This window comes from Catharus ustulatus, chromosome 2 (assembly GCF_009819885.2).
Source record: "Catharus ustulatus isolate bCatUst1 chromosome 2, bCatUst1.pri.v2, whole genome shotgun sequence".
Classification (NCBI taxonomy): domain Eukaryota; kingdom Metazoa; phylum Chordata; class Aves; order Passeriformes; family Turdidae; genus Catharus; species Catharus ustulatus.
Window position 1 is genome coordinate 43788684 of NC_046222.1, and position 288358 is coordinate 44077041.

Consider the following 288358-nt stretch of genomic DNA (forward strand, 5'->3'; position numbering starts at 1 on the left):
ATATATTTATTCAGTTGCCATCAGTTCTTCTATGGTTTTTCCACATGACACCGGTTAAAATTCCATGCTTAAATCCTGTTTTTATGAAAAAAAATAATAACAGCCAGCTAAAACCCATCATGAATACAAAGTCTTGTGTGCACTTAATGCATTAGAAAGTATGATTCCATTTTTTACCCTACAATATCTGTTTTTAAAGAAACAATGCAAAAATGATGTTGTTGTATTAAAGCACTGCTTAGAAGTAAATCCTTCAGAGGTAAAATATCTCTTCCTGAAAGTGCAGATGAGTTAAACTTACCTCTGTACCCAAGATAAATTACTGCAATGATTTAAAACTGCTCAGAAACCACTTTGCCCACGGAGCTACTAAACCATCAATAACAGAAAAGTCAGCATGGAGTGAATTTTTTTCCAAATTTGGAAAAAGGATGAAAAAATACCAAGGGTGTATTATCACAGTGACACAGGGAGAAAATGGAGTAAATTAAAAGTAACAAGGGTCATAGAATTTGTGAAGAGGAGCTACTCTGTAATGCTGGTGTTCTTACAGTATGTGCATTTTGCCTACCTGAATGTACAGTAATTTCACGAATACAAGCCGCACCAATTTGACCAAAAGTTTGGTGGAAACCCAGAAGTGCGGCTAATATTCGAAGGCGGCTAATACATGAACAATATTCTAAAAGCTGCCAACACGGAAGTGAGAGCCCGCGGCAGCCCCAAGCCAAGCTGGAGCCCGGCCGGCCCCGGCTGAGGTGGGAAAGCCTGGCAGAGGCGGGGCCAGCAGTGTGGGGGGCGGGCGGCAGAGCCTGGGCCAGCAGGGTGGGGCAGGGGGGGCGGCAGAGCTCGGGCCAGCAGGGCGGGGGAGCCCGGGAGAACTGGGGCTAGCAATGCAGGGGAGCATGGCAGAAGCAGGAAGGCCGGCGGGTGGGGCTGCCTGGCAGCGGGGGAAGCCCAGCAGAATCGGGGCCAGCAGCGTGGGGGAGCCCGGCGGTGCGGGGGCCTGCAGTGCCGGCCAGGGCGAGCAAACGCGGCGGCGGTGCAGACGGGAGAGGGCGGCCGGCGAGCCTGGCGGCGGCCGCCCCGCCAGCAGAGCCTGGCAGCGGCGGCGGTGGCTGGCCCGCCGGCAGGGCGAGCAAACGCGGCAGCGGGGCGGTGCTGACGGGAGAGGGGGGGCCAGTGAGCCCAGCGGCGGCTGCAGCACCACCCGGCCGACCCCGTCGGCAACCATGAGTGGGCCGAACCTGCCTGGCCCCGCCCCGAGCCAGTAAAGCCCGCTATGCCGTGATCCTGTTACTAATTGGCCAATTTGTGAAAGCTGTGCACGGATTCTCGCTACGAACGAAAGTGCGGCTAATATTCGGGGTGCGGCTTATCTATTGACAAAGACAGCAACATTGTCGAGGCACCGGGGGTGCGGCTTATACTCCGTGCGGCTTGTATTCGTGAAACTACTATAATCTTGTAATTCTAGTTTGACAGGACATGCTTTTCTAAGAACACAAAATGAAAGTAAAAGCTTGAGGAAAAATGTGGTGCTCAATCTGGAGTAAGCAAAACCTTTAATCAGGACTCCAGGGTACCATGTGGTCCTTTGGTCAGACTTTTGGCTATTTGGGGTGTTTTCTTATCTCACTTTCCTAGGCATCAGTGAGTTTTTTCATTTGGTTTCGTTTTTCACATGTATTTATATAGATATAGGAACACGGACACATATATATGTGTATCTCTATATATTTGAATTCAGACATATTTTTGTATTGTTTCTCCTGTTGGCTTAAAACATTGTTGGACAATATCCCACAGTGAATTTTGCCAAAGTGGAAGGGATCATTCCCATTTTCTTGTGTGCTTGCCTACCATTTTTATTTAGCATGCTAGGTTAGAAGTGACAAAGCAACCGCAGGTGAGAGTTTAATAAACACAGGGACTGACTTCCTTGGCAAAAACATTGACAGTGTATAAAACTTTACTCAAGCTTTATACATATACAAACTAAAATCCTAGCTCTAAAACACCCCTCAATTTTGAGAAAATTTAGATCTCAAATTAAATGGTCAGATCTAGTTTTAGATTTTCTAGGGCAGAAAGAGACATTTCAGGCTGGAAAAGATGATATTGGAAAGATTGTGGCTTCAGATTTGCACAGCAGCTGAACCAGAAGCTTTCAGAATTTCCATTTAGGATTTTCCTATGTGCATTCCCCCTAAATGCTACTTCAGGTGCCTGACAGGGTTTTTTTGAGTTTCTACCTATCAGATATACCTGAAAAACTTACACAGTCCCTGTTCAGCCAAAAGAATTTCTGAAAAAGTTGCTGGTAGGAGTAGAGTCTTATCTTTTATATAGGTCCAGTCATTGAAAAGAAAAATGTAATTTGTGGTAAGTTTGTGGCAGGAGGAAATACACTGTTTATCAAGTTTGGAATGCTTTTCATACTAAGTAATAATATAATTTGGGTAACATTTTCAATTATTTATGGGGGTATTCTATAAAGAGACATTTTTAAAAAAAGCAAAAAAATTTGCAAGACTGATTGTCTGGAAAAATACTTCCAAAATGTAGAGTTCATTATGCTGTGGTAAAATGTCCCATGAGTAGCAGTGGCCGATTCTTTGGTAAAATAAAAGTAGTCTCAGCAACATATTGCAAAATACACTTTAGGGAGCAATTTTACAGTGGCCAGAAAAATGGAGTAGGTGAACAAATAGGTTTTTTTCATCTTTGTGTTCTAAGTGTGTGGTTGGTTGAAGAAATTTGTGTATTTAACCTCCATCTCACGAGTCAGAGAATGCTGTTGCAAAATCTATGTAGTCATTAAAATGTATACAAAGGTATAATGGAATCTAAATTTAAATGGAAAAAGGAACCCTCAAAAGACCTAGGTAAAATATATTTTTGTGTGCAATGTTAAAAGTCCAGGACATCATATTACTTATATGGTAATTTCAGGAATCTTCTGGCATTTTGTGGCCCAGTCATTTCCAACAGCCATTTATAAATCTTTTTTAACTAGTAGCAATTCTCACTGCAACTGTCCTAAACCAGCACCTTTTTAATGCTCTGGTGTTCTAATTGGCACTTTTAGTGCTATGGACTGAACAGAAGCAAATGGTTTAAATGTCACTCAGGTTTACATCTTCGTCAGAGCACCTCAGGTAACAAATTAACTGGTGTCTGAGCAAATTAGGTGATTCATTATTGTGAGCATGACTGCCTTGATTGTGATAAGGATAAGAATGACCATCTTGTTTTTGTCTGGGATAAAATTGCACTAATTTCACGACTACAAGGCACACTCTTTTGACTAAAATTTTGGTCCTAACCTGGAAGTGTGCCTTATACCCTAGAGCACCTTATATATGGACAAAGTTCGGAAATTTGCCAACCCAGAAGTGCAATCCCGCAACAGCCCAGAGTTGAGCCGAGCCCGCCCGCAGCGCCGAGCCGGGGTGAGCCCGGTGGTGATGGGGTAGCTCCATGGCAGCAGCGGGGCAGCGCGGTCAATCCCCGGCAGCGGGGTGGTGGGGTGGCAGGGCAGCAGGGCCGGGGCCACCCAGCCCGAGCAGGGCCAAGCCAGTAAACCCTGCGATCGTGCAATTATGTTACTAATTCGTGATTTTGTTGCACGCGGATCCTGGTTGCAAAAAACAAGTGTGTCTTATAGGCTGGTGCGCCTTATATATGGACAAAGTGCGGAAATTTGCCGACACCCAGAAGTGCGCCTTATAAACCGGTGCACCTTATACTAGTGAAATTATTGTAATTTTATTCATAGCAGCAAACCCCATCCCACCAGGAAGGAGGGTGTGCATAAGGATTTGGGAGGGGACACAGCTAGGACAGCTGACTACAACTGTCCCAAGGGATATTCCATAGCATAGGTTGTCATGCTCAGCATATAAAGTTGGAGGAAGAAGAAGGAAGCAGTGGGGACGTTCACAGTGATGGAGTTTTTCTTACAAATTCTCCATTATGTGTGATGAAGCCCTGGTTTCCTGGAGATGGCTGAACACCCCTCTGCTCATGGAAAGTGTGAATTAATTACTTGGCTTACTTTGCTTCTCTTGCTTATTAAACTGTCTTCATTTCAACCCACAACTTTTCCTATTTTTTTCTTGTCATTCTCTGCCCCACTGGGTGGGAGGGTGTGAAGGAACATCTGTGTAGGGCTGAGTTGCCAGCTGGGGTAAAACCAGAACACATACATGCGGGTGTGAGTGGTTTTGAGTTTGCTAACAGGTTGACTGCCCCTTTTGCATGCACCCTATTTCATCAAAGCTTCTCCATTGGGCCCTGTTCATAGTCTGTGCCTTAAGTTAGCTGAGCAGAGGACCCCTGTGTTCACATTGCATGGCGATAGCTGAGCTGCAGAGGTTATCACCAGGGTACACCACCAAGGCTTACTTACACCTGACACTCTGGTCCAAACAAATTTGGAAAGGGTATGTTCAAGCCCTTTGAGGTTCCCCTGGCAGCACTGATTGCTTCACTGCTTTCTGTAAAGGAGCACACGGCTCTGTTGGGCAAGCATCTCAAGCAGACACCTGATTCTGGAGTCTGCATTTTGCACTGAGTCTGTTACCATGTCTCAGTTTCAGGTGGAGGTAAAGATGTGCCTTCCTGGCCGCAGGCCTTGCAGACAGAGCTGGGCTAGGCTTAATCCTTCTGGTGGTGCTCCTGTGGGCACCAAAACTCAGCAGCTCAGGCAATTTCTGCTGCTGTCAGCCGGTCTGAGCAGTGTGAGAGGCAGGCTCATTACCTTTCAGGTGTAGGGTCCTGCAGGACCGCTCTCAGCGATGCATGAGGAAAACCAGGAAGCACAACATGCATATTCATAGAGGTTTGAGACTCTGGAGGGTTCCTGGGGTTGAGAGTGGCCAAACACCATTTTTGTGCTGATGTCAGCTATAGCTATCCAGTAACCCAGGGAAATTGTTACAAAAATGAGACCCAGGAAAAGTTGATTTACATTGATTTTTCTGATAGGTCAGTCAGAGGTGTCACACAGTTAAAACAATGATCCCTAACTTTCCTCCTGTATTTAGCATAGGGTAAACAGCTCTGCTTGCCCCTGCTACACCTTGGTCTGGCATGCCAAAATGACACACGTCCTGTTCAAGAGCAAAACTCCTTACAGAGATTCTTACAGCAAGTTCCATGCCATGAAAAGCAGTCTAGAAAGTTGCCTAATTGTAACACAAATAGTTGTTGTAAACAATATAGTTTCCCTCTGGGGAGTGAAGCCTTGATGAAGGAAGGCAGTTGGATTGAAAATAGTGGAAATGAAGCAGATCTGACCTGCAAGACCACCAGCCCTATAAAAGCTACAGTGGAAATTCACTAAACCCACTTCTGTTGGCCTTTGGCTTCTGTGCTTCAGTTGGAAAAAATAATGGCTTTTAGATTATTATTCAGACTTAGGAACATATCAGGTTTGAGTACTTTGTGATCTATATTTGGGATAAAACTATGTCTTTACCATAGATGTGGGAAAAAAGGCTGTTTCCTAACACTCAGGGCCCTTTTTGTTATATGAAACATGCAAGGAGATTAAAACTTAGATATTCCTTAAATTTTTCAGGTTTAATTCTCAGTTTCAGGGAACTTCTGGTGCTCATTTTGTGCTTACCTTTCTGTCACACATCAGCAGGGAAACTCTGTCCTTCCTTATTTTACCTAAACCAGAAATTTAGCAACACTTCAATTCTCATTTCAGTCTTATGACTAGTTTTCAGTTTCCAGTTTTTCCCAATTGTACATTTGACCTCTGGCTTGAGGAATCAGTAACGGGATACATCTCCTTTATGCTGCAGTTCATCATGTTAACCATTTTTGTGTATTTGTCCTGTGTACTTGTTTTCAAAAAGACTGTGGTGGGTGTATTTATTTTTACAAGTAAACAGTGATAAATATTCCCATATGGAGAACAATAAAAAAGTTACTTCGGTTGAACCTTAAGTTTGACTCACAAGGAAACAGACTTTTTCCAAACTTTGAACTTCTAAAGTGAAAAATTAGAAGACAATTTAGGATAGTACCAAAGAAGATTTTCAATGGCTGCTGTGTCTACCAGACATCTAATTATCTACAACTTCTCTCTGGGAAAATCTGAGACTCCTGACTGGTCCTTAGTACCTCTAAAGATCTCTTCTTGCCTGGTCCTGTGCTGTACATACTGTGTGGAAATAATTCTGATTATTCCTGAGGTGCTTTACTTAGCTCAGCCTGGATGCAGCTGCTAAGGTTGGATCTGAGGAGCAGGAACCTGGCTTGCTAACACATTTCTGTGAAGCCTTAAAGGCAGGGATGAATCCCACGTGGAAACCCATATAATACAGAACATTGCTGTTTGAATTGCAAAACAAGGTTATTACTTTGAGGAAGCAATGGAAATTGGCACTACAGTGTGTCAGAGTAAGGTTAAGTGATCTAAAGACTGCAGGCCTATTTAATTAAGTACATAGATGATCATTCACAAAGAATAACAGTCTTAAATGATAGGTTTATAAGCCTTGCAATCTTGTTCTTGTGCTGTCCTATTTTCATTATGCAGAACTGGAGATTTTCACTTAGGAATCAGTTCTCTGCAGGACAGTGGTTACAAGCTTCTGGAAATTTAGGGAAAAACATGGCCAGATGCTCAGAATAGGTTTGATGTTTCAAGTTAAGAGACAGATAGAGTACCACCAGTCCCAAGTATGCCAAGCTCATGGGTGATTTTGAAATTTTAAGTTCCAGTATGTAGCAAATATTCTCAAGACTTTACTTTGAATTCTGTATTTGTTTTATTCATATTTTCAGGCTTAAAGGATGAAGTTTGTTTTATCTGTTTTTAACCAAAAACTGAGCTTCTGCTATAATTGTGTAGCTCAGCTGAAATTAAAACACTAAACTGCAGAGCCTCTGAGATATGATCATGAGGGCTAGCAAGACAGTGAGCTGCTAATAAATTCCAGGAAGGAGACACAACAATAAATTAAAGCTGATAGGAGTCCTTTTTAATGGAGGTGCCTGAGATCTGATGCTAAATTCTGAAGCCTTCTACTGATTTATTTTAATTCGTGTACAGCTTACAAATACTTTTCCCCTGCATCCCATAATGATGCCACTGCTTCCATGGTTGTGGTTATCCAGAGATCTGAGAAGGTGACTGGAAGCTCCACTGGAGCTTCTTCCACTGTTCCTCCTTCTGTGGGGATAAATATTAAATCACAAAACTGGACAGCAATGACATTGTAAAAAATCAGACCTCAGACACACATCTGCTGATCATAAGATGGCAGAAAATTTCCCCTGGGACCTTTTTTTACAAAAAAAGAATTTAAAATATGTGTTGATAATCCCTAGTAGGCGTTTGGGGCTTGTTTCAGTTTGGCTTTTTAATTTCTTTAATCCAAAGAAGGGAAATTTCTGTAATTTTTAGTTGGCCTTCTCTACTGTTTACCAGTCTTAGCCTAGTATTAAAGAAACATTCTAATTCTAAACTGCTTTGGTAAAGGTTAATCTTCCTGGTTCTGCTCCAAGCAGCATTGGAGAGGTACTTTTGGTCTCTCTGTATGCCATGGTACCAGACCTGTAATATTGTTGGTTTAGTCATATCAGATCTTAAAGTTCCCATCTAGGTCTGTGAAACTCTTCCTTTTGCCTTCCTGCCTATGCCACACCTGCACTTCATCTCATGGTCCTTAAACTGTGGTTTGGGAAAGGGGACACAAACCTCCCTACTGCAAATTGCGCAGGAAAGTTTGCTTTCTGAGGCCCATGTGTCACTCCTGTTATTGAATGTAGGGGTGATATTTCAAAATGCATGACATGCTTCCTGGATAATTCTTGACTGGATCACTTATATAGACAGTTGCTGCCTAACATAAGAAATTACAAAAATTGGTCTTTGTCTTTTCTGAAATTTACAAAGGAAGTCTGAAAAAAGTGCATTTATATCTCATCTCAGTTACAACACAAAGATTGCCACTCAAAATTCTTTTAAGTAAAAAGGTTTTTGCTACAATACAGAGCTGTTCAAAATGTTAGTCTACAAAACACTGGCTAACTCAAACATTTTACTGTAAACTATTCAAATTGACTGTCCTACAGGTTTGTCCTCTCTGGCAATCCTCACTTGATAACTGTATGGACTAAGCAGTCTGTCCAGTAACACTTCAAGAAAAATTTCCCATTTTTTCTTCTAGGTCATTGCATGTTGGATGGGGGCAAGGTGGTGGTGGGGAAAGAAAAAGGTACTGAATGAAAACTATGCAATTTCAAAGTGTAAGAAATAGAGTTCTCTAGGGACAATAAGGGCAGTAGGGGCAGCTTCTGTTTGATCTATGTTGACTTTCCTCTCTCTGTTGTACAGCATACCTGATCCTGAGAAAAACTGAACTTTCATCTTCTCCTGTTCCTGACAGAATTAGTGGAAGGCATCCTGTTGTATTGTGAGTGATTGTGAGCTTCAACTGTATTGCTTCGAATTAACTTAACAGGCAGTGAAGACACTGCTGATCCCTGGTGTCCCAGAAGGATTACATTGCTGTGCCCTCTTCATCTACTTTCTATCTTGGACTAAGCCTCCAGTTTCATCTCTCAGTAAATAGCTAAACTCCCAACTGCTTTGAAATGAGAGAAAATAAACATTGATCTACCTGAATCATTACATATTTTTACAGAATGATTGTTCTAAAATGGATGGAAAGGCACTTTGCTTTTACCCTGATATGCCTGACTTTGGAGAGTCTTATTGCTCAGATCAGCAGTCAAGCCTGAGTATCTCCCAAAGCAGGATGCTTGCAGGTAATCAAGAAATTAATTAGAATGCTATGAGTGAAACATTATAACTTTAACTTCTTTTCGGAGATGGGAAACAAACCATAGAATTTTAGAGTTCTTTTTTAAGTATGTAAATGGAGAAAATAGAAAATAGAAGTGTGTGGAAAAGGAAGACAAAACCTCATTAATATTTAGTATTTTATCAGTTCTTCCTGTCTTTCTAAGGTCCTGTTTGTCTTTCTGTATTTTGGGTACTTAGTATTCTAAGTACTTGACTTATATCTTGGGGAAGAAGGAGGTTCCATTTTTGTCAGCTGATCCAGCTCCATGGCCACTGTGCTGTTTCTGAGCTGAATCCTAAGCAAGAAGAAGCACCAAAACTCGAGACACTGCTAAAATCGGCAGTAATCTCAGTTTTTGGGATCAAATCTCACCAGAACTGATGAAGGGAAGGGGGAAGGGAAAACAACATCTGCTCTAGCTTATACTTAATCATGGTTTAAATATCTGCTCTTCTACACAGCTCTCTTAGAATTTTTCCTATGGCATGGGTTATTCAGAAGTAGACAGCACACAACAAAATTTTAATTCCTCATTTATCCAGTCAACCACTATGTTCTCCAATCTCTATTTTTAAAAAACCTCCAACACTCTCACTAATTAGGAGTGCCTTCTACCTCCAGCTGTTAATGGGCACAAACATGGCCAATTTGAAATACGTCTAATCAGAGCACTGCCTGATTCTGTCCTCACACAACAGCTATTACCCTAAGGGACAAATTATGTTTTCAGATGCACACACTCATCGCATTCAGCAACAGCTATAGGAAGCTCATGCATTAGAGGGAAAATACATATTGCAATTAGCTGCACAGGTTGCATATTTATTCCTTTTTTCTTAACCTTTATTTATTTTGCATTTATTTAATTAACGTGGGTTAGTTTTGTATCTTATTTTTTACTCTAGGAGGGCTATTTTCTTGAAGATACTTTCCTTTATATTTGTGCCTAAGCCTACAAAGAGCCTTGAAGAAACTCACTCTCTTTAAATACCTTTTACAGAACATACTCACAGGAAGTCAAGCTACTCTGCAGTTGCAAATTAATCTCAAAATAGCTGTGTTTATTGACAGTTAAAGTTCAATAATCTCTCCAGTACAATCCCAGACTGCAGGCTCTCTGCCACAAAATTGTGCACCATTTCTTGTGGAGGTGCAGATTAGGCTTCACACACTGCCTAGGCAGAGAATAGAGATGGTTTGTGGATTATCTGCAGCCCGTGACTCCTGCATGCATTGCACTTAAATGGCACTTTGCAGAAGCAGAAGGATGTATTTGGAAGGTAGGAGGAAGAAATAAAAGCACCTCAGCTGTGGGAGGAGGTTGGGAAGGATTGGAGCATTTATGGTCCAAGCAAAGGTGCTAGAGGCACAAGTTTTAGGGGGTGAAGAGGGAAAGGCAGGGTTGGGTCAGGTGTTGTTTTGATCTGTACTCACACAGAAATTCCCATGTCACCTCTTGTCTCAGTGTCTTCTGCTACTCTTTTGCTTGTTTGCTGAAATTCATAATGCCTTTTCAGAGGAAGGGAAAAAGAAAATCAGTGCTTGGAATTTTAGTTTCTAGCAAGTCTGAAGCTGATTTCAAAATACCTTGCATTAGTGTGGCAAAAGTTGCTGAATATAAAGGAGAAATCACCAATCAGTCAATTTAGAGCTTTGTTCAAAACCAGTGAAAACCAGAAATCTGACTGTAAACCACTTACCCCAAAGAAGGCAACAAGTAACTAACACTTCACAGGCATTTAATTGCCATGTTCACTATTGTCAAGCTTTTGCCCTACTGTTTTCCTAATACTAATTTACTTTTTGCATTGCCAAATGCAGCTTCCAAGTCAGTGTGTTATGCTCTCTCTTAAGTGCTGGGTTCACACATAATTTGAGGGTCACAGCCAGGTTGTATTTTGGCTTTGAAGGTGTTGGTAGATCAGATGAGGTAGCAGCTTTGTACAAATAACTGCTTCCAGAGGAGCAATTAGACCAACATGCAATTGAACCCAGCAGGCAATCTCCACAAGATAATGGACAAGCTCTTTGACTTTTACCCGAGTGTAAAATGTGTCTTGCAGGGTTGGAACAGAGGAACAAAATGTTTGTTAAATTCAGTGGGAGGAAAGGGGAGACATGCATACTTACTAGGTAATCCTGCTCTGCCTTACACAAATATTCTAGGATTTTGAAATATTCCCTTCCATAATGATCTTCTGCAAACTAACAGCATTACCGAGAATTTCATAGAAATCTTGCTGGTACTGTGAAAGATGTTGAAAATATTGGACTTCTGGTGATCTACATGCTAGACAAAAGGTCTGCCTTTTCTGGCAAGCATATAAAATTGATTCTGCACCTTCATCCATCTGAATGTTTCCAAGTCTTTTAATGGGTAAAATGCAGTCCATCCCAAATTGGATTGATGTCTGGGCAGAACTACTGCTACCTGGATGGCTCACGGAGAGATTGCACACAATCTTGAGTAACTATTCACAGCCTCTAGATGAAGATGAGAGCAGCTGCTCTCTGCTTTGTGTCTGCAGGAAGGAAATGGATTTGAACTGGTAAATGAGGGAGGACTGTGGTCTGAGCTGGTCTGGCATCTCATCTCAACGATTGTAAGAACTTTGTTAAGATGGCTTGTGGTGGATCATAACCTTTATTATCAGCGTTGTTTGCCAGGAAAAGTTACCTGCAATCCTGACAGGGAAGGAAGAACAAGCAGGCAAGCAGGAACAGCATTAAAATGCAAAGTGTATTTAGCATAAGCTGTCAAATAGTGAAATACTGCTCTGTTGTTGCTCCTGACCGCAATTCCACTTGCCAGGAATTTGTATTCTAGCTTGCAAATTAATCTATTAGTTATATTTCTGCCAAAACAAGAACACAGTTAATGCAGTTACTATATACTATAGTTTTCTTTACTCTTTAGGAATTACAGAATTTTTGGAAATTTCAGCCAATTAATATTTGATCTTTTTCCCCTCCGTGAATTCAATATGTGACCGTAATTCTTCATGAACCAATATATAAGTATGTTAATAGTTGCAGATAGAAGAAGTTTTGCTTAGGTTTTTTGTTTAAGAAAAAATTTTGTACCAGGAAAGAGTTACTTTTTATTTTTTTTTTTTTTGAACAGAACTATTTATGGAACATCAAGAACAATTTGGCTAATAATCAATTTTCATTTGCTTGCAAGTAAAGCAGTCCAGAGGAAACTGCCCGAACTTTTGTCCTAATCCAAAGTTTAAATAAAAAATCTAGGTGATATTTTATTCAGTTTTGCAGTTTCTGCTGGCTATGGATGTGCAGTGAGGTTTGCATTTTGTGGCTCATTATAGAACCCATTAAAACCATGGAAACTGTGAAAAACCTCTTGTCCCAAGCAAGGGAATTCAGCATTCACAGTGGACAGCAGCTCACACTGAGGCTCCTGTGAATTCTTACATTTATTGTGACCCAGACTAGCCATGGTGAAGAATGCTTTCTTCCCTTTGTTGATGGTCCTAGGCTTTTCTGCGATGTGGAAAAATCCACTGTAAAGTTTGCACCATAGTGCATACTTAAAGTCTTCTAAATCATCTCTTTAGCTCAAGGATCAGGTTTTTCTGCCTTCCATCCGTTCTCAGTTCCCTCTCAACTGGTATCTGAAGATTTCTCATGCTGCTGGGTTAAGCATCTTAATATTCTTAAGAATTCTTAAGATTTGTCTTGCTGCTACAAGGCTTTTAAAGTGTCTTGCACTTTCCTTGTGATATATAACTGAGCAGAAATAGGAATTTAATTTCATAATTTATAATTATTACAATCTGGGGTTGAAACTAGAAGTACTTAAAGCTTATGAGACTGATTGCTTTTCTAAGATTTCAAGTTAACTTCCATGAATGAAAAAAGCTGAAAAATTGTAGGGAATTATCTATATCAGGCATAAACTCTATCTTGCCCAATTTCTGTATAAAAGTTAAATGCCTGGTCTGAACTCATTATGGGCCTCCCATGACATCTAAGGGAGACAATGACACCTTCCTGCTAGAACAGAGACCTTTGCTTAAATGAGATATCTTTCATACTATAAGATAAAATGCTATATAAAGGTTCTTATTTCTCTCTACTGATATAAGTTAGATGGTGACTCCAATTAGACATTTAACTCTTAGCCCACATAAATTAACTATGATGAATTCACTCATGAATATTTGCACATTCTATGTTTTGTTTATAAACTGAAGTAGTGAACAAGGTGATTTGATATTGATTCTTGATTATTCAGATACGATTTCTTTATCTAAGGCTATAATTCCTCATTTTTGGCACGTGAGTATAAAGCTTTGAAGCAAAACGATGGAAAGGGAGAAATTGTCTAGATGCCTCTTGTTTTCTTGCTTTGGTCATTCTTATTAAAATTTTGAATGAAAAAAATCCATGAAAACATGCCTTTTTAATGGGCTTAATAGCAAAATACTAAAAAAATTAAAATCTATCAAAATAGGATTTAAATTCTGTAACTGTAATTAAACTAAATAAATTTGAGTATTGCATTCTTCCAGGCTAAGATAAACTGTAGACTAATCAATGAATTGATGAATTAACCATAATATGTAATTAAGTCAATAATTATTCACCAGTGGTGAACAACAGTTAATATTCACTTAATGAAAATCTTTTACATAGAGGTGATTCTTAAAAATGATCAATTATAGAAATAAAAATGATGCAACCTGCTTCCCTTACTGTCGTCTGTGTGGGAAGAAAGAGCCTCAATGCTGCTGTTCAATGTGGGATTTACACAGTTTACTCTTGTTCCTGGTCTCAATATAGAATAAGGCTCACCTTTAATTTAGGGTTGTCTGACAGATTTCTTTTTTCCATGATTACTGTATAAAGTTAGAATGATATGTGACATTGTGAAATGGTGTTTGCTGAAAATAAGGGGATCTTCTGGTGCTTTTGCTGAATATGCAAGGGCAGACTCATCTGCATCCTGCACATACTTTGGAGAATATCAGAACAATATTTATAGCCAAGGTAATACTCTTATTAAACACTCTTGCTGGAAGAATGTTACAGACTTTTAGGTGGAGAAGTCTCTTTCCAGATCTGAAGTAGAAATAAGGAATTTAAAAAACAATGCTCAGAGAAATGCATTAGATGAGAGAAAATGAGAGCAGTTGGTACTTGTGGAGATGGAAGGAGCAGAGAATGGGAGAGAGTAGAAAGGCGTTTATTGCCTGCAGTAAAGAGAGTATTCCCTGCACCCCTCATTCTTGTGTATTTTTATTATCTCAGAATGTCTTCAAAAAATCACTTTAGCAGAAAATTAACAAAGATTCTTGACTATTTGGATCAGATAAAGGATTGTCTTTAATGGCAAACAGACTTTACTGGGACAGTAATCCACAAAATTCAAAGTACAGTAATTTCACGATTACAAGCCGCACCTGATTATAAGCTGCATGTCCGGGAGCTGGCAACATTTAGGTCTTTGTCCATGTATAAGCCGCATCGGAATATAACCGCATTTTCGTTCGCAGGGAGGACCCACGTGCAACAAAGTAACGAATTAGTAACGGAATCGCGGGATCGCTCGCCCTGGCCCGGCGGTGCCGGCCGGAGGGAGGCATGGAGCCTGCCTTCACCCATGGCGGCAGTGGGAGAGGGAGGCATGGAGCCCGCTTGTACCCGTGGAGGCAGCGGGAGAGAGGCACGGAGCCCCACACCTTTCCCCTGGGCTGCAGGGATGGCAGCACAGAACCTCTGCCTCCCTGCCAGGCCACAGGGCCAGCAGGAGGGAGCCCTCCGTCTCCCCCATCAACGCTGCTGGCACGGAGCCCGCCTCCACCCACCGCACAACAGAGTAACCAATTTGTAACAATTGTGCAATCCCGTGTTTTACTGGCAGATGCTCGGCTCAACACCTCGGCTTGCACTTTTGAGTTGGGAAATTTCAGAACTTTGTTCATATATTGGCCGCTCCTGAGTGTAAGCTGCATTTCCGGGTTGGGAGCAAAATTTTAGTCAAAATGGTGCGGCTTATAATCGTGAAATTACTGTTTCAAAAGAAAATTTGAAACTCATATACACTAGTTCTTACTCAAACCCTATCCTCTGCCCCCAAATCTAACAATATGTAGCATACCCTTAAGAAACCTATTTAAGGCAATTAAAAAGTTATAATTCATTTAAATAGGAGCAAGACAGAAAATTAGTCAATAAAATAGAATGTACTTGACATGTATCCAAGTGATACATTCCTTCTCAGCCATTTGAACACTATGGAAAGGACACTAACAACTGGGAAAAAAATCATTGAAAATAGTGTCTAATTATTTATCACATATTTAAAGACAGAAAATCTGTCAATAACATGTAAAAATTATGAATAATAATTCTTGTACAGTCTTTGTCCTGGATATTTAATTTGTAGCATTATTTGATATTTTAAAATGAAAGTTTATTAATCTTCTAACGCAAATGAAATAATTATTCAGGTTCACATTCAACAGAATTTATTCCCTGAATAATCCTTCCAGAATCAGGTATGGAGTGAATTTCACTGATTACTATTTGTAAAGAATAATTTTAATTTGCATTTACACAGTGCTTGGTATCAAAGGATCTCAAAGCATATGACTGTTAATTAAATTTCATGACTGGTCCCTGTGGAAGATATGCCTGGCCTTATCATTTAAACTTTTATTGTATTAATAAAATCTTGGCATTCCTTCTCACCATTGTCTTCACATGGAAAATGTTGTGCTCAATTTGATGTGAAGTTTGTTTTTGTCAGTTCTACCTAAGTGATTACACTTAATGAAGACTGATAAACTTTTTTAGGTGTGATGGCCCATGGAATGGAGTATTCATTTTAGGAGATATAGAGAGTATTTTAGGACTAATTTTAAACTTCTTGAAAATTGAACAACCAATTTTGCAACTAATTTGATGAGACAAAGCAAATGTAACATATCAAATCTTCACCTTTTAGGAAATCATAGGAAGAAAGTGTACAAGGAGTACAGCTCAGCACCACAGCAAATTACCCATGGAGATCGTGCAATTTCTGTCTTCAGAAATTTTCAGGAGCAGAATGGACATATCCATGATAGCTGGTCTCCTGTTGGAAATTTACCCCCTCCAAGTAAGACAGTGGTCTAGGTGGCCTCATGATTTCTCTTACAACTGAGATGATTATGCTTCTGTGAAAACTTGCTATGTGGATATCTGGTGTGGATACTCTGGCAGAAGCCAGCAATGCACTCTCAGTGGTTTTGCTCACTATGACTGCATTATGTCAACCCAGCAACACAACTTTCAACAACCAGGTTGATTTGGGGGGATTATTATTGCTCAGATTTATTTGGATTTATCTTGTATTCAGTTTCTTAATAGTTTTATCTGTTTCTTCTTGGCTCCACATTCTTATTTATCTTCAACAAGAGAGGCTAAGTCAGGAAATGCTGATTCATGAGAGACTCATTGGCATAGGTGTAAATAGAAACCAGAAAACTTGACTTTCTGTCCTCGTGATGGTGTCTGCACTGCGCGTCAACTTTTCCAAGATGACATGTTCTGGAGTGCAAAAGCAGAATGGAGCAGGGCACAGTTATAGGAATTAAAGCTCTGCTTCTTGGCAGAAGCCTGTGTGAAACCCCAAGCTTTCTATGCAATGTCTAGTAGTCAGTGCTAGTCACAGCAACTACTCAAAAGTGATAGGGTAGTTATTTCTTCTAAGCATTTAAGAGGGAACAAAATCTTATAAAATGCTCCCACTTTGGCTGCAGCTGTACAGTAAATATCAATAAATATCAAAGTCTTTTGTCTAAAGTTTTGCAATTCACTGTCCACAGAAGGCTCCAGTAAGCTTGCAAGACTTTTCAGGGTCTGATGGTGATCAATCATTTGTCTGCCATCCATTGTCTACCATCCTGCTTGAAAATACAGAGAGGTATAGTTTTTCTGGAGGTGATGCAGCTTCTCAGTCACTGACAGTTTAAAACAATATGAAGACAAATGGAAAGTGTATGTACATACATATGTATATGCAAACAGAGCAAAAATATTTTTATTATGATCAAAACCATGGGACAGCGTAAATTTGGTTCTATTGCTTTCTTGCATTGATTGTTTTACTAAAATTTACTGCCTGGGTAACCACAGGTTTGTATTAATCTCAACTAACTACAGGTAACTAATTTCAAGCTCTTTTTCTTCTACAAGTAATGAGAAGAAAGTGGGCGCTATAAAACAGTGTGTCATGCAGGAAACATCTAAGATAGATGCATGGATACAGGAGATGAATCCTAACCATCAGAATCCTAACCAGAACCTTCCTGCTTCAGCTCAGTTACCATTAATGTCATCACTTTTTAAAGAAATTCTTCCAGAAAGTGAATATTCTAACTTCCAAAAAATTTGAATTTTAAAAAAGTGGTGTAATGATTTCTACTTTCTTCTGTATGGTAACTTACAGGATTTTAGTGGATTCTGCCTCTTATCATAATATCTATGAAAGGTGTTTCCTGCCCATGGCAGAGGGCTGGAACTAGATGATCATTAAGGTACTTTACATCCCAAACCATTCTGTGAATGTGTGATCCTCTTTCTCCAGGGATCTACCATGAATTTTTTTTTTCTTTTGATGGCTCCTGCCTTTTTTTTTTAATCCTCATTTGCACATACCAAATAAGAAGCACAAGTTTGTATGTGCAGATAGTGCTAAATTCACTACAACTGTGTGCATTTGAAGATAAAACCAATGAGTTATGCTTGGCTACATATATTGACCACCATAATCATATTCCTGTGTTCATGCATCTAATTTGAACTTCCTACTTAAATTAATGAGTTCCTTTACTTATTTTTCTGAATGAAAATTCTAAAGAAGTGAAATGAAAACCACTGAAAAAGAAATAATGGCCATTCTCTTCTGTAGAGGCAGCATTAAATTTGATAAAGTTCATTGTTATGAATTAGGATTCAGTGAATTATCATGACAAGAGAAATGTATTTCCAGGACCTGTTATTAACCATTACTCATGAGCTGAAAGAACAGAGATAGTTTCAGCTGGTTTCAGCCAGTCAAGACAAATGCTTCCTATGTGCAATAATACTATTTCACAATAATTTTTCTTTATATATAATAATATATATAATAGCTTTATCGTTATTTTTAAATTTATTTTCTTCACTAATTTCTCTCTATTCATGCTTTCTGGGGCTTTGCTTACTGGAAAAGATTCAGTAACTGTGAATGAAATACAGGTATGGGAAATATGATGCATGGGAAAATATGTTTAGGAAGATAAGCATGAACAGAAACACACTAAAAGATGACCTTGGCAAAGCTAAAGCAAAATTTGAGCAAAGCTGAATTCTTACCATTCTGTTCAAAATGTCCTGATCCATCCAAGATAAGCAATTGCACACTTAGGGGAAAAGGCTCCTTTTATGTTTAGAACTTCACCCATATCTCAGAATTAGCTTCCTTGTTTTGGAGAAAGTACTTCACATTTGTCACGAGCAGCATTAATGCCAGAGATGTGCAGCCACAGAAATCCCAGAGGAGAGCCCAAACCAACCACTATATAATATGGACCTGGCACTTCTGTCTATATTCTGCTTACAGGAGAGTCTGAATATCAACTCCCTCCTTGGAGCTTCTTTCCCTTATCCTGATCATCAGGAAAACAGTCAGGCACTGTAGGAGATCACTTTGGCTGGACAGAGATTCCTGATGTAGGTCAAATTCATAACGGAAACCCAGATGGAAGCTTGGTCTGGAAATAGAAATGAGGGCAGGTTACCAAGAAAGAGTCGTTTGCAGTGATTCTTCAAGTGATGAATACAAGGCTATACTGGGATTCTTTCACAAAAAAGGTTGAGAGAAAATACTTTTTAGATATGGTTTTGCTCTCTCTTCTGAGTATGTCCAGGCTTGGGACCCAGCTACTTGTTGAGGAACTCAGACCACAAGATGTATTAAAAGAAGGAGCTGGCTTTTTTTCAGCTGGAGAAGAGATTAGAAAGGGAATCTGACTCTTTTCTTCATCTATTTGAAGAGAATTATAGAAAAGATGGAACCAGACTCTCTCAGTGGAGCATAATGAACAGACAAGAACCAGTACCTGCAAGTCATAATAAAGGAAATGCCCACGAGGCATAAAGGAATAACTTTACACTATCACTGAATGTGTAGTCTCCATCTCTGGAAATGGTGCAAACTGGTCTGGAAAATCACTGAACAGCCTAATCAGACTTCATGCCTTGAACAGGAATTTGGATCATGTAGTCTCCACAGATCCCTCCCAACTTAATATTTATTCTCATTCTATGCCATTCAGCTTTGGATCAAGATATTAATTTCTATCCATTTTTCACTCCTAAAGGAGTCCAATTACCGTCTTCCAGTTAGTGTTTGAGTCTAAAAAAACCAATTAATCAGCCTCAAAAGGAGCAAGAACCCAAGGTTGGGAGAGAATAAAAGGAATACTGCAGTGCAAGAAACCTCAGACTTCTCCAATGGATGTAAACCTTATGTGTGAAGTTTGAACTGTGGATAATATAATTAGATGATTTTCTATCAACTCAATGGATTTAAAAAGGTGAATCAGAGAGGACATGGCCGGGTACAGATGCATTCTCAAAGAAGCCTCATGGCTCTAAGTTTTTGCTGGAGGAAAAGTCAATAGTGACACAAGGACCTGGGACCAAAGAGGCAAAAACATTTTCACTGTATAAAGTATGGATACTACAGCTGGGAAAAGAACAGGCCGGCAAGGTCTGTGCATGTATGAAGATTTTTAAACATCAGTGGGAATGGAGAAATTGTGAAAAGAGCTAGCAGTATCTGTAACTGGCCAGGGAAAGAGTCACATTGAGAATAGGCAGCCTGAAAAGTGAAATGTGATACATTTGGATTGCAAAGGAAGGAGATTGGAACAAGAATTGGAAAGAAATTTAAATAAGAGTGTCAATCTTCATGGCAAAGACTCTGTTACTCACTCAATGAGAAACGAAGAACAGATCTGGTGAATATACCAATCCTTCACCATCAACAAAAGTGCATGAAACATACTTGGAAGCATTTTTGCATTGCTCTCTTAAATCTTTTGTACAGGTTGTGTTTAAATTACAGTAAATTCACGAATACAAGCCGCACTGAGTATAAGCCGCATCTCTGGGTGTTGGCAAATATTTCGGTTTTTGTCCATAGATAAGCCGCACCCGAATATAAGCCGCTCTGTCGTTCGCAGCGAGGACCCGCGTGCAATTAGTAACAGAACCGTGGGAGGGCGGGGTTTACTGGCTGAGCTAAGGCTGTGCAGGCTCGGCCCGCTAGGGGCTGCTGACGGGGCCAGGTGGCCCAGCCCGGTGCTGCCGCTCGGGGCTGGTCGCCGCTGCCCCTGGGCTCGGTCACCCCGGGTCGGCTCTGCCCCGCGGTGGCAGGCAGGGACGGAGCTTCCCCCGCTCCTACGGCAGCGGCGGCGGACGGGGCCGGAGCTTTCCCGCGCCCGTGGCGCCGGCGGCGGGCACGGACAAAGCACCCCGCCTCCTCCCCGAGCCGCGGCAATGGCGGCGCGCACTTCCCGCCCCCCCCCGAGCCGCGGCAATGGTGGCGCGGGGCTCCCGCCGGCTCCCCGAGACGCGGCAATGGCGGCGCGCACTTCCCCCCCCCTCCCCGGGCCGCGGCAATGGCTGCGCAGGGCTCCCATCGGCTCCCGGAGCCGCGGCAATGGCGGTGCCCCCCCCTCGTCGGCTCCTGGAGCCGCGGCAATGGCGGCGCCCCCCCACCTCCTCCCCTGGGCTGCAGCAGAGGAGGAAAGAGAGCTCTCCCGCCTCTCTCCCCGCCCCCCGTGCTGCCTGCAGGGAGCCAAGGCAACACGGTAACACTGTAACAATTGCGAAATGCCGGCTTTTACTGGCCGGTGCTTGGCTCGGCACTCTGACTGGCACGTCTGGGGTTGTAAATGTCAGAAAATTATTCACATGTTAGCCGCACCCGACTATTAGCCGCACTTCCGGGTTTCCACCAAAATTTTTGTCAAATTGCTGCGGCTTGTATTCGTGAAATTACTGTAATTATACATGTATTCAGCTCTGGAGCCCCACAAGAGAAATACATGGGCTGCTTGGACTGAGTCCAGAGGAGGACCACAAGGATGATCAGAAGGATGGAGCACTTCCTGTATGAGGAAAGACTGAGACAGTTGACGTTGTTCAGCCTAGAAAAGAGAAAGTTCCAGGGAGATTTGGTAGCACCTTCCTTTATGTACAAGGAGCTACAAGAAACCTGGAGAGGGACTTTTAACAAGGGCATGCACTGATGTGACAAGGGCTAATGCAAGGGCTAATGCCTTTTAACTGAAAGAGTGTATATTTAGTTTAACTATTAGGAAGAAATTCTTTACTCTGAGGTGGTGACACACTGGCAGAATTTGCCCAGAGAAGCTGTGTAAGCACCATTCCTTCTTGCAATTTTCAAATTCTGATTCTCAAGTCATACCCAGCTGCAAAGCAGGTGGCAGGACAGAGCAGCCTGTGGGAATACTAATGGTGATGCTTTGTTTATTAGAAGTTGAAGTGCTTTTTCCATCTTGAGAGGATTTGTATTTCATATTTGAAGTGTATGGAAGTTTATGTCCTCCCATAATTTCTACACTTTACTAGTGCCATTCAGAGATTTTTTCTTTTGAATTCACCCTACCTTTTATTAAATAAAGTCTTGTTAAAGTTTGGATATTTGAAAATTTTTGTGGCTGTCCCCCAGGCTAAGTGGATGCCATAGAAACACTACTGTGTTCTAGAACTTCTGCATCTGTCACTTTTCTATGTGGTTTTGGGGTTTTTTTTGGGTTTGTTTTTTTTTTAGAAAAAAAACTGTCAAGAAGGGAGACTTTCTGTGCAGTCACTTTTTAATCTTGGACCTTGCACTCCCCAGTTCACAATGCATGGATATAAAAGGGTAAATTCTTCACAGACATAAAACTGTCACGAAATGTTCCTTGTTTTGGAATGTGGAAAGTAGCCACAGGCAACCTTTGTTTTATCAGTGTTTCCTCCTTTTTAAAGTTGAATTTCAAAAAAAGACCTGAAACTGTGAAATCACTTCTTTAGTTTGTTTTCTACCTTCCTCTGTCTGAATAAACATGTCAATCAGTCTCAGATCCTCTATCTTTCACAGGCCTGGGAAAAGAACAAATAAAAGAGGTTTCTCTCTTCTCTCATCAACTTCCTCTGTTTTCTTGAGTCCTAGTCCACAGGGTCTGTTTGGAAAGAAATTAAGAGTCTTGACATCAGCTTTTTAAAGATCTGAACCTTTTTAAACCAAATGTTCCCCAGGCTTCACACAGGAAGCATTTTACCTTGGCAGAAAACTAACTGAGATCAGTGCTTGGCATCATAGTGATAGAATCATAGGATGCTGTGGATTGGAAGGAACCTCACAGATTATCCACCTTTTCTGTCATGAGCAAGGGTGCCTTCCACTAGACCAGGTTGCTCAGAGCATCATCCAGCCTGGCCCTGAACAATTCCAGGATGGGGCAGCCATGCCTTCTCTGGACTATCCGTGTGAGTTTCTCATCTCTCTCATGTTAATGTCTCCCATAGTGTAAAAATAATAGTTTATTTTATTAAGTGATACTTAAATTAACTTCAGCTGTGTTAATTTTGTTTTCTCACAAGCCCAGAAGAGAGCTAAAATAAAAGAGAAAATGAGAAATAAATCAGATAGGTAGACATTTGTGGTCTGGCTTGCTTGGTGATTAATTTCTCTATGCATTTTCCAGGTTCAAATGGAGTATTCTGGTCAATGTCATCCTTTCCTGCAGCAGCACATTTTTTCATGAATTATGTATTTGCATTAAGTACCTATGAGTCATGAATGGTGTGCTTAGTAGTCAGGTGCTTCTTTTACCTATAAATTGGATAATATGTAAATGAAACAAAGACTGTAAAATTTCATCATCAATCTATTTGGCTGTAGTTTATGGCTCCTCTACTATTCATGTGTATTTTCTCTTTGCTGTTTTTTCGCTCATCTTCTTGCATGCAGGTTTTATTGTATCAGGTTCCTTTTCTAAGTCCTTATGCAGCACTATTAAGCTTTCAGTTCAGAACTGCTTGCACAAGCAAAACTTGAGATTTTGTTCCCTTCACATAGAGATTTCCTTCAGTAAGACACACTCACAGTACTTAATTTTTCCTGCCAGAAGTTAGAGGGGGAATAGAAGAGTTTAATTTCTTTTAAGAGAAGTGACTCTAAGGCAATATGATTAAAAATTGCTTACAGAACACCATAATAGATTATTTTTACACCAAAAGATATATGTGTCCATTAACAAATATTAGCTGACTTGTTCCCTTTCCAGATCCATGTGTTGACTTTGTACTTCTATTAATTTTGTTTCCACTGTAAATGTAAAATACAGTTTGTGTTATGGAAGCTCTAATTAATACTTGATGTTGACGCCACAGACCTTTTTTTCTTTTCTTTGATCTTTTTGAGCTTTCACTGTAATTTCAGGTTAGTATGTGCCTTGTTTGCTTCTGTCTGTAACACTCACTTCATGTCAAATTATATATATATATATATATTAGAAATGGAAAGAAACAGCTTACAATCTGAAAAAAGAAAATTTGAAGGTAACATGAGATAAGAGCAGGTTAGGCAAAGAGGATATTTTATTAATTTGGATGCCTATAACCTGAGGAAATCCACATTTCCAAGTCCACACTTGCATGTTCACTATATTCAATGCTGCCAGTGGGTTGGAAATACCAGGTGTTCCAGGGTTGTGTCTAATAAATCTTTAACAGAGGGATACAAGACAAATGGCATAAAGGATGGGGTCTTGTTCTAGCATCTGAAGTGTGGAAATCCATGTGTCCCACAATGTTTTGATAATCCAGTTTTCTCCACAGTGTCTAATTCTAGGCTGTAGAAACCCCTTATAGCAATAGATTTCATAAATACATGGTTTATGACAAACAAAACCAATCTTTTTTACTAGATTTGTATTTCCTACTCCACAGCACAAGCTTCATTATTGTATAAGACAAGGATGAAGAAGAAGCTGAAGCTTCTTTGGTGCTCTGTGTTTAGTATTCCATGCAGAAATAAACAGTTTTGGTAAAAAACAGATGCAGGAATTTCTAACTTTAAAGTGAAAGTGACTTCCCCCATTACTAAAGTACATTAAAAAAATTAAGTTGAAAAGAAAAATATGTAAACATAACATGTAAAAGCAACTTATCCTGTTGATAGACCTGAATCAAACTATTAAACTAAATTTCCCTTTGGTTCAGTGGGCACGGGTGGCACCTGGCAACTGCAGGTCATCCTGCCAGAGGAGGTGTGTACCCTGAAGCTTTTGTGTTGCAGATGGACAAAAGCACTTTCCTCTCCTTCCCAGCAAAACAGCACAGCATTGCCTCCCATTGCTCAAAGAACAAACAAATGTTCTTTTGCACATTCTATTCTTCTTTGCACTGGAATTAAAAATCGATTGAAGTTGCTTGACTGTGAGCAACTTCAAGACAAGAGCATCTTGCTGGCTATAAAACAGCATGTGGAGCACTGTTGGAAATCCCTCCACCCCACTGTGAGCCTTTCTGAGAAGCTCCTTTACTGGTTTCCTACATTAAGGCTGCCAATTATTTTTCCAGTACAGGCTAGTTTTAGTGTTACCTTCTATAAAGGGAATCCACAAGACTTCTTTCAATGAACCATTGAGCAGGTTTTATGCACCTTTTCTTTTCTGTCACTGTCAATAGGAGCTGACTCCAGTAATGGCCTAACTTGCTGTCGCTCAGACGTTACTGGCTGTGTCCAGTCACTCTGTGTGGGTACTGAGGTGTCATTCAGTTCCAAGGGAACCTGAGGCTCATCTATCACTTGGATATTGCTCTGCTATTATAATTGCACAGATGACTCATTGTGGACTGTAACAAAGTCTTCCAAGACAGTTAATAGGAACAATAAAAGCTAAAAGATATTGGCTACTGCTCATTCCATGGAAAAAATTCACTTTGTTGTTATGTGGGGCAGGACCTGGGTTCTGGCTGGCCCCTGTTCCTGATATGACAGTCTAGGTATTCAACCATGGATAAACCAGTGGGTTTGGGCTGGATCTCAAGAAATGGGTCCCAACAAGACTTTGCCCATGATAAACTTACACTTGCTAAATCTTTTTCCTTGAAGCTACTTCCTAAGCTTTCGAATCACTATACATTTGCATATTGTCATCCATCCTAAATCCCACCTGCTACCAGTTATGTTTAGAAAACTGAGGGGGCAATTAAATCATTTAATACAGGAATTGTTTGTTGGGTACTGGGAGTCGTATGAAGAGTCATCTCTCTGGTAGCCCTAATAATAAAAAAAAAAAAAAACAAGGGAAATTTAAGTATGCTCCTTTACGAAGAAATTACTTTTGTTTAGTATGTGGCTTCTGCTGACTGTCTGGATATTGCAGATTCCTTTTCTGAGGTTTTTTGTTCACAATAACAGTGACCTTTGGGTTTCCAGTTAGTGCCAGGCATATAAGGTATTTGTGCTATGATATCCAACTTAAAGGTAAGTAAAACCATGCTGAGGCTTGCTCTGAGGTCTACTTCTCTTCCCAAATCAATTGAGCCAATACAACCAAAAGAAAATACAGTGCATAGAACTGTGGCAGAATCTGTATTATCTCTGAGATCGTAAACAATTAAATTTATGAGCCAGGCTATTTAAGGGTATATCCCTGAGGCAGTCTATCACTTTTTCTTGATGTGATGACTTTTACTTCAGGCTGATGGTCAGGAAACCTGAAGAGATGATACTGCAATGGGTTTTTGTCTCTTTCTTCCATGGATCTTTCAGGATGGCTGAACAAAGTCTTATCACAAGGAAAATGAAACTTTTCAACAGTTCTTGTTATTAGAAATTGTGAGGATAAAATTAAACCTGAGACTGAAAAAAAACCCCAAGCTCTTGACTGTCTGGAGCTGCAACAACTTAATTTTTCTCCATATTGCATGTTGAAGAGTACTCAAAGAGTTAATATACCTTTTTGAAAGCAACTATTACAGGCAATAGTTTTAACACTTTTTCCTTTTTCAGTCTGTTAAAACATTCTTCTGAAACTCATTCTTTCAGCTTGTTATATCTCCCTACACTGCAATTTGTTCAGCATATTTTTTTCCTGCTAATTTTGTATTTTCGCTCTTTACTGATATATGAAAGAAACCTATCAGCAGAAACAATTATTGTAGCATTTCCCTGCAACTTCAGAAGGTAATTGTTATTCTTTTGATTTGTTTGGGTGCTATGGAAACTCTTAATTGACTTTTAATTAATAGCCAAGCTAGGTAGAGCTGAATATTGTTTAACCGGCATATATACCTTTAGGATTTACAAACGACCACTAACCCACTTCAAACTGTGCTTGAGCATGCTAAAGATTATGCAGAGTTATTCTGCGAGAGGAAAGCTAAGAAGGGCAAAAGGTGGAGTCATATGCTTCCTGGGAACTTATCAAACAGAAACAAAGTCTATTTAAAAAAATCCAAGGTTATTCCTTTGCCCAGGCTAATCTGTTGTGCTCTGACAGATCAAAAGTTGAAGGTACAAACACAGTTTTGGAATAGAGAACTGCCGTGAGACATGAATTTGCAAAAGTGGAGCTGGAAAAGAGGGGGAAGGTGAGGAGGCTGGGCTTAGCTTTCAATGTTTGTTTTTAGACTACCTTCCTTGCCTTCAGTTTCATCTTTAAAACGGTATATGTAGCTGTGGAATTTTTGCATTAAGAACATTTCTTCAAAGCTTTGAATAATTTAATTTCCTCTCCCTCTGATCTTTCTGTTGCCTACTTACAAAAAAATCCATAACAAATTATCACAGGACTAACCAGGAAAAGGTAAGGATGCCAATGCTAAATTTTGACATTTGCAGTATCTCCTATATTTCATCCTTATATTTGGTGATGTCAAGTAATTTCAAACACTTTCGCATAGACCACCTAAAAAATTGTACCCACAGAGCAATTATGGAAATACTTCAGCATTCAGAAGCTGTTAACCTCAGTTCAGGGTGCTGGATCCAGACTTCCAGAAAAATTTATCTGCATAAACCTGTTCCCTCCTGTCTTTTTATTTCAGAAGCCATCAGACATGGGTAAACAGGTAAAGCAAGGGCTGTCATGTTTCGGCCACATGACAAGCATTCAATCTGTTACATGATGGGTTTGAGTAGAGCCGTGAAAGTGTTGTGCACCAAGATCACAAAGTTATACAACCCCATGTTACCTGTTTCAGAACTGCAAAATGAAGTACTTCTGACTAGTGCTTGTCATAGGCAAATGCCCTGTTAGTACAGTTACTCAGCCAGAGCAAACTGAATTTGCAAGAGAAATTTATTAAGCTCTACTACCATTTAAAGAATCTCAGTGGATGACTAGAAACTCTTTGTCCTTGGGAACCTCTCCCTCTAAACTGTGTATGGCCAAATGGTGGCTCGGCAGCATGATGTAGGACAGAGAACTGCAGTTCACACACTTCTCGTTTCCTCTTTCCTTCCTATCACCTCTAACTCTAGTCCAGTATCTCAAATGCGTTTTGGTTCATAGAACTCTTAGGAACTTAAAAGAGTCTGGGTAGTATTTGTGGAGTCCGATGTAGTATACAAAAAACTAGGGAGTTTTATCATGCCTTGAAAAGTTGTTCTGATGACTAGAATTTTCTTTTACCGCCTTTATGGAGAGGCAAATCAGACGTAGTAGCTTTTATAGAATGATCAGAGTTTCTTTGATAGCAGCATTTCAGATGTGCTTGTTATTATCAGAAAATCAGAATAGCCAGTTGATATCTTGTCTTTTCCATACTATTTTAAGTGCTTTTATTACGTAGGTCAATTTAATCTGCTAGTGAATGAATATTAATTCAGCTCAATGTCATCTTTTGGGGTGTGAATTTTGATTTCATAACATGCCAATTTCCCTGGAACTACTCTCAATTTAAACTGGTGAAAAAGGAAACCACAATGAGTCAAAAGTTTATGAATCAAAGAGATTTTCCTTGATTTTGATAGGACATGCTTATATATTCATAGGCAGAATTGGTTGTGCAGCAATCATCTGGCATTTTGCAGCTCTCACACTACGTGAATACAGAAAACGAGAAAGAAGTTTCGGAAACTCAAATAGGACTCATTACTAAGTGATGCATGAACACCCTTGTATGCACAGCCTGCAGCACCTAGGAGATATGAAAAATTAAGAATGGCATAAAATTAACACAGAGCTTGCTGTTCCTGTATCTCTTCGGATGTAATTTAATGATTAATTCTCCTGAGAATAGTCTGTGTCAACTGATCAATGCAAATGAAAGCTGTTGAGTGGCTAATACCTGCAGTGATGGTTTGAAAAGTGGATGGAGCTAAAAAGTCTTAAGCACCAGAAGTAAAACTTGTATTATATTAAGAGACACTCTTTTTGCTTCACTCAAAGGAAGTCTAGTGTGCCTGTGGAAAACAGAAAACACACTCCCTGCAAATAGGTATCTTGTGTAACCCAGGTAAGTCTACAGGGTGTGATGGGACCATGTTGAGTATGCCCAAACTGTCTTATTCATTATCTCCTGTGAAAATATAGTTTTCTCTACTTGTCCCAATATATTTTCTTCTATCTTGATTCTGAGAGCCTGGAATTCTCAATTTGGACTTATAGGAGGATATAAATATCTTAGTATCTGAATATCTTCCACTAATATGTTGAGGGACACATAGAAAGTAACTCAACTTTCAAAAACACTATCAAAAACAGTGAGCAAGTAACTCACTGTCTAAAAATATGTGCATTATTTTTTTGTGTGTGTTTGTACTGCACAGTGCTGTTTAAAGAATTTCTTCTTCAGTAAACAATGTCATCATGATGCATATTGACTTGAAATCCTAAAAAATTAAGCATGGTGATAGCCCTCGTTTAATAAAAAACCTAAACAACCAAAGCCCAACAAAATAAGTGGAGGTTCAAATGTGGCATTAGGAAGCATTTCTTTACTGAGAGGGTTGACAAACACTGGAACAGGCTTTCTGGAGAGGTGATAGATCCCCAAGCCATTAAGAAGCATATGAACAATGGCCATAATAATGTCTTTTTATTTTTGATCAGCTCTGACTAGTTAGGCAGTTGGATCTGATAACTGTTGTAGATCTTTAGCAACTGGAACTATTCTATTACATTCTATTCTGTGAATGTCGTGCAAGGTCAGATTCTGATCTTTTGTCTCCGAATGCTGATTTTAAGTTGATCTGAGAGCTTTTGGTGAATATCCATTAGAAAATTTTCTTGACTGATATTGCATTATTGGTCCTGTTGCTCTTGTCCTTCATTAGTTTGTTTCTGTCAGTTGATGCTGCTCTGCATCTCCAGCTGTTTATGTCTTATGTCTTATTCCATTATTGCCTATTTTTCTTCTGTGGTCTTTATAGTTTTTAATTTCACTGATCCACATTTAACAATTTTCCATTTATTTCCCTACATTCATTTAATGGACCATTACTTGCATAAATTTTCAAATGACCCCATGGATTAAAATCTCTTTTGGATGAAGATTGGAAGTAAACCATACTCATTCAGAAAGTCTTATCAGATATTACCAACTTATAACACCCCTCTTTTTCTGAAACAGTCTTCCTTCCTTTTAGACCTTTAATTAAAAAGTTGCATTCCTTATTTTTTTATGCTTAGGAGAGTAAGGGGGAATTTTAAATGAACTGTAAAGATGAAATAGAATTAAAAGCAGAAAAGGTACAAGACCTTTTGACTGAGAGTAAATACAAGGGCAAAAATTAGAGGACAATATGGTGGGGTATAGCGTGGTGTGGTGTGTTATATAACTATCTCATGAAAATCTGTAATGATGAGAAATGGCATCCTGTTGATGTTTGCTTTATCATAAATAGTGAGATTTGTCCTAAATTGGGCAATCCACTGAGAAAGCCAAAAGGATTGCCTGATGCATGTTTCCTTCTTGCTACAAGAGCACTGTGCAACTGTCATAAACATTTAGATGTCATTTATGATGGAACTATCAGAGCAAATCAAAATGTACTACCTTGAACTCAGTGTAAACTGAAAGCTTGTTTGAATTTTATATTTGGCTATACATATAAATTGAATAAAACTCACTGGCCTCATGGGATGGATAGCACCACAGCAGCACTATATGGTCCTTTGTGAACTCGGACCATCTGTTGTTTTTTTCAAAAGATGAAGACTAGAAAGGGGTTTTAAACATATCTAAGTTTTTTTCAAAGCTACCTTAGCAATATAATCCATGTTGGAATAATGTCTGGCACATGTGACTATAGCTGCTGGATGGGTCACTGAAGCACTTAACACATATCTGCATCCGAAAAATCAACCCAATACTGCCTAACAGCTGCAAAGCAAATGGTGAGACTAGTTTTGGCAAAAATACATGACAGGAAATCATAAAGAACTGCTCTGATGCTCACAGCTGCTGCACCTGCTTCTGAAATTCTTTCCAAGAATTATTGTATTAGGAAGAACAGCAAACTTTATATTACCTTTTCTTTTTGCTCCTAATTCCCAGTTTAAATTATATAAAAGTTGTTTCAGTTTAAGAGCTATTTAAAAAAGAAGCATCGATTGTGCTAGGTATTGTAGACTTAATCAGCAGCAAGACGGCTGTTGTGAGAATTTATTTTTAAGCCAAAATCTTGTTACTTTGTATGAAAAGCCCATATTTTTATGTCAAGGCTGATGAATCATTTGCATAGCCTGTAATAGCTGTACATGCAGTGCAGGTGGAGGCAGTTTCTGGAAAAGCTCTGGTTGGAGGGAACCGGTCAAGACCACAGATCAAAGATAGAGAAAACATATGTCAATTTTTAAATTTACATGCTTGATGTTTTGGTGTTGATGTGACTGACAAACAGCGCATGATTTGAGGAGTCTGTTGCCATTTTAAACAAGCTGAGACAAATGGCGTTCAGCACCTGTGATAACCTGGAACGACACCCAGAGATTTGATCCAGGCAGCAGTCTCCCAGCTCCATGGCTTCATTAATTCTCTGATCTGGTTGATGTGGATGAATACTGTGGGTTTTAACTTTATGTGCTCCAAGTCACAACAAAGACTTTAAGGAAGAAGAGAATCTGACAGTAGCTGGCTTGGTCTTGCCTTAGATGTCCTAGTAGTTTTCTTGTGGGAAAAAAAAAAAAAAAGACTTCTGAAATTGCAGTGTCACACTAGAAAAAGTGCAGAAAAACAAGCACCATTTTTATCCTTGGAAGTGTATCCGAGGCACTAGCAAAAGATCTGAGCATTTGTAACAGATTTGACGATATTTGACACACTGAGCCAATGAGCCAACCTGGATTTCCCAGCATCATCCTAAGACTGTCCCATAAAACAAACTTCTGTTCAGTTTTGAGACAGTGAGTTCTGTGCTGGTATATTTAGAACAGACTTTTCCAGTAAAATGATAGGTCTAAAGCAATTTAAATGAAAATTAATTTCCTTATGAGAAGACTCAGAAATTATTGTGGATTGTTTTTAGTACTAAAACCCAGTTTGAGAGTGTCTGAAATCCTTTCTGTATTCCTTTGTTTTTCACTAAAACTGTTTTGAGTTCACATTGGCCCTTATACAACACTGTCAAGGTTTTTTGAAGCTTCTGCTCAGCAGATATTTTTTGGTAATTTCAGCAAGTGATATTAACCACTCTATGTAATGCTTGTAAACCACACTCAGCGATGAATTCTTTTTGCTTCCCTTATTTATATCACTACCAGTAAGTAAAAACTGCATAGGTGAGGAATTTTTTCAAGGAGGGCCTAATTAAAGTATAGTTTGTGGTTTTGGGAACCAATTGTTCAAGTTTCATACACATTACTGGAAAGCACATACCCAAACATTCCCCCCAGTGTAAATTTTGGCAAGGTCCTACCACTTTATTATACCAGAAAAGTTTCATTTGTACATACAGATTTACATCATGCTTACTTAAATCATATTGCTAAATATCCTATGATCCTGTAGTCATAAGAAGATAAAGGCCAATTTTTGGGAACTTTTCAATATCCATGGAATTTTCTCATATTGTCATTGGCTGTCACTTTGCTGGCTAAGTTTCCCTCAGCTTCAAAATTAACAAAACAAGTTCTCATATTGCACAGAGAATTTGGGGCCACTGAAAAATAATGTTTGTATGAATATAGCGAAAAGGTTCATGCCAAAAACTTCTTTCAGACTTCCTGCTTTGGCTGCTCTTGCAGTGTTGGATGTGTTACATTTATGATCTTTTAACACCAAAAAACATATTAAATGCTTTCCAAAATGCCTCTGTTGATGGTCATTCTGACTCCAAGACAAAAAAAAAAAAGCTTCAGATATTTACACCTGATGATTTGAAATGATTCTGCATTGTTGTAAAAGAACTCAGTTGGCAGAATCAAGTGAATGCATATAAATATATTGGTTTGATATAAAAATTTTCTTAGTTTTACTATTACAAATATATAAACTCAAGAGCCAAATGTTGCTTGAAAAAGATGAAAGAAATATTTGTTTCTTCAAAAAAGGATTCTCTCTGAATATGTAGGCTTAAGGGATGCTTTTTAAACACCTGGGTATTTGAGATCATTAAGAGAAACTCGTACGAAATATTTAGCCTGCCTTGCATTTCCCTGACTATTTTGTGCAGGAGTTCCAGTGTTACCTCATTTTTGCCCTCTGTATTTTGTGATCAAGGGTGATGCTATTGAGGAAGAGATAGATTGTTAAGTCAACTGCATCTGTGATGATCACAAAAGTTTTCCAACAAAATTTGCAGTAATACCCAAAATATGCACTAATGATTGTCCTTTTATTTTGGAATGCTCCAGCATATTCTTGTGTATATTTATAACATTGCTATACACTGAGGCTTCTTCCTTCTTTTATCTGAATATTCAATGTTATCTATTAAAAGGCATAAGATCAAAGGAGATCCCTCTTGAAAGGCTTCAATTCATTGTAAGAGAGCTGCCTGGCCTGTTCTATGTCATTCATCAGAAGCACAGGAGGGATTAATCTTAAATTGCAGTAGACATCTCTACTAATCACTACAGCTGAGTTTGTGTCTCTAGTGTGTTCATAATGACAGGAGGGAAATGGTAATCTGTGGTGTGCATCATCTGGTCCATTCTGACATCTACTCAGGATAAAATCCATCAGAGAAACACCAGGCACCCTAATTTCTCCACTGATTATGAGAAGAATCTAAGGCCACTACATATCTGAATTCAAGATATTGGCATTCACTCAGCTGACTCATTAGTCCCTTGGTGCATGTTGTCAGTAGATAATTTGTTCTGCTGCTTAAGGTAGAGCAAAGCAGTACTCAGGATGAACATGTTCTGCAGACAGGCAAATGTCCCACACGCCATAAAAATCTGGTGTCTTTCAGAGCCATAGTTGGATTGGGTTTGATTGACAAGGAAGGCTGAGACAAGGATTTTGGTTGGAGAATTGTAAAAGTGAGAGATGCAAATGCCATTTCTAGATACATGTACGAGAAAATTATCAGCTACCACGCTTTTTGCTTGGCTTTGGATATTCTTCAGTAACCCAAAATAAGAATAACCGTAATTTTCAGAGTGCTGTGAATGTCCATTACCTGGTCTGACATATCTAATTAGCATTTAGGTGAAAGTAGCCTGACATCTTGAAATATGCCAAGCACCTAAAGCTTCTTCATATTTCAATGGTTCTTGTTAGCCAGAGTCTCTAATAGCCATGCAAAGAAGAGATTTAAGAACTAACTTTAGGCACTGAAGACAGCCTGGGCCACAGGAATCTGTAGCATTTCTAAACTAGTGTAGCTATCTGGGATGAGAGATATTAAGTGACCATAATCAGAAATGATGCAGAAATCCAAGGCTTTTAGAAGAACTTGGTCAGTTATCTGGTCTTTTGACAATGGAAACTCTTATTCACATATTTCAGTATAAATGTCTCTAAAATCAGAACTAAGAATCTGTAAGAACTGTAACCATGAAACTATACAGGCTACTACATCTGTAGTAGCCTATGGAAACATACCTTAAAAAAAAAATAAAAACTTTCCTGGACTAATACAAAACATTAAAAATTCAGACCTATTGTCTTCCACAGAATCTAGAACCAAATCTTGCACTAGAATGTCTAGAATATAGGTTTAATTAAGAGTTTACAAGTGTCTCAATGCATCCCTCCTAAGCATTGCTATAATAAAAATTGAATTATAGATATGCACTTTATGAGGAGTTTGTATGAGCTTATAAAAGAATTTTTTCATCCCATTTTACCAGTGTCCTATTCACAAGTACAACATGCTTTAACCTGGCCTTGGAGAGGTGTCTATTTGTGGTTCATTAATAAAGGCTGCTTTCCAAAGAATTATCTGTTATATAATTACAATGAACTCTGAAAAATGATCTCACAGTGTCTGTGGCGGTGATGTTCAATGCTTCCTGAGGCATGAGAACAGATGAAAACATCTGTGCAGTCCTAGCTTCTTGCCTAATCAGGCAGCTCTTGTATATTTGCTTTTTCTTAAACCATGCAAACACATTTTGCAATTTCATTCTCTCATTTATAGTCTATTGGTGGTAAGGATGAGATGTAAATTATTGTAGTTAACCCTTTTTCTTTCTGCAGACAGATAATATTTCTCCTTTTATGTGTCTGTGAGTGGCATGTTGGGTATTTTCTGGAGGACCTTGGGATGTAACTGTGCCTGATATATCATTGAGGGGAATAATATGCAGCAGGACCAGCAACTGAGAGGAAAAATTCCTTTTATTTGACATTTGCATCACATCTGAGGTAAGAAGGAGGCATGACAGCCCTTAGGTAGGGCAGGAGCCTGCTCACTAGATTCAGTGCATCCTACTGATCTTCACTGGCATAAAGCACCACGCCATCTGTGAGTCTAACCTAGGTGCTGGATTCCTTCATCACTTGTGAAATATTAATGCCAATATATAATCATCCAGCCTACTGTGAAAGGGTAGTTCTGCTTATAATGGGCTCTGAGCTTCCAGAACACAAGGTGTCCCAGCAAACACAAAATATGTGAGCACTCTGAAATTGATTCATGTATCTTGCTGGATAAGGGAAAGGACTCTGCATAGTGCATAGTGCACAGTGCACTGCATAGTGCTTCCAAATACTCCTTTTTATGTGTGTTTTGCAGGAGTATCTATTGTTTTAAAATTCCTTGTACAGGTGTAAAAAAGCCTGAGGTGACCAGGTCTAGCAGAAATGTTGTTTCTGCTAGTAGGTGACAGGATTATACAGAAAAGAGAAAACCCACCTTCTTCTTCCTAGATTTTCTCCAGTCTCACAGTGTCGTTCTTAGTAATGGAAAATCAACTCAAATACCATCCAACTGTGTTTTCTTTTTCTGCTCTGTAAAACAAACCCATAATAATATGGTCTTCTCAGATCATCTCATAGCATTTGCTGCACTTCTCTGTAGTAAACATTGTTAAATACTGTTGCAGGCTATGTTCTGAGTCATTACTGCATGAGTAGGAAAGAAGGAATTTTTATTTAACCTTCGTATATAAATTTATGAATACGGTTTAATAGATGGTTCATAGATATTGCAATAAATAACGATTTATTACAGAGCTTATCAGGTCATTATTTTGCCAATTTCATGCATTTTTGTACTTGATGCACTTATAACCATTTGATACACGTGCAGCTTAGACCTGTTCCATGCTCTCAACATCTATTAATTATTATAAATTATTTTAAATTTTAGTATTTTGATGATGTGGGGGTTTTAGCATATGAAAAACAGCCATTTCAGGTTTCTTAAAATAAAAGAATTATTTAGTTATTGAGAATTATTTAGTCATTGGTTGTATGTTCAATATGTTCGACATCTAATTTAATTTTAGCTTCTCTTGGTTTTTGACAACATGATCTTTCCCTGACAGCTTTCCTTTGACAGTGCCAATACTTGCAGTTGCTTGCTCATGTGTGAATACTATTTGATAAATCTGTATATCCATATGCTGTCATTATTCTGCAGTAAAATAAACCACCATCTTTTTCAGACATGGGTAGAATCAGATCAGAGCTTTTCTTTTCACATGAAGATAAAGTAAAATGCTGAAGGACAGTATTGCTGTGTTTTGGGAGCTTTGTGAACTGAGCTTATGAGGAAGCAATTAAAGGCAGGAAAAAACAGTCCCACTGAACCCTTCTCATGCAAATTACAGGACTCAGAAAAGCTTTTCCTATGTAGGAGCCAAAAGCACTGCTTTTGAATGCTCTGCTGAGCAGTGAAGAGTAAAAAAATTTGATTTGTGAGCAATGCACAAAATGGACTAGTGTGAACAGGGACTAGCTCCAGGAGCTTAGAAACTGTGATTTACCAATATTGTGTAATAAGTGTTTTGGGGAGCTAGATTTCAAAGTCCTTCCAGGTGTATTCATAGAATCTGAACAATAAAGAAGAGTTCTACTATAATTGTAAAATGTTAAATATTTCCCACTTACATTTCCTTAAGGTATTAAAGGCCAGCTCTGCACCCTTCCTGACTGAGACAGAAGGCACAGGTTTAAAAAGTAGTTTAATTCCTTGTACACTGGAAGTAGATAGGAAGGGATGGTGCTTCATATTAAGGACCAGAGATAGTTCTTCAATATGACATTTAGGGACTCACATGTGATTTGCTGTGAGTCAAAGTCAGCCAACTGCCTCTGAAAGTGCCTTTTGCCCATCCTGTTCCAGGCTCAGGCAGGCTCCCTCCACCAGCACTGTTGCTGAGATGTCTCATGTCTGGTACATGGGTTTGCAGGGCCCTCCACAGCCACACAGGGAGGCTAGTGCAGCACCAGCCAGCACGTCAGCTAGGATTTTGCTCAGAAGACAGAGAGATGGAGCAGGGGGAGATAGAAATGGTTTTTAACAATTTTCAGTGTAATTAAACCATGTGTAGGAGTCCATTTTGTCTTCAACAGCTTCCACAGGGTTGAGAATTCTTGCTGCTTTCAGCATAAAGGAAGCACCAGTGTAATAGAATATTACAAAGTATATAGTAGATGCCTCTCTTCCCTTTCTCCACCACAGGTGACTGTGGATTAAACAGTGGGGAAAAGATGTTCATGCACACAGGAGTTAAATTGACCTGTTAGTAGGGTTCCGTATATGCTGCTCATTCTTGCCAGTACCTTCCTCCATGCTACTCCTGGATATGACACAAAGGCTATTTTCCAGGGGTCTGCCTGGATACAACCACATGATCTTGGAAGCTCTGAGCTCTAGAACACAAGCTAGTTCAGCCCTGTGGGTCTCAGGGCCAAAGAAAGACCCTGGGCACATTTAATTTACTCATACATGTGTACGTTCTGTGCTTAACTGGTACATTAGTGAGTCAGGTCCTTCTGCAGCCTCCCAAGATGGGAAGGATGGAGCAGTCTGTCACCCTGGAACTCCCAGCTCCAGGTGGCTTTGGCAATGGGGTGCTAGGGTGCTATGCATGGCTTCATAAGTGGGATCCTCACCTGCTTCTTTATTCTCTCATTAGGGACTGCTGTTCTTGACAGTCCCACTGTCATGACATGATTGTGTAAGAGAAATGAAAGCAGAGAACAAAGCTCCTGACCATCACCATGTTAGCACAAATCAATGAAAAGCTGATGAGCAAAATGTTTTGTGAAAGATGATATTGAGTGCATTAATCTTGTTAAAGGGGAAATTAGATTCAAATTGTTGGAAAGCAGTGCAAAACCATGCATACAAGAAGTAATTCCTGGAAAAAGCTGTGGGAAGCCAAGGGGCAAAATGCCATAGTATGATACACAGAAAGGAACACAGCTGTGGCATTGATGGGGCACTGCATGATAGCACAGGGTTGCACCAGACAGGGAGGATAGAGGTGGAGAATGCTGCAGCTACTGCTGTCCCCTCCAGCAGAGGCACAATGTGGGTGGAAGAGGCTTCAGTTCATTGTTTCATCAGGGCCTTTGTGCATGGACAGACCCCTAGGCATTTCCAGTTTCAAGATTTGTAAAACCCAAAAATATGAAGTAAATTGATGTCTAGAGGTGAACAGTGTTCAGTGTGAGGATCTCAGTACCAGGGAAACTCATCACCATTCAGAAACAGAAAGATGGTATTTTGATGCTCCGATGTTTTCTTGAACAGACAAATAGCAAAATTTAAAGTCTGAACAAAAACCAAAATCTAAAACCCATTGACTCAGTAAAGAATCACAAATAAGCACCCATTTATAATCCTCATCCAACAAGTAACCTTTCAGTTTGTTTTAAACTTTTCCTTCTCCTTATACACGATATTGGCAAAAAAACTTGATAAGATAATATGAGGCCAAATATATTTAATACAGGATGCCCTATGCATGCTATAAATAATGTTATTTATGAACTCTCTCTTCAAGACTATTTACAACCATAGTTTTGCATTGCAATTTCTGCATTTGGCCTCCCTATAGGATCTCTGATCTTGGGCCGATCTGAGAACCTTGTATTCCCATGGAAAGACCCTTTAAGTAAGTGAAGATCAAGCCCATTGCTATTTCACTTAAAGGGTGAAATTCTATCTCTTACAGGAGTCCTAGGTACTTAGCTTACATTAGATTCTAAATTTGCAGATATCTAGACTCAAGTGGTGTGACTGTCAACACAGGTTAAAAACCAGAGGTCTTTATCCTAATAAAGGTTACATAAAGCTACAAAATTTCTTGCTATTTTGCTTTTACCAGGAAGAAAAGCAGACAGCAGTCATCCTCTTCTGTCCTGCAACAAGGGTGGGAGAAAGTGTGTGGTAAAAGGGTTTATTTGCACAGTCCATGCAGAAAGGACTGACTTGTAGCCTTCCACCACTGCCAGAGGTGGGCACAAGAAAGTCAATAAAGTCTAACGTGTTCCATTGCTGCTGTAATTGCTGCACTGCAGTAACCTCAAAGAACACTTGCCATACATCAGCACCTCACTGTACCAGGCTGCTACCAACACAGGACAAAGGATGATCCTTCCAACAGGTTTACCATTCAAAAGCATAACAAAATATTCTTTCTGCTAACACTCCCTGACCCAAACTGGTCTGAGCCGCAATAAAAGAGTGCACCTGAGACAAAACAATCTCTTCAGCAATACAAATACTACCTGAATCTCTACTTTTTAATTTATCTTTGCCCACTGCTCTTCCAGCTCATGTGTCTGGAAGTGAGCTGCAAGGCCATTTCTGCATGCTGCTGCTGGAGGACCCATTCATTCCAAGTCATTTGTACTTCCTACCATTCTATTTGCTTGGTTTTTCGAGTGTATCCTCCTAATGATTCCCCATTCCTCCGAGACGAGTTTCACTCTCAATTGAAACAACTTCACCAGCATCTGGATGTTTCTGACATCTGGAAACTGGCAAAAAAGTAGAGCTTTAAAAAATGTCATGTAGTTGCCTCTCACAGTATAAGTAATTGCCAGCTCTGAAGGCCTTTTTTCAAGATAATCTCTGATGGGAGAATTTATACTGCATATAATTAACTGGATTTGTTTTATGGAGCTAAGGATAGGCACCCAAAAAAAAAAGTGCATTAGCAGTGATTCTGCTTCCACAGAAATGGGCCCATCTAGCGCACAAAATTTATTTCACCTAGGAAAAACGCGAGGGTCTAGAAGGACATGGAATGACAGTGATGAAAAATATGGAGAAAAACATTCTGAGTTCAGTTAAGGGGTAATGTAATAGTGAAAAAATAGCGAAAAAACAGAATAATTTGTGCACACAAAATATATTGCTTCAAATTAATAGCATAGCACAGGCATAGATGACAATGAGCACAGCCATGCATTTGTCTTTGTCATAACTGTGCATTGAATACAAAATTAACTCAAAACCCAATTCAGGGACATAGAAACCTTGTGTCCAAGTCATCAGTGCAGGAATGCTGGTGTAGAGCCAGAGTGATACAGTTAGAACCAGGGTCAGTGGTTAAATCAGCTGTCCTGACATGCTGCAGTTTTCTTAAAGAAAATAATTTATTACTCTTGTGTGGGTCTCTGCGTAAAGACAGAGAAATGCAGTGGAGTTGGAAGTGAAGAAGCTTTGATGAAGCAAAACTGTAGCCTGATCCTGTAGAATAAATTATAAAAAATAATTATAAATTGTCCCAAATATTGAAATAAAATGAAAGAAACAGTATCTATTTCCCCTATTTGTCTTTCCTGTTCAGTTCTAAAAAAAATTCATGTTTATTTTACATATGAACAACAAAAATGTCATGATCTTAAAAATGTAGGAAAGGCAGACCATAGAAACCTCCTCTTCACCTCCATTTGTGTAAACAGAATCTGAACCTCTGACAGCAGCAAGATAGAAATTATCTGGGAGAAATGATAAAACTCAAAGTAGACTGATTTTCTTGGGGTGGAACCATCTTTCATCTGTGAAGAGCTGCATGACACAGTATGGTCAACCGCTTTTGTCTGCGGATTAATCTCGCTAGAAGTCAGGAGAGAGAGGTCAGCATTCAAAATGCTAATAGTGAAGGAAATTAATTTCCTCACTCATCCTCCAGAAATTAATTGGAAAGCCTTCAAATACCTGACCAGAGTGGTGGGGTGCTGCTTAGCTCTGGACAGTAAGCAAGCTTCAGCGTGGGTAGCTGTGGGGGAAAGACCCAAACATGGTACAGGAACCAAGTGCCCTTCTGCTGCTTGGAAATATTTGAAGTTTTCAGAGTTGGTATTGAAAAAGCAAAATGAGCTGGGAAATGTAAGGAGCTTTCTCAGCCCAGATGTGGCAACACAGAAAGAATTGTGCAGACTTGAACAAACTTTGTTGACTAGTAATCTAGGGGGGGTGGAATCAGTTCCCTTAATTCCTGGTGACCAAAGCATCTTGTTCCTAGTAATCTGTTTCGTTTGGAGTGACTATAGGGATGGAGGACTGTTCAAAAATTGCTAAAAATTGCTTTCTGGATGCACTTTTTTCAGTGACTAAAGGAGCTCAGGCAGTCTGCTTGGACCAGACACCATACTCAAGGTGCATGGAATCAGGTAAATCCTATCTTTAGTGACCCAAAATATACCAGAAGCTTGCCAGTCAAAGAGGGTGACAGAGACATGGGCTACACCAGGCTTGCAGCTATCATCAGAAGCTCCAGTATTTCTGTGTAAGAGTGGGTTTGGGACAGAACTAGCTCTCCATGTCAGCCTGCAGTGAGACATTTCTACCAACTCAGAAATAAGCTTGCACAGCTAAATGAAAGCCCAGACTCCTACTACATGTTTGGTGCCCAAAATTAGTGAGCTGGTGTTGTTTTGAGTGAGGATGGTAAAGCCATTGTGCTAAGAGTTTACCAGGGCTGGTAGAAATTTTGAACTTCTCGAAAAGAAAAAGATATTTGAAAAATTAATTCCAAACATAAAATTGGTTTTCACACGAACAACTTTTCCACAAGCCCCCACAGTATGTCCTCTTCACATGCCCTGCGCATCACAGAGCATTCTATTCATTTGATTCTCCATTCTAAATTGTGAGCTTCTGATACCAAAATTGTAATGCACTTCAATCTCTGTGGGCAAAAGATCCAGGGATAGTTATCCTCACTGTAATTCCTTAATTCCCCAAACAGTTTGCTGAAATGACTATTGATTAATTTGGATGGTTTTGAATTATTATTCTTGTGTGCACATGTGAAGAGACAGGTACCAGATGCTGACTACAATGTCTGTGTGATCAAAATTAGTAACCATTTTGCATTATTTGTTTCGTCATCATCTTGAATGTATAAATCAGAAGCTGACTGGTGAACACTGGCTGCTGTGATCTTGGCAGCACGAAGAATGAACCCGGCAAAGATTTCCTTAGGAGCCCAACACCTCATTAAATAAGGGACTGGAAAGAAGTATAATAAAACAGCTATGAGGTTGAAAATAAAGAGTTTCACAAGTTTGCCCATGCTCCCAAGGGAATAGCTCTAGATCAAAACATAAAAGGGATGCTTTGACTTACAAGCATATGGCATACTTGCTCAACTCACAGCCATTAAATCTGCAAAAAATAAGTAAATATTCTGACAGCTTTATTAGGCATTCTGCTTTCTCTAGAATGGCATATCCTGGACTGGATTCAGTTCAGAAAGAGGTTCTCAGGCTTTACCAAAGCACAGTATGCAGCAATTATATCACCCAATTGATGGAGTTGCCATCCCTTCCCTTGGGAGGCTTTTCACAATCCATTAAAACCTCACTACAAGGAAAATCACACTAAACTCTCAGGTTGAGATACATTCTTTTTTTTTCCTTTAATTTTTTTAAAAATATATCTTCGTCCCCCTTCAAATTAATGCAAAATATTGTTACAATCATCACTGCTGAGGTATAAACCCTTCAACTTCTGACAGTTGTCTTTTTCTTAATTTTTGAGCCTTTTGTGTTAAGTTGTAATAATTTCTAGCGTATTTCCTTTGACAGAATCAATCATGACCTTGACTGCTGCAGTGACCAGATTACTGCCAGCCAGGAAAACTCCTTACCTTCAGTGCAGCCTGTGGATTCCTCTGGGCAATGAAAGGAGACATACAGGCATTTAAGCAGGGAATTTTCAGAAAATACAGAGAAAGAAATCTGATGTGTCTAATAGAAGTGGAGCCCTCATGAATCTCTGCTCTATAAAAGCAGTGGATATCCACCTGCTCTTGGCATTCCCAGTCAGTGTATCCAGGCCAACCCTTTCCATGAAAGACCTCAAAGTCTATTGCCAATGTGTTCTATAGATGAGGTCTGTGTCCTCTCTTCTTTCCTCTAATTACTGCAGAGTGTAGTTAGATAACTCATAGATCAGTCTATCACGCTCCTGTGTTTTCTTCCAGGGAGAAGGAATAGTGACATCCCTGAGCTCTTGGATTTAACCTGCTGCAAGAAACGTACTTGTCTGTGTTTTGTGAGAACAACGACCTTGTTCATTCAGATGGGGCTGGTAGCAGAGGCTGTGATGGAGTTCTCAGCAGTCCAGCAGGGACATGTTGTTGGTGAGCTAGAACAAGCATGCAGACATGAACATAAACACCTAATGGGTGTTGCTGTCTGTTTGGGCTCTAAACAGAGAGCAAACTGAGCTAACAGAGAGTTAACTGCAAAGTTAGGCTATAATTGGGCAGAGGGCTTGAGAACTGAAATGGTATTTAGACAGCCAGTCCATTGTGTCTCTGGCGAGACCTGAAACCTGTACCTGCCGTGGCATGGGTATTTGTTTTCCTGGACTGAGAAAATATTCCATGAGCAGAAAGGAAAATGCAGCTTTTGTAGGGAAAAGGGGGATTAAAAATGATGCAAGAACTGCCAAATAATTTTGTAATTTTTCCCCCCAAAAGGACTGAAACACAATGGCTGAGTAGGTCCTACAAAAAAACTTTGATAGTGGTGAGAAGGTTGTGTGACTCTACACATTACAGATTTATTCTTGAAGCTGAGGTTGCAGCAAAACAACACTGTCTGTGGTGACACCTGGTCTCTGTGAAATCACTGGGAAAACTCCAATGACCTCAGCGGATGATCTGCTTTGAATGTGGGAACCAGTGAGCAGGATCCAATCTGCAGTTCATCCCGCCCGCTTCTGAACCTCTGATAGCTGGGTGCTCAGCTACAAGTACTTAGGAAGAATATGGTAAGTGTAAAATACTCAAATCCAGTATCTTGTAACCAAGATATTGTCATTGCTTTTTGTCCTTAACTATGATTTTAGATTATTTAGATGTGTTTTTCTCATTGCATGGGATGTTTTGTGTGTGTTTTGGACATGAAAAGCCACATCCTCAGACTTGAAGACAAAACAACATTTCAATTTCTTTTTCACAGAGATTCAGGTGATAATTTTTGCTCTCTTCAGAGCAAAATGTATTTTTTCATGGTCCAGACTGCAGTTCGGTCCTATGCCTTCTGAACCAAAATGCTTCTCCCTTCCCCAAACCCTAAGGACCCAACAGGATACCCAGTGCACTATGAAGTTTGCTTCTTCCAATTTAGCGTTTAACATGAGTTGGACAGGGAAGTACAGAGTATGCAGAGCCCCAAGACAGTCTGGCGCAGCTGCTGAGACACATCAAATGCATTAGTGGGAATAATGTGTCAGCCTGGCCAAATTCTGCACAGGTTGGGAAGTAACTCAGCGGCAGTCCTCATCACCACTGCCCTCCCAGGGGAATTCCGTGCATGCTTGTGAAACTTTTCCTAGGGGATGTCTCTGGCTGGGAGGGTGTGAGAATAGAGCAATGGACACAGCTGTTTTCCTCATTCCGTGTGCCGAATGTTTTCCCTTCTTGTTTACAATGCTATAAATTAATTTTTAGTTGAACCTTTGTTCTGGGTGCAGCTTAGCCTTGAGCTGGGTTTGCTTGTTTGTTTCCGTTCCTGCTTCATTTCCTCTGCCTGCCTCCCAGCATGACTAACACTGTCTGTGCTGCTTCCCTTGTCTCCACAGCTTCCCCCCCAGTGCTCTGTCCTGGACATGGGCAGCTGCCCTGCTGATCCTCGGTGTGTTGCCAAAGGGCAGCATCGACCTGCGCAGCATTGGGCAGCACGGGCAAGTCTGCTAGCAGCGATGGAGAGGTGATTCTCTGACTTCAGAGAATCACAGGATTCTTCAGGCTGGGAAAGACCTCTGAGATCATTGAGTCTGGCCATTAACCCAGCACTGCCAAATCCCCACTTAAGCATGTCCCTAAGTGCTACATCCACTCTTTTAAATGCCTCCAGGAATAGTGACTCCACCATTTCCCGGAGCAACAGACCTTTGTTTCTTGTTAAGAAAATGAAAACTTTGGTAAGCTTTCCTTTTTTTCCTCTTACACTACATGAGCAAAGCAAGATGGATGTGTGACAAAGAGAAAGAAATCCTGTGTTCCCCGATGTTGTGGTTTAACCCCAGCCAGCAGCTAATCCCCACACAGCCGCTTGCTCACTGCCTCCAGAGGGATGAGGGAGAGAATCAGAAGGGTAGGCATGAGAAAACTCCTGCGCTGAGATTAAAGACAGTTGAATAGGTAAAGCAAAAGCTGTGCATGCAAACAATGCAAAACAAGGAATTAATTAATCCCTTCCTTTGGTCAGGCAGGTGTTCAGCCATCCCCAGGAAAGCAGGGCTCCATCATACATAACAGTTTTTGGGAAAACAAACTCCCTTCCTCTGAATGTGTCCCCCTTGATTCTTTTCCCCCAGCTGGAGACGCTGACCATGGTGCCATAAGGTCTGGAATGTCCCTTGGATCAGCTGGGGCCAGCTGTCCCAACTAAGCCCCACTCAGCTCCTTGTGAATCCTCAGCCTCCTCTCTGGTGCTGTGGGGTGGGGTGAGGAACAGAAAAGCCTTGTGTCTGTGTAAACCCTGCTCAGCAGTGACTAAAACATCCCTGTGTTATCAACAGTTTCCAGCACAAACCCCAAACACAGCCCCATAGTAGGTACTAGGAAGAGCACTAACTCTGCCCCAGCTAAAACCAATACTTGGCGTAATTTTTGATGGATTAATGTGTCTGGGAGATGTAAAGTGGCACCTGCCTTCATTTGATCATTCATATTCATTTGAACTGATATGCATTTTTCTTCTTTCACCTTGTCTTATATTTTGCTGGTCTGGGACAAGCTTTTTGCTCTTCTATAATCAATATGATACATCTTCATAGATAACAACTCACTTTATCATTTCAAGCCTGTTAAGCCTCCCTGCAGACCTCCACCACAGTCCTTCAGAGTCTGCAGTGCCTTTGCTGCCTCTGCAGCTGCTGGCAGCCTCTGAGTTCAACTTCTGGTTTATGGGTTTTAATGCTTCCAGGAAGTACAGACACCCTCTTAGCGCAGGAATGGCTTCATGCAATCGTGGGTGACCATGCACTACAAGCATGGGTCTGGTGAGATGACTGGCTTGAGCAAAAAAGGTTGAAATATTTCCTTTATTTGCTACTTCTTTCGTGTCTTTTGAAAGTTGAAGTGAAAATGAGCTTGAACCAAATCCCACTGCGGCAGGTGAAAAATTTCCTGCCTATTTCAGGGGATACTGGAAACTGGCCCTGAAACCTACAGCTCCTCAGGGTACCCACATTGACCAGCTTTGCACCTCAAGTTATCCTACTGACTTCAGGCAAGGATTTAGAAGCTTTACTTAATCCATTGGGAGCTCACAGAGACCATGCTTCAAAGGTTGTGTGGCAACAGAGCAATGACAGCTCAAAATGCAGGAAAGTAAAGGGAAAAGCAGGAGTTCTGTTCCTTAACAGGAATGATTTGACAGAATCAAAATGAGTCAGTGTGAGTTTGCAAGTGGATTTAATGAAAGTTTTGCCAAATCTAGCACATGTTTTGCAATGGACCTCACAAAAAGAGAATGTTTTATCTCTGTTTTTTTATTTCTCTGATATACATTGAGATGTTGATGTCAGTATCTTTCACTTCGGATTGTTACCTGTATCCTCTCAGGTGTGAAAAAGTGCTGTGGAATTCTTGTGTCCAGAGCCTGCAACACCTACTGGGACTCAAAGGACCTAGATCATTCTACAGATTCATCATGGAGACATCATAGATGGTCTGTGTTAGCTACTGCACTTCATTTCCTCATTTATAAAATATGGATTGCAGTGCCTCTCTGTTTTAGAGAACGCTGTCAGGATAATGATTATGAGACACCTGATAGTGTTTGAAAGCACACATGCAGATAGATGAAACCTTCTGAGAGACACAGATTGACAGAAATAAATGGGGATAATCTGAATCCAGAGAACTGTTTTCTGTTGAATTACACTGTAGTAAATCTGTTATTACACATGCCACCCCAACAGAAAAATATATAGATTGTGTATGTCTTTTATAGGAATTCTTCTGACTGTGTAGGGGGTCCCAACAAACAAGGGAAAGTGTTTCAGGACATTCTCTGTGCACAATCTTAGTCATTGCTTATTGGCAGGAAGTAAGCCAGCTAAGTATTTCCCCAGCTTGTCTGCTTTCTGGGAAGCTGAAGCCAGGCCCTGTTGCTGAGCAGTGCCAGCTGAAGGTTTGTATTTCTTGAACTGGGGAGCCCAGAGCTGGACACAGCACTCCAGATGTGCCTCACCAGGGCTGGGCAGAGGGGCAGGATCACCTCCCTGACCTGCAGGCACTGCTCTTCCTAGTGCCCCCCAGGATCCCATTGGTGTTCTTGGCCACAAGGACACACAGCTGGCTCAGGGACAGCTTGCTGTCCACCAGGTCCTTCTCTGCAGAGCTGCTTACTAGCAATTTGGCCTCCAGCCTGTGCTGGTGCCTGGGGTTATTCCTCCCCAGGTGCAGGACTGTGCATTTGCCTTTGGGTACCAGTCCTTCCCCACAGTTTGCATCATCAGCAAACTTCATCAGCTGGGGTGCACTCTGTCCCCACATCCAGGTCACTGATGATTAAGTTGAACAGCTTGTTCAGCTTAGGCAAAGTTGTGCAACCTGCTGACCATATATAATGCATTTCTGATTGCACATACTGTATAAGTCTGTTAAAATGCTCTAGCATGGAGGCATAGGAGCTTAAATAAATATTAGAATGCTGTGTAAAAACAATTTGTATTTTAAGCAATAAGTTCCCCATGCTGTAGGGCTCTTTTATGTATCATTCAACAAAAGGAATAAGGAACATTTATACTTATTGATTTAAAATGAAGTCCAAGTTAAAACTGAAAAATAAAGTTTAAAATAATATTAAAATTTAAGTAGGTTGAAAAGCAATGGTTGTTGCCCTTCCTGGCATAAGCCAAGTATCTTACTTGTATATAGTCCAGATACCAGTTATAAATTGTATAGTGCAATGCAAGTTCCTGGTGCTGGAATATTGCTTTGCACAAGTGTTTTATTCGACGTGTCAAACAATATGTTAATAACTTACCTAAATGCCAGTGAATACAGTAATTTTATGATAATGTTATTTAACATATTCCCTAATTAAATTGAGAAAACTAAGGCAGGAGAAGAAAACTGAAAAAATAAGGCAGAGAAAGTGAGATTTGAATGTAAATGTAACTCCGTCAAGGATTTGAGGCTGGTAAGAAAATATGCATCCCATAATCCATATTCTCTTTCAGAAAGATAAGCATAAAATATGGTTTATCTAAATAAGGTTTCCACCTGTCATCAGACAGCTCATTATATAGACAACATGGAGTGAGAGAAAACCTCTGGCTTGCTCTAAGGAACTTGTTCAGGAAAATTAGTTATTGAGGTCCCAAAGAGAACTGAACAAAGCTAAATAACTTGGAATTAAGACAAAAGGATAAGAAAATTTATAAAAATAATATGATGTGCACCCCAAGACAATCAGGATAACCATCCAACCTCTCCTGAAAAAGGAGGGAGACACATCTGCTCCCAGTCCTTCTCCATGCAAAGACCCCAGGATGCTGACACCCCCAAAGAGTGACTGTCAGCATTAGTACCCAGAACAGCACTGACAGGGTGAGCATAGCACCGAAGAAAAGGAAGACATACCAATAAGGCTTTTCTATATAAAATATTTCAAAGATATTAGAGTTTTTCTGTCTTAATTTGGGTTAGTGTACAGTGTGGAGATATGGATGTGATGGGTAGACTGTGAGATGGATAAGAAATTGGCTGGATGGTCACATCCAGAGAGTGGTCATCAATGACTCAGAGTCCCAATGAACATCAGTGACAAGTGGTGTGCCCCCAGGGGTCCATACTGGAACCAGAGTTATTTAACATCTTCATTACCGACACAGAGGAAGGGATTGAGTGCACCATTAGCAGGTTTTGAGAAGACACCAAGCTGAGCAGTGCTGTTGACACACCTGAAGGACAGGATGCCATCCAGATGTACCTGAGCAAGCTTGAGAAGTGGGACCATGGCAATCTCATAAAGTTTTATTAGATGAAGTGCAGGGTGCTGTACCTGGGTCAGGGCATCCCAGTACCAATACAGGCTGGAGATGAGCAGATGCAGAGCAGCCTGCTGAGAAGGACTTGGGGGTGAGTGAGAGCCTGGACAGGAGCTGTCAATGTGCACTCCCAGCCCAGAAAGCCAAAGGTGTCCTGGGCTGCATCCAATGGTGGGCAGCAGGGCCAGGGAGAGGATTCTGCCCCTCTGCTCTGTGAGACCCCACCTGCAGTGCTGCATCCAGCTCTGGGGGACAGCACAGGGAGCACAGGGACCTGCTGGAGAGAGTCCAGAGGAGGGACAGCAGGATGATCAGAGGGACAGAGAACCTCTCCAGTGAGGAAAGGCTGAGAGAATTGGGATTGCTCAGCCTGGAAAAGAGAAGGCTCTGGGGTGACCTAACTGCAGCCTTCCAGTACCTGAAGGGAGCCTACAGGAAAGATGGAGAGGGACTATTTACAAGGGCATGTAGTGACAGGACAAGGGTGAATGGCTTCAAACTGACAGAGTAAGTTTAGATTACATACAAGAAAAAGACTTTTCATAATTATTCTTTACATTATAAATAACATATCTGAGTTTCTGAAAATAGCCTAGCTGTTCAGCAAAGCAACTAAAGTTCCTCACACCATGGGGAGCCTATCTTTTTCTATATGACTAATTCACACACTGTAATAATTCTTCTCTGCAAAGCTATGATGTGTTTTATTTCTCATTTGTAGTATTATATACTACGATACAAACTTTGGAGTACAGCATGTCAGTTTAAGTAAAACTTTCTTCACTGAATCATTTGCCATAAAGCTTTTTTCAGTGACTAAATTATGATTCTGCTAGCAGCTTCCTGTTCTATTTTATTTTCATGAAAAAATAACTTCCTATTAAAAGGAGTTTAAATTAAAAATAAATATGATTTACCTAGGAGTTCAGCTGCATCAGAATGGATTAATTTTTGACAACTTGCTCCTGAACTGTTGGTTTGGCTGTTTAGAGGGCTCAGGCACAGGTGAAGTTTTCAGGTACTTCATATTTGCTATAGGTAGAAACATGATAGCACAGGAAATACATGTAATTTGTTGTGGCATTTTCACAAAGAATCCAGCTTAAGCCTGAGACCACATTTTAGGAAGTGAGTACTTAAGTGACTTTCTTCAGATGAATATTTTCAAAACTAGACTTTTTTTTTTTTTTTAAATCGACATTCTGGTGACTGAAAATAGGACTGAATTTTTAAAAGGACTTAAACACTGCAAAGATTTAAAGTGAAGCATTTGACGCACTGTAATTGTGTAGCCTTTGGCAAATCATGTAATAGTTTTTGTGCTGGGGACCCCCAGTTTTGTCCCAAGCGGCTGCTCTTTGGGCATCAACAGAGGGTGGCTAACCCCCTGAAGGCTTATTCCCTACCATGAAGGACCCTAAGGCACAGAGACACGTAGGCTCCTGGCGTTCCCATCACAGACATGAGGCCCAATTCCTCCCTCTGGGATGTTCTAGGGAGCCTCAGTCCCTGGGCTGGAGCACCTCGTCACCACAAGCCAAAGGAAGAGTTGCCATCACCCCACTGACAAAGGGGTCACTGCCAGGGATGTGAGGATCACCACTGGAGGGCAGGGAAAGGATGTTTTAGGATTGCATGGAATTTATGGGATGCTCTGTGAAGGATGGGGGAAAGGGGGACCAAGGAGTTTTAGAGAGAGGGAAAACAGTAGGATAAGGGGATGCAATGCACAAGTATGGGCTGGTCAGTGAACCTGCCTAGCTGTGCCCTATGTGTGACCAGTGTAGTCCACCCTGGACTCTGACTAAACCCCACTCCTAGACAATTTTCCAGGCAAACAGCTCTGTTCTCTGTGCAAGAGTTCTCAGTACAGCTCCTGGACTGAGACTAGGGGCTGGAGGCCCCTGCCTCCTGAGCGGAAAGGAGACTCTAGTGTCTGGAGAGACCAAGGTGGCTGCTGGGGGGACCAGAGGGCCCAGATCAGAGAGACTGTGGTATCTGGATGTCAGCTGAGAGCCACCTCACTGTGTGTGTGTGTTTGCATATCAGAGAGCCGCCCGTAGCACAGCTGCAGGGTGGCAGCCCCAGAGGCTCGTATGTCCAAGTGCCAGCAGCTGGGGAAACTGGGAACCCTGGCAAATCCTGAAACAGCTGAGTGTCTCAGCCCAGTTGCTGAAGGAATTCATGTTGCAGGATCACATTTCCCAGCAGGGGACATTCTGCCTGACCTGGCAGACAGAGGACAGAATGAGGCCATTGGTGCATTCTGTGTCTTTTTGAGCATTGTATTCTCTAGCTCTGTTGCTGTGTGTGGCCAGCTAGGTATATATGTACATGTGATGTATATATGTGCTGTATACGCACATATGCCTTCTGGAGACACCAGGGCACCCCCACTGATGGCTGGATCTGGGGCTGTGGGATGTGGCAGCCTCGCCTCTGTCAGACTGCAGGATTTAGCAATCTCCAAACATCACATGTAGCTGTAAGGCAGTCAAGGTTCAAATTAAAGAAGTTCTCCTTAAACAACTTTTCACTTGGAAAAAAATCTGGTGTTCAAAGGATTCCAAGCAATTTATGATTCTGTGATTGTGTGGTCTCTGATCCCAGCTGTGAGGCCAGGTAGGTCAGGTGAACAAGGAAATTATCTGGTGTCCAAGAATGCAAACACTTGGAAACTCAGGTAGACACTGAATCATGGGGAAATGATGGCTATTGGACTCTAGTCTTACTCTGCAAATTGAAAAACTAAGTTGTGTTAATTTCCTTATCTGTGTTGAGATTTTGTTTCATGAGTCATTGCAAATAATTGTCTTGAGAAAAACAGTAATTGCTGGGAAACAAAACTGAAATCCTAGATAGTGACTCTTGGGTCAAAGCAGCTGTGACATTCAGGAAAGTGTTTTTTTCTGTCCTGTACCCAAGCTGTGCAGATGTGACAACTTCCTCCACACCAGACAATGGGAATGATTCCTGGGACCAAAAACACCAGACTTAGTCAATGACCAATTTTCAGTTTCTTTTTTCCTTGACATAAGAGGGTCATTTTCTATCTCATATTTCTACCACATCTTTCAGCCTGAATGGCAACAACATTACTGACATACGAGATGGATTGCTGTGATGGATTGCTTGAGCAGCAGAGCCAGTGTGGGGAGAATACCAACTACACAGAGAGAGAAAACAGAGCAGGAGCCAGCAGATGGCTGGGATGTGCATCTATAAGAAATGTTTGTCAAACACCAAACAGAAGCTCTAGAAGGTCATTTTAGAGGCACATTTTATGCATTGTTTGGTGCTTGTTTAAAGATTCGCCACATCAGCCAGGTTGCAGAAAAACATGTGAGTCTTGGCCCATGGATTCTGGTTTAATTCAGTAACTGGTGTCTAATGGGCAGTGGACAGTCAGTGATGTAGTAACAGGTATTAAAATTAAAGGACAAGTGATTTCCCTCTTCTCAGGGTCTCACAATGCAATGGGGTCTATCGCTCTATTTTTGCAATCCTCATGTTTTTTGTAGGACTCAAGGATAAATTTTGTCTTCCCTAACAAGAAAATCCTGACTCTACACCATCTCTTCAACATTCCATATTCTGAATTATTTCTTTATATCTCTCATGGGCACTGTTTTTCAAACTTATAACAATATGCTTAGACATGCCATTTGATTATTCTGTTGTGGTTTGCTTATTTAATTACAGAGCCCAGAGAAATACAAACCATGAAACATTTGTTCATTATTCTAAACTATGAACAGAAGGAAGGTGAAGGGGCTGGTTGATTGAAGACAAGGGTCAAGTAAGAATATATTCAGTTTATTGGTAAGTAGGATCTTGTTCATGGGAAAAGCACTTGAACTTTCCATGCAGTTCATTCCATAAGCTGCTTGGACAAGCCAAAGAATAGAAAAGGTGTGGGAGCTGTGAGTCTTTTGTGCACCTAGTGACCTTACCATATAGTGGTGCAATGTTCAGAGAGTTATAAGTATTGGCAAGGGAATGCACAGAGCCAAGGACCCTCACACAGACACACATTTTATAAGAGGGACCCTAACATTTAAAACTTAAAGCAATTTATTACCGTCCTGCAAGGTTTTTGACGCAATGTCTTCAAGAAAAAAATATTTTCTGCAGTGCACAGCCATGCTTGCCCATCCTTGTCCTAGCTTCCTGGAATTTGTACGTCCCATGAGATCCCATCACCAAAACTATCTCTGCTCTGGCAGTGTGGTGGTGTCAGCTAGTCAAGACTAAAAACAATATACTGGTTACAGCACCTAAAGCCCTTGGGTATTAGCATTCACACAGAGCTGTGTTACAGGATAGGGGTTTGGGTCCAAAACGTCATTCACAGGAAAAAAAACCCCAAAACCATGAATATATCAGTCTGAGAGTATTTGGTTTTTCAGGGGTTTTCTTCAAAGGGGAACATGAGCAGAATTTCAGCAGTGTTTTTCCTCATGATGACTCCTCATGACTGACAGATTTTTGAGTTTAGAAGGTTAAAACAGGTTAATAAAAGTGGCACAGGGTTGATCTCCCCAATCCCCATCCTGCAGAAGAGCAATTGGACTAACTGTGCTGAGTATTGCTGACTGCTGCAACTTGTGTGGGTCCATGCTCATGGCTGCATTTTTTTTTGCATGCATGTGCAGTTCACCAAGGGCACAATGGTATGATAATTCTGCTGCTTTTTCAGTCTGGGGAGTTTCCAGTATTCTAGCTGAGAAGGGTTGCTCTTTCTGGATACCACCAGCCCTTCCAGCCCCTGCTGTGCTGCCTCAGCCCCAGTTTGGCCACCCACAGACAGCAGCAGGGCTAGTGGGTGCTGCTGGCACCAACAAGGACTTTGCAGTTGAGCTTGCACTGCCACAGCCGAGCTCACAGCTGGTTAAGAGCAGGGTGATCTGTGCAAATGCAGATTGTGATATTCTTGGGTTTGGATCACCTTTTATAGAGAGGCAGGGACTGCTTCTCACCAGTGGCTGATGGGATGAAGCTTATTGTTCACAAAATCTTATCTCATGGTATTGACATTGCCACGATGGGCACTCTCAGATTCATTATTAGATGATGGTAAATGACCCTTAGAGACAGAGAGACTATACAGTGACAGTGATTTAGTGCCTGGGTGTCCAGATGCACAGAGCTTGCTGAAATCAATACCTGTTATCTGACCAGCTCTAAAGATCTGGGCCAATGGACCCTAAAGCTTCATCAGCTCAGCAAACGCAGCTTTGCTCTGAAAAACAAGGACAGAGGCTCCTGCTGAGTGTCTAATAATGCCTCATTATGCCTGCTGATTTTACCTAAGAGGTGCTCAGACCATCTGCAGACGGACAGCAGCACAAATCTTTCAGGATCTTTCTGCCTAGTAAACTCAGTGTTGGTGTTCAGTCCATTGGATGCTGCTGTTTCACATCGATGCTGCTGGCGCTCCTTCTTGTTACACAGCAGTGATCAACTGTCAGGCTTATCAGCAAGCTCTTGTCAAAGGTGTGACTTGCATGTGCACTCAGAAATCTCTTTTTTCAGTCCTGCTCTAGAGTTATCTATCAGCATAAATTTTAATCACTGTTATCTCAAGAGGAAATGCTATGCTGCAATTAATGGCTCAAATAATTGTGCTCAGTGTGCGATTTGGCTGACAGTCACAGCTCCTGTTAACTATATGATCGCTGTTGTGGTGTGTACTAGAAAATCACGTTGTTACCTCTCCAAGGTAATCAGCATTAACTCTGTGGATTCGAGGCTGAGCAGGGCAGAGTCACACAGACCAGAGTTACTCTCTGTAACATACTGCATTGCAGCAAGACAGCTAATAACAGTGCAGCAAAGCACATTAGCTGTCAAGCAATGCACTACGCTGTGGAGGACAGACTGACACCATGTCGTATTTTGTAATCATGCATACACTGGGGGATCTATTTAGGAGCTGAGGCGTATTTCTAACAGGGATGTTAATATAATGAGCACTCAAATGCATTCCTTTCACTTCTTTGCAAAATATTATCACTCTGCTGTTTGTAGATGTTGGTGGGATAATTCTCTATCTGTCAGAGTGCACTGTTTGTCTGATGGCACATCTCACTGGGGACAGAGAGTGACGTAATGAGCCTGTTGCAGGAGTTATACACTGGTTTAGAGCAAAATCCAACAACAAGAGTTACAGAGCCACAATATTTTAGGATGATTCCACCTTTTCTGTGAGGATTTTTTCAGTCATGCAAACCAGAGATGGGTTTCCAGTAAATATGAGCTGTTCCTCTAGAACAAATGGAAATTTCACTGGACAGTTGTAATTGCTGTAATGGTTGCTGCTGTTTTGTCTCATAATTGAGGATGCTTGCAGCAGGAAAAGCATGAGAGCTAGACTTACTGCCACGAGTAAAAAACTACAGACCACATTACATTCTCCCATGTTTTTGCAGGTGATTTGGAAACCCCCTGTTAACTCAGCTATCCTGGACTGGCCAGTGCACAGTAAGGGTGGTGATGGGAAGAAATATAGACCAAGTCTGATGGGTGCTCAAGAACCTGTGCAGACCTAAGCACAGTAATCACACTTTTCAGCAGCTTTCAGGCTGTGAGGTGACTTGCACCTGTGCCTTTTGCTTTGCACCATTTCCTTACACAAAAATGTGTGCCAATCCCAAGAACTGGAGGGTTTTTTTTCTCCCTAGGGCATGTAATTGCAGCCTATTAGTAGTTACAAGTGAAAAAGGAGTGTTAATAAATTGCTCTCAGACAAAAAATCCCTTAACACGTCCTTTAAAATCTGTCCTGAGAAACTGCCCTTCCATTTTCTACACATCCAAGTCATCTAGAAATGCACTGGCAGGTAAGATTAAGTAAAGGCTAATCATTACTTTACTGTATAGTTGTACACTAACACATATTTAGACATACTTGGGAGAAAAATCTACTAGTTTTCTCTGCATACCTAGAGGAAAATGCTCAAAATACCTTCAGAAATATTGACAGAAGATGCCATTTAATAAGTGCATAGTGAATCAGGTAAAAGACTTTTCCAGATTTGATTTTATTATGATAAATAAATAAAACAGCTTTCTGAATCTTCACTGAAATACTGAAACTGCTTTTAAAGAGCTCACATAAACTACACAGTGATCCAAAGTAAGAATCAGAGAATTTTACCATGAACACTGCAGCCAAGATTTAGCAAATTCACAAGGATATATTTTTAAAAAAAACATCCTCATTTATTGTACACAAAAATAGCTATGCAGAAAACTGAAGAAATGAAAGCATCTTGCTTCATTATATATGCCAATAAATGGTTACATTATATATATTCAAATTAGGTATACCAGATTTTAGTGCAAACATAAAGACAACAGAGAAGAGACAATAGCTGCCTGTCTGGCTTCTAAATTTCTGATGAATGAGAAGTGTGTTATTGTGGAGAGGAATTTAACTGGTCTACAGTCTATATGGTCTTTTAAACTTTGTCAGGAAACAAATGAAGAATCATGCATAGAAATGTTGATGTCTTTAAAAGTGCTTTATATGAATGGAATATTTTAATAATAAAACAAAACAAATAGCAACAGTTGTTTAATGATCTTGAATTGATTTAGCTCAAACTCTCTCTAAATGCTCCTCTTTTCAAAGATAAATAAAGCAAACTCCAGGTTTATAGACAGCTTTTAGAGAAAAAGAATGAGGAGTGCATGATGATTGTTTGCCCAAATTCATAGCCTCAAATACAGTGCCTTTTTTCAATAAATTAGGACTATTTTTAAATTTTGAAAATACAGATTTGTCTTTCAATCTTTGCATTCATAACTTCTATGAACATAATGATGTTTTTATTAAGGTGGTTCCTGAAGTTGATTAGTCTTTATCAAACACATTTAAGGTTATGGGCAATTTTTGAGTGGTTCTCTGCACTATTTCTTCAACTGTGTGACAGTTTTAAGCCATCATGATGCTTGTGTTGCTACTGAAGAAGACAGAAGGTGAAATTAGTTCTGTACAAGGAACCCATGCAAATTATTTATGCCTGCCATGAATAAATTGATCATGATTTCCTCAGCAGTGTATCTCAAAGTATGATTAAGGGGACTTGTTTATTATGCTACTGCTGCTATTGTGCATCTTTGCAATGGGCTTCTGTAGCATCCATGAATATTTTGTCTCTAATTACTTAATTCTGTTAACAAGGCAACCTGTTAATCAAAATGTATTCTGCTCCATGTTCAGGGAGTTAATCTTTCAGAATTCCTCTTGCTGACCAGTTAAAAAAATCTCCTGTAAAGTATATGTGAGAGGCAATACTAAGTTAACTAAAAAATATGGAGACAAACAAAGTACCCTTTATTTAAGAGTATTGATTTCCTGAAGTGTTGAGTTGTAGAGCTCTGTGCTCCTTATTTTAGCCTCAGAGTGAGCTTTTAAAAATTATTCTTTTATCAATTCTAAGGATGTTGATTTGGAAAAGAAACTATAGCTCAGCTAGGAAACACCACTTTCCCATCAGTAGCTTTGATTATTTTATCACCAAGTAACTAACAAAATGAAAAGTACTGAGTAGTCTCTTTCTTTAAAGTCATTTTGGCAAAAGAATGGCATCAAAGAAGCATTTTCTGCAGAGGATAAAAGGCTTGTGGGCTAGCTAGCTACTAGCAGAACTTCTTGTGCTGTTTTGGGGTCAGTTTTGGCACAGATTTAACAAGCTAATGTTGATCTCTACTGGAACAAGAAAAGCCATGATGGTCTGAAAATAGTCTGGCTCCATTTCCTCTGTAATATCCCATCAGATAACTGTAGACAGCATCACCTGTTTTCCAGCCTCTTTTCCAGGGTGAATAGTGCCAGCTCACTCAATTTCTCCCAGTATGACAGACACTCTAAAACATAAACCATGCTTTATTTCCATCACTGTCAAGAGTAGCACTAAGCAAAGCTTAGTTAGAACTACCACACTACATGGATCACATCTAAGAATTGGTTGAAGAAGTGAAGGATTTGTGTGTTCAGCATTGATTGATCTCCACTGCCATAGGCTTGAAAAGTAGTAATTTCAGCAAATTCAAAATAATTAGCTTCACTGTTTGAAAAAAAATGCAATCTAATGCACTAATTTTGGAAATGGTCGTGGCTCTCTTTTGGTCATAGAGAAAGCAAGCATAGTTTTGAATCACTCAGCCATTCTTGTGAATCCTTAATTTCTTGTGTTCTTCTTTACACAGATCCCTGTTAAGTTTCACTTTCCACCTGCTCTGGTTTGAAACAGGCACTGTTACAGTTTTCTATAACAGAGACAATGCATCTACTACAACATCCCCTATCTACCTCTTCAAGTTGCTTTCCTGGGCACAGATAAAACAAAGCATCCACAGATTAATTTGTTCCATGCTCAGTAAAAGAGTGTTAGTCATTATAAACTAATGTGATTTTAATGGGAATGCCATAAGTTCCCCAATGCAAATTCTATTTTAATGTAGCCATTAATTGTGCTATAATTTCACCAAATGAGATAACTTGCAATGCAGCATTAGAGCTGGTGCACTGACATGATGTGACCTTTGATGCAAACCTGTGTTACTGACAGGATCTTCCTACATAAGGTGTGAAAGTAGAGTGTGGGTGTGGTGGCTGGAAGGGGCTCTGTACATATGGTCATGTTTCATTTTCTACTCTTGTTTCTTACATAGTAATCAGTCCAACTGAAGGGATCAAAAGTAGGCTATAAGAGGATGACTGGCCAATATTTGTGATGAAGAAACCTAGTTTATAAATAATTTAAGACAAGAATTCCTAAATTCTCAGAAGGAAAAGGACCTCTGTCTCCACTGACCAGCATGACCTATTCCTTTGCACTCCTTTACCTCTACTGGCACTTTCCCATTACTTGTAGTATTTCTAAGAGGCATGGACAGAAGAATAGACCTTCCCATTTCACAAAGAAATGGAGAAATTCCCCCTGTAGTGCTGCTGAAAAAAATGGCCATCTTCCCAGTGAGCTGGGTCAGTAACAAGAGCACATAGCCCTCAGTACCTGCCTCAACAGCTGAGAAATAGGTGTTTGGAGAGGAGAGGTGTTTTAGGCTGACATGCTCTGTCCCACACTTCTATGACGCCCTTATACTTGAAGTGGTCTTCTCACACCTCTCCAGCTCATGTGATATCAGTCATAGACCTGCAGTGACCTTCAAAGAGAGGAGAGAAAGGGGTGTTAACTGTTCAGAGCTAATGTAGATGCAGGTGATTGTCCAGACTTTGAGCAACAGTTTTCTCTATCAGTGGGGAAGGGAAAGGCTGATTTCAGGGCACTGGATACAAGCAGGAGTCAGGCTCTGTCCCAGACATATTCTGTCCTGTCAGCTGGAATCTGACTTGCCTTCTTGTGTAATAACCCCAGTTCTCCTAGTACTATGGTGCTTTTTTTTTTTTTTTTTTTTTTTTTTTTTTTTTTTTTGTGTGTGTGAACTAAGGGCATATAATGGGAAGGGAACCAAGAACAAGGAATTTGAACCCTCAAAGCCTGAGAAGGGAAAAAAATTCCAAACTTCTTTTTCCTAGGCAGCAGTCTGGTTGATAAGTAGTCTTCCAAAATAGGCCTCTTCTAGAGGTCTCGATTTTGAATGGTCAAAGGTGCTACTGTCTATAGAAAGTGTTAAAAGTGGGTTGCAAATAAATTGATGCTCATTGGAAAAATATGGGTAATATTTCTCCAAGGTGGGTAAGAGTCATTTGAACTCTAGGACTTCTCTGGCAGGAAAATTAATTGGTATAAATTGGTTGTAAATAAAAATAGGTCAGAATTTACAAGAAATTTTTTAAACTTCTAAAGACTGAATCTTTGGTAGACTTTTCCAAAGCTCCTCCAGCAGGGGAAAGAAAGTCAGCACTCTTTAAGGCAGAGTTTGTTAAAGATAATTAGGAGAAACTTAAAACTTGGCTGAATGTAACATCAAGGGACCGGACTGAGTGAATCAGGAAGGTTTTTTGGTTTATATTCTTATAGCTATCATCTTAGCAAGTGCCTTTGGGGCAAGACTTGGCAGCTTACATGAGAAGATTATGAGGGAATTGCTATTTTTCATCCAGTCGATTTTTCCTCTTGCTTCTGCCATTTCATTTCCACTTTTCATCCAAAGTGATACCTGTGATCAGGTTTTGTTGTTCTTGTTTTCAATCAGGATAAACAGAGGCAATAAACACCTGAAATAATCCCACAGCTGTTAGCAATTGGAATTCTTTTTTTCTTTAGGAAAGCCTTACAGCTACTGAATTGGAATCAGAAATTAATTTGGAAGTCAAACAGTTTCCTGACTGATGCACATTCCTGTTTTCTAGATGAGACTCCCGTCCCCCAGAGCAATGAGGACTACATGCAACTCATACAAAACTTGAGCCTTCACTTGTGGCTGTTTCCTGCAAAATATTTTCAGAGTAAATTCTCTTTCCAGCATATATCTCAATTACACGTTTATTCCAATTGTTAGATGCATTGTTAGGAGGATAATGAGGATAGTGGGGACAGGGAAGATTTATCTGGCTAGGAAAAATCACATTGTGTTCAGACTCCCTGTAAAGCTTTCATTGACTCTGCTGCCAGCGCAGATTAGTGCAATGAGAAAATGTTAAATACAAAACCAGCACTTCCCATTTAAATGATTCAAATAATTGGCAGTTCTGAGCCTTTCCACTTACATCTTTTTAACAGCCGGAAGACTAATTTTCAAAAATATATCTACATATATTTGGCCCTTTAACACTCTCAATTCAAAGTCTTTTACTGGGCAGTCAATAACTTTGGATAAACATCTCACCCAGTGCAATATCTTCTGAAGAATAAAAAAGGCATTAAGTCACTGCCTCTTTATAAAATTAGTCACATTTCATACGTAAATTAATTTATTCATTTATATCAGTCATATAACCCCTGTACCTACAGGGTTTTATATTGTGTGGTAGCATGAATACAATAAATTACTTTCTGATTCTTTTTCAATCACATTTCTTTCCACTGACAACAGAGAGATCCTGAAGATATTCAGTCCTATCTTGACTTCAGTATCTAATAGTTTATGGAAAGCTGCCAATGATTGCTCTCAAGTGTGAGGCAATGTGCCCTTCCAGACAGCCTGGCATTCAGCACAGGACGGGAAGGAAGTGAAGGAAGGATGGGTCTCCAAAGAGTATTACAGTGTGCTAGGTTTTCATGGACAGGTTTTGAAACTGGGAGGGACTACAGGAGTAGCTTCTGTGGGAAGCTGCCAGAAGTTTCCCCTGTGTCTGAGAGAGCCAATGCCAGCCTGGCTCCAGGATGGACAGTGATCTCTCCCTGCTCTTATTTTAAGCCATGAGAATATTATTATTTTTCTCTCCTGTCCAGTTGCAGAGGTGTGATAGAGAAGCTTTGGTGGGCACTTGGTGTCCAGTCAGGTTCAACACACCATATACAGTAATCTTGTTCTCAGCTCTATTTCACATCCAAAGGGCTATACTTCAAGACAGGGATAGAACAGGAGTAAATTCTTTCTGTGTGTTCTTGGGTGTTTCATTATTATTGTGTATAACCAGCACTTTCTCTGCATTGGTTTGTACATGCCATATAAAATTTTCCTTCTTCTGCCTTCTTGTCTAGCTGAATGATACTCGAGGTTCACAGCAGAAGAGGCTCAGAATTCCAAAGATATGTGGAGAAAATAGTGATGAAGAGGAGGTGCATACTGTGCAAAAATTGTCTACCTAAGGGAAAGTATTGCTTCAGAAAAGGTGTGACCTTGAGAAAAAAAAAAGATAAATGGGACTCCAAAATATTCTTAAAAAAGGAAAAACCAGTGTGACCCTGCCAGAAGCCTATCCACCAAGCAGATTGACTTCCTTTTCTTGTTTGCATAAACCCACTCTTCCCCAAAAGGGACAGCAGCAGGATTAAAGAGAACAGCATATACTTTGGCTGTAACCATGTGACGACTGCAGATCCAGCACTTAGTGCAGTGGTATTTTTTAATTAGTTTTGATTTATGTCTTGCCTCCTGCCAGACTCTTCTGAGTCCGATACTTGACTTTAGAGAACTGACCCCATGAATTTGCAGGGACCACTTTGCATAATCTGTTTTGAAATCACAGGTGACTTCAGGGTATAAAATGGGAGACATTAATTGGTAGTTGTAATGACCACATGGCTGAAATCCAACCCTGTAAAAGTTGCTGCCTTCAAATCCTGTGACCTTGGTATCATTGTATGCTCCCAGGCAAAAGGTCTTTACACTGGTAGCTGTGGAAAATCAATCTCAATGCCCTAAAGATGGAAGTGCTGTTGCTAAATGTCACTGAGAGTTAGTGGCTGCTTTTCACTGGCTGTAGCTTTGAAGAGAAATATTGAAAAGCAAACACTGGTTTGGGGACTGTATACAGGTTCAAGTGTTTGGGTTGATGTTTCAATTATGAATTTTAATTTCTGGCATCCCTAGCTGAAGAGATTTTATCTCAGTATACACTGTTGTCTTTACCTCTGCTAAATTTTTTGGAGGTCATCCATAGAGCTGTGCATGTCATGGGTTCTCATTCCTGGCAATGGGACTGGCATTCATATTATTTTGATCCAATAAATTCTCTGTGAATAATTGGTAAAACAAAAGACCTGAATTCATGAGAATATCTTCTTCTATTTAATTTAATCAAATCAAACTCAGAACCAAAACATCTTAGGAAAAAGACCCCACAAAATTTACAGTAATTTCACTAATACAAGCCGCACCAATTTGACCAAAATTTTGGTGGAAACCCGGAAGTGCGGCTAGTACTCGGGCGTAGCTAATATATTAACAATATTCTAAAAGCTGCCAACATGGAAGTGAGAGCCCGCGGCAGCCCCAAGCCAAGCTGGAGCCCGGCCAGCCCCAACAGAGGTGGGAAAGCCTGGCAGAGGCGGGGCCAGCGGTGCGGGGGGTGGGTGGCAGAGCCCGGGCCAGCAGCGCAGGGAAGCCCGGGGGCGCGGGGAAGCCCAGCAGAACTGGGGCTAGCAGCGTGGGAGAGCCCAGCAGAACCGGGGCCAGCAGTGCAGGGGAGCCCGGCGGCATGGGAGCCGGCAGTGCCGGCCAGGGCAAGCAAATGCAGCGGCGGCGGTGCAGACGGGAGTGGGGGGCGAGCGAGCCTGGTGGCGGCAGCAGCAGCACCACCCGGCCGGTCCCGAGTGGCCCCGCCGAGCCGTAGTGCCGAGCTGAGCCACCCAGCCCCGTCGGCAACCATGAGCGGGCCGAGCCTGCCTGGCCCCGCCCCGAGCCAGTAAACCCCGCTATGCCGCGATCCTGTTACTAATTGGCAAATTTGTGAAAGTTGCACACGGATCCTCGCTATGAACGAAAGTGTGGCTAATAGTCTGTTGCAGCTTATGTATGGACGAGGACCTAAAAGTTGCTAACACCCCGGAAATGCGGCTTATAATTCGTGCAGCTTGTATTCGTGAAATTACTGTAATTAGTACAACTGACAACTAGAATGTGCAAATGTATATCAGCGTATCTGTATTGCTGCTTTCCGCTGGGTATAATAAGCAGTGATTGAGTTAAATTTTTATGTCTTTTTTGGTTTCTTGATGATTGATATTTTAGAAAAACAAATAAATAAAAAAACCCAAAGAAAACCCAAAAACAACCAAAGGAATAAAACAGTACTGGTGATTAAACATGGAATTAATAATGAAAAGTTCAGAGGTCCCTAGACTCAGCTAAATCCCTATATTTCCTCTGTGTCTTTGGAAACTTCTCAATCTCTTTTCTCTCTGGAATATGGGCATAATAAGAGCTGTTGGTCCAATTCACTGTGAATTTGAGGCTTTCGTAATAGATATTTTTTATGTTTTGACTGGTGTTACTCCATTTTTTTAAACACTCAAAACTGCTGAAGAACATTATCTTGAAAAAAAAATAGCTATGCTTGTCTTCTATTTTTCTTTTTTATATTTCATTTCTCCTTCAAATTCTGAATTGCACATCAGCAAATTATAACCTTGCCCAGATAATCCTGTATCTTCCTTTTCTTCCCAAATTTGCAGTATTACAGTTATTAATTTGGATGACAGTTATTTATAATCACGGGTGTCAGTCTTGAATAACAGATTGCAGGGTTAAAGGAAAACAGTGGTTAAAATGTAGTTGTGCTCTCCAGGATATTCATAAATCCTTTTCGGTGTACTGACAAATACTTGAAGGAAGTACCCTAAGACCCTGAAAATTGTTTTAAATGAGATATTGCAATTTTATGTTTTAATCAGCAGTATCAAATTATTGCTAGCATTAACTATCTGCTACGACTGACATTTAAACAAAAAAGCTTCACTGAAATGTTAGTGTAGCCATGCTGCCACTGTGCTTTCTCAGAAATACAATAAATTATTTGGCTAATAGGGTGGGACGCAGTCTTCTAAATACAGGTTTCAAGCTGCCTTTCCAGAAGGGTTTGGGACTCTATAGACATTGTTTCACATCTGCTGGGCCCAGTTGGGTGTCTCACATACCACAGAGAATCTGAGAAATGTGTTCCTGAATATCAGCTTCAGGCAACTGGTCTCCTCTCACTATGTGTCTTATCTAGCAGTTGATCTGCCCCGGGGGAAGGAAGGTAGAGAAAGAGGAAGAGGTTACAAATTAGTTGCCGTTACCATATATGGTGCAGTTTTAAAAGGCCTTGAAATTACTTAACTAATTTCTGAAAATTAAGTCCTCAGTCATTTATAATTTTCCTATGCATCAGGACTATGTGGAAGTCTTGGAAAGTCACTTAAATAGTTGGGAAGAAATCCTGGAGTCTTTTTGTCCAACCTCTTGCTCAAAGCAGGATAGTTGCTGACACTAGATGACGGCTATGTGGCTTTAGTGAGATAAGCCTTGAAAGCCTCCAAGGATGGAGGTTTGAAAGACTCTGGGCAACATGTGCCAGGGCTGCACTGCTGAAAAAAAAAATTTCTTCATGTCCACACAGAATGTCTCAGGCCAGGAACTGTGACTGTTGCTACTTCTCACACCATCTTATACCAAAATGAGTTTCACACTGCTGCTTCTCTAAGTTTCCTTTAAGTAGCCACTGACAGCTATTAGCTTTTCCCTAAGTCTTCACCAGATCAAACAAACCCATTTCCTCAGCCTTTCCCTATTGGCTATGAGCTCAAGGTTTCCTCACTGTCTTGTATTTTCTCCAGTCTTTCAATGTTTTTCTTGAACTAGGGGGACTAAATCTAGACATGGTCTTCCCGGTGTTGCCTCATCAGTGGTAAATGTGGGGGAACACCACCTTCTCCTCAGCTGATGAAAATCACCCAAATGGATCTCAGGATGCAGTCTGCAGTATTTGCACTGAGAGCACACAGCTGGCTGATGTTCAGCCTGGTGCCAGCAGTAATTGTCCTTTAATCATGGATCATGGCTGCTACTCAGCTGGTCATCTACTAGAGTGACTTGGTGTACTGAGTTAGTCCACCTGGGCACAGAGATTTTTGATTCCCACTACTGAAATCCTTGTGGCCAGCTCTCAGGGTCCTTCTGGACTGAGACTTTATAATGCACTGTCTTCACAGTGCCTTCCTCTTTTTCACCTCCTATGGATTGTCATTTAAAGATATGCTAAAGCTTTTACTTCTCCATATACAGGACAACAATGAAGACACTAAGCAAGACTCTTTTTTACTGGCCTTTGGGTATTGTGTTTACAGTCTTGCAGAGCATTCTCAGCTGTTATCTGGTTTACATTATTTCCCAGTCAATACTTTGTTGTTTGTTCACATGTATCAGATTACACTGGCACTGCATATTCTTAAACTCAATAGACCTCTTAAATTAAAAAAGACAGTTAAGGTCTAAGTGCTGGGAACATATGCTTCCTGCAAAAAACAAAGACAGCTGGGTGAACTCACTAACTTTGAAACAGTAGAGAAAAAACTTAGTTTAAATATGGACTTATGTACTAAATTTTTGTGATTAAATGCTGCATTATTCATTAAATTTATGGCTTGTACAATGTCCAGAGACTGCACTAATCTCTACAGTCAGATACTTAACAGATGTCAAGGTAGAAGCTGTACTTCATTACTAAATTCAGTAAAGAAGATAAGAACATAGGAACAGAGAAGCACAGTTCTAGCCACACACAGCTTTGTCCAGCAGGTGCTTTATCTCACCTCAGAGGCACTTTTGACTCCTACAGTGGAATTCATCTCACCTGTTGTTAGAGGTCTATAGTGCAGATACTGAGCATGCTGTTAAAATTGCAGTGGGGAATTAAACATTTTCAGGCATAATTCTTCTGACTAATATGTTGAAATCCACCTTAGGTTTCTCTCGGTTAAATATGGGATGTTCTTATTGTTGATTTACTTGTGAATGCTTGTGTTATGGTCATTCTCACCTGGTCAACTGAATCTCACCCTTGTCGACTATAGAGGGATCTGGTTTACACAAATTCCAAACTTCCATGCCTACATGTAATTTGAGTAAATATGTTCCTTCTTTATGTTCTGCAATGAAATGAAAACTGTCTCTTACTGATTTCTGTGACCTCAGATCAAGTGAAGTTCATCAGTTGCTCTCAAATAGTTCATCTAAATCCTTGTAGCAACTTAAATCCATCTTTGCTGTACTCATTTCTGTTGTGTATTTTGGTCATTGTAGAGAATGGGAGAGGCTCCAAATATCAGAGTTATCCTTTCTCCTGTACAGCCATGATGAGAGGACACCTGGAGATTATAAAAATGCATCCTAGAAAGACGTGGTTTATCCAAACTATAAAACACAGTGATCTAATAGTAGTGGAAACTGCAGGAACAAAGAGAAAAATCTTTGATACAATCAGAAGGGAAAGAATCAGGAGGAACATCTAGAGAGCTGACAGAACACAATAAAATTCAGTATCCAAATAGAAAATTAGATGAGCTTTGCTTTTACTAAGTTAGGCGAGACTGACTCCGTCGTAGTGAAAAAGCCACTTACATAGCTGTCATTTCTGTATATGCATAAGATTTATTTTCCTATAATTGTACACAAATGACTAGAGACCTTGAATCACTAATATTAACAGGATTGAAGAAGATACCTGCTGTTATTGCCATGTGGGAAGAACAATGGACTGTCCATAGAAATAATACAGTGTAATACCTTTAGTAGTATTAGGTGACTACTAGTAACTAAAAAACACAGAATCACAGAATATCCTGAGTTGGAAGGGACCCATTAGGATCATCAAGTCCAACTCCTGGCCCTGCTCAGGACACCCCAGGAGGCACACCATGTGCCAGAGAGTGGTGTCCAATTGCCCCTCGAGCTCTGCCAGGCTGGTGCTGTGACCACTGCTGTGGGATGCCTGATCCAGTGCCCAAACACCCTCTGGGTGAAGAACCGTTTCCTGGTATCCAGCTTAAAACCTCCCCCTGCTGGATTCCAGAAACCTCAGTTTTTTGAGTTTTCTGTGCTTTCTGGCACTGACCCCCTGGAGAACACTGCTTTTAACCTGAGGACTTGGAGAAGGCTTCCAAATTTGAGTGATGGAGTTAAAGTCATGGGTGTGTAGTTAAACAGAAGTGTGTGCTTTCACTTGGTAAAGGGTTTTAAAGTTGAGATTTTTATAATATAGCAATAGGTATGGGACAAGATGGAGGAATTTGGGTGTTGTCTCCTTTTCTATGTTCTTCTACCTTGCTCTTCGTGGTTTCAGGCAGTAGTTTCTGGTTGGACAGTTAGTGCTGCACCAAGGGTCACAGGAGTTTGGTTACTGGGTTCAAAGTATAAATAATATGTGTATTATTTCTCTATTGGACTGTTTAGCTTTCAGAGACCTTGTAGCCAGCTGGATCTTTCTCCATTTTGCTCACTTTTAGCTGGTGGCTAGAAATGTTGCTGAACTTTCTGTACCCTAGATAAGATTTAATAAACAACCAAGCCTGAACACAAGAAAATTAATTTCTTTTGTGTTTTTTAATCCTGGCTCTAAGTGAAGACAGAAGAAACTTCAGACAAATCACTAGTTCGGTGATGCAAACACCATCCGTTACATCCTCCAGCTCAGCTTCATTCTGTTTCCTTGGGTCCTTACTTTTTTCTCAGTTATTTCCTGTTACTTAGGATCTGATATCCAGAAAAACTTGCTTCTGCTTGATGTAGAATTTCTTTTGCACTCCTCAGCAATGTTCTAGCATAGAAGAGCCCTGACATAAGCCTGAGAGGCCTTTTTGTGTTATGAAACCACAACTTTGGACTTCAGTGGGGAAACAGGATCCTTCACAAGGCAATGCCAGACACTACCTAGAAATCATAATTTGTTTGAAATAAAACTGTTTACTACTATTTCATATTCTGTTTGTTATATAGAATTCCTAGTCTGGGAATTGGACAGTTGCCCAGTTGATCTCAGTGGGAATTTCTGTAGTGAAAAAAGAGGTAGTTCATGTAGTGTTGCAAATGATAAAATTCCTTAATGAAATCATACTTTTATTGGCTATAAAACACACCCCTCCTGGTGTAGTAAAATTCTGTAGATTCTACGGAAAGTACTGTGCTCAGATAGTATTTCTTCTCTGGCAAGCTGTTGAATCTTGCCTCAAAATCCAAAGTGGTAATGTATGCTTTTGGAAACTAATAAGGTGGTTAAAGTTTCTACCTATTTTAAAGACTGTGTAAAACTGACAGCGTATTTGTTCTGACTGCAGAGTTTCAAGAATCATTTGCTGACTGCAGCACAGCATTACTCAAAAAAAAATTGTTGAAAAATTGGCACTATTTACTGTGCAGTCAGCAGGGGTGGCAGGTAACATTTAATTACATATTTAAATGCCTACATGTTCTGCTATGAACATTCAAACAAGGGAAAATATCACATTTTATTAATAACACTAATTCCCAGTCTGGCTATTGTTCCTCATGGCAGGGGTGTTGCTAGGGTCACAAAGCTGTAATCAAAAGGGTAGAAAAGCAAGATTGATCATTTTCAGCCCACTTAATTTTTTCAACTTGCAGGATTTTTACAGTTTTTCAGAATGGTCTCACTTTGTGCAATTGCAAATCCACGCAAAGGCATAATTTTCTGCAGTTGCAGCTCTCTCCTTAGGCATTGGATTTTAATTTTTTATTTATTTATGTGTTTCTCTCCTTCCCTCCTTCCTTCCCTCCTTCCTTCCTTCCTTCCTTCCTTCCTTCCTTCCTTCCTTCCTTCCTTCCTTCCTTCCTTCCTTCCTTCCTTCCTTCCTTCCTTCCTTCCTTCCTTCCTTCCTTCCTTCCTTCCTTCCTTCCTTCCTTCCTCCCTCTCTTCCTCCTTCTTTAAATAGTTATCAATAAACTTGAGTTTAGCTAGGTAAAACAATTAATTATTAAAATTACCTGATTTATGATAAAGAATTTACTTCCAACTGCAAAAATAAAATACGAAGGTGAAGAAGCTCCACACTATACTGTCAGGGAACAAGTTGATACTGCCTTCCCCAGTCCGCCTTTCCTAACAGCTTAAAGTGATGATTCTGAGGGGTTTTTTTAACTTCTTCTTTTCAGTTAATTTTAATGCAGATACTTCCATGGTGTAGCTCACTTCATGACTATATGTTAGCAATAGTGGAGGTCAAGCAGAAGAAGCTCAAGTCTGCTAGACTGATATCAAAGCTACTGGAAATTTGTTTTTTGGATGAAGTACAAACTGTCCTAAGTCAAAGTGACATTACCAAACCTCATTACCTTCAAGAAATTAACTTAAGCATGCACACAGAAGCTTTGCTGACATTCCATTTGAACAAGTCTCTTTGAGATTCAGAGATTGAGGCTGTACCCTCTAGACATGCTCAGATCCATGAAACCAAACTAGAATTAACAACACACAAATTAACTTGTTTTCCAGCTTATGATGAATTTTCTCCTCAGCTTCCAGCTTTGGGATCCTTATACCCCTCTGGCACTTCTCTATTTCTTTAAAGGTATACGTTAAAACTAAAATTTTTTAACTGCAGGAAACTAATGCTTTATATATTCTGTATATAAATATTTTTACCTCACTGCAGAACGGTTCTTGCAAGCGGTCTTTCTGGATAATGTTGTTTTGTCTCAAAAACTGCACAGATAATTATTTGTATCACTTATGATATTTACTGTCTATAATTTTAAAAAATGTTTTGAGAAATAAACTGCAGCACAAATTTTTTTAGTGTTTAGAATCTGTCTCTGTTTACTAGATCAAAACAAAATTAATCCAGTTTTTCTCTACAGTATGAAAGCAGCACTAAATTAAATTGTATCTTCTTTATCATTCTGCCAGTGTTGCTAAGAAATACAGCACCAGAAATAAGATGCCACAGTACCTATCTTGCACTTTAATTCCTGCAAGGCTCCATAATTTGTTTCTCTGCAATCTAGGATTTCTTTAGCACTGTAAGAAACATAGGGAAGATTTTTGAGAGAACAGAAGCATAATTTATAGCATGATCTTTGACCCATTCCTCAACTAGTAAGACCAGTTCTACCATCTGTGATACCTGAATGTCATGGGGAGTTAATTATCAGAGCTTTTGGTTGTTGTACACTTCCCACCAGGCTTTCTGTGCTATGGTTTCTCAGTCTTATATCTCTTCTCAGATTCTTATTGCTTATCCTGTCCATGTTATTCTGCTGAATTATTTCTTTGGGCTTTTTACTAATGCATCACACACTTCAGTAGGCCCAACATTGCGTAAGTGAACACATTAGGTGTCTACAAAAATTCTGAATTTCAAAATTGATTTTCAATATCCAGTTTGTCTTTAATGTGACTGGGAATATATAATCAGCTATTCTAGGCAGCTACTAGATAAATATTTTTATTTTTCTGGAACTAGAATCAGCATATTCACGTCTCTTAAAACAATAATCCTATGAGTGCTAGATTTCTGTCATTACATCTGCAATATCTGCAGTTTCCTTGAGTGCTCAGGAGTTCAGCCTTGTCTGGCAAGGTTTTATTGGCCCCCATTTCTCAGGAATGAGCACTGGCCAATGCTGATGAGGTTTGACTGAACAATGTTGCTGCAGGGACAGTAGATGCAACCAGGGCTTACAAATCACCAGCTGTGCATAGGTTGAAAAGGAACCTGTTTTAAAAATTTTCTGTTTTTCTCAGAAAAAAATGGTTTTAGGTGGGATTTTATCTTCAACAGCTCAGGAAAGCCTCAACAGAAAATAAGCATTTGTGAAGAAGGTATCTACATATTCAAAGTTTTACTATTTTTCCAAATATCACACATCACAAAATTTGAGGAAGTTGAAATGCTGAGTTGCATTCATTTTTGGATGTGTGCTCTTAGAATGTTTTTCTAGTTTGCGGTGATGTCACTTTGATGCATGTAAATAAATACTCAACATAAGCTGAAAACTATGGCTCAAGTGAAGCACGGTTGTTCTGATTTGTACAGAGAGGTTTGCCCCATCATTTCACCAAAATAACTTTCTTGCAGACAAGATCTATTGTAAAATAATTAGCAGGACTACCACAGACCAGAATCAGTTAACTTGTGAATTCACTGGAGAAGAAAACTGCCATGGACATGGGATTAAAATGAAATCTTGCTTATGCACACTACCTGATATGGAGGGACCTGAAATACCTGGAGCAAACTGGTTGTGTTGGAAGAGAAATAATAGAAATACCAAGCTGAATTGTAAGCATGTACCCCAACTAAGCTTGGGAGCTTAGGGATTGGTATTTTGCTGTAGAACTACCTCTAGAAACAATTGCAATGATCCACACCACAAATGACATGATATATGACACTGTATGCCTGAATAGAATTAGTACTCTACGAGTGTGATAAATCCATCTGCCATCCTTCCCAAAGGAAAGAGGAATTTCTATGGCTTCCTCTGCCTCACACAATCCATTTCAGCTGAATTCCAAACAACGGTTGGGCAGGGTAGATTTCCCAGCCACTTGTACATTCTCTTGTAATAATTCTTTTAGTGGAACTCAGTCTTCCTGTTATTAGTCAGAATGTACTTTATAATTGCCCATTGCTTCACTCTGTCCTGGCTGTTCAGAATTCAGAGACAGTTCAGAATTAATAGACGGGAAGTTTCTGTTTTCTGCAGTTTTTATGACTTTTTTGTTACATTGCATCCTGCCATTCAATCATCACTGAAAATAACAGAGAGCATTGTTTGCCAATAGATACAGGAGAGGGTTTTGCAGTGATCTATCATTTATTTTTAGTTTCAACAGATTTTAGTGTGAAAAAAATGGATGATGTAATCATCATGGCTGGTTTAGTTGGCAAACACTGTCTTGGACTAGGCAGTGCAAATAAACAGAATTGAATTAGCAATGTTCTACAATGAGGAAAATTATTTATTTGCAATGCAATACTGTGCTTGTGCTTGAATTTACCTTACTCCCTACAGAACATGCCAACACATCTGCATTCTAGTCTTATAAATGCCATCTCAAGACCACATTTAACAAATATAACTACATTTAACATCATATTCCAGTTCAGGCCTGTTTAGCAAAAGGAAGTAAAACCACTGTTTTAGAAGGAAGAGGTGGGGAATGGTTACACAATCAAGTAGGAGCAGCTCACCCAGGGAGACATGTGTTTAGTTACCAGTGACAACTCAGTCCAATTATTCAGCTTTCCATCTGCAAATGTGTCAACTGGGACCAGCCTTCAACCTTCACCAAAAAGACTTAGTAAACTGCTGTATTACCTTGTATGAGCTGCTCTTCCCATGTCTCACCACTCCCTACTTCTTATGGAAACACCTGCTAATTAGCCGTATGCATTAGGAACCAAAGCTGTAGAAGTTGTACTAAGTGAGCTTTTGGGTGACCCTGACAAGGGCGCATTTCTTCCTCTCTGTTCTCCTTCCCTGACCTGGTTTAGACATTTGTCTAATGGTCAGGGAAGCTGCTCTGCATGGACCTGATTCTTTCCTGTGACTGTCAGATGATAAAAGTTGGGCAGAGAAGTATTACCGGACATTTTAACAACGCTAGGTTTCTGGGCCAAAGATTCAGTGCTAATAACTGATAGGATACTGAATTGAAGCAAAGAGTCTCAAAGCAAGATTAATCTTCTTGCTGCTTTTAGAAGAAAGAAGGCTCATATTCCTCGTTCATCCTCCATGGGTCTTTTCCCACCCTGGCAAGACTACTGTAGTACATATTGGATAACTTCCTTAAGGTGTCCTCTCTCCATAGGTTGTGGGCCTATGAACCCGAGACTAATTATCACCTTAGATGGAATTGGTACTGCTAGAGGGTTTTCTAGGAGTTACAGCTCAATGTTGCTGCTTCCAAGTGAAATAAGGTAAGGAGGATGCTCATGCTTTCATGCAGTTCACCATTTCCCTAAGATCTTCAGGCTTTGCTGTATCTTGAGACAGTAAGACCTCAGGGTTCTTCTAACAGATGTCTGAGGTCAACAGCAATGCCTAATTCAAAGACCTTGGCTGAGGTATATGTAGCATTTCCTCTTCTCTTGTGCACTGAATTTCTCTATCAAAGGCACATTTCTTTGATGTCTTGGAGGTTTAAACGCCCAAAAGACAAAGCATAGCTATTGGCAATCTTTCAAGTCTTGTGCAGAAAAGCCAAACTACAAAATTAACAGAAAAAAATTCAGCTGAAGAGTTTCAGTGAACTGCAACTAACAGCCTTCAGTAGTGTGCTGAGTAGACATCTCAGGATTCCTTGTGTGAATAATGGAAGTGTGGAAGAGAAGACTGGGAGAAAAATGAGACTGTCTTGCAGAGCACTTGTATTAAAAGCCTTCAGTGATTTTTGAAGAAGGGAAATTTACCTACAGTGTAAAGAATATTTCTCTTTGCCTGCTGGTGAATTTTATCTTGCTGGAGGATCTGAACTTTTTCTGCCTATTTTTAAATGTAGAGTTATGTAATAGTTTGTATACTTGTATATGTAAAAAAGATATTTATATATCTGCGTGGCTATATTTATACATATACAGATAAGTTCCCAAGATGCATTTGATCACAGAATTGTGGCCTTTTTTTTATTAAACTGAGGAGAAGCACCTGCTCAGAACAAAATGCAGTTGAAGAAATTATTCCAGAAACTTTCTGAGACCAGAAAAATCACTACAATTTAAGGGTTATTTATCATACACTATTGTACAGCAAGCCTCTCTGTTATTCGGCACCTTGTCAGGTGCTCTATATGTAGGAAAGTTCATAAGGTCCTTTGTAGTTTTCAAGGGACACCTAGATAATTTATTTTTTCTGGACTGTGCAGCCTCTGTAAGTTTTCTGTGAGTTAAAGACTTTTAGCATGGGCTTTTAAATTTTCCAGCATTTATCTACAGACAACTTTTTATCTGTTTTATGCTGCATGTAATTGTGTGGGTTACATACATTTTATAAATATTTATAGATAAATATTTATAAATATTTATATATAACAATATTGTGTGTCAGCCTTCACTCTGATAAGCTAAAAAAATATCAGGTTGATTCTTTGGTAAAACACTTGTCAAGTGTTTTCTTGCATGTTCCTGAAGGTCCAAGTTGCAGGGGATCAGACTGCAGCTTGTGTAATGTTCATCTGGTTTGGTGTCAGGATGCAGTGGAAAAGGCAGGAGGTGTCAGGGTGAGGAGCAGTTGACCCAGCAGATGCCTCATATATGATTTATAGGTGGGTTATCACTTTCCGCTGATAGATGGGTTTTTACTTTGCCAACTTGTAGCCACTGTTGATTATTCAACATAGTGTTTTGGAAACTAAAACCAAACTTCTGCTTGTAAACACATCAGCTACAAGAAAACTCCTTCAGCACACAACCACAAATCATCTAAACATGCTGTGGTTTTCTTTTTTTAATATACAGATTTGTATGTCCATGGGAGCTCTGGTCTATTCAAGGAGTACCCTTTGGTTTCTGTTTTTCAATAAGCAGTTTTGTGAGGGGTAAAGAACAGCAGTTTGGTATTTGATGGAAGTTGTGTAGCTTCTTAAAATGCTTGTCAGACAGAACTCAGATAAAATAAAAAGCTCTTGATGCTGGCCATAGCTCATTGCAATCAAATATGATATTAAAATGCAAGGACTAGTTTTCATTTGCTCTTTGAATTAGCTTTATGTAGAAGGACTTTTCAAGGGATACTTCCATTTTGATTATTAAAATTGCTGACTCATTCGCTCCTGAACATTTCAGGTATGCGGTAGCTGCATTTCCCAGTGAAACTAATTTACTTACCTTTTCTTGTCAGGGTTTTAATTTGGACCCAAGTGTCTTTATTTTAATTGAAAAAAACAATTAGTCTTCTTTATGCAAGCCTACACGGCTTATCTTCATTTAATAATCAGTTGTGTAATTGGTGCTCTGATACAGTTTAACTGAGAAAATTGCAGCATTTTGTCTGTGTGGGGTTATTTGAATACTGAAAGTGCAGCTTCCTATAATGTGATCAATTCCTTGAGGGCACACAAATCCTTGCCTGACCTTTTGAAATAAATTAGCAACAGAATCCAAGGGTTGGTATTTGGATGTAAAGGTTGCAATGAATGCCATCTGTCGGGTATCAGAACAGTTTAGTTCAGGCCTCTGACATCAGGTATTCTGCAGGTTCAGGAGGATGCTCTGGGGGCTCTGCTCTGTGCTGCATCTGACCTGGATATTCTGGGAAAGCTGGACACTTTGCTTTCCTCTGCCTTAATGAGAGAATCTATCTGGAAGCTGCCAAATAACTGCAATCTCCAGTCTTTACACTATGTATAAAGGATCCCTGTGATGGCTTACTGAACAGTGTTAGTGGCTCCTCAGTCTGGCAGCTGGATGGAGGCTGATGCAATCCCATGATGGTCCCATGGCAGTGGCCACCCCTCCCCCTGATGGTACCCTGTCCTCTTGGCTTGTGGTGGTGAGTGTCCCACATTCCCTGAGATCTTCCAGGGCAAGCCTGAGAGAAGGTATTGTGGTCTCCACTGCTGTGGTGAGGTGACTGGGACTCCCTCCTGTGCCATGTGTCCCCCTGCTCCTTCTTGTGCACTGGCAGAAGTCTTTGGTCCTTTAAGCTAAAAAATTGCTACCATACCTTAGGGGAAAATTACTCCAGCATGGATCTTTGTCCCTTCTTCCTACTCTTTCTGGTCCTGGTGATACTGTTGGATATAAGTGGCAGGGAGAAAGGCCTGGTCATCACAGACTGGAGAGCCTTCCATGAGCCACAGTCCTCAAGGGTTCATCAGACTTTTCTGCCTCCACACATTTCGTCAAAACTGGTGCCTCACCCTTTCCCTATATAAAGTCTAGTATAAAGAGCTGAATCTCCATCCTTGAAGAAATTCAAAACCCAACTGGACAGGACTGAGCACTGCTTTAGTGCTGTAGATGATACTGCTTTGAACAGAGGGCTGGACAAGACCCTCCAGACATCCCTTCCCATCCCATCCCATCCCATCCATCCCATCCCATCCCATCCATCCCATCCCATCCATCCCATCCCATCCCATCCATCCCATCCCATCCCATCCCTTCCCTGGGATTCTTCAATGTAAAATGGTCTCCCGTTTTGGGGGAGGGAATCCTCTTTCTTCCCAAAATCCATCCAAGTGGAAGTGCAGTATTACCAAACCAAATGATTTTTTTTTTTTATTATTTGACAAAAAGTGATGAGAATGAAAGCACATAGAAAGATTTGACAGAATTGCACTGATATGAAGGGTGGTTCTCCAGACCACCTTCATCTCGGAAAGGGTAAACTGATTTCAGACTGAAATGAGAGAGCTCATTTCAGTGTATCCCCTCCTTGAGATGATACTCTCCAAACTCAGAAAAAAAAGGTTAAGATGTCCGCTCTTATTACTTTTCTAAGGAAATTAAATGAATAAAAGTTAAGGTTTTTTTCTTATGTCAAAGAATTTGACCCTTTATGTCAAAATATTTGAAAGTACCCTGTCATTTTTATCCTGTTTGCTTTGTACTAACTCTGAAGCTGAAATTCTTTCAAGTGAAGCAGAAATCTTTGTCAGCTTGAAATTGGAGCATCAAATACATTAACTGTTATTACATAACTATTTCCATTTTTATTGAAGCATGTCTGTGCCACAGCAAGTTTCTATAAGCAATATATAAATGAGGTTTTGAAACTCAGTTTCAAAAATCAGGTTATATAAACTCAGGTTTGAAATATAATTTTTTGGTACAAAAATTTCAGACCATCTTAAGTTGAATCAATTTTAAAAGACAGAGTGAACCTAGTATATTTTCCTCCTATTATTCATGGCAGAACATTTGCTGTTTTGGAAATTCCATTTCTAGGAGAAGTATTTGGAACTAGATGATCTTCAAGGTCCATTCCAACCCAATGCATTCTATTATTCTCTGAAAAGAAATGGAAAATTGGATTTGGACTTTGAACACTTAAAGCAGATTTTCACAGCCAGTCTATGAATGACCAAACAAACTATCAATGTTATGTATTTCAGCATATTTGACTAAGACCATCAATAAACAAAGTTAAAACTCCTAGAATGAGAGACAGGAATACTGATTTCTAAATTTTCATTATGTGCTGCACTGACTCTCTCCCTGGGAGAGTAAGTACAAAATGGAACTCTGCTGAATTTACATTACAGCAGTGTGTATGGGCAATGTACTCAGGACAAGAGCAAGAGAAATCTTAACTGAATGTACAGGCAAGTATTTTTACAGCTGTTACAGATCTTAAAATTAGCTAGAGGAAGATTCTATGTTCAAAAAGAAGAAGATGAATGTTTAAAAAACCCATTACTATTAGAAAAAGGTGATGGTGAGTTCTTGAATGATGTTGTGAGCCAAGGACAGTAATTTCACGATTACAAGCCACATGGAGTATAAGCCGTGTTTCCGGTGTGTCGGCAATGTTGATGTGTTTGTCAATAAAAAAGCCGCACCCAATTATTAGCCGCACATTCGTTCACGGTGAACTTTCACAAAGTTGTCATTTAGTAACAGAATCACGGGATTGCCGGGGCTTACTGGCTTACTGCTGACCTTGGAAATATTATTTCCAAGTGAAAAAAGACACAGACCATAGCTGTGGCAGTGTACCCTGCAAGTTTTATTTACAAGCTGAAAAAGACACGAACAATAGTGTGGTTATTTTGCGAGCATTCCCAACGGATCTGCGTTGCCTTTAAACAGCCGCTCAGCTGCGCAGGCAAGCAGCTGGCACAGCCACCCCGCTCATCCGGCCCGGCCCGGCCCGGCACCTCCCCTGATCCGCATGAGCACAGCCTGGCCCAGCCCAGCCTGGCACCTCCCCTGATCCGCGCAAGCACAGCCAGCCGCGCAGCCACGCACTGAAAACACTTAAAAAAGAGAAATAGAGAAATATCACACACTTCTATCAAACTGCCGAGAGAACACGCCGAGGTAACTCACCCCGATAACACCCCCCGCCTCTCAGTAATGCCGTCATCCACAGGCAGACAATAAGCTGTTCTCTGATTGGTTCATTGTTGGAACAATGGGAAACCATGGATTTCAAACCATTTTTGCTCGGGACAGGACCGGCATGGTACCAGGTAAGGGCAGATATCACATTTTTGTTAATATATTAGCTGCCCCGGAGTACTAGCCGCACTTCCGGGTTTCCACCAAAACTTTGGTCAAAATGCTGCGGCTTATAATTGTGAAATTACTGTACTTTTACAGATGAAGCAACACACAGCTGCTTTCCAAGTTTCAGATTTATTAAAGTTTTCACTCACACACTCCTTGTCCTGTGAGCATAAGGCCAAACTGGAGTTAGCTAGCCATTAGTTACAGAGGTGTGTGGCAATGCCAGGTGGGAGGAGTTTTATGCCATCCTTGAACATTGTGCAGTTGCTTTGTTGCTGTCTTAGTGTATTCAGTGCATTTCCAAAAGGCAAAAAATATCTCCTCTACCCATTAACTATGGCTCGGTTCACTGTATGAAAGAGAAATTATTCCTTTGTTACAAAATGTTTCTTCTGACTGCCTTTAGAAAAAAAACAAAAGGAAAAAATATACTGTATTTTTTTTTTCTCTCTGAGTAACAAGGACTGAACCTTGTTAAATATGGATAAATACACTCATCTGAATGGCTGACTGTTTCAGATCAGTAGCATTACTGTACAGAAAAATGCACAAAAATGTCCTTATGCACAAGGACAGATTAAAAAGCTGGGTTCCCAGATTACTGTGTGCTGTACTGTACTTTCCTTATCAGACAGGGGATCTAGCTTGTGAATAATCAGTTGGGTAAAAATTTCATGTTCTTATTCAGTCCAAGATCCAGTGAAGGCCTAAGGCAGTTTAAGCTTAACACAAGTACCTTAAATTGAAAGTCGTTACCAAAGCTTTGAAGGTTATTATTTGCCACAGCACAGCAAAAGCTGCTTCTGGCAAAGCTGGAGGAAACGCTCAAACTCAGAAGCACAGCTCAAATTTGGCAGCTCAAGAAGCTCTGGCTCCTTCAGCTGCCCTGCACACTTTGGATGCTCAGCTCCGCCCTTGCTCAGGTGAGACACAGAGCTTCTGCAGCAGCTTCCTTTGGCAGTAACAGCAAGACAAGTGCAGACATCTCTCCTGGAGCCAAGCCAAGCCTGCAGGGGCTGAGATGAGCACCAAATACAGGGGGATGCCCTAATCTGGCTCTAAGAAATGCTGCACTGATGTCTGACTGCTGCTGCTCCACAAGGCAGCTTTGCCAGCTTAGGGGTTCAAACTCAATTATCCCAAAATTGCACTTTTGGTCCTTCCCTGATGCTCCTGGGAATGACTGCTAAAATTCAAAAGGAGACCTTGTGAGTATGGTGTCATGTTGTGGAAATGTCTTTCAGCAAATAACAGGTTTTTTCCTTCATTCAAATATGAATAATCACTCAGAGTATCTTCTTTCAAAAGCAGTATTTATTTTTTTCATCAAGATAAGACACATTACATACTGCATAAAGTAAAAAGTACTGCTAGGAAAGCTGCATTTAACTGAGATAAAAAAATATACATAGATTGCACTTGAGAAAGTAGGCTCTATCCCAGAAGAATATAGTAAATAAAAAGCTGATGAGTGGTTTGAAATTAGGACTCTTGCTGAATTGCCTTTGAAAATGTATTTATTTTGGGGAGTTCTAATTCCACCAATAAAACTGAACCAGATTTGGTTTTTTTAACAGCTTTGCTATTTAAACTAAAATAGTATGCAAACAACATAACAATTATACAATGAAAAAAGAGGAAAAAAAAGTATGGAGATACACCTTTGTAATTTCTGCTAATAAATAAATAGAAAAAGTTTTGCTGATATTTGGGTTCACCAGGGTCACTGCATCTCATGGCTTAGGTTTCGGGATTTTTTTTTAGTTCACATGTATCTGATCATCCCCATACTGCCACACAAAGTCCATCCTTGACCCTCCTGCACAGGCTGAGAGCATGGTGTCTGTGTGGCAGCAGGAAGAAATTAATGCTTCTATCAATTAGTGTCTCAGGAATAATACTTTACACTTTGTGACAAGCTTAGCTTATATTTAAGAAGGTAAACTCATCATTAAGCAAGAGGATTTTTTTTACTTTGCATCTGAATTTTTCTGTTGGACCCTGGCATCCACTGCTGCCTTTAACTCAGTTAGCTGAATTCTCAGCTGTTCAGTCTTCAAAAGGAGTATTCATGATATCTATCTCTGTGTAGCCCACTTAGATGTCCAAATCAAATTTCTAATCTTTCTGTCTAGTCAAAGGAGAGAAAGGAATGCTCTGGGCTAAGGCACACTATGGGAGAGCCCCTCCCAGTTGCCTCTGGGGGTAACTCGGGCTCCCAGACAAGGAATCCCCCTGATCAGGAGCCATAAGCACCCTCACAACACGTGGCTGTTGGGAATCGAAGGACCACTTAGAGCACAAAGCCTTGTGAAACTTGTGCATCCTGCAACCAATGCTATGAAATCAGAGTGCTTAGGCATGATTCAGTCAGATACAAACAGGAGCGTGGTATCTCAAAAACAATCCATACTGCCGAGGCCTTGCATGCAGATTTATTCCAAACTTAGCTAAAACTTATGGAAGGGCTGGGTCAACCTTGTTATTAAGCCAGAGACAGAAAAAGAATGAGATGTTCTTTAAATAGTCCTGAACTACAAAATGAAGGTGGTAATCTTTGGTTACAGGGCAATTCTTTAAATGTGAATTGCTTTGAAAAATGATGAATCACTTCCCAAGTAAGCATTCAGGAGCATTTTTAAACAGACATCTGGGAGCCAGAGCGGAAAAATTAATATAAATAATAAAACCCCCCCACTTTCTGAATCTCCAAGGTTAAAGTACAGGAAAGAAAGTAACGTAACATTTCTAAGGGATCTTTCAGCAAAGTTTTGCTAAAATTATTAAAAAGCACTTACAAAATACTTGAGCTGATGAAGAGGGAAAATGAGAACATTATGGTGCTTTTGTAACAAACCTGTGGAGTACTATAACATACTGGTTTGAAGGCCTTTTATTTTATACCACATGCCATTTTCCACTAATTATAATGCATTATTGTCGACCTACTTCACTCTTTCAGAGAGACAGAAAGACAAAGCCAACACAGACAAGATGATTCGATGCAGCCTATGCCTACTATAAAACATAAAACCTCAGCCATTAAATGTGCTACTCTATTCCCTCTGTTACATTCATGATCAAAACTCTAGCTCTTTGCTAGACTTAAATCTGCCTGGTTTCCTACATTTTTGGAGCAGCATTTGAAAATCCTTAAAGCTAGTTTGGAAGGATTTTTTTTCTTTTTTCAGCTAGAGCACTTTTGCAATAGTTTAAAAGGCATAGGAAGCTATGCTGTAGCTTTTAAAGTGCTAATTTTATTATGAGGTGGTATTTAGTAATATTCTTCTGGAAGTTAATAAATGATGCACATTTTCCATGACTGACAGACGTTACTTAATGAGTTAATATGCTTCAGCAAAATGCAATTAAAAAAAAAAAAAAGAAATTCACTGTCAACACTTTAACCACAGCAATACACAGAGCTGGAATGAGACAACTAACCTCATATAACTAAGATAAATGCATATATGACAAAATTAAAAAACAAATAAAGAACCCCAAACCAAATAATGATAATTAAATCTCAAACACAGTTTTGTTTCCCAGTAACACAACTGCAAAACAAATCAATATTTTCAACAAACAAGTGCCCTATCTTCATCTCCTCCACAGGAAAGCATGGCACTCCTCGGGCTGCTGCGAGGAGGATCCAAGGGAAGGGCTGCCTCTCCCCTCTTGTGTGCAGGGGGCTCCTCCTGGGCAACTGTGGGGCCACTCTGGGCAAGGGGCAGGAATCCAGATCAGGTGGGTGGTGACCAAAATCACTTCCAGCCCGCAGGTATTTACCTGGGGAGCTGTCAGGAACTCCCTCTTGCAGAAGCACTTGGGCGATGGCTGCCTTGGAGCCACTGTGGCAAAAACAGCAGTCTCTGCACCCCCTACCACCCTCAGTGTCCTGGCTTATGCAAAGCATCTACTAATTTCAGCATGTGACTTGCTCGAGTACAAACAGCAAGACTTGAGCTTACTGACGTGTAATTTCATGTAATGATGGATTTTATGCATTCTATCTCACTCTGTTGGGCCAGAATGCTGGGAAGTTCCCTCTGACAGCAGGGCAAGCCATTTTGCACTCCTACAGGCTCAAATTCTCTCTTCATTTATACCCACCATAAAACCCTACCTACCATCAGGAGAGCTGAGGAGGTAGAAATGGGAGCAGAATTTGAGTGTAGGAACTGGTGAGTGAAAAACAAATGCAATGCTATTTCATTGCCAGCTACCACAAATACCTACTATACCTGGTATTTAAATTCAGTGGGCATGGCGTGCCTAAGGACAGCAATTTAGTTTTTAAAATCTCAACCTTCAGAATCTAGCTACAGATAACCACAATCCTAAATTCTTGGATGCTGATACATAAATGTATGATATATCTGTTTAGTCGCCATGACACTAATCAGCACAGCAATGATTTTTGCTAATTGCAAAGGCAGGCTAGTAGCAAATTTCAAATGATTAGTGAGTAAAGGTCCTCAGAGCAATCCTGCTTGAAAGTAAATGTCTGGTAAGATGCAATTAGTGTGTCTGGTTTTTCCTTTTCTTTCTTTGTTTTTCCTTTTTTATCGGGGTGGTCTTGAACTGCAGGCACAATCACAACGCTCGTGGTGATCCAGCTGTATATCTACCAAGGACATGTTGTTCTTTTTTTTGCTTCTTCTTTTGGTATGCCCAGCCTCAGGGACGAACTTCAGCACCTGGGAGAATCAACAAAATTACACTGAGTTAGAAAATGCTGTTGGAGATCTGAGGATGAGAATGTTGGGGCCCCAAGGGCACCAATAGCCCTTAATGGCCCTGATCAGCATTAATTTGGACACATTTTTATTTTATTTCCAGCTTTTTCTTTGCACCCTTTGACATCCTGCTGTATTGTTTGTCCTGGAGCTTGGACAGACTGTATTTTTTCCTACATCAGGTATCTTTATATCATGCAGTTTCCTAACCATGTCCAGAGTTGCTCCTTTGCAAGTGAACTATCAAGCATACTTCCTTTGGCTCATTTTTGCAGTCTTATACCTATTTGAGTTGTCCTGTCCCTTCTCTCCCTTGTACAACACTTCTGCTCTTAAAAACAAGGAACATTTATTAATGAAATTTGAAATTTCTGAAGTCCATATCCTTAGAATTGGTCCAAAATGTAAACACTTGTGAAGGGCAAAAGGAGATGAAGGAGCTTGCACAAAGTATGTGTCAGATACCAGCGAATTTCTGTGGAATAAGAGTTTTGTTGTCTTACCTTAAAAATCTCTGCCTCAACCTAAATGATTTCTGAAGAATTTACTATGAAAAATGTCAAAAAACAAGAAAATAACTTACTTCCTAGGGACGTATGCATCATAATAGACACTTCTGAAAAAAATCTATCGAGGCAAGATGATCTCGAGACCCCTAGGAAGGGGGCTGTAGGTTGTAAAAAAGAGGTAGCTTGGCCAAATGATTTGACTGCTAGCTCACCTGGATTTCTCTTGCTTGTGCAAAGATGGAGAGATGCCTTTTACAGTAGTTTCACAATTACAAGCCGCACTGAGTATAAGCTGCACTTCTGGGGTGCCAGCAACGTTGAGGTCTTTGTCCATATATAAGACGCACCGGACTGTAAGCCACACTTTTGTTCGTAGCGAGGATCCATGTGCAACTTTCACAAAGTTGCCAAATAGTAACAGAATCGCAGGATCGCGGAGTTTACTGGCTTGGCCCTGCTCATGGCGGCCACCAGGGAGCAGCCCCAGCCCTGCTCACTGCAGCTGCCAGGAAGTGGGAGAGCAGCGTGCCCGGCCGCCACTGCCGCTGCGCTTGTTGGGGCTGGGCAGCACTGCTGCGCTTGCGGGGGGCGAGCAGCGCTGCCGTGCTTGTGGAGGGTGAGTGGCGCTGCTGCGCTTGCGGGGGGCCGAGCAGTGCTGCCGCACTTGTCAGGGGCGAGCAGCGCTGCCGCGCTTGCAGGCTCTCACTTCTGGGTTTGGAAATTTCCTAAATTTGTTAATATATTGGCCACTCCGGAGTGTACGCCGCACTTCTGGGTTGGGAGCTAAATTTTGGTCAAAATGGTGCGGCTTGTAATCGTGAAATTACTGTAAGTGCATGATTTCGCAAAACCAATGGTCAACTGGGAAGTGGGACCTTACTATCTGTAATACCTGAACTACTGAAGCACCCACATTTCTGCCCTAGCAGATCATACTGATTTACAAATAACAGACCACTCTGTTACTCAACAATCTGCTTGGTTGGTTTTTTTTTTGTTTTCGTTTTTTTTCACTAAGTCGTTTCTGTATTTCGGTATTGTAAAACCATACAAGAGTTGAGATAGTTTTGGAAATGAAAGAGAATAAGAGGCTGTATGCCAGATTAACAGAGTATTAGCATTTTCAACAGAATTACAAAGTCCCAGAAAGTAAATGTGAAGCACTTTCCAAAGGACAAACAGAGATGCTGTGCAAGAGGATGGGGAAGGGCAGGCAGGTTAGCAGCTCTCAGGACAAGACCATTTGTTCTCTGCCATTAATGCCTTGTACTCAGATATAACAAGAGTGATAAGCACTGAACACAGTCTATTATTTTGTTCTCTCTTTTGTGATGAAATTTGTGTTCAGCCTATGTAATACTGAGAGGAAGGACTGTACCTAAGCAAGGTACAGACATGCTGCTGTTCCAACTAGGGTGGGGAAATTACTTTGCCCTGTTAGAAATGCAGAAACATGCAATTATACTTTCTTTTTCTTCCCCTTGTTTTAGCAACAAAAATATAGTATCTTTGAATTGATTTCAAACATTGGCATACAGTAAATCCTGATGGACACTAGGACAATTTGCTGTATCACACTGTCAACCCAAGCACAGAGGAACTGAACCCCTTCAGGTTGTTGCAATTATTACAGAGCTAAAAATAGACCACATCTTCAAAGATGCTTTTTTAAAGAAAACATACTTTTAAATCAAATACAGATGCTGACACTGAGCCCATGACAAATTCCTTATTTAAAGAAGTCTTCCAGAAAAATATGACAAATCCAGACAACTGGCAGTTTGCAAGATCATGGGTAGGTAGATCTGATTTTTCCAGCTGAGAGCAAATCAAAGTATGCAATGGGATGAGAGCAAAGATGTGGACTGTATTTAAGTTAACAGACCATCTGACAGCTTTCCTTGTGTTTTTTATCAAGAAGCCTGAGCACAGTATATAGGCTTTGCTGATAAGAAAATGAACTGTCAGGCACTTCCTCAGACAAGGCAGGAAAACAGTGATTGAACACAGCTGAAATTATCAAATCATAGAATCATTTAGGTGGAAAAAGACCTCTGAGATCACTGGGTCCAATCATCATCCCAGAACTGCCAAGTCAATCACTAACTCCTGTCCCCTAATGTCACATCCCACATGCTTTTTGGATACTTCCAGGACTAGCAACTCTGACTTCCCTGGGCAGCCTGTTTCAATGTCTGACCATCCTTGCAGTTGAGAAAATTTCCCTAATATGCAATCTAAACCTCCCCTGGTGCAACTTGAGGCTATGTCCTCTTGTTCTGCTGCTTGTTATCTGAGAGAAGAGGCCCACCCCACCTGGCTACATCCTCCTTTCAGGCAGGCAGTGTGATAAGGTTCCCTCACATGCCTCTTTTTTTTCCAGTCTAAACACCCTCAGCTCCCTCAGATGTAAGACTTGCACTCCAGACCTTTCTCCAGCTCTGTTGTCTTTCCCTGGATTGGAGCTGTGGCCTCAGCAGTGCCCAGCACAGGGGGAGGTCACTGCCCTGCTCCTGCTGGCCACACCACTGCTGATCCAGGCCGGGATGCCATTGGCCTTCTTGGCCACCTGGGCACACCCTGGATCATGTTCAGCTGCTGTTTGCCAGCACCCCCAGGTCCTTTTCCACCTGGCAGCTTTCCAGGCACTGCCCCCAGCCTGTAGTGCTGCCTGGGGTTGTTGTGACCCCAGTGCAGGACCTGGCACTTGGCCTTGTTGAACCTCACACAACTGGTCTCACATTCAGCCTGTTCAGATCCCTCTCCAGAGCTACTTTAATAACTGATCACAGAACTGATATTCAAAGCTCTCTGCCTCACTCCCACCTAATAGTTATATTTTCATCTAAGTACAAGGGAATTGAAGAGAATCTGGAAGTAAGGCCATTTCTGGTGACCAAAGCAGATGGAAGACAACCCTTTGTTCTGCAAATAGCTGCCGTTCATTTATCACATGGTCATGTCCTCAAAGCTGCGGAACTACTGAATTAATGAGAACAGTTCAAATAAATTCTGTTCAGGACACTTTTTCACTCATTTTTTGATGGGATCAGTAGCTGTAAGAAAATATGGATATGACAGGGATATGACAGGTCTAGATTGCTCAAAAGCTTTTTTTTTTTTTTCTGGAGGTGAAAAAGAAAAACCTCATCGTTTTCAAATTAAAGGATCAGTGTCTGTCATTTCTCATAAATTGCAGTGCTCAGCTACTCAGATCATTGCCTCACAAAGAGCATGTAACTACATTCATGTCCCTCTCATCAAACACTGAGTAACTGATTCCAAAAAAACTATTAAAACAATTAAAATAAAATCAAGACAGATTATTCCAGTTCTGAGCTGGATTTGGTGCTTATAGGTAATACCAAAAAAAAGTGCAGCAGGGCATTTTCTGTGCAGAGAGCCCCATAGGAGCACACCAATATGCAGGATAGCATTTTACTTTGTAGACGTGCCTGAGCATCTGAGAAGTTTCAAGATAAGATGACTTTCTTACCGTGTGACTTTTCTTGGCGGCAGCAATGTAGGAAATATAAAGAAAATGCTTACATGTGTTTCCCTGCCAGCAATCTTGCTCATTTATCCTGTATTGAATTTGGATGCCAGCTTCTGAAAGCCTCCTTAAATGAGATCAAAGCCATGACAAAAACCAGGATCTGGAAGTTGAAGCCACAAAAACTTTAGGTGGAATTAGGGCGCACTTGTTTAAGTCAGGCCCACTCACCACTCAGACAGCCCTCCACGGAACTGGGGCATTCCCAGCCTGTTTGAGGGCTGCCTTCCCAGCAGGTGTACAGTACCAGTTTGGGTTCTGGGGGCAGCAGGGGCTCTCCTGTCACCTGTGGAGCACAGGAAGTCAGGGCTGATGGCCCTTATCATCTCAGCAGGTCTGTGAGAACACTGAAGAACTCTTAACACTTCAAGATCAGGGGCTGAGGACAGCAGAGTGGCAATGACTGCCGGGAAGAGGATCCAGCTGGAGATAACCTGCTCACCTTGATCTGTTTGTGGCATGTCTCCAGTAGAAGCTACAATAACGCAGCAACACCAGAGCATGATTTACCTGGAACACCCACTTCTGGTGGGGCTAGCTCTGGGGAAAGGAGCCCAAAGCTTGGACCCTTGGAGTTAGGTGGGTGTTTGGACCCTTGGAGTTAGGTGGGCAGAGCCAGATGTCATGAAACATCCCTTCAGCATTTGCTGACGGTCCTAGCCAGGTATCACCGACCCCTGAAGTCAGGCAACATTTAGCCATGACGGTCCATGATGGCTGATTTCTGTTTTGTTAAAAAACTAAGAGGGAAAGTTCCCCACAGGCATTTTTGACTCATCACTTACTTATTAGTAACAACAGTAACATCATTTTTAAAAATTCTTGACCAGTATTTTAAGCACCAGGAGAAAAATGAAGTCTCACTCAAAAGTCAGCTTATTATTTTTCTTTCTTGCTAGCTTAAGAAGCCTACAGAAAATCAATAATATGACTATGGCTCACCCAATATCCAATTAGCTTTATATTCTCGTGACAGAGGATGGTGAGCAACTCTGGAAGCTATTTTAGATAGTGAAATTTGTACTTTGCAGAACTTATTTTAAAATTTTGCTATGCAGCATTATCTAATCTCCTTCTGCACATCTAAAAATAACACCATTCTAGCATGCAAACCAAATTATATTTGTCTGAGATTCATGAAAGAGGAAGCATCAAAAGTGCAAAACATTCCACACAGATCCAAGTTCTGATAGCCATAAAAAATCTTACTCCGCAGTTTCTGAAAGTTATCTAATCCAAAGGTCACCCATGGTTTAGCTGTGCTCTGAGTATAAGAAGCCAAGTATTGTGGGAATATGATTCATAATTTAGCATAAGGACCTTTACTCTAGTAGGAACATAGCCTAAACCAATGACATAGACCCAAAGATGTATTTTTTTTTTACCCAGAAATAATTACAGGGTATCAGGGACAAGAAAAATGAGTTGGCTTGCTGATCAGTGGTAGCAGGCAAACAAAGAGATTATTACATATAGAAGGGATTACTGTTTCTATTTGAACAAGAAATACCTGGTTTTAATGCAACAAACTTAGGAAGAAACAATTGGCTTAAAACTCAAGTACCTGAAGCACTCACTAAAGCTACGATGTTTTTGACATATATGACATCAACAAGACCCTCACTTTTGCTGATCTCCTCAGGAATTATGTGCACATTATGCTACAGCTGTTGTTTTATCACTGACTAGATACAGGTGTTCCTCCTTCACAAACTGCCTCTCTGTCCTGACATGTATCACAACGTCTCACTTGCTTAACTTCCAGATGTCAATCCAAGAATTTATTTTTCATCTAGTTAAAAACAAACCTTTTTTCTCTCAGTGCACTTCTGTGCTCTCTCTGCTCATCCCATGACCTATCAGTCCTTTCTGACTCATTTTGTTTCCTTGTACTTGCATTCCAAATAAATCCCATTGCTGCTTCTTGTACAATATTCCACGAATTAACGCTTTTGTCAGGCTAATTCTGTGCCTTTATTACCATAACAACCTTTTATCTCCTTTATACATGTACTATCAACTCCAGGACATACAACAATCAGACCATATTCCTTGCACACTGCTTTGATGATTCTAGCTCTTTTTAATCCCTCAGTAAATTTCCTTTGTTGTGTCAGCAGCATTTGGATCATTTTTTGACCAGTTATCTTATGTTTCCCTGTGTAAATACATGGTGAGAATTATTGTCTTCTCTCTCAAGTGTCTCCTTAAGGTTTGCTTCTCATTTCTCTGAAAATAAAATAAAAGAAAAAAGCCCCAGCAGCATCAAATTGTATTAGTTACATTTATTAACTCCATTTCAGTAACTTTGTGTTACTGAAGTTCCGCTTTTTAACTCTCCATTGTGCTCTCGTACTCTTTTCTCCTGTACAATATTTCTTCTGTCTTGTCTTCCCTTTGCAATGTTGGGTTCAGTTGAAGCTGTTTTTATGCCCCAGCAAGTTGTGCCAAGATACAGTATTAAGATAAGTGTGCTCTGGAGTACCTACTGCCTCTCTCAAGGCAACCAAAGGTTATGAAATTGCCACCCTAGCAGTCATCAAAACTTTCTCTCTGAGAATTAACTGAATGTATGTCCTGTGAAAGCTCCAGTCAACATCAAACTTGAATGGAGGCAAAATGCTTCAAAAACGGGTGGGATGGGGATGGGGAAAGAAGCGCTTTACAGACAGTGGACAACATGTCAGTCTTCACAGGAGAGACAAATAAGTAGGTAAAAGTTGCAGTCAGCTATCACCACTTTTCTTTTTTCCTTATATGCCCCTTAGCTGTGCAGCTCAGCACTGTGTTTGCAGAGGTTTATACATTCTGACAAATTCTGGCTGCTACCTTAAGAGCACTTACTCCCCATGGAAACTCGTTTCACATCTCATCAGTTCTTTCTCTGAGGTATGTGCATGCTGGCTGGATAGCATACCCACAGCTGAACTGAGTCCTGGCCTGAGCTCCCCCACACCTTCTCTGTGCTGAGTGATCTCTAGGTTTAGAGCCTGTGCCTCTTTAAAGAGCAGCTCCAGGCATTTTTAAGGAAATGAACTGCAATAGGAAACACACCTTTATATCAGGTCCGCTTTAGAAAGTTAGATAGCAGTAGGGCTGGGCTTTGATTAAGGTGTGCTGCATCCATTTCCATGTATTGCTTTGTCTTCCCCTTGCACAGAGCATTGCACTGTAACTCAGTATCACTTATGGCAGACTATGCCTGAGAGACGTTTTCAGACACTGCCAGGACTTGGCCTGTTTGGTTTGAAGGGTTCGTGACACTATATGGTAAGTCAACATCATTTGTACAGAGCATTTGCTCCGCTCCAAAGCAAACCCAGAAGCCATGGAAAACCACAGAGCATCACAAGACTCCTGCAAGGAAAAAAAAAAAATAACCCACCAATAAAATTATCTGTTTACCCAAGTTATGACCCCATTCATTTCTAAAAACTGCTGAGTATTTTGGTAAATTCATGGCAAACTTCCAGGCTATAAAGAAGACTGAAGATCTCATGATTAACATCTCCCAGAAAAAGCTACCCCTTATTGTGGCCATCTCATGTTTTCATTTTCCCTGCTGTTGCATCACTTCTTGCAGTCAGATTTGATAGAAAAGAGCTGTACATTCCATTCAGGGAACTCGAGCAGCACTCTCAGCTTGGGAAAATTAAAGGCTCCATGTGATAGCTATTAGTCCTGAGAGGCTAGGCTAGGAGAGAGTGCTCAGTGATTACAGTGGGAGGCTTTGAACAAGAACTGAGAGGGAACTAAAGAGCATTAAGTGCAAAAGGAGAAGATAACCTTGAAATCTCTCTGGAATAGAAGCCTCTCTTTCAGAAAACACCCTGGCCTTTAAAGTCCCCACAGATGCCAACATGCAGCTACTCCAGCACTCGCCACAAAGCCAAAAAGGAGCCTATTGCTTCAGGAAAATTTGCCTGCTGTCTGTCTCACAGAAATACTGGGTAGCTCAGAAATGCCAGGGGACTTTTAAGTGATCTCCAGAGACATTTTTACTTTTGAGGACAAGCATATCCATGTGCAGGACACAAAGCTCTTGGAGGTTCTGGGCTCAGTAGATGAAGCTCCAGGATAGAAGTTAGGAAAAATCAGTCTGGCAAGAGAAGGGGTGTAGGGTGTGCAGGACTCTGTTTCAACTACTTCAAACACCTTCCTTCCTCCACCACCTAATATTTCCTTCCGGTGGCTTCTATAAATCAAATTAACTGAGACTTGTCTTTGAACCCTATGAAGGCCTATGTCCTTCTGGAGTAGAAGGCTGAGCTTTTTAACCAAATTAATGGTGCTGGGGATTTCATAAAGTGTAAGGCTCCATCCTTCGTTATGCAACTAAAGGCTCTTTGGATATGGCTAGTGGGTTTCAAATTGGCTTTTAGGAGAGTAAACTGGCTATATGGGTCTAAAACTGCAGGTGGAGAGGTTTCTCCTCAGTACCTTTCCACTTGGTATTTAAGTAAAATTGAAGTGTCAAAAAAGAGTAAGAATAAAACTGATTAACTGTGTGTGGCTAATAATAATAATACAGTGGAAAACATTTTGGACAAAAATTAATGAACACATCTTTAGTATGTCATACATGAATTTATCTGCATGATTTCCACTCATGTTAATGGGAGACACTTGGCTAAATATCTGCTTAGTGAGTTGTTAATTCATCCCTAAGGGATAAAATTTAAATTTAAACTTACAAAGGCCATTTAATATTAAAGATGAAACACTGTCTTGAATTCATATAGTTTTCAGAGTAGAAATGAGTTAGAAAATAAACTAGCAGTGATATATTTGTGTGAATGTCGAATTTCCTGTATTTAATTACAGTAATTTCACGATTATATGCCGCACTGAGCATAAGCTGCACTTCCAGGTGTCGGCAACTTTTCGTTCTTTGTCCACACATAAGCCGCACCTGATTATAAGCCGCAGGTTACAATACAGAGTGTGATAAAAGGTATCTGTTCTATCACCATCTGTTGAGGGTGGGGGCAGTGATCCTTATCTCAATAGCAGATACTCTGCTAATGGGCCATCCATTGAAGCCAGGCGGGGCATTGTTCTTTATCTTTTCACAACGCATCCTTCCTCCAGAGAGTCATTTTCTGCTAATGGCCCATTGAGTCCCACTGTGGGACTGATAAAATTACTTCATCCCATTGGAAGTTGCTCCAGCCAGAGGGAAAAGCCCAACATTTCTTACCAAGATAGAAACAGAGGTTTTGGGACACTAAGGGAGCCCCTTTCTCCACTGGACTCCAGAGGAAAACCGGATTTCTCCACATCACCACTGGACCTCCGGAGGGAAACTGCACCTTGTACAGGAGCACTGCTCCAACTGAACCACATCTGTCACTGCAGGAGGATGCAGCCACCATTTAGTGGGACTGCTACCAACACCCTGCCTGATGGGGTGTCAGGTTGTACTCTGACTTTGTCAGGGTTTGGAGTTTGTTTCTTTGTAGTACTGTATTTCTATTTTAATTTCCCTAGTAAAGAACTGTTATTCCAAATTCCCATATTTTTGCCTGAAAGTCCCTCGATTTCAAAATTATAATAATTTGGAGGGAGGGGGTTTACACTCTCCAATTCAAAGAGAAGTTCCTGCCTTTCTCAGCAGACACCTGTCCTCCAAACTAAAACAGCAACTTTTTGTTCTTTGTCCGTATATAAACCGCACCTGATTATAAGCCGCACTTCGGGTTTGGACCAAAATTTTAGTCAAAATGGTGCGGCTTATAATCGTGAAATTACTGTATTAATTTGGGGCTGTCATAAGTCATGATATCCTGATGCTGAGAAATACCTAGCTAGTGTGATATTCTGGTGTTCCAGCACTAACTGCTTCCAAACACCTGAAAAAATGAAGTACTTGATAACATATTTATAATCAGCATTTTTCTTTCTAGCTACTGTCAACAGTTGACTTAATTTTTGATACAGGTGTAACCCAGGATTCCTTAGTTTATATTTGACTTCCAGGTCTTTCAGAAATCTTCTGAATTATGCACAAATCATATTTAAGTGTTAAAATTCCATACAGATTTACTAGGAAAAAAACCTCAACTCCTTTTTATAATTTAAATTAGTTCCCTTCCAGTTTGTCTCTTGTTCTTTTTTTAAGGAAAAGATTATTTAGGAAGATCTAATTTTCCTTTAGCTACTATTCATTATTTCCTATCTTTCACTGTGTCCTCTCTTTAGAACTCTTTTTTCTAAATGAAATGATCCAAAACCTTTGAGCCACTTTTCTTACAAATGTTTTGGATCCCCTACATCTGTTGTGATGTCTGCTTGCTGCTTCGACTTTTTTCCTAGTCCTGCTTTTGTCCTTTTAAGCATCAATGGTCAAAACCTAGTGTAAGTCCCCCATCAAGTTATCCAGACCACAATATTTGCTGTGTTATTACCCTTTCATCTCCATTTCTGCAGAAGACTGTCGCTTGTCACTTTTTCTTATCACTGCACTAAACAACTGTTTTCCTGAAGCTCTTCACAGTGATTCACTGCTTTGACCTTTAGCCCGATTTCCACCCCTCATTTCTTCCTCCTCCCCTCACACACCCAGTGTTACATGAATAAATAGTTGAGACCACTCATCCTAGTGCTTGCTGCTTTTTTAACCTGCATTTAAAAGCAGTTACAAAGACCTTCTGAAATTCCTCACAGCCTTCTCTGCTGTTCAAGTACATTATCTCCTGTGCCACCTGTCATTTTTGCCACCTCCCTCCAGACTGAACACATATGAAATAATAATCTTTGTACTGGGGGCACCCTCAGATAGCCCTTTCCCATTTAGAAAATTGCTTGTCTCTTCCACCTCGTTGACCTTTATCTCTTAACCAGCTTCTAATCCACATCTGATCTTGTCTGGCTGACTGCTCTCTGCAGGAGGTGCCAGTCCTTTCAGCATTCTTGTACCATGTGGTGGTTCTGTATAAATATTTATTCATATATAAGGCATTCTGAGTTAATTTTATCAGCTCATAGTCATCTAGGTGCTTTAGACCCATTAATTTTTTTTCCAATTAACTTTTCTACCACTGAGATAAGGCTTTCTGCTCTGCAATTACTAGGGTCATCCCCTGCATCTTGTTTAAAATTAGAGAAAATATTAACTATTCTCCAGTCCTAGCATGTGGAGGACGCTATTCTGCAGTTATGTGTGAGAAAATATCTCTAACCCTTGAAAATAGTAACCACACTGCTCACAATGTGGGCAAGTTCTGACCTTCAACAACCCTCTGCTACTGCAGCCCCAGGGTCTCTGAAGATAATGCCTTACTCTTATGAGCCTACATTACATCCAGGTTTAAAGTCCATAGAGTTCATTTTCACTTGGGACTTAAGCCAAGTGGTAAATCAGGCTCTTACAAGAGATACATGTCAGAAGGAAGTCAGCATGGCATGCAGGTACCCTACCTTCCAACAGCTGAAAGGTACTACCAAGTAACTTTCCTAGATATGCTCACTTCAGGGAACATTGCTCATGTCTTCATCTGAAAATACTGCATTAGAGGCAAGAATATAAAATGCTCTTCCCTTGTGTTTTTCCTCTCTAGATGTGTTCTGAAGGGATTAAAATAATGGGCATTGTTCCTATGCAATAATTTTGCCTTCCTAAAAATTGCTGAGTGGGGAAAAAAAGCTAAGGCTGATTGATTCAGCTGCCTCCTGCAAGTGATAAATCTGAAAGGCAAGACAGTTTACAAGGGACTTAATTGTAATTTCCAAGTGTGAGCTTAAGTTTAAAGCAAGAGGAAATTAAGTCAAATATGTCAAGGAACCCATGCCTCTGTGTTACTAAAAAGAGTATTTTCAGTGGTAAATACATTTACTTTGTATTAGTCCTTGTCTGGGAAAAATCAGTCCAACATAAGGCTCATTCCTGAAACAAAGTTTACTAGGATGCTGTGGTGGCATCCACTCAGAGGTGACAAAAGTTCTCTCCAACTTCTTCCAAGTTAACTTACACATAAATACGGCCAACACTCCTTTCTATTAACAAACAGCACTCACAGCTCTGAGAAAAGACTTCTGAATCCATGGAAGCAACAGATATCCAAAAGAAGTAACAAAGAAAGAATGAAAATACCTCATGGTATTTCTTCACTGTTTTCCCTGACATGCAGGTGCAGGATTTCCAGTTTGGAGTCCCACAGCCACAGTTTCCACCACAGCGCTGGACAAGGAGGCAGCGGGGGAAGAAAACTACATTTGTCAGCTTCAGCTCCTCCCTTAAATTGACAGAGTAGTTCCTTGGAGTGCAGCTGTAACGCTTCACATCATCATTCAACCTGTCCAGGTCAACTGCAATGCAAAAGAAGTTTCATTAGTGAGGTTAGAGTGGGACATTCCTCTGGTTTATGCTGCTGTCCAGGCAGACAATAACAGAGTGATGGGGTGCTGGTTGAAAAATATGTGAACTATAGGAGTGATTTCTGAACAGATAAACATAAACCTACCAATTTTAAATCATTACAGGTGGCCATCCAAGCTGTCATCCTTCTCCCACTGACTGCCATAGCAGAGATCACACCGACTATAAAGGTGAAGGGAAGGTTTGCAGTGGAATACTGGCCTGAAAGCTGAAGACTGGTCATTTTATTTGTTTTGTCACTCATTGCTGGATCCTTGGGCAAGAGAGTCCACCTCTGCTACTCTCTTCCCTCTTCTGTTTATACCTGGCTTACTTAGATGCTGTGATCTATTTTTTTATTATGGGCAAAAACAAGGCACTTCCTGTGGTCAGTAGAGAAACGTTTTTGGGCAGTGATTCATCCCTTCCTTGGCAAGAGCATTTAGGATAGCCTGCATAACTTTCCTCCTCGAGTTGCCTGTCTGTACTGTTTATGAATAGAATTTAGATAATTCAATTTTAGATGGAGAAACCAATCTAAGTAGTATTAATTTCATCTGGTAAATGTTACTATAATAGGCAGTAGTTGCTTGATGCTTAAATGCCTAGTATCTGAGAAGTCATGTAAACAAGTGGTAAAATATTAAAATAACTAATAGACTACCAAATGTGAGTTTAAATGCCGTTTCTAGCTTTCGCTTGTAAGGCTAAAACTAAACAAAAACCCGCTTTTATAAATATATTTTCCACAATCATGACACACACACACAAAAAAAATTTAATGAGTTCTATTTCTATAGAAATATATTTCTTTTTCCTTCCTTTTCTGTCTTCTTCTTTCCTTAGGATTCTCTCCATCAACTAAGTGTTCAAAGCTCAGTAATTCATTCAGGAGTGGGGGACATGTGAAGTTGTGTTGAGTTTGACTCAAAACAGTATTTGCTAACAGAAGCATCAACAGGAAAATAGGATGGCTCAAATGAGAACTGACATAACAGTCTAGTGTTTGTGAACATATCAGCTTTTCAGGGAATGTTTAACAGGTCAGCATAACCTCTGGTTCTGAGAATGCTTATGCTTGTGCTTTAATACAAATATGTGAAAACTTACAACAAAGACACTTCATACTTTCCGTGACTCAGGCCTTGTCAACATCACTAAGTTAATTGTGGAAAAAGCTGTTGATTTGTAAATATCATGCACCTTTACATTCTATCCTGGAGATATTCACAAGGCTGATATGCAAGAGACAAGAGACATACATAAATGTCAGAAGTGCTATTATAGAAAATCGTAGCAGATTCTCTTTCCTGACAAGGTATTATCTCAGTCAATGGGAATTCAGCAGATAAATTGCTATTTTATAGCAATTATGATGCATTCCCCTATGAAATCTCAGGTGTTCACTCCAGAGAGTTAGCATATCTCCACAAGTGGTATAGATCATCCTCCTGCTATAAGCACAAAATCAATGGGACTGGTGGTATACTCATGCACTGAGAGAAAAATACACTGTGAGTGTCCCTATCCAGGACTAGCAAGTCCAGGGTATATTGATTTCTTTGTTTTAACAGATGATATTTTCTTCTCCGCTGTCATTCTTCAAAGGCACCTCTTCTCACTGCAGGCTGTCAGGCTAATTCTTTCCACAGGAGTTTCCCACTCCTCTAAACAATCTCATCAGGACCTTTGCCATCAGCTTTGCTAACTGGTAAAGTAAAGCACTATCTGACTAGTATTCATTTCAGCCAACTGATGTGAAGGAAAAAAATCTACTGAAGGAATAAGAGTGCTGAAAATTTTCTGCCTTCATCACTAATGAGATTGCTTGAGGGGAAAGCCTGAATCATCCACACTGACACTGCAGCAATCCAGGGGAATATATATGAGATACTTGGATAAGCAGAAAAGTCTTATTTTAGTGACGTTGAAAACATTAAATAAGTAACCTCAAGCAGAGAAGAAAAGCCTAAATAAACAATTTAAGAGATACACAAGTCATCCTCCATTAAAATTCATTTGGAGGTTAACATCTACACTCTTTTTTACTCTGCTCTACAGAACTGCAGTGCTTGATGGGAATAAGGTGAGCAGGCAGTGTACTCTGTGAAAAATGTATACTGTACTCTTGGTAGCACCACACTGATACACAAGAACAGTTCCCATTGACTAATTAAATCCTAAGCTCTAGATCATGGCTTATTGCCCCCTAACAAAAGAACACTTTTTTTCTGAGCAACTCTCTCTGCTGAAAGCTTCAATATGCATTTTTTCCTCTCTTTGGATTGTTTTACGGTCTGGAGCCAGTCCATTTCCTCATCCATATAACAATAAGATTTTACAGTACAGTCAGTTTCATGCATCACTTCGCTGCTGTGACTAAAATGTAACCGAGCCTTGGTGTGATTGGTGTGAAATCCAGCTGCTTTACTTATCAAGGACTGAAACCACTGGAGTCCTTAATTTAAAACTAGAACTAAAAGGTTCTTTAGACTGGATGCAAATAATTCTCAAGTATTATTACAGAATATCTGCATCAGAGACAGCTTAAAAGTAAGGCAAACATAAAAGAGATGCACTGGAGCACTAAACTGGATACTTGGGGCCCAATGTTTACCCCTTCCTTCCCTTAAACCCTCTGCTTAAAACCATCCTCATTTCACATAGCTCTATGGCATGTGCTTACCTTGAAGCATTCATCAAAATATTCTGTGATTCTGTGATCTTAATCAGAGGTAGGCACTGAAATCAGAGACTGCAGCTAATGCCATGTTTAATTCTGAAAAAAGGAGGCCTTAAAGATTGAGGAGAAAACCTCTGCTGCTGGTCATCAATTAATTTTAATAAGACAGGCGGTCTGTTAGGATTGCTTTTAACACTTTATCTGTTCCAAATTCACACATGGTCATCATATCTGAACTTTCTACACTTTTTTCATTCATCAGTCACAGAGCAGAGCTAAGGTGTAAGAGATGGTAGACACCTTGCCATGGTATTCCCATACTGCATCTTAAAGCCATCTACAAGCAAGACAAGGAGGATTCGGGCAGCTGCAGACTGCTCAGCCCATGATAAAATTAAGGGGAAAATCCTCCTTGGAAGCAATGCCCAGGCACATGACAGACAAAGCGATGACTGGGAACATCCAGAATAAATTTAACAAGACCAACCTCAGAGTTGGCTATGATCACATCTGTCTTGCTGGGTGAGGTGAAAGCAGCAGAGGTATCTGCTGATTTTTGAAAGTGATCCACAGCATCCTTGCAGCGATTTTTGAGATATAATGGAATAGGTGGACTACAAATTCAGTATATAACTGGAATATCTGAGAGACTTGAGGAAAATGGTCAGCAATTCCTAGTAAAACTGGTAGCTGGCTAATATTTGTGTTCCCCACAGGGTAATACTGCTAAAGATCTGCATGTAAACTAGAGGCACTGTAAAAGCCATCAAAGACATTCAGAGTAGTGTTGTATCTGACTGAAGCTATGGTGTAGCTGGACTTGAGTTGGAAAATCCCAAATAAGCTGGACAGGAACTTTTTACAAGGGCAAGTAGTGATAGGAAAAGGGGATATTGCTTCATACTGAAAAAAAGTAGGCTTAGATTAGATACTAGGAAGAAATTCTTTACGGTGAGGCTGGTGAGACACTGGAAAAGGTTGCCCAGAGAGGTTGTGGATGCCCATCCCTGTAAGTGTTCTAGATTGGATGGGTTTTGAGCAACCTGGTCTGGTGCAAGGAGTCTCTGTCCCCAGCAAGGGCATTGGGACTAGATGATCTCTAAGGTCCCTTCCAATCCAAACCATTCCGTGATTCTATGATCTCAACAATGTAACAATGAACATTAGGATTACCAACACAATGATATTCTCACAATTACACAGCAATAACAAATGAAATATCATGTCCCAGTCTCATCTTCTGCTGGTTAAATAATCTAAATGCTCATTGATGAAATAATTCTTCTCCATACCAAATTTTGACCAAACCCTGTGGCTTTTAGACTTCAACACATATGGCTGATGGTTTTGATGTTCCATTGTATATGCTTAATGATATCACAATAAGCTATTTTTTAAATATACCTGGAAACTTGAGAGCTATCTAAATCCTTCCCATGGGAGCTAAGATCTTGCAATTTGCATTTACTGCAGAATCCTAGCACCAAAACAAACCTTCTCAATACAGCAACTATTATTTTAGAGGAACGAAAGATCAAGATTTCACTAGGATTACAGCTGTTTTAATGGAACAAAGGGCAAAATATATAGGTCTATTATGGACTGGCAAACCAATTATCAGCTGTGGTATAGGTCAAGTAGCAAAAGCAGGCCAAACTATTCGACACAGCTTCGTTGAAATCAATGGAAAAGAGCAGCTTATTCCAGTGATAAATAACACGCTATAAGTTTCACTACCATTTTAAAAAAGGGTTTAATAAGAAAACCTTTCACTGCAGTGACCAACAATTACATCGCGTAACACGCAAGGGAAAATCTCATTTGTCACAGAGGGGGAAGGTAGGAATGTAGATCTGAATTAGATTGTGAAATGAATGAATGCGTGCAGTTTGCACGCAACAGACAACTTGGTTCCTAACTGAAAAAGGATGGGAGAGATAGTCTCATTTTTAAGCACAGGGAATACTTTAAATTATCAGCTATTTAAGAACGTATTACATGTACTTGAATACTCAAATTTGCCATGAATGAGCAAGCATTCAGCATTTCTGATGCCTGCACTCCCCGTCAGATGCACTGAAACTTGCTGGCAACCATCCCAGAATCTTTCAAGGAAGAGTACATGGGCGTTTGCAATAATTTATTGGCCACTGCTTGCAAGCCTCTGAGAAATAGCATTAAAATTTTACCTTCTTGCTAGACCATTTTAAGTAATGACAATTAGAAACTATTGTTAAGAACATGGTGAAACTTGCCTGATCTTGGGAACTGATTTGGCAATGAACAGCAGAAACATTCTGTGAAGACCCATGGTCTGACTTCACTACTTCCCTTCCAGGGAGCAGTGTGGTTATGCCAGCAAGTGTTTATTTATTTAACTTGTAAAGCTGTCACTGCAGACAGATGCTATTGCAGGAATGTCCCACCTGATTAATTTCCTCTGATAGCCAAAGGCTTCTTGTGTACTCTTTCCAAAAAAGAAAATAAGCTTAGAGGCAGGGGTAGTCTTGTTAATTATCAGAATGCATCTATCTACATGTGTTCCTGCTTCCAAGGTTTATTTATGGGAAAACAAAACAAAATAAAACAAAACACTTATTCCTTTCTGAAGACAATCCCTTTCTATGGGTACCTATGACATTTGGATCTACTTCTATGATGAGAAACAGTGAACTTGCTCTTTTTCCTTTCTTTCTTCATTTGTACTTACTTCACAGGTAGAGGTTTTTTTTTAATTAAAAATCCTTACTCAATGGGAGGTAAAATATCAGAGACAACAGCAAAACATAAATGCAAACAAGTATGTGGGAAAAGTTAAATAATGTTTAATTGATGGTTGGAACTGTTTACAACAATATCTCTTAGAAGTTCTTCTAATACTATTAACCAGATAAATTCATGCTCTCAGAAATTTAAATTAGGATGAAGATGCTGCCTTGAACCATGTCTGAACTCTCCTTATGACTCTCCAGAGGAATAAAAACCTGTTTGGGAAGAAGTTCAACATAATTGTGAAGCATGGATGTTTACTTCTTTACCTGAATTCTTGCCATGAACAGTATTAAATAACCCAATAGTCAGTGATATCTTTCTGGAGATTCTTAATATTTGTAATAACCAAATTACTATGACACTGAAGTCAGCAATATATTACAGCAATGTAAATTATTTTAAAGTATATATTTTGGTATCATCTGCTTTTTTTCTAAGAGCCTAGGATGAACATAAAGCTGAATATTCGTACTTTTCAGAGTTTCTAAAATGCAGCAATTGGTAGCAAACCTTTATGAGTAAATTTACAACTGCAGAGGTTATTTGAAATGTCTATCATATTTTCATGTAGTTGTACACCATAGTTTAAAGCTTGTACAAGGCCTCTCATTTTAGAATTGGGAAAATCTGAATGTGTCTCCCCTTTCTTTTCTGTGCTGTTCTGCCAGTCTGGATTGCACTGTGATTTTACAGTCAGCTTTCACTGGAGTGGCTAACAGCAAACCTTACTGAACATATATAGAATTAAATTTCAAACTGCATGTGGTTTTTAGTGAGACACTTTTCATACCAGTATCTCACTTCAATAGTGAACAATGCAATAGAAATTTCAATAGAAATGCAATTTTGGTTTCAATAGAAAGAAAAGCACTTAACTCAATAGAATTGCATCAGTATTGTAGAGGTGTGAGATCAGATTTTGTAGACTGAATGGAGTTACCATAAATATAGATTTAATCCACACACTCTTCAACATTCTGGCACTTGCAAGAGATACCCAAGAAGGGACTGAACTTTATATGCATATACAGATGTGTACAAATACAAAAAATCATAGAATCCTTAGGTTTGGAAAAGACCTTCAAAGATCAAAAATACAACCATAAATCAAGCACTGCCATAATCATCTCTAAACCATATCCCTACATGCCACATCCACACATCTTTTGAACACTTCCTGGGATGGCGATTCCACCACTTTCCCTGGGCACTCCATTCCAATGCCTGATGATGCTTTCTGTGAAATTCTTTTCCCTAATATCCTGTCTAAACCTCCCCCTCCACTTGAGGCCATTTCCTCTCATCCTGTCACTTGTTACCTGGGAGAAGAGGCTGACCCCACCTGGCCACCCCCTCCCATCAGGCAGCTGTAGAGTGATGAGGTCCCCCCTGAGCCTCCTTTTCTCCAGGCTGAACACCCCCAGCTCCCTCAGCTGCTCCTCACAGCACTTGTGCCCCAGACCCTTCCCCAGCTCCGTTGCCCTTCTCTGGACACGCTCCAGCCCCTCAATGTCTTTCTTGCAGTGAGGGGCCCAGAACTGAGCACAGGATTGGAGCTGTGGCCTCAGCAGTGCCCAGCACAGGGGGAGGTCACTGCCCTGCTCCTGCTGGCCACACCAGTGCTGATCCAGGCCAGGATGCCATTGGCCTTCTTGGCCACCTGGGCACACCCTGGATCATGTTCAGCTGCTGTTTGCCAGCACTCCCAGGTCCTTTTCTGCCAGGCAGCTTTCCAGACAGTCTTCCCCGAGCCTGTAGTGCTGCCTGGGACCCAAGCGCAGGACCCAGAACTTGGCCTTGTTGAGCCTCATACAGTTTGCTTTGGTCCATCACTGTAGCAATGATGGGAGGAAGCGAAGACCGAGCTGGAGTCTACTCTGAAAGAACAAAAGGTTCTGGACTCAAATTTTAACATAGGAAAACCTATTTAAATGTTGAAAACTACTTTTTGTTTGTTTGTTTTTGTTCAGAGAGATTGAGCAGCCTCCAGTCTTGGAGGTATTAAAAACCTGACTTGACATGGTCATGAGCAACCTTCTACTGATGACCTTGCCTTGAGGAGAGGCATTGAAGTTCCTGAAGTTCCCACTTCATCTATTTCCTGAGTCTGTGAGTTTCAGCTATGATAAAATACTGTCTTATTTGCCTGACCTTGATATTTGTAGATTATGAATTGGCAAATTAAGAAAATATACTGTTTAAATATCACTTATCACCTATCCCTGTTATCAGAATTAGTATCCAGCAACACTGCCTCTTTTAGCTCAATGTTGTACCAGAGTTTGGTATGGGCAGAAGGTTGGATAGGAGTGAAATTATTAGTGATTAATTTATACCATTTATATGGCATGAAATATCTCAAAATGCTGTGACATAGGCAGAGATTACATCAAATTGTTCTTACCTGCCTCAGGGCTGTTCTAACTTAGGATAAAAAGTAAAACTCAAGCTGTAAGCAGAAACAGATAGGTATATGAAATAAATTATGATATAATCTACTGCTCTCTTTGCTGCAAGGTTACCCCAGTGCCTATAAACATTCCTTAGAGATCCACAACGTCTGTGTTTAAAAACCAGCAAGCATTTCTAATTTAAAGATTTGTTAAAGCTATTCCTTACTCTTCACATCCTCCAAGAACAAGCCTTTAATCTTGTCAAAAGTTTATGACTAAATAAAAATTCTTAACTGAAATTTTTAAAAGATCTCATTGTGGTGAGGTACTTTAGCCCAGAGAGCTGCTAACAGTCAGGGAATTTGGCCTTTAGTTTAAAAGCAAATGGAAAACTGTTATAAACCTTTTTTTCTTTTTCCTGTAACCAAACCACCACCAACAAAAAAACCTATTAAAAGAAATCAAGTATTAAAACTGTAACTGGAAGAATGTTTAGTTTCTTGCTACTCAAGAAGCTGAATTACATTTATAATAAATGGAGAAAATGTTATGCATCTGAATTTTCTGAGCACTACCAGATCAGTTTGATACCTGTAGCCTGCATAATTAGCATCAATAAAGCATCAAATGCTATTTTATATTTATGTGGTTATTTAAATATATGGGATACTGGGCCAAATATGATCTGAGAATGAAATGATATCTGGAGAACAGAACCAGTACAGGATCCAGGATTCTAATCAGCTTCTATTAAAAACAGAACAGACCTTTCATTTCTTTTTTATACATATCTACTGGTGCCAAACCAGTCTGGATGAATAAGGGACACACAGATCATGTTCCACACACTCCCACAGAGATCAAACCACTCTTGGAAGTCATGCAGTAACACTTAGGTGAACTTTTTCCCCAGCAACTGCTGTGGTGGTTGCCTGAAATTTTTGACGTGCCAAAAGAGAGCAAAGTAAAAAGGGGTTCACTTTTTGCTGAATGGGTGCTCAGGGCTTCATCACAGATTCCTTTGAAGTGTCGAGCCCAGAAACAAAGAAAGGCTACCTTGGCAACTGTACACCACTACTGTGTCTACTAAAACACTGTATGTGCCTGAGGTTATTCTGCTCCAAGGACAACAGCCATGGGACAGCCCACATTCCTACTATTCACCTCAGTCTCCAAGTCAAGGTGGGCACATGAATGGCAGGTGGGCCTCTGCCAGATGCTAGTTCAGGCACAGCAATGACCAGCCTGACAATTTAGCAATATGGTGATTGTATTTCAGGGCCTGAGAACACTTCTTGACACAGTTTTCCAACATACGGATGCAGTCTATATATCCCTTTTAACAGAAAAGGCTCATAATTTGATAACAAGCAAGTTACAAACACAGAACTACAACTCTCTCTCCCTCCTTAGAACATGCTTAAGGTATGGAGGGATGGGATCTGAGATTCAAATAAATGGTAGATTGCCCAGAATTGGAACTGTGATTTGAGAATTATAATTTTAAAGTTATAAAGAATACTATATGTGAAGACACAACTTGAAAATAGATGAGAAATCAAGAGAAATCAAATAAAATTCTTCAGATTTCCTGCGAAAACTACAGTGATTGTCATCCTGGAGAATCCTAACAGACCTCCTACATCTATACGGCACATGAAGGGCAATTTCATCAGGCCTTTCAGTGCATGGTTACCCCAGTGCACAACTGAGTCTTCTCAACAGTGTTTCTTTATCATTATGGCTTTGTACTGTCAGCTAAATGCCCCTTTGCTTTACCATTTGGTGCATGATTTGAACTAACAGAAGGAAACAAGAAACATAACCCAGAAATGTGTGCTTTGCTCAATTACAGACAAAGATGTTAAACCATAATAATGTTCCCTGCCAACATAATGAAAAACAGTGAGATGTTCACATCCTAAAAAAACCAGCTGCACATACAGGTGTCTGCACCAGATGCTTCCCTAAGCACAATGTGATAAAAGTGATTATTCCTCACTCAACACAGAACAGTCCCTAAGCAGGTATTTAAAGAAGGATGATAACACAGGTAATTAGGAGCCCCATGCTTTACACACAAAGCAATGCTTAAGAGGGTAAAGCTGAGAACCATCTGTCTTAACATGTGGACCTGTGTTTTTATTTGTGAATTTATCATAAAAAAGAGCAGTTTTCAGTCTGATTTCTCAAGTGAGATCCTACCTGGAAACTGATTAAGGATTAAACTACACATCCCTTGTTTTAATAGATGGTACCTTGCTCTGTGACTCCAACAGGAACATGAGCAATAGAATGTAATATCTGATCCTATGAGGAGTAAAGGAATATCCCATCCTTGTCCCAAAGTATGCATAAGCATGCCCCAAAGTCTTTTCCTACCTTTGGACTTCCTGTCATGGTAGCTCCTGCCTCGATAATGATGCCCACTGTCTGTATAGAGATTCTCAAGGTCTTCTTGCCAGGAGTCTGGGTTGAAGTGTTTGAGCAGATCCTCCACTGTGTCAAATGCAGCAATGGTCTGATCCAGTGCTTCCGCCGTGAGCGTAGGGTCAGTCACTGATGGAGAGGGATAGGATACCCCCTAAGAGTGACATACATCTCAGTGCACTTGGAATGAATTACAGCACCACTTCAAACAACTGTAAACAGTTATTGACAAACTTGTTTCATTATTGAGCGAAACAGTTACTTAGGGCCATCTTTTCAAGTTTTTGGGCCAGGACTTCACCATGCCTGTGTTGTTTTTTTTTTTGTAAGGAGAAGAGACTTCAAGAAATTCCCAAGCAAATCCCAGAGGAGATGCAGGGAGCAAAAGCGCTGCCACTGGTGGACTGTCAGTATTTACATGCACTCCTCAAAAGGAATGATGGTTTGCATATATGCAAAGATGTAATGAAAATGTCTTTTGAAAGCACTGTGATGGCCATAGCCACAGAAATGGACATGCCAGTTCTGTTGGTTATTTACACATAAGCTGGATCAGAAACCACAGCAGAGAAAGACAAATGCAAAAAGTCTACTAGACTTTCTTTCTCTGGTCAATTTGGACAACAAATTTGGCATGGTTAGAGACTTGGAAAAATGGCCCTATATTACCCAAAATTAAATGCATTACAAAACAATGATGAATTGACATTGAACTAACCTTTTACCAAAAATGCAACTTACTAAACAAACAGAAAAAAAATAAATATTTAGATCTTGAGGGATGCTGGTGGGTGAGAGGCTGGACATGACCTGGCAATGTGCTCACAGCCAGGAAAGCTAGTGATGTCCTGGGCTGCATCCAAAGTAGTGTGGGCACCAGGGGAGGGAGGGGATTCTGCCCCTCTGGTCCGCTCTATGAGATCCCACCTGCAGAACTGCATCCAGCTCTGGGGGCCCAGCACAGGGAGGACATGGACCTGCTGGAGAGAGTCCAGAGGAGGGACACCAGGATGTTTAGAGGGATGGGGGAACGACTAAGAGAACTGGAATTGTTCAGCCTAGAGAAGAAAAGGCATCAGGGTAACCTAACTGTGGCCTTTCATTGCCTGAAGGGAGCCTACAATAAAGATGAAGAGAAACTTTTTACAAGAGTGCATAGTGATAAGACAAAGTGGAACGGCTTTAAAATGAAAGAGAGCAGGTCTGGATTAGATTTGAGGAATAAATTCTTTACTGTGAGGGTGGTGAGACACTGGAACAGGTTGCTGAAAGAGACTGCGGATGCCCCATCCCTGACTGTTCCCAGTGAGGTTGGAGAGGGCTGTGAGCAGCCTGGTCCAATGAAAGGCATCCCTGCCCACTACATGGGGATCGAAACTAGGTGATCTCTAAGGAACCTTCCAACCCCAGCCATTCTATAATTCTATGATCTCAGCAATGTAACTATGAATATTTGGATGACCAACTAGTAACACAGAATCCTCACAATTCTAACACCAAATGGAATATTTATTTTCCACCAGTAAGGACCAAGTACCATTCTCTGAGTGTTCCTACTGAACTTCGGGCACAATTTGACTTTGACAGAATGACTGTAGCATTTTCAGTTTTACTGAAGAGAACTTGAAACATTTTTAAAATTCTTAATTTAGAATCATGATATTCACTATCCTATATCACTCTTTCCCTTATCCAAGCAGAAGGCCAAATAGTATCTAGAATATATACAAGGAAAGCTAGTAATGCAGATCTCTTACTTTCCAAAGGACCACAATCAATTCTGTCCAACAACTGACATAGTATAGTACATGAATTGTTTGGTCTTCTAAGTTCAAACACTGGGGAGAAATTCCTAGAAACTGAAATTTTTTCATGAAAACCCAGCTCTGGAGTAATGCAGCAGAACAGAGTCAGTTAAAATTAATGGCTTCCCAAAATACTTGTTTTGCCTCATCTCCCAAGTAAATGCATATGTTAAACTTTGTGATTAACTTCACTCAGTTGGGTCGTAATTGGAGGGTCAACTCATTTGAGTAAATTCACTTATTTTTTTTCAGGATTGCATCTTTCAATTCCCCCATAATGGCTTCAAAATATATATATATTTATTTATTTTGAAATAAAACACTTTTATTTAATGGTTAGTTATGTCACAAAACTGACAATTTTTGACATTTTTCTGCATATTTGCTGAAAATATGGACAGTCCAAATTATTAAAAATCAGAAAGAGAAGAAACAGCAAACAACAATAGTGCAGTCAAGAAAGCATAGCTGCACTTTAGGGCTTACCAACCAACAGTCCAGGAGTCTCAGTGGGCCCACTTGTGAGTGCAATGCATCTTTAGTGCAGTGCCAAAACACAGTGCAGAGGCCTGTAAAAATTCATGACCCCTTAAAAAGGAAGGCACACCTCGAAGCCTCTCTCCTGACCTCTACATGGCTTGGAACAGAGACTGTCAGAGATGGAAGTCCCAGCAGTTGAAAACCTCACATCAGGAAAGCAAACCCCACATTGCTATCTAAAGCAATGTTGCAGATGAGATATGCTGCAGCCAGCATCATGCAGTGTGCTAAAACAGCTGCTGTGGTTACAAAAGGAAAGGCACCTAAATGCTATTCTCTTACTGAGGAGAGCTTGGTGGAGCTCATGGCAGTGGGAAAGATCAGACCCTGACTGCTTTTCAAAAGTGAGAGATGGTGCAAGAATGCTGAAGAAACAGGAGCATAAAAACCAGGACACAGGTGTACGGCTTAGTGCAGGAGGCTTTTTCCCCACATGTTAAACTGTACATTTGATTACAGAAGTGGAGGTCAAGCTGTGAATATGCAGGGCATTTCAAACTCATACAGGCAGCTGGGACTCCCCATTTTCTTTTCAAATAAAAGCTCCTACTCAAGAGATTTGTGCAGCCTCGTTCAAACACAGAAGAAAGCTTAACTTTTTCTCAGTGACAGCCAAATCAAGAGGAATTATTTCAACAGCTCAGATAGCCTCCTGGCAGCAACATCATGTGACAGGCCCAAAAGCAACTTCAAAGCTGCCAACCCAACTGCCTCTCTTTTGTCCTGCCAAGAATGAGGCGCTGGCTTTAGGAGAGTTTGTGCTTGTCGTAATCTGACTTCTGAGATCACATCCAAAGAGGGGAAAAGAGAAAATGTAAGCAGCAATGAGAAGCAAAGATCTTCCACATTATGTACCTCCTTTGCATTTCTCAAAAGCACTGAATAAATTTTTAATTTACTGGAACACAAAGGTATCTTTTTTTGGTATGTGCTCTTGCCCTTAATTTCTGTTCGCTCATTCTTTCCACTCTCCTATCTCTATTGTGAGTCTGACAGGCAATTCAATGTGCATCACAGTTTTTTGTTGGTCATAAAATTACTTTACATATAATGGAAACTAACCTTATAAAGAGTTGGGTATTGTTTCCTTTTTTTTTTCCTGAGTTGGCCATGATGGGTTAAGGGCAGAAGCAATTTTTTTTTAACTTTCTGAGAAAAAACCCAAACAAAAAAATCAAACCAAAATATAACTCTGTAATATGACCTCAGATGTGGAAGAAAGAATTTGCTCGCTCTAAAATTTTCATTCTGTGTGTCTATATCCTAAAATGAGTCTTTGGGTTATGTGTGGGTTTGAGAGAAGAAACTCAGAGCTGCCATGCTACCTGAGCATCAGCAGAATTTCATGTCAACTTGTCCAATACTTGCAATCTAAGTTTGTCCTTCTGCCTCTCAAGGCCATAACAGAATCCCTGAATCTTTCTCTCCTGAAGTACTTGGATGTCCTCAGACATTTTCCTTGGCGCCTTTGTGAAAAATTGCTCAATCTCCCCGCCTTATGTTCTCTGAGGATAAAAAGGACTTGCAGGTGTAATGTGCTGGAGAAAGTATATTTTATTAGATAGGGAATGACATGGGAAAACCAATGAAACCGAGATTCTGCTTCTGGTTTAGCTATAGGTTTCCATGTGACCTTGGCCATCAGGTTGCTATCTGTATTATTTGTATTGAACTTAGCTGCAACACATTAAAATTTTTTTTCAGAAAAATAAAATATGCAAAAAGATGAACTTGATTTTACAATATTAAAAGGATACTGGGTTATTGTTTGGTGTATTGCACATTTTATGATAAGGATGTTAACTAACATGGTATTTACCATAGGCTTAGTCTCATTTACATAGTTACCTGATGAGGGAGCCCTAGGCTTACCTTTTCAAACATCAGCCTACCATATTTTTAAACAAAATATTCCATCACATTGATTTTTTTCCCAAGCCCACATTAGAATGAAAAATGAATTTGTGTCTTTCAATAAAACTGTTCTAGCATCTCCTGCTTGGCACATCCAGTAGATCTCAGCCCTGCTAACATTGCTCCTTGAGACTTTCAGCACAGTTGGTTCCAGGCAATCAGTGAATCGTATCATGAAGGGCAAGTGTCATTTGCAAATTCAAGAGTAAACACAAGTGAGATTGGCTCAACACCTTCTAATTTTGGCAGCACAGAGTCTTCTCTCTACTTGCTGCCTTGATTGGACCTGATCAGTAAAATTTACCCATATTTTATTTACAGTTCCTTCACCGGCTACTTCTGGCAGCTACTGTGACAAGGGTGCTATCACTAAGCTCTCTTCCATGAATGCTTCAGACATTGGTCTCAAGTCTGCTTTAAGCACTTACACCCATCTCATGTGTTTCAAGAGGAGTTAACAAGAAACGTGAAGTGGTGCAGAGCAGGCAGCAAGGCACACAGAAGAGCATTCCCATATTATGAATTCTCATGCTACTATGCCATTCACCAGCACTGGGAAATGGCAGAGAGGACAGACTTTTTGCCAATGACACAAATCAAATGTAATGAAGAGAAAAATAAAATTTTATATTGGATTACTTGGGTTTATTTCTTTCTTAATTTTTCTCCCAAGTTGCAATTCACTGCTTAATATGGAATAACTGTATCTAACTTCAGATACAGTATTTTATTGGAAACATTTTAAAAAAAAATTCTCAATATTGACAATAAAAGACCAGATCCATTTTCCTGTCAGCCTGCTTTATGTATAGTCCTTCCATGTAAGTCAAGAAATTCTATGATTAAAAATTTTAAGTTCATATCTTGTATTTTCATACTGGCAGGATGAGTTTGAAAGCAAGAAATGTTTCCTAATGGCTGTCTCACATGTTTACAACAGCTAAGGGCATATCCTGAATCTTTTATCCCTAAAAACATACTGTTTGAAACCATTATCTGTTGGATAAAAACCTTTATTCATCCTTTTTCAAAGGTGAATACATGGTTTCTCTGTACATTTTATAGAGCCATTTACATTTCTCTGCCATTTTTTGGAGTTGGATTCACGCCACTCTATCAATCCATCCATGGGCAAAACAGTGAGAAACTACTTACTGAGACAGAGCTTGTGACTGACTCCCAGTTGGTTTCTGAGGCTGCATGCTGGAAATCATCCTAAGGGGAGAAACACACAGGAAAAATCACCGTTAAGGTAATATCCTAAATTAACTACAGAATCTAAAAAACGTTTCAGCATTCAGCATCTGTCACTTTTTCTAATCCTTTTTAATAAAAGTCCCTCACCATGTGTCACTCCTCAATACCTCAATAAAGCTACTTCCATTCAGGTTCCTCCCTTTTCAATGTTTATAAGTTTGTGAGCTTGCTTGGACAAGAATGGGTGAATATTATTATTATCATCATCATCATCCTCATCATCAACACCAATAACACTAATAATAATATGCATAGCAGGACCTAATCTGGTCAAGGACATTACATTAATCTGCCAACATAAATATTAAACACCATCTCTGTATGTCTACAATCAGAGTATTAATACAGTTGCCAAATGATCTGTTGAAAAGAATGTGAACATGCTAATTCCCTGGTTTTACTCAGTCAAGGTGAAAAGCAGGGTAATCTAATCCATTTGAAAAGTAGTGCTAACATGACTGTACTGCTTCTGGTACTTGTGCTGAACAGTACATGATCATCACTTCACTATGTTTTGTTACATCAAAAAACCCAGCCACAGGACATTCTCATTAACAGTGTCATTGCACAGCATCTCTGTAAATTTATGATTAAATGTTAATTTCTTATTAATTGGAGTATGGGGATGGGATTCATATCATCTGTCTTTGGACATCTACAAGCCAACATCTAAGCTAGTTAGTCTTGTTTCCATTTACAATCAACTAAACCTGGCATTTCTGGGGTGCAAATAATTTGATCTGTTTTGGGAGCTTTACTTGGGATGACAGTGCACTCTGAAAACGCATTTTTGTCTCCATTGTCTCTATAAAGGGAACCTGGGAGGCTGATCTTAGACACAGATGTCAAAAATGCAGATATTGACATGTGGTCACCTAAATCCAAATTCACTTGCCTGACCAGTGATGAGCAATCACTACTTAAATAATGAAGAAGCCATTTCTTTAATCTTTTGGCAGCTTTACTCATTTCCAACTGGAACAACTAAACCATGAAAAATGGGAAAAAAGGGCAGCATTTCTGAGTAGTTATTAAACACACACATGCAGTGACTAGCTAATGATCGGCATGGATATGCAGGTAAGGGGACTGAAGTGACAGCGTGCCAAGAGTTTAATTTCTAATAATAGAATTTATAATGAAAAGGTGTAAGGAAGATGGATCAATGCCTTGGCTTAAAATTTCATACTGACTCAGTATCTGATAAGCTTTTTTTTAAGCTGGCAACTGAAAGGGGAAATGGAAAGGAAACTGCACTGCTGATGCTCACTAGACTTGATCCTGTATTGGACCACACACATATATACGCATACATTAAATTATTTCTTAGGAATGGAAAACAGGAAATTGATCTCATAATTTGCTAATTCACCAATAAAATGTTCCTTTAGTCAAGAAGGAACACGGCTGTTTCAGATCCAGAATCAATATACTTGGTTTTTTAATGTTTTTAATTGGATAGAGAAAAATATTTAAATGCCTCAAAAGTCACAAGATTGTTTATCCAATACTGTTACTGTTTCTTCTTCTTCAGTATTTAAGATTAATAGAAATCAAGAAATCCCATCACTAAGTGACCACTGAAGCTGCAGCACAATTAAAACATCAATAATTATGTGGTCATTTTGTGCTCATAATACAGAAGAAAAACACTGGTGAAATTTTCAATGCAGACTTTTTTTTTTCTTAAAAACAGTAAAGAGATCTGCAAGCTATAATCAAGTCATACACCATTCTGAATATGCCTACCTTGGCATACCTACACATTTGGCTGCCCTGCTCTTGAGAAGCCACAATTTAAATTAAATAAAAATGTATTTGAAAAGCTCATGAATCCTCTGGTAAAGGCTGCCATTTGCAAAACTTGGAAATAATTTCCTCTCTGTCATTAGCTTCCATTTAGCACTTCCAGGAAAAAAAGTGGCATTGAGTTCTAAAGCATTATTTTAAAACAGAAACAATTTGCTTCACTGAATGTTTTGAGAAGCCTGTAGTCTTGTGTTCAAAGGGATGGACAACTTGTTTTATCTAAATGAGAATATCAAAACTGTTTCTTTAGTCTGTGATTCTTTGAGTTGGTTCATGCCAGAAAACCCCTCCAAAATCCTGATATAGACACGTGTACCACCTGCTTCTTGGATCTCAAACCTGATGACTGCACATTTCAACTCTGATTATATTCAATCTGCATAAACTATTCACAACTCCATGGCTTTGTTCCACCACCACTCAAGGCAGCTGCAGTCATTCTTGGCTTCTCGGCACTTTCAACCTCTACAGTTTGGAGATTATTATTATCTATGGTTTCTGCCTGCAGCTATTTCAAACAATAATATCAAAGTGGTTCTCATCATTACAAAATCTCTCCTCCTTCTCACCATTGCTCCTAGCAGAGGCTGAAGGACAAATCTATTTTCAGTGCTATCTCTTCAATTCATTCTACCTTGTTCACGTGAATTTGCCTGTGATTGCCTTGGCTGTTGTTTTGATAGTGTTTCTTCATTATTTAAAACAACATTAAAACTTTTAGTTAAAACATTTAAAAAATATTGTATCTTTCCTTATTAAATCAGGAACAACAGGGTGGTAATAATTTGGCTACATCACCTTGACAACAGCACTTCTATTTTTGTATTTGTGTCATGGTAACATAAAAACTTTACTAGAGACTTCAGCAAAGTGTTGAATTAACTGTTCTACAAGCAGCAAAAATGCAGGCAAACAAAACCTATCACCTTCTGATAGCACCTACACTCAGTGAAGAAAAATTACTTTGAAACATCTACTTTCAAAATTATAACTCAGCAAGACGAATTCTGAGTCAGTCCTCAAAGTTAAATATGTATGGACATTGATACATTGTTCCTGGCTCTGTTTCAGACAAAGAAAAGCTACTCTCTCCTTCACAGACGACTTTATCGCCTGTCACCCACCACTGATCACCAATAAGTGACAAGAAGTCAAAGGGAATAATCAGTGTTTGACCCAGGACTTTCAAGTGGAGACCATGATGCAAAATCAGAGCTACCAATGATGCATGAGGCTGCAGAGGCAGATAGCAGTGGATCCTGAGAAAGATGATTTGCAGCCTGGGGGTCCATGGCCTGCAGCAGCACAGGCTCTGCTGTGTAGAAGCCATGGGGCTTGGTAGGGTCAGTAGGAACAGAGAGGCATCAGGAAAACACCAGGGATATGGCTGGGAAGCTCGCCAGTTTGAGAAACATCTTGTCATGCATGACTCACTTTGTTGTACCACCCATGTGGCAAAACATGCGAGTCCTCCAGCTATGCTCAGTTACTGCTTGGTCCTCAAATTAAAAGAAGCACTGTGATTCTTCACTTTTTTTAAACAGTTTTTCACTGTAGGTTAGTCTTTTGTCATCTTGTTGCTATAAGTAAGGATGCCTGGGTTAGGCAATAACCAGCACAGGACAAGCACAGCATGCTGACAGCTCTCTCCAGTGCAAAGAAGCAGCCCCACACTTCTATATGCTTCTCTGACAATTCTTTCCATAATCTGCAGGTTTCTGGGGTGATTGGATTAGATTTGGTAAAAAAAAAAAAAATTCATCTGACAAAACAACTACAAAATATTGCTCATGAAAGTTGAGGCAATGCTCTCCATTTCAGTGACTTGGAAAGGTTCTCAAAGGAGCTGTGATTAAGAAGAGTCCAGGCAGCCCCCCTGACTGGTGGTTTGGGCCCATCAGATCAGTAAGGTCCTTCCCTAAAGGAGCCACCTTCTCTACTGTGCCCTTCCACTCAGAAGGGAAGTGAGGGAGGAAGGGTCAAAATGCAGGCACGTTCTTGGGGCAAGTAAACATGAGAAAGGGGAAGAAGGAAGTAAACTAAGAAACAAGACAGAGAAGCTGAGGTGTTGAGCTCTGCCTGTGGTCACCCTATTTGTGGTATTTAGACACCACAACTACAAACGATCCAAAAGAAAAGCAGTTTCTGGAGATTTTCAGAAGAACTAAGGGACTAAGGGATGTACTGAGACACACAGAAAATCCTGCAGAAACAATTCACGGGTGAAACAGAGCGTGTTCAAAGAGGTCCAGTATAGAAACAAAATGAAGTTGCAAGCTCTCCCTGGAATGTAAGAATTAGAGATGAAAGACAGTGGGAGGTCCATAAGGAAAAAATAAAGTAAGATGAAAACTGAAGGAAAAAGATACAAAATTATGCAAAGATTTAGATTAATAAACAGAAACTCAGTGATACTCACTGTTGAACAACAGTCAACATGTATCTATTGCATTCAGATTTATGTGTAGACAGGTAGCTGGTAAGCAGATAAATATGTATTTGCATATAGTAGCAACAAAGTATAATAACCTGTAAATCTTTCTTTTTTTTTCCAGCACTAGTACCTATATTTTCACTAACAATTAAATTTACAGGTATTGCATTTCCTATACAAAGCAACACATATTTCAAGCAAATAAACTCCAAACTCAGAACACGCTGTATAACAGAAATGGTGTTATATGATAGAGGCAAAAGAAAAATCATAGTTCAAATCAATTTCAAAAAAATTCTGTAATACATATTCAAGGCTGTACACTTCAACTGATTAAGTTTAATTTCTCATGTAGCATTTTAGCACACTCCAATTTCTATAAATATAAGCATATAGATTTACACTTTGAAATATCTTTTTCTTGTACCATACTTTGTTTTTGTCACATTGCTGGGTTTTAATTTAGTGTCAGAATGATATTTATTAACATCTCCTAAGGATGCTGAAAGATACCTACAGCAGGCTACTAGGAAGCCTCCATTTTTTCTTACAGTAATGGTTAAACCGCTGCTCTGTTCAGCTCTGGTGACCAGACATTAAAATAAAAGTTACTGAATTTTGAAAGCCTGCAACAATGATGGTTTGTAATCTGGGAATCATGCCTTGCAATGAAACATTAAGTGTGGGCCAGTGTCTTTCAAGAAGATTAGATGTGAATTGACCTTGTCTGTCCAGATAATAACCCATACTCTGCTAAAACAGCCTACTATCAATGTCAACAAGCTCTTTTATTTGGCAGTGCAAGCATTAACAAATCCAGGTAGCTGAAATGTGAAGGCAGCAATATCCAAACTGGAAGTATGAGTAAATTCTACCACTGGTCCCAGCTATTACTGGAACAGTTAAGAAATTAACAAATAACTTTAATAATATTGAATTTTCTTTTCTGTTTTTTGATTCAGACCCATAAAGGCAGGCCATCCATGACAAGAGTATTTTGAAGTCAGTAACAAAAGGTCAGACAGACACCAAACTGTCTGATCTCAAATGTAATAGTGTGATCCTTGCCCTTCAAAAAAGACGTAATTTGAGTTTCTGAAGCTGAGCTGCCACTACGCATCAGTAGTTAAAACTTTATCAGTTAAGTTAATACTAGTGCAAGGCAACATATAAAATCCCTCTTGATTTTTTTCTGACACATTTACTAGCTATAAATGAACAGGAAACATAAGATACTAAAAATTTCAAACGTTTAAGGCTGCAATAATGACTTAGGTTAATTGCAGTTTGTTTCATTTATTTATGAAAAGCTGAAGTAAAACTGAAGCAGAAGAATATATTTAATAAGTTGTGTTTCGTCAATACTCCTCTTCATCCTTCACCTAGCTCTGGAAATAGGCTTTGCTGGGTGCATACTGAAACAAAGTCTGAGAAACTGATTTTTAAATGATCTGTCTAAAAGGTCACATAATACTTGTTCAAATCAGATGAAAATTCAGATGTCAGCTGACACTATTATGGCTATGAGCATCCTGTTTGCTACTTATACACACAAGAAAGTGTGCAGGACTTCATTACCATGCTGTGCAAATTGTGCATTACCTTTTTTTTTCCATTTATCACAGAGTCGTGTCCTCAGATCTCCATGTACAAGGGATTTGCTAATAGCTAATCTGCTGCATACTGCAGTTAAGCAATTATAAACAAAACACACAAATTAACTAACATTCATTGTAAATATTCTGCAATTCCTCCTTTGCCATTTTTATCTGAATGGCAAATTTTGATTATGCAATTAAACACCAGGACACAAAATCTGAAAGGCTCTTCCAGGCTGTCTCTTCCAAACCCCTCAGACTGGTTGGCTGTTTCCAAGCTAAATTTATCTTTATTGCACTTATGTAAGTACCAGCTTTATCCTTTTCTTCCCCTCCCAAGTTTGCTTCCTGCAGTAATTCTGAAGAGACGTTATATCTCCTCTCAGCATCCATTTTATTACACCAAGCAAGCCAAGCTGTCTTGGCCCTTTGTAAGAAATGTCCTCTTCTCTCCCATTGTCCCTGAACTCAGTCCAAGAAAAATGGGGTATCTCTGTACCATGGAGACCAGAACTGCACAAAGTATTCCAGAAAAGATGCAACTACAGCCTCATTGGTCTCATGCCTAGCACACTGAGAAATTTTCTTTTCCCCTCTTCAATAACCAGTGATATGCCATTTAACAGCAAATACTTTTGCTATTAATCTCTATATGAGTGACCTCTTTACTCATTTTTGGGCTGTTTCATTTCACTGCAAATCAATTCTGTGCTGCTCAAGGTCACCCAGCTTGCCTCTCCAATACTCTGATTTTCCCATTCGCGAGCAATGCACTTCAGCACTGTGTGTGCTGCAAAAACCATTACAATGCTACTCTGCAGGTTGTACTCTTGTCCTTAAAACATCCCAGAAATAAAACTAACCATAAGATAACCTTTTAGAAACTCCTATTAGCAAGCTGTCCCTGGTTGGATACTCCCTTCTGCATTACAGGACACTGCCTGCCCTTTGACTGCCATGTGCCATCTTCTCCAGCACAAGGGACTGTGTCTTGCATAACGCTGGGTGAGATGCTCCATTTGCTAGACAGCATTTCCTTCCATTCCAGGCTATCCTTCAGTCTGGAATGATTTCTTGTGATGAAGAGATGTGTAGTTTTTTTTCTAGTTTCCTGCATCCTTAGCCACCTTTTTTGCTGACAAGTGCCCTGTAAGCATTCTAGGTCAGACTTAGGAGTGTGAAGGTGCCCTGACCACTCTCCTGCCATTGATGCTATAGGCTGCCACTGCATTCACCATCTCCACATGAGCCCTGGCTCACCTTACTGCAATCCAGGGATGCAATTCAGGTGCATTACACTTACACTGCATCTGCTCCTCACTCCCTTTCTATTCCTGTTGTACAAAAAGGAGACCTGCCCTCGGAAGTGACTCTTGGTGCCTTATGGTCTGCAGTGCCCATCTTTCAGCAGTGACAGTGGAGTGGTCTGAAGGCAGTGAGGCTCCTTGCTCACCTTGGGTCTGTGTCTAAGCACACCTGGGCCATGGTGGCATCCCATTTTGCAGGGTTTGCTGGTCCCCCTGTGATGCCCCATGCTGGCTCTGCCAGGGCAGCGGGAAGCAAACATCCAGAGGGGTCCTGATCAGGGCGATGCTGCACATCAAAGTGCAAACAGAGCCTGGGAGGAGTGATCCCACGAGCCACAAACTTGCTGTCAAGTCAGTATCTAGTGCCCTTGTGAGGACTTTGGTGAACTTCTGCCATGCTGACTGGCATGTTTTGGAAGCAGCCTCCCTGGTAATAGGTGACTCTTGCCCTGAGCAAAACTGAAAAGCTGATACTTCACTTGCCCGGTAGTGTCCAGGTGGGCAAAAAACTCTTTCAGAAATAACAGAAGGCGGTGACAGCTGGTTATTTCAGGTCCTCCTTCTTGGTGTGACTCATACCAAATGGGAATGTACTGAAAGGCCCCAGTATAAGGGATAGAACGAAAAATATTAATGAGAGAAAACCTCCTAGGAGCAAGCTATTAATTTTCTGACTTCCTTCCACTTTGGTTTCTTCAAATTTTTTATATATTTAAATATGATCCATAATCAGACAAAAAAAAATCATTAACAAATACAGTGTAATTTAAGTTAATATTCCAAGTTTTCCATTGTTCTAGCAGGACAATCTGCTAAGTGCTCAGACATGCACACTTACATTTTCAGATGTGATTTGGAAGAAACATGGAAGCAATAATAATAATAACGAAAAGCTCTAATGGAGCTAAGCAAATTTAATTCTAAAGCTGAGGACACAATGTGGAGGGGTACTGGGACATTAGCTATCCTAGCAGCAATCCCAGCCTATTGATTTTTTGTGAAGGATCCATTTGTTTTTGAGCTCTCTGTCAGAGGATGGTGTTTAATTCTGCAGTAAGCATGAAGCAGGAGCATGTGTTATGTTTCACAGATGATGGAAAACAAAGCATTTGTTCACCATCCTGCATTGACTGGAAGGCATTGCATTTTATAGGACAACAAAAAAGAACTGCTATCCAAGTTTTTTAAGATGTTCAATAATCATAAAAATAGCGAAAAAACCTAATATTTGAAAAAAAAAAGTACCATTTTCTCTTAGCTTTTCCCAGTTTCTGATGTGATCAAAAGCAAGTCAATTTACTACACACAGCACAGGATAATGCTTACTGCTGATTTTGAGTTTTATCAAACAGCTAAATTAAGGAAAAAAACAAGCTATTCCAACTGAACTTCCAGATCCAGATCTATTCCTCAGAAACACCACTGCTGTTAAAGCTAAATACAAGTACTTTAGGAGCAGTTAGCTTCTCATTGCTCTTATGCATAATTTTACAAATATTAATTGTCAGTGACACTGTGAGTAAAGACCAGGTAAAAAACATCTTATATTTGCCACCTTTTCCAAACAATCTAACTAAACCATGTCATCAGTTTTGGGATCAGCTTACCAAAAAATGGCCTTGAAAATCCTTCTAAGCACCAAACTGAGGCCATAATCTCAGGACAAGGAGGGTGTGTGATGGGCCACTATTGGTGTGTGACACATTTTGTTTGAATTCTGGCTAAATATATGCATAACCAGATAGACTAAGGATGGCTGTAAAATTATAATAGGCTAAATATTTTCAAGCGATGAAAATCAAGACAAACAGTTTAATTCAGTTTTATACTAATGACCTGGAAAATGTCACAGAAAATTGAAACTGGTAAAAAAATAAAAAGTTGTAAACATAATTTAATACAAAGAAATATGGTAGGCTTGCCAGAGGTCAGAAGCAGTGACAGGTAAGAAAAACAAGCTTTCACTTTAAAGAATGTAAGTGGAGAAAAAGGTACAAGCCATAAACTCTATCTGATGGCACACACGGACTCAGAAAGGAACTGGTGCCAAGAGCTTGGATGGAACAAAGATAAAAAACATGACATTAATCTGGAATGTGACACAGTGGCACAGCATGGAGGGTGACTTATGCCTGCACACAGAGAGATTTTCCCCAGGCACAAGGAGATGCTTTCCCCATACCAAGGGGAAACACACTACCACAAATCACCCCCAAGGGGACACCACATCACCATAAACCAACACCTCCCAGGGGACCGCGGGCACAGGGAGGCCCTCTCCTCACTGGCAGGAATGTGTGACATTTGCACTTCTTCACCACCTTCCCACGGGTGCGGAACAGGGTTATGCTCAGAAAAAAAGAGGTGTTTGTGGGTGCAAGCAGCTCTTCTGGAAACTGAAGATGGGTATTCTCAAGACAACAGGCACAATTAGGTTTAACGTGCATGGGTGTGATTCCAGTATCAATAAAAATTGGAGATGCCAAGGTGACACCAAACCCCTGCCATCTTGGCCTTGCAGTGCTGGTCTGTGCAGGCCAGGCTTTTCAGCTGCCCACCTCCATCAGCAATGCAGGCTTATACGGAGAAAACACTGGGGAGGGCTCTCACACACTCCAGCAGAAAGACTCTGCTCTGTGGCATAAAAACTCTGAGTCTTTCCTGAACACCAAACACCATTTTTGAAGTAGCAAACCCACAGACTTTAGTTTCTACTGCTGGTTTTTAGTTTACTGCTGTTTACTGCTGGTTTTTTTTACAGCCCTCCTGGCCACCCTGTCCATCTTTGTCCCCTTTGTCCAGGAGGACTAGACCTGGACTGCACCAGCAGTAGGCCCACACCCATGCAATAGTCCTGATTTCAGCAGCTGGAATTACAAGGGCTGTCTCTGCTTTTAATCTATTCCTTAATGCACCTGGAAAATGTATCTGAACCAGCACTGAGCACTGTCAGCACACAAAGTTGCTGCTAAGGTGGGAAAACACCTTATTTTCACATATTTCTGATGGAGATAAATTATGTGTATAGGGAGCAGAGTGTCCTATTTTCTTCTGCCTTAAATTATCTTCCCTGAGTTGGTCTTTTTGCTCTCTCTTCAGAGCTTAATAATACCAATTTTTTTGTATAAACTCATGCATATGCAAAAAGAGGTGGAAGGCCTGAATAAGAACATGAGTGATACATTCAGGTTCTTTCCTAACCATCAGCATAAGATAAGCACACATGACTTTGTGTACACCACGCCTGCTTAGAGGAGAGGCAGCTCAGAGATAATACACACATCTAAGTACAACGCACATTTGAAATAAGGATCTCATTTCCAGTCAGGCATACCTCACCTGTAAAAAGCAGCAATTGCTTTGTGCTTGGTTTAGGTTCCCACACCAACACAGCATTCCCAATTTCTTTTAGAGAAAGTAAAGTTTTCAGTAGCCTATTTCTACCACTAGTGGCCTCTTTGGCATGCAACACAAACCACACAGAGGAGTCAGGCTACTTGTTCTCATGATGCCCAGATTATTTCAAGAATTTTTTTTTTGTTTCAAGTTTATTGCCCAGACCTTGGTGTGAGATAAATTTCTGCAGTCCCAAGGTGGATTTTTTTACCCTGCCCTACCCTACAGCAGTGGGAAAATGAGCCTCGAACTTTCTAAGCTGTTTTCTCAAGGTGTTTTTTGTTATTTTCATTTTTCTTTCCTCAAAGACGAAATTCTTACCCGTAAGTATGCAAACACTGAATCCCAGGGCTCACAAATGCCATTAACTGTGTCACTCACAGTGTTGTCAGGAGTGACAAGGAAATGAAAGAAAAGCTGACCTCCATGTGAGAACTTCTGGGCTTCATCTATATAAAGTGGTAAAGCAAGGTAGAGATTCATAAGATATGGTGTTACTCTTGTCTTCAGACACAACTATCACCCTGTAAAACAGAGTGACCACAACAAATTACACATTGGAAATATCCCATGGCTAGCTCCAAACTAGCCATGCTAAAAATGTGATGTGTCAAAACAACCTTATACCTATGCCTTGACTCACATACATCCCATTGAAAAGTCTCTGCTGACAATTCTGGATATACAGACTTCCTTATTAGAGGGTCTGATCCTGCAAGAGCTTGCATTTAGGCTTCATTTATATGGTTGATGGCTGGACAACAACAGTGCCAAGAATCAGGAACACACAATGAGACAACATAATCCCTGATTCCTACAGTCTGAGGAAAAGTTTATTACTGCTTTTCACAAAACATGACCTGAGGAATACATCAGGACACAAATATTGATTGAAAGGAAGCATTTCTATAGTTGCCAAGATCAGAAGTATTAGTATTAAAAAAAAAAAAAAGAAAAGAAAAGGCTCCTTCAGGTTAGGAAAGGGATCTAGAAAATAAATTTTATCTGCCACAAAACACCATTTTGTACAATTAAGCTATATGCCTGAACAAAAGCTATTAAAATGAAAAAAATCCCTGTTGTTACAGATTACAGAAAAATTTGATGTTATTTGATTCTGCTGAAAATGATCTAACAAGAAGATAAACTAACTCCACGAACCTAAAAGCTATTTTTAGCTTTCAGAGCAACAGATGAGTTGCAAAATCTGATGTTGTCACAGGCTCAAACCTTCCCTAATTAAGCTCTGACTAGTTATCAAACTGACAATTGAGGAAAACAGAACTGCACTTTTCTTGGTATTACAGGAGATGGGAAACAGGATTATTTTTTTTTTTTTTGGCATGCCATGTATGTTCAAAATCAGTTCAATGTGGAGAGAAATCTGTGGGTTGAAAAACAGAGACAGGGTTGCAGGCAAAGAATGATGATAACAAGCCAAGCCCTGGGCTGGAGGGGGTGTTCAGTTCAGTAGCACAAAGCTCAGCAACATGCAGGAGGTTACTGTATGTAACAGTGCCATTTAGCCAAACATTTTCCACCAAGATTTATCTTATCAAGTCTAAAAATGACAGGAACCCTGCAACTAATAAAAAATGTGGGTGTAAATATACATGTGTAGGGGCAAACCAAAACCACTCTGCCATGTCTGTCACCTATTTTACTACAAAGACATGCATGGGCTTTATCAAGTGCTCAGGGCAAAACCAAAGGTTGTAAATTTAATAAAGATGTATGCATGCAAATCATAGGTCAGATTTACACAGCACTGTGGTTGTCTTTGGAAATGTGGTGTAGAGTGTGAAGGTTATTGAAGCCAGAACCAATGTGCTGAGCAAACAGCAGCAGCCTGTGAGCAAACCAGCATCTCCAGCAGGGAGGAAGGACCTTCTCTGATGACCTGTGCCTGGGGCTACAGAATCAGAACAAAACTAAGAATTGTAAAAAGGAAGTGTGGAGATCCCAAGAGCTCCACTCATCATGCCACCTAAGAAGGAAGGGGGGGATGAGAATCGTGACAAGCTTTCTCACATCACCAAACCCATGGCTCAGTGTGGTCTGAAGCTGATTTTTGCCCTTTCACCTTCCTGGTTTGGAATCCAGGACTGTTGGTCTCTATTTTGTAGGCATGCAATTTCTTACACTAGAAAGGGCCCAGGTAAATCTGGCAGGCACAGGAAGAGTGAGCCTCTGAATAAAACAGCACAGCAGACAAACCCCTTTGTTCATCACTCTTGGTCTGGCCATGCACCCCACCCTACTGGCAGTGTCCCAGACTGGAAGCTGGACCACCAGCACCTGCTTCTGTACTGTCTTTTACAAGTTAATTTCATGGCATTTTACAATTGTTGTGCCTGTCTTTGAGGTGGGAAGGTCTCAGGCTGTGATAAGGTGTTAGGGCAGGGGTGGGGCCTGGCCTGGAAGCCAGCATCCTCCCTGAGGTCATGATGCTGCATCCAAATCCATGGAAAATGGAACTGCAGGAGGCACAACCATCTTCACTGCGGGCATGCAAAAATCACTAATGGTGTCCTAACCCAACACAAGGAAAGTTTGCTGTGGAAAGGTGCAACCTAATGTGTTCTTAGATTACATGCTGAATGGAAGGAGGAGCCTAGGAAACCTGGGAGCCCAAAGATGGACTGAGCTGACAAAAAAAATCCCATTAAAGGACACACTCCCAGTGTTAGGGCAGACAGGCAGTGCAGTAAGCATACCTAAGCAAGGTAACCTGGTAGATGACACTGATGCCAAAATGATTTCTGACACCAACACCACCCATAACAGAACCCTGGTGACGCCTGAACCAGCAGACTCAGTTCCATTCACTACCACAGAGACACTGTAAGAAGTTAGGAAAATCTGGGGCAGCTCTGATAAGAACATCAAAAACTCTGAAGGGCTTAAATAGTCTGATATTTTGGTTAAGATTAAAAGCTCAATATGGACATCATTGCTTGACTAAGCAAAAAAGCAAAGAAGTGTGAAAGCACACTGCAGATATCTAAGGGAGATATACACCCACAATAAAAAGAAGAGACTTCTTTATCATAAATCAAGAAGGAATATAATTGCAGGCAATTGTACGGCATTAAAAAAAATTAAAAGTTATTAAGAAAGAAAAAATGTCTTTGCAGCAGTGATTTATTAGTCCACAGTTATGTGTTCTATATGTGCTTGCTATATCTAAAAATGATACTAGATGATCAAGCAATGAATTTACAATACAGAAAATTCTTGACCTGAAGGAAAGTTGACTGAATGACTTCACACCAGAATTCTAGGTTTGTCTGCCTTAGACACTACTGGGGGCGGGGCGCAGGGTGGGAAAAGCCTACATTAAGATTCGGTAATCTTAAAACAATCAGTATCATCTGATCCAGAGATGTAAGTAGTTTACAGCAGTTACAGCTGTTGCAACAAACAAGGCAAAGATTTATTATGAAAGCAATTAAACTCCCATTATACACAATGCATTGTGTTCCCTGGCTTGCCAAGAATGACAAAAACACATTGAATGGTGCTAAGGTTGAAACAGACCCTGCAACCCAAACTTGGCTAGAGCAGTACAAAAGCAGGATTGTGCTGCCAGGCTTCGCAAGGTGCTGACACGCAGTCACATAAATAGTACTGGAGGAGTACAGGACATAAAGTTGTGCCTTGGAGCCCCTCTCTACGCAAGGCTGTGAAGACACGCAATCCTTGTTTTGATTCAAAAGACAACTTGCAACCAACACCTGCTGTGATGGATTTTCACAAGTTCCTCAGTACAGCTGGAGGTCTAGCATGTTTCAGTGCACCATACTACTTTTGGTATTTGCCTATGACAGACTTCCAGAGGAAGCAGACTGACTTCCTACTCTTCTCCAACACAGTTGGTACACTTAAATTCAGCTGTACACCTTCGTCTCTTGCAGAAAATGTAGAGCAGAGGCTGCTCAACAGGAACAGGACCTGGGAAGAGCAGGCCATTTCCTCTTCCCTTGTGGCCATGGTAGTAAGTCAGACTAGTGTTGCCACATTGAAGAAACAGGAGGTTCATATCAGCATTGCATTAAAATGTGCTAAATTAAACTTTTTACAGAATCAAGTATGGCACCTCTCTTCTCCCAACAAATCTGCCATTTTAACGAAATTTTAAAAACACCCTCCAGATTTACCAAACCAAAACAAGTTCTTCATATGTTAGGATCATTTCACATGCCACCATTCTTCAGCTGTTGCTGAAGTGAAAGTAAAGGACAGAGCATGGATTTACAGAGATAGCATTATGTCCTCAAGTCAACAGTCTAAAATAGTTCTGCTTTTCAAACAGCTAATGTGATCGACAGGTTAATAACGAGTGCTGTTAAAAAAGTCTGACAGTGTAAACTCACCTGTTCCTGCATACTGATGAGCTGTTTAGGGTTGGCAGGGGAGAATGGTTGGATTTAACCCTCCTCTTTCGTGCAGATACAAAAGAGGATCACAAGTCTACCAGCAGCACTGTTTATGGCAGGCTCAATTTGCTACTGCATCTCCCATTTCTCCTTCTTGTGTCTTCCTAATGGCCAACTCCAAGCAGGCAAATTAGCGATATTTCTATGTCTAGTAACAGAAACTGAATTAAAGTTGTGACTAGTCTGTCTCTTATATAGTGTCAAAACACCAGGTCCAAGCTCCTTATATCTTCTGTTTGTTTGCACAGACATGGGAAACAAAGTCAAGGAACAGGGTGGTCTTTGTCCTCTCCCAGGTTATGCTTATTATGCATATGCATTACATAAAATGTACCCCTCCATTTCATGCACTATGATTTTTGGTGTTGGATCCATCCTAACTTTCTGCTACCTACACATATTTTATGTTAATTAAAAATATTGCTTTATAGATACCATGAGAAAGCTGCCTAACACACTTGGTAAGAAGAATTATGGATTTTAAGACTGGCAAGCTCTAAAAAATGTCTTAAGTAATAAATCTTCATTAAAACTGACTGATCTACCCAGAGTAGTTTTAATTAAAAATACCTTGAATATCTTCCATCTATTTTGTAATCAAAGTTAATTCTGAAGATTCCTAGACTACTAGGAATCACCGATTTGTTTTCTTAAATAAAACAATTACATAAGATTTTGCCAAGTTTGGGAATGGGTTTATTTTCTTACTCGTCCAATAGAACAAATTTGCCACAACCAGTATCATGAACTCTGGCTCACTGGAAGTCTGATTTTCATGTACTCTGTATTTCTGTTTAACAGAGATTGCTTGACTGTAACTGACACTTGAAGAACAGCAAAAAGATTAGCTTTCATATTGAATTTTTTTTATGTATCCAGATACATTATGACCAAAATGTGAATATGAAACAGGAAGCAATATGGGCATGTGTCCTGGTTTCAGCTAGGGTAGAGTTAATTTCTTCTCAGTAGCTATTAGAGTGCTGGTTCAGAAAGAGAATGGTGTTGATAACATACAGATTTAGGTTTTTTGCTAAGTCATGTTTATCCTAAGTCAAGAACTCTCTTTTCTCTCCTAGTTTAATGCTTTGCCAGTGAAGAGGCATGCAAAAGAAACTGGGAGGGAGCTGGGACAGCTGACCCAAACTGACCAAAGGGGTATTCCACACCACAGACCATCAGTTTTTGTTTACTGTTTGTTATCATCATTATTACTGCATTTCACTTTATTTTCAATTGTTATACTGCTCCTACCTCAACACACAAGTTTTGCTTTGATCCTCTTCCCAATTCCACCAGGGTGGCAGGGTGGAGAGAGGAGGGGGGTGAGTGAGTGGCTGTGTGGTGCTTAATTGCCATCTGGGCTTAAACCACAACAGCATGAAAGCTAACAGGGCAGACAATTTACTGTGAATCTTCACACATGCCCTCACTTAGTCAAATACAAGATCATGGCCAGTTGCTATGATACCATGGCTCCCTTCATTCAATTAAAATACTGAAGTCGCTATTCAGTATTACACGCTTCCCAACAACTGGAACATTCCTGTGGCTCTTATTCTCCTATTACATGCTATGATCTCATTGCTAATACCAATGTGTGCTTCTTGGAATTTGCATTTTCCAATTTGCTTCTGCTGTATTTTGCAAGAAATAATCTTCATACTGAATAAGGCTTTTGAGTCTCTGATTATTTTTGCCTAACATAGGTAAGAAACTCTCTTACACTGCACATAATGATCTTTTCCTGTTGGTGTCTTTTGTACCTTGAACTTATCTTGGAATAGTGGAAATTTCCTCTGGGTCACTAATTTCCTCAGTAATTCTTTAAACAGGTAAGTTTTGACTGCAGAAAATGCCATCATTCAAAATCTAAAGCTGTCTGAAATGAACAATGCCTCTAAGTCTTCTTAGAATAAATCATTTGAGACAGGACACGGGATTTGAAAATAACACATTTGTGTTTATATAGTCCTTTGAAGGTGCAAAGTGCTGCATTTCCTCATCCTTGGCCACCACCACAAGTTTGGTGAATTCTCATTCAGTGTATAGCACATGACTGGGGTTAAGATGCAGCATTTTCAGCAGGAATTGGACTATAACAGCACTACTGCTATGTTAAGACAGACCAATGACAACATCCTGCAAAGAAAGCCACACTTTAACTGAGCTGTCAACAAATCAAGGAGAGAGGAAAGCAAATGGCCAGCTCTCCCTCATGCTGTTCAAACAACGAAACTGCCAGGTACACATGCTTGCAGCTGAAAAAACACAGGCATTAAGGTCTATTTTCCTTTCTGATTAAAACAATTGTTTTATCAGTTGAAGTCTGACAGCTTCCAGGAGCTTCTGTGTGTTTATATGGTCCCACTGCTTCTGGTTCTGCTATCTTTCTCTCAAGAAGGTCTATTTCCCTGGCCATAACTCAATTCCTCATTCATGTTCCCAGTTGACTCTTTTCAGTTTTGAAATATAATCTAACCCAGTCCTCAAGTTCACAGTCAGAGGTTTTGCCAAAAGAGGCTGATCTAGTGAAATGGTCTTACTTTTGTCTTGCTTTCTACCTGATCCATACCTGCCCTCCCTCCTTTCCTGGACAGTTTTTCTTATTTCAAGTCCACTTTCTCTTTAAAATCTCTCATTCATTTTCCTCTTTTCCTTCCAAACCATGGCACCATGACTCCCCTGGGTTACAGAAATCCTTCCTTCCCTTCGTCACCTTGTTAAAAATGTTTCCTTATTGCCATTCATCCTCTTTAGTCCAAGTGAAACTGCATTCATGTGACTGTAATGAGCAAGTGACATGTGGACACCCTCCTTCTTTCATTGTGTGCTCAAGAAGTTTGACACTGTTAGTCACAGCCTCTCTGTACTTTTATTTTGCATTTTTTACTTTTGTTTTCAAGAATATTTGCTTGTCTGGGGCTTCACCTACCTCTCCCAGCATGGCATTGGTGTTTCTGCTGGCTTCTCTGTCTCTGTGGACTTTACTCTTCTACTATGTTTGCCTTACCCACAAAAACCTTTATTTCTGAACTAGGACTATACTTAATTGTCCTCCTTTGTCTTTGCTGCTGCCACTGTTTTGTAGCCATTCCTGGATGTTCCCATATCAGTCCTTCCCTCTAGTACTTGTAGCATCCTCTAATGCCAAGCTGGTACGTGATTCCTCTTCTCCTTGAAATCTCTGAATTTTGAATGGCTTTATAAATAAAGACACAAAACAGGGAGACTTCTAATGAAGTTTAAAATTTAGAGAGTCACATAGCAGAACGATTGGGACTGATCTTAGTGTCTGAGACAAGAGTAAACATGGAAGGGGCATCAGACCTGCCAAGAGAAGTACCATGTTAGGACCAATTCTAGGGAACACTGGGGGACAATGCAGTCTGGGACAACTGACTGTGAAAGGCTGGGTCATGTCAGGTTTGGCTGCTCTGGCTGCAGCCCCCAGGCTCCCTGTGACTCATACACTGCGTTTAGCTGGTGCATCTCAGACTTGAAAACCTGCAAGTTTTCCCACCCTGGAGGAAAAGAGATTGGCTGGACAAGACTTGGGAATTAATAAAGATCTAGGGTTTTGGAAGGTGTGATAGGATGCTGAAGGCAGAAAAAGCTCTTGGCTGGTGCAAATGTCGGAATGAATCTTTTAATTAGAAACTTTGGCAGTCCCTGGAGCAGCCACTGCTGCCTGTGAAACTGACCATTCAGATATGCCTTCTGAATCTATGAATACCCTTCCTTTATTGCCAAGCAATCCGACTCCCACTTTTTGCTTTTTTTTGTATCCTTCACTATGTTTTGTTATGCTCTGAGTGCTTGGAGAACCAAAATGTGCCTGCCAACCACACTGCTTTGCTTTTCTACCATGCCACCTTCCTTTCTTTATCAAACTTTGCTGAAGGACCGGTTAGGTCCTGTGAATTACGCACCAGGTTGAGGTTTGTTGGATTCTCAGGAGCCCTTATTAAATGGAAAGCATTCCTACTCTCCATATAAAATTACTCTGAGATACTCCGTGTCTCAAGATGCACTGAGAAGTAATATGTTTTTTTAACATGCTGCCATCTTATGTTGCTGTTTAAAAATTTTAACATCATCCAAAGTAAAAAAAAAAATAAATTATGCATAGATAATCTCTTAAATTCCCTGCTTGTAAAGTTGGAGAAGTAATGTTAAAGATTTTGGGCAAGTCTTATCTAATTAGAACCTGGGACTTAATTACTTCTCTCCTGAAAGATGAGCCTCTGGCGGATAATTTTATGAGGATAGTATGCCTGGAGCAAAACACAGAAAATAGTTTTCTGTCAGAACTTAAGAAAACAGAAGTTTCATCATACAGAGTGTTATGTGTTTTGCACATGGATTGTACTTATAAAAAGTTTTTGCTCTCTAGCATAAACAGGCAATTAAAACTGAAATCAGAGAAAGTAGCAGAAGAACTGATAAAAGGTCCACAATTAAGTTCTTCTTTCTTCATCATGAAATCTATTTCATGTTTGACCACTTTATGAACCAAGACATGCCACACCACCCTATTCTTACCTTTTATATTCCCAGCAATTTACTGGGATTCCTTCTGTCGACTATCTAATAGCAGGGAAGGTATAGATGCACCATTATCACTCCTGTTGTCACATGAGATATATTACATGGAGTTTCAGGCAGAATATTTTGTCCTGGATACAGAAATGAATTATCTATCCATTCTGTGGAATAAGTGACAAGTTAAACCAGAAGTACAGCAGCAGACTCATGCAGCTTCCAGACTGGCTTCGGCTTGGAATTAATCATTCCTTATGATCTTTATGAATCTGTATTCCCACTGGTGAGTCTTTTTGTGATCATGTTAACTCCTAAGGGCATTTATTTATTGACTTATTTAAAAAAAACCTTTAAGCCTGCTGCTGCACTACTTGTGCAGACAAGTGCAGTAAAATACAAGGGAGCCAGTCACTTCATTCAGAGTGATAGTAGTGAGTGCAACTATCAGGATCAAATTCTTATTTTTCTCATTTTCATTTTCTGATTGGTCTTCCAATTTTGCTTGTTTTCTTCTGAACTTAACAGACAAGTATTAAACAGTTTAAGCCTAGAATCTGAGACAACTTTGGCTGGTCAATATTCTTTTCAGGGGAAAGTAATTGAATTTTATTGTGGTGTCTTACCCTTGTTTATGACTAATGCTCTTTTTGATCATAGGAGTGGTGACCTACATGCACAGTGTTTAGCAGAAAGCTATTCCCTGTAAAATTCCAAATATGGATCCAAACTCAAAGTTCCTCTCTCCTCCATTCCATTAATTTCTTTATGGCTTCCTCATCCAAAAAAATTCATTTTAAAACAAGCAAAATTACTTAGGATTTAACACACTGATACATATTTTGATGCATAAGCTTATCTTGGGACAAATGCTCTTATGTTCTCCTCTTTAATACCACATGTCCACGTGTATATGTGTATGTAAAAGGATGTATATGTAACCTCACATCTTTATATAAATGCATGTTTATATAAAGACATATTCATATGTTCCTAGTTTTTTAGCCCTGGTTTCCAATAATGATTTCAGTCGAAATTCCTAAGTACGGATTTCATTTAGGATTAACAAAACAATTAGTAAGGCAATAGGAATTTATTGTTATAAATGTACAGCAACTATGTGCCTGTTACAATAAACTTAAAGCAATGTTTGTAATTAGCAAATGGAATCCAACATTTTCTAGCTGTCTCATTAAAATGAAATTAGATGCAGAGTTGGGAATTTTAATTCCAAACATTCACCTTTATTGTTGAAACATGATCCTGAATGAGTTCCTAGACTATTTCACTAAACGTCCATGCAAATTAAGTTGTAAAACATGGGATCCAATCTTGTTAACACTCCTTTCCAGAATTATGACATTGAAAGAACTTCAGAAGAAAAGAGGGGATTATATAAATTTTTCTTCTTCTGCTTCATGGATTTCTACACTGTTTGTGTGAATGATTATGTCCTTAGAGTAAGAAATACTGTAACAAAACCAACCAACCAATCAACCAACCAACAAAAACCAAACAAAAAATCCAACAAACAAACAAACAAGCAAATAAAATGCCATGCTAGAATACCTCAGTGCCTTCTACAATACAATTTAATATTTTTAAGGTAACTCAATCAAGAAAAAGCATTAAAAATATTGAGAAATAATGGCTTTGAGTGATATAGTAGGGAGGAATTTCAAACATATTTACAATCAAATGAGGTTCATGCCTAATAGCTGTCTAGGTCTTCCTCCAGACAATTTTTGCTCTAGATCTGTGAAGCTTAAAGAAAAAGGCAATTTTTAAGGAGATTCAAGGGAAAAAATTCTCTACTGATACCCAGACTAAGCCAACAAACTGCACAGCTACAACTGGGGGCTTTGAACGTGAAGTGCGGAGTGTAGAGACTCACAGCTGTGCACACCTACCTCTGCAGCCAGCACAGAGGAGGAGGAACTTTTTCCAGAAAGCTTTGGACACTTTTGACTCCTAGGCAACTTGAGGTCAGCAGTGAGATGTGGGACACACTCAACACACTAACAAACTCCTGGAGCCAGGTCCAGCCTGGAGTTCCCACTCCAGGGAGTGCTGTAACTTTGGGAGGGAAGAGCAGATCTAGCACAGGCAGCAGGCAGCAGCATGATGGACCTTTCCTGTGCCCTCAGGACCACCATCACTGTTCCCCCTTCAACCTTCTGAGTGTCTCAGATCCACAGAGCGGAGAGGCAGACACAGAGGTGCCACGACACAGAGGATGAGGGAAGAGGAGGAGGAAGAAGGAGGAGGGAGACAGCCTTGGCAAGCAAAAGCTCCTAAATTCTGTAATTAGATGGTCAGACTTTATTTCAGAGATTTTTCTCCCCTGTCCCTTGTCCCTTATCTTATACTGGCACAGTTAAATAGTCACACGTATCCATATAGTTTTCAACCTTATACTGTTACAGACCATCCTTGTATCTTTGGGGTCTAATTTCCCAGAATCAGTCTGAGTTCTAATCCCATCGAGCCCTTTCATCCTACATAGCATGTTTACTTTCTGTACCTTGTTTCACAAGGGCAAACATGATACAAGTGATACAAGTCTAATTTATATCTTCTCTAGAAAAATAATCCCCTTTTGTTTCTCTAAATGGTACTGAAATGTGAAGTTAACAGGAAAACACAAGTATACAAAGATAGTGAAGGATATTTCTGCTAAGTTCTGTGGTGCCTCACGTAGAGTGCTGATCGAAGTAAAAGCTTGATCTGCATCAAATGTAGTGAACTTCACTGACTTCCCTGAAGATTTATAAATGAGAGGTCAAAGAGTCAGGCTGCAAGGCTGTTTGGCTGCATGAGTAACTGAGAAATTCACCCAGTCATTCTGGCACGATGCACAGAAGATGGAGCTGATCAATAAGTTCCAAATCACTTGCTTTGTTTTCTCTGGAAAATTATCAGAGTCTGGTGTACAAATAAACCACTACCACACAGATCCAAATTCCAAATGTAAGAAAATGCAAGGGAATTAAGAGATTTGCACATCTTGTGCACCATGTTCCAAGAAAGGCCCCAGAAGTAGCCCTTTGCTGGAGAAGGTTAGGAAGGGAAGGAAAAAAAGGGTCCTTAATTTCATCTCATAAAAAATACCATATGTTTTTCCATGCTTCATTAATGCTCCCTGCTTTACCGACCAGAAACACACAGTGAGTCCAACCTTCAGGGGTCAGCAGTGCTCAGGATATCTATGAACTGCACTCTAGGCAATTGTGGGGACTGTGGAGTAAGGGCTGACTCTGCTCAGTATTAATCCTCTAGTTTTTGGATGGATGGCTCGGAATCTGAAGAGCAGCTAAGTGCAAATCACTCCCCACCTCACACATACCATCAATCACCTGTACAGGGCTCTTCTCTGAAATAAAGCAGCATTTCAGAGGGTGCACTTAGAGATTATTCTTGTAAATAGATTTGAGAGATTGCAAATTCTCTGTTTACTCACAGTTTTGAAATGAGATAAATACAGTAGCCTTTTCTGAGCTTTCTAGTGCAGAGAGTCCCATGTCTTATTAGTGATAACATTCATTTTTGGAAAGTCTAATACTATCAGACTAGCTGTATATTCTCTGGAATAAAACATGCTAAATGCAGCAGAGTTTCTGTGGCTGTGCTGAAATACAAACAGTATGAAGGAAGGCTGCTGCCTCACTCTCATTTTCATGCCCAGTGGTTTTTCATAGACTGTTCTGCCAGAATTTGAGTTTTAGTAGATTATCTTCAAATTAGAGCTCAGGATGTACTTACAATTTAATGCCTTACTCCACTAGAAGCCTAACAATTCAAATGCAAGGGAGCAAAATCTTTATAGCTTTGCTCTGTCTTGACAATGTGCTGTTTATGGACTCTTTTTAGCATACACAGGCATACAAGCATGCAAAGCCAAGAGGTGGAAGTGAAATGACTCAAACATGAATCTTTCCTGTTACAACATTATTGCTATTCCAGGCTTTCTTATTCTTATTAAAGGACAGTGGATTGAATAAAAAGGGAATAAGAAGTGTGATGGATAGGAAAATATAATGATGACAGTAGAATAAATTATTGCTTACCATTTCCTGAGTGTTTGCAAAATCTGCCTCTTTCGAGCTACACTGCACCAAAAGCATCATAATATTAATCAGAGCAATACAAAGGAATACGTATTTGTATCAAAGTCTGTTTAAGAGTACTGAGCATTCCTGCTCCCTTAAACAAAACGAAAATAAAAACAAAGAGGAGGTTTTCATGTCACTGAAACAGTACATGATACACTACTAATGCTTCTGCATATACAGAGGTATGTTGATATCTGATTAAAAATACAGTCTGAGCCTTAGCACACTGTCTTGCATGCAGACTTTTATTGCATGCAGAATAAACTACTCTTCAGCTGAGAATCACAGTCATAACCCCTCAAGGTATTGTTATTTGACCTCGAATGAACATGAAAAAGGGGTTCACAGAGCAGCCATTTCTTTGCTACTTCTGCAGCATCTCTCAAGGCAGCGGCACTGCAGCTTTAGTGTCGAATGTGTTAGTGCTTCTGAAAAATGTTATTAGAGTAAATCTTGAACTGAATTTTACTTTATTTTATATTTAATGACATGATGTCAGAAATACTTTGATCTGCAGTAAAGCAGTTGCTGGAATAAAATTACTTTCAGTCATTTAGTATTTTGATCCCACAGTTAGCTGCACCATTCAATCTTCAAGAACTGATGCTCTTTTACACTGCAAGCTGTCTCTTACCCCTATTATCCCTAGGAGACTTACCACAAGAGAGTAACATATCTTGAATCCAGGTTTAGCCACAAAGTAGTCATCGGATTTGAAGGTTATCTTTATGTGATTTGTTCTTGATGTTATTCTTGGAGGTACTTCCTTGTGTCCACACCACCGTCCTCGAATAACTGTGCTGGTCTCTGATACATCTTCCACTTCCACAAAGTCATACCTGAAAATGAGTATGAAGAATCAGTTTTTGCTGACTCTGGTTACAGAGGGTGCCTGCAAATTGACAGGAGCACAGCTGGAGACACAAAGACAACTGTCCCCTGTTCTCCACTCCAAATCATCAGACTAAATATTACAATTGGTGGACAAGTTTGTGTGCCACAAAATACACTAAGCTGCAGGCTACTGCCTGAGTGCTCAAATGACTGATTTCTGTGCTCCTGGAACATGACAGTATTTGCTTCCATGTTAAAGCAGCAATAAAAGGCACTTGCATGCGCTTAGTATACAGTAAGTATACACATTGCGTTTCATGTCGTGGGTAAATAATTTAGAGACCTGATAAAATATTATTTAAGGCAAGCTGCCCAACCCGAGCAGCTGCAAGCATTTGTGAACTTTCTGGTGGTCACCCAACTCCCTGCAGCAGCAGCAGCCACAGGCACCTGCCTGCTTTGTCAGTCAGAGGGGTAGAGAGGGGCAGCCACTGTGCCAGGAGCAAAGGAAGATGCTGGAGGGAAACAGGGCAGTGCAGGCCACTGAGAGGTGCTTTTCAGGGCTTTCCTTGTAGGTGGCACATTGCTCCTGTAGCTGGTTTGGAAAGATTTATGCCTAGCTTTCAAGCAGGAAAGCATGCTGCTGCTCTGTGTGCTGCAGTGTTCTGTGAAAAGTCACATCTTGGCCAGGCATCTGTGCCACAGCAGAAGTTCCCTGAGCCCAAAGAGGGCTCTGCCAGGAGCAGAAGGCACTAAACCCTAGGGATGAACGGACACAATGCTCCAGCCTGTGCATTCACCGGCTCGGATATAAATGACCATATAAATAAATAAAAAAATGAGTACAGTTATTGAGCTGGAGAATAATGGGGACAGAGAATAAAGTTCTGCTTTTACTGAATCTACGACAAAACATCTCTCAATATCTTTGAGCCAGAATTAGGCCCCACACATTGCTGCCAGCAAGGCAGAGGTGATGACAAGAGGGGAAGCTTGAGTGCCATCCTCACAGTACAGTTAAGCCTTAAAACTCTGGAGGTCTTTACCAGGAATGCTTTCTATTATCAAAGCATCTGCTCCCTCCAAAGAGGGAGGTCAGAACTCTTAAGTGATTCTTGCTAGCTCCCTACCCCCAGGTTTGTGGGCCAAGCACCCTCCTCCTTGCCTAGTTTACAGAATAGCTCTGTAAATAACAGACATGCTTTTCTTTTTCTGCTGAGAGCCCATGAGAAGAAAACCACAAGTACTATGTGGTTTGAGAATATCAGCTCTGCTGCTTTTGTATTCAACAACCCCAAATTGCACAGAACAGAAAATAACAGATCCACCATGACCATTTAAATCTGCCCAAACTCTGCTGAAATATTCCTTTTTTGTAACACACCAGAATTTAGTTCCAGGCAGAAGTAAACTTGTCTCAATCTCTCTCCACCATCCCCAGCTCCCACTCCCAGGTGGTGATGGATTTGGTACCCAGCAGAGCTCCCAAAGCTCCATCCCCACCCTTTGGGCAGCACAGAACTGTGAATGCTGATTGCAACACAAGGGGTTGTGGTGGTCAGCAGGAGATAACCTTGTAAGCTTGGGTGAAAGTTGTCCTGACTGGTCTCCCCACTTTGGAAGCCAGAAGCCAGACTAAGTAGGAAAACCAGGGAAAACCCATGGACTTTCAAGGATTCTATCTGCTTTCAACAGCAGAGGCTTTGCTGCAATGATCATGGAAGTGGGTATGTTCTCAGTTGCTTCTGTGCATCCAAGGAGCCTCAGAGGCTTTTCAGAATCATGTCTTATCAAGTGCCTGTGGAAATGGTAACAGCACTTTCTGAACGTTCTGTAAGACCTTGAATATTTCCTCTCCTTCTTCAGAAGCTCAGCAGAAATATAGCCCTACTAAAATATACCTTTTTATTCCTCAGCTTGAATGAATTTCCATCAGTTCAGTCTTAATAGTATGCAAATTACAATAATTAGCATTAATGAAAAATTGAAAGAAAACACTAGGAAGTTTCTGGAGAAAAAAAAGCTTAAGGTCAAAAGCAAATACAAAAGCAAGGTAAGATGCAGAGGTCCTGAATTACTTGTTCAGTATGCCCAGCATTCAAGCATATGCCCAGTTCTCAGCATTCATTTCAATTAAAACAGTCGTGGCTGTCTCTCTAAAGCAGCACTGCAGGGACTGTCAGGCACTGAAGCTGGAGAAAGTATCTAGTTTTGAAAAATATATTGAGCATTAGCAAAAAATCCAGCTGCACACAGTACTTAACAGACTTAAAGCCATCACAAGCAGTCTGACCAAAAAATTTCCTCACTCTGGAAGTAATACTACCCAAATAAAGGTCTTCCAGAAACTCTAGGGAAAGTTTTACTTCAGAAAAGGATGTGATATTTCTCCAGCTTCTACAGACACTATGGATGATGGAAGGACTTTGTCTTTCACTGCATTCTAAATTAGCTGCTCTGGAAAAAGCAAGCAGACTGTCTTCCAAGATGTTCTCCAAGTACACAATGCCAGTAACAGCTTGACTTTCCCCCACTGTGCCACCACCTTTAATGGCTTTTGACAGAGAATACTTCATCTTTTTTTCCACAGTAAATTAGCCCTCTGTTTCAGAGTTGCAATGCTTTCAGGTCAGCCACAGTTTATCCACTATGTAAATATTAACAGGCCGCTTCTGTGTGCATTAGGCTCTGAATCTGGGAAAGCGCTGGGGTACTGGGAGGTTACTGTTGTTACTGACTCTGCTGCTGGTCTTGGACCAACATCACCAGAGCAGACCTGCCAAGGAGCAGGGAAGGAGAGCCAAATTTTGGCTGCATTCTTTTATTACTACATGGAAAACAAACCTGCAGGAATGGTTCCCTCTATCAGTAATGCAGAAAATTTAACAAAAAAAAAAAAAAAGAGAAAGAAATCCACCCTGTAAAATGCCTGCAGAGATGCCAAACCCTACAAACACAAATTAATTGACAAAGATAAGATAAGAAGAGGCTGGGTGTGCAGAAACACTAACAACCAAGTTCTCTGCATAGTTAAGGTGCAAGTAACAACATGATCAGGCAGAGTTGGAGGCTGAGATTTGAGCATTTTAAGTAAGTAGCATCACAGCAATCTGCCTTTCAGAGGGCATGGGAACCCTGAGCCTGTCTTCTCCCACAGAAAAGAGAGCTGAATAAAAGAAATACAAACACATGGATTTATGCTGTTTTAGTGAATGCTGGCAAGATTCACCTCTGTACTCTACTCATGCAAAACAGTTTATCCACCTAGGATAATCAGCCAGATCATGTGAGCTTAAGGTCACTTTTGCTTAAAAGGGGAACCAAAGCAACTGGGATATAGTAGGGTAGGCTTTGATAGATTTATAGACACATCAGCATGCATCAGCACGCTGATGTCTGTGGACCTTTATTTAAAAGTTTTAAAAGGAACTGTACCAATGAAGAGTAAAACTAAAGATAAGCAAGTAATTTGAACATAATTATATTTTTCAAAGCATTTTTTTCTGTCCCTCACACCCCAAAATAAACACTTACGTACTCACTCAAACCTTCTAAAGCCCTCCACCTACTGAAAAAGATGTTTCTTGCCTGGCTGAAACGTGACAGAGGTGACAGAGGACAAAATCCTATTAAAGTAGGATTGTTGGATAAAGTAGGATATGCTATGGTAGCTGGATTTGAGCACTCAAGTACCTTGTGCTTAAAATGTTATAGAAGGACTAAAACCTGACAAAACTGCTTCAGATTCAGGACAGCTCAGTTTATTTATGAACTCAAAAGATCAGTTTCAGCTGGTAGAGCCCCTTAAAGGTCTGTCCTTGCAAGGACATCTCAGACCTGGCCAGAGATGCCCTGATTTAGCTTTGCAGTCTCATGCCAGTGAGCTCGAAGGGGGACTTAAGGAGCCCTATGCAAACACTTGCCACTCACCTGCAGATCTCATTCTCGGGTTCCTCCAGCCCGAACTGATTGTCAAAAGCCAGCTGGATCCTGGTGCTCTCTGGGGAGTGGAGGCGCCACGTCAGCAGGAGGTTCCTGGGGTAGCTGCTGGGGAAGCGAGGACTGTGGATGCAGCCGTTCCCTGCCACGCTGATGGTGTCTTCCTTTCGGTACAAGTCTGTGAGGTGATTGCTCTCTGTTAGTAGTCACAACTTGTAGAAATTAGTATGTTGTTCCAGTTACAGGAAGGCAAAAAACACAACAGTTTATAACACAGCACAATTATTTCCATTTCAAGTCTATAAAAAGTTGGGTCTAGGAGCAGTTATTATTAAATAGGAAGTACAGTGTATTTTCTCTTAATTCAATCCCCTATTAAACAGTAAGAACAACAGAGCTCGAGTATATAGACTCTTTATTTTACAAGAAACGTATAATTATTTTTACATTTATACTGATTATATAATGTCATTCTCACCACTTTGGTTTTAAAACAGAAGTAAACTTTAATAAAAGCTACACGCTTGAGAACAATGAAGTAATACAGACTGAAATAAAAGAGGTAAACAGTCCTGCTTCCCAAATTTTGTGCTCTGGGGAACAATGCCCCCTAAACAAAACCACCTATGAAGGGCTGCAGGAAAGTGAGTATGGGTGAATTTAAATTTAAATTTCTTTACTGTTCATGTTTTGATTTTATTCATATGGTGTGAACCATTTTCTGCCTATGGTCCATTTACTGAAACAGCTACTCCATGCTTACACTGATGTAACTGAGGCCAGATCCTGTCCCATCAACCATCTTACTCAGTAACTTCAAGATAAATAGTCAAGTCTTTACTTAATTAAAATTCCACAACTTTTGCCTGAGCAAACATTCAATTGTTGCTAAAGTTTACTTATACTGAGGTAAAACCTCTGCTGCTGTAAATCCCCGGCTCCAAGGATTACAGGAACTGTGTCAAGATCCAGCTCTCTAAAAGTCAAAATGTCTTCTCAGTTGCCCCATGCACTTGCACTGCCCAGCTGTTTCTGGTACTGGAATTTGGGTCAGTTTGCATCAAAGAACTGCAAACAACCATTCTTCCATCCATTCACAATTCCAGTGTGTGGACACTTTGAGGATCAGAAGGCTCCAAGGCAACATGCAGATCACGGTAGGTTTCAGTTCCCAGTTAAGACATGCACCTCTGAGCCTCCACAGTGTGGGACAGTTACCTGTGTTCCTTCCCCACACGATGTCTGGGGATCTACAGGAATTTGTACGCTTGCTTTCATGTAAACACCCAAACTCTGGTGTCTTTATCTTAAACAGAACATCACTGCACTCTGCTGAATGCCACGTCAACCTCCAGTTCCACTGCAAGCAATAGAAAGAGAAAACTGGCGCCTTCTCCTGAATCTGGCTACTGAAAAAGAACAAATCGGGGGAAAACAACTCCACCAAGCCATTCTGTGAACGCTGGAAATACAAAAGCAAAGTAACCAGCCGCAGACATCTGTCTCACACGCTAATCTGTCTTCACTTTTAAAGTAAAATCTAAAGTGTGACTGAATTTTTCTAAGCTCTTTATATGGAATACATTTACTTGTTTTATAAATGCTCATTGAAAACAGGAATCCAGAGAAATGGTACAAATTTCATGATTAGTACATCTATTTTTCAGGTAGCTTTTCACTGGTTCCTGGCTGCAAATACCTTCCTGCATGCAGATGTAAGCAAAGCATGGTTTTCGAACAACAATTCATTGTTCTCTTCTAACAGCACGGTAATTCTAGCTTCCAAACAAACTGAAACTCAGAAGAAAAAAGTCTGTGTTTCTTATAAAACTATCTCTACAGACCTAATTGTGACATCTTTCTACGATGCTTTCAGACTCTGAGCCACCCTTTCTAAGCAAACATAGCCCTAGCTCACAAAGTGCAGAACTAGCCAGTTTTGTTTTGTTCTACTTTGACCAAACAATTTGTATTGGAAAAGTGCCAGTTTGGTGAAAATAAAGACCACCCACCTAATAGTTTTGTTGCAATTTTAATCAGGGACATCTATGCTGAAGTCTGTTTTGTATTTGCTTTTAGTCTAAAAAAAGGGAAAAAAGACATCTGTGGGGGTTTTTTCCTCCCCAGATTTGGAATGAAACAAAATGTCCAGCCAACACTACTGAGTTCTTACTGAAATCCTGAGGACCTTTGGACTCTGAAAACACCCAGTACACCAAGAGGACAAGATATTTCACAGGACTTTATCCAAAACATCCAAGAAAAGGGATAAAAATAAAACAGATTTGTTGATAACAAATTCTAGTGGAAAACAACCATTCCCTAAGTCAGAACAAAAGTTACTGCAGTAAAACATGGCAAAACTATCCTGTACCTGAGAGTCCTTTACTTTTCTTTCTTGGACAGCAAACTATTGCCATTTTCTCTCTGCCACCATGCATTTCACTGTGTGGTTCAATCTGGTTCATGACTCTGAGGGAAAGGTTCCCTGTTCCCAGGCACTCCTACCACAGGCTTTGCCCTTGAGTCGTCAGCTCCTGAAAGTGGAGTTGTGGGGACAGTATCTCTGAGATGTGCTCATACACATGCTCCCAAACAAAACATCTGCGCACACAGCACACCAACTGAGAATGAACACTACCTGCTCTCTTGCATATCAAAAAGAGGGTCTGTCACAGCTTTTCATTTAAGTTTAACTCTGAATCCCACAGACTACAGTGCTCTGCCTGGAAGGCAGTCACGCCTGACCAAGACTAGAGCTGAAATGCCATGGCTGGCATAGCTCTGCAGTATCCAAGTTGTACAGGTACATGGAGCAATAGAGCTGCATGTGTTATGAAGCTTAAAAATCAAAGCGCAGTGACTTATTATTTCAGTCATGGTAAACTATAAAGTCATTGGAGAGGAAGGGCTGGAGACAAGCATGGGGAGAAAATTCTTACTATAGTAAAATAAGGGATATTCAAATGATCCACTCTGAGGAAAAGCCCTTTCCACAAAGGAAGAAAGTATGTTTGATGAGACTGGCCATAAAGACCATTTCTACAGCCAACACAGGATGCAATCTAAAGCTATTTGAAGCCCTCATCCGATGCTGGAGCAGACTCTTCAGGAGCTCTGAACAGCCTGATTCCCTCTCACCCCTCTCACCATGCACTGAATTACAACCTGAAGTGGTGCAGCCAGCACTGTAATCAAACACACTGAATTTTCTTAAGGGGATTTTCATTGGGATTTCCCAGTGTTAACAGGCTTAGACAGAACACTGATAACCCAGACTTGCTCCCAGAAGGCTGGCTCCTCATGAATCATCAAGCATCTGGCAAACAGCTTGAGGAGATGTGAGCAACTCTCTTACCTTTTGTACCAACAGCTATGAGACTAAAATAAGACCTTTCTAAGCAGAAGAGACACTGGGGGAACTCATGGAAATCACACATTCACCAAGGTGAAAGTCAGGGTAAAAAACACTTAATGAAAGATATAGGCAAAGGAAAGGACAGCATATCTTTCAAGGCACTGAGCTGTCCCATGTTGCAGCGCTACTCAGTGCCCTGGATGTCGCATTCTAGCTGTATTCCATGGTGCTTTATGGGAGTAAATAAAACACAGCAGTGCATAATGCACTGCCTGTCACATTCACTAAATGGCATATAAAATCATTTCACAATGAATAAAAGCAGGTGCTAAGTCATAAGGCAAAAAGGCCGTTTAGGCCATACACAGAAGGAGGATATTCTGGATGGCAGGAATCACAAACGCATCCTTGCACTGGGGGAGAAAAACTATCTCATAAGGAAGATGAGTGGGAAGGAATCTGGAAGACATCCTTTTTGGTGAGGCAATTCCCTGTAGAGAGTCTGAGCTGATTGCAAAGCAGCTTGCTCTATATTTTATTTATCTGAACTAATCTCTCCTTTTTTTTTTCCTCTTAATTCTTTCGCAACCACTAATTTTAAACATAATGGCATACATGATAGTTCAGCTGTCCGAATTAGAGGAGTTTCCATCTAAATGCTTAAGGCAGTTGCATTTTCCAAAGTGCTTGCCTTCCTCCCCTGCAAGGAGCACAGCTGGGTGTCAGGGTGGGAATGGGGAGGTGCAGTTCAATACTTAGGAAAATATGCTTGTCTCAAGACAGTTCCCACCATGTGTGCCCAGTATATCCCATGTTTCCCTTTCCCAACTAGGCCATGCTGCAGGAGCAGCAAGAATCAGAAAGACAAATTTCACCCTGTGTTTTCTCTGTGTGCCTGTACTTCTTGTGAGCTTTAGCAATGTGTCAACACTTTCCTCTTACAGCTACTTCTCCTAGCCATGACATCCCTATTACTACAGACAAAATAGTAATAATAATTTTTAAAAACTCAATCAACCTAAAAGGCAATTTCTACCTGCTAATAGCTAATCTGACATCTGTTCTATGATATATCAAGCAGGGAGAGTTTGTAAGTGTCAATACCTTTAGAAAAAAGAAGAACTAAGAAAATTACCTTGTCTAAAGACCTAACCAACAACATTGAATACTTAGTTCCACCTTTCTAAGGTTTCTGGAATTCCAGCTTCACTCTCTAAGGTGTTGTCTTCTGTGTAAGTTTGCATCTGTCTATCTTCCTCTTGGGGAAGTTGGCCAACCAACTTTGACACAGTGGCTGAAAAAATACCATACTCTGAATGTATTATGACAAGAAATATACCCTCTGAAATGCCATGGAGGGTAACCAGATGAGCTCATCCTCTGGTACAGCTGAGGAGAGAGTTTCTGAGAACCATGGTGAAGTTCATTCTATTACTTGTGAAAGTATTTGTTATTTCAGGAAAGGACCTTGGGGTTTTGCATGTGGGAGTTTTCCAGATATAATTCTCTTCCCCTATTGCTGTTGTCTTAAGAAAAAAAAAAAAAATACAGTAGTCAGTGGTTTGCCACCAGTTTTTACACAAATGAGATAACCTTCAGGGAGAATAATAGCTCTTCAGGTCTTCCAGTTGAAAATTAGCCTGATCTAAATAGCTGAATCCACAGAGAAGCAAAGAACAGTAAAACACTTTTGAATCCAGACCATAAATCAGTTAATCTTGGGGACAGGCATGCCAAGCAAGTTGTATTTATGTGGCTGTTCAGGCAGTCGCTGGCTTTTTTTATTCCCCCCCCAGCCCCCTCACTAAGCAGAAACTTTGTTATCCATAAAGTTCTGTGTAAATCAGAGGAAAAGATGAAGGAGTTCATTGTCAAAATAGTGTACTCTGTATCTGGTCACAGCCTGTTGGGAAGATGTAAAACTGGAAGGTCATTTTCCTTCTTAAAAATGGAGACTTTTTGTATTTGTTTTTTAATTTTTTTTGCGGTTTGTTTGCTTAACAATAAAATAAATCCCAGACAGTGAACACAACATCACACTTTACTCTCTAATGCACAATATGATACTATATGGTAGTACCAGTCCTAGACGTCTCTGACCTTTTAATGGCAGAAGCCTAACTCAGCTAAGTCAGCTCTGCTCCCATCACAATTCACCAGCAGTTCTCCAAGAAGGCAAACCAAAGGAAGGAAAGGATTGGGATGATCAGTGATAAAACAGGTATAGCACAATCCCAGCCAGGCTAAAAGTTGCAAATTGTCTCTTACAGAGACACTAAACTGAGAAAGAGCAATCCGGTATAAGGATGTATTTGTAGGAGTATATTAAGGCAGTGGATCCAACCAAAACATCACTTCAAGTTGCTTTCAGGTTTATACAATTTCAATAACCCCATTAATTTCAAGGATGCAACAAACTTGTAGTTAAGTTCATATTTAAGGAGTTTGCTGGATGAAGACCCAAAAAATGAGAACAGCATTTAACACCACCTAACATGTTACTTACCACCCAGCAAATGAGCAATCAAAAAGGGAACCTAAATCCCACAGGAGCTGATGAAAGACTATCAACCTGGCTGGTTTGCCAATGGACTTCAAAGAAGATGCTCCAGGTACCTGCTCCTTGTCTTACTAACAGGCCTTTTCTTTTGATCAGGAGCATGAAAGATACTCCAAGCAATGTAACAGCTCAAATCTAAAACATGACCTATTCTGTCACGGAGGCAATATCAAAAGGCGCTCTGTGCATGTTCAGCTAAATTCAGACCTCACATGCAATCAGCTCACTCCAAGTCCCTGAGCTGTGTGCACATCTTTGCTAGAAGAATATATCCATAGAGGATTTACAAAAGAAACAAAAATTGAGCTTTAGTTGACAGAAATAAAATTAGCCAGTGCACAACACCAGTACAGAAGGTATCAAAGAATGAAATCACTCCAGACATCTAAAATTCAATTCAGAGCCATCATCCATTTGGTAACAGAAGGGTTAGTAGTCTGCCTGTGGTTCTGTGCAGAGCAACCCCACTACTCTTGGTGGTACACAGGCAATCTGTGGTTGAACATGACCTCAGCAAAGACCACTTATGAGACTATTAAATGAGCAATTGATAAGGAAGTCCAGGCACATAATTCAAAGAGACAGCCTGTCTCTATGCTTCTCACTATAATAAGCATAATTTTATTTGCATTTAATAATACTATTTTCCCTACGGCGAAATGGTCACCATCATAACTGCATTTTGCATACAGAACTAAAAAAACAGTCCTGAAATGAAGAACAGGCAGGACTGCATTATGGTGGGGTGAAGGCTCTCCTTTTGTCTGCTTTGGTGAGGATTTTGCTTAAACTTTCACAGATGAATGCTGAGAAAACAATTCCTTAATTATGTTTACAAAGATACCAAACTCAGAGGCATTTGCTTTTAGCAGTGACTTGTATTACTTGTTTTTATTTTACTTCTTGATAGAGATTTTCTTCTACACAAAAGAGCATCCTGAATGTCTTACAGTACTTTAGAAAAGTAACATATGTTAGGCCAACATATAAAACACTTTGTTATCAGCTAGTTCTTTCATGATGGGTGGGTAGTGTTGCAATGCACCTCTCTCGGACTCTTAAACCAACAGCAAACTGAATGCTGCTGTGTATTTTTTTTCATGGGATTTCACAATTAAATATGAAAGAGGAAAATGTTTATATCAAGAATGTGTAGCTCTAATGATGTGCAGTAAGACTAATGCACATATCCCTATGATCATGAGTATAAAACCACATAAAACCTTGAGAAACTGTGAGAAAAGAAATACAGAGCGAAATGGTTCTCCTGGTGCTGCAAAGAGCTTAAAGGAAACATGATAACTGAAGCAGATGTTTGCAGTGAGTGCCAACATCTTTGTAAGAAGGCTGGTACATAAAACTTGTGTAGTGCCTCGGACAAGATGGTGACAATTAGAGACACAATTGCTATTAAGCACAAATATCAACACTGGACATCAGCTCAATGTTTTCCAAAGAAATAGCACACACTCCAAATTTTCCTGTTTAGGCAGTGCCTTCAAGAAAGTAGGCCTTTATGGGAAGCTTCCTTCAAATTCTCCTGGTGCAATGAAAATATATTCCTGTTCTGTTTTCCCTTCATTATTTTTCAGGTTTTTACAACCAAAAAAGGACTTTTTGCCTCATAAGTCTGGCATAGCTCATCTTTAAAGAGAATTTGTTTTAAAATACTGCTTTAGAAATTGTTTCACTCAAGCACTTCTAAGTCTGAACAAGACATGGAATTTTTCTCACAGAAAGAAAAATGTTGACAGAAGGAAAAAGATCCAATCAAAAGAGGAAAGTCTTCTCAAGTTGATCACATTGTAGCAGATAGATAAGCAATTACACAGTGGAGGTCGCACATTGGAACATTAGGCAGTAAAAGGAGATCTGTTCCATAGAGACAAATCAAGGCAATTTTCTCTTGTGATATGATGTTTCCTTACCCTCTATGTCAGCACTGAAGATACAAAATCTCTGAAAGGGAGTGAAAGGTCTCTTCTTATAATGGAAAGTCTGGCAATGGTATTCCAACAGAGATCCTTTCCTTCGACTGCATTTGCCATGGACTGCATTTGCCATGGGCATGATTTTGTCTTAGAGTCCATATATCAATCAACTGTGCAAAGATAAAAGCTTGTGGGGATATTTCAGTCCCTTTAAGGTAGGTGTACTAAATACCTAATACCGTAAAGTTACCTAAATCTTTTTTTAAAAAAGGCAGATCTCGTTGCTTTTAAATATGATTGTTGGTAGTCTGTTCCTTTTTATACACTAACCTAACAGTTAAAAAATGAACTCTCTTCTCAAAATCAGGACACAGCTTAATCTTCTCCGAGGAAACAGAAGTGTGTGTTGTGATTCTTCTATTTGCTCAAAAGAATTCAGACCATTTCTGTCTCCTCTCAAGGGATGGATGGGTTCTGGATGCTGCTTCAAAGATGGCTTGTCCATTTTTGTAGGAATGGATGGAGGTAAAATGCAGGAGAAATTCTTGACACAAGGACCAGGACTCGAGATTTAGCCAAAAAAAGTAAAGACTCAGCAGCTTTCCTACTTTCTACTCCAAGTCACTCTGTCATCAGTCATTGACAGTTCAGAGCAGAGCACACCACAGCCCCCTTTTTGCCCCCATGCCTCAGTTTTCCTCTGCTGAAAACCACAGCACTGGGGCAAGGAGAGCAGAAGACATTGAGATCTTTTCCTGGCATGAAGGCAGAACAAGAGTAGGGCCACAGGGGCAGCTTTACATCATTTAGATAAAACCCATGTTGAGAAACAAAATTCCCACTCTGGAAAGTAATTTAAGTCATGCATACAGAAAGTACTGAGAACTTGAAGTGCGGGGGATCTTTCCCGTAAGGGCTAAGGATATTCTCTGGATGTTTGGCATCAGAATGCTGCAGAGCTGTCATGTGGACATATATTGCAACTCAACAAATTTTCCAGGCTCATAAAATTCTTGGCTGTTGTCTTCTTCTATTGTTATGACCTTGCACCAAAGGATCATCTAGACATTTCCGTAGTCCTTCACCTGGAAACGAAACTACACGAAGTTGAAGTGCAGAAGAGCTCATTCACTGCCAATATATGGGGACCAGAGGTTGGGAAGATGATACTGGTGTGTATCAGCATAGCCCACAAGCTCAGGAGCTGCTGTACCACAGGCAGCAACCATCTCTCATAGCAGCACTGACACATCCTGACCACTGTAAGCCAAAACCAAAACTGGAAAAGGAGCTTGCTCCAAAGGTTTGATTTACAGACCTCAGCTTCCCAAGTCCTTTCTGGAAAAACAGCTGTTTGGCTCACTACCAAGAGGAAGTTATTGGAAACATTCCTTCTAGGCTGTATGGGGGATGCTGATGAAAAATAGTAAGAACCTAACTTACTCTTCAGTTTGTTAAGTTAGAGGCACAACAGACCCTACGTGAGCAGATGAAAACACACTGAAACCTACGTGGAGGCAATGATAACCAGGACTTCACTAAGACTCCACAGGGAGCAGACATTATGTATCTTTATGTTCTGAGCAGGGCTGAGTATACTGTTTGCAAATCAGGATGTAATTAAATGATCCTTCACTTTCATGGACCTTCAATGAACTCTCACTTTTAAATGGAAAGCTGGAGTCCCCGTGCAATTGCACTGGAGACAAAGCCAAACTTCAAAGTCATCCTTTGACTGTGGATTCAGTGAAATGTTTGGCTAAAAAAGGAATTGAGTGGTTATTCAACCAGCTTTGGCTACATATCTTACCAGCAATAACACCGAGGGACACATTTCACTCCAGCTTTCAGAAGACACATGAGATGACTTAAGGTTAACCAGGAGACAGCATCAGCACCCCCTCCCATTAAAGCTTCCAGAGAAACATGGTGAACAAACCAAACCCAGTTTGCAAACCCAAGCCAACAAGGCTTGCAGCTCGCAGGTGAGACCGTGTTACCTCCACCTGTTTCGCATGGGGAGTTCAAAGGGGACTCTTTTACTCCTGTCTCACCCCAGTTCTGTGCTGGTACTGATGCTGCACATCTGGGTGAGTGCCATGTGCTGAGGTCCTGTCGGCTCAAGAGGGCACAGCTGTGTGTTGACTATTAAACACAGCTCCGAGCAGCTGTTTGGCCAAAGAGGAGCCAGATAAGAGGCTTATGTAACTGAGATAAAAAGGGTGAGAAAGTCCAATAAATACAGGACTCTCACATCATTTCACGAACACCCTGTTATCAGAGCTATTGAAGGGAGACAGGGACATACTGCACCATTTCCCGTGAAAACTTGTTTTCCACACTAATGCTTGAAATGCATAAGGATACCTTGGCACTCTTTGGACTACCCAAACAAGTGGCTTTTACTCAATTGGCTTTGCATATTTTTTCAACATCTAGGATTACATCCCAGTAAGACAAAAACATCTCTACTTATAATAGCAACGAAATACACAATGTCAGAAAAATGTTTTAGGTCATGTACTTGACACAAGAAAGAAAAAAAAAAATAATCTTGGAAGAACACGTATGAAAGTTGGATTAGTGACAAATTTGGTGTCAAAATTGTATTTTTCTGATTTCTATTTATTATTTCTATCTAAGAATTCCAGAGACCACTTTTTTTTGTTGTTTGAACTTCCAACCTTTTTCATTTACTCCTGCTTAGTTTATCTCAGTCTTTTCTATGGAAGCCATGGAAGAACAGTCCATTAAAGGATGGAATTTTAAACCTTTCTTGATTTAGAGACTTCAGAAGTCCTGCTTTACAGCAGACGCTCTAGATTACTCCATAAGAATGAAATAGCAGCAACTATTTTTGGATTCCCTAGGGTGAAATGTTCTGGGTCTTTTTATAGTTTAGACTGTAAATAAGAAAATACCACAACTATGACCTTAAATATCATCTGATATAAACTATAATTAAATAACTGACAGTTTTGGTAAATGACAGCTTCCCTGCATTACTAAAATCAGTTGTGAGCAGTTTAAGTACTCTACATAGCACTACTGTCCTATCATTTGCTGATCTGTGTACTGATTTACTTTATTTCAGGTGATTAATTTTTTGCATTTTCATGGTGCTTGCCATCTCACAACAGCTCCATCTTTCTCAGACCTTCACTTCTCATTTGCTACTAAAACAAAGTTCCCACATGAGCTGTTATGGACACTGACACACTCCACAATTAGCCATTTATCCTCTCTGCTCACATCTGCACTGGGCAGCTGCAAAGATCAGTGAGATGCTGGACTTGGCCACATTGCAGGGGAGGAGAGCAGAGACCAGCTAAGAGAGGCTGCAGGAGCACTGGTGGAATCACAGAGAGACCTTTCAGGCCACCTCCTTCCCACACAGCAGATTTGCCAAGCCAGTCTTTGCCCTTTCATTGCACAAAATGAGGGGCAGCGTTTTAGAGCCATGGCTCTCAGTGTGCTCCCAAAGCACATCACAGGCTATGGACAGGATGGAGTATGCAATGGCACAGGCTGACCATATCCATGCCCTTTTCTCAGTTACAGGTCTGCAGGAGTTTTTTAAGCCCACACTGACATATGCAAACATTACCAAGATTTGTGCAGCAAATATTTGCCAAGGAGAAGGCAATCCTCCCTCTCTCTCCATCCTTCTCTCCCTTCCTGCTGAGGAGCAGCAGGGTCAGTCCTGGCATGTACTGGCAGAAGGTGCTGGCATTCCCCAAAAAGCAACCAGAAACCCTAAAAGCCCAGCAGAACCCCAGGTTCCCAACCAGCTGAGGGATTGTCTGCTACACAGGTGCAAGGTAAAGGTTGAGAGTCTTCCCTGATTCAGTCATTTTAATTAAGGGACTGGTGGTCCCCCACCTGCCACTTCAAGTCTAGCTTCATACACATTTACTTGGTTATTTCGTACATAAAGCTCTAAATAAAATGCCTTTCTTTTTTGTTCTTACTTTTTAATGGATACAGAGAACCATTCTGTCAAGAACAAAACAAATGCCCCACTAAACCCATCTCAATGGACAATTTGTTTCTCCAAAGCAGCCTTTAAGTAATAAAGAAAGAATAAACATAACATTCTCCTAAGAAATAAAATGAAAACACTAAAAAACAAAACAACCCTTGCTTGTCTGAGACACACTAAGATGTTAATAAACTCAGCTCAGACATTTACAAAAGAAGCTTGCTCACCAAATCCATTTTCACAGAACAGTAAGACAGCCTGAAACCAGACCACCTACTTGTGTAAATCAGCAGCATCCCTACAGTGATCACAGCTATTTACACCTGCTGAGGATCTGACCAGAGAAGCGGGTAAAAAGTGGAGGAGAAAACTTTAATCTGAGCAGGAGCAGCAGCAGTAAGTGCTCAGTGCAGTGATACACTGAACTCACAAGAAACTGAACTAAATCTGCTCAGAGGGAAAATTCAAGGTGTGTTTCTCTGACCTGTTAAACAGAGTTGAAGAACTTATGCATGATTTTATTTTATTTATTTTATTTATTTTGATTTGCAGGTTGAGTTGGGGAAGATTCCTAATTATATCAACATGGACCGAGTTGTTTGATTCAAAGGAAAATATTTTCATCTATTTCTACACAAATATTAATATATTGTTAATTTTTATGGTTAATTTTCAAATTATCTTCTGTACATAAACTTAATAACTGAATTCAGCAAAATCTGTGATTTTCATTCACTCTTTTCACACTTCTAGTGGTGTTAGAATTTGCTGAGATCAGTAAGTCAGGCACCCTTAAAAGTCTCACCCACGTGCACTGGGGACTCCCATGAGATTCAAGAGAATGTCAGCTCCTCAGTCAGTGCAAACCAGTATTGCTCAAGTGACCTAAAAGGAGCTTTCACCCAGCCAACATCGTTCCTGTCATGGATTTTTCCTTTCCTGGTCACACCTTTCGAACAAAATTGCCTCTGCTGCACAGAGCTAAAACACAGATTTTGAAGTAAGAGTTTGACATTGAAATACACAGTTTACTATTTATAAAATCACTCAGATGCTATACCATTTCTGGATTTTTAAAAGTTAATGTAATATCTGTTACTGACATAAACACATAGACACTTTCAGGGCCTTATTTCAAAATTTGCCTAAAATCTTGTCAATGCCAGATTACTGTATAAGGTACTTGATTTTAGGGGTTTTTTCCTCCCATTCTTTAATGATCTGAAATATTTCCATATGGCTATAAAAAGACTGCTTTTGAGAACCAAGTCCTGAAAGAAATGCTAACTAGTTATTAAAAGTCTAGGAATCAATTACACATGTACTGAGTTCTTCACATTCTCCAAATACATGTTGCTGTTTTTTCAAGATGCAGAATAATCAGTCTTTATATACTATAATAATTAATGAAGAAATCCAAGAGTAGAAGGAGATAGCTCAAAAAAAGAATTTGGAGGAAGTGGTTGCAAAAACATCCACTGGGAACACCACTTTGTAAAAAGAAATGTTACAGGAAAGAAACCTCAAGCTAACTACAGGCTTGACAAAGATAAAGAGTGAAAACCGAAATTTTAAAAAGCAAGGATTTATTTTCTTAAATGAGAATTATTAGAATGGATGTAGGGATTAAAGTCTTTCTCTCCCAAAAAGACAAGAACTCATAAACTGCACCAACTGTTAGAGAGGAAAAAGTTTGCAGAGAATGACTTTCTACCAGAACATAGCACATGGCTGATTATGAGGAAGCCAGAATAATGTATTTTCTCTCAGAAATTAAAGGAGCAGGCCACAAAGACAGTCAAAGCACTTGATGTTACCACAAGTATCTAACGTTAGTGGAAGGATATGAAAGAAAGTATTACTCTTCAAAAACAGTGGCAGATAAGAGAAGGGAGTTTTCTTGGCTGCTGGAAAAGATACGAGACATGTTAGAGCTATAAATTATTAGCATCATGGGAGTAGCAGAAATATTGTTACTATCGAGTTACTTCCTGCAGACTAAGACCAAGGCTCTGTTATGACAGGTGTTGACAAACGGAATGGGAAAAAGATTGTAGTCCTAGGAGGTCATGTATTGAATAGACATCACCAAAGCAATCTAAATTACCTTGGGATTCAGACAAAATTTGCAATTCAGGAAGATTGGACACTGGATTGCTTTATAAGGAGAATCAATATATTTGTCATTATTCATATTTTTTGTACTCCAAATTGTACCTAGATCCAAAAATACCACATCACACTTGTACTACAATTCTGGCAATTTCTTAACTTCACTATAAAACTGCCATCTCTCTTCTTGGATACCTGTGAGCACCACACCTTCTGCAGACCATTACTCTCCACCTCTGCCCCAGCCCACCTCCAGGAGATCCCAAACACAGCCTGACTGGTCACGAATTACCCCTGATTCTGTGTTTGCAAGAGATAATAGTGATCTTCTGGCAGATCACAAAAGCTTTTCATCAGGCATGCCATGGAGCATGCAAACTGTGACAGAAGTCAAAATGTTGATAGTCTGAATTTCTGTGCACGCAAAATTATATATTCACAGCCCTTGTTTGGAGAATGTGCATACACAGCTAAGACATTTCTGCATGCATGCCTCTGGAGATATTTTTTTCCCCCAGATGAGTACATCTATGATTAAATTATAACAGTTTTCTACATAGCATTCTTAGTGTTTAGACAGATTGATAGAAGAATATATTTTACTCACATTACTCGAAAAAGCTCTCTTACTGAAAGTAAACAGTGATTAAAGAAACCATAAACATTGCTTCATTCAGAATTAAAGCCACTTCAGCTACTTCTTTCGTAGAAATGATGGAAAGAAGTGAGGCAGACATGGCACTGTTACTCCACAGAATCTGCTCACAGCACAAATAATTTTTAAGTATCGTCATATTTTAAAAGGAAGAAATGCAATTATCAGAATCGGTCTGGATCTCATACGTTTTACTATCCAAATCTCTTCCACTGCCAACAGGAATAAGAGAAACCAAGTAGACAGAAACTGAAAAACTCCAACCACAATTAAGTAGCAAGTAGTTATGAAAGGCTCCCTTGCTGTAATATCCTTTATTCTGATTATGTTCAATTATTGCAGAAGACAGCCACTGGCTTAACTGCATTTTAAACAAAAATCAGAGATCTGGAGAGAAAAAGCTCCATTTTCTTGTCAAGCAGAATTAGGGGAGGCTAGTATTAGTGGATGTTCATGTAGACTCTTTCTTAAGACATGATCTTATTCTTCTTGAAACTGTGCTAGATTCATCAGTAACAGGACTGGGGTTCAATTTTTCATTAATGATGGATTTTGTTTCTGTGCTTCTTCTCTTCTTCTCATCCCTGCTTCATAGCTGGGAAAGATGTATACCATATAAACAGATGGGATTTTGCTACACTAGTTAACATGTTGATCAATCACATCATGTGCTGTGTGAGCCATCCTTCTCCTCCCTCCCCTCCTTTTGAAATCACACAAAAAAACCCAGCAAACTGCTTGTGCATCATTGGTTAGGATGACGGGCAACACATTTCTCATCTGCTTCCCCCTTTGAACACAGCAAGGTCTACAGAAGGTTTTCACACCTAACTTAACCACAGACACACAATGCTCAGGAAAAAAAACACGGCACTGGTTTCTGCAGTGCACAATGCAGGACAGATGTGCCCACAGCTTCCTGGAAGCTTTCTTCCTGGGCTGGCAGAGGAGCACGCCACAACTGCCTGGGGACACCTTCAGTGACAAGATGTCACTCCATGGCTGTAGCTCTTGAAGTGCATCATGGCAGCAAGTTGTGCTCCTCATGATTCAAGGTGTTTCCTGAGCTAGGCACCACAGAACCCTTCTGCAAAAGCTGCCCTGATCACAACTGGCAGGACAGGAAAAGAACTGGAGATGGAGCACCAAAAAACAGGTAAGTGCAACAATGACATGTAATAGAAGAACATGAAGGAAGCAAGTCATATTCACATCTATTACTAATTACATGGTCCATTATTTGCCAGTAGAAAAATGCTATGTGGTCTGCGGGTAGAAAAAGGTGTTCGTAAGAAAAATTAACATTTTTAATTAGACTAATTGAATTGGCTTAAAAAAAAAAATCAAAATGCCTTTGGGCATACTAGATTTTCATTGATCCTCTTTTTTTTTGTGTCTGTGTCCCACTGGTGAGGTTTAGAAGTGGATTTTTTGAGGTCTCCCTCCTTATGCCAGACTGCGGAGTGCAGGAAGGGCAGATGAAATACACGCTCCAGACCACTGGGACCAGAGCTTTTCTCCTGGAAGTGAACACCTTGAGGAAAACAGAGAAGAGCTAAACCACTCCTGACTTAAACAACTTCCTTACTGCATGCCAATGAGATGGGTTCAGCTAGGGCTGAACTCCATTTTTAACAAAACCCACAAGTAGAATCATACCTAATTTATTATAAGAATTTTTAGCAGTAATTAACACACATAGATTGCATAGCTCTTCTAGGAACTGTGATGCTGCTGTTCTCTAAAGATGCTCAAGAAGACATCACACTGCTCCCTGCCTTAAAAACTGCTAATAAAAGCAGGCTTTAATTCTGAAATGGATTCAGAGTGCATGGGGGAACAAAATCAATGCCTGGTTAAACAGATCAAGGAAAACAACTCCTTGGAAAAGTAACCATGTTTTTCAGACTCCTATGTGCCCTGTTTAAATGTAACTGAAGCCAATGCAAAAACTCCACTGGGAGTTTGACAGATTAATAAAACAAGGGGAAAAATAAAATCCAAAACCTTGACCAAAGTACATTTAAAATCAAACCACTATACCTCATATTCTCTGGACCCAAGCGTTTTAGTATGAGATTCAGATGAAGGTGTACAAAGCCCCTTCAGCTGGTTCACATATTAGTGAGACAATTCTGCCAACCATCAAGATTTGAACAGAAATATCACTTCTGTGTAACGTTATCTGAAAGAGCTATAACTTCTAATATTTAAACATCAAAGGAACTGAATATATCCCAGCAAAACTATTAATCTTTAAAGGCAGAATAAAGCTAGTATTTTCACCACAATGAGAGATTGAAGATTTTTCTGTATTATCTTACTATTGTTCAATAATCTGTGTCCATTCCAGGGTAGCAGCACATGCTTAAAATATTGAAGGAAAAGAAATTGCATTCCAGCCGTGGCTACAGTATGGATGCAATCGACTCTTGACTTTGATTCTTTTGAAGGGAAAATGCTGAAAAATGGGGCTGTATTTATGGTAAAAGCAGTACCAAAGTAGTTAGAGAAAGACAGGAAGAAAAGATGCTAACATTTCCATTTTAAAGCGACATCTGATCTTGAATATAAAGATTCAATTATTATTTAGAAAGCTGTATTTTCAACAGACCTTTCCTAAACCCATAAAGGAAAAACACTTCAGCATTACATCAATAACTTTTATTTCACTATTTTTTTTATTTTTGTGAATAGTTTACCACTAGAAAGTGGTTGCAAAAATCATATATTAATCTCTGAATTTCTTTTAAAACCTTCCAAACTTTTCTTTAAAAAATACATAGAATACAGACAAATAAATTAAAGAGAAGAAAAGTAGTGGACAGAATTCATAATATCAAAAATTACTGATCTTGTGTAAGCATTATGTACTATGTAAGAAGAAGGACTTCAGAATTCTCTTCAGAGTACAATTTTTTTTCATTCCTGCTAGAGAGAAACCATGGGCCATGGTGTTTTGGTCTTCTTAACTTCATCACCAAAATGTGAAAATCTTATGCCTACTGTAGTCTTAACATGTGTTTTCATTTTGCGACTGGATTTAAATCATCCAGAGCATTTTTCTTATCACAATCAGGCTCTTCTGCAACATTTTCAATGACATTTTCTATGTCTAGATATTGCAATTACATTAGAAAAAAAGACTCAGAACTGACTCAGGACTCTAGATCTGAACCTGATGCACCCTCTCCTGCACAATTTGCTTCAGCAAAGTCTTTGCACAATACCAAATTTCCAGAAATAAAAGTTAACAATTAACAATTGGCATAAAAAATACATTTTGTGACAACCAATAAGCTTTATGGAGCACTAAGATAAACAATTCCCAAAGAGGAAGAATTTCTGCAGAGAACAATCTAGTTGCAACCAAAGCTCAGAGCAGTATTGTTTCTCTGTGTTTGACATGCATTACTGATACAAGAGCTGGTGAACACTACTGTGAAAAAGAAACTCAGTAATGTGTGAAGAGGATTATTGTTCATGCCTCTTAAGTTGTTCCTAAAGGTGCTAGCACACACTACAGTAATACCTAGACAGGTCTGGGGATACACAGGACTGCCCTCATTCAGAAAGTCATGGTTGAAGATAGAGTAAAAATACACGGAGGAAGTAAGTAATATTTGGGATCCTCTTCTTTCAAACCTCCCCGAAGAGGTGATTTCAGAGCAGTTGAGAGATAACAGGCAGCAATTAGCTATCTAATTAATAAATAAAAAAGCAAACCAATAACCCAACAACACTAAACCCAAATCATTATCTAAATCCATGATCTACAGGTTACAATGGCAGTGTCAATAAAGAAAAAGGAAAGGGAATAATGGGAAAAATGGGGACAAGGTAAGTATTGATACGTATCCAAGAATCAACAAATACATTATTGTCAGACAAAGAGTTCACAGATGATAAAATCAAAACAGAGCATCATGAACATCCATTTTATCTTTGGCAGGATACAGGCTATAGACCACAGTCATTAGATTATTAACAATTAGAAACAATGGTTCTGCAAACAGCAGAACAAAGATTAGCTTCTTACAGTCCCTCTCTTACTTGCTCAACTTCTGAGTTAAATTATACTAAGACATTCTGTTATCTTTGCCTTTCTCCTTATTAATTTTACACACTGCATTTGGCAGCATTCTAAAGACCTCTCTAGCAAAGAGGTCCCAAAGATGCTATGGCTGCAGCACTTCACTGGTCTCTGCCAGGTTGTGCAGTAAAACACTGGCAGAATGGGCAGAATAACCTGACATGAACAGCAAGCACCTGACCTTCAGGGGCTCATGGTGAGCATTTACAAAGGCCAGCCCCACTCTCTGTTTCAGACTGAGTGTCTTACTAAGAGGGGTCAGAGAGATCTGTGGGAACCAGATGATGCCAAAATTGCCCTTTCTTAACCTCAAATGTGAGTATCAGAGATCAGGAGTTAACTGACAAAATGCTGCATTGGATTTTGCATGACCAGGTTTTGGTAGCAGGGGGCTACAGGGGTGGCTTCTGTGAAAAGCTACCAGATGTTTCCCCCATGTCAGGAAGAGCCAACCCCTGGCAGCCCCAAGACACATGTGCTGCTGTCAAAGGCTGGGGAAATTAGAAATGGTGGTAATACCTCTACGGTAACGCTTTGAAGAAGAAGAAAATAGAAGTTATGGCACAGATGGAATTGTGGCCAGAGAAAAGCAGAGTGAGAACATGTGAGAGGAGCAGCCTGGAAAATAGATATATTTGTGGTAACCAACACCTGCATATGGAAAAGAGATATGGTACTTGGCTACTTACAGGGAAGTATTAACAACTCAACACACTGGAGTCTCCCAGCTTGATTCCAGCAACAGGATGGAATATATGTTCATGAATCTCATTTCTCCTAGATGCCTCCAGGGATAATGAGCAAAACTAATTAAAACTACATAAAAAAAAAAACTATGGTATTTTTCCACTAAATTCAGGTATGAATCTAATTTTCCAAATGCTGTGTCAATGATGGACTCTGAAAAGGATGTAACCACATCTCAGGGACTGTATATAATATCTAAAGTATCTTTAAAATAAAGCAAAATAAAGCACGGAAAAGGAATGCAGAGAAAGTAGCTCCAAGCTGAATTAATTTCTAACCCTGTCCTTTCCCAGAAATTATTAGCTAGCAAAGCAGACAACATCTTTACTTTAGTTTCACCCAGTGTGACCGGATATTTATGTGTTTGACAGGTATAAGGATCATTACTTGTCACCATTCATTACAGATCCCAACCACTTCTCCTACTTGCTGGTTTAAAAGTACACACATATAGAAAAAGCAGAAAAATAGATCAGCAATTTTATCAATTTATTCCACTTTGGATCCTAAGCATTGGAAGGACTATGTCTGTCAATGGTCGCTCTGTTGATGAAAAAGGCTGAAGTGTACAGAAGGTACTTTTAATGTATGCTCCATAGGGGAACCCACCTTTGGAAAAACTGAAGGGTCAACTTAACAAAAGAAGCCAATTACAACATTGGGTAAATGCAAGAGGGTTAGAACAAATAATCTCACTCACAGTTATGGTGGCATCATTGTGAAGTTTTGTGCAATCTAGACAATGTCTTAAAACAGCAATAATATAACGAGACAAGCAATAAAGATGTCCATTACTATGAGGGGAGAAGTGTTTTGTTTGCAGTCTTTTTAGTGAGGTTTTTTTTTTTTTTCTCCAAACCCCCCATTTTATACAAATGAAGCAAAAATTTCCAACTTATAAGTCAGATATATACAATTCAATTACAGGGGAGATAGTTTTCTGTGACCCTATACAAAATTTCAGGAACCTTGAACTTTTTCTTTGTAGCAGTACCTTGGCTTTATAATGTGAATCAGATAAAACTGCTATAGGACCCAGCAACTGCTCCTCAGTATTCTGACGACATTCAGATTACACTTAGACATATAGCATGGAAAACTTTTTTTTTTTTTTTTAAATAGCTGTTTTATAAGTCCCTATTCAATTAGCAGCACTTTTGAACTTGAGAGCCAGCTAGCTATTCATAGAGCTTCACCCATGCTCAGGGAGAAACCGAAGTGAAGGAAGTTCCTGTCTTTGCCAAAGGGATCTGAAGACCCCCAACAGCACTTGGTGCAACTTCTCATGTCTCTGAAGTTACAGGTGGACCTAAACATCTGGAACAAGGCAAGTGTCACTGCAATCTCTTTGTTTTCTAACAAGCATGAATAACATATGCAAAATTCACTTCCTACCCTCTCAGGATTATCTGTCCTAGCAGAGATAAGGTTGTGTGCATTTGGTTGTCAAAAATTAAATAACGGGCTATAACATACTTGTAACCCATTCTTGCTGGAAGAACCGTGTGCAGCTCACCCAGTCCTCTGATGGACCATGGGATGGAGGCATTCTCCGACTTAGAATTTGTTTGGTTTGCTCTGGATCCACCAGAGCCAGGTCAGGATGCCAAGCTGACAAAGCTGTCTTGGTGGAAGTATGTGGCCCTGCACACCAATGTCCACATGCACTCAAAGTAAGCAAGGTTCTATAATGGAACTGAACAGCATGCTGGATGTCAGGTCAGGGAGGTCTGATATGCTATAGTCAGGGGGAAAAAAAAAAATAAAGCTTTTAAAAAGTTATTTAGAGCTACAATGCAAGAAAAAAATTTCCAGGGTAAGAAATAGCCCAAAGAAAGGAATTTAGTTTTTTGATTTCAGGAACAAATACGACCTTTATGGAAGACTTGCTTTGTTCCAAAGGTAAAACTCTAATAAAAACAACTTCCAGTTTCATTAGTCATGTAAGTCTTTTTTAAGTGTTTTAAAACCAAACTTATGACAAACACTTATTTTAAAAGGCCATGATGCTCATGGTTTTCAGAGGCCAGTCTGAAATTCCTTATTTGCCTGCTTTCCCTCATTCAAGAGTAAGTTGCAGATTGAACAGCGTGCCAAGCTGACAGAGTGCCAAGCTCCTCACTGATGCAACAGTCACAAATCTTGTACAAGTGTCACATTTCTGAGGACTGAAAACATTGATATTTTGCAATACTAAACAAGAAGAAAATGGAGTAAATTGCCAAACCTGACACTGCAATGTTCACATACTTCTCTTTTTCACATAATACAACAGCAGCCATTAAGAAACCATCACTGTCAGGCACTGAGACATCAAAGCCTTGCTGCACACTCCAAACCTGGGATAATTCATTTCAATTAACTGCTGACATGCTGAGCTTTGCTGTATCCAATAAAATAGATACCTATGACAAAAGATGTACTGATAAGGAGATAAAGAAACAGGTAGTCCCTTACATCTCATTTATTGGGCTTCTACCATCATATTTCTGGTGTGTAGTGTTGGCAGCACTTTTTCACTCCGGGTCCTGTATTTGTTATGTTTGCCATGCATAAACTGTACCTGTAGTCTCACAGCAAGCTGTACAGCTGAAGGCAGTCTAAGCTGCCATCTCTACCTTCACCACGTAGACTTGTGCACTGTTCACATGAATTCTGAAAACTCCCACAGCACGCCCATGCCTTTGACCACAACATACCATCTATACATCAATTACTGACCCACTCTACTCTGCTGCAGCACATATACAGTACTTGTCCTGACTTCCAAAGGCTGTATAATTTATCATGGCTTACTTGTAACTTGTTATGTGCTATTAAACTCTGGATTATAAACTATGTTCTATGATCTGCAGTCCTTGACTGCCATAATTAGTTTGCTATGTACAGTAATTTCACTACTATAAGGCGCACCCTTTTGACTAAAATTTTGGTCCGAACCCAGAAGTGCACCTTATAGTCCGGAGCACATTATATATGGACAATGTTTGGAAATTTGCCAACCCAGGAGTGCGAGCTGCGAGCTGAACCACGCGGGGCCGTGGGGCTCAGTACATGTCCTGGTTTGGAGGACAGGAGTCTGCTAAGAAAGGCAGGAGCCTCTCTTTGAAATGGAGAATGTAAACCCCCTCCCTCAAAATTATTATAATTTTGAAATCAAGGGGCTCTCAGGCAAAGATATGGGAATTAGGAATAACAGTTCTTTACTAGGAAAATTAAGATAAAAATACAGTACTACAAAGAAACAAACTCCAAACCCTGACAATGTGTCTTGTGTTACAATACAGGATGTGATCAAAGTATCTATTCTATCACCATCTGTTGTGACCAGGTGGGGCAGTGATCCTTATCTCCATGGGAGATGTTCAGCTAATGGGCCATCCATTGAAACCAGTAGGGCATTGCTCTTTATCTTTGCATGCCCCATCCTTCCTCCAGGGAGTTATCTTCTGCTAATGGCCCATTGAGTCCCACTGTGCGAATAAAAAAATTACTTTATCCCACTGAGAGTTGCTCCAGCCAGGGGGGAGAGCCAAGCCTTTCTTACCTAGATAAAAACTGAATTTCTAGGACACTGAGTAGCCCTTTCTCTGCTGGACTCTAGAAAAAAAATGAGATTTCTTCACATCACCACTAGACTTCTGGAAGGAAACTTCACCTTCTACAAGACCACTGCTTCAACTAAATAACATCTGTGTGCAGGAGGACTGTAGCCACCATTTAATGGGACTGCTACCAACACCCTGACTGACAGGTGTCACCCTGACGGGGTGTCAGGTTGTACTCTGACTTTGTGTCTCAGTTTGGAGGACAGATGTCTGCTGAGAAAGGCAGGAGCCTCTCTTTGAATTGGAGAATGTAAACCCTCTCCCTCCAAATTATTATAATTTTGAAATCAAGGGGTTTTCAGGTAAAAATATGGGAATAACAGTTGTTTTCTAGGGAAATTAAAATAGAAATACAGTACTACAAAGAAACAAACTCCAAGCCCTTACAAAGTCAGAGTACAACCCGACACCCCGTCAGGCAGGGTGTTGGTAGCAGTTTGATTAAATAGTGGCTTCAGTCTTCTTGCAGTGACAGATGTGGTTCAGTTGAAGCAGTGGTCTTGTAGAAGGTGCAGTTTCCTTCCAGAGGTGTAGTGGTGATGTGAAGAAATCTCGTTTTTCTTCTAGAGTCCAGCAGAGAAAGGGCTACTCGATGTCCTAGAATTTCAGTTTTTATCTAGGTAAGAAAGACTTGGCTCTCCCCCCTGGCTGGAGCAACTCCCAATGGGATGCAGTAATTTTATCAGTTGCACAGTGGGACTCAATGGACCATTAGCAGAAGATAACTCCCTGGAGGAAGGATGAGGGGTGCAAAGATAAAGAGCAATGCCCTACTGGTTTCAATGGATGGCCCATTAGCAGAACATCTCCCACGGAGATAAGGATCACTGCCCCACCTGGTCGCAACAGATGGTGATAGAATAGATACTTTGATCATTACTTTGCTGCATGCAGATCCTCACTGCAAAAAAAAAATAAAATAAAGTGCACCTTATAGTCTGGTGCACCTTATATACAGACAAAGTTCGGAAATTTGCCGACTCCTGGAGGTGCACCTTATAATCCGGTGTGCCTTATAGTTGTGAAATTACTGTAACTTAGTTAACTTATGTACAGTAGTTTCACGAATACAAGCCGCACGGAGTATAAGCCGCACTTCCGGTGCCTCGACAATGTTGCTGTCTTTGTCAATAGATAAGCCGCACCCCGAATATTAGCCGCACTTTCGTTCGTCGCGAGAATCCGTGCGCAGCTTTCACAAATTGGCCAATTAGTAACAGGATCGCGGCATAGCGGGGTTTACTGGCTTGGGGCGGGGCCAGGAAGGCTCAGCCCGCTCATGGTTGCCGACGGGGCCGGGTGGCCCAGCTCAGCGCCACGGCTCGGCGGGGCTGGCCGGGTGGTGCTGCCGCTGCCGCCGGGCTCGCTGGCCCCCCTCTCCTGTCAGCACAGCCCCGCTGCCGCGTTTGCTCGCCCTGCCGGCGGGGCAGCTGCCACTGCTGCTGCCGGGCTCGCCGGCCGCCCCGCGCCACGTTTGCTCGCCAGGCCAGCAGGGTTGCTGCCGCTGCCGGGCTCGCTGGCCCCCCTCTCCTGTCAGCACCGCCCCGCGCTGTGTTTGCTCGCCCTGGCCGGCACTGCAGGCCCCCGCACCGCCGGGCTCCCCCACGCTGCTGGCCCCGATTCTGCTGGGCTTCCCCCGCTGCCAGGCAGCCCCACCCGCCGGCCTTCCTGCTTCTGCCATGCTCCCCTGCACTGCTAGCCCCAGTTCTCCCGGGCTCCCCCGCCCTGCTGGCCCGGGCTCTGCCGCCCTCCCTGCCCCGCCCTGCTGGCTCGGGTTCTGCTGCCCGCCCCCCACACTGCTGGCCCCACCTCTGCCAGGCTTTCCCACCTCTGCCGGGGCCGGCCGGGCTCCAGCTTGGCTTGGGGCTGCCGCGGGCTCTCACTTCCGTGTTGGCAGCTTTTAGAATATTGTTCATATATTAGCCGCCCCCGAATATTGGCCGCACTTCCGGGTTTCCACCAAAATTTTGGTCAAATTGGTGCGGTTTGTATTCGTGAAATTACTGTAACTTACATAACTTAGGTAACTTATGCATGTCCCCACCAGCCACTGAGGAATCCATTTATTCTCCCTTACACTGTCTTGCACATAATACCCAAGGAAACTTTACAATGACCAGATGTTCGCTAATATGCTGACTTGTTTTAGAATGGTTTGTGTTGGAAGGTACTTCCAAAGATCGTCTAGTCCAATCCCTCTGCCAACTGGCAGGGACATCTGTCATAAGATCAAGTTGCTCAAGTCTCCATGCAACCTGGCCTTGAAAACTACCAATGATGGGATATCCACAAATTCTCTTACCAGCGTGTTCCAGTATCTCACCATCCTCACTGCAGAAACATCTTCCTCAAATCCAATATAAACTTACCCTCTTTTCAGTTTAAAACCATTGTCCCTCGAACTGCCACTACACACCCTGGTAAAATTTTCTCTCTTTCTTATAAGCCTACTTTACATATTGAAAGGCTGCAGTAGTATCTCCCCTGAGCCTTCTGTTTCCCAGGCTGAACATTTCCAACCTTTTCAGCCTATCTTCATAGGAGTTATGTTCCACCCCTCTGATCATTTTCAGGGCCCTTCTCTGGACTTGCTCTGGACAGTCCCATGCTTTTTTTTTTTTAATGGGCTCAGGGCCTCAGAGCTGGATGCAGAATGTCAGGTGAGGTATTATCTCAATCTGCTGGCCACACTGCTTTGGATGCAGCCCAAACACGATTGGCTTTCTGGGCTGTAAGTGGACATTGCCAGGTCATTTTTAATTTTTTTGCCACCAGTACCTCCAAGTTCTTCTCCACAGGACTGCTCTTAACAATTTGTAAATTTAATCTGCCACTGCTTATGTTGAACTCCATCTGGTCAGTGTAACCTCCTCTTCTTTTCTATTCATGCCATACTCAGGACAAAAAAGATGCCCAACAGTACTGACGGTAGAGGGTAAGACTGGTTTAAGACTGGTTTGGGAAATGTGACCTAAGCAGAACCAGGACTGGGATGTGAACATGCTGAAGAAGGTGATGTCTTTACTGCTGAAAATCCCACTAAACCTATCACATAGGCTCCATTTATATTCAGTGGATTCAGAATTAATTAAGGTATTTATCTGCTGGTCCAGGCACATGAATCATCTCACTTTAGGACGCTCATTGTTTGGTGTGGCAATGCCCATCTTGAAGGAAGAAGCTGCAGGTGAGGGCATGAGGCTGTTGGTTTCTGCAACTCCTCTCTGGGGACTCTGGGGAGCACCCATTCCCATCCACTAAGGACCTGCTCACATCCCTGACAAGGTCCAACAACCTTCTTTGCTTCAGACCCCTTCATCACAGTTGGGTACCTTGACCAGGACCATCACAGCATCTGGTGTTACCAAGAGGGCTGAGGACTTCAGGGACCACTGCCACAAGTTTTAACCAGCTACTGGAATTTAACATAGCTTCTGTAACAACAGCAAGTGAAGTTTCAGGAAAGATTAATTGGCTTTCTGGTCTGCCTGCCCTGCTGTCAATACACTGCACTCACTGGAGTAACAGGGGGCTTCTCACACACAGCGTGAAGTGAATGGTTTGTATTAAGTTTCAGTGAGAGAAAGAGAGCTAAATTACCTCAGGAGTACTTTGATCATGCCTAACTGGGAACTGCAGAAATTTAAAAAAGATTCACAATTCTTTTTCCTCTGGATAAGACCACAAGTTTTTTTTCTTCCCCTCCACTAACTCAAAACCAGAGAGACAGCACTCATGCCTACAATAGACTTGACACAATCTGATACACACTACAATACTTGACAACACTGACAACTTTATCTGATTTTGTAGAAATATATTGTTTCTGATTCCTTCTTGAAAACCAGGTTTTATTCTGTGTTCTCAACGAGCAGCACAAGCTTGGATACTGCAGACATTTCTTCCTCCTTGTTTCTTATCCATAAGCCTTCCCAAACTAGTACAATTTAGGAGGAACAAAGAGGCTAAAAAGAGTCAGGTTTGATTTATTTTTCCCCCCTTCCACCATTTGGTGCTGCTGTGGCATCACAAACGTTGGCTCTTTGTCGTTTTTCTTATTAACATAAATGTGATAGCCAGCCCCCAAACCATGTGATCACTCTTTACATCTGAAAAAACTTCATCTGCACACATGAGACAAAGTGCCTAGTTCATCTAAAATCACTCCTGGGATGTATATCAGTTACCTCATCCTCAAACATCCAGCATAGATAAAGCCACTAAGCACTTACATAGGTTAGAAACAAACTCACACAGGGCACACACCAAAACAGGACTCTCACCATCAGTGACCACCTGGGTTCAGTGGTAAGAGTGTGATTTCCAACTTCATGCTGACAGTTTTGGGTGTTCTGAGCACCATGACTTGGGAGTCGGGAGTCTGTGAGGAGTGAACCAGAGACCCCAAATGCTGCAGAAGTCAATGATGCACAGGTGCATGCTCCAGTTCCTGCGTTGGAAACCACACCTGACATGAGGCAGCACATCACCTACTGCTTGGAGATGGAGGAGCAGAGTGTGGGGCTCCCTCCTGAGCAGTCCCTTCCTCCTGGTGAACATTGGTAAATACAGTGCTTCCCTTACACAAGACAGCAATATTCTACACTACTCAGCCAGCTGGGATGTCACAAAAAGCACAGGTAGCCCTGTGCTCCCCACAGAAGTCCTGGTGTGACCACAGGGAAATTTGTCTTCGGCCTCAACCAGGAGATGCTCCATGTGGCTTCACTGACAGGAGCTCTATGGAATATCCACTCAGTGCAGACAAACACACAGCTTTTCTCTTGGATACGTGTAGGAGTGGTACAACAAAACCTATTTTTTTAATAGGAAATTCAGCCCCTCGTCCACACCACCAACCACCCCCTGACAAATTTCAAGCCGTCGTCAAAATACAGAGAAGTTACAGCTACTCAAAGTCAACACATTTATCAAGATCAGAAAACAAACTTTTTTTTCTGCCTGCTTTATTCCCAGAAATTCCTGACATTTTCTGGTCATCATTTTTCTAAAGAAAATAATTAAAATAATATGGCTGAGGGCAGATACTCATCTTGGAAAAACTCATCCCAAGCTGTCAATGTGTAGCACAGTCATCAGTCTTGAGGGGAAAAAAAAGGCAAAGGAAAAGGAGGAAGTGAATGAAGTCTTCATAAGAGATGTCATTATAAGAATGCTCAGTGGGACTGAGTGGACCTGAGCTGAGCCAATCCTTCCTTCCAGAACACACTGGGTGGTGTTTGGTGGGAGGTGTGCTAGCCAGCTCTGCAGTGTGTTGAGTGGTGGCTGCCCTCAGGGGCGTGCTGGTCAGCACTTGAGCTCTCTTTCCAGCACAGAATTAAAAGGATAAGGATCAACTCCAGGCCATATAAGTGAATTGAGTGTAGCTTTCAAAGCAAATGAATATGAGCAATAATCCTACAGATACTTTTTAAGAACACTGTAACTGTTTGTCCAGGAGCTTCCCTGATCCATCTCCACCACAGACCCCCTTCTGCTTTGGTGTGACACCAGGGTTTATCAGTAGTCCTCCAAGAAAAGTGCATAACTGTGCCATGGCTCATCTCCAGTAATACAGACCGATCCTGTAAGACTCACAATAAAATCTTTATCCCATATCCCAGAGAACAGTTTTTTCCCCTTTGTTCCCCCTCACCCTTCTCTCTACCTCTGAACACATACAACTCATGAGTGTAATCTTGTATAAAATTTAAAAAGCAAGACCACCATGAAGTGCTGATCACATTACAACATTTAGATTTTGTAGATTAAGATTGAATAAAATATGCACACATCCACACTAACTGAGAAGCTGAACATGTACTCCCAGAGAAAACACCTTTAACTGAGAATTTCCTTTATATCTTGACTCCTGCCAGGATATAGTTCTAAATTCTGTACATCTAAGTAGAAAAACCTGCATTACTAACTAATATACATCAGTCTCAACTTACTCTACTCCTCAGGCATTGATGCTTTTGCCCTTTAATGTTAATCATTTAAGAAGACAACATTTTGACTTTTCAGAGCACTGTATATTACAAGAAGTGTTGAAGAAAGAACTTCACTGAAAGCCCTTGGCAAAACATTCCTCTGAAAAAAACCCCAAAAATCAATAAAACCTTTGAAGTGTTGTTTTGAAGTAAAACTGTTCTCATTTTCTGATGTGCCAGCATAAAACTGACTTCTGAGCAATTTCTAATGAAAGAAAGAAGTAGGAATTGTCTTAGATGAAATGAAAGCCTTAATAAAATCAGTATAAAATGTATACAAGCTTTCTGATAAATGCAGTCAACAATTTCAAAAATTAATGCCAGAGACAAATTCTTGAACTCAATGAGGCATGGGTTCGGGATCTACCTGGAATTTTGGACTGGGGGAAGATTTGAGCTTCCTGTTCCCAGGAGCCTGACATCTCTCTTGGAAAGAGAGCTGAAGTGGTCTGTGGGTAGTGCCTGCAGTCTCCCCTGCTTTCCCACCAGTGCTGGTGTGGCTCAGGAAGATGATACGCACCCCACCGGGGAGGGCACACCCAAGCCCACGGCTGGGGCAGACTTGGAAGTCTGTCTGTGCTTAATAAATGTCAGGTTTTAATAGCATGCATCATTACTGTTAATTGTACTCAAACCCAGCAGGGCCTGTGCTCATATTGCATTCATCAATCTGCACAAAAGCTAACAAGCTTTAACCTCCACGTGTGCAAAACCAGCCTGCATACCTGGCACAAACCCAAGGAACTGCAGCAAGGTGGGAGTCAGCTGCTTCCCACAGGCAACCAGAGACAGGACAAAAGCAAAGGGAGTGACACTGCACCAGTTCAGGTCAGACAACCAGAAGAAATTTTTCACTGAAAGGGTTTACAAGCACTGGAATGGACTGCCCAGGGAGGTGGTAGAGTCTTGAACCACCTGGAGGTGTTCAAGAAATTACAGGATGTGGCACTTAGTGTCATTGTCTACTTGACATGGAGGTGTTCGGTCACAGGTTAGAACTGATCTTGGGGGGTCTTTTCCGAAGTTAATGACTCTGTGATTCTATGATTTGCAACAATGATCACTTGATCTATTAACTCAACCCTTGACCAGAGTGCTATGATATCTGTGGAATTGCATAATCTCAATTGATCCTAATCAATAATTAATAATTGCAAAGTTCACAAAGGCTGCTGGAGTAATTTGGAACCACTAAATGACAATACTACCTGATAGAGCTGCAAAAGGCTTTATCATCCTTCCTTACATAAAATCTGTTAAGTTACAGTGAGCAGTTGAAGACGTACAGTTCACTATTTTTCTTCAGAATTTCAGAAACATCTCCCTCTATTTCCAGGGTTATCATGGTACTTATGGGATACTCTGAAGTATCAAAGTAAAGTATCAGCTTTCAGTGATTAAAATATCACAATATTTTCATGTTGCATTGGTGAGAAATGTTATTGATTTAACATGGTGATTTTTAGGCACGTCACTCCCGTAAATGCATTTTCACACAATTGTTCCTTTTTTTTTTTTTTTAATACCATGATTTTTTATGCGTTATAGTACCTTTGTGAGATTGCTATTCAAAAAGTGCTCCTGGAGCGAAGGTTAAAAGCAGTTAGGAGAGGAGACTTCTTCCATTTTCTCCAAATCATCCATCAAGAGGTGAACAAATCGCTCTGACTACTTCCAAGGGACCATGGGCAATGCTCACATTACCCCAAAGCATGGATCACTGCCCTGTCCATGTCTCACAGTTCTCACCTTTGAAGCCACCTGCTGAAGAGATGCTTCCACTTCCCTTTTGATGTTCCTAATATTATTTTCCTTTTGAAACATAATTCAGCATCACCTCCATGCTGCAACCTCAGAATTAAATCATTTTCAGTGGCAGCATTGACGTGTCCATGCCACCCCACACTTATGATGATAAACAGTGTCCCTCTGTCCAACCAGACTTGTGTCGCTCTGACCTTCAGGCAAACACTAACGTCAGCAACTATTAACTTTGCTAAGTTCATTATGCATTGAATGTTTCTCTTCAAATTATTCTTATTTGTAATCTTGCACTGTATAATGTTATACTCAGGTTTCTATTATTTTCAGAATGGTGTGGAATGAGACTTTGAATATCATTATTACAAAACCAGAACAGTCATCTTTATATTTCCTCCATTTGGAGATAAATAATTGCAAATAATAGAGAAGAAACAGATGGGCAATCACAGCAAGCAGAACAAGACATGGTCTCTATATAAACTGTCACTGACTCATGCCACCAGAACACCACTTGTGCCAAAAGGAGACAACATCCCACTCTTCCATGAGCCACAAGATTTCAAGCAATCAGACAATATGATAGGAATTATGCTGATATTATCATGAAGTCTCAATGTTTCTAATTAAATATGTCATAATTTCATGACTACTGAAATATTACAGGGTTAATTTGTGAAAGAAAAGTGTCCAAGCAATCACGGACTTATTAAGATCTCCAGGTTCATGCAGATGACTCTGTGCCTTCAAAATCATCTTTAAATGCCTAATCTTTCAATGATCTTTAAATATCTTTCAACACCTGTGGAAATATTAGAGGCTCTGGGTAGTGTTAAAGGGAAACAGCTATTCTGAACTACTGTGAAAGCCCTATCAGTATCTGTTCTAGCTTGTGCTTAATAATAGGTACAGACTGCACTAACAGTTTTCATGTATCAGAACAATTCCTAAGATATCCCAAATACTCAGTCTGATATGTGTGGGTGATATAAGGGATCTCATTGTCTTTCATCCTTTTTCATGCTTCTACGAGGGAAAAAAAACCAACTGGCTTGCTGCCTTCATTAATATCTTGCAGTTCACTAATAAATGCTATGAAATACAGCCTCGAGTGAGAGGGAAATAAATTAACTTTCTAAGCCACTGGCAATTAGGTTTTAAAGGCTGCATAGCTCTGGTGAGCTCACAAAAAAAAAAAAAAAGAAGAAAAAGAAAATGTGCCCTTTGATTTCAAAATAGAGTTAAGAAGTACCTGGAGAGCAAACGTACGTGCTCTGACCCTTCCAAAGGCAGGCAGCTGAGTCCCCAGCCTCTACTTAACCCACAGGGTGAACTAGGTGAACATACTACTTGGGTGAACATACTACTTGGATGTCATACTGAAGAAGGATCAAAAGAACAGAAAATTGGCAAAGTATACATGGGAAAGTGACCAAACTGTGACATAGAAGAGCAGCATTTTTCTGCATCATGACTGCTTTTGTAAAAGCAACAACGAACATGGAAGTCCATTTGTTATGTAGAAAATCACATTCAAGGGAACAATACTATGTCCCCAAAAGAAGTGCTCCACATGAAGTATTTGGCTTTATTTTTAACCCATTTAATCATTTGCAAAGAAAGACTATCAACGAACACCTAATCAGAGTTTTACCTACTTGAGTTACAAAAACCAGCATGTCTGTCATTGCAAACCATCTGTTGGACTAAGCTGGCAATTCCTCTGCTTGTAAATCTGGCGCTGCCTTTTACAAGCCCTTGCTGAAGTCATGGTGATGAGGTTGTTACTTCACAACTGAATAATGCAGTTTTATAGCTTGTAAATTCCCTGCTGAATGGCTTGAGGTGAACTTGTGGAAAACAGAGGGAGACAGAATGGCTGAGGAAGACAACTGATGCAGAAATCTGCCATCCCACTGCCCAGAGGCAACTTCACGTTCTCTCTTACCACAGGCTGAGTCTGCAGCTTGAGAAAGAACTAGAGATTTGAAAAATATTTCAGGATGCATGACAAAAATGGTGCAATGTGTTTTGTCCCTGTTCTCTGCATTGGTTTGAGAGTGGGAACAGAGCATTCAAATACTGTGCTGTGTTTTGTTCATCAAACAACATTTTGCTCTCCAAATTTATTTCTGTTCTATTTCTCAGTTGCAAACCCAAAATTTTTGCAGGTCAGGTCTGAGCTTCTAGAACTTCTTGGATTGTAAAACCACCCTGCTACATACAACTTCTGTTCAGAATAGGAAATAAGGGTTCTAGAAAAAAAAATTAGCAAAGAAACTCTAATAATTTATAAAGAAAAGTAAGTGCTTTATTGCAAAAGATAAAGAAGTGAAACTGCAATACAGCACTGCAGCAGAGAAATGCATGAAATGGAATGAAACACTGCAGCATAAGAGGGAGAAGAATTCACAGATAAACACAGTAAAGAAAATTATTACACAGTATAAAAGATTACACTGTATTTCTATGCTACATATTAACCCCTAAGGTACTTCAGGGTAGATATTTGCAGACAGTGTGCCTAGACAAGAGTCTGGAGAAAGTTACTTCTGTCAATGAAAGGCAGATTTTTCTGTCACCAGTGCTGAAGTAGCCATTTTATTCCCTGCCAAACTACAGATTGCTTTGAAAGAAAAGAGGTTTCCTTTTTATTACAAGGACTCCAAACCAGTTACAGCTGTGCAACAAAACAGATGTGGGATGGCAGAAGTGGAGGAAAGTTCACTGTATCGAATGTGAAGGAAATAATTATGAGACAATACTCTATTCTGGAACCCAAAGTCAGTGCAGAAATGCTGACACCTTTAATGTGGGTTCCCCCTTTCCAATCCCATGACCTGCTGACAAATGCAAGCACTGTTGAATTGCATTTCCTCTCTCTTGAAAGGCATTGATGCTTTGCCTGCTGCTGGGATGGTCTGAATTTTAATACTGTCCTTTCACAAGAAAAAATGGACACAATAATTCTTATCATAATGGTATCCTGCACTTCCCTCACATAATTTTCTTCACCTTTTTAATTTTCTACAGTCAAACTGAATACCCGCAAATGAAGAAAAGCGCTCTTCCTTTTCCATTTTCCATTATCTTGTTGGGTATACCCCATATATTATATGGAATACTCATTCAGTGTGTAATCAGAGTACTTATTCACAGTCAACACTCCAGGAGTCAGCAGAGCTCAAGGGAACATATTGGAGCTATCTTTAAATTAGCTATCTCAGTACTGATAGCAGGGTAGCTACCATAACACACAGCACATCACAGCATGCCCAATATTGCAGCTTCTTGAAAGTTACCACAGGTATTTCTAACAGAGCTACAACCTCAGCAGCCTTGGTAATGAGGGGGTCTTTTATTTCCTCCCCCATATTTACTGTAACTATTGTAAGTTCACAAATGAACACGGGAGGATAATGAAATAAAGAAAGGATGAAAACCAAAATGAATTGGCTGAGGGAAGAAAACAAAAAGACAGACTTCTTCATCCCTTAAGTCATTCAGGTTATTAAATAGTATTTTTTACCATATGACCAGGTAAAGCAATCTTTTGGCCTAGATCTGCTCAAATTGAAGCCAATAGCAAAAAATTTTTAAAAATTCAAACAAAATGAATGGGATGACAATATTGCGTTGAGTGACTTTCCAGGGCTGGAAATTACATAGAAATGTGATGACAAATGATAGGAAGTTTGGAAAGTCATTACTTTTACTGAAACTCAGGACTCTAAAGAAGCTAAATTTGCAGTTATGTAATATTCTTACACATTTGCTTAAATCCTCCCAGGAAATGAAGAAAGCATATACTTGCTTTTGTTTGAGAGAGGGATGTAGTCCTGGTCAGTAGATTGAATAGATATGAGGGAGGCCCTCAGGTATGATGCAAGAAACACCTAAGACTATTTTTCTTCAAGATAAGCACATTTCCAAGCTATTAGTGCCATTTCAAAGCTATCCACATCTGGAAATTCATATCAGGCATCATGTACACAACAGAAAGAATATCAGTGAAATGACAACACAACTTGCAAAACAAATGTTCAAATTTCTTACTGGTCAGTCTTGTTTGACTTAAACCACTATCTCAGTGACCCAGTGTTCTGGATCAGAGATCTTCACCCAAGGGAGTATACATGGACAGATGAGCTGTCAGTCAGTTCCCTCTCCTCCTGTTTTGAGACCTTTGATCTATTTACTTTTCTTAGCATTTTCAATATCTCACATATCTAATCTTCATTTTTACCCAGACTGTTTCCTTAGTTAGATAATTAAAATGATCAATATGTTATGAAGCCAAGAATTACCTGAATATATTATGAAATATCTGGAAGACTTCAATAATGATACTGGAAAAAGTTGTTTGAATTATATTCCAAAACTTGCACAAAGCCTCTATATTAAACTGAAAACTCTACTCATTCCACTGGATTATCAAATGTCACAGGTCTTGTGCAACTGAAGTAGAGATATGGAATAAAAACAAGCCCAAAAGCCAAAGTCTATCATAAAAGATTTAGTTGTAAAAAAAATACTGCTATAAATACCCATGAAAAGCATTCCTGGCAAGTACTCACCAGAGGGAGTGCCACAGATCTAGGAAGAGATACTAAAGATGAATGTTGAAGCTTAATTTTCTAAGAGATATCCGTTTTTTAATCTCTGTAGCCTCTAGACACAGAAAGTGAATTCGATCATGTAAAAAGATGGTGATCAAAAGCTTGGACAGTCATAAAAAGGTTCTGGGGGAAAGGGAGAATACTGAATAACACAATATTCCATGTTGTCCTATCATCAGTACAGCTTCTTATCAATAACAAATTTACTTACCTAAACATATCCAGGGCACATATTGTCCCCAGCTTCACCAAAGCCACTCAACTCAGGTCCAGGAGTTGAGACAAATGCAGAAAAAGACAGGATTATGTTATTCAATGCAATAGATCATTTATGAACCACACTAACAAGATCCCCTTGCAATAAAAAAATAAACGGAAATATCTACATAGACTGTTAGTGGTTAACTTTTTATATAAAATTATCTTTCTCTTTCAGAGAAATTAGTTCTTTTTAAACTAATACAGCACATTCATGGGTGACTACATCCTCAGAGAACAGTAACATTAGAATTAGTTATGAAGTATCTTAATTAATTAAAGCTGGTTTTCCACCCACTTAAGTTTTTAATCTATTGGTGTGTTAGCCAACTGAAAAGAGACACACTGACAGTAAAGAGCTGATTATATCACCACCAGCACTTTCTGAAAAAGCCAAGAGCCAAACATTGCCTTGTCCTTGGGCAAGAATTCAAGTCTAGGAAAAAAAGTCAAACCAAACCTGGTAAAAGAAGTATCAGATGCAAGACTTCAGGTATTTGAAGCCCATTTTCAGGAAGACATGTCCATACTGGCACAGGTAACAGGCCAGGACACACACAAACGACAACAGAATCAACTTAACCTCTCTGCAATGTGAGGGAACAAAGACACAATTTTCGTTATGTCTTTAATTTTGGCTTGTCTTTAAAAAGGTTTTTCAGAAAGAATAGTGCTTACATGTTCCACATTCAAGGGTACGTTTTCTCCAAATATTGTTAAACATTTTGGCCAGGAATAACTATACTGTGGCTCTGTTTCTTTAACTGCCACTGCACAGAAATACAGGGTAATACTTAGTGGATGAGAAAAGGAATGTTCATGCAATGGCACCTACAAAAACAGAGCAGGCCAAAGTACAAGTCTTCTGGACCAAGACTTGTGGGAATGGTGCTATGAATTTTCATTCATTCAAGAAAAAATAAAAAGTAACAAATAAAAGATACCTGGCTCAAGAAAATGTAACTAACTTCACAGACAAATCCTTGTATCTGAGAATTATTTAATGTAATGTCCAACTCTGCTGGACCTGATCTTCATCAACAAGAACTGATCAGAAACGTGAAGGCTGGGGACAGCCTTGGCTGCAGGACAATGAAATCGTAAAAGTCAGGCTCCTGAGAAGATGGAACATGGCAAATAGTAGGATCACAACCCTGGACTTTGGCAGAATCAACTCTGACCTGTTAGGGGATCTGCTTGGAAGAACTCCATGGGATATCATCCCAGAGCAAAGAGGTGTCCAAGAGTTGGTTGACTTTCAAGGATCTAAACTCAAAATCTAAACTCAAAATTCGTTCACCCCTAAAAAGCAGGAAGTCAAGTGCAGGTGGCAGGTAGCCTCCATGGATGACTAAGGTCCTGATTAAACATAAAGAATATTAAGAAGTAGAAGCAGGGACAGGAGAAATACTGAGGAGGAATGTGAAAAACTAAAGCCAATGTGGAGTTTAATCTGATTATACATTACAGCAAAAGCTTCCCCAAGAGTATCCACAACAGAAAAGCTATGGAAAATGCAAGCCTGCTGCTGAGTAGGAATTGGGACCAGCTGACAAAGGAAGCAGCTGCATTTTCTAGCTATAAACAGATGAAGCATAGTCTAGGTAAGTGGACAGTGAGTCAGACTGAAAACTGTCAAGATCACAGGGCTGTAGTCAGTGACATGAAATCGAGACCAGCCTGAAAGCCAGTCACCAGTGGTGCACCCTATAGTTCATACTGGCATCTACTAAATACTGCCTAGTATCCTTAGGTACCTGGATGGTGGAAAAGTGCACCAGAAAGTTTGCAGATGATACAAAATTGGGAGGAATGGCTGGTACATCAGATGGATTTGTTGCCATTCAGAGAGACCTCAAAGAAAATTGAGAAATTGCTGACAAGAATCCCATGAAGTTCAACAAAGAATGTGTGAGGGAATAGTGCCAAAGACCAGGACAGACTGTGACCAAACCGCTGAAATGCAGCTCTTCAGAGAAGGACCTGGGGGTCCTGGTAAGCACCTAGTTCAACATAAGCCAGTAAAGCGTCCTTGTGACAAAGGCCATCAGCCTCCTGGCTCCATCAGGCAGAACACTGCCCTTCTGCACAGCACTGCTAAGACACACCTGGAGTGCTGTGCCCAGTTCTAGAGTCCTTAGTTTAAGGAAGATATGGACACACTGAGAGAATCCAGCAAAAATATGCAAAGATGATTAAGGTCTTGAAGCACCTGTCATCTGATGAGAAGCTATAATAGCTGGTTCTGCTCAGCCTAGAGAAGGGAAGGCTCTTATCAATGAACGTAAATACCTGATGGGGGTGTAAAGAAGATGAAGCTAGACTCTTCTTACTGGTGTGCAATCAAAGAAAAAGCGATAATGGGCACAAACTGAAATGCATGGAACTTCATTTAGACATCATAAAGAAACCCTTAATCTCAAGAATGGCCAAATTCCATAAAGGGCTGCCCACAGAAGGTGTGGAGTTTTATCTTTATTCAAAATGCAGCTGGTCACAGCCCTAGGTCATCTGCTCCAGCTGACCTTGCTTTGAGTGGCTTTGATGATTTTCAGAGGTGCCTTCTGACCTCAACTCTCCTGTGACTGCAATTCCATTTCTCCTAGTATCCCAACAGTTGACTTCCTACAGTGTGGAAATTCTGCATTTTAGGAGCACAGCAGCATGAAGTGCATACATGTTTGCATGCACACAAGCAGTCTACACAAGCAGAATAGCAGATGCCTTTACAGGCTTGCAATACTGTGTGGAAGTTGTACCACAACCTCTGTTCTTCTGCCAAAAGAGAGAGCTGACCCAAGTCTCTAAACAGCAGAAAAGCAGGGTATTCATCATTTTTTCAATCAAATGAAGAGAGAAAAGTGTGATGCGCATGCTGTACAGATCAGGAATGTTGGGAAGCAAGCGTCAGCCATCAAACCACATCTGTACTCCTGGTGTATCACTTTACACTGCTCATGGCTGGAATGTGCTGCAGCAGCATGGCCCAGTTGGCAGCTGGAGTGTCAAACCCAGTGCCTACATTCAGCTGGCTGCCTTTTCCCTGGGCAGCTCAAAGAATGGCTGGCTGAGCAGCCAAACGCCTCCTCCCACGCCGGCTCACAGCCTCTGGGCTTCCCCGCCTGGCTCTGAGGGAGCAGATGGGGAGAGCTGGCTTTTTCTCAGGGTGAGAGAGAGAGGGAATAATCTTTGGCTGCCCATGGGGTGGGCAGCATTCCTAAGGAGGTAAAAGGTGTGAGTGTGCTGCTGCTGCCTTGCGGTGGTGGGGAAGGCAGGTTCTTCAGCAGGAAATGTGGATATGAGGAGATGCTGTTAGAAGAGTGGGTGGTGTTTCAGGTGGAGAAACAGGGAGCAGCCCTCTCTGGGATAACACAAATACAGCTGTCAAGATCACTCTGCACAAGTGCATCTCCATAAATTCCTTCTAACAGCACTAGTGATGAAATGCCATGTTTCTAGTATCACAGTCCTATGCTATTTAACTCCTCACCTTCCCACTTCAGGGGTGAGCACATCATCTCCTTGCCCTGGTCGATGCCCAGCTTCTCTGCTACATACACAACTGCAGCCACTCTGCCAGTCAACCACACATGTAAGATCACAAGGATGGAGCTACCTGTCTGGCAAGCCTCTTCCAAACCTGCACATTCCTTCCTTATATACTCATTTCTTTGACAGGGTATTGCTTAAGCACCTTTGATGCTTTGCCTGAATCCTGTAAACAGGAAAACTCCTGTAAATATGAAGAAGAGGCACTAGCTTTTTCTCTACTAATAGACCATTAATAATTTTTACTGGCAGTTTCCTGTTCCTCTCAAGTCAATTTTTCAGGTTAATTTTACTTCACTATAGCTATGCAAAATTATGAGGTAATTTTCCACCAATGCATACAAACTTATCTAGATACACGGACATATGAAGTATTAGACAGAAGGGACACATTAACAGAATTTATATTAAAATATAGTTAGTAACTTGATTGACCCAAGAGACAATGTGTTGGACATGGACATGGACATGGAAAATGTATTTGCAGCTCAGATTCTAGACACTCACTGGGCCCATGCTAACCTCTGCACTCCTAGGAAGGGTAGCACTCTGGCCAAATGCATAATTATGCTTTCAAAACAAAGGCAAATTCTAAAGCCAACTTGCTTATAAGACAGACTCACAAAGCTAATTCCCCAGAGAGTCTGAAGTGAGGTGCCCATCTGCTCTTCTCCACTGGAGATACACTTCCACAATGATAAACAGCTGCTAGAAAAACTTTGAGAGACAGTAACTGAGAACAATATAAATTAAGACAAGTTGTATCAGAAAAGTCCCTACAAAACCCCATGCATTTCTGATAACAAACCAAAGGGCCTGCCCGAGATGTGAAGACCCTCTCCAGCTATTGGCCCCATAATGGCACCCCTAATCCCCTATGATCCACAGCTCCAGGAAGTATTTTCTACTCTGCAGGAAAATTATCCATCTCTAATAGCTGCAGGATGCTAGACAGATGGGAAATTAAGGCATACACTAAAGACATTGAGTTTTGTGTGGCTATCTTTCTTGTTTGGCAGTACAACTGTCATGCCAGACAGAGGGATGTGGCCTCAGCTGTCAGGAAGGGGAGAGTCCCCACAGGAGGTGTCTGGGAACAGCTGGGAAACCTCCCCACACTTTCTACCCCGTGATAAATCAGCAATAAAACAACACTTTGTAAACTAAGCAAATACCTGGATTTAGTGTGGGTTTTCTTTCCAGCGACCCTTGCAGTACTGTGCAATGATGGGAAAGTGCCACAGTGCTCATTTGACACCAGGGGAACAGGCAGTACTTCTAAAATGGCAGTAATGGAAGCTAAATCCAAAGCTGCAACACTGGCTCCATGGTTATCTTAGAAGTTTTACCATTAATACAATTGAAGCCAAATTTCACTTAGTTCTCTGAGTCCTCAACATCACTTTTATTATTTTTTTGGTATGAATTTGTTTTAGCTTTTTTAAGGTGTAGAAAGAGTTGTTCCCTTGGATTCCTCTTACCAAACACACTTTACACACTTTACAAACACTCACTATATACCAGGGAAACAAAGACCATTTTTGCATTTCATTATTCAGGAGTCCTAAGGTGGCTGTAGAGAAAGACAAAGATTTTAAGAAGCTGAGAAAAGAAAAAAAGCTTGAAATTCAAAACAATAACTTCCAAAAATTGATTAACTGCTTTAGCTTGTATTTAAACCAGCAGTATGCATGGGACACAACGCAAACCTTCTCCGTTATATCCCCAGAACACACTATCTCCTGGACACACTGGAGTCAATTCTAGGAGCACGGAGCACAAAGATAACCCAATGCCTGCAATCATTCATGCTGAGGTGAAGCACATGGCATCACTATACTTTGAGCATAATGTAGCACCACTCCTGTTATTTTCTGTCTTATAAAATATTTATTGCGTTTTTCTATCCTATTGCTAACTTCTGCTGGAAGTTCTCTCCCATGGTTGACTCTCTCACCCTGTCTTTTATCCCCCTCAAAACCTGCCCACGACTTTCTGTTCCCTGATCTCACCATGTTAACAATTCTGCCTTCATGTTTCCAAACAGTGCAGTCCCAGTGCCAAGCCCTCCTTCAGCTCCGTGGACCCCCATTCCTGCCCCCTGGCACTTCAAACCTTTCTGAAGTCATTCTGTTGGTTTAACACCATTAACATTTATAGAAAAGCCACGGGACCAGTACATGAACATGCGCTTTGCCAGAAGGTCTGGATTTGGCTCACTGAGATTATACAGTAATTTCACGATTACAAGCCGCACCGTTTTGACCAAAATTTTGCTCCCACACCAGAAATGCGGCTTACACTCAGGAGTGGCTAATATGTGAATAATTTTCTGACATTTCCAACACCAGAAGTGCAAACCGAGTCAGTGCAAACTGCCAAGTCGAGGACCTGCCAGTAAAACCCGGCATTTACGTGATTGTTACAAATTTATTTTTGTGTCGCAACGAGGGTGGAGCCGGGCCCATGCAGGCAGCACAGGGTGGGGAGAGGCGGGGGCTCCCTCCTGCTGGCCCTGCGGCTCGGGGGGAGGCGGGGGGCTCCCGTCCCCACCTGCTGCCGCCGTGGGTGCCAGTAGGCTCCATCCCCACCTCCCACCATCGCTGCGGGTGCCGGCGGGCTCTGTGCCCCTCCTGGCACCGCGGCGCAGCGCTGGGCCGGGGCGAGTGAGCCCAGCGGCAGCAGCGGCCAGCCCCGAGCAGCCCCGCCAAGCAGCAGCGCCGAGCTGGGCCACCTGGCCCCGTCACCAGCCCCAAGCCCTCATGGTCCGAGCTGAGCCAGTAAACTCCGCCATGCCGCAATTCTGTTACTATTTGGCAACTTTGTTGCATGCGGGTCCTCGCTGCGAACAACAGAGCGGCTTATAATTGAGTGCGGCTTGTGTATGGACAAAGAACGAAATGTTTGTCAACACCCAGAGATGCGGCTTATAGTCAGTGTGGCTTGTAATCGTGAAATTACTGTACACCCCCAGCAGAAACCAGCTCATGGATTTAGGTACACTGCCAGGACACTAAACCTGATATGTGAATAAAAGGTATTTCTTGAATCAGTGTCACAGAAGGACACCAACTTGTCTTGTCACCACAGCCAGCCAGAACACACTCGCTCCTTTCTCCAAACTCAAAACCCAAACAAGCAAAAAACCTCAACCCAACTAAAACCAAACCAAACCAAAGCAGATCTTTGACAAGCCAAGAACTGTTCTCAAAGACATCTGTGCCCCTAAAAGTAATATTATACCTTTGAACAACATTGAGACACATCATATCAGCAGGAGCTAATTAATTTCCAGTCACTATAGTGCTTTAAAGAAGGTTGCAGGGAAAAATCCTTACAGAACAAAGCCCCACTCCATACCTGGCCTGCATTAAGGGAATGACCATCACTCACCATCTCTTGGAAAAGCAGCAGTGTTCACCACCATCCGTCATCATGGGCAGAGGAGCAAATCAACTCAATTTGGCTGATGCCAGGATGCATATGTGATGATGGCTTGATCTGCCTGCATCCAGCATCATATGTAATCAAATACAGTAGACATGCTACAGACTTTTTAAAGCCACAAGGAGACAGCATGTTCTTCAAAGATAGATGGCTCTAAACAAGCTCATCCATAAAATTAGAAGCAATCTGTAGAACTGCAGTTTTCATTCTCCCATTGAATTGAAAGGAGGATGATTATTATAGCAGCAATTGTTAGGGCTGCTATATCAAAAGGTCAATGTGCAATTACCTCCACCCCTCAATATATACACACAGAACAAACAGCAAACCATTCCTATTTCAAGAGCTTGTAACTCCTCCAGACACGTCATGTAGTATACAAATCTGAGCCCAAGAGCACTCACTTGCCATAGTAAAACTAGAAGGTCTATTTGTAGGTGTATTTGAAGTTGAGAAGGTCTTATAAAACCTGGGTACATTTTCATGTCAGCTTGTTTCACACACTTCAGCAAAACAGCTTTTATTTTTTCTTACTGAGAAATTTTGCACCCTATTAACCTTTTTTCTACCGTATCAGCAACATGAGCACAGCAACGTTATTCTCTTGTGCAGGAACCAGAGGTCAGACTTTGAACAGGGACTGATCCTTCTCATTGATTCTTTCACCCTTAGTACATTTGCAGAATGTAACCAATTCACAAACCACATTCCTACAGGATTGAAATGACGACCCAGAGCAAAAGGTGAACTACTTTACTGTAACAGAAACTTTAAACTTGCATTGTCCCTTTAACATGGCAAAAGCTTCTTCTGAAATCAAAGTCATAATATCTATTGGTTCCAAGACATTTTTAAAATTGCTAAATGTTTTGTGATTGTGATTGGAGAAAACAAAATTATTTTATTTCACATAAGAGCCTCAACTTCTAAAAAGATTATCTATGATGAAATGATATACTAGTTCAATAAGATGCTCCACTACAATGCCCCACAAGAATATCTGTGAAATTTTGGGTGATGAACACTGTAATACTGAACACTATATAAGACTGAAGGAAAAAATATGAGGGAATCTTCAGTGCATTAGAAGTAATTATCAACTAAACTAAGATCAATGACGTGACAAAGTACAGCACAGGAATGATTTTGCTTGCTTGCACTGCTCCATCTACTTCCAAAGAGGAACCTAACTTGAAGCATCTGAATTTCATGACCTTGTAGTATAATTCGCTTAGTGCAGAACAAAACCTTGAAGATAAATTTATCAGTACAGTTACTCTGATGGCATAAAACTGGTCTGATCTGTAGAAATTCATTCTGTTTCAAAGCAACAAAACACCACAGATCAGACACTGATATTATCTCAACCTAAAATGTATATTTATTCTTGACACCAAACATGGTATTTATTTTGAAAGGGCAGTTGTAGTTAGATCACTATACAAAACTACAAGAAAATAAATCTCCAGTGTTTCAACAGCATCGCACAGCTAGGTGTCAATGGCAAACTTTTTGAGAGTGCACTAAATGCCAGAGTCTTCTCTTGGACACAGAGACACTGACCATAAGTCTAAATGCAACCATCTAGACAATCCCTTTTACAAGCAGTCATACTCCTCTACTACTCTACTTCTGAAGACCTTGTATTTCCTACCTTCAAACCTCCTCTGGGCTACCTATATTTGCCATCTGCATAGGACTTCACAGCAAACTATTATTGCAGAACTCTCCCATATGCTCCCCCATAACTATCAGTTTAAAAAGAGAAAAGTAAACTCATATCAGGAAGTCAAGCCTCTTTAAGCTTTCAATAAGGAAGAAGAAAGAACCTAGGAAATTAATAAGGAACTGTATTTTGATTTCCAGTTTATTTCTGGCATCTTTTGCCTTATAATGTCTGTTTCTATACTAAAAGAGACGATACAAAGGCCTCACCGCAGTTACAGTCTACTGACTAAATGCATTAGGAATAATTTGCGTGAAGTGTCAAAAACTATGGCAAAAGCTAGGCCATTTAAAAAAAAGTACATATCTAAATAGCATGGTTATGTTAAGGATAAAAGAAAAATGTATTGCAGTTGAAGTCTGGCATGTGTTTGGGAATATAAAACAGAACACTCATGCAGAGGAGACATTGGCAGAGTCTCAGTTATAACACACAGTTATTCCCACTATAATATAATTCAGATATTTCAAGTATCTCAAACATTTATACTTTTTTGTACAATCATAATACTTTTGAAAATTCACTGTGTTTGAGCAGTGCATTTATGTGGCTGAAATACAGGACATGGTAGGCAGAGATGACATTAATCGGTCACGAAGCAGGGGGATGCCTCTGCCTGAGGCAATGACACAGTTCTAACACACATTTTTACATGCAGCTATAGGATTGCAGACTCCAATAACAGAGCCAGCTTTTACTACCCTATGTCTAAAACAGCTTTGTCAAAAAGTGTTAAGCACCCTGGTCTTTTGCTTCGGAATAACAATTCTTGCACAGTAGGTGCAATTTCTTCTTGATCATAGCTAACCATTAAAGTAATATTAAATTTTAGTACAAAAATGGTAAGGAACTTATGAGTATTTCCTATTTAAAAATGGGACCAGAGAACCTTGAAGCAGACAAAACCTAATGATAACACCTCTACCTATTCCTATTAAAAGACTAAATGAAAAATAAAACCATTTAAGTGTTTAATTCCTTAAACAATGAAAATCTTACTCAAAAAAATTAAACTGTATATATTTAAAATTTATTCACTTTGCACTTAATGAAATGCAGAGGAAACCTGTATCTCTACCTCTGAAACCAGCAGGTTTCAAATATGACTGTGTTTTGTTTTGTTTCCATGCAAGGCAGTATCTAAATCATTGCTCTACAGCACCCACACAGCCATAGTCTTACACCCTTGCCAGAACCCAGCTTTATTCTTGTCATCTCAAAGAGAATGAAGGCTAAACCTTAGTCCTATGAAATCAAGCTGAAGCTTCCCTTGCTGCCACCAGAGAACCAGAAATACACAGGGGATGGTTCACACCACCCACCAGAGATACTGATGTCAGGACTGGATGGACCCCCTTACAGCGGTGGATAGCTCCTTCCATCGACTGTGGAGAACGACTGATGAAGCCTTTCCTAGGTTTGATGTGTAATTTTTAAATCTCCCAGACCAGACGGATACCAGTCTGACCGGGAAAGAAATCTGGCACTTGTCATGAAGGAATGTCAGAGCACAGCAGTCATCTGAGGCCGGCTGGTGGAAGGCCCAGGACAGTCACTGGGTTACACTTCCTGGGGCAAGGACCAGCCCTACCAGGGCATTTACAGCTCTGACTTCTCAGGAACAGTGGTTGTTCAGCACAACTCCGTAACAGTTTAAGGGAAACCATAGAAGGTGGGGTACAACAGAAACTCAATAAAAAGGTGTGTATGATCCTTAAAAAAAAAACCCTTACACCTCAAGTAAGTTTCATCATTCCCTGACTATCCAAAATCGTTTTCCCATCTGTCCTCTTTGCAATCTGTTTTCCCCACCCATATGCTAATATATAACTGAACAATGGACCATGACCCCCTTGACTCACTCTGCTACTGACACCAATTTTTTTTGAGCATAGCTAATGAATGCCAATGAAGCCAACACAATCCTTCAGTTTCTTGTGTTGTTCCCTCCAAATAACCTTAATTCACATTATGTAAGTGAAGTCACAGTGAGGCCCCTCCTTCCAGCAGGAGTTGTTCATACAAATAAAGGTCACTTCCTTGACCCCAAATGCAAAAGATGTCTGCAGGAGGACCACAGCCATTCCAGCTGTCTGAGGCTGTGAGAGCCCTATGATTACAGGACTAGAAAATGCCTTGCATCAGTGCCAACTTTCTCATATCTGACAATATACTGTATAGAGTGTTTAGCTCCATATATTTAAGCCAGAAGAGAAACCCAAGACATACTATTCACTCCAATCACTCACCAAGATGTGAAGAATCCCTCATCTCATGAGCATAAAAACAAACAACAGTTGTAACACATACTCCTCTGAGAATAGGCTATGGTTGTTCATAAAGCTTTTTGAATTGTCTGGCAAGTCCTTTCTGCTTATTGACAGGCTGTAATTACTGTCTCTTAGCCAAAGTGAACCTCCAGCTTGATGCCTGACCTTGTCCCTGACCCCAACTTTCATCTTTTATATTGACTTACATACAATCTGGGCCTAACACATTTTGGCAAAGCACCACAACTTGATACTGTTTTGCTTTTGACAGGCTTCTCCTAACTCTGGCCACTTCTGTGGTTTCACTCACTGCAACTATCTGGTATCATCTGGGGATTGAAATACGCAAATGGTATGCTGCTTGGAAAAAAATAAACAAAACCCCAAAAGCCTCCTTCAGGCCAAAGGAAATTCACTGCCTACCCTTGAGTTGAGCTCTCCTCATTCTTGGTCTCCCTGGGCTTGAGTCTGGAGGCAGAGCAAGGCTCAGGTCTGGCACAGACCCCAGCAGATACCTCGGCAGCAGGCGTGACAGCTGGGACCTGTGACAGAGGTGGAAAGGCTGGAGCTTCCAGAGCAACCCCAGCGAGAAAGCTGGCAGCTCTGCCATTAAACAAGATTTGAAACAGATATTTTGGCCACTCTTTGCTCGTACGGTTGGAAACAGAAAGATCATCAATAAAATTTCTCAACAAGAAAAGCCACAACGAAATCAACATTGCGTTAGAGAGGAATGCAGGCCTTTACAAAGATCCAGGATTTCTAAGTAAAAAGTTCCAGAAAAAGAAGGCAAAGCCGAGACTTGGTTGCTGATGCTTTTTGAACAGAAAGATTGAACTGGTTTCTCTATGTCACACAACTGGTCCAAAGGTCTCTCAGAGGGGAATGGACACTCCTGCCCTCTTCCTGCTTTCAGTCCAAGATGCTTACCAGCTTGAACCCACAAAGGTAATTTTCTCTCCTCTCTCCCTCTAAGCAGTAGAAAAAAAATGCATTTTATGTTACCCAAGATGGGGTTCATCCAAGTACAGTCATCAAAAACCAAGGTATCTCTGTCACCTCAAGGCTTTTTCTGTAGCTGGCCGAGAGGCTGCCTTGGAAAGGAGCTTAACCTCCATACACCTTAGAACAGGAGGTATTTAATTTTAAATTGACAAAACTGGATTACAAATTCCCACTCAACAAAGTGTGCCATTTTTCAGATACCTTCTTTCCTACACAAGAATAAGACAATTATGAAGAGAAAAACGGTTGCCAAAATAATACTAAAATGGAAGTGGTCTGCATCAGTTCAGGGTAATCCCATCTTCAGATGAGGTCAGGAATTTCTGTAGCAGAGAATGGGAGCTCTCTGGATTTCACAGCAGGGTCTATGGTCTATGTGACAAAGTTACCAAGCTGTTTCTGTGCCACAGGATTGCTCTCCTAGCCCTATTGCAACATGGTTGTGGCACTTCTATGCCGGCAGCAGAGCATACACAGACTGTCGGAGACAAGAATTGGCTGCTATAATTTGTTGCATTCAAATGTTAGAAGGCAGTTGGCTTCAGCTCTTTCATGCCAAGCAAAGTGATAGAGAAGAGACACAGAGGGGAAATACACTACTTTAGATGTTCCTTGCAGGCTCACTCCTCTGCTCCCTTGGTCCTTATTAAATGTTTGCTAAATCCATCAAATTCATTCAACTATTGTTTTCCCAGCTTGGCTGTTTTGCAGGGACTCTGACAACACAGCCATTCCTGATGAACATCCGGGATCCCCAGCAAAGTATTGCAGAAGAATGACACATAGTACAAAAGAAAAGAACAAAAATTGGCAAAAGACCAATTTATCCAAACTGTAGACCACAAGATTCAGAACCTCTCTTTTCCACAAAAAGAAATGAAGAAGGAAGGCTAAAGTGGTACCTTGAATGAACACTACCATGCAGACGGCAGTTTTTATGTATCATAATAAAAAGTGAGTGGGAGTTGATAGATGATCCCTGAAACAGAATAATTTTAAAGTCTCATCAAGGATAGGGAAGGGTACAACAAAGAGGAGATCTAAATAAAAAATACTAACTAATTTTTAAAAAAATCACTAGTAACTGAACTGCAAAGAGTCACTGGAAAGCTGTCCAGCAGAAAAGAACATGATAGTGTTAGTTGACAGCAGTTGAATGTGATCCAGGGTGTGCCCAGGTGGCTAAGAAGGCCAGTGGCATCCTGGCCTGGATCAGCAGTGGTGTGGCCAGCAGGAGCAGGGCAGTGACCTCCCCCTGTGCTGGGCACTGCTGAGGCCACAGCTCCAATCCTGTGCTCAGTTCTGGGCCCCTCCCTGCAAGAAAGACATTGAGGGGCTGGAGCGTGTCCAGAGAAGGGCAACGGAGCTGGGGAAGGGTCTGGGGCACGAGTGCTGTGAGGAGCAGCTGAGGGAGCTGGGGGTGCCTTATTTAAAAGCAGTTTGTAGTGAGTGAGGGTTGTTCCCTTGTCCCAGGTAACAAGTGAAAAGATAACAGGAAATGGTCTGAAGTTGCCCCAGGGGAGGTGTAAATTAAGTATTAATACAAATTTCCTCACTGAAAGGGCTGTCAAGCATTGGAACAGGATAGCCAGGGAAGCAGTGGAATCACCACCCTTGGAGGTATTTGAAAGACTACTAGTTGTGTCACTCAGGGACATGGTTTAGTGGTAGTGCTTGGTAAATGGTTGGATTTGATGACCTTAGAGATCTTTTCCAATCTAAAGGATTCTGTGATTCCATGAACGGGTGCTTAGGGTTCTGAAGCCTCTGCACAAGCTTCAGCTGTCTGTGACCTAAGAACTAGATGGAACTTGGCTCTCCAGGGTGCCTCTTGTCCAAATACAGATGAGTAAGGGTCAATTAAGAAAGGACCAAAACACTATCTTTTTAAATTATGCCATTGTATTTAAATTCATCTGTCTTTAATAAGTCTATTTTTAAAAAATGAAAACAATTATGTCAATTAAAACATATATTACTAATACTTTTTTACTTACATTGGGTAATTGAAATAATATGTGCTTGTCGTTGAAGTTTCAAAACAAGTCAAATACCTAAAGTGGTTTATTAGTAACAAGTTAAATGGAAGACAGTGGTTAAGCACCTAGAATACAAAATGCTGAAACTGATTCTGACAGCACTAGTGTCTTCTGCAAATACAGATAATGTATCTTTCTTGACAGTTTATTTAAGTATTTTTGGTTCACTGAATAATTCATTCCAAGCTGAAACCAACGAAGAGTTGAGGAAATAAGAACCAAAACAAAAAGCTTCAGAGACAGCTTTCCTTCTAATTCCATCTTGTGAATAAAAGCACAGGATGAAAGGATAAACACTGCAATTCTGAAGCCTGGAATGCAGTTCTTAGAAATAAACACATCAAGTCAAAAATTAAACCATTCTTTTGTTTAATTAATTACTTAGTTATAAATGACAAAACTTGAAGAAAAAATAGTGAAAGGCAAAATATATTTCACATGTATAAGGTAGTTCTGACTTTCAAACATTTTAGAAATGCTGCTTTTGAACATTATTCAGTTAATCCTGTATTTTCTTCTTGTGCAAGTTGGGACAATTATTATTATCCAGGAAGAAATGCATTATTCCTTTCTGGCTTGTTTGTTTTACTGAAACTTGTAGATCCAGGACCTGAGTGAGCCTGGAATTTCTGGGCCGCAAAAGAGATGCTAACAACAAGTGCAGAGACTGCAGATCAAGCTGCACTTGAACAAGAGAGTCCTGGTGAGGGTCAGAGACCACAGCTCTGCACAGCAAACATGTGAGGAGCAGGATTAGCTCCTGCCAAGGGTAAGCCATGTGTGCAGACCTCATGCTCAACACACAGCTGTACTACCTCCAACATCACAGCCCTGCTCTGCCACGTTTCCCCACCTTCCTCACAATCCTGCAAGGAGAGCGAGTGAGGCTTGGAGGGCACGGCTGACTACAGAACACATCATATACTTAATAATTGACTGAAGAAATAGTCCTTAAATGAACCAGAAAAAGAAGCAGAAGAGGTGTTCAATATTGCTTCTTGCTCCCACAGAAGCAGATTCAAACCTGTAAATGATCACTATAACTAAGTGCAAAAAAAGAACAAAATGAGGCAAATCAATGTGAAGAACTCTTCTTTCAGAATTATGTTGCTGAAGTATTTGCTTTCTGTTAAAAGTGTTCAAGCTGTGCATTTAGAACATCACAGGTCCTTTATAACTCTGAGAAGAAAAATTTACACTGCTTAATTTGTATCCAGAAGAAACGAAGGCAAAAAAAGCTTCACCTGCCATTCAGTTATGCAGTCTTTTCTTAGCTCTGCTGTACCTACTGCATAAAAAAAGATAAAATACCATCACTGGTGAGGCTTTGAATACTTCAGTGTAGTGAACAGCCTCCTGGGCCCTTGTCCTTGAACAGCTCTGCAACAGCTTCCCCCAAACGCTGTGCTGGAAATGAAGGGCTGGCAGACTCCAGGAGTGCCTGGCCACTCTCTGCAGAGATACAATCGCTGGAAAGACTCTAAAGTTTTCTTCAAAGAGGCCACTTCATTAAAACTTCAATATATAAATGAAGTTTGGTCATGTCAAACACTGTTTGGGCACAAGAAAAAGACTACTGTTGTGACAGACAGAAAGTCTGCCTGAATTGCATAGCTTGGCACTAGAAAAATCCCAACCTCTTTCTGTATTGCAAGGAGAGAAACAGCAGCAAGAATTAGTCAGCAGTGGGCCACAAAAGCTGAAACAATGCAGGCCTGCTTTATCTCCACTGGAAGAAACCAGAGATTGTTCAGTACCATACCTGTATAAACAACCTATTTCAATGCTTCGTGCCAAGAAAGTAAAACAAGAGGGTTTACTTCGCAGCATATGACTACAACACAGAGAAGAGGAACAGTGCCCACACCTCACCACTCTCCACACACTGAGCTGTCCAGCTCCATTTTTGAGGTCAGAAGGAGGACAAGTGCTTCATCGATGGACTCCAGCTCCAGCGCACAGTGTCACAATCCTGAAACTGGGGATGTTGGACAATCCTAACTCCACCTGACTCTCCATGCTGCCACCACAGGTGAGCAGTACCTGGCAGTTCCAGACCCCTCACTGCTCTCGTGATCTCCAGCATCACAAACACTGTAATGTCACCCATGCAACACAGGAGATCTGAACTCAAGGATCCTTAATTAATTCCCCAGTCCTTGGTGAGGAAACAGAAGCTGCTGGAGCATCTTGGCTTCCCAGGGCAAGGCAGGAGTTAGCTGTTTTATCTTCTTGGCTTCTGCCAGGGTGGCCCTGTGTGGTGTGTCTTGAGCACAAGGAGCTGCACAAACACAGACAGCATTCCTGGGCCTTTGAGGGTATTTCTGGTGGGTGTGGAGCCTTTCCTCGCCAACACCCGAGCTGCTCCGCCCAGCTGAACTTGAAAAAGCAGTTATCTCCTCAGGCCAAGCTCTATCCTAGAAGATCATCAATTATCTCATTGAGAATCACTGACTTAAGGCAGGATTTACTTTCTGAGGTGGAGGAAAAAAGTTACTGAGGGAGACGCCAGGAGACAGCACCATTGATAATCAGTGCACCATAAAAAAAAAACACTACAAAGCAAGCCAGGCTGGAGCAGAGCACTCCCACGGAGCAGGTGTTCTACATCCAGGACCTACAGAAATGTTAGGAGTTATGGAGGAATTACTCTAAAAAGCCACAGGATTTATTAGAAGGTGTTAAACTTTCTGTTAGCATTTTGACCTATTGCATATAAAATATTGCAGGTATGAAGCCTTTGAGAGCATGTTCCCACTATAAACTTTTTTTTTTCTTATTTTCTATTAAAGGTTTCATGAGCTTTCAGCAAGCATTTTATTCCTGTAGAATTTATTTGAGATCCTTGTCCGTTAGTCCAGTGGTGGTCCAAAAGCACTTGAAAGGTCTCTCAATGACATTTTTCTCTCCACTGTTAGATCTTTGCAAAAGGTGACACATTCTGCACAAACTTCTGGCTAGCTGCCCAGCAGAGGAAAGAGATTAAGTACCTGCCACCTCCCCTCTTATTTCTGTAAGGAGGAGAGAAAGGGAAATCTTCTATCCTGAAGAACAAGTGAACTGCAAAGACATGCTATTGTGGATAACTGTGCAAAGACATGCAAGAAGGTCTCCAGTGAACAATCAAAAGGAATCAGGAAAAGTGTCATCCTCAGACAAAACAAAATTCCACCTAAGAAGTGTGCAACATGGGAAGACATTGAAATTTGCTTTTAGGGCTTTTGAGTATTTCTGAGCAATGCTGGCAGACCTGGGAAGATGCTGTACTGCAGAGTTGATGCTGCTGCACTTGCAGTGTCCCGCTCGTGCTAGAGGGACCCCTTGCTGCACAAAGATCTGCACCAGCTCTGCAAGAAGCATGACAGTCACGGTGGGTTTAAGACAGAATGCAGCCTCCTTCCTACTCCTTTCTCTTGTGAAAGTTAAGAAACCAGTCCAGCATTCAAGCACAATACCAAACACACACACCTCCCCCTCAACTTGGTGTTAAAAAGAAAATAGAAATCAGTCAGATCTCAATGGATATTAATTCTCACCTTATATATTATTGCTATCCACCATCTAAAATACAATTGATTGTGCATTAAAAAATACCTCAAACTTTAAGTTTCTCTATTTTAATTAGAAACAGCAAGTGTGTTTAGGAGGTCAGACACTTCATTGAATATAACTTAATTTCAGTCTCTTTCCAGGAAGTCAGAAAAAGTGCCACTGACACCTTCTTTTTCTGCCAAAAGAAAGCAGCCAAGAAATGGTTGGTTGAACTTAAAAGGATATTCCTTTACTTTTCTACAGCCAAGGAAAAAGGCCAATCACTCCAGTCACGTGTAATTTGGCACAGGAGAAGAGGCAAAAGGATGGTCACCAAATGCCCATGCTCAGCCAGGTACTCTGAGCCACACTCTTCAAAACCTCTTACCCTCTGCACAGGGACAGGATGAAAGTCACATCACATGAGGAAAATGGATATTGTGGAATACAAGCAGAACATTTACAGAAAGCAAAATCAAATAGCTTCCATGCACCATATAATTACCTTGTAGAGCTCACTGTAAAAGGAAATTGAAAAGGTTGACATGAGCTTAAAAAATATTCTGCATTTGTAGAGGATGGATTCATCATAAGCTGTAAAATATGATGGTTTGGATGCAAACTATGGCTCAGCAAGCCTCCACAGTGGTATTGATTACTGAAAGCTGGGAGAGTGTAGCAGAGGAAAGGTCTCCAGCAATACTCTGATTTTATATTCCTTGGCTCGACCTTGTGTTATTGCAGTCTTTGCACAGCTGAAAACAGCCTCTCTGCGTGCAAGAGACTACACCAAGAAAGCCAGAAACTACTCTGTATTAGGCACTGAGTGTCTTTATGGCCCTGGGGAAGGCATGTGACCTCAGTTCCCATTCTGCCATCACCAATTTTCAAGCAGTTTGTCGACAACTAATTAGCTAACTTTTATATGTCTTAAATGTGAAATAGAATTATAGAGTCATTTAGATTTGAAAATAGCTTTAAGATCATCAAGTTCAACCATTAACCCAGCACTCCCAAGATCATCACTAAGCACCGTGTCCCTAACCACCACCTCCTGAGGTATTTCAAATATCTCCTCTCTCTTCTCTGGAGAGCTTGTATTTCCCCCTGTATCCAATAAATGATAGAAATTCTCCTTGGCCCTTTCGTCTGCTGCTAATGTATTTGAAAACATATTTTTGTTTGTCTTTTATGGCACTAGCCTGTCTACGTTCTAGTTGAACTTTGGTTTTTTTCATTTTCTCCCTATATAATTTCATGGTACCCATTCGTAGTTCTCTTAAGTTTCCTTCCTCTTCTCCCAAAGATCACGAGCTCTTCTTTTCTTCCCAAGTTCCACCCAGACCTCTCCATTCAGCCATCCAATAATATCTGTTACCCATTGGCTCATTTTTCAACATATGGGGACAGCCTGCTCCTTCACCTTTAAGATTTCCTTCTCAAAGCATATCCAGCATTCCTAGACTCCTCTACTCTTTACGACTCAGTCCCAAGGACTCTTCTGGCTGGGCTTCTAAAATGGATCAAAGTCTGCCCTCTGAAGTCCAAGTTCTCCTGGAAGCACAAACTATCAGAGCATGGCTGCTGTGCCCAGGACAGACTCCAACCACCACACCACCCATCAGTCCTTCTCTGCTCACAAACTGCTGGTCCAGGAGCACACCTTCCCTAGTTGGCTTCCTCACTAGCTGTGTTGCGAAAGTCTTTTCCACAGACTCCAGGAATATCCTGGACTGCTTCCTTTCTGCTCTGTTGTATTTCCAGCAGACATCTGGTAAGTTAAAATCCCCCACAAGAATAAGGGCTAGTGATTGTGAACCTTCTCCCAGCTTCTTATAAAATATTTCATGTGCCTCTTCATCCTGGTTGAGTGGCCTGTAACAGACTCCCACTAGGACAACTGTCCCTCTAGCTTTACCCCTGGTTCTTACCCATAAATGCTCAACCCTATGGTCACTTATGGTCATGGTTAAGCTCCAGAAAATCGAGACACTCCCCAACATACAGGACTACACCACCACCTCTCACTCCTGCCAATCCCTTCTCAAGAACTTGTACCTGCCCATTGCAGCACGCCAGTTGGGTGAGTCATCCCACATTTCTGTGATGGCAATGTCATAGTTTTCCTGCTAGCCCATGGTTTCCATTTCCTTCTGCTTGTTGCCCATGGTGTGTGCATTGGTGTAGATGCACTTCACAGGCTACTGATCTCACTGCATTTTTGGGAGGAGAAGTCCTAATTCTCATGTGACCATTCTGAGGCACATCATCAACTCGTCCATCTTTGCTGCTGACTGGATCTCCATCCCTAGCTTCCACTGAGATGGCAGACAGAAGGACCTTGCTAGCACACCATCTCTCAAACATCGGTGTGATGGCCTCAGGCTTATCTTGTGACCCTGGTTTTAATCCTTTCCCCCTTCAAATCCAGTTTAAAAACATGGCAAAACATAATCAGCATTGCACTGGGTGTGCACAAATGCAGTCCCTACAGTCAAAGAGCCTACTAGGTGGGATAAGACATCTGAAGCTTCCTATCCCATCTAATTCAATGTTTGGGTTTCCTCCCTAGTTAAAAGAGCTGGAATGTCCAAGCACTGACCTAAAGTTGACATTTTGCATGTAATAATAAATATCCAGTTCTAGACATGAGATTTTCTGGGTACCAGATGTGAACTACATTTGTACCTCCATACTTCATTCAGGTTGTCTGCTGTTCTAATTGAATAAAGTAATAAAATTCTCACTGTGCTATGTAAAAAGCCTTAATGTGGCTGACAGCGCAAATTAAGAGACAAAAAGACCAGTAGTTTATCACATCATTTATTGCTGAGAAAAACAGTGCATTCAGGCTATTAGCACTATTATGCTACAAGTTATAACAGGAAATCAATAAGGGTAAGAAAGAGAAATGTCCACATTAATCTCCAAGGCACAGCAATCTCCTCTCCTTTATGCAAAAGGCAAGGAGAGAACTGAATGACTGCAGTGTTACTGAATGATGTCAAAAGGCGCAGCTGTTACTCACAGGAGTGTTGCCGCTGCGGCCATTTAGTGAACTTTGAATATTTTACATTCAGTGAATTTCCTAGTAGACAAGCATCACACTATAGCAAATGGGGTGCAGATGCACATTCTCTGCCCATCAGAGCTCTCCCCAGCCGTGACATTGACTGCAGGTGGCACCTCAAGATGCTGACAGTCAGGTCCGACACCCGTCTCCTGTGCAAGTGTCTGGAAAGAGCTCCCCTCTCCTCCTGCTCTACTCCTGCTTTTGTCACACCAAGCCCAGCTACAGCACAGGTTGTTCTTCCCTCCCCAGCCCATTGCTTCCTGACCTTCAGGACTTTTTGCTGAATGTTGCTACTTGCTATTATCATTGGTATACTTAGAAAGAAATACACATGTACTACAAAAGAGTAGTAGACCAGCAAGTAACAGACCTCTGAATGAAAGGTCAGCTCACTCTCCTTGGGGGGGAAAAAAAAGCCATTAAGAATTACTTCTATGCAACTACCTTGCATGTATTCCGGTTATAGTGTGGCTCCCCTGAGGATGTGAAGGAAACAGAAATACAGACAGTGAGGTCACTCACAATGACACCTACTGGAGTCTCTTCATTCCACTCTGCAACTTCTGCTACCACACACATTAACCCACTTTTGCTGCATGATTTTCTCCAGCTTGTGCTGTGCAAGAGTTAAGTCACAAGAGTTACTTCTGCTGAATTGCAAGGAAAGTAAAATTTAACCTAAGATGTTAAAATTATAAGGGACAGACTCTCAGTAAACATTCTCCATGATTTTTCATTTATCCTCTACTCTGTGCCTTTTCACAGTTTTTTTTAAACCATATATTAAGTGTATTAACTTCTCTCGAGCAACAAGACACAAACACAGCAATTGGCAGCTCATCATAGCTTTCAGCTTTTCCAGCCATTTTTGGTCCCAGTTGTGCAACATCTTTCATGTGCTACAAGCTCTTCTGAGCAACACATGGCCTAGCCTATTCATTTACAAAGAGAAAGAAAGGAAGTTGAAAAAATAATGTGAAATAATATATTTTCCCTGGGGACTAGGGCAAATAAAATAAGGAAAATAAGGAAGAAGACAGGTCATAGATCAAAGAAATGCTCTAACCAAAGTTTTTAATTGAATGGAAATTCAGAAACAGCTATCTTGCTAATAGTGGGATACTAATACTAATACTAATACTAATACTAATACTAATACTAATACTAATAGTGGGATGCAGACTTCTGAGCAAAACCAGTCCCACAGGACAGTCAGAAGGTCAGGAAACAAAAAAAGGAAAGAAGAGGGGATTAGTATCACCTTCCTTTAACCTCAGTCTGAGGTGTGGTAAAGATTTCTCAGGATGAGCCCTTCACAGTTCACTGCCTGCAGACAGAACTCAGATGAACAGCTTCAGGTACACACTGCTTAAATCACTGAGTGAGATGAATTGAAAGATGTCAACAACTCTGCCCCATTTCAATGGGATGTTCTTCAGTGAGGAGAAAATCTATCTGTAGGGCGTCCTCAGGGAACATCTGTGCAAGTGTGTGACTCTGAACCCATTGCAAGTCTGTGTTCTACTGCACCTCCCTGTAAACAAGATGATATCACTTTCTATTTTCATCCTCTCTGGGAAACTATTTCATCAGCATTTCTCCTGTAATCACTAACTGACAATACATGTTAGCATTTTTAGCACAATATTTAACATTATACACAGAGAAATCTCTGCCAAAGTTTCACTGTCTTATTGGGGTGTTAGGTAATGCTAGAAATATTCTCCAACCAGAAAGCCTGCCACTTCCACAATCTACTTTTTTTTTTTTTTTTCCTCCCTGAATACTACTTGATAGTCACTCTTTCCTGACTCTTCAAGACTCAAACTTTCTGGAATGTTATCTTGGTCTTTGAAAGTTTCATTACAACAAATAATAGATTAGTATAATTTCCAGTTAACTTCACTATGTAATTTTTTTACATCCTAGACTGAAGTCCCTTGCTTCTGTTAAGGAAGAGGTAACAGCTCAGACTAGTTACGTGTGGAGTTAACAAAGTGTCATGAAGCTACACGGAATCTGAAGGATCACCACACTGGACAAAGTGGTTGCATTCAGATATTTCCCAAACAAAACTTAAAAACATCTCTCTTCATGATAGGAAAGAAAAAAAGGCTTTACACATAAACCCATGTCCTCCAGACCCCATGGCTTAAATGGGGGTATGTGTCACTGTCTCACAGCAGTCCAGGTTTCTGGGGACTGAAAAGCATCAATCACAAGATTCCACGCTTTTAAATTTTTATGTGAGACTTTCTTTAGCAGTAAGGAGGGCAGAGGGCAGCAGACGTCAGAGGGAACACTACATGCCCTAGCAGGTAGAAGACATGAGATAGAGGTCTCCTTTTTTCAGCTGGAAAATAGCTAATTCCAGAGTTCCACCATATGGAAAAGGAACAGACTCAATATCATGGGGGAAAAAATTCTTCTCAAAACAACCACCTTCATGGAGGATTCAGGCAAGGCATGTACTTTTGGCAAAGCAGCTGTGCTATGACCATGATTTTCAGTGGTAGATCATAAACTTCTGTGAGTCTGGAAATCATCCTGACATATACCTCACATAAGTATAGCAGGGATATTTGACTTCATGTCATATCTTATTTCAAAGTTTAATAATAAAGCATAAAGTTATCTTGAAAAATCTGAATTCCAGCCTCTTAAGTGACAAAACTGTATAGAACTGACATAAAGAACAAGTTGTTTTATTGCTTTAAAATGCTGGGAATAGTCTCTCACACTAGAGCAAATTCACAGAGTGAAAATTTTCTTAGCCAGTCCACATCTTTTATTCTCATTACTATTATCACAAATATTTATATGTGAGGCTCAGCAAGCTGCTACACTTCAGACAAGCCTAGACAAATTCAGACTGAAAATGTGATTAAATTAACTCCAAACCAATGGAATAACTTAACAATGGATTCTAGCAAGTTTAAATGTTTTAAAAAAGGATTTTAAAGTAATGAAACAGACATTTCCTCTAACCCTATTCAGAAATATGTCATTGCAATGAAATAACCTTTTGGTGAAATACTGCACTCTGTTTAATGAAGAATGCCAGAATCAATCTAGTGGTTTCTTCTGGTCTATAACTCGTTTACCAGTTCTGCAAGAACTCTTCTGGTAGAATAACCACCCTGGGATAAAACCCCCTGCATTTATAACAATCATGTGAGCCCACCACAATGGCATTACGTGAAAGGCCACTCTCAGCATCACAGCTGTAATGCATCAGGCCTCTCCTTTGTACCCTACTTCTGCTGAAATCATTCAAGCTACAGTGGCATGAAACAAGAAAAAGATCTCCAAGACTCAAAAAATTAGCCTTTCTTTAGAAATCAGAGAGATGGGGACATCAGTCTTTCAATTCAACACCCACACGGTGATCAGTAACCACCATGGAAATAACAGTAATACAGAGATGGAGTGGAAAGAGATTTCAGTGTAAGAGAAAGATTCTTCAGTCTTTCCACCCTAAAAAAGTATTCAAGTTTCTTGTATTGTACTGTTTATGTTAACCTAATTCACTCTTAAAACACATTATCCCTCTCAACCGAAAAAACAAACACATCAACTAGTAAGATCAAATATATTAGGTAATTCTGAAAAAAAATGCAAATATTGATCACATTTCACACTGCAGTAACATGTAACTTTTGCTGAGAGCCTCTCTGGTTCTAGCTGCTGGCACATAGCATTGTGATCTCCTAAGTATGAGGATCTGACAGCGCATCTCAGAAGGAGATTTTCACCTTTAGGCCACTGGTTCGTATAATTTCTGCAATCAACCCCTTGTTTACGATGTACACACATGGACACAAAGAAGCTTAATGCTACTGAAGTCAATGGGATGGAAGTATGTGCTTGAGTGTTACCTTGATTTAGGGCCAAAAAATAAGCTTCTTGAGAACAAGAGGTTCAAAAAATGGATGTTGAAAGTTGAGACTCACTCTGATGGAGAATCCTTCTAAGTATTTAACACCCAAAGACTCTTGCTCACTTTCTTCCACTTAAGCCACCAGAAAATCCCAGAGGTGCAAAGGCTTTAGAGCTCTAACACTTAACCATCTCAATGGGTTGTGTATGCCTGGTATTTCAAGAGTATCAACATTATCTCCACTTTCCACAAAGAACTGTGACAGACAGAGCTAGTCCAGGTAGTAGACCAGCCTTCAAACTGATTCCACAAAAACTCTTTAATCATATATATTTTTTGTCAAACTATCTTACTATTTTTAAGTATGTGACACATGCACTTGGTAATTTCATTACTACACGTTGATTTAAGCATGCACAATACCATGAAATAGCCAAGGAGATCCTGCACAAGGCACACATTTACACACCAAATTTTAGAGCTGTTTACCCATGGAAGCACACTAAGTCACCATGCCTCCTTTTCAATATCCACTACTGTATTTTTAACCTTCAAGGCAATTGGAACCAATGTGAGGTAGGAAAAGAGGCTGCAAGGTACAGTATTTCTACAAGTTAAGAGAAAACAGGATGCCAGCTAGAAATAGGGACTCTGCTAACGACACTGGCTCAGGAAAAGGCTGCACAATTGGAGGACCCTTACCAGGTATCAGAAAATCCACATTGGCTCTCATCATAAAGGCTGAAAACCCTTAAGAAACCAATCTTTATTTATTGCTCATAAAATTACTTACTGTCATTCAGTAAAGCTTAGCACCCAAAACCTAATTCATCTGTCACCTCTGTATGTCTTCAACCACTCTTTATACTGCTTGAACAGCAGTATAGCCCTCATGTGCTAAAATTGGAGACCAGCATGCTAGTTCTGCATTCCAGAAGGGACTAGGAAACAAAACTACTCAGAACATCTTCCTATTAGCAAGAATCCGTTTATCAGCACACAACATGATCATTTTCTATAAATACACCACAGTGTTAATTTCAAAGAAAGAGGAACACCCAACATGGAGGGAAGAGTGTATCTGGGAGCAAACAGATGAAAACCTGGCACACACAAAGCATGGCCAGAACGGCAGGAAGGATGCTAAGCAGCTTGTTACAGCCCCGAGGTAGTACTAGCAGTAGAAAAGGATATACTATTTTTAAGATGGAGCTCACTTGATCTGTATGCAGGGACTTGGACTGAGGCAACTGCAGAGTCAGGAAATAAAGGAGAAAGGCGAACTACTGGCACAAATGAAGTATGAGAATTTTAGCAAAGGATTTCATAGAAAGTGTGAAGAGCAGGAAATTAGCTTAGTAATATTGCCTAGCAGGAAGACAGATGCAGCTTTGTTAATGGGCAAAACCTCATACCCCAGAAAATCAGTTTAATACAGCATAATAAAAAAGGCACGAGAAGAGAAAGCCAACCTGTGGGTAGCATGATGTGGTATTTAGCCCTTCCATAGGATGCAAAGTGGAATGAGCTGAACAGGAAAATGAAGGACAGAAATAGTTCCGTTGAAGAATGGGAGAGGGCAAAGAAGATGAGGAAACTCCAGGCACAAGGCAAAACAAGTCTCTGAAAATGGACTATTGCTTAGGGTAGAGAGACCACAGACTTGCAAAATATGAAGGACACTGGGTAATCTACTCCCAGGATTAAACACATTTAAATTTGTTGCTGTATCTGAGCCACAACTTCCAGCATTTTTAAGATCAAGCCAGAAAGGAGGAAAAAGCCACCCAACAATTGTGAACCTCGTGAAGAGGTGAAGTGAAAAGATGGAGAGCTGCAGGATAAGAAAGGAGTACCTTAGCTTTACTTTAAATGCATGTTGAAAGCCTTCAATTTGCAGACTAAAATTTAGATATGAAATGCTATTCTCTTCAGTTCTTTCTTTCTGAACCAGCCTTTCTCCCAGAAGACAGCTATTCAGACTAAGGGAGGACTGATGCTGAGATCCTTTGGTTCTGATCACATCCAAGTGAATTTTTTCAGTGTGTCAACAGATAATTACCAGAGGAGAGGAAAACCAGCCACAGCTTGCCCAAAACATTATCTTCTACATATTACACACATCTGCCTTTGCTTTTCTGTTTAATCTAAGCACAACAATAGAAGCCAAGAAGGAACACTGATGAAACAGGTCAAATCAGCCATCCAGTCTGATAACTCTCTACTGATAGTGCTTGTGCCAAATTCCTCAAAGGGCAACTTAAAACAACAACAGGCACAAGCAATTCAGTAATATTAGATAACAAAGGAAAACATCTTTTGGTTCACTTTTTTTTTTTTTTTAATTCTATTTGGATTCCTAGCCCTATAAACATTTGGTTAATTTAATGACAGTTTCTATTCAATTTCATTCAGGGTCCAGTACTGAACTTTGGAAACAAAGATAGTAGTGTCATTATATTCCAGGGCATATGGTCAAGTCCAGAAATGTCTTAGCATTGCTCAAAATATATTAAACCATTTGTCTCACATTAGATGAAATCAAATACACTTTAGAAATATTCCAAATCAAGCCTTCTACCATATGAATTTTCACAAATGAATTTATTGAGTAAATAAATCGTTATGAGACCTCTACAGAATTACTGTTTTTCATTTAAACTGGGTTCCATCATATTCCCAAAGAGGGTCAAAGAAAGAATCCCATCTTAGCCTTTCTGTATTGTGCCATTTATATGTCCTCTCACTTCTGCACTTCTACATACTAGCTCTTTTATTATTATTATATATATTTTGTTCTTTTTGGTGCAGTTTATTTAACTAAATAAAAAATGCCTCACAGCAGCACTCAAAGTCCCCACTGAATATTTATGTATATCAGCTTTTCAAGCTTAAATCTGAGAAGACAACTAGTTAATAGTTAAACTGTAAAAATTATTTATGACAACAAACACCCAAGTTGCATATAGCTTTTTTAACACGAGTAGGTGAAATAAATTGATGTAAAGGGCTGGGTAAGAACTGGCTGGGTCCTTTCTTGAGAAGAAAGAAATGGGGCATGCTGAGTTATGAAGTTTTAGTTGTGTTGTAAATTCAGTATGTGTGAAGCAGAAACAGTATTTGGATGGTCAGAGAATACTCAGTTTCTAGCAGCAATTATTTTGGTTTCAGAGACACTGCACAATACTAAACAATCCTTATAGACTCATGGTGTTCCTAACACAATATAAATCTCAGTCTAATATCCAAAATGTGATCTACCTCTCTACTACTTCTCCTATGTAAACTGTCATTTATAATATTATGCATGTGTTCTACTTTTAGATAGGAATCGCACATTAACTACCTTTACTGGCAAGTTTAGATATATAACCTTATGTTCATTCTTAATGGAACAGAATCTCTCCAGATTCTTGCTTTCATTAATTTATTTTGACTATTACTGTTTTAAAGAGACATTAATTTTCTCTTCTTGAAAAACAAGAGAAATTCCCTACCTTCTATGACTCTGACTTTGTTCATTTATGTGTTTAAATTCTAGTATCTGAAATACTCATAGCTCTCTGAGAAATATAAATATGACTGGATGGGGATTTCTGAAAGCTCCCAATACTCTATTCCCATTGAAGTCACTGCTAGTTTATTCCACACTTCTGTGAGATGAGAGCTTAGGCAGCATTGAGGCCTGATTTCATGTTGTAATGTTTCCAGAAATGGACTTCTAGGTATACACAAAATCTATTTTTAATCCTTAAGCACTCAATAACATCAACAGTGTGGATTTGCTCTATGCCTATATTCCCACTTGTGAGTTCCCCTAATAACTGTTGAACCTGTTAGCTAAATTGAGGATAAAGCCTCAAAGGTATTTCAGTTCTGTAAGCTTTTTGAAGACTAGCAGGAAAACAGAGAGGAGAGACTGTATTAATGTCTCCCAGGGAGCTGGGAAGAGCCTCATCCTCAGTGTTCAGCAGTCAATCCAGGGGGAAAACATTATGGTATGCCTTAACACTGGGAAAAGCTTAGAATGCAGCTCACATCCACAGAATCACAGAATCAGCTGAGTTGGAAGGGACCTACCAGGACCAAGGAGTCCAACTCCCAGCCCTGCACAGGACCATCCCCAAGAGTCACAGCATGTGCCTGAGACTATTGCACAAACACGTCTTGAACTCTGAGGCAGCCTACCAATGAGGTAAAAGCCCTTAAGTTTGCAATACTTTGAACATACAAACAATTACCCTTTATTTGAATGAAATAAACTGTTTTTAAGCCTTAACACAGTAAAACCGAGCCATTTTATAACTGCATGTAGATATTTTAAGGAAGAAAATGCTAAAACAAATTGTAAATATATTTGAGGTTATATATCTTTGCTTTCACATTTCCTGGTCAGCGAAGGAAAACAGTATCTTACAACATGTAAGTGGCAGATAGGTACCAAGCATCTCCCACTACACAGTCTGAAGTGCAGGAACACACACACACAGGAGTCAATGATTACATGCACTACAGCTGCTCCAGGGAGGAGATCTGCAGGTACAGACCTTTCAGTCAGTGTTATGACTGAGTGGGTGTGCTCAGGATGAGTGAAGTGAGGCAAAGGAAAAAGAGCTGGTCAAACAGTGACACAAACACAACTGAAAAGATTCAGAAGGTAGAGAGGTACTGGGCTCAAATATATACATTCATGTTTGCACTTTCACATTCATGTAACCAGCCAACACCCAAAGTATATTCCTACGAATATTACCACAAGATTTATTATGTTCTTTGCAGTATTCAATCAATCCCTTTTCCCTCCAGTATCTGCAAATCTGCAGCAACCCCTGGCTCAATTTTTAAGCTTCACTTCAACCAGGTGCTGCCAAGAGCTGCTTTCCTACAAGCAGTGATTTTAGACCCCGCCAGAAACCTCTGATAAATTCATTCTCCATGAGTCAGATACTAATGCCATTATGAGGGCTAAACCAGCTGGCAGGGGTGAGACATATTAATCTCAGTTGACCTCTGTACACATAAAAAATGGCTAACATAAGATCTTGTGCAGTATATGCTGGCCTAAGTCTATTTAATAACTGCCTGAGATCCTGGGAAGAAAGGAAAAAAAAATTAAAAAATTTTAAAATAAAAAGCTGAATCTAATCCTAAATCTTCTTTTACTTCAACAGTAGTGTCAACCCTCCACATTTTATCCCAGAAGCAGTGGTACTGAACATTTATTCCTGAAGCTCACATTTCTCAGAGTTAATGGACTGTTACGACTTGCTAGTCAGAAATAACTACTATAATGCCATTGCTCATCACTCTAAAGAAATCTTTAATCTTACCTAAAGATGCAGCATTTTGAAGAGATCATCAAGAAGATCCAAACCGTGTTTCTCAGACAGTAATAAAAGCTGAAATAATTTTAGGTACATTTTGTGAGCTTGCTGTGCTAGTGACCTACTTGCCCTAGACTTGCTCTGAGTGCAAATGGAAGACACATACAGAAGGTAATTCATCCCACCTGAAGGTGTACATCTAAAACAAATGGGATGAGCAGTTCTCTGCAGGTGTCTTTCTCTCCCCCTCAATTATAAGGGAAGTTTTAGCAAGATGCCCCATTTTTCAAACCACCAAAGTTTTTTAAATGAACAAATTTTTTTCCGTCTACCAGTTGCATTTCAGCATCATTTAAAAGGTAAGGCAGACTGAATCTAAATGTAAATGTGTATGAATCCCTGAAGCACAAGGCAAGCCAGCACACAGGTACAGATGGCGGCACATGCATACACACACACACACTTTTCAAAGGCCTGCAGCCACGACCTGAGATAAAGTGACTTCATGACATATTTTCTGATCTATTGTGGAGCTAGGCAGATGGATTAAATCACATCTGAGATTTCAGCTCAGTTCTAAAGGTACTGGTAGGAAACCTAGCTTTATATCTTAATGTTAGAAATTCTGAGTTTTCATTTTTACTTTTTGAGATTGCTTGTTTTGAAAGAATATTTTATGACACTGCCATCAAGAACGCACTGTCTGCAATTAAATATAACTTAGTACAAGATCGAGTAGTTCTGCTCCCTAGGAAGATGAGCTGTGTTTAATAATATTTAAAGCTATTTTGTCTCATCATACATACACTGTGCAGCCTGAATTTTATGATTTTTAAGATGTCAGACAACATATTACAGTAATTTCACGAATACAAGCCGCACCAATTTGACCAAAATTTTGGTGGAAACCCGGAAGTGCGGCCAATATTCCGGGGCGGCTAATACATTAACAAAATTCTAAAAGCTGCCAACACGGAAGTGAGAGCCCGCGGCAGCCCCAAGCCAAGCTGGAGCCCGGCCGGCCCCGGCAGAGGTGGGAAAGCCTGGCAGAGGCGGGGCCAGCAGTGTGGGGGGCGGGCGGCAGAGCCTGAGCCAGCAGGGCGGGGCAGGGGGGCGGCAGAGCCCGGGCCAGCAGGGCGGGGGAGCCCGGGAGAACTGGGGCTAGCAGTGCAGGGGAGCATGGCAGAAGCAGGAAACCCGGCGGGTGGGGCTGCCTGGCAGCGGGGGAAGCCCAGCAGAATCGGGGCCAGCAGCGTGGGGGAGCCCGGCGGTGCGGGGGCCTGCAGTGCCGGCCAGGGCGAGGAAACGCGGCGGTGGTGCAGACGGGAGGGGGCGGCCGGCGAGCCCGGCGGCGGCGGCGGCAGCCCGCCGGCGGGGATAGCGAACGCGGCGCGGCGCGGCCGGCGAGCCCGGCGGCGGGGCTAGGGAACGCGGCGCGGCCGGCGAGCCCGGCGGTGGGGCTAGGGAACGCGGCGCGGTGCGGCCGGCAAGCCCGGCGGCAGGGCTAGGGAACGCGGCGCGGCCGGCGAGCCCGGCGGCGGGGCTAGGGAACGCAGCGCGGCGCGGCCGGCGAGCCCGGCGGCGGGGCTAGCGAACGCGGCGCGGCCGGCGAGGCCGGCGGCGGGGCTAGGGAACGCGGTGCGGCATGGCCGGCGAGCCCGGCGGCGGGGCTAGCGAACGCGGCGCGGCCGGCGAGCCCGGCGGCGGGGCTAGCGAACGCGGTGCGGCGCGGCCGGCGAGCCCGGCGGCGGGACTAGCGAACGCGGCGCGGCCGGCGAGCCCGGCGGCGGGGCTAGCGAACGCGGCAGCGGGGCGGTGCTGACGGGAGAGGGGGGCCAGCGAGCCCGGCGGCGGCGGCAGTACCACCCGGCCAGCCCCGCCGAGCCGTGGCGCTGAGCTGGGCCACCCGGCCCCGTCGGCAACCATGAGCGGGCCGAGCCTTCCTGGCCCCGCCCCGAGCCAGTAAAGCCCGCTATGCCGCGATCCTGTTACTAATTGGCCAATTTGTGAAAGCTTCGCACGGATTCTCGCTACGAACGAAAGTGCGGCTAATATTCGGGGTGCGGCTTATCTATTGACAAAGACAGCAACATTTTCAAGGCACCGGGGGTGCGGCTTATAATCCGTGCGGCTTGCATTCGTGAAACTACTGTAATAGTGACGTTGATTTGACTATGGTTTGCATTAAGCTCCATTTAGACAGAAATCAGTATTCAATTAAAAGGTATATATCCCAGCATTTTAAATAGTTCTTAGTTAAGAAAAAACACCTAGTTGTGTTGAAAATATCAGAAAAAGAAGTATCATAACATGTTTGACTTAGTAAATGTAGAAAATTTGCCTATTAATCAACTCCCACTGCTCCTACTCACCCAAGACAGCCATATTTCTGAAATGACTCATGGCCCCCAAATAAAACGAAAATTTAAATCTTTTTGAAAGTATCTGTGCAGGTGTGCTCCTATTTTTATTTTGGATGTTTTTCTTTGCAATGTTGACTTCATACATTTCTTTTTTACTAATGGACTGAAAGAGAAAGCCAGTTGTTCTGTTCGTGATATGTTTGGTTTGGGGACTTTCATAAGCCCAAACTGACTTCTCAATTTCGACTGAAGAACAAAATGAAAAATGAATATTCACTCTACAACTGTCAGGTAAACTGAAAGCAGGAATAATGAAAGCAAAATTTCTGTACAGTAGCAATTAAAGACTGCAGATTTTTGAAAAAAAATTGATTAAAAAAATAAATAAATGCCAACACCATTATTCAATCAACTGTACATGTGGTACATACTGATATTTAATGAACTGAATATCACTGTGCTATAGTTGCAAAACTTGAGCTGACCTCAAGAGATAAAAATAGTTCTTCAGTTCCATACATAATTAAGGAAACAGCAATATTTCAAGCAGAATTTGACAGATTTCAATGAAAGCATTTTGGGGTTATCCAGTAACTTGTCTTACATTTTGGAAAGTATTATATTTTGCTCACATCTTCAAATAAGCTGCCATGATTTCAAATGGGTTTCTTTTTCAAACTAAATAGTATGCATTTTTTATTAAGAATGGGTTTATTACACAATTGAGTCCTGGGTTAAAGAAAAATATATTTATATATAATCACAAAGAAAAGTTTGCAGATTTTATGGAGATTTGTGCAGAATAGTCTCCAAAGTGTAGCAGCACCACCAACATTTATTCTGCAGTGCAACAGATGTAAACAATACAGAAAAAGCAAATAGACCTTCAAAAAGCTATTAATTTCATCAAGACTATATGATATCAATTCTTCAAAACAACATAGGATTAGAAAGATTTTCATTGAAGTATAAAGCAATAACTGAGAACAACACATTTAGAATTGTAGTGTTAAAGTTTTATGTCCAGATAACTCCAAAACTGTAGAAGCACGAAAAGCATGACCTGCTTTTCAATGTCTATCAGAACAATACAAAGTCCAGCATAGATTTTAAATAGGAGGTGGTAGGGTCTGTTAACAAAAATGTAGAATTCAGAATAAGGTCCCAGCTCCTGAGAGATCAGCATCAGCTTAAGACCATGCATACTACCAGGGACTGTGAAACGAAATGAATCTATAAAACTTTGCACTTATTCGAGATAAATCCTAACTATATGTGACATGTAAACTTTCTCACTGGCTGACAATGTCACTTGGTCCACAGCAGGAATTCTTTGCAAAGCAGAGGCAAATAGAAAAGGATTATTCTGAAATTGTTCCAGCAGGAAGAGCCACAGGGAAAAACGCAAATGTTACAGCATAGAGACTGCATATTATGCTTGTAATGCTCTACGGAGACAGATATTTGCATTAGAAACAACCAAGACTGCACACTGATTACCTTTCCACAGACAGACTAGCTGCTACGCACACGGGCACAGGAACACCTCTCTTAGACAAACAGGATGTGGGAGAAGGGGGCAGAATATGGTCAAGGTCTTAAAACTAGATCCTAGAGAGCACGGGAAACCAGACAACTCCAGGGAATTGCTAGACTTCCATTTAACACCCCTAGCACTGGCATAATGAATGCAAGCCTGAATCATGTTGCAGCAGAGAATTTCCTTATGAGGAGCTGTCTGAGGTATTAATTTTTCAGTTTAGAAGTTACCAGAATAATCATAAGGACAGAGACAGTAATCACTGAAGGATAATACAGAAAATAAAAGAGTAATTAATAATTTACATACTTAAAATTAGACAGAATAAGCTGCTGTCCCAGTATTGACCAAGTGATCCTGATGGATTTATGAGGCACAATGCTAGATACTGTATTCCTCACTCAAATATTTCTCTGCCTACAGGACAGCATTCACACACCAGATCTAGAGGGAAGCACATATCAAGACATTCCCTCTCCCATTTTCTGTAATGTTCCTTTCTCCTCTGTCAATCACAAGGGAGAAAAGCCATGACTGTTTTATACACTATTCCTTTCCTTTTCTATTAAAAGTCAAATATGGATTCATAGAGTATTAATGTAAAGACACCAGTTAATACTGAAAAGACAGCCCTCAAGCCAAAGTGGCAATAACAGCTGCATTATACTTTGACTACTTTCAGCAAAGATGTCTAAAAACTGACAAATTTGAGAAACTAATCACTGTACAGGGGAAATTAGTGCTAATTAAGTTAACCAAGTACCTGAACTTTTGCAACACAAAAACTGTAAAATAGATTAGCATTTTATTTACTGTTCATTATTAAGAGATGAGTTGCAGCTGAAATCACACTGCATTAATAAGGTCACAGACACAGTAAATTACTTTTTTACAAACTGAACACAATCACAAAATGCTTAAAATTGTATTATTCCCAGTCATGGGAACAAGGTGAAGATAGGATCTATACCTAGTGTCCATTTTCCACAGCCAGTAAAAATGGCATGCACTGACAAATGCACAAAATATACATATACCTTACATGAGGAGCACACGGGCTGTCTCTCTCACACAACTCAGTGAGGAATACAAAGACTGAACACATAATTTATTTTTCATAGACTCATATAACCATAAATTGGTTGGCTGGAAGGGACTTCTGAAGGTCATCTAATCCAACCACTCTGCAATGATCAGGGACATCTTCTTAGCAAGAGCCGCAGTACCACATGGAGGAACTGTGAAAAGTCACACCTAGCAATATATCAGATTGCTTGCTGACACAGGGCTAAGCTGTGGCCTCAGCTAAACAGACACAGGGGGAGAGGAAGGAGGGAGCCCCACTCAGTGCACACTGAAACAAGGGGATGCCCTCCCAAATTCACCAGCAAGACACAGAGCATCACTTCAGCAGGGAGTAAGGAGGAATCTTAGCACACTATCCAACACCTTCTGGCTTCTCTGCCTTACCAACCATTTACAATCACCCCCCTTCTATTGCACTGTTGGTAGACCCAAGGGCAAGATTATTTGGGAAAGCAAGGCAGGGCTGCAGCTCCTTCATCTCCCCTATGACACTCAGTACATGGTTGGTGATGCACCTGGCTGAACATGCATGATTTCACCCTTTACTCCTGCTCTGTCTGGGCCTACAATGAATCTAACAAAAAACCCCAAAACATAAAAACCACCACCACCATCATAACAACAAAATACTTCAACATTTTTTGTTCATCTCCTTATTTTAAACATTAAACAAGGCTGTGTAGTCAATTTAATTTTGCACCTAATGTGATTTTGAATTTCTTTTTTAGAAAAGTTTGTTTCAGGTCAAACCCACATAAACCCAAATGTTCAGTGACCTGACAGTGGTTTTTTTGTTGTTGTTTTTTTTTTAATGTCCTGGCAAAAAAAAAAAAAAAAAAGAAAAGAAAATGTCTCTGACGCTTTCTTTCTTTCTGGCTGCTTTCCTTTGCTTTATTTTAAAAGCAGTGAAAAGTTTGTGAGAGCAGTGCTTTGTTTTGAATGCAGTATATGTGGGGATTTGACAGGTTCTAGAAATCTTCAGCTTTGAGTATTGCCAGTCTTATTTTTTTTTCTGAGCCATCTGACTGCCTGATGTCCGCAGGAGTCAGTCAAAATTTACCAGCTTTTTAACAGAAATGCTGTGCATATGTACAGGAAAAATTGGACGCTCCATGTGAAATTATTCAGCAATCATTATGGGTAAGAACTCTTTGTTGGGGTCCATCATAAGCAAGCACAGAGTATCTTGCATGCCTTACGTAGCTCTCTGACAGAGGTTCAGCCAAGTCCCCAGTGGGAGCTCCCTGGGTTTCTTCAAGTCAGCTCTTTCACCAGGCCCACTCATGCTCTGTGAAAAGCCCTGCCAGCTGCTGCTGCACACACAGGAACCTCTGTCAAAAACAATTTTGAAAACTGCTGGTTTCACGTGCTGGCATCGGATCCTCTATTTTATCTGGCAATTTAAAGCAATTTTTAACTGGCAAGAACATCAAGTCAGCAAGTCAGTTGTGGAGTTCAAAGTGGTTTGTCTCGTAAGAATAGACTTTGCTTTACCCATCAGTAAATGTAAAATAAAAATTTAAAAATCCCCAATACTGATAAGTACTACAATAAATAACTGAAGGAAATGCTTCTCTCCCACCTTTGGAAACAGAAGGGAAGCATTAGGTGACTCGGTTGGCTATCACCCTAGAAAGAAACAAGGCAGCTCACAGTATTTTTGTTCTGGTTTGGCCAAATACCTTTGAAGATACCTTCAAATACCCTTTTGAAATTGATGTGCTAGCAATTCATTGTCAAAACTGCAATGACACATACTTAAATTTGCAATCACTTCATTGTAAAAGCATATATAGAAATACATTCTGTCTCACTTCTGATAAGAAAAACAGGTGATACATTTTTCCTGTGCCTAAGGTAAGCTTTAAAAGCAATCTGCTTGACAAGGTTTAACTTTAGGTCCTGCAAGCACTGGTGATGGCACAAAAGATAGCAGGAGAATCAGGAAATGGCAGTCATTGGAGACAAATCCTGAGACACAATCCCTGTACAAAAATAAAAAGGAGCTCCTGCAAGCCTTGAAAAATATCCTGCACACATTGATAAAAAAGCCTGTAAAGTCATTCTTCAAAAAAATAAACTGAACTGACATATCAAGTCATTATGACTTCTTCTTCGTGACCTTCCACTATATCCTTATGCACTAGATGAAACCAAACCCAGGGAACAAAAGTGCAAAGTAACAAAACCAGAATAATAGCTTTCCCTGTTTTGTTCCAGGGTTTCTTTGGAGAAGAGACTGCTATTTAACTCCCATGCCACTGAAGTCATATTCAGGCAAGCATGTGAAAACCAAGATATTTGACTTTGATACAGGACATCACACTGTCATTTTGTGTAATTCTTTGTTCCCCAAACTGGCTATTCATGTGCCCTGTATTTTACCTCAGTAAGGCACATCACTTTTAGTCTGCAAAAACAGAGGCAGCTCTGAGCAGTAGACAGGAGGTAGGGCAGCACAGACAGCAAGGCCACAGCATTTTAAGGCTGGTTGCACCCTGGTAAGGATCTCCAGTCTTTGCCCACCTGCACCACAGCTGTGGCTGGCACTTCTGCCTCTCCAGGCTGCCAGGGGTCAACCCTTACAGTGAACTAAAGGTATTTACATACAGTGATATTGCCTGCAGGAAAATATTATCAAATGCATGAACACTACCCAGGAAAGGCTTACTGTGTGTACTGTGACCGGTCAGACTGGGGAAAGAGCAGGCTGAACAGCCACGCTAATCCACTTCTCATCCTCCTTCGCTTGCCAGTGTGGGAACAACACAGGTACAGGATCAATCCTGAGATGCATTCCAGACTCTAGCATGAGGCTCCTCTGCAGTGCAAGCAAGTTTATTTCTGGAGTGATGCTTGTTTCTATGTTGTCACATGGCCAAGTGAATTAGTCCTTTCTTGAAGTCTGCTGGGAGGCAGGCTGTATGTATGGAGATGGGGCTTTGCCATGCAGGTCCAAGAACAGACTCAAGATACCTAAACATTATTCAAGGGCTCTGCAAAGATGGGGTTGTCACTGCAGTCATTTCTCAGAGGTGCCACTCAAGACACTGAGCACGCTGTAAGCAGGGTGTGCACCGCCAGAGAACTGACTCTGGAGGTTCAAATGTCTGCACATGCAATTATGTAACAGCAGACCACACACAAACTAGGAGCAGCCAGATCACTGCTATATACGATGCAATAATTTTATATTTTGCTTAAAACAAGAGTTTAATTTTCCAGGATCTTATAAATGACAGGAACTTGTGAGAAATGTGTATCATGTAAATAAGTCTCCTGGGTGACAACTATTAATTCCAAACAAAAATAAAACCAAGCCTATTCAGATACAGACAGTTTCCTTCCATTAGGAGGATGAAAAAACAAAGACTCCCTTTCCCTTTCTCACAGTTTCAAAGACACCTTACTAGAGTAGCAGTGATACACTCATAGCTGGGGGTTTGGGAACCCCAGGTTATACCATATGGGCAGAGATGAGGCAAACCAGCAAATCCCCCTGTGCAGACTGCCACACATTCAGAAACCTAACAAAGCAATGTGAATGTGGCTAATGAAGCAAGGGAACAGGCTCACAACCTGATCTACACAGAGAAACAGTGCCATAACTTTGGGGCTTTCTTTCGATTTTAAAGCAGCAAATTCTCTGCAGGCTTCTGCAAGGAGGTCTTAAACCCTTGTACTGACATCTGGATGTGTGAGTGAAATCACTCCTATCAGTGATTATCCCTGCTGTGGTATGGCAATTAAGAAGCTGTGTTGGTCCATCTCCACAAAGAATCCCAAGGCATTATCACCACCTACTTGCTGTTCTCACTCAGCACTACTGCCACTGGTTTCTTAAGGCAAAGGGTTTATCTTTCAAGAAAATTGGCTGAAAAGTTAAGGGCAGAACAGTACATTAAAGGTTTCCAGATCCCACAGTACTTCTGGTGACCAACATTCTGTGTATCTATTTTTATTCCTGCTTCATCCTCAATCCACTTTTTTTGTGAGTCATATCAGATTAGAAATACATTCAACTATGAGAAAAATCTTTTGCAACTGATCCAAAAAGAAACAATAACAGAAACCTCCACCTATTACATTTGCAGCCTCTTTAAGAAACAAACAGAAACAATGCAAGACACTGGAAAATACAGACAGGTTTCCTTATGGTCTTGTTTAGAAATGTACTGCAGCTGAAGTCACTTGTAGGATATCCTGTGGGTGACACATAAGGTAGTCAGTATAGGAGAAAAAGAAACTGGACATTTGAATACAATGCTTTGTTCTGTATTTTTGCTAAACAATCTGTAACTACATCTGTTACCCCTCCATCTCTATCAGTGCAAAGGACTTGTTTGGTTTGTCTCAGTGTATGGACACTAACTGAACATCCTAACTCTGAGTACTGTACACAAACTCCTCACTACAAGAAAGAAAATGAGGTTCTGAGGCACATCCAAAAGGAAAGCAAGTTCAGGAAGGGTCTGGAGCACCAGTCTGATGAGGAGTAGCCAAGGGAACTGGGGATGTTCAGCCTGGAGAGGAAGCTCAGGGGGACCTTATCACTCTCTACAACTCCCTTAAGGGAGAGTGTAGCCAGGTGGGGCTTGCTCTCCCAAGTAACAAGCAATAGGACAAGAGCAAGTGTCATTAAGCAATACCAAGTGAGAATGTGACTGGATATTAGGAAAGATTTCTTCACTGTAGGGGTTGTCAAACACTGGAACAGGCTACCCAGGGAAGTGTTGGAGTCACTACATCTAAAGGTATTCAAAAGACGTGTAAACGTGACACTAAGGGATGTGGTTTAGTGGTGGGCTTGGCAGTGCTATGTAGGATCAATCTTAGGGTCTTTTTCTAACTAAACCTTTTGATGTGTCTTTGATTGTACTACAAACTCATCACTGAATTCCTAAGCACTTTATTTTATCCTGTATTAATTCATGTGAACTGTGTATCAGGCCCTGCCACAAGAAATGCTGATGCATTTCTTGCAAGTTTTGTCATTGATTTTACTGCAACAAAAGTCAAGATGGCTATTTTTCAAGTTTTTCAGGGACCTAGTGCTTAATAAATAGTTTTACAGAGTCTCAACATCATCAAGTCCCAAGGCACAGCAGGGCTAAAATACCTTGGCAGGAAGTTTGAACAGAAGGTAAAAGTGTGTCCTCCTGCACCATCTCCAAATACACAGAGCTCTAATTAACAAAGCAGAAACATGGGTTGTTGGCCTTCACAGCGTGGGATACAGATCAAAAAGGAAACATGAAACTGAACATTACTCAAGCACAATAGGAAGCTCGAGATCATGCAGGATTTATTCACTACCAAAAATATTAGAGCCAAACCCGAACTCCCAAAAGAAAGTATCTCCAGTTTCACACTGTAAACAGGACACTTCCTTAGCTTTGTAAACAGGAGACCAATTTGAAACAAACTGCCAAACAACTCTACGCAATCCAGTGTTTCAGCCAAGAGCACCTCACCAGAAGCGGTGATACAAGTTCTCTTTTTTATCCAAAATGTGGAATGATTTAATCAATCTCATAAATACAATAGCAGGAATTTTGGAGGCAATTCTTGAATACAGCTTTAATCAACTGACTAAAAGATTATTACTAAATTTCCCTGCATTAGTGGGCAAATACTTACTTCAGAGAACGTCAGCACAGAGCCTTCATGATATTTCTTAGGACTCCTTTAGTACCCTGATGTCAAATCCCTGCAGGTGTACAAAAGCCAAAGCAAGCTAGGGCAGCCCTTCTTTAGGGTTGGGATCATACTAAAAGCTTCTGAGAGTTAACCCAAGGATTCTCAGCTGGGTAAGCAAAACTGAGCAGAGCTACACAAGAAATGGAGGAGAGTGGCAAGGAAAAGGGAAACAGCTGTACCCACAGATGTAAAGAGCCAGACTCCATGTTCCTGCTACTGCTGCACATGGAGAAAGGGGGAGACTGGGGAAGAAGAGCAGGATGGAAGAGATGGGAAAGGCAAGCACTACTTCTTAGGACCAATGTGTTCCACCCATCGCCACTCCTCTCTCAGCTGTAGTAGATACCATTGTGCAATGGCTGAAGTTGGAAGTGACCTCAAGAAACCACAATTACTGCTCTGGGGACAACAAGGAGATGGTCTGGTCAAAGAGACCTTTGAGATTCTGGCATCACATGCAGATGCCTACCCTGTGTTCAGTGCCAGTCCTGTAAGATATTTTAATTGTTTTTAAAGAGATCAGTCTGTCATTTGCTGAAAATATATTTTAATGTTAGCCAGACTATCCATAGAAAAAGACTGGAGTATAAAACACATAAACTCCTGCTGCATCTCTTGTACACACAGTATATCAGAGGTATAAAATAAAAGCCATTCCCTGTCCTTCTAATTTACAGCTCCCCAAAGGAGTTTCTTGCTGTAGAAATAACATACATTTTGTAGCTATGTTCAGTTAATGTAATTGCTACACACAGTCTAAAGAAGGAATGCCAAATACATTGCAGTGAATTTGTATATTACTGTGTTCAATAAATTTCTGCCTTGATAATTCTTTTCTAGTAAGTTCCTTTTCAATTAACAAAGATTTTAATAATGTAAAAATCATTTTCAGAAATCAACTAGCAACCTGAAAAACTGCCAGATATTATTATACATAACTGCTTTCTACCCGAATTCCATAAATTACATAGCTACCAACATCATGTAAAGACCTTAACTACCTTGAATAGTTAGGCTCAAATACTGGTCTAATAGTTCACTGTTCAACTAGGACTTCAAAAAAATGGTATCAAAAATGGGGGGGGGGAGGGGAGGGGTTAGACTCTAAAACAAATGCCCAAGTGCAATATTTTTATGATTTTAATGCTGATTTGCAAGCAACTATATCAAGTGTACTTAAATCACTTAATCTCACTTCCTTGTGCTTCTGTCCTTAATTTATGTATTCTGTACAGTCATTTGAACAATACTCTCAGGCACACAGGGTGACTTTTGGGGATGTCCTGTGCAGGGCTAAGAGCTGGACTCAATGATCATTCTTGTTCCCTTCCAACTAAAAATATTTTGTGATTCTGTGATAGGTGAGCATCTATTTTGCTATATTAGACAATATTCTAAAGATAAATATTATATTTATTCTGCAAATGCACGTACAAAAGACTCAGGCCTACGATATATATACTTTTTTATTTTTATAGACTAAATACAACTGACAAAAACATAGCAACAAAGCCTACAGAAAAGCCAAAGTTACATGTGTCTTCTTTGCCTCAGTCTTTGATAGTAAGACCAGTTTGCTTTGGGTATCCAGCCTCCCGTGCTGGAAGAGAGGGACAGGGAGCAGAATGAAGCCCCCACAGTCCAAAAGGAAATGGTCAATGACTTGCTACCCCACTTAGACACAAGTCTATGGAGACAGATGGGATCCACTCAAGGGTCCTGAGAGCTGGCAGAAGTGTTCACCGAGCCACATTCCATCATTTACCAACAGTGTTAGCAAATCTAGAAGGTCCAGTTACCTAGAGGGCAACAAACACGACACCCATCTACAAGGATGGCCAGAAGGATACAAGGAGAAGGAGAAATACAGGCCTGCGAGCCTGACCTCAGTGCAGGGGAAAGTCATGGCACTGCTCACCAACAGGGTGTCATCACACAGAACATGCATGGCAACCAGAGGATCACACTCAATCAGCATGGTTTTAGGGCAGGCAGGTCCTGACTGACCAACCTGATCTCCTTCTGTGACCAGGTGACCCTCTCAGTGGATGAGGGAAAGGCTGTGGATGTTGTCTGCCAGGACTTTATGTAGTGGGTTTACCTTGGCTGGACACCAAGTGCCCATCAAGCCTCTCTATCACTCCCCTTCTCAGTGGGACAAGGGAGAGAAAATAAGATGGGAAACAACTTGTAGCTTGAGGCATTTTACTAAAGCAAAAAAAAAAGTGAAAATTTAGTGTGTATAAACAAAGAGAAAAAAGTTTAAGCTCTACTTTCCATCAGGGGGATGGAATGCCACTTCCCAGGAAGCAAAGTTGCAGCACACATAGTGATTGTTCCAGAAGGCAAACACTGTAAAATAACAAATGTCCCCCATTCCTTCTCCCTCCCTTAGCCTTTATATCTGAGCTGATGTCACATGGTATGGAATACCCTTTTGGTTAATTTGGGCCTGGCTGTGTCCCCTCCCAGGATCTTTCCCACTCCCAGCCACCTGATAGGGGCAGAATGTTATAGAGACAGCCCTGATGCTGTGCCAGCACTGCTCAGCAGTAGCCCCAGCACTGCTGCGTCATCAACACCTTTCTAACCACCAATGCAAACCACAGCACCGTGAGGGCTGATGTGGGGAAAATTAACAGGGTAGGAAGGGCCTGCAGAGGGATCTGGACAGGTCTGAGCATCCAGAAGCACCTGGAATGATGGCCCAAGGGCAGTTGTATGAGTGCTGAGTAAACAGTGGGGCTTGGTGATCTTGGAGGTCTTTTCTGACCTAAACAATTCCACAATATCTAATTTTGCAAATACTTGGTACACGTGGTTCATAAAAAAATATAGTTCTTTTTACTCAGCTCATTTACATATAAGCTATTTGAGTTTTCATATTACACTGTCCTGTACAACTTGAATCCCTTGACTTTAACAGAATTATGAAGATGGTCAAATTTAAGCACATGATGAATATTGCTGCACTAATGATCCCCTGTGAATTTTCTATTTATGCCTGTTCCTAGATGTTTTACGAAGTACAAAATCTCTGTGGCACGACAGTGGAAAAGAACTCCCAACATTATTTTAGATTTTTAGCACTGTTCAGTTTCTACAAATCCAAACAATACAACTATCAAGTTTTCTTTTCCAGTTGTTTAGGAATTAGCTGGCCTAATTCAGTTTCATAGCAATACTTTAAAAGCCCCAAACAAAAACCAAGAAGTTTCAAGAGACTGTCTGAAGAATTTATAGTAACTTCTACTGTGATATACATCTGCCTGATAAAACATATTTCAAGTTCCTTTAGAGAATTCCTTTATGCTGCTTGCTGCTGAGTCAGGGTTGGAATTCTCATGCAATATCCTTTGATATTTAAGTCCAAAATGTTAATTATACAGATAAGAGACATCATTAAAGTCAGATAATTGTAGACCAAAGTGCATTACTGCAGGGAAATTAGTAAGGCTTTTTTTTTAAACTGATGAAGCCTGAAATACATATTTTTATACAAAAACTAGAAAACAAGGAAATAAAGCCTATAAAAACAATTTATTCTGGACATTTTACAGTTTACACAGTTTTATGTTACCAGAGTCCTCTAAAAAATGTATACATGCCTATTATAAAAGAACTCAGTAAGTGTATTCCAAAAGTGATGGTCTATACCACCAGCGATACCAGAGACATTTCACAGAATCATGGAAACATAAAAATATAGAATCATGGAATGGTTTGGGTTGAAAAGAACTTTGAGGATCATCTAGTTCCAATGCCCCTGCCATGAGCATGGACACTTTGGGCTAGATCAGCTTGATAAAACCCCTTGAACAGACCTCTCTGGGCAACCTGTGCCAGTACCTTACCACACCCACAGTAAAGTATTTCTCCTAATACCATAAAATCATAGAATGGCTTGGACTGGAAGCCCCTCTATCCTCTTTAAAAAATCAACCAATCAAACAACCAAAAAAACAGAAAACAACACAATCTTCTCCCAAGAGCAGACACTTAACATTTATTTGGTGAGAGAATACCACCCAAATCACCATATACTTTTACCTGTGATGAGGCATCAGCCAATACAGGGAAGAAGAGGGTACAGTTAATGGCATACATCCATTCGGACTGGCCCTTAAAGAGCCAAAAGCTGTTGGCAGTTCCCCAGAATTATAAAGTACAGTTTTTCTTTGTATTTTGGTGGTGCACAAGAAAATTAAAGTTTGAAAATTCCTTTTATTTTTGGAATCATAATGAAAACCACAAGAGCACGGAATTATCTCAAGTCATCTGATGTTATGGTTTCAAATCCACATCAGAAGATACTCATTCCATGGCTTTCAGTTGTTTACATACTGAAGTGACCTGACACTATGCTGTCTGTTCTGTTCTGTCTATTCTTTAAACTCTGGAGTTTGAAGTTTAAAATATGTATGGTGATGCTTAGTCTGAAGATACAGACTAGGCATACTTTCCTAGACTAAGTAGATGTTTGTTCAATAACTGATAAGAAAAAGCATGTGATGTTTCTGTTAGACATTATATAGTAACTAATATTATGTACCACTTTTTATCTTCTACTTTTCATCTCCAAGTCCACATAAACAACCAAAATAGGAGAAACAAAATATCAGACTTCTTGTAATTAGGCAGTATTACCTGCATACTGCAAACTGGGAAACTGAGTCAAAATAGAACAGTGGAAGCATCTGGAAGACCTCCGTGTTATTCTGATGAACTCCAAAGTACTTAACTTAATAGCATTAATAAACACTCTAAGTGAATACCAGTACTTGTGCTATAAATGTCACTGGCACCTCCAGGACACTTTAAAAAATTGATTAGTTCTACACTGGACTGCTGAATCATCAATGACAGTCCTTCAACTAGGACAAGAGGATGTCTTGTAAGCAAGTTATTTATATTCTTAATATCTTCAGCAGAAAGCACAGTCTGGTTAGGTTTAGTAGTCATTAAACGACATTTTTTTGTATGTGCTGCCCTCATCTATAGATTTCTTATCAGATCAACTTCAGCCTTAAGTAAAAGCAATTACAAATAGGCCAACTTCTTTTAGTCTGAAAGAAGAAAGGCAATATTGAATCATGCACACTGCAAAGGTTTGTTTTGGCTGGGAGTAAGACCAAGCCTCCGTATTAAACTCTGTGTATGCAGCACCACTAGTTTATCCGGCTTGGAATCAAAAGAAAACTGGAACTCAAAGGATTTTTTTTTTTTTTTTTAAGTAAAATGTGCAGGTGGTCTTGGACTTCCCAAGGTATTTTTTCGAAGCTGAATGGGCCTTGTTTCCTCTTCAGTATCTCTTTTAATTTCACAACCTAATAATCATGGCCATCAACCCAGAACAGACTATTAAACTACTTCTCGTCTTTGCTGTGTGTTTTGAGACACTGTTGTAACACATTTACCCCAATGTATCGTGTGCTCTCAGATTCCATTCTGTATTGTCACGTCTGCAAATATTTACGAAGCAAAAAATACCGTCTGACTCAGCAATGCAACTCACATGTCTTTCATGCTGTTCCATATCATTGCTTCAGACCAAAACAACACAAAAACACCACTGCGAATTGTAAAAGGCGGAAATACTCTTAGTGGCCTACAGCCAATTGTGGTCTAAGCATTTGCTTGTGAGCTCGTCACATGCATGCAACATTTGGAATACTGCTCAAAACCTTTGGCTGCACAAATACAGACCCTCGCTCAAGGAACTCAAGCATCAGTTTTATTTGAGTAAAATCACGGGTATCAGCAGCTGATCTGCTCTAAATGTTGCAACCCACACCCAGCTCCACTGGCCGCACCAGAACCCACGGTCCTTTGCAGAGAAAAAGCAACAGGATTCCCAAGCACAGGGAGAGAGCAAGGCTGCAGCATGCTAGGGGGCTGCATGTGGTCTTCATCAAATCTGTGACCTCTTCAGTACGTCCATTACATCCACTCAAGAACTGCAGTAGTGTCTGACTTCAGCATGGGCACGTTCACTGTAGGCTGCAAGGTTCAGTAGTGTCCCAGCCAAGATGAAAGGTAGGATGTAATTACACACAGATCTGAAACCCTCCACCAGCCCCAGTACTAGCCCACCTGGTACCCACCAAAGATCAACCACTGCAAGTTACCTTGGATAATTTTAAAAGTATAAACCTTAATCAAATTGTTAAATGATTACAACTAGGAAGATAGCAATTAGCTAATCACTTCAGAGGTTTGTTCTCTTCATCACTACAAGAAGCAGTTTCACTACGGGAAGCCTTCTGAGGAGTAAAACACCCATCATACTGCCATTAATATGAAAACTTTATTTATATTAGGGGTTAATGATTTCTTTATTGACTATACAGAGAAGATCAGAGTAATACACATTTTGATGTTCTAGGTACGTAAGTTTTCAATGAAAAAGGTTGTTTGAAGTTTGAGCTGGATGGAAGCTTGCTTAGCTTAGTTCAGAGATGGTCTCACTTCTTCTATGAAGACAGCAGGTTAACAAGTCATGAAGCTTGGTAAAACACAGAATTATTATAAAGAACAAAACAGAAATAACAAATATGCACACACGTACTTTCTTCTTTAATGAGATTAAATTCTACTTCAGTATCAGAAAAAACTACAATTCTGTCCTGCTTCCTGATTCAACATTTCCATTCTAAGAAAAAAATCCTCCACCTTCTCTAAGTCTTCTTTCAGTGACTAGGAAAGGCATAAAAAATAATATTAAGTTCAATATGGCTCCAAACATTAAACAAAAACATTTTCCTAAATCAACTGTATACCCATTACATGCATTGTATACATGCTGGAAAATAAACACTGGCAAATACATTCTTGGAAATGGCTCAAGTGACTGGGTTTTTGAAAAGGGTTTATAAAACATATAAATTATGTCAACTGGAAGATGTTAACTCGAACACTGATGTTAACTTTGACCATTTGCAAGGAGAACATCCCGCATTTTGCCATTTAAGAAGGTACAGGGCAACGTGCAAGAGCAAGTTCTCCCACGTGAGGCTGGAACACACCAGGCTGCTCCCTGGTCAGAGGCCCATCACTCTTCTCAAAATGAAAGTCGTGGACTCTAGAGGTGAATTTCAGCAGCGCTACTTTTACGCGGTCTCCCCATTCATTCCCCGTGTGGCCACGGCACACGACCACGTTTACTCGAGGCACCTTGTCCCACAGCGCTGCGCTGCAGACCCTGGGCAGCACCTGGGCTGTCCGGGACATCCTCTGCCGGGGGATCCCGGAGGGAACCGCTCCGGAGCTCAGGCTGATCACCCTTCCCACGGGGCGGGCGGTGTCCGGGAGTGCGCTGCCGCCCGGAGGGGTGCGCACCATCCCCGGCCATCCTCAGCGACGAGGCCAGTCCCGGTGAGGCAGAGCCCAGCAGATCCAGGGAACGCCAAGCCCTGGCTCAGATCCTCCGGTCGAGGAAGTCCCGTAACCCGGCGAGCCGCACGCCGCCAGCCCTTACATGAGTCGAAGGCGGCGGAGCTGTGGCAGGGCCGGGAGACGATCCCGGCCCCCATCCCGCCGAGGAGCCCTGGGGCGACGGCGGCGCCCCCGACACTCCGCCCCTGAGAGCCGCCGCTCAGCCGCCGCTCGCCCCGCTCTGCCCCGCCGCCGGCACATCCCAGGCACACGGGGCACACGGGGCACACGGGCCCACGGTGCCGATGGACGCCCGGCGGGCCCCGCCTGGGCAGCCGGGACCGAGCGCTCCGAGTTGTCAGGAGCGAGGTGCCCCCCGCAGCCCAGCGGGGCCGACTCCCAGCAGAGCTCCCCGAAGTTGCCCCGAGAAGTTTGGGACCGCCCGGAGGTGCAGAGTCCCCTCTCAGCGCACACCTCCCTCCCTCCGGCCACCTGGGCACCCGCTCCCGGACCGGCCTCCGGCACCGGAGCCCAGAGACCCCACGGCCTGGCCGACCCCCGGGACGGAACCCGCCCGGACCGACCCCAGCCGTCCTCTGGGCACGCGGCCCTCGCTCCGGGACAGGGGAGCGGCACCCCCGAGCGCGCCTAAGGGCAGCAGCAGCCCTTGGGAATAAATAAGGCAGCGGGACACTTACCATCTCGCCTGATGTTGGAAGCCCGCAGGGCTTTTATAGATCCGCTCTGGGCAGGGGCGGTGGTGCCCTGCCGGCTGCAGAAGTTCGCACAGACGGCGGCGTAGAGCAGGAGGAGGATGAGCAGTTGCATTGGGACCGGCTGCGAGCGGGACCGTGTCTGCCAAGAAACGGGCTCTGCTCTCCCGCCGAGGGTGCTTCCCTCGTTCGTGTTCTCTTCCTCCTTACCGGACTTTTGGGTTGTTGCGGGTTGCTTGTGTGTTTGGGGGAGTTGTATGCAGTGGGAGGGAAAAAGGCACAAATCCCCGAAAAAAAAAAAAAAAAAATAGCCCCAGACCCCAGAGCACGCGAAGCAGCGCTCACCGCCGCCGCGCTACTCTGCGAGCTGCCTCAAAACTTCCTGCATGCTCAACTCTGGGCTGCCCTTCTGGGCCGGCCAAACTCGGCAGAGGTGCGGAGCGGCCGGGCCGGGCCCGCCGCCCACTCCCCTCGTCCGGCGCGGCCGTGCCCCAGCAGCAGGCGGGGGCTGCCGCAGCCGCGCTCCCCCTGCCGCGGCCGGGCTGCGCCGCGCCTCGCACCGCCCCGCCCGCCGCGCCAGCGCCGGGAGCGCCCGCTCTCCGCGCCGGGCCCGGCCACGAAAGGGGGCCCGGGGAAAGGGGGCGGGAGCGGTGCCCGGCCCTCCCCGAGCTACCGGCCGCGCCGTCTCCACGCCGGGCAAAAAGTGGCAGGAGGGATGGTGCGGGGAGGGGGCTGTCCCGGTGCGCAGGGAACGGCGGGCTCCCGACCCAGCCGCCGTGTGCCAAGGGCTCTCCGCCAGCGCAGGGGCCGCGCACCCGCGGGTCCCGTCACCCTCGGGCCCCTGATGACCACCTAAAAGTCGTCGCTGGGCTGAATGACTCAAATCTCCAGGGCGAGTGAGGACATTCAGTGGGACAACTGGTTAATAACCCGCAGTTGTCCCTGGAATAAATATATGGGCTTCTTCTGTCATGCCAAGCAGTGTCCAAAGCCTTTAATAAAAATTTAGTTCCTACTAGTTTAGCCCCTCATTAAATTGGGTCTGGTATTAAAAGATTGTGTTACTGCCTGGAAGAGTTTAGGTCTAAACCAAAGATATGTGAGGGTTGTGATCAGATTGCTAGTTTAATAATCTTTTTTCTTTCCATTAGCCGCAATGAAAATAATCAAAAGGAAGATGCAGAGAAAAAAAGAAGAAACACTCAGGTTTTAACAGTTCTCTAATAAATGTTTCCCTACTCAGTTTTTTTCTTACAAGTTTTTATGCAGTCTTAGCCAGTCTAACAAACTGTTACATGCTGCCAGATCTTTAACAACACGAAACATACGTCACTAGCAGAAGAATGTCAATATGGTGCTGTATCAGGAGTCTTGGATGAGTCCTGCAACACTGTGAGGACTGCCTCTGGCTGTGTGAAGCATTTTCTCCAAGAGCATGCTAGGATGACAATGGGACTGAAACATCTTGTATGTCTTAAGAAACCAGTAGGGTGCAATTCTGTTATGCATAATTCATGCTTCTTTATCCCTTTCATGTTCCCCAAAACTGACAGCGAACCTAATCCTGCTCCCATGTGGTAGATAATGGAAAGGCTCCAACAGTGCCTTCATTTGTGAGCAGATGTGCCTATATTTTAGGTACCCATTTCAGGGGGAACTGGGTGAACAGAGGGAAGGTGGCCAGTACAATCATCCTAATAGAAACAAAGTCAAATAGAGGACACAACGTGAGTGAGTGTGGGGGAGCTTGGGAGATGTTCTCTGTTCATCCAGTCAATGTATCTGCCTCTCTCCAGTTACCTTACACGGAGTTGCTAGAACATGCCAATAGAATCCCAGCTCCCCAGCTCTCTTCTGACCTTTACCACAACTCGTGGTAAAGTCTTGCCTTTCTTAGTGCCTTCAGACCTTCCTTCTCTTTTAGATTCAGGATGCTGGAGCCTGTAATTGGTTCTCTTTGGGGAACTGGCATTTTAAGGTGAAAGAGAAGGAGGCAGAAGGACAGATTATCTTCCAGCCAAAAGTCAGACGAAAGGTGTTTTGACAGTATCTGAGCAGTTGCACAGTTCAGTCAAGAAATGGCACTATTTCCAAGGCTGTTTCTCTTTCTATATCCAAATTCATCCATATAAAATTGCTTATATAAAATTCATATGTCTTCCCAAGACCTGGGTCTAGAGACAGTCTCTCTGGCCCCATGCCTTCCTGGCTGCAAAGGACCAACTTTAACAGAAGAGTGAGAGAGGCTTTTGCCTTAAACACTCCACAGATGTTTGGCTGACATGCTGCCTGGCTTGATAGAGACTGTAAGTTTAAGCTTCCTCAATCTGATCAGGGCACAGAAGTGAGGTTTCCTCAGCACTTTTTTTTCTTTTTTTTTTTTTCTTTTAATTTTTTAAATTGTTTTATTTTAAGAGTACATAGTGTTGTGGTACATAAGATGAAATTCCTGTTTATGTACCTGGTTGCTTAGAGCATTCTCAAGCAAAACAGCATGAAGCCTCATAAACTAGACAATTATGGAGATGGGCAAGTGGATTCCACCACCAGCAGCTTTGGTACATATTAAGAGGAACCCGGCATAACTCCTATAATATGCTCATGGTATATTTCTGTTTCTCCCTGTACAAAGCATGGGATGGTGCCACTCTTTGTTCTTAAGGCAAAAAATATTTCTGTAGCAGAACAGACAAGTCTCTTTCTCAGGTCAGAAAAAAGGGAATAGCTTCTGGGGTCCAAAACAAAGGCCTAGCTCTGTGAATTATCAGAAATTTATTTTAGCCCTAGTATAAAAAAACCCCCAGATTTTCCAGTTTGATGTTCAGGTGTACAAAAGATTTTGGGACTGAGAAGCAATTGGTAGACTGTTAGAGGAAAGGCCTGCATTCCAATGACTGTTGCTATAGCTTCTGAGTTCACTTTAGAAACCAGAAAAGTATCTTTATAATAAGGTGTCATAGAACCCTCGTCAAAGAGAGAGAAGTTTGGACTATACTCAGACAGTTTTATAAGCGTATCACTGGGTCTTTGCTTTCTGGCAAGCATTCTAGCACATTACTAAGTGTTTGGGATAATTTAAAGCATCAGGTGGCCTCTACAGGAAGACCTATAGCAAGTCATGGTTGCTGCACAAAAGGACACACGGATGTATGAGTGTGATAACCTAGGTAATTATGGATTTGTTAGCTCAGTTGGGATTCTAATAAAAAAGTCTTCGCAGCTGATACAAAACTCAATTAATAGGAATTAAAAAGAAAATAATATAATTACTTTCCATCAACTTGGAAAATCTTATCATGCTAACTTGGAAATCTGGCTGACAAGCAGAATAGCGTCCAGTTATGGCTTTCATAACATACCAGTTGGTACTGTATGATTTGAATCATATGAAATGAAAGCCATGCATAGTAAATGTTTTCAAAACTTCTTAAGTGACAGGCTTAAAAATGCTTATGAAAAAGCGAAACCTTATTAAATGGATTCTCTTTCAGAGAGTGCCACATAGGCTAATTTTTTACATCTGCATTGGTTTACATTTCCAACAATGACCTGTGAAAAATGCAGTTATTCCTGATGACTTTGAAGATGACAAAAACTTTGGAGGAGTAACAATAGGATGATTTATAGCATTGGTGATATATTAAGACAGATGTGTAGATGCTGGATGTAAGTGTAAAGTTGAGCCGTGGCCCAGTTTATGTTTTGAAATAGTCACTGGCAGCACTGCCCAGTGCCTGTGGCATTCACCTCACCTCATTTTAGTCCTCTGGAAGTTCTGGGTGTTAGCCAGTCACACAGGTTCTCACTGTTCATGGAGAGAAATGGATTCCCATCAGATGGCCCTCTAGCCCAGAGGTTTCTGGCAGTCATGCTGGGATGGTTTGGAAGGTCCAGTTTCTCTCCACTGACTATGGAGACAGTACAGGGAACAAATACATTCATAGTTATAGGATGGAGCATTTAATCCTAGAAAGAAGTGATGCAGAAAAATTGATGGGGGTATATTGTCAAGGAAGTCAATAGGTTGTAGCCACCTCTGTTATCATTTGTTGACTGGGAGATACTCCAGAGTACAGTTTTTCTATGGAGCACAAATGCACTGTTTGTCCAGAACATTTGAACTATGTTGATTAAGTAGCAAAACCCAAGATCTCTGTGAGTTTCCTCTGGGATCCTTGAACACTTATTTAAAGAAGGGAATATCAGTTAGAGTAGGGGCATTATGCCTTCTTCTGTTATTATTAAACTGCTGCTTCAAGTTCCTATGAATGAAGCCTTAGAAAGGATCATAATAAAATGGGAAATACTGAGAGGAAAACCACAGGGTTAGCTGGAGGTTGAGAAACATGCCACTCAGGGAAAAGCTTTAAAAATCACAAGCTGTTTAGCTTGTCAAGGAGAAAACCAGAAGGGTCACAGCTACCTCCCGGAGGTAGGATATTGATTCTAGAAGGCTATTCTGTCTAGTGGACAATGACATATGAAGGTGAAAGCTGGAGATAGACAAATTAAGTTTGGAAGTAAAAGGCACATTTTTCTCTCTGGAAAGCTATGTAAGTATCAACGTTCTTCACCACTGAAAATCTGAAAGGCAAGATTTGATGCTTTCCTAAAACCAGTCAAGTGGTTTCAAGCTGTGCTTAAGAACTCTTGGGGTCTATCGATCATTTCCAGAAAGTTGGTAAAGGCAACAGAGGAAAGCCTGTTCATATGTTCTATACTACAAGCCACAGACAAATTTTTAAGTGATTCTTCAGTTTATTGGAAAACAACTAAAAAAAAATATATATCTCCAAGGATTAATTCCAGGCACTGTGATTTCTGTTATATAGGAGGGCAGTGAAGTGAGGGCAATGATCTCATCCCCCAGTTTATAATCTGTGAATAAGAGAAAAGAATTGAGCAGAGGTGCATGGAGTAGGATGGAGAAACATCACAGAATTGCTAAAATATGTTTTAAGTAAACAACTTTAACCATGATGGAAGACCGAAAGAATGTAAGGAAAATTAGACCAAAGCCATTATATGTCTGGAATTAGAAAACACAGGCAGAGTCATGTGTTACTTAGAAAATTGCCCCAGGCAACATGACATCAAGAAAGAAAGTGCAGCACAGGGATCTATGGCCATATTTCCTACTTGAGCTACAGGCAGTGATTCAACAGCACACATAGAAAATCCCCAATGAAACTGATCACTTCAGGTGATCAGACCTAACAAACACAAACCCAAGCACTGCTGCCTGGTATCACTACAAACATAGCATAGATTTGTGGAACCTCATGTTAAAACACTGAACATTAGATCTGAGCTGCAGACATGCAAGAGGTGCTGCTGTTTATCCTCCTCCAGCAACCAGCTGTGCAAAGTCACTTTTCTGGCCCACTCTTGAGAACAGCTGCAGTAAGCTTTGATTTATCCAGTCTTCTGATTTTCCTTCTTGTGCCTGCACCACTACAGGATGCTGTACCCTTCTCCCTTTCAGTGCATACCTGCTTCTGGTCCCGACACTTAAATCACTTTTGTTGGCTTTATGTAACTTGGATAGTTCTCCACTGCAAATGTTGAGACAAATATTGCACCAACATGCACATAGGAAGGGAAAGAAAAATAATACCCCAAGCTGAACACTCTGATATATTAAATTTTGAGAAACTGCTATATCACTCAGAGCGTCTCCCTGGTACCTAGTGACATATAGTGTGCACACAATATTCTGAGTCACGCTTTTAAAAACTGAAGGTAATCCACAATGAAATAAGAAATGTTGCCCTCCTGAGGTTAAGTAATTTTTGCACCCCATTTATATCAGTTTAACCAGCACTTAGACATAAATTCAGGTTTAAAAATATTAGGCTCTGTTTTGTTGTAAGTTTTTTCATAATAAGAAAGTAATAGCTTCAAAAAGACTGTATTTCTTCTGTAGCCCTGTTCCCAGGTTTGTAGGTTTAAAGAGGCCTTTCTGACATGATAGTTTGACTTGCATTAATAAGCCAAACCATTTTGCTATCTGACCTCTTGCTTTGTTTTCTTAAAAGCATGGTATCTTTTAGAAAAAGAAAATATAAAAAATTGATTTTAAAATAGTAGGAAATAAATTTTACAGTATCTTGAGACAGAGAATCACCCACCATGAGTGTTAGGTAATTCAAGTGATTAATGATTGTTTTTAGATTTTTTCCCCCCTCTCTGGATATTGTGCTGTGAATAAACAGTAATGGTTTATCAGGATCCTGTGCTTGGTCCTCAATATTTGGATGGAAATAATCAGAAATTATTGGTTTGGATTTAGTAAAAGAGGTGTTCTCAAGCCGTTGTATCTTCTACCTAACCAGTTGCATTATTTCTGTGGTGAGTTTCTTTGCACCTGTCAAAATTATGTCAGGTTTTGTTTGTCTTCAATACATTTGAGTTAGAAAACTGTCATCTAAAATTTTAGAGAAATTCTAGGAATGTTTTACTACTGCTAGTATGAGATTGCTAGGATCTGATGTTTCAGACTCAGAATTTTTCATGGTAATTCACGCCTTCTGTCTGCATGGTGCAGATGCTGCTTCACAAATACAGCAGTGAGTTTTAGTAAGAAAAAGAACAGTAAGGTGTAGGTTTTCTGTGTGTAATACTGCCCAGACATTCCTTCTGGACTGCCCTGTGTTCTCTCCTCGGGGCAAGATGTATTTGCTTTCTCTTGACTTCAGCATCTATTTTCTTCAGGATGTTTTCAGCATGGGAACATTTTTCAAATTCTGCAAATTATTATGTTATAAACAATTTAGGAGATATCACCCAAGCATTGTTGTAACAACTGAAATGCATCTTCATGCTGAAGCCTGGGAGCAATAACTTGTGTCTTGGCACCACAAAAGATGGCACGTGAACTTCTTGTCAGCTGCTGTGCTGCAGTTGGTGCTCAATAAAGAATAGTGTAAGAGATCAATTATCTTTGGTGATTGAAGATTTCCTCTCAATTGCCCAAGGTTGAAGTTCTGAGCAGCCATCATACATATGGGTCCTATGTAAATTACTCTACTCAGCCACCTATACAATCAGAAGTTTATTGAGTTTAGAGATTTTATAAGGACTGAACCTTGAAGTTATGTAAAACTCTTTCTTATCCTCCCAGGTTAAAGTTTGCTTTTAATCCTTTGTTAAGTTCAACAGAACACCACTGACTCACATTGTCAACAGCTTCAACACTGCCAAGCCATGATGCTGGGCTTTTTTTTTTTCATTCCCTCATGGGTAATTTCAATCCTTTTTGAGGTCTGGGCGCACATGTGCAGTGGAGATACTACCTAAATTTGATCATCCAAAAACCTCAGCCCTTATTTTTTCTATTTTTCTTTCCCACTGAAGAATTTTCCAGCATCACTTCTTAAGTAGGGAAGGTTCTGGCTTGCAGTGAGAAATGTGCAGTGCAGAATGGAGAACCCTTTATCCATTGCTGACCCTCTTGGTACTGAGTTTAGTTATGTTGTTGGGAACCAAACTTGTCATATTTCCTCTTGATTTGCCTGTATTTCACAGATAGAGCAAAATGAAGACTTTTCAGTCATTTCACAATCAATAATTTGATGTCATTAATGGAAAAAATCCAGAACGTAAAAGTCAAAAATGCAAAACTCTGAGGCTCAAAATTCAGACCTTTTATCATGGAATCCTAGAATGGTTTGAGTTGGAAAGAAAAATAATGATGATTTAGGGAAATCCCCCTGCCATGGACAGGGACATCCTTCATTAGATCAGGTTGCTCAAAGCCCCGTCCAACCTGACTTTCAACATTTACAGTAGTGGGACAGCCAAAACTTCTATCAATGACCTTTTCCAGTACCTCACTACCCTTACAATGGAAAAAACCAAAACAATTATTCCTTACATTCAGTCTGAACCTCCCCTCTTTTGCTTTAAAACCATTGCCCCTTGTCCTGTCATTACAGGTCCTGGTAAAAAGTCTCCCTCATCGGCCCCATAAGCCCTGTTTGGATATTGAAGGAAGTCAATAAGGTCCTCCCTGAGACTTTTCCAGGCTGAATTTTGCCAGTTCTTGTCTATAGCAGAGGTGTATCCGCCCTTGGACCATTATCAGGGTCCATCTGTGGACCTGCTCTAACAGGTTGCTGTCCTTTTTGCACTGGGGCCTCCAGAGCTGGATGCAGAACTTCAGGTGGGGTCTCACAAAGGGGGAATTGAGGGGGGGAAACACCTCCTTGCCTTGCTGGCTACACTTTTGATGCAGCTCAGGATGTGGTTGGCTTTTTGGGCTATGAGCGCACATTGACAGGTCATGTCCATTTTTTCATCCAATGATATCTCCAAGTCCTTCTTCCCATGGTTGCTCTCAATCCATTCAGTCCATATTGATACTGGGCATTGCCCTGACCCACGTGCAGAGCCTTCCAGTCACCCTTGTTATTGTAAAATGCACTCTGCACTTACAGTTTGGGTTTGGTTTTTTTAATGAAGATTGCTTTAGATTATAAGAAAAACAGAAGCTGTATAAAACTGATAAAAAAATACAAGAAACCAGATTTTCAAATGAAATTGTTTTATAAATATTGGAGAAAGTATGTGAAGCATACTTAGGATTTTCTGTTAAATATATGCAGTTTTAAAATTAACTTCCTAAGAAAAAATATTTTGAATCTGCTTTGGATGGCAATGAGAGTCTTCAACTTCTCTTAGGAGCACCAGTACCAGATTAGTGGGAATGCATTCAGTCTGCCCAATCTTTCTTGAGATCACATTGTCATACAGAGGAGTTGAGTTCACAGTTTTATGCACACAACACATTAACACAAACTAGTTAACCACCTGGCCTTGGTTAAGCAGAATTTGTGCTGATACTGTGCTAATGACCTTGCACTATCATTAGATTAAATCAGTCTCCTGGGGGAGAACCCAACAAGGCATGCTAATTCAATGCATTGCTAGGAAGTAGCATGTACAGCAAAATATATTTTGTCATTTATTGAGCTCGATTTTAATTCAGAAGTATTAAATTAAATACCAAGGCCTCTCCAGAGACCTCTGAAAATGGCAGAACAAGATACAAATATGCAGAAGAAAAAGACAAGGAAAAGAAAACTTTGTGCACACCTACAGCAATTGTAGACATTTTAAAATTGGTGTACTCAATAATTGTCAGGATAATCTGCTCTAAACATAGATTGAAAAAGCAAAACTTAGAAGGGTAAAAAAAAATTTGAGGGCTAAATCTGCTGTAGACATGGTATATTCCATTTACAGTCTGAGAGAAAAGCAGGTGCCACCAGAGGGTGCTTGATCTCACATGCTATTTTCATAATTAACTTGGGAAGTGTTGAGTTCCCCTTGCCCTCCCCAATGGCTTTCTTTTTGCCCAGTAAGACAAATGTGGATGATTAGCACAGACTTAGATGTCTAACTTAAGAAAACCTAAGTTACCAATCAGTAGTTAAACTTAAATTACCAATCAGGAGTTAGAACATTTCTGAAATAAAACACTTTATGAATAGGACATACGTTGTCATTACTGTGTGTGAAAACTTTTTTTTCAGAGGATTAAATATACCTAATGCAGATAAATCATGACTTTGCAGTACAAAGGGAGATAGTCTCTAAAACCTTTATGCCACTTGTTGCAGTGCTTCAAGTTATGAAGTGAGTGGGGCAGAAGGTGGGAGGAAAAGAAAACTGAATCCCTGAGGCAGATGAGTGACATGGAAGGGTTTCTACACCCACCTGTGTGTTGTTGCAGAGATGACACAAACCAGATTTCTCACAGCTGGTTTTCAGCTCTATGTTTCTCATTTTTCTGGATGCCCAGCTGGAGACAGTAGAGTCTCATTAGAAGAAGTTCAGAGCATGCATAACTATATTTGAAGTTAACAGTAGTTGTTAGCTGTTTCTTGAATATGTGTAATGCTAAATAATACCAAACATTATAAATCTTAGTGTCTAGAACTAGTGGAAACTTAATCTTTCTGCATCCCAATCCCATTTTATAAAGGGGGTGATGTACTTCATTATACGTTTTAGCACCCAAATTAAATGACTGATAGATAAAATCCTGCATCTAACCATAGATATGTCTGTATCACAGACAATAATTGACAGTTTTTGAACAGTGTTAATGTGTCTATCTAAGAATAAGCTGAGTTGCACTCTGGAAGCACCTTTTTTTTTTTTTTTTTTTTTTAATCAGTGAAACTAAGGGAAGCACAAACTGTGTATTTCAGCTGTGGACATCAGGGTTGCAGATATCTGGAAGCAGTACAGGTGAATCCTGCCTTCTGTGCTGATCTCCATTTTGGGCACTGAATGAGGCAGAGATTATAAGAAAAAATATTCTCTGATCATGTTGTTAGTTGTCTTTGTAATAGATACACACAAGGGACCAAACTAATTTTGCACAGAATGCTTTTTGAGAGTTTGGCGTGACAATCCTAATAGCAAGTTAAAGTTTGAAAAGAGAGTTGAACAGTAGGAAAGGAGAACAAATTGATAATAGGTAATTTTACCAGCTCTCCCTGAAAAACTCATCCTTTCTCAGTCCTGTGGCATGCAACAGAGCTTTCAGGGCAGCCCTGTAGGCCTATGCAGGACTCAGCTCTAGTACCATGTTCAGCATTCCTCTGGAGTTAGTGAGGACATTTCACTTTCAAGAGTTTTCACAAAAATGGACTAACACTCAAAGCCTTTCACTGGAAGCTAAGTCTTTGTTAACATTCACACTGTAGAAATAGGGAAAACATGAGCTGCAATTACTTGTCCAGTGTCACATTGCACCAAATTATCAGGTAACAAATGGAAGTATGAGTCAGTGTTTAATTCATTAGGCTAACATTCCTTACAAAATTTTCTCTCTGTTTATTCCTGGCAAGGCTGCACTGTCCCATCATCTGTGGGCTTTGTATGCTGGTGTTTGTATGCTAAGCCCTGAAAACTGTATGATATGATCACTGAAAATAACTCAGGGATTACAGAATCTGGCGGGAGCTGATTGTACTGCTTGATTCACAGTTCTTCAGACACCATTGATGTTAAACTGACAAGGCATCTTTCATGTGTCTTCCTGGTGTAAGTCTTGTGGATATTTTATGAGCAACAAAAAGTCTTTCGATCTCACCAAACAGCATTAGATACCATTGTACTTCCTTCCTAGGTTTCTTTCATCTGCACTTTGCTTGCTTAGAAGCTACCCTGGATGGGCGAAGTCAATAAGATCAGGCATTAGAGGCTCTTATGGAGGGTCGCTCTGGCTGCATTGCAATGAAAACTTAATTTAAGCAGGGATAGTCCATGTGAACTCCTTATTAGCGATTGTGAGCCCACTGACCAGTGATGAGGATTTGTGACCTTCCTAGGCAGGGCATAAACATGTAACATTGTAAAAGGGCTTTGGAGGCATCAATTCTGAACCTGACTGATTTAGTTTACCACAGGACAGCAGAACATTGATTATGACCTTTAAATGAAGGTCAAACGCAAAACTGCCTGCTAATTTTGGAAGTCTGATTTTCAGAAGAGACCTTCAGCCACAGTAGATATTCAGGCATTACAGTTGTATCTCTACTGCTGTTGTAGATTTACTAGGGAAGGAGGAAGAGAAATGAACCATGAACTTGTTAGTCATTCTGTTAACACTGACCAGTTCAGCGCATTATTAGATATATTTGCATTACTACCATTCTCCACCCACAGTTTAAATAAGGACTCATTGAGTATCCAAGATTTTTTTGAGAACTGCCGTTTGTGTGGCTATCTGGCAGGTATACCTTATATCAAAAGCCACTGGAGGTGGGAATGAATTGTATTTATCAATCTGATATTTGAATTTACCCAATGCAGATCTGCATGACAAAATGTCACATACTGATGCTATACACATACAGCTGTTTTAGACTGAGCACATCATGGTTCAGATGCAGACAACAAGAAAAAACTTCAACAAAGACATCTACAGATATTTACTGATGAAAGATATATCCCTACTTAAAACTTCGGGGCTACAGAATCTGCAGCTCTGGTTTTCAGTCAGGTGTCAAAGTAAACTAATCTGGAGCAAAATCAGCTGAGTCACTGGGATCTGAAAAGAACAATTTGTAGAAGAAAAAATGATCAGTCTCTTTCTTGGATTAAAAGAGATAAAAGTAGCTTCCTGCAGATTTTACAAAAGCATTCAAACAATGTTTTCTGATCAAATCTCACGGTTTTAACAGAGAAGGAATTTGTTTATGTAATTGAAATGGAAGTTATGTGCCTATTTTTACTTTATTCTTTATTTTATACTTTATTCTTAGTAAAGCTGACACTTTTACCTCTTCACACCTACACAAACAGAGGGTCATACATTTGCATGAGAAAGATCCTATTTTATGTCCCTCTTTGGGTCTAATCAGTGATGAAAAGGACCTCCGTTGTATTAATGTAGCTTCATGACAGTGAGGCAGGTAGCCAGTCTATGATTTACAGTTTGACTATTTTCTGATCATTTTCATAACAAAATTAGGATAATAACTCTCTACAGAAGAAATAATAATGTATTCTTCTAAATTCTGTTGCTGAACACACAGAAGAAAAAGCAAATGTGGTGGAAGAGGCAATTTTCTGTTTGTCTGAAAATGCCCTTCCAAGTCTGTTATACTTTAAATAGTGTAAACAGACATTTAGATGAGAAATTAGAGGGCTTACTCTTACATTAGGCATTTGAGAAGCACACACACAAAAAAAAGAATCCAATGAAGATGAGCATTCTTAGCTTGGAATTCAGTACATAATTGCAGAGGAAGGAGCTATAGTTTTAAGAAGTAAATCAGCAGTGCTAGTTTACTATTCATAAAAGTTAAACAGTAGGTGACTTTAATGCTTGACTTCCTGTCAGTATTTTCACACACAGTCTCTGTGTGATCGACACCAAGTAAGTAACTATTAGTTGTAGCCCCAGTAGCCAGTTAATAATGTCTGGTGAAATATCCTCATAGCATTTGTGTATTACTTTACCTTTGCCCTGAGTTTTAAGATACCCAAGGTGATAATTTTTCCTTTTCTGAGGGAGTGATGGAAACGGCCTTGGGCTTATTTACAAGCAACACTGATTCATGAGCAGTAGTTTATTTGAAGTTTTTGTTAGTCTCTACAAAACATTATTAATTTTAAAAATGGAAATCCATCGTGTTAGACATGCTTGGTTTGGTAAAAATATCTCACATTTTGAGTACAGTAAATTCACGAATACAAGCCGCACTGAGTATAAACCGCATCGCCGGGTGTTGGCAAACATTTTGTTTTTTGTCCATAAATAAGCCGCACCCGAGTATAAGCCGCTCTGTCGTTCACAGCGAGGACCCGCGTGCAACAAAGTTGCCAAATAGTAACAGAATCGCGGCAGGGCGGGGTTTACTGACTCGGCTCGGGCCATGAGGGCTCGGGGCTGCCGACAGGGCTGGGTGGCCCAGCTCGGCACTGCTGCTTGGCGGGGATACTCGGGGCCGGCTGCCGCCACCGCTGGGCTCAGTCACCCCGGCCCAGCGCTGCCCCGCGACGGCAGGGGGGGCACAGAGCCCGCCGGCACCTGCGGCAGCGATGGGAGCCGGGGATGTAGCCTGCCTGCTCCTGTGGCGGTGGCACGCGGGGACGGGAGCCCTCCGAGCCGCGGGGCCAAGTGGAGAGAGCTGCCCCTGCCTCCTCCGAGCCGCGGGGCCAAGTGGAGAGAGCTGCCCCTGCCTCCTCCGAGCCATGGGGCCAGCAGGAGAGAGCTGCCCCGCCTTCCCCACCCCCTGTGCTGCCTGCACGGAGCAGCTCCACCCGCCGCGCAACAGAGTAACCAAATTGTAACAACCGCATAAATGCAGGGTTTTACTGGCAGGAGCTTGACTTTGCAGTTTGCACTGACTTGGTTTGCACTCCCAGGGTTGAAAATGTCAGAAAATTATTCACATATTGGCTGCACCTGAATATTAACCGCATTCCCGGTATGGGAGCAAAATTTTGGTCAAAACAGTGCGGCTTGTATTCGTGAAATTACTGTAAATTAAGCTTTTGGGAGCTTACACCAATTTGTATCTTTTCAGAAGTACTGAATATCAAGGGACAATCTACCTGGTAACAGAATGAGGTGTCTCAATATGTTCCATACCCACTGAATTACTGTCTTAGTAATCTAACTCAAACTCAGAGTCTGTAATCTGTGAATTCAGACCTTGTGTAGTTCATACAGACGTGACAAACAGGTGAAGTAACAATACAGTAATTTCACGATTATAAGCCGCACCATTTTGACTAAAATTTAGCTCCCAACCCAGAAGTGCAGCTTCCATTCAGGAGTGGCTTATATATGAACAAATTTCGGAAATTTCCCAACCTGGAAGTGGGACCCCGCAGCAGCGCCAAGCCAAGGCGGAGCCTGCCTGGCCCCGGCAAGCACGGCGGTGGCTGGGCACACCACTCTTCCACTTCCCGGCGGCAGCAGCCGGGCACACTTTCTCCCCTGCCTCCCAGCGGCAGCGGTGAGCAGGGCCGGGGCCGCTCCCTGGCGACCGCTCTGGGTGGGGTCGAGCCAGTAAACCCCATGATCCTGCGATTCTGTTACTAATTGGCAACTTTGTGAAAGGTGCATGCGGATCCTTGCTGCGAATGAAAATGCGGCTTACAATCCGGTGCGTCTTATATATGGACTAAGAAAAGTTGCTGACACCCAGATGTGCAGCTTATAATCAGGTGCGGCTTGTAATCGTGAAATTACTGTACATTTATGCCTTCCTTTGATTTATAATTAACATTGCCTTCATTTTCCTACTATCTCCCAAAATTCACATTTTCTTCCCTTTTTTTGTAGCTATTCTTGAACTTTGTTATGTACATCTTAGGCTTTCCAAAGGTAAGTATATTGGTCTATGCTGCACTAATCTTCCATAATTGATTTGGGATGTGTGCCAGTCTCTTCTATTATTCTGTGCTGATGTCTTTATATGACTGGCTTCTATCCAAATGCTGTCATCTTTTGCATTTTCTTTATCCTTTTGCTCTTTTTGTGCTGAGAGATCATATTTTTAGCCTTTGTGCGTTTCCCCTTCTTCCCTCTAATTTGCAGTGTGAAAGGTACAAAGGGCAAACTTTCCAAATATTGAGATCCCCCTGCCTGGCCTTTCTTATATTTTCTCTACTCTTTTTGGTTAAGGCCATTTTTGCATGTAGGTACTAAAATGACATTTTAAATTTTCATTCATTTAGTTCTGATTTAGTGCTTTGGTGAACTTATTTTTATTGCCTTCTTTTTTTTTTTTCCTCAGCATTTTGCTTTGTATTTTCTACAGAATATTTGATTCATTAAAGAAAGGGATGTGATACACAATCAGAACACTGTACTCTCATCATGTTCCCATATAGGTGTCTTATGAGGCAGCTCCTCTGTGACTGCTCTACCCCCCCATGTACCCTGGCATAATAGAGCACAGCCTTTTTGGAGTTCAGTTGATAGAGTCCCTTGGGAGGCAGACCTTAAGGGCAAAGTGGTGCAGAAAGGCTGGACATTTTTCAAGAAGATCTAAAAGCACAGGGCAAGGCTGTCCCCATGTGCCAAAAGATAAGCCAGAGGGACTGGCTAAACAGAGAGTTTTATCTGGAACTCGGAAAGAAAACGAGAGTTTATGGAACACTTTGGAAAAAGGGGCCTGCAACTCACAAGGAGTGTGACGATGTTGTGAGGTTATGAAGGGGAAAATTAGAAGGCCAAAAGCCCAAGTAGAGTTTAATCTCTCTACTGCCATAAAAGATACAAAAGAATGTTTTTTCAAATACATTGGCAAAAAAAGAAGGGCCGAGGAGAATATGCATCCTTTATTGGATGCAGGGGAACACTTAACAACAAAGGCTGAGAAAAATGCTGAGGTACTCAATACCTTCTTTGCCTCAGTCCATAATACTAAGATCGTTTTTTTCCCAGGTCCTCTGAGCTGGAAGACAAGGATGAGGAGCAGAGTGAAGTCCCTATAACCCAGGGGAAAATGGTCAGCAACTGCTACACCCCTTAGACACAGATAACTCTGGAGCTGGTTGGAGTTTCCAGTGGGGTGTGGGTCAGTGTCTTATAGGTAATAGGTGACAGGACAAGAGGAAGTGGCCTCAAATTGTGTCAGGGGAGGTTTAAACTGGGTATTGGGGAAAAAAATCTCATCAAATCGATTACCAAGAACTGGAACAGGCTCCCCACAGCAGTGGGGAAATCACCATCCCTGGAGGTATTTAGAAGATACGTATCTGTGGCACACAGGGACATGGTTTAGTAGAGCGCTTGGCAGTTCTGGGTTAAACTGCATGATCTTAGAGATCTTTCCAACATCAACCGTTCTATGATTTCTGTAAAACATGTTTTAAAATAGGTAACTTTATAATGAACTTTTTAATGTAACGTAAAACCATCTTGATTTTTTACTGGGGATCACTGTGTTTTCATCCTCCTTATGAGGCTTATAATATATATGACTTCAAAGCTCTTAATATATGTGACCTCTTTTTGATTAAAAAAGCTGTTTCTAGACAAAAGAAAATTCCTGTGTTGTTTATATTTGATTTTTTTATATGATCCAGCTCTTTCTTCATGTGTCATCTGTTGCAAAACGAGCTCTGGTCTAGATTATATAGAAGAAAACTAGTTTCTTGGTATCTTGTTATGAATTTTCAGTAGCAATCTACAGAGGAAAAAAATGTAAAATTCAGTTTAATTGTGGGCGAAGAGAAAATCACATATAACTGATATCCTCAATAGATTTGTTTATTTGTTTTTAATCCAAATTCCAACCAAACCATTTTTCATTTCAGACCATTAAACCTTGGATAACAGAGCAACCTTATTCAGCACAGTGCATTATCATTCCCTTAGCCAAAAATGTGTGGCTAATTCAGTCAGTTGAACTAATATGATTAGTAGGCTGTGTGTCAGGTTGACATTGATAAATTAAGTATTTACTGGCGAAGAAGGCTTTGCAAACTTTCTTTTTTTGGACTTATTTTCAGCCAGATACCTATCACCAACTTAATGAAGACCTTGTAGCCATAGTCTCCTGTGTTCAGTTCATGACATCATCAGTGATTCATTTTTTACTACTCTAAGAGGCATTTTTTTTGCATATGGAAAGGTTTTTTATGGATGAACTTAACCAGACCCTAGGTATTTGAGTGAGTGAGTGAGTGATCAAACGAGTGAGTGAGTGAGTGAGTGAAAAAGACTTTTTGTTACATTCTTTTTGTAAGCAAGATTATGATGTTATTGGTTTTAAGGTTGCAAATACTGGAGAACATGTGCATAGAAGTTGGAGATCTGATTCCAGCAAATATAAGGATTGTTACCTGGATGCTTTAGAGATTATACTATTTGGATGCATTTCTGGAGTATTAGATTTCCTTTTGCATCATTATGCAAATGCAAATAACACCTTGTAACTGTGTATGGATAGTTTTTTTAGTAGTACTAAAAGTAATAAAAGAATTACTATGTCTTTAATACAATTTATGTAGTATACTATGTGGAACTGATGCAATTACAGTCATTCCCCATCTAAAATAGTATCTGAGCCATTTTCAAAGTATGTTCATCTCCATAATACCTCTGTTATGAAATTATTAATTACAATTTGCCATTGTTTTACAGAAGAACTGGAAAACAGAGATTCTGTGTACACTGTTCTTTGAAAGTAAATTCACTAATTGCCAATGTTATTCATGAGAAGTGATGCAAAGACCAGGTTTAGGGTAAACCAGATGCTGTACACAGTAGGAAAATTTCTCCTGCATAGCAAAGTGCATCCACAGGCACTGTTATCTACTGTGATGTCAGATCCACCCCAGTAGAATGTGTCTGACTATTTTCATATTTCTTGCCCACCTTTGCAGTGGCATCACAGGACATATCATGCATGCAAGAGAGAAAAAATTCTTAGAAGGTGCTGATTTACCATTTACAAGGGAGAGTGGAATTTTTAGTCAATCCTCGTTCTAACTGCTTACAAGGACAGGATAGATACCATATCCCATTGTAATATTGTAGGTATTTGGCTTTCTGTCCTATAACTGAAGCAACTTATTGCCAGCTAGTGTTAAAAAATGTTGAGAAGGCCGGAGATTATTATCCTGTCTACACAGGTATTAGCCCTGAACCCAGAGGCTGCAGTCTTTAGCTGATTTAGATCATGGATTTGAATTTTCTGAGCAATTTGAAATTCAAGACACAGCACCACAGAAGATCAAATCCTTGTGCAGTCTATCCAAATGATTCAGTAGGCTATTTTGCCATCTTGTCCTATGATTAACTATAGTGAGTAGTAATTAACAAGGGTGCTTTAAGCTCTTGATTTAATGTGCTTTTAAAATATGATAGAAGGTAAATGGAACCCTGGACAATCTTTCTGGCTTTCTCTTCTCTAGCATTTCAAAGGCACCTAGAAACTTGGCTTCTAAGTACTGCTAAGCAGATTTTAGACCCAAAGGGCATGAGATACATAAAAATTACTGCTGCTTGGCTATAACAGAAAATGGAAAGGACAGATTGACAGCATTACATCAGAGAACACCATTTCTTCAGCATAAAAGAGAAATAGAATGTGATACCAGGTTGGACTATCTCTTAAAACTCTTAGACTTCATATGACATTAATAAGCTAATTTTTCTCTCATGCTAGCATTATTATGTACAGGAGAAGAATATAATGATTTTTATTCTTTAGTCTAGAATATAAATGCATAATTTTTTCTTTCCCCAAGCTAATCTCATACTCCGGGGAGAACTTTCATAGTTCAACTCAAAATTTACAGGACTTGAAGAGATGTTGAAGCAAGTGTAGCTGCAGACACATGAACATGAGTAAAGCTGACATAAAAAAAAAATAAAGCAGATAAGCAAGTGAACTACCAGTATAACTCATTGCTACTAGATGTACTGAAGCTGAGAATTCAAGAGGAAACAGAAAATACTGGATAATTCGTGAGTAAGCATACAGCAGCCTTGTAGTACCTGAACACAATCTAGATGGAAGCTGGAGAGGAATTTTTAAAAGGACGTGTAGTGACAACACATAGGAGAATAGCTTTAAACTGAAAGAGGTCAAGGTAAGATTAGATATTAGGAAGAAATCCTTTACTGTGAAGGTGGTGAGGCACTGGAAGAAGCTGTCCAGAGAAGCTGTGGATACCCCATGCCTGGAAGTGTTGAAGGCAAGGTTAGATGTGGTAGTGCAGAGGGACATGGTTTGATGGGAATTTGGAAGTGCTTGGTAAACAGTTGGACTGGATGATCTTGGAGGTCTTTTCCAGCCTAAATGAATCCATGATTTTGTGCTTCTTGACCGATAAGTCACAGTAAAGCCGTGTGATCCACCATGAAGTTTAATGTATAATATAATCTCAAGCCAACACAGAAAGAGACTTCTATTGCAAGCTCTGTGAGACCCCCTGAGCATTAGTGTTATTTATTTCGCATAACATAGCTTTCACAGTGTTTTCCATCAAGTAATTTACTCTGGACTTAGCTTTCAATTCAAGATTTAAAAGGGAGAGGAATTTGGCTCTCTTTTGAGTCAAAAATGGTTGAATCAGTTCATTAATCAATTAATATGTTATTAGTATGAAAAACTGAAGCAAAAATTATATGAAGATAGGATAAGCGTCCAAAATACTGTGGAAAAGGACTGAAAACGATCTGTTAGACTGAATTATTATATAAAATTAGTTCCTGCTGTGAAATGGAATAAAAAGCTAGTGGTTGGAACTGGTCTTTCAGGAAATATTCCTAATTAGAAGTAACTCAGATTTAGTATCAGATTCATTATATAATTTAAAGTAGAACAATGTAAGAAAATAAAAATTGATTGCTGTTCATGAAGTAGAGGTTCCTTTCTCTTCCTTCGGTGCAGTTCAGCATGGCTTATTTTTCTGGGAAATTATATTGTCACACTTGATATAGCAATCACTGTCCCAGTCTCAGTCATTATATAAACATCTACATTTAAATACACATCTAGTGCATATAATACAGGGGACTGATTCTACAAAGTATTTGGGCACCTAATTCCTACCCTTGTGTCCTCCAGTATCATTCCTAATCAAACCACATTAATCTATCAAACCCTTCCAATACTAAGACAGGAATCTACATTGCATGAGTTTGGCAGACTTTGGGCAGCTATTTCAAAGACCAGTACATGCAAGTTCAATGGTGTTAAATTAAAAATGAGGCGCACCAGTGGAAGAGCTTTGTCAAGTACCTATCAGACTTAAATTCTAGTCTACTGCATTCCACATTTCTTTATGGAGTGGCCTGTATATCATATAAAGCCCCAAAAATGGGCACTTTAATAAAATTTCTTGTACTCACTTATCCCTAGTATATTTCTCTGTAGTATTCTCTTGTACTCGAGATTCAATACATGGTTTCCTAGAAATCAAACCAAATGAAACATAACTATGAGTTTCAGTATGAATTCCTAAGGCGTAAGTAAATGGGATTTTTCTGAAGTTCATCTTACTGCTGAAGTTTATTGTGACTTTTTAGTTTTAGGATATTTTTCAGGTTTTTTGGCAATGATTTGTTAATCCTTATTGTCAGAAATTACAGAGCTGTCCCATGCAGTTTTCTTTGCTTTATGGATGACAGCCAGATGACACTGACAAAGGTTAGACATGGCAAAATTTACTTTATTTGATACATAATAAAAGAGGAAAGATACAAAATTCTATTTTTCTACTCTCTAAGAGATACCACAAATGAGCTAAATTGCAAAGTCCCTTGTCATTGAATGCTAGATGGCATTCTAAGTTGTATAAATCAAACAAGATGCATAAGACAATTTCATATATAAAGCATTTTTATTTGAAATTTCTCTATAGGCAAAGAGAGCCATATGTAAGTTTGTAGGAGTTCATACATATTGCTCAGTTGTAGTAGCTTGCATTCCAGTAACTGATATCTAAGTCACCTTAGCACTCTCACTACATATCCACTCAAGGGAGGCAGAAATCCTGCAGCACTGGCAAGCATAAAATTGTAAAATACTCAATGTAAAGGCTTTTCCAGCTGTACTGTTTCAACTAAAGAAAAGCTTTACCATTATTTACAGACTTTTCCATGCCTGTCTTCTCAGGCAGCTATGATTACATTACTGCTGGATGATTTTCTGTGGCCCTTTGATACAGCATGCCTCAGATATAAGAAAAATAACGAGGTCCCAAGTCTGAAAAATGTCTTGAGCCTTATTTTAGACCTTGCAGCATCCATCTTCAAATTGAACCACTTTACAAGCCTAAGTATAAGCACTCACTTAATTATTTTGTGGAATGGGAATGCTGATGAGCAACAGAAGTAGTAGAGAGGGAAATCTTACCAAAAGCTTTTAATAGAGCTTTGCTCTGTGCCTCAACCCAGAAAACAATTTGGGAGGGGGGGAGGAATAAATTTGAAAAAATTACACAATTGCTACTAAGAATGTATAAATAAATATTTTCTATTTTTCAGATATATTTTATGTGAAACATAATTATATTAAGGAGTATTAAGGTATTGAGAATGTATTTCAAAGTGCTACTAAAAACATAAAAAGGTGTAGTGACTAAAAATGGATTATTTTGAAAGAGCTAAGCCAATTAAAAATTCCTCTGAAAATCTACCCGGTGCTCTTTGAGATGTGCCAAGTATATCTCTCTACTATTTTTCATTTTAGTCTTCCTATAGATTTTTACAAAATTTGCTATGTGATAAAAAGTGATAACTTCCATTTTTTGTGTGGTTGATTGATACCACTGTCAAGATTCGAGTTTTTGGGCTGCCTCACTGCTATGAGAGGGAAAAAATCCATCCCTGTTACCTATTTTTATGAATTTCATCAGGTCAGTATTGTACCTCACGTGCGACTTTGGGACATGGGGGTTCTAAGTGAAGAACCTGAGTATTTTTTAGATGGAACCAATATATGGAAATATTAATCAAATTATCAATTATCAAGTTATGGAAGTCTTGGACACTTTCCCAGGGCTGCATTAAATTTAAATATTCCAGTGCAGAATGATGGGGGCTGAAATGTTTGGCTCCTGACTCAGTAAGAAACCCTTTCTAGAGAGCAGGAATTCCCACAGTCCGTACTCATAAGCAGCCCAGCTCAGTAGGGGAGTCCTTAACTTCTCTTGAGAGAATCTACAGAATCAGCACAGCATCAGAACAAATGATCTCTGTGTTGACACAAGACTTGAGAATATTTAATCCACTGATTTAGCTATATTTAAAAAGGTACACTATACCCTCTAAAATAAAAAGGTAAGACAAGAGTTAGAAAACAAAGAGGTTGGGGGTTTAATTATTTGACCAATTTTGAATTATCATCCTTTACAAGCAAAAGAACAAGATTTCTTAGGAAAGGAGAAGTTACCAAGTAAAGGGCAGAAGAGAAGTTTTTTATATAGTGGAAAATGTTTTACAGAACTCCTTCATTGATGCTACTGGAGAAAGGGAAGAACAGAGTATGTACAGAATTTTAGTGATTGTCTCTCTTCTCATGAGACAGCACCTGAAGTAATGTGTCCAGGGATAATTCAGCCTGAAGAAGTCTTTGGGGGAATTTTATCATGGCCTTTCAATATGTATAGGGGTCTTATATGAAAAATGGAGACTTTTTAACAGGGCCTGTAGTGGAAAGAAAAGGGGCAATGGTTATAAAATAAAAGAAGGATGGTTCAGAATGGATATAAGGAATTTTTTTTTTTTTTTTTCTTAGGTTAGTGAGACACTGGAACAGTTTGATGAGATACTTTGTGGATGCCTCACCACTGGAAATGTTCAAAGTCAGGTTGTATGAAGCTTTGAGCAGCATGATCCAGTGAAATCTGTCCCTGCCTATGGCAGATATTTTGGACTGAGTGTTCAACCCAAATCATTCTATGACTCTACGTTACGGAGTACTTTGTGCAATTCTATAGCTCTCAAATCTGCAATTTGTTCCACTGTCAATGTAATTATTGTAGCTTTTCTTCTATCTTCCTGCAAGTGGACAGAGATAGAGGCTGGAGACTTTTGTTGAATTGGTCTGAGGCTTTCCTTAGCACTCAACTGACCTCATGCTGTTAGCAGCTTGCCAGCACAGAGTTGGCAATGATGCAGAACCTGTTCTAGATGTCGCACCAATTCTTCTTAATTATTTGGAGCATACATAATGTGATTCAGTTATCTAAAATGTATGTAAGATTAGAAATGTTCTAGAGAATTCACTGCAGCTTACTGGTAACACTCAGGGCTTATATAAGTCTGTTCCCTTCTACAGTAGCATCTGAAGGCCCAACAGGATACGGAAAGCATTTCAAATACCTCTAGAAAATCAGCCCCATTGGCTTGAAAATGTGCAGGTGGAAAAAAAGTCACAAAGTTCACAGGTTCCCTGAAACACCACTCCCACGGGACAGATCTTGGGCCACAACATCTAATCAGTCATTTTTAAGCAGTTTTAAATCACAAAGTTACTTTCTTTAATCAGACTTACTCATTATAAAAATGAAAATCCTTTAGCAATTCTAAGTTGCTACAATATCCATGTAAGTTACTTCCTGGCAAATCATATAGGAGCTACATTCTGATCATTGTTGCACACTGAGCTTGAATGCTTTCTTTTTTAGACACCGTATGTTCTCATAAATTCACATTGTATTATATATTCTGGATTTAATTTTTATTATTAGTGGCATAACTTCTTGGCAATTACTGTTAGAGGATCCCAGTATTTAAGACATTTTATTAGGGTACTTTGGGTACACAGTTCTGAAAAAACAGTAGATAAATAGACAAATTTCCTTCTATCCTCTGAGTTATTTCTTTTTTATTAGTGTGATTTATATGTTTCATAGGAACCATTCACTTTCTTATACTTCAAACCAAAATTATGTTTGCTTAGAGGAGCAAGGCATGGGTTTAGTTGTCCTTAAGAAGAATGTCTATTTAGGATTCACTGGAAAGTGGACACACATTTCAGGAGAGGAATTTGCATCCAAAGAATGAAAAAGGCCTTTCTGTGACCACACCATCATCCATTACTGAATCATATTCTAGGTAGCCTGGTTTCTACAGAGAGGGTGGGAAAAAGACTATTTGAAATAATATCTGAATTTGATCACTGCCTGTGACATCTGGCAGCCTTTCCCAAAGCATAAGTTACAATGCCATGATCTTTGTACCATTGGATTTGTGATCCAGTGCAGAAGAGAAGCAGAGAAAATGCATGGGTGGGAAAAAAGGCACAAAGTTCACAGGTATCACTTTAGAACTAGAAAATGGAAAAGTCAGACACAAGAAAAATTGTAAACGATGAGGAATGGTACAATTTCCCCAGGAAAGCAGCATCATCTAAAATGCAGTATGGAATTTGTTCAAGTGCATTTTCTGTTGGATTATTACAGACATTAAAAAATAACATGAGGTTCATAAATGTCACCAGGGAATAACACGTAATCAAACTATAACAAATGATTTTCTGAACAGCTGGAATTTTCCAACATTTTTTATATGGCTGGGGTTTTATTTCCCTAGTTTTTGATAACCATGCTTGAGAATCGATTCCTATATGGGATCTCCTTCACTAGATGACCTTACTTATCTTTAACAGTAAGAAAGAATGGATTAGGCAATAAAAAGAAGTTTTAGGCAATAAAAAGAAGTTTTAAGTAGATCTGTACTAATTTATGTAGACTGGTTCTAGCTCTGGAAAGCCAATACTGTACATAGGAAAAAAGGCTGTGGTTTGGCAATGCCTAGACCTGCAAGTAAAATGGAGTCACTGAAAAGTAGTGCTGTGATAAGTGTGACAGAGAAAGCCCTTGGATGACCTGAAGCATTAAGCACACAATTTTAATCATGTGCAGGATTATTCTGTGAGATCAAAAAAAAAAAACCATCATGATGACCTAGCACAGTAGATATTACATATATTAAAACTCACAAGCAAAAGTAAGAACTGAAAAGTTGCTGCAGGTACTAGTAAGAGACACTAATATTTATTTAGTGACAAATTATTCATTATTCATGACTAGCAAAAAATAGCAAGGAGCAAAATAATTGCTTATGATGGATACATAATATTTAGTAATCCATGTCTGTGATTAAACTTAATCAATTCATTCCCAAACGGCACTTTTCAGTGGAATTCTAAAGAGAAGGACAAAATTGTGCATACTTCCATTATATTAATACAAATACCAAAATCCCTTAGGATGAATGTTTTTGCAGGAGAAGTACATCATATAACACAAGAGTTAATGGACTAATTATGAAATTATGAAACTTTACCAAAGCATTTAAAGCTGCAATGATTAAGTACTTTGGCAGAACAAGTCTTTTAAATGAGATTGTCTGGAAAGATACTGCAGGGTTGCTTCTGGGACTGTTGGGTACAAACTGACCCATCAGAAAGAGGAATATTTAGGTCTATGAAATAGTGAAAAATAAAGGAATAATGAGATATGAAGCTCTCAGTCATTGTTTAGATAAGTCATCACACTAAGACCAACAACTGTATCTGGCCTTCTGCTCAGAAGGTGAAAATACTGGATCCTGAGTTGAGAGCAGAATAAAACCTCACTAATGACTAGTTTGTTTTATCCAAGGTATTTCTGACTTGGAGTGTAGCAGAGAGTTAACACTGTGTACAAAATTATTCTTAGATATTAGAATTCTGGTATGAGGGATCATTCTAATATGGAACTACACCACAGTAATTTCACGAATACAAGCCTCACGGACTATAAGTCACATCTCTGGCTGTTGGCAAACATTTCGTTTTTTGTCCATAGATAAGCCGCACCTGAGTATAAGCTGCTCTGTCGTTCGCAACGAGGACCCGCGTGCAACAAAGTTGCCAATTGGTAACAGAACCGTGGCATGGCAGGGTGTACTGGCTTGGGCTGTGCAGGCTCGGCCCGCTCGGGGTTGCCGACGGGGCCAGGTGGCCCAGCTCGGCACTGCCGCTCGGCGGGGCCGCTTGGGGCCGGTTGCCGCCTCTGGGCTTGCTCACCCCGGCCCGGTGCTGCCCTGTTGTGGCAGGCAGGGATGGGCATGGCGGCACAGGGCCCCCGCCTCCTCCCCGAGCCGCGGGGATGGCAATACGGGGCCCCCCCCGTCTCTCCCCTGGGCTGCGGCAGAGGGTGGAAGGAGGGAACTCCCCTGCCTTTCTCCCCGCTCCCCGTGCTGCCTGCAGGGAGCCAGGCTCCACCCGCGGGACAACAGAGTAACAATTTGTAACAATCGCAAAATGCCGGCTTTTACTGGCAGGTGCTCGGTTCGGCACCCTGGCTGGCACTTCTGGGGTTGTAAATGTCAGAAAATTATTCACATATTAGCCACTTCTGAGTATTAGCCGCATTTCCGGTGTGGGAGCAAAATTTTAGTCAAAATGGTACGGCTCGTATTCATGAAATTACTGTATTTTCCAAATAATTGATTGAAGTACATAGAGAGTTTCATGCAATTGTGGTGGCTTTGCAGTTTGGCCAGAGATGTAGAAATACGGGTCTGTGAACACCCTGACACTTTATGAAGCATGTGCATCCAGTATAATTTTTTAAATGTTTTTATATACATATTAAAAATATATATAAATGTATATAATTGTATCTAAAATGATATATATTATGTATTTATAAATATATAAAATTACATATGTATATATAATACATATTCTGAACTCTCCATAAACATTAGTTCAGACACAGTTACTCCTATGTCCAAAGATGAGTCTATATTTTTATCTGTTTTAAAGCCCTAAGCATGACCATGGCAATATCAACTACAAACCAGTTTGCATAACAGGAATGTAACTAATTTCAGTAAGATCATAATTGTATAAAAATACCAACTCACACCCAAAATATATGAAGTAATACAGTCCATTTGACCCCACAGTCGATTACTTCACTTCAAGCATCAATATTACTTTTGATTGGATTTTGTCTTGTTTGAGCTTTCAGTCACTGATTTTTTCTCTTTTTTTCCCAGGTTCTGCTTATTGTAATATTCTGATTCTTTTTTCCATAAATAATGAGTTTCTTCTTTTAGCATAATTCAAGATTGCTTAAAGTTCTAGTGATCTCTAATACCTTTCACTTTTCAGCATATGTTTTTAAATTAAATTAACTAATAACCAGAGAAGGAAAATCACCTTTGTTACTGTCTTACTTAGAGAGACAAAGTTTATATTTGCCCAGTTAGCAAACTGCAGCTGCAGTTTTGTTTCAGGATTGTAAATTCAGTTCATGATTGATGTTTTTCCAAAGACATTTCATCTCCCTGATGATAAAAAAGATGCCCTTTTATAATAATATATCCAATAATTTATACAATAGTAACTCCATTTCAATATGATATATGTTCCTTCTGGATTTTTATTATTTGATTTAAAGCAATGGGATAGCAGAATAAAAACACCAAACCCAAGATAATTCTCAATGAAAACAGCTCAAAGAATGGAGAAGTCTACTTTCAAAAAATATCTGAAATGATATGGTAATGTATATGGCTCTGGTCTTTTGTATAATGGCCAGAGTATCTTCCTCACTCTAACAACTTATAACTACAGCACTTAAAAAACCTGTATATAGTCATCATATTGCACCGTTCTTCCCATTTTATCTGGGAATTACCATTTCCTTACCTTCTCTGATGTGTCTGAGTGTACCTTTCTCCTGCCTTTCTAGAGCAACCTAGTGCACCTGTCTCCATAGGGAATATCCAAATGACAATTTGTGCAATCCTCCAACCATTGGCATTTGACAGTCACTTCTACAAAATTTCCAGGTGGATGCTTTTGTACCAAAGTGCTGAAGGTTCACAGTACTTTCCACTGAGAACTCTTCTCTGTACAGTATACACTTGTTCTCCAGACAACATTTTCATAAATGAGCTGAAGAGTATGAGCTCTGAGGTCAAAAAGTCTGCTGATGATAGGAATCTATTCAAAATAAAAAAGACAGGAGATCATAATGAAGAACTACGTAGGGAGCTCATGAGATTGAGTGGCTGGGCAATAAAATGAAAGATGAAATTTGGTGTAGATAAATGTGAAGAAATGCATGTGAGAAGAAAGACACTCAATTTCCTGTATAAAATGATGGACTCTGAGGTGACCATTAATGCTATAAAAGTAAGACTTGAGGTTATGAAAGATAGATCAATGGAAAAATGCACTCAGTACCTGACAGAACAACTAACAAACAGAAACAGAAAAACCACCAAACCAAAATCAACAGATCACATCCCATCACTGACAAGAAAATTATTTGGGATAAAAGAGAAAAGAAAACCATATCACTGTGTAAATTCATGGACCACTCTCATGCTGAATCCACAGAGTATTCAGAGCAAGAGCATTTGTGTCTACACCAAGCAGTGTCCATTTTGTGCACAAACCAGCTCTCCAAAGGAAACAAAATTACAACCTGACGCAGGGTCAGTTTGAAAATGAATCATGTTGGCAATCATGGTGTGAAAGGATCACTGATTAGAGTAATAAAACCTTTGTTGCATTTGTCTAGCAAAAAGACAGAAAGGCGCTTAGGAAAGTTTGCAGGAATGAGGAATATTTATATTTGTGTAGCTTTTGTGTATATGCATATATATCTATGTATATGTATCTAAAGGAAGACGAACTTTCAGAGGACCAAACTTTTCACTAGGAGAAACACAGTAAGTATGAAATTAAATTGTAACTGCGATCAATTGAGATGGATATAACTTTTATACCAGAGAAAAAACAGACTGTTGCCATCTGTGGGCAGAGGGAAGAAGTGACTGGAAAATTGTAGGAGCTGTGAAACCATGTCTCTATTCAGTCTGTGACTCCACTAGTTATGAATTCTAGTTGCCAAGATCGTAGATGACCATTGAAGAGCAATATTCAGATGTAGTGATTGCTGGAAAAGAAAGGGATTGGAAAAAGCCCATATCTGATCAGCAACTTGCCTATGGAAAGCAAGAATGTGATTTTCCTCCCAAAAGAAATGAGTTTGGTTTAAACTATACTCTTCTTCCCCATGGATTTAGGAAACCTTCTTCATTTGGAAGAAAGAGAATTATAATCTTTAAAAAATTAATGAAATGAAGTTTTTTACTCAAATTTATTTCACAAAAGATGGCTAAAGAACTACTCAACATACTTCATTCAAATATTCTTAGATTATTGTACTCATCCAACATGAGTAAAACACTTACGAGCTACAGTTTATTCCTCCATGTGAGGGAATTGTAACAGTAACAGTGTTTTACCTATGTAAATTAGAGATGTTCCTGATTGGGGTTCTCAGCCAGATACTTTAGTGAAGTTGCTTCATGTTGTCTGAGATAGGCAGGTAAATTCTGGGCAGGACTTGGAATATCCATAGTGGTAACAAAGGCCAAATAGAAATAGAAGAGACAGTGGAGGTTTTTGTTGTGGTTTGTTTGTTTGTTTGTTTGTTTGTTTGTTTGTTTGTCTATTTGTTTGTTTGTTGTTGTTGGGGTTTTTTGTGTTTGTTTGTTTTTTTGATTTTTTGCTTGCTTTTTTTTTAATGAAAGAGTTATTACAGTATAAATAGTTTCCCAGATCTTTGTGTTAGGTACAGCTCTAATCTTTCCCTTAAATATTCTGGATTTTTTTTTACTTTATGTAAGTTTAGTTCAGAACGTGTCCTCAAGACCTCCCATTTCTGCCAGTTCAAACCCTCACAGTTAGATGAGCAGACATAGTCTGAGAATCTGAGAAAGCACAGGCTTTCTCCAAAATATTGTTTAGTACTTTCAGGACTAAATTTATGCTGGCCATGTTAGTAGTGATGTTTACATATTCTAAGGGGAAGCTAAACAACATGGCGCATAATTTTTGTACTAAAATTTATAAATAGGTCTCCAGATGAGATGTGCTCAAAGACAGCCAAAGTTTGCACTGATATGCTGCATTTCGCATTACACAGGTGCATCCATAAAATATGATGGAGTCCTAGATTTCATGTCTTAACACTGATAGAATAGTTTGGATTGGAGGGGACTATGACAGGTAACTTAGTCCAGTCCCCTTGCCATAGGAATAGCTGCTTTCAACTCTCTCAGGTTGATCAAACCCCATCCAATCTGACTTTTAATGTTTGCAGTGATGAGGCATCCACAACTTCTCTCAGCAGCCTGTTCCAGTGTCCCACCACCATGATCATAGGAAATTTCTTCCTTATCTCTAATACAAACCTACCTTCTTTAAAACCAGCCCTTTGTCCTGTCACTACTGTAACAGGCTATGTTAAAAAGTCTCTCTCTATCTTTCTTTTTCTGATTTGCATTTTAAAAGGCCACAATAAGGTCACCCTGGAGACTTCTCCAGACTGGACAACTGCATCCCTCTCAGCCTGGTTTTCAGGGCTATTGAGGTGAAGAGAAAAACTTCCAGAAGTATTACAGACTAATTGTTAAAGATGAAATATTTTTTTTGGATGACACTAATGCAATAAAATAGCATTGTGTTTTTTCTGTTTTTTTCCCTTAATAAGTCCAAATCTTCCATCAGGAAAGAGCAAGAAACTGAATGGAAGGGAATATAAGTATGCCTAAAGAATTTAAATAGAGGAAATATATATTTCTGTCCTGCAGTGATGTACAAATGCACTAGAGAATAGGGAGGAATAGTGAATAAGAGGAAATTATATACTAGGGAAGTATAAATTGATAATTATTTCTGTTGCTTGAAGCTTTTCATGGACTGTCTTATATTGTTCTAAAAAGAAATAGATGCATCTGAGGGGCAAGGGTATGGAAAAAGAATGACACTAATAAGTGAGCAGCTGGCACACAGGTCAGGCACAGAGAGTTACAGTCAATGGGGTGATGTCAGCTTGGCATCCAGTCACTAGAGGGATTCCACAGGGCTCCATCCTCAGCCCAGCTCTCTTCAACATCTGCGTAGAGTACTTGAATGCAGGGCCTGAAGGAATACTAATACAGTGACAGTGACACTGTTGACTGCCTCAAAAAAAGAAAGGCCCTGCAGAGAGACCTCGAAAAATTAAAAAGATGTGCAATTATCAACTGTATGCAGTTCAGCAAGAGAAAGTGCTGGAGTCTGCACCTAGGACAGAGCAACTCTGCATGTGTATATAGACTGGAGAGTGACAAGCTGGAGAAAAGCACTGTGGAAAAGGACCTGGGCATGTTGGACACGAGGCAGCAGTGCCCTGGTAGCCAGGAGGGCCAGCCCTGTCCTGGGGGACATCAGGCACAGCATGGCCAGCTGGGCAAGGGAGGGGATTGTCCTACTCTGCTCTGAACTGGGGCAGCCTCACCTCCAGTGCTGGGGGCAGCTTTGGGTGCCACAATAGGAAAAAGGCATTAAATTATTAGAGAGTATCCAAAGGAGGCCAATGATGGTGGTGAAGAGCCTTGAGGGGAAATCATATGAGAAACAACTGAGGTCACCTGGTGTGTTCAGCCTGGAGAAGACAGAGGGTAGAACTCACTGCAGTCTGCAGCTTCCTCGTGAGGAGAAGAAAAGGCGGATAGGCACTGATCTCTTCACTCTCATGAGCTGTGACAAGACTTGAGGAAACACCACGGAGCTGAGTCAAAGAACATATAAGTTAGATACTGGGAAAAGGTTTTTCACCCAGAGGGCAGCTGAGCACTGGAACATGCTCCTCAGGGTAGTGGTCGCAGCACCCAACCTGAGTGTTTGGACAATGCTCTAAGACACATGCTGTGTTTCTTGGGATATTTTGAGCAGGGTCAGGTCCCACATGTTGAGGACTATTACTAAAATATATCTGCCAACATCCTCTCATAAGCTTGACCGAAATAAGTTGCAAGTAACTGGTCACAAAGTGTTTGTAATTATGGAGAAGAGGACTGTTTTGTTCTACTGCTGTTGTATATTAATTAAATAGCAAGATCTGAATTGGAAGTGCTGGAAAATAGCTTACTCCAGGTCAGAAGGCTATGACATATATTTGGTTTCAAATATTCTTTCTGTTTTCTACCACATGGTGTTTTTCCTGAAGGGAAGGAAAATCTACAGGTAGTGAGAGGACAAGAAATTTTACCCATTTCAAACTGCAGCTGACTAGGGTACAGTTGAAAAGTGGACTTCTGTAAAGTGAGAGCGATATAATTTCGCATACACCATCTCTTAATGTCCTTTGTATTTAGCTGCAAAACTGTTTGGGATCAGACATCATTTTGACAGAGGTTGCAGACAGTGACTGCTAGGCTGATATTCTAGTGCAAGGGGATGGATGCCAGCAGCAGAGAAGGGGAGTCTCTGCCAAGATTTGCAAAGGTGGGAACAGGTAAGACCTGCACTATGCACAGTAACATTCTTTGTGCCATGCAAAGGGTAGAAGGGATACTGAACGGCTTGGTGCCTGGGGAATGACACACTCTACATACTTGGGGGAAAAAAAGCGCTTTTTGTTGGCATGTGTAGGACAATCTAAGAAACTTAGATTTGGATAATCTAAATGGCGGTGTTTGAAAAGAGATCATAGGAAATTAAAAGTTAAATTTTCTGGGACCAAAGCTACTAGAAAAAAAAATACTTATACACATCTTTTCTGTTAAATCTCTTTGTGTGAAATTTGGCTTCAAAAACCTGGAATAGGTTCTCTTGCTCTTAAGGTGAGGGCATAGTAAGGGGAGAACAGTAGATTTGGCAAGTCTGAGAAGCAATCTATTGCTTATTTTTGTTGACCTTGGCATTCACCTTGCTGCTGAAAAAATATTTTTTTCAGAATTATGCAGAGGGAAATCTGTTCATAAAAATGTCCTGACTTTTTGCCTTCCTGCTCAGATTCTTTTCCTAATAAAGGGTTTTGCTACATGGTACAAGTGCCCATGGAAGCTATAAATATAATACTGAAGTATTTTTTATTGTTTTGGACCCTGAATCAGGTTAGGATAGAATAAGAAATAATAAATTAGAAGAAAAAAGGCTTTTGATACTACAGTTTATATGCATTATTCAATAAATGTCCCATGCAGACTGCATAAATAGCCCTGGTGATACCCAGAACTTCCCCCTCTTGTATGAGTGTTTAAAGTATTAGAGTACAGAATCAAGGCTTTGGGAAGCAGAAAAGTTCATGCAGTTAGAGGACTTGTTCCACAATCACAAGTCTGTGATGCTGAAGAGGCATCCTTTGTCCTTAGGACTGATTGTGTCAGACTCTTGTTACAGCCAGTGGAGAGAAACGGGAACATTTAATGTTGCTATTCATCTCAATCAAAGGGGTCATCTGCTGTAGAAGTACTGATCACTCTCCATTGACTCAATTGTCTATGTATCTACAGACAGACATCTCTATATATGTCAGTAGTGTATTTTCCTGTGGTCAGAGGAGACAAATACCAATCCCCAGGGATTTTGGTGGTACACAGATGTCACTAAAACAAAGTCAGTATGAGATGAATGATAAATATTATGCGAGGAGACCTGCAAAACCAGGCCTCAAGATTTTGAGGCTGGCATCCCAAATTTGTAGACATTTTCAGCTGTCTGTTCCTGAAGATCTTCTGTATTCCTGTGAATAAAATTAGCGCTGATTTACCTTAGAAGGCGGTTACAAAGTCTGTAAATCTGTTTAATTTTAATAATCATCACAGGTAGACCAGAGAAGAAATAATATGCACTAGATTTGGATCAGGACAAAAGTACCTTGTCAAGAAACAACTTACAGGGTTGTGAACTGAGTGACACTTTGTCATCATTCTCCAACTGAGTATGATTCATCCTATGCAGTAACAGCCAACACGGCAGTCATTCTGTTTTCAAGATTTACTAAAAGACAGGAATTCTGTAATAAATGATTGAACACCCATTCATATAATTGTGAGATGAAATGCTCTATTTAGAGAATAAAGGGTCATTGCTAGTGATCACAGCACTGGCTCAAGAGGCTGCCCACAGAGACAGAAGTGACAGCAGCTCACCACATTGGCCATTACCCCACTGGCCTGAGCTGCGGGGTTTATCCATCTCACAGCATTTAGCAAGGCTGAACAGCGAGGGAGGGAGAAGGGTAGGGAGAGGAGGGCAGGGAGAGAAGGGCAGGGAGAAGGGCAGGGAGAGAAGGGCAGGGAGAAGGGCAGGGAGAGACGGGCAGGGAGAAGGGCAGGCTGGCTGAGCCCATGCAGCGGGCAGGGGTTGCCCATGGTGTGACAGATGGCAGCTGCCCCCCCTTCTCCAGAGCCAGAGGTTCACACAAGGCTCTGGCCCTGTGTCCTCAGCCACAGATTCCCCACCTTCTCTTATGATGCAGACACCAAGTTAAGGTATAGGGAGGCTTGTAGAACCATGGGAAAGGGTTGCCCAAGGCTGGTCAGTGTGGGTGCACCATTGCCTGTTCTGCCTTTTACAGCTCCAGGTGCAAAAAAGGAAAGGACCAGATGTGGCATACACTGATCCTAAGCCACACAGAGAATCTCAGGGACATGAGGTGAGAACAGAGCAAACACCTTACTTGAACATGTTAACAGCTCTGTAATGTGCCTGAAGTACCTATGAACATAACTGACATGATAAAAAAAACATTCCTTTCAGGAAAGGGAAGGAAATAATGAAATCAGAGAACTAAAGTGGAACAAACACTCTAGAAAGGAGATATAATCAAATCAAAATACAATTTAAAAAAAGACAAAATCTGAAATGCAGTGACTTCAACCAATTGCACTGAGATGAAATGAGGTGCAATGAAAAGGGATAAAACTTACCAAAATTATTCCCATTGAAATGCCTAAAAAATAAGGAAGAAAGGTAAACAGAAATAAAGAAACTGGAGAAATTAAATTATTTAAAAAACCTAAACAACAAACAAAAAAAAAAAAACCAAAAAACCCCCAACCAACCAAACAAACAAAACAACCAAAAAACCAACCCCAAAACACTGAATGGAAGTGAAAACAAGAAAAATTAATGGGATGACCTGAAGCACATGGAAAGAGACCAAAGCATGCCCAATTAATCCTCATTGAAATGCAAGATTTCATTACCTTTCCTGAAAGGAAATACTTCCTTTTAGGAAAGGGAATGAAATCTTGAAATAGGAGGACCAAGTGGAACAAACATTCTGGAAAGGAGATATGAAAAAATAAAAGTGCCATTGAAAAACACCAGAAATTTTGAAATGCAGTCACTACACCAAATGTACGGAAATGAAACGAGATACAGTGAAAAGGACCAAAACTTGCCAAAACTAGTGCCACTGAAATCCCAGTATCAGGGAAGAAGGTCAAACAAAGAATCAGAGAAGAAACAGAAGAAAATAATATACACCAAAAAAGAAAACAAAAAAAACAACCTGAAACTATGTGAAAAAAAGAAAAGTGAATGGGATGACAAGAAGCTTAGGGAAATGAACTGAAGCTTGCCCAAATGATCCTTATCGAAATCACAGGATTTCACTCACTTTCCTGAAAGGAAATTCTTCATATGCATTTTTAAATACAGTAATTTCACGATTATAAGCCGCACCGATTATAAACCGCACTTCTGGGTGTCAGCAACTTTTCGTTCTTTGTCCATACATAAGCCGCACCTGATTATAAGCCACACGTTACAATACAGAGTGTGATAAAAGGTATCTGTTCTATCACCATCTGTTGAGGGTGGGGGCAGTGATCCTTATCTCCGCGGGAGATATTCTGCTAATGGGCCATCCATTGAAACCAGGCAGGGCATTGTTCTTTATCTTTTCACAACGCATCCTTCCTCCAGAGAGTCATTTTCTGCTAATGGTCCATTGAGTCCCACTGTGGGACTGATAAAATCACTTCATCCCATTGGAAGTTGCTCCAGCCAGGGGGAAGAGCCCAACATTTCTTACCAAGATAAAAACAGAGGTTTTAGTACACTAAGGTAGCCCCTTTCTCCACTGGACTCCAGAGGAAAACCGGATTTCTCCACATCACCACTGGACCTGCAGAGGGAAACTGCACCTTCTACAGGAGCACTGCTCCAACTGAGCCACATCTGTCACTGCAGGAGGATGCAGCCACCATTTAATGGGACTGCTACCAACACCCTGCCTGACGGGGTGTCAGGTTGTACTCTGACTTTGTCAGGGTTTGGAGTTTGTTTCTTTGTAGTACTGTATTTCTATTTTAATTTCCCTAGTAAAGAACTGTTATTCCTAATTCCCATATCTTTTCCTGAAAGCTCCTTGATTTCAAAGTTGTGATAATTTGGAGGGAGGGGGTTTACATTCTCCATCTCAAAGAGAAGCTCCTGCCTTTCTCAGCAGACACCTGTCCTCCAAACTAAAACAGTAACTTTTCATTCTTTGTCCATATGTAAACCGTATCTGATTATAAGCCGCACTTTGGGTTCAGACCAAAATTTTAGTCAAAATGATGTGGCTTATAATCGTGAAATGACTGTATTTGTGGATAATGGTTTTTTCTATAAGTTATTGATAAGACACATGATATGTATTTCATGCTAATTAATTGAATGAACCATAAAAGGTAATCATTGTCAGCAGCCTGACTTAGTTTATTATCTAGATGCGTACATTAAGAAAAAAGCAAGAAACCACCATCAGGTGTATTCCTTTGGTTAAGAATAGTTAAATCAGAGGGGAAATTTGGTACTCTTAAACATGTCATATATTGAAGCAAACACTTGGAATTAAGTAGTCACAGTAGACTAGTGCAGAAGAAAATGAATGGGCAGAAAGAGGAACATAGGAGGTTTAGTTTAGGAAAAAGAAAATTATTATGATGGTGAAGGAGCCTGAACACTGAAATACATTGTTTGGGGATACTGTGAAATCTGCATAACTAGGGTAAATAAAAATAGGTCAGGAGTGATTTAAGCAGAAAAAATTTTGCCCAGGGACAGGATGTACTACATGACCTCCCTTTGTGAATTATGTCATTATATGTCTCTTTGTTGATGACCTTTGAGGAGTCCAGGAATCATGTGAATATGGAGAATGACTGCTCCTAGCGACAGTCTTGCCAGTATACTTGTACTTTATTTTAGTGGTGCCTTTCTTTGGAACGTGTCTGCAGAAGATTGACATAATTTCTGGTTTTTCATAAGCACTTTGGAAAGAGAATAATCAAAAATTTTGGCAAAAAATTTGGAGAGCTTACACTTTTTTACATATGTTTATAAAAACTGCAGTCATTCTCTTTATGTAAGAATTTCAGGGATGAGTCTCATCAAAGATTTCAAAAGTACTTTAGGTGAGATCTGAAATTTGTTTGTGACAGCAGAAATTTTCCTATTACAGTAATTTCACGATTATAAGCCGCACCATTTTGACTAAAATTTTGGTCTGAACCCAAAGTGCGGCTTATAATCAGATGCGGCTTATATACGGACAAAGAACAAAAAGTTGCTGTCCTAGTTTGGAGGACAGGTGTCTGCTGAGAAAGGCAGGAGCTTCTCTCTGAAATTGAAAATGTGAACCCCCTCCCTCCAAATTATTGTAATTTTGAAATCAAGGGGCTTTCAGGGAAAAATATGGGAATTAGGAATAACAGTTCTTTGCTAGGGAAATTAAAATAGAAATACAGTACTACAAAGAAACAAACTCCAAACCCTGACAAAGTCAAAGTACAACCTGACACCCTGTCATGAAGGGTGTTGGTAGCAGTCCCATTAAATGGTGGCTGCATCCTCCTGCAGTGACAGATGTGATTCAGTTGGAGCAGTGCTCCTGTAGAAGGTGCAGTTTCCCTCTGGAGGTCCGGTGGTAATGTGGAGAAATCCGGTTTTCCTCTGGAGTCCAGTGGAGAAAGGGATTACCTTAGTGTCCCAAAACCTCTGTTTTTATCTTGGTAAGAAATGTTGGGCTCTTCCCCCTGGCTGGAGCAACTTCCAATGGGATGCAGTAATTTTATCAGTCCCACAGTGGGACTCAATGGGCCATTAGCAGAAAATGACTCTCTGGAGGAAGGATGCGTTGTGAAAAGATAAAGAACAATGCCCTGCCTGTTTTCGATGGATGGCCCATTAGTAGATAATATCTCCTATGGAGATAAGGATCACTGCCCCCATCCTCAACAGATGGTGATAGAACAGATACCTTTTATCACACTCTGTATTGTAACATGCGGCTTATAATCAGGTGCGGCTTGTGTATGGACAAAGAACGAAAAGTTACCAACACCCGGAGATGCGGCTTATACTCAGTGCGGCTTATAATCGTGAAATTACTTCTCAATGGGCTTCATGCCAGTTTTTTTGTGTATTGGTCATGTAGTGACTGCTATTTTATCACTAGGAATGAACACGTGGATGTATGTATGACAAATATTTATTTCACCTTGGTTAAATGAAATTTTTTCCATGTCCACAGTCAGCTGCATATGTCCAACACCATGTTCCTGGGTTGTGTTGAGGAAAGTTGTGATATATTTCTTGAATCAAATCTGCCTGCCTCAGTGACTGCAAGAGACTGACTATTTCTGCCTGTTAAGAGATCATGATACATCTTATGAAAAGACAATCTGTGTTATAAAATACTGCTAGTCACACAGAAAAGCATCAAACCCCCTTACCTTGTTTTAAATGCACCTCAGACTGACTTTAATGGTGCTGCTATTTTTTCTCAGACATATTTCAGACTACACCCACTCTGCCTGACATAGACAGCCCCCTTAAAAAACACAAAAAGAATTTTAAGAATTGTCTGCAATTGAACCCATTAACATTTGTTAACATGTCAGGACTAGAAGTCTGAAAACATGTAAGTGCTGTTTAATATTGCTACAAAAAGAAGCATTTCCCCCCTTCCCTATGTCTTTAGGTAGGTCTTTTGCACACTTCCCTCCCCCTACAAAATGCAGTTACTTGCTGAAATTTTTAAACTAGAAAGATCTATTCTCAATGCACTTTAAGAAAATAGTCACTATTTTTTTAAAAAAGCATTGAAGTAAGAATTAAAATAAGATTAAGTACCTGAAGTGTCCAGACTTAAAACCAGTCTAACTTTAATGTGTCTTAGGAGGAATATTAGAGATTTATGAGAATAATTATTATTGAAGAAGGTGTAAATATCATTAATTTGAAAGTAGATGGGTTCAGACTCTGTATAGCATTTTCAAAGTTTCTCTGCAGTACAGTTGCTGTTATCTCCTCAGATACCTTGTTGATATATTTTCCATGAAAAGCAGGACAATTTGACAAAACACATACTTCCAAGTAACAGTGCTACCCAAAGTCACCTTTATCTTGTACTATTTCTGACAGTCAGCCAGTGAGTAATCATGCCGTGAAACTTGGTTGGTTGTTCTTCAGCAAAATCCAGGTGTCTACAGGAAGGAACCCCAGGGTGAACACAACCTGTTGGTTCCTGTGATGATGGGGGCCACAGCTTGAGGGTTTCAGAGTTCCTTTCCTTAGAGATACCTGATGGTTTGTGTGGCCAGAGCCTTGAATGTCTGGCTGCCTCCCTGTGACTTGTTCTTGAGTAGCCCAACACCTGTGCCTATTGTTAACTTACCATTTCAGTCAGGTTGCAGGAGCTAAGCAGGTCATGACAGAATGTTACTTATGGTTTTGAAGCCATGGCAGGGAGACGCCTTTAATGTGTATCAGTGATGTAGGGAAGAGGCAAAAGACAACTTTGTTTAAATGATTCTTCTGACCAAAAACTGGGGAGTGCTTACCATGAGGAGTTTTTGGATAGTGAAAGTCTGTATACTTAATTTCAGGTAAATAACGGCAAGCAGAATTATAGGAAGAGCTATAGAAAAGGTTGGAATAGGGGATTATATATCTTGTTCTGGCTTTACTAAATTCACATGTAACAACTACTCATTTACTGCATGCCTCTCAAGTCTGCTTTTGATAAACAGCTAATTACTTTTTGTAAACTGGATTATTTTCTGCCAATATATCTGACACAGGTCCAGCCTCCTCTGTGGCAGTCCCAATAATTGATATGGGTCAGTAAATCGAGATATAAGGGCTTGAAACAGCCGTGAGTCTTCTTTAGTGCATTTGCTAGAATCACAGAAAAACTGCTATAGTCTATCTAAACCATATCAAATGTAATATAAGTATCAGGATTTTTTTTACTTCATGGGGAGAGAGAGAGGGTTTTGATGCTTATATTTCAGTAAAAGCTGCTCTTTTTCCATTGTAGTCTTGACAGTTAAAGTTTCTTAGCTGCAGTCAGAACATAGTGCATATAGATTTACACTTGACTAGTGGTACTGTTATGCCATCTATATGCCAACTGTTTATGGAGTTCCACTATAAACTGCTACCAGCTCACTACATTTGTCTGTATTCTAGATATTCCAGACAGATTATGCTTAGGTTACCTTTCCCCCTGCTCCCCTCCCACCCCCCTTCTCTATACTCCACTTTTAAAGGGTTTTAGGCTTACTTTTCCTAAAATTTTTGAAGTCTAGGAATAAGAATAGCATTTGAACATTTACGTGTTAAGGATGCAATAGTTTAATAATTTATTGTTGTTTCAGTCATACTGAAGTTCAGTCTTACAACAATAATGCCAGCTATAGTGAACTTAAATAATCATTTGATTCTTATCAATAAATACTGAGGAAGCTGTAACTCAATAATGAGTAGAGTGTGTGTCAAACAAAATCGGCAGTTGCATTGACAAAATTAGCTGCAGTATTAAACTACAGCCAGTTATCTCTCCTTGCATGCTTCTTCTTCAATTTATAACCTCTCAGACATCCAGTTGGAAGTGATTTTTTAAAATATTTTTTTCACTGAAGTCTACAATATGATGTAGGGTATTTTTAAAACTGATGTGCTTTGAATGGTTTAGTCAGCTCCAGTTACTGATAAGAAATGGCTGAAATTCCTGCTTGCTTTGTGGAAAATATTTCTGAAGAAACAGAAGGTGTTTCTGCCTACACTACTAAAAAGTAGTCTTGTTTTTCTCTTATAAAATGAATATATTAAAAAAATCTGCTCAGTGTTGAGGGTTTAGTTTATTTTATTGCTGCTTTAAAAAAATATTTTCATTGTTTTGGGCAAGATTCACTAGAACTGTTTAGCAGCAAAATAATGCAACCTGAGCAACTGGGCAATCACTGGACAGGGCCTAGTCTGGACATTAATTAATTCCATATTCATTCCAGAGCCCTTTGCTAGGACATCTGCAGAAACAATGACATGGCTTTAGTTGGAAGCAGAGGCAAGAGCAGGGTGCTGTTGCTATGGACCAAAAGGGGTTTCTGAAGCCCTGGTTTGTTCTCTCAGGTGACACTGAGCATGAGTTCACCTGATCTTCACAGGTTTGTTTACAAATGAGAAAGTGTAATCCACTGTATCTTAACCCATTTTGATTGTATGACATTATTATAACGCCTCTTGTTTCTTTTTTCCTCTGAGGTAAGTCTACTCATCCTTCTTCATGAGTTTCTGGACTTTTGATCTGTTTGCTGTTCTTGTGTTTAGCCTCTCCTTACTTTTAGAAACCAAGAGACTGAAGAACAGATGTTTCTTTCTACCATGCTGTTCACTGCCACATCCATATGAAAAGTGCATAGAATGGCTTTTGAACTGATGCTTTTTCCTCTCTATTCTGCAACATAAAGAGATTTGGTTTTCTGCTGCATAAATCAGGCTGTGTGTCTTGGGGATGGTTTATTATCCCATCCCATTTTGGGGGTCTTTTATCTGAATTTGTTTTGTTGTGTGCTCAGTGCTGGCGGCTGTGCCTTTCCCACCCACACCCTCCTTGGTTCCAGGGCTGTTGCGAGGAATGGAAGCTGAGCCATGGTTTCTGGGGAGAGCTGGGGCGAGGCGAGAGGCAATCTCTTCTCTTCCAGTGGGTGGTTTGACTGGACACATGTGGCTGGTGTCTGACCGGGGACCTTGCTTGTTTTTGTGAGGTTTGCCTGCTTCTTTTTGGTTTTGGGTTTTGTTTGTTTATTTTTTTGTTTTTGTTTTTTCGGGTTTTTTTTTTTTGCTTCAGCACTGTGACTGAGCTTGTGACCTGGGCTTCTTTTGTTGCTCTGCTGCTGTGTAGCCCAGAGCAGTGGGTGCCCCACCAGGACCTGTGATCGCCCTCATGGGCTGCTCCCACCCTCCATAGAGCCTGGATCTGAAGAACCAGCCAGCATCAGTGAGAAAAGCTCAAGGACCCTTTTTCTCCATTCTGGAGCCAGACTGCTCAAACCCTCACCGTACCTCCACCATTGCTCCAGGTTTGTGCTACACCGTAGCCTTTCACCCTCTGCCTGCCCGAGGTTCTTCCATTCTAGCTTGCTTCTCTGGAGGTTTCCTGTATAGCTCCTTTGCTATCCAGAGGAGGTGCCAGGATCAGCCACCCCAGACGTTCGTAGGAGAGGCCTCTTCTCCATCACATCCTGCTGCCATTCCCGCTCCCCATGCCACAGCGCCCCCTGCAGCCGTGGGGGAATCACAGCACCTCCCTAACCGGCTGTGAGGCCACAGCGCCCCTGCTGGCTGTGCCTGGAACTGCACCAAGGGAAAGTGCCCGCGGCCAGGAAGGGTCACTGGGCTCCTGTTCTGGTTGGTGCTAATGCTGCACTTGTTGTTGTTTTTTTTCTTTATTATACACGCTAGTAAGGAACTGTTGCTCCTATTCTCATACCTTTGCCTGAGGTCTCCTTAATCTCAAAGTTATAATAATTCAGAAGGAAGGGGGTCATATTTGTCCATTCCAACAGGGGCTCCTGCTTTCCTTAGCAGACACGTGTCTTTCAAACCAAGACACTGTGTCATAAAAGTTTTGAGAAGTTAAAGATCCATATTTTTTCTACTGAGTACCTGCAGTGAGTTGAACTAAGGTTGTTTGAGAATTGAGACAGTGTGCTTACGCTGCAACCAAAACCCTTCCTGTTTTGAACACTGCTAATTGACATTCAGAATAGATTATTGGAAATTATCTAACAAAGAACTCTTTGAGTAATGACTGCACCACTGAAAAAACTGGTAAGAGATAATTTGTGAGGATATAGTATAAAATAAAGCCATCTCCATAACAGCCACAGTCAGTTTTCCCATTTGGTATGTGTTTTGTTATGTTGCTACAGTGAAACAGCCAAGCTAGAATAGCAGTAGCAAGAAATGTACAGATGCTTCTGTTTAGCGTAGTTCTGCCGAGCTCACCAAATTGTGCATCAGCTACAGGCAGCAAGAGATCACTCGATTATTTTTTCAGTGTTTTTCCAAATATCTTAGAAAGAGGCTGCTGATATTTTGCAAGTTCCTTAGAGAATTAATCTCTGAGTTCTAGGTAGCTCCTCTGGTACCACAAAGGATATTATTGGGTCCCAGCAGTGCAGAGAGCAGTCATCCTCCCATCATTTCCTGTTGCTGTCACTTGCTGCAGAGAAGTGGCGCTGACAGGTTACTGTAGAGAGCAGAGAGCTGTTGGTAAGCTTATTTGATTTTCAGTTTTCTTATGCTACATGCAGTGTAGCTGGGTACCCTGCAATTCTCTTCTATATTGTGAGTAATTACAGTGAATTTCATAGATGAATTAGAACATAAAGATCCATCTCAAAGAATGAGATGGAAGGAAGAAGGAGAAAGAAGGAATGGTTGCATTTTGAGAAAGGAGGGTTTAGTGCATATGACTATGGGATGCTGTGACCTGAAGGCTATTTTTTCACTGTTGATAAATATTTCTGCTGAGGCCACCAGGGGCACAAACAAGTACTAACACCAAGGAGAGGGCAGGAGAACAAAGCATTCCACTTTCTCCTGCTGAAAAAGGGGCAGATTCCACCTTTATCTCTGCAGAGGATTTGGTTTCTGAACGGCATACTGCTATAATTGCTGAGAGCATATGCATTCTGCTGCTGCACTGTGTGAGCCCTTTGAGCTTCATGTTTGCACTAGAGATATTTTTCTTCCTGGTGGATAAAACTCAGGTTACAGAGTCTGAGCAACAGCTTCACCTCCTATGTCTACCATGCATCACTTGGTGACCTGGGCTTTTGGTGAACCCCCCTACTTGGTGACCTCCACTGTGCCAAAGGGGGCCTCTCTCTGTCCATGCTTATTGTCTTAAAGATGCATAGCAAATGCTTCCCATGAGGTGCTGTTATGATGGGCCACTGCTATTAACGTTTGCTTCTCTACCCCCTCTTTGACCTTACACTACTGTGCATTTTTAAGACTATAATCATGTCAGAAGGCTGATGTCATTTGCAGGACAAAACAGTGGAAAAAATGGGGTCAGAGTGAAACCTTTTATTCCATTATAAATATCTGAAATAACACAGGCATTTCTAAGTCTGGAGAATACATTTCTCTTTCCATGTGTTTCCTTTCCTTTTTAATAAAACATGCTCTGTTCCCAAATTCCTGCTTCTGTGATCGAAGTGTTAGAATTGCATGAGCTACATGTTAACCTCGTGAAAGATTAGTGATCCTCTAACACAGATTTTAATGGCTCATTAGTGTAAAAGGAAGGGTTGCTGGGCTGGTGGGACATAAACATTATTCATACTCAAAAATATTATCTTGCTCTGAGTTCACTTGCTAACTTCCTCTTGGCAGAAAGGGCAAAGTGCAGCCATTAAAAGGTAGAAACCAAGAAAACACAGACAAGTGCTTCTGACCTGAGTGATATGCAGGCAAACTCATCACTGAAGGATGTTAGATTGTTTTACAGGTCTAAGTGGGTGCAATTCTCTGGGATTAAGTAGTAATACATGTCTTTACAGCAGCAGAGAATGTAACAGCAAATGTTTAATAGTTTGATACATAGTTCAGAGAAAGTCTACATCCCCTTAATTTTTTTGAACATTTTAACCATCCACATGTTTTCTAATGTCTCCAGCTCACACTGCCACAGCAAGGGAAAATACCTGGAATATAAACAATGAAATCTAGTCTAAAATGAAGCATTGGAGTTGGGTTTGAATTTGAACTGTTTGCTTTGCCTTTTTCTTCTGTGGGCATCCCCTGTGTACATCTAACTCAAGTCCCTTTGGCAGAAGTATGGGTGTGGCTATTTTAAAGCCTATGTTGCCTGCAACCACTGATGAGTTAAACACCACTTGCTATACACCAGGAGCTGGTGTAAAAGAGTTTGTTTGACATTGGTCTCTGCTGAGAGCTGCCTGAGCTAACCTGATTACTTCTCTGATATCACTGTTCAACTCTATAGACACCCTTGTAACATTTCCTCTGGCACTTTGGAGGCGGTGCTTATACGTTTGACACCTACTTTCACATTTGAGGTGACTGCAGGGTAAAAGATGCCCTGCAGAGCAGAGCTGTGAGTTCCTCTGAAGTAGAAATAGGGTCGTGATATCACTGTGATAGCAAGATATACTTAAGAATGTTCATGTCTTGCAGGTACTCAGCAGCATTACTTTAATTTAAGTTGTAATGCATTCAGGAGTAATTAATTTTTTGGCTTACCAATATGCTTCAGTTTAGAATTTACTAATTTGGATTTGACCTGCATTTGGGCCAGTGATCTTGATTAAATAGTTCTTCTCTGATTTCTAGTGCAGTGATTCATCCAGTAGGAGTTTTGCCAATATCAGTAAGTATATTAAAATGCCATAATTCATTTTTAGTACAGTCAATAATGGCAGGTCATGATGAAGGCTCCACAATTATTTTTCTCTACCTCCCCCAGTGAATCTACATATATGTACATATTCTCTTTAATAGCTGAGGCTCTAAGCCTCTGTCGTGTGAATATTTACACTGAAAGGGTTTTTCATGAAAAATTAGTTCCAATCGACAGTACTGCCCCTTTTCGTACTTACATTATCTGTTGTCTTGTTCTAACTTTCTGCTGCTTTTCCACTATAAATGCCAAATATTTGTAGCTCTGGTTCATGTTTTTTCCTCAAGGTGGATTATAGATGAGTCAAATTATGATGGGTTAAGAACGTTGTTTTAATCCCTAATGACTGATACAATTGATGTGTCTTTAGCAGTTTCAAAACACATGAAACTCATGCAAAAAGTCCTCCTTAAATACTATTTTTTCTAACCTGTTCATTTCAAGGATCAGTAACAGCAGAGGTAAATATCTGGTAAATAACTGGTTCTTAAAAAAAACCCAGAGTGCATGATAGGGAAGAATGCTTTTCTGAGAAGTTGCAGTAGGATACAGGATGATACGTGGAGAGCCAGTGAAAGATGGAGGCAATGCATTTATCTGACCAAATTCTTATTTCTTGTTGAACCTTGTTTTGTAATCAGTGGAAACAGGAGCTTCTGAGATTTAGCTTGTAGACAGCTAAAATAGATCAGATGAACCAAACCTTAAAAACAAAAACATTTTCTGTGTGTTTACAGGGAGATCCTTGAGTGACTAGTTTTAGAGCAGTCATTTACACCAGCCATGAGGTGTCCCACCACATGAGTCTTGATATTTCCTGGCTTAGTTTTAGAGAAGTGGCTGTGATAAAGGGAAGGTGCTTTGTTCCAAATTCACCCAAGTGGATGTGGCTCTTGCATGGGTCTCTTGCACTGAGCTGACTTACAGCTGTGCAGGAAGGCAGTGCTGTGTTCCATGGTGGTACCATGGTAGAACCTCCATGATAATTCTTGATCAGGGAGCTCAGATAGCTGGCAGGAATTAAGTGGATAAATCTCAGTCCAACATGGTCGGTTTGTCTGTTTGGCTACTCCTGTTCCATGAGGAAAACTGAAAAGCCTTGTTTCTGGTGAGGAGCAAGAAAAAAAAAAAAAAATTAACTTATTTATGTGAGCAGCTCATGCTAAAACTGCAAAGCACCAGGAGAGAACTGACAAGGTCTGACTTTTTAAAAAGAGGGATGAGTTTTCAACTGCTTGAGAGGATGCCCAGGAGTAAGAATGTTAGTGTTTGGAATATTCCTGTAACTTCAAACAGTTACTCCAATTGCATATTGGTTTTTTTTTAATCATCGCCATTATTAATTTAATATGCATACTGTGTCTGTATCTGTTCCTTAAAAAAAACCCTGTTCTTAAAATACCTTAATTATCTGTTTCTTCTTCTTTTATCTTTTTTACTGTCATCTCCTGTGCTATCAATCTCTACATGGTTTTTTTCCCCCTTTCTTTTTTGAGAACTCTGAATCTATTTGTGTGTCCTAAAGTCTACTGATTTTTGACTGGAGACCTGACAAATAAAGCTGGTCTCCAAACGGAATTTCCACATCTATTAAAATAATGATGGTATTGTGTCTAAATTTATTTTCCAAAGATTTGCGTTTCCTCCAAAATGTGAGCTGTGTAGATAAACGGAGCTTATGGAAGATAGCTGAAATTAAATTTTTCTCTAAGAAGTTTGGAATCAGGAAGTATAGTTCTTAACAGAATGGTGGAGACATTTCTGCAATTGATTGCTATGATGTTAGCCTAGGAGATCAAGCTGACTGCACTGTGTAATTAATACATTGCAATGAATGCACTGGATGATATCACTTAATAGGAGGAACTTGTGCTAACCATCATTATCAATACTGCTTTTTCAATTTCAGATTGTGGTTAACTGATTTGACATTAAATTTCCCTTTACTTTTGTCCTGTACTGCAGAGATTAATTGTTTTGTGGCCAGAGATCAACAGAATATTGATCCACAAGTCAAATCTGTCTACCCACCTTTTACACGCTTTTTGCTTACTACATGGCGGAGTAAATTAAACTGATCTGCTGCTGTAAGCTGCTATTTCAATATAAATCTCTCCTTTTATCTTAAGCTCTTTATCACAGTTTTAACAGTGAATTCTGCTCACTCAGTTACTCCTGTCTGTTCAGATTCACCAGTCTTAGGATCCTTCATGCCAGACAGTATCTGCTTCAGTAGGATTGGAATAATTTAGCAGCTTTGAAAATGCTACTGTCATTTATTCTAGGAGTCAGCTGTCTTAAAAGGACCCAGGAAAGGCCAAAGTAGTTTGCATTTATTGGCAAACTATTGCTTGTGTTAGTACTGACTTTTAATTTAACTGCAAAGATGAGAAAGTAAACATTATTTTGGAAACCGCAGTCAATAGAGATTGTTGAGGAATTTTTTTCCTTATTTAAAAAAGAATGAACCAAATGTTAATACTGGAATTCCAAATTAATAATAATAATTAAAAAAAAAAAGTCTAATGCTCTAAAAAGCCAGAAGGTCTTCAAAATGTTTTCAAGACAAAACTGGTCACTGTCTGCACATATTTACCTAACTGAAATAGACTGTTTCATGAGCAGAGGACCAAGGTAAAAAAAATGGCAGAAAAAAAGCTATCCAACACTATCCATCTCGGGAAAAATACAAGATCCATCTGTAAGTCAGAATAGTGGCAATTCAAGAAAATTCAAACATTAATCCAGAAAGATCTACTCTGTGTGTCTTACATTTTGCCAAGGATCTTTGTGAAACCAGGCCTGCCCATACTTAGAGAGGAAATTGTGAATAAATCCAAAACATACTCTTACCAAGGAAAAATGTTACCGGAATTAATCAACATAATTCTGTGAGCTGTGCACCATATTCCTTTACAAATACTGCAAGAAAGGATTGGAAGTAAAAAAATCACTATTTTGTTGAGAATTCTGAAGTCTTTGTACATAAATTATGGGAAAGTCCAAATTCGGTCACTAAACAAACACCACTACCCATCTAGAAATGTGCAGGCAAAATGAAGACAGTTTCTGCTGCAGGCAATATGCAGTGTAGAGTGGAAGAGAATGAAACATCAGTGCCCTGGTTTTAGCAGAAATTTACCTCACTTGTCCTTCCAGAAAAATTAGTTGCAACCCCACCTCTTCATAAACTAAAATCAATGATATGAGGGGAACTTGGTTCTTTAGAACTGATCAATTAAGGCTATAATAAAATTTAGAATTTTCTAAACTCTGATGCATGATGTCTATTTTAAGAGCTTGACCTATTATGATATATCAACATGACAGCAGATAACCCTCACTATTTATTCAGCTTTTGCTAAACACTGATTCTGTATATAAAAGTGTGATGAAGGGATAGTGGTGTTGCTTATCAGTACTCAGTCTTAGCAAGACTTTGCAGATGTTAAACCAATTAATTTGTGTTAGAATTGTAAAAAATGTTTTTGCTGTTTATTTTGACTGCAGATATTATTAATAAAACCTTTTAAAATATTTAACAACACAGATTAGAGATTAAAATCCTGGGCTTATAATGGTTTCTGGGTTCCATAATACTGCATTAAGTGTTTTTCATACATACTTTCAGCCAGGTTGGTCAAAATATTCCACTGGTGCTGAATTATTCTGGAGTTAATATAAGAAAACAGCTAGTAAGCAAAAAAAAAAAAAAAAAAAAAAAAAAATTGACCAATGTTTGACTGCAGTAACATTTCAAAATTCATTAATGGTTTTAGAAGTCTTGAACAATTATTGTTTTGATATTCTTTCTAGAAGTGTCTGTGCCATTATGAGTGGGAGCAATGAGTAATTACTCCTCCTCATTTAGATTACAAGCACCAGTAGCTGTCTCTCCCTTCACTCTTAATCAGTTTTCTTGCAGGTAGAAGAGAAAGGGTTTATTCCCCTGCAAAAATAAGAAAAATTTTTAAGCTCTTTAGTGCACTTCTGTAATGGACAAAAAGTTTTTAAATTTTCCAATATTGTCAAGTCTTGTGATTTTTTTAAATTGGGGATGGGGTAGGTGGGGTGGAGTTTGATCATCATAAGCTTTAATATTCTCTTTGGATTTTGAGATCTGGGACTTTGGGACTTATATGAAAATCCTGACTTGTACCAAAGGGGGGGTGTGTGTGTGTGTGTGTGTGTATGTTGTTTTTTCATTTTGTTTTGTTTTGCCTTTTTTTTTTTTCTTTTTTTTTTTTTCCTGGGGGTGTTAAAGTGTGATCCTAGCAACTCCATGTTGCACAAAAAGAAATTAAAAGTACTATTCACTTTTATTTCATGCTGTTTGGTCACAAGAGAGGAAGAACAGAAAGCAAAGCCAAGCTTGATCATTTAAGAACAAATGCCAACTTTCAACATGTTCAGTCAGAAAATAACTCTTTCACTCACTCTGACTCCTGTGTGGCACCTCTCCCGTGGACAACACAGATATCTTCTAGAGGAGGCAAAAATAACACCACAGGAAAAGTCTTGAGGTCTGAGATATCATTGAGTACCAGAAAGGCCAATTCACACTTCCTGGAGGATGAGTAAAGGGGGCACTGACCAGAGCAGACAGATCTATGCTGACTATTAGCAGTAGAACTTTAGGATAGTGTCTTTTCCAAAAAAGTCAGTTTACATATGTAAGATGATTTGGTAGTGTTGTACTTCCCTAGCATGGACAAGTGCTACTTCCAGTAACTTTGTTTTCCTACAAAACTGTAGGCATCAGAATGGGGCACTATGTCATCTCAGTGACATTTTTATAATCATTAACATTTCAACTTGAAATTCTCAGTAGCTGAAGAGAGGTTTGGTTGCTGAAATAAAAGTGCCCACAACACTCATTAGAAGCTGAAAGGATTAGCTTGATGTCTCTGATGTTAATGCTTGCTGAAATGAAAAGGAAAAAAATGTTCAAAGGCCCAGAAGTACTGTACCTGACTTCCTCAGACCTATCAAAGGGTTAGCATCAATAACCAAGTAATGGCTGCTTTATAGTTTGAATTTTCTGACCCAATGTTTTCAAAAGGCTAAAAAATTTTAGGTTGGAATGACTATAAAATAAAATAGTAATGATAGAGCAATTTGTCTTAGTCTAAGAGTGAAAGTTAAACCTGTAACTGTGCCAGTCTTGAAGGCCAAGCTGGAAAAAAAATAAGTTGCATGTTTTAATGTGCATAGCTAAGCATGTTAAAAAGCATGGATTGCATAGGAATGGAATTTTTAAAGATGTTTTTGTTAAATCTCTACTTCCCATGGAAAACACCTCTTTTTGCTCTACAAGAGGGTCTTATCATTATCAAAGCCTACATTGTTAAAAACAGGCATTTTAAAGATGTTCACTGCAATGCCCTTTGAGTGTAATGTCAAACTTCAGGTAGAATACATTTTAGACTTTAGTCATGAAAACAATTGTTCAACTATTTAATTTTTATGTATGCATCAGTCTTTATGGAACTGGAAGTAAAATTCAGAAAATTTAAACTCCATTTAAAAAGAGGAGAGTTTGGGCCTATAAGAATATGGTAAGTCACTCACTTGAGCTATAGAATCCTTGTTAAAATTAACTTCATTTCAGTACCTTCTTCAAGGTTCTGTAGTATTGACAATAACTCTTAGGGAAGGGAAACAAATTATATTGGTTATACTGCAGCTTAAACAATTTGTATTTTCCCACTTCAATTTTTGGGCAATACATGGATACAAATATAAAGGTCATCTGGTAGAAAAGGGTTTTTCTCTCTCTCAGATGTAATAAACGCTGTTAGTTTCTTTCTGTCTGAGCTTGAAAAATCTTCCATCTAGAAAACAGAGTGCAGGAAAATACAGTAATTTCATGACTATAAGGTGCACCCTTTTGACTAAAATTTTGGTCTGAAAACGGAAGTGCACCTTATAGTCCGGTGTGCCTTATAAAATGTACAAAGTTGCAAAATTTGCAAACCCGGAAGCACGAGCTGTGAGACAAGTTGGGAACCGCAGGAGCCGCGGCCACCGGGCGAGGGGACGCTGGGACATGGCACAGCTGCCGGCCAGAGGGACGCGGCGCAGCTGCTGGCTGGGGAGAAGTGGGGGAAAGCAGTACAGCTGCTGGCCGCGGGGAAGCGGCGAGAAGTGGCGGCGCCACCACCGACCGGGGAGAAGGGGCAAGAAGTGATGGCGTCTTTGCGGGACAACCGCGAGAAATGGCAAGAAGCGCCTCCGCCGCTGCTGCGGGAAAGCAGCAAGAAGCAGTGAGAAGCGACGCCACCGCTGGCCAGGGGGAAGCCGGGACACAGAGCAGCCGCGCGGTGGGAGCCGGGAGACGTGAACCGTGCCAGTCAGTGCTGGGGGCGGTCGGGAGTGCTGGGACCCGCTGCCCAGGGAGGGTGCCTGGGGCTGCGTTTAAAGGCTACACCGATCTTTGAAAAATGTTTGCAAATTGAGCACCTGCCAGTAATTCGTTACTTAAATGCACGCTGCGCAGCTCCTCCCCGCAAAAAAAAGGTGTGCCCTATAGTCCGGTGGGCCTTATATGATCTACAAAGTTGCGAAATTTGCCAACTCCCGGGGGGTGCGCCTTATAGTCTGGTGCGCCTTGTCGTTGGTTAAAATATGCACAACTTTTGGAAAGCAAGTTTCTGCAGTTTGTATGTCAGTTAATGCCATCAGTACCTCTGGAGATTGCACCTGCCTTTCAGGTTATAAAATATCACAGTGTGACTCCTTTGGATCTCCCCGGACATAGAGAAGATGTACCAAAATTTGAATAATCAGAAGTCATGGCTTCAACTATAACGATGTGGGTTTTGAAGATCTGGTGTCTTTGAGTTATTACCCCCATTCTACACTCAGAAGCCAGGTCACATACTGCCAACTGTACCTTATTTTTCCCTTCTCCATTTGGGGTTACATCAAAAAGATTTATTTTCCCTTCATAAATGTAGTCCATTGAATACTCAAGTGCACTTTTTCATACAGGACAAATAATGTGAAGTAATGGGAAGAGAAATCCTTTAACCCTTCCTTTTACAAAGCAGATTATTTTCCCTCTTGTTGAATAATTTTTTTATATGTATAAACCACATTTATCTAACTGTGTACTGTGGTGTTTATTATGGTGGAACTGAGAAGTGGTATCTGCCTTTGCAAGGTCAGAATTTGTGGTGCAGCCAAGTTTCTTCTACCAGTCCATTTTCCACCCCATTTTTCTAGATGGCTTTTCTCAAATACTGCCAAGAGTTACATTCTTAATTTTCTTAGCTTGTCTCGCTTTTGAATTTCCATTATGTTGTTTGGATGTTTTGTCCAATTTTTTTCGTAGCTTGTAATCTCAGTGTATAAGGAAACTTCATTTAGATTTATACACTTCATTGAGACTGAGACTTTGCATACCAGGTTTTTTGTGACACTATAGGAGAAATAAACCCTCCCAGTCAAAATGAGAGATTACGGGACACAAATGTTCTTTCTTAAAGTTGTTCCATGTGGGATTTAGTCATAGTTAATATGTATTATGTATATTCCACTGTCTTTTATGTGCCCTTTGTCAGCTCTATTAAGTAGACAAGTTCCCTTGTTAACCAGTAGCCAAGGTCATCCTACACTGAATGAAAAAATAAACTTGAACAGAAACATTGGACAATTTCCTTTGAGAATTACAAGATCTGTTACAATATGCTAAATTTTTGGTTTGATTTTATTTCAGTGAAGTTATATCTAATCTGTGGCTCAGCACATAAAATGAAAACTGTCTAACATGCTAATTGTAATATATTTAGAAATATTTAAAAACAATTTATCCCAGACACTTACTGTTCAGTTAAAACTCTGAATAAAACCCCCCTTCCGTTTTTTTTGTTTGTTTTGCTTTCCCCTCCCATGATTAACTCATGTTTTCAATGTCTCTTCTTCAGCCCATGGAGATAATTTGAAAACAGTTGTTGGATGAGTTATGGGCTTCTGGCATGAAAAAAATTGGTCTCCAACATTAGTATGCACAGGGAGTGTTCTGAAAAGCTGTATTTTAGCTATAAGACCAGTAGTAGTTTTCAGTCATTCTGTGACGTCCATAAGGGGATTGCTGGTCCACCAATTCAGCTGAGTTCACCTGACTCTTGACTCCAGTAAGCCACTGGTAGCTCTCATGTTACTTCTCCCCTGCTCCCCTGCCCCCACCAAAAAAGATGAAAAATATGGTGGAGCAGTAAGAAGATATTGAAAACTGAAAATTCAAATGCATTGTATTCGACTGTCAAAAAAAATGCTGTTTTCAGTGAGGTCACTGCTTGCATTATTTCTTTCACTGTGAAACTGTACTAGAGAAAGGACTCAGTTAATTTTTACATGGGTTGACATTTTTACCAAGTCTGAGCTTGTCTAGCTGTGACATTGAACTTTTACTTTGCTTTGTTTTCCTAAGAACTTGGAAAAGGCTTTATGCTTGGTGAAAAAAAACCCAACATACTCTCAAAAAAAGCAAACCCCCCCACCCCCCCCAAAAAAAAAAAAAAAAGAAAACCCAGTTCTACTCCCTTCTAGTTTTTTTGGCAATAAAATTCAAAATTTATTCTCCTCCCTTCTCTGTATGATCACATAGGATCTAGATGCTTCAGGGTGCCTGTTCCTTCTGCTGCCCTTACGAGTTACATTAGTACTATTATTCCTATGATATTTTAGATGGAGAGCTTAAATGACCTCAGTGTTGTACTGTTGATCTCAAGAAGGAGCTGGGCTTTCCCAGTAATGTTGAGGTGAGATCTCTTCCCTTGTCAGAGCTTTACTTTGGGGACCCAAACCAGAAGCATAAATGCAATGAAATTGAAACTTTTCACATTAAATTCATGAGTATGAAATCCCCCTGTTGCGCCTTTCCTTTCATTTTTTTTGTTTACTGAGTTTAGCTTTGGAACGATTTATGGGTGAGGGATGCCTGGTACAGAAAACAGGTATCCTTTTATTCTGCAGCTGTGGCTGCAAATTGGTATTTATAGTATCTGTAAATTGATAAGAGAAATATGGAAACCAGGTTCTTCTCTATTATTTCCATCCTCTCAGTAGGCCACTTAGATATCATAGGCTGGTAGAACTGCAGTCTTTTCTTTCAGGAAATACATCAAACCTAACTCCTTAGGAGAAGCCTTGGGGAAAACACACAAACATTTTTTTTAATAGTAGCCCAACATTAAGGAGTAGTACTTCATCACATATCTGTTCTTGCTGGTTTGCAAGAACTGGTGGTTCTCAGCATGAATGTTGAAAAAAGCATTGACTCCTGTGTTTCCAGCTTCTGCTCATGATCCATGTACTGTATGATCTCTCAGTTTTGCTTTCATTGTAGGAGGTGACAGGGATGGGGAGAGCAATGTGCTGTGGCAGTGTGTCTGCCAAGGTAACTCAAGGACAAGCAAGCCAGAAAATTATTTGAAGCACTGGGACATTGATCACCTGTACCACTCAGTTGTTTGTTCTTTCTGTGGCCCAGTTTGAGCTGCTTGGACTTGCTGCTTGGACAGACTGAGCCAGCTTTTCAGATGGGCACTAGATGCAGCAGGAACCTTGTCTTGTTCACTTATGTAGATTTCTTATAGGTAGAACCATGATTTCCTCTGACTTTGGGAGAAAACAGCATGGCAGATCAGACTGAAATTGAAATAATTGAAAAAGGAGTAGTATTTTGAATTTTTGGAAGCCTTTGCAAAGATGCACCTTTAAACAAAGCACTACAGGCAACTGTTGCACTGTATGGACAGTACCTCAGGGGGATGAGTAATTCCTTTTTCTTTTAAACTACTCCACTTTAATGAAAAATGAGCCTGTCACACTGGTCTCTTTTGGAATATTCACTATAGTGAGTTTAAAGGCCTTGTTTCCTGTCTTAGCAGGGGTACAGTGACGAGTTTCTACATGGTACCATGGAGGTGAAAAAATCATAAGTACTGAAAAGAAACATGATATTGCTTTTCAACAAATACTTATTTTCATGGCTGAGAAAATAAAATTAAGACATCCCATATGAATCTGAGCCAGAGTATGTAATTCCTACACTCACTCATGAGCAAAGCAATGCAATGATGAAACATCATTCTTTACTAAAGTTTTGCTTACCACCACTCAAGGCTGAAAAGAAATTTTTAGTTTATTTGTAAATAAGCTTGTTAGGGTATACATTGAGTGTATCTCTTGCTTCAGTTTTGCCTTTCATTAGTTAACCATCTGGCCAACCTAAAAAGAAGAGGTCTAGTCAAACCCCTGGACATTTAGTGGTAACTACATGGCTTTCAGATAACTCTTTTTAAATTTTTTCTTAGTGTCGTCTCAGTTCATCGTCTACTATACCTCTACAGTAAAAAAAAAAATAAAATTAAATTTAAAAAAATCTCTAAACCAAAAGATTTTGTGACCTTTCCATCCCTGGCAGTGTTCAAGGCTTGATGAGGCTCTGAGTAACCTTGTCCTGTGGAAAGTTCCCTGCCCATGGCAAGAGGGTTGGAACAAGATGATATTAAGGGTCCCTTCCAAGCCAAACCATTCTACGATACTATGATTCTATGCCTGCAACAAATGGAAATACTGCCTCCTTTCTCTGTGATATGTCATATGGTGGGTTCATGTGCCTTCTTTCTTTTTTTTTTTCCTTTTGGTATTTTTTTTTTTTAAATTTTTGCTGTGGGAATTAGGTAACATTCTTTCAGTTTTTGTTGTCAAAAATCCCATTTTGATGCTGTTCTTAAATTCAGTAATGGGTCTACTTCTTTTTCTTCCAGACAGAAAACTGAAGCTGTTGTTTTGTAATCTACAACTTAACATTTGTTGCTTTCCGATAATCCTGATGATCTCGGGATCTATAAAGTGCATTTGTCTTTTTAGAACACCTGTTTTTAGGGGCCAGAACACAAAAGTACAAGTGTAAACCATCATCCTTCCAGCTGTATGCCAGAACATCCTGCTTGACTAGCCCTAAAACAGAAAAAGTGAAAATATTCAGTGAGGCATTTTCAAGTTACTCACTACAAGTTTGGAAATGTATTATGCCTCATGAGAAAACATGGGATTGATTGATTTTATTCTATCCAAAGGAGGTGCTGTCGTTAACTGTGGGATAACAGGTACAACCATTTACTCTCTTCTAGTGCATATCCTGTGCACCTTTAAAGAGTGAAATATACCTGGTGAATTATTTCATTAGTAGGAATCTGGCTGTGAATTGACAATCTGTAAGCAGAACAAATCAAAACCTTTCCCATAAATTATCTGTTGACAATTAATCCTTATGCCTACATAATGCTTCAGATATTCTTGTGTGGAAGTGTCATTGGAAATAGAGTGATCAAATTAGTATTTGTAAAAGATCTTGGCTTTTTGCAGATATGTATCCCAGGGCTGTTTGATTTTAGTGTGTCTCTTTATGAGATCTGTTTGACGCTTTCTCATGGTTGGTACATTGGGGAAAGAAGAGGAAGAAGGTAGAACTTCATCCTCCTTATGTTTTCTAGTACCAATAACATCTTTAATTTCTGCATCACCGTTTACTTGGGATGTTAGTAGGTTTTTTCTTCTCTGCTTCATCATCTGCTTGATGATCTGCTTGATTACTGCTACAAGTATTGTATATACAGATATTTTTCAGGTGTTGACTGGGTCTTTCCATAAAACAGGTTTTGAAACTAAACAGTGAACAGAAAAACTAACGGTGAGAAAAAGAAAAATACAAATGTGGACAATGCAACTGCATAAGGGTCCCCAAGGGCCTTTTCTGCCATGACAGCCAGGGTGACAGCACAAAGATGTAGTGGCCTGGCTTCAAGAATACAATTGAGACAAAGCTGAAGAACAGTGAATGGGGAATGGTGGGTGCCAAAAGATGAGATTTGCAGCAGTGTTTAGTAGACTAAACAGGGAATGGCTAAACCAGCTATGAGGGAGTGCCAAAGGGGTTGTATCCGCCTTTCTCCTTGATTCCCATGCCACTACAGCCAGGAACGTGAGTATAGAAAGTGTGTAAAAAGCACACTCTTTTGGAGCGCAAGCCACTCACTGCCTTCTTTTTGCGGCAGAGCTCTTCAATTAGAGCATTCTCTGGCAATATGTGTGTAGGCTTGATTCCTGAATTTCCTGGATGGAATTAAAAATCCTACTTCACAGCAGAGGTTCAAACCAAAGCATTTTGCTGAGGTGGAGAGTTCTTGGCTAATGCTGGAACCAGATACCTCCATCATTCAGCTGAAAATCTGTCTCTTGCACTCTAAGCAAAGAATCTGTCAGCTTGCTTGCTGTCAGCTGTTGCCTGTCTTCAGTAACACAACTTCAAGCACCTTCAGAAAGCTTAGTTTCCTGCTAAGCCATAAACAAATAAACTATATGTAGGAGACACAGGAAAAGCTTTCAAGCTCTTTTGCACATAAGCCCTTAATGCCTGCACTTTGGAAAACTTTGTGCTTCTTTAGATTTCATGCAACTTTTCTGCAAAACAATTTATCTAGTGGGTGAGACTGAAGGAAGGAAAAAGTGACTATTCTTAACTATTCTTAGTTTTTTGAAGAACAAAAAGTATATCAAGCAATTTTTCATCTATAAAACGGAAAAGTTGCCAAAAGAAATACAAATAGTTTTTAGGAAGCTAAAGATAATAGAAAGTGCACTAAAATTATTAAATTAGATTAAATAATATATCTTTTAAGGACACAATTACTGATAAAAAACCCACTTAGTTAAGCATTTTAGTGTCCTGCCTCTATGTTTACCAGTCCCCTCTGCTTATGGTATTTCTCCATCCAGCTTCAGGCAATTTAATTTTTCTTACTGACTACTTTAACTCTAAGGGGATACAATGAGTTTTTGGGGCAACATGATTCCACCTCAGGGAGCATCTGTGACTAAGAACTTGTAACCAGCTTAACCCACTGACCCTTAAAGTTAAGGTCTGTGTAGGTAGTTATAAATGTGTAATTATGTCACTCAAGGAGACTAAATATTAGGAGATATTGTCCAGAGCCACAGAATCAAGAGCAGTCAGGAGTAAAGCCAATATATCCTAGATCTATGTGCTGTTTACTAATTGTATTGCAAGTTGATATTCAGTATGCTGCATATCAGGTTTAATTAACCTGGTTGGTATTTATAGTTAACGTAACGGTGGTTTGGGACACAGTTCAGTGAAGGACTGCACAGGCACTGAACACTGCACAGCAAATGTTTAGCAGGTGAAACCCCAATGCCACCTGTAACAATACATGCAATACTGTAGACATCAAGTACATACAGTATACATATTTCGTGTGTTACATACCAGTAGTCAAGGAAATTATATCTTATTATTGGCACGGCCATAGAAATACATGAAAAATTCTTCCTCTATGAATAGAAATAACATCACTATTAAAAATATTAATATAACATTTGCTTTAGCATCTTATCTTTGAAAATTATGTCTCCTGAAAAAAAACAGTCTTTGAAAGACCATGTCTTCATAACACTTCCATGAAACCTGAATTATTTATTTTGTGAAAACTATAGAACTACTGTGGTTCGTCTGTGATGTGGAATCATAAGAAGACTATCTAAGGAATATAATTTTGCTAGCCCAGTCTAATCTTTGAGTTATCAGTGTCTATTACAATGGGTCTTGCTGAGAACAGTGGTCTACTGAAACCGTCAAGTCTTTTTTGTGAGGTTTTGTATCCTAGACAAGTGGTCGTAACTTAGTGATATTTCTATCTTGGCTGAGTTTGCACTGTCATTGAAAAAAAGTTATTAGTTACACAGCTATAAATTACTGGGAAAGATATGATGTTTCAAACTCTACTGTGTGATAAATTGAGCCTGAAAAATCCCTGGATTCTATTTTATGAAAAGGCTTACAGGGACTCACAGAGACAACTGAATAAATGAAAGACTTAATGGTGAGGATGAGGATGGACTGACAGGACAATAAAAGAATACTGCACTGCTTATCATATGATCTTCCAGCTCCCAGCAGCATTTCAGACATTGGGTAGAATATTGACTTAAGTGAGTTAAGATATCTTTAGCACATTATAGTACAGTTTATATTGTTTCCATATGGCTGTTATTAACTTGCATTTCAGAGTTACTGCTGTCATCATTAGATTTCAACTTAAAAAGAATGAAACCAAAAAGCTTCTGGTACTGCATCCAGGCCTATTTTCAAACATGGTGGTAAAAAGACAAAGCCAGAAGTGCATCTTCTCTACAAGGCTGTTTCGTGCCATAGCAAATTGACATTGTGCATTGGATTATTGGTGATGGTGTCTGTTGTATTTTTAGAGCCTTATACATTCTTAATGAAGGCTTCATTCTTTGAATAAATCCATACCTAGGTAATTGTGTGATTTCTGCAAATGTGTTCATGAACCACTCTGATTCATGGCCTTTCTGAAGAAGTGGGAACTAGGTTTGCAGCAGTGTTAGGGATAGGAGGAAAGCAAATGAATATTGTCAGGTTATCAGTTTCTCCTAAATATTTTTTATCATCTGAATGAACACTCAGAAAGCTAAAAGATGAATTGCCACTGTGACAATCTTTTCTGGAAAAAAAAGTCTGCCCCAGCATGTACACTGCTACCTAATATAACCTTGTACAGACAGATTTTTAATTCTTATTGACAGCAATTACAAGGCATCTTGGAAAACACATGCTAACTAGAGGCAATAAATTAGCAAATTAAAAAAAAAAATCATTTTTGCTTTGTAATCCTTCAGAAGCCAAGTTAATTGAGATTGAGAGATTACTTCTAGTGTATATTGCACTAATTTTTCATACTGACGTATTTTTCCTTTCTGCATACCCATGGATAATGCAGTCCTTAAGGATTGTATAGTGTGCTTTAATATCACCTGTATATGAGTGTTGAGTAAAGGAGAGGCATACAAAGGAAGACCAGATTTTAAATAATTTTTTTCATTTTGAAAGCAAAGCAATGACAGGCAATTCTTTGTGTATTATTAGTAGTTGGGTGCTGAAATGTGATATTCATCAGTACATAAAGAAAGATTGGAATGGCAAGTGAGGTTTGCGGTACTGAAGCATTACTATGAAGTGCTCAGAAAAGGCTCTTCATTTTTCAAGTGCAGAAGGTTACCAGGTAAACTTCAGTGAAATCAGATGGGAAAAGTTGCAGTACTTTGGGGGGAAACTGGAATTATGGCATTAATGAAGGGGTTTCACACTGATTAACAACAGGTTGTACCTCTGTTCTTTGTATTACTTTGAGTCCAGATTGAGTCCATAACAGATCTGCCAAGGATGTCAAAGGAGATTTGTATGGAGAGACTATAGGTAGAACAAGGTCTTAATGTAGCAGTTAAACATACTTATTTTTTTAGATGTTACTGCATTTTATCTCCTTTTTTTCTTACCAGAGTCGAGATTAATTGCTCAAGAGATGATATTTCATGTTTGGACTCATATGTTTATCAATTCTTATCTGTTACAGTGAGTTTTACAGCACCTCTAGTTAACAAGTTAGAAATGGCAACATGTTTCTCTCTTTACAAGGCCTTTTAAAGGCCAGTCTATTCAAGAACTAACACCTAAATTATTTTTACTTTTAACCCAATAACCAATTACCCATGTCCTGCAATGTGGAATTTTATATCCAATTACAAAAGTACCACTTAGAGACCCACAAAGAAGAAGGGGAAAAAGAAAGAAACCCCCACCCTAAAACCTCCATCTTGCTCCATATATATTACTATATTCTAAAACCTTAAATTCCAAATTTTCCACCATGAGTTATTACACACTTCTATTCAAACTATACAGCAGTGATCCTAGTTCTGTTATTCAGTTTTGGAAGTCCTCTCCAAAGCCTCAGGTCAAAAACAGTATTTTCCTGGGAGTCAGTGCCTGTCAGCACAGAAAGCCCAACACCCTCAGTTTCCAGGGTTCCGACATAATGAAACTGGATAGATGTAACCTAGCATTGTCATTTAAAAGCTACATGAAGTTTTGTGGCGTCCTTCTGTAGTTATTGCAAACAGGGAAGGACATCCAGGGAAAATTTATCCAAGTTTCTCAAGTATCTTCTGTTCAAGGTGGACCATAGAATCATAGAATTTGCATTGGAAGGGACCTTAAAGACCATTTAGTTCAAACCCCCCTGCCTTGGGCAGGGACACCTTCTCCTAGATCCATTTTCTCAAAGTCCCATCCAACTTGGCTTTGAATACTTTCAGGAACTGGGTACCCACAGTTTCTCTGGGCAACCTGTTCCTGTGTCACACCACACTTACAGGAAAGAACTCATAACTCTAGAGTAATCCTGAAAGTAAATTCTCCTCTGCTGCTTCTGAACTACGGAATAGTGATTCTTCTATAATTTAAGGTAAGACCTGAAGTGTTTTCTCAAGCGCCTTCAACTTGGTCACTGCATTGCAAGATGATAGAGGGGATCTATAAAATAATCCTAACCTTCTTTTGCAGTCAGTGGTGAACATCAGAGGTTTTCAGAGGAGCTCCACGTGTGTTTTAGGGCTTTCTTCAGGTAAATAAAAGGAAGTGATGGCACTGCAGTGGTGTCTGGACTCATGTTCTAGAGTGTATGTGACTGCAAATGCCTGTGCATAAGGCATCTCTGTCCATTTCCTGTTTTTCAGTGAATGCCTCAGTTAAACTAGATTCAGTCTGGAGATCAGAAATCAGATGCCAAGACCAGTCCTGACTGGTGGCACAGGAGATGGGATGGAGACTGCAACAGGCAAGCTACAGTGCCAGGCACTGTTCCAAGTCTGTCGGTCTGGACTCCATTATAGTCTGGGCCTAGGCCTAACAGAAATCTTCCAGACAGAGGGCAGGAAGGAGTTTGGAGCTTGCAAGGGTTGGGGATCACCCCCAATAAGCATTGGCTTAACTGACTTTGGCCACCCCATTTTAGGGATTAAAGAGTGAAGATTAATTCCACACATGTAAAATTTTTTCACTTCAAGAAAACCTTCAGAAAGGAGTTTAATGTGTTATAAGTGATGCTACCACCACCAAGTAGACTTTTGAGTCCTAAGTGCCACTCATGCCTGCATTTTACTTGCATGGACTTTGCTTGGACTACAGATTCTACAGCTTTCCCTAGAGACCAGTACTTAGCTCTTTTCAAAGTTACTACAGCAGTGTTTTTATAGGCATAAAAAACTGATGGCATCATTGCCTTTCTGCACTGTTTTGTAATTGCACCAATAAAATAGACAATTGATATTGTAAGAAGTGATCTGCACAAGAAGCAATACGGCATCTCTTACTCTAAATCACAAACTCTTGCTCAAATTAGAGATTTGGTTTTAAATTTCTTCTTTGAGGTAAGTATTTTTCCAGCTTGGCATTGCCATTGCACAATATGAACTATATTTGGTAGTTTACTGTTTGCTTTCAGTTCATAAAATACTGAAACTTTGTTAGAGTGATAACACAGAATATATTTTGTAAATTATTAGAAATTTTGGAACTGATGATAATAATTTATTCTAGTTATATCAAGAATGTGGCCTGCTAGAAAGTATTGTTTCATCCATGCAGCAGTGTAAGGCATTGATATTTCAATACTCCTCTGTAGTATTATTTATGTAGTTAAATGGATAGTGTTGAAAGAATAAATCACCATCTATCAAATTAAAACTGTCAAATTCCAAAGACAGAACAGTAAACAGCTCAGCAGTGCTCAAATGCAGGATAGTTAACTGCAAAGCTGAAATGACATATCTCAAATAAATGGACATTTTATTAACTTTCTAGAAGTTGATACTATTATCGATAACTCATCCCAAGGGATGATTTAATTTAATTAAGGGATTGGCTAATATCATAAAACATTTATATAGCAAATGAAAAATTGGTCAAATCCATATCCAGACAAAGGAAATGTAATACAATGAGGGAAATGTATAACAGAAAATAGGACTAGAAGATGGGAGGGGGAGAGGTAGTCCACTGTATCCTATAAGATATGCATTGACAAATTCTTAGTTAGTTTATTCTTAAACAACTTCTCTCTTTCCTCTTTGCAGTGTATTTCAGCAGTTCACTATCTTTTCCAAAGGAAAAACATCTTTAAAGTTCTCCTTGATTTTTTCCTAGTACAATTTCAACCTCCTATCTCTTGTACTAGCTGTCATTAGCATGAAAGACAGATTATTCTCTCTCTGTTTGGCAGCCATACTTTGTTATCAGCTACCTCCTCAATCTTCTACTCTTTGGACAAAACAACTTAATTTTTTTCAGTCTTCCTGATTTTAGCTTACACCATGAGCTAAACAAATGCCAGGTGAGTTTCCTGTCATTCTGTTAATTCTCTCTTGGACTTTCTTATTTGGAAAGTTTTGATCAAAATTGATCCAAATGCTGCAGCTGCCTCAGCATGAAATTTCTTCAAGAATTGAAGATTCTTATTCTTTCAGTATGATCTAGAGACAATGCTACTTTTTTCACAAGTGTGGCACTGTTGACTCATATTCAGCTGTCATCTGCTGTAATCTCAGACCCTACTCTGAAGTGTGTTTCCTAAAGAGTTACTTTTTATTCTGTTTAAATGGATTGTTCCTGCACAAGTGTGCAGAACTTGCCCCTTATCACCCTTTAAATTTCATTTGTTATTGCTACTCCCTATGTCCAATGTGTCAGGATTACTTTGAATCCCGTCCTCCACTCCCACTTTCACATTTCTTGCAGATTTCATAAGCATAAACTCTACATCATAATCTGTGTCACGAAGGGAAAGATAAACACAGGTGAAACTTTATGCTAGATATTCTTCTCTTTGATTGCTGGTAAAAGATGTTATTTTAAAAAAACCCCAACAAGAAGTATATTATTTAAATCTAGATCATATGTTCATAACTTGATTTTGTAAGTATCTTTTGAGCTACCTGGAGTCAAAATTCCTAAATGTCAGATAGCTCATGCCCAGACTTG

At 40.3% G+C, this 288358-nt stretch overlaps 1 protein-coding gene across 4 annotated transcripts; it reads right to left on the minus strand.

The window, feature by feature from the left end:
• Nucleotides 1-82561: 82561 nt before the first annotated feature.
• Nucleotides 82562-224407, minus strand: PDGFD (platelet derived growth factor D). 4 transcript variants are annotated; one of them, XM_033053347.1, is made up of 8 exons: nucleotides 223915-224407; nucleotides 139624-139810; nucleotides 135518-135698; nucleotides 134815-134856; nucleotides 111121-111180; nucleotides 105659-105860; nucleotides 95165-95379; nucleotides 82562-82971 (listed from the first exon to the last, which is right to left on the minus strand). In XM_033053347.1, the coding sequence occupies exons 1-8, from the start codon at nucleotides 224042-224044 to the stop codon at nucleotides 82837-82839; spliced, it is 1152 nt and encodes a 383-aa protein (XP_032909238.1). In that variant the 5' UTR covers nucleotides 224045-224407; the 3' UTR covers nucleotides 82562-82836. The 4 variants fall into 4 exon arrangements, with proteins under 4 accessions (XP_032909238.1, XP_032909237.1, XP_032909240.1 ...); XM_033053346.1 differs by having other exon boundaries at nucleotides 139624-139828; XM_033053349.1 differs by lacking the exon at nucleotides 134815-134856.
• Between the last annotated feature and the right edge of the window lie 63951 nt (nucleotides 224408-288358).

Coding starts and splice junctions, on each gene's coding strand:
- PDGFD (XM_033053346.1), bottom strand. CDS start 224,044: ATGCAACTGCTCATCCTCCTCCTGCTCTACGCCGCCGTCTGTGCGAAC. Junction 134,857..135,517: donor AGATATGTTACTCTCTTGTG/GTAAGTCTCCTA, acceptor CTTTTGGTGCAG/TGTAGCTCGAAAGAGGCAGA. Junction 105,861..111,120: donor CAGTCACAAGCTCTGTCTCA/GTAAGTAGTTTC, acceptor TGTCACTCTTAG/GGGGTATCCTATCCCTCTCC.